At 41.6% G+C, this 204661-nt stretch overlaps 5 protein-coding genes, 1 long non-coding RNA gene and 12 other non-coding genes across 31 annotated transcripts; 4 read left to right on the top strand and 14 right to left on the bottom strand.

Annotated features, from left to right (window-relative positions):
• Positions 1-4842: 4842 nt before the first annotated feature.
• On the bottom strand, positions 4843-62413 carry wnt5b (wingless-type MMTV integration site family, member 5b). Of its 3 annotated transcripts, XM_028431051.1 has the most exons (9): positions 61735-62413; positions 44715-44771; positions 33689-33778; positions 14159-14325; positions 13300-13387; positions 12914-13073; positions 10170-10462; positions 6308-6466; positions 4843-6229 (listed from the first exon to the last, which is right to left on the bottom strand). In XM_028431051.1, the coding sequence occupies exons 4-9, from the start codon at positions 14272-14274 to the stop codon at positions 5930-5932; spliced, it is 1116 nt and encodes a 371-aa protein (XP_028286852.1). In that variant the 5' UTR covers positions 14275-14325; positions 33689-33778; positions 44715-44771; positions 61735-62413; the 3' UTR covers positions 4843-5929. The 3 variants fall into 3 exon arrangements, with proteins under 3 accessions (XP_028286852.1, XP_028286860.1, XP_028286843.1); XM_028431059.1 differs by lacking the exons at positions 44715-44771; positions 61735-62413 and having other exon boundaries at positions 14159-14322; positions 33689-33760; XM_028431042.1 differs by lacking the exons at positions 33689-33778; positions 44715-44771; positions 61735-62413 and having other exon boundaries at positions 14159-14337.
• fbxl14b (F-box and leucine-rich repeat protein 14b) lies at positions 26704-30140 on the top strand. The gene has a single exon (XM_028431032.1). It carries the CDS (start codon positions 27330-27332, stop codon positions 28530-28532), a length of 1203 nt encoding a protein of 400 aa, XP_028286833.1. The 5' UTR covers positions 26704-27329; the 3' UTR covers positions 28533-30140.
• Positions 48535-48607, bottom strand: trnak-cuu (transfer RNA lysine (anticodon CUU)). Its single transcript has one exon. It is a non-coding gene; the product is annotated as a tRNA-Lys (tRNA).
• trnal-caa (transfer RNA leucine (anticodon CAA)) lies at positions 48983-49093 on the bottom strand. Its single transcript has 2 exons — positions 49056-49093; positions 48983-49028 (listed from the first exon to the last, which is right to left on the bottom strand). It is a non-coding gene; the product is annotated as a tRNA-Leu (tRNA).
• Positions 62414-62477: 64 nt separating the features above from the next.
• Positions 62478-62586, bottom strand: trnal-caa (transfer RNA leucine (anticodon CAA)). The gene is made up of 2 exons: positions 62549-62586; positions 62478-62523 (listed from the first exon to the last, which is right to left on the bottom strand). It is a non-coding gene; the product is annotated as a tRNA-Leu (tRNA).
• A 220-nt stretch (positions 62587-62806) lies between these two features.
• On the bottom strand, positions 62807-62917 carry trnal-caa (transfer RNA leucine (anticodon CAA)). The gene is made up of 2 exons: positions 62880-62917; positions 62807-62852 (listed from the first exon to the last, which is right to left on the bottom strand). It is a non-coding gene; the product is annotated as a tRNA-Leu (tRNA).
• A 3668-nt stretch (positions 62918-66585) lies between these two features.
• On the bottom strand, positions 66586-170903 carry LOC114432161 (ELKS/Rab6-interacting/CAST family member 1-like). Of its 8 annotated transcripts, XM_028399994.1 has the most exons (25): positions 170612-170903; positions 164444-165229; positions 163418-163495; positions 163117-163272; positions 152157-152413; positions 151912-152083; positions 149648-149722; positions 149289-149444; positions 148023-148115; positions 146273-146440; positions 146019-146186; positions 143469-143606; positions 141658-141798; positions 139832-139972; positions 137892-138085; positions 137522-137632; positions 133724-133735; positions 124515-124650; positions 121889-122020; positions 117580-117740; positions 98979-99126; positions 91539-91646; positions 87097-87282; positions 68024-68188; positions 66586-67148 (listed from the first exon to the last, which is right to left on the bottom strand). In XM_028399994.1, exons 2-24 carry the CDS (start codon positions 164945-164947, stop codon positions 68051-68053), a joined length of 3573 nt encoding a protein of 1190 aa, XP_028255795.1. In that variant the 5' UTR covers positions 164948-165229; positions 170612-170903; the 3' UTR covers positions 66586-67148; positions 68024-68050. The 8 variants fall into 8 exon arrangements, with proteins under 8 accessions (XP_028255795.1, XP_028255794.1, XP_028255797.1 ...); XM_028399993.1 differs by lacking the exon at positions 66586-67148 and having other exon boundaries at positions 67219-68188; XM_028399996.1 differs by lacking the exons at positions 66586-67148; positions 137522-137632 and having other exon boundaries at positions 67219-68188.
• trnae-cuc (transfer RNA glutamic acid (anticodon CUC)) lies at positions 68720-68791 on the top strand. The gene has a single exon. It is a non-coding gene; the product is annotated as a tRNA-Glu (tRNA).
• On the bottom strand, positions 71872-71944 carry trnak-cuu (transfer RNA lysine (anticodon CUU)). Its single transcript has one exon. It is a non-coding gene; the product is annotated as a tRNA-Lys (tRNA).
• On the bottom strand, positions 72268-72378 carry trnal-caa (transfer RNA leucine (anticodon CAA)). The gene is made up of 2 exons: positions 72341-72378; positions 72268-72302 (listed from the first exon to the last, which is right to left on the bottom strand). It is a non-coding gene; the product is annotated as a tRNA-Leu (tRNA).
• Positions 96753-96863, bottom strand: trnal-caa (transfer RNA leucine (anticodon CAA)). Its single transcript has 2 exons — positions 96826-96863; positions 96753-96798 (listed from the first exon to the last, which is right to left on the bottom strand). It is a non-coding gene; the product is annotated as a tRNA-Leu (tRNA).
• Positions 103808-103880, bottom strand: trnar-acg (transfer RNA arginine (anticodon ACG)). Its single transcript has one exon. It is a non-coding gene; the product is annotated as a tRNA-Arg (tRNA).
• trnae-cuc (transfer RNA glutamic acid (anticodon CUC)) lies at positions 104298-104369 on the top strand. The gene has a single exon. It is a non-coding gene; the product is annotated as a tRNA-Glu (tRNA).
• Positions 104733-104805, bottom strand: trnar-acg (transfer RNA arginine (anticodon ACG)). Its single transcript has one exon. It is a non-coding gene; the product is annotated as a tRNA-Arg (tRNA).
• Positions 104881-109557, top strand: LOC114432163 (uncharacterized). The gene is made up of 3 exons (XR_003670231.1): positions 104881-104975; positions 105236-105311; positions 108890-109557. It is a non-coding gene; the product is annotated as an uncharacterized LOC114432163 (long non-coding RNA).
• On the bottom strand, positions 106323-106395 carry trnar-acg (transfer RNA arginine (anticodon ACG)). The gene has a single exon. It is a non-coding gene; the product is annotated as a tRNA-Arg (tRNA).
• A 1082-nt stretch (positions 170904-171985) lies between the features above and the next one.
• On the bottom strand, positions 171986-175165 carry LOC114432691 (E3 ubiquitin-protein ligase TRIM39-like). 2 transcript variants are annotated; one of them, XM_028400870.1, is made up of 3 exons: positions 175041-175165; positions 172796-174544; positions 171986-172406 (listed from the first exon to the last, which is right to left on the bottom strand). In XM_028400870.1, the coding sequence occupies exon 2, from the start codon at positions 174540-174542 to the stop codon at positions 172797-172799; it is 1746 nt and encodes a 581-aa protein (XP_028256671.1). In that variant the 5' UTR covers positions 174543-174544; positions 175041-175165; the 3' UTR covers positions 171986-172406; position 172796. The 2 variants fall into 2 exon arrangements, with proteins under 2 accessions (XP_028256671.1, XP_028256670.1); XM_028400869.1 differs by lacking the exon at positions 171986-172406 and having other exon boundaries at positions 172464-174544.
• A 756-nt stretch (positions 175166-175921) lies between these two features.
• On the bottom strand, positions 175922-199617 carry LOC114431882 (ninjurin-2-like). Of its 4 annotated transcripts, none has more exons than XM_028399554.1 (5): positions 199418-199617; positions 178620-178756; positions 178462-178541; positions 176800-176974; positions 176226-176352 (listed from the first exon to the last, which is right to left on the bottom strand). In XM_028399554.1, exons 1-4 carry the CDS (start codon positions 199511-199513, stop codon positions 176808-176810), a joined length of 480 nt encoding a protein of 159 aa, XP_028255355.1. In that variant the 5' UTR covers positions 199514-199617; the 3' UTR covers positions 176226-176352; positions 176800-176807. The 4 variants fall into 4 exon arrangements, with proteins under 4 accessions (XP_028255356.1, XP_028255355.1, XP_028255354.1 ...); XM_028399553.1 differs by lacking the exon at positions 176226-176352 and adding an exon at positions 177702-177902 and having other exon boundaries at positions 176896-176974; XM_028399556.1 differs by lacking the exons at positions 176226-176352; positions 176800-176974 and adding exons at positions 177813-177902; positions 178143-178306.
• Between the last annotated feature and the right edge of the window lie 5044 nt (positions 199618-204661).

Here is a 204661-nt window from a genome sequence, read left to right as displayed (position 1 = left end):
TTGTCACACACTGTGAGAGACTACATTGACCTTTTTGTAGGTGCAGGTGGCGTGACCAAATCTGAAAGAGGAGTATGCACTGTGATAAAAATGGCTTCATACTGAGAATTGCTCCACCACTGTGTCATCTGGTCTCTGTCCTCTCTGCTCCCTCTGGTTTGAAATGTACACATCCATGAGTGTATCACACCACAAAACACACACACACACACACACACACTGAAACAGACATGCAGTGCAATTATACGGTTGACTTTCATTGCATGATTGTGCAAATAGATTTATTGTGATGCAAGGCTCTGGCAGCCGGGTGTGTTGCTTAACTCAGCACAGCAGTCAGGTTAATCAGGTTCACAGTATCACCACTAAACAAGTTCAACAACTCTTTCAACAGCTATTGCATTGTTTCAAGAAGCAGAAGCCTCAGAAATGCTTTTTGGAAGAGAAGGTCAAGGAACTGTACATAATCTTGGCTCCATTTCTGTGCTGCTGTCTCTGCTATGATTGTTACAGACCTTTGACCTAAATCATTGCTGTGTGCACCTGACACAATACTATGCTTGCCACTCAGTTATATTGCTTTTGAATTAAAGGACTGTGTATCTGGAAAATGACTAGTCGTCTTACATAGTTTGGTTGGTTTTGCTGACTGTTTTTTACCATGGTGACTGGCACTGAGCTCATAACATTGATTTATTATATTATATATAACAGAACCGATGTGTCTTCAGAGTTCTGTGCCAAGGACTCTGTGTACAGTCTGTGAACATAACCTTCTCTGGCACTGATAATGAGGTTCAGAATTTGATGACAGAACTCTGTTAAACATGTGGAATAGCTTGTTACAAATTGGAGACCATTAGCTCCAGAGCCCTCCAGTGAACTCACATTTGTGAAAATATTCATTAGGTTCCAAAGTTTGTTTGCATAACGTTGATTTCTGATTGCACAATTGTGAATTAAGCATTTAAATGTTTCTTTGTTGCTCCTTTTGTGTTTATGTGTGCATGTTCCATGTTGGGTAATGTAGCCATTTAAGTTCTGTTGCTGCTGTACCAAAACAGCAGTCCTAACATTGTTTAGAACAGGCATGAAGACACATATTCACTCGATTCACATAATGAATGAGTAACTTTCCATTAGCTGACAGTGAAGTATGTAAAATGGTGTGTCTTACAGAGACTGTGTGTTTGTTGCTGGGATACAGGCATCTACACAGCGTCAACAAGCAACAACAGGTAGGCCACGCCTGAAACTAGATTTGTGTAATCTTCTTTTGATAATGTGACAGTTGGGTGATGCTATCAACCAAATGTCAAAAAAACGTTAATAAAAATATTGTAAACAAAAAAAACAAAAAAAAAGAAACAGTGTGTGACTGTCAGCCACAGATAAGCTTTGTCTCAGAGCAAAGTAGCAGACATGATCACACATTTGGTCAGCAACACACACACATGCAAGGGGTCCGATAGAGAAGAAGAACACATGAGGTTATTGTCCGACACCCACCACACCCCCACTGTCTCATATGCAAAGTTTTAATTACCAGCTAATTTGGCCTTTAGTTTAGAGGTGTCACACTGAGTAGAACTATTTAGAAATTGTGTGTTGTTATCTAAGTTGGTAGGTTAATAATGCACATTGAGTCCGTTATGACACACATTGGAAGCCCTGGGTAAATTAAGTGTCTGTCTCCATGTTTACATGAAGACGCTGCTCATACTGTCTGTTGATTTTGAATAATTATGTGTTCTGAGTGCCCTAAAAGTGGTGTGATGCAATTTCAATTAATTTGTTCAAATAATGTTTTAATTTTGCTGCTTCCTCAGGTTATGTTTGTGCTTTTAAAATAAATAACCTAAAAAAACACATGGGTCAACCTGGATTTACATATTGTTTGATTAGCAACGGCACACTGCAGAATCCTTGAGGGAAAATAACCAACAGGCGTTTGGTCTTGATACCTAAAACCTTGAATCTTTAAAAACAAGATGAGCTTGTTGGCAACAGTCCCATAATGTGGGCGGTTTCATGTTTACACCAGCTGCACCAGAAAAGTGCTGCCACACACAACATCCACAAACAGGTTAGGAGGACATCAAGCAGCATTGATGCTTTAATTGACCCATTTCCCACGTCCACAAAAACATCCCCAGATGACTGGATATTCTGGTTTAGTGAGACTCGAAGATCCATTCTGCTCAGGCCAAAGCTTCTAGAAAGCATATGGATGTTGGGATTGTGTGGTGAGCAGGACTCAGGCGCAGGCGCGGAGGCAAAGTTCTAAGTCCAGCTATATCTAAACAGGGACTTGATCTTTGAGCTCCACGTGTGCTGGAAAACACAGAGGAGAAAATAAAAAGCTTAAAAAATATTCTATGTATTTTGTTGTGTTTTGTCTTTACTCCTAATCCAGATCAGAGAGTTTTCCTATAACAGCTGCTAGCTGATCCAGTTTGCTTTTGGCATTATGTAGTGCTGGAGTAAAATGGTCAATAGCAGCTTTGTCTGACTGAGACAGTATTATGACAGACTGAAAAAATGCTGCTGAATCCCAACAACATTCTGAAAGATTTCTGAAGACAACAGGCTATGTGTAACCAATAATCTGCAGATTTGTATATGATATTTGTCTATTTTTATTCTAATATTTCCCAGTAGCTGCAGTTTGGACACATAAGGAGCCGAGATAAGAGCCACCAACTCCTCCTCTCCTGCTTGTGATGTGGTTGTGGTGATGTCATTGCTCCCTGTCTCAGACAGAGAATAAAATGAAAACAAAAAAAAAGATGTTAGGAAAAATTGTTTGAATTGGTTTTAATATAATAGAGTCCAACGGCAAGATGGGGAAAAGACGGCACTAAACATGTTAGGCTACATCATTAGCCAGCTGGGGGAGCCAGCTGGGGGACAGACACTAAAGAGTCTCCCAGGAGTCTAGTAACACTGTGTTGTCCTAAACCACCCGGTTTGGGAACAGATGACTCTTTTTTGGCCCTTAAAGAGGACACCAGATGGAAGTTTCAGACAGACTTCAAACAAAATCTAGTCTATAGCACATAAGCCTTACCGTTACTACTGTCACATGTGATGGAGAGTAAAAAAAAAGTAAAAAAAAGCATCATTCTGACATGGGAAGCTTCGACTGGTTGCAGACACAGACTGAGCTAAAGCACAAAACTGCAGACAAACAGGCTGATGGTAAAACCAATACAGAACTCTTGTGAGTTTCAAGACAAACTTAAGTTGTATCTCCAGAAACCTCCCAGATTGTTGGCAGCAGATGGCGTCAGGTGAGAAGGATTAGATGGACCATCAGGTTACACGTTCACTGCTGTAATCTTCATTAAATACACACACACACACACACACACACACAGGTTATATACAGATAAACCATCAAATGAATGCACAGACAATGGTCTTTCTAGGAATAATGAGCAGCTGCTGCAATGAAAGCGGGCATCAAACACACACACAGACACACCCACACACACACGCTATCAGGTGAAGAGGATTACACAGAGACAGTTCTGTAGGTCGGTCATGCTGCTCTAGTCAGTGGTCTAATCCAATTACATATGAGCAGCTAAAAGTAATGGGATTGTTATTGGGTCACTGTACAGACTGTGACTGTGTGCTTGACATCCAGTGTTAAAAGTTGTAAGATGCAGGTGAGCATTTCTCAGGTTTACAGAGGCAAGATGGCGTCAACCTGGAAGAAGCAGGGGAACCATAAAAGTAGGAATCAGATGGAAAACTCTATTGAGCTGAAGGCCAAGGAGAGACTGCAGAAGTCATTACATTTATATGAACACAATGTGACTTCAAAACATCCTGTTTCATTTCCAAAAGCTCAACATAAAATACAATTTCATGCAAACTAATCTTGGCAAGTAATATTTTAGCTATAAAGTAGGTGATTGATAAGTGTGTAGCTTATGGTAAAAAGAGTCATAGAAGAACTTATGGGAAATTATGGAAATTACCACCTTGTACCTCTAGGAAAGCGGTCCAAGGATTATCATGACTGTCAGTCTTGTATTTTTGGGAAGCTTCCATCAAATCATGTGAATAGGACAGGTGCTGAATGGGTTAAAATCACCATTCTAACAGCAGCCATCACCACTGTGGACTTGTAGAGGGCTGTCCTGATGAAAGAGCACTCCATTTATAAGCTTCAAACACTGAATCAGAGATCAGTGTAATAGGATCCTGTAATAGTGACTCTGATCCAGGTAGTCCAACTTTGCCTTGGCTTGCCTGCAGGTTCCACTAATTTGGTAGATTCTCTAGATCCACCCTCATACTGAATCTCCCCCTACATCAGGCCATATGAGTTTCAAGTTTCAAGTCCTGTGAGTCGACATCTTGATCATTTAGAGTTTGTTGACGGCATGTTTCTGGAAGATATTCATCTCTATGACAGTGTGCTCAACTGTCTAATGCCATGTTTGAATTAGAAATAGATTTCAGAGTAGCCCTGCTTTATCAATGGCAGCAGTGTACCAATGACTCTTGACTGCAGCACTTCCTGTTCCTTTTTAGGCATCATTTTCCAAAACAGCCGCTCAACAACAAAGACTTATCTGTACTCGTCATATTTGTGGAGAACAGAGTTAAAATGCTGGATGAGATTTTTTCCAAAAGAACTGCAGGAAGACTTGTTTTCAAAGACTAGTTTATCAAAGAATACACAGTAATACTCATGTATAAAACATAGAAAACAGAATGAAACACAATAATAAAATATACTTTCTTTTCCGATCTATTTTTTTTAGAAGTAGCATGTAATATATTGCAGTCCTTGTCTGTCATGTTAGTTATCATTTCATCCCACAACCAAGACTCAACCAGTACAAATGGCCAAAAATCACGGTACAACAGAATTACAATAATCATGTACACCACAGGGCTTTTTGTTGTTTTAACCAAGTTGCGTAAACACCGTGAGAGATGTCCACTCGCAGCAAACGTGTCTCTTGGTGCGGCTTCATTAAGGCAGATACAGCACATTAATCTCACTAATGGAGGTTTCGTTCACTGTCGGATGAAGGTCACAGAGCCGGACTGCTGGTGTGAGCTGCTTGTTTAAACAGCCGCCATGTCAAGATGGCTGCAAACCAGAAAGCCTCATTAACCTGCACAGGCACACTTGTCAGGTCACAGCCACTGGAACATCTGCTCAGGTAATAGTAGTAACAGCAGTCGTTACTACACAGAGCTGTATGGAGAGTGTGTTTTTATTGTCCTGGCCCTTAATTTTTTCTTTTTTTGCTTTAGTGGAAGGTTTGTTGCAGCGTAAACATCCGAATACCTTCTACATTCTCTTCTTCTTCTCTCCTCTTTTGGTAGAGACTTTTCTACATTTCTGTTGTTGTATTACGAGTGTTGACTTTAGCACAACTCATGCATCATGCAAAAAGTTCTTTGTGACACAACTGAACTGTAATAATCTCTGCGTCCAAACTATGTCTTTGTGAGTCTCTTTAAATAACAATCAGAGTTGTATTTATTATTTATTTATATATTTATTTTAATTTCTTCACCTCAAACTAGTTTCATGTGTCCACTTTAAGGGATCCAGTTTTTTTCCACCTGCTAGGTCCATTCATCATCGATATCTTCAGTTTTGTTTGCTCTTTCCTCCACTCTTCAGGTGCGTGAACAGGATGTTACACATGAAAGCAGACGGTGATGATTGAAGGATTTTTCTTTTTTTCCTGCCTATTCTTCCACTGATTTGCTATTTACACTCTGTTATTTACACTAGCTTTTTGTGAGAAGATGTATGAATGAAGGAAAAATGAAACTTGTGTGTCTCATCCTGAGCAAAACCCTGAAAAATCTCTTTCCATCGTCACCGTCACCTCCTCCTCCTCCTCCTCTTCACTCTGCTGCTTTCATCCAATCCCATCTGGCCGGCACGTTATTTACACACAAACTGGTCCACGAGCGTCGTGCACCGCTTGCACTTTACATAGCAGCACCAGTGGAACTTGCAGTGGCAGCGCTCATGCTTGTAGGTCTTAAACTGGTCGTACCCTCTGCCGCAGCACATCAGCTCGCAGCCGTCCATGCCCTCTGAGGTTTTGTTGCAGAGGCGGCCCTGTGTGCCCAGCGAGCCTGTGGTCTCATTGCGGAGGCAGTAATCTGGGCTGGGGTCGATGTAGACTACGTCCTCTGCGGTCGGCGTGTTGAAGCGTTTGTCAACCAGCTCCAGCTTTCCCTAAAGGGACAAGAAATTGATCAGCTGGTGTTTATAACACCTAAAAACAATTGTAAGATAAATGAGTGAATTCAGTACCTTGCGTCCAATCCGCATGGCTGCCGCACTGTCATATTTCTCTTTCAGGTGCTCTCCTACGCGCCTGAAGTCGGCTAGCTGGAGCCAACAAGTCTTTAGACTACAGGAACCAGAGACTCCATGACACTTACAGGCCACATTGGCGAGGTTATACACTGCCTGGTGGAGGGAGACACAGATGTTAGACACATGTTTCAATATATCAACAACAGGTTAAAATACTCCTCTGTACTTTTTCACTACAATACTATTTCCTGCTCCTGATAGCTGTCACACTGCTCAGCATGAAAACCACGCATCTGACCAGTAGGCCAGCAGGGGACTCTATGGTTTAGTTTTGTGTGTTGAGCATTAGATTCATGGTTGCTGCTACACTGCTACCATCTAGTGGTAAACACTTGCAACTACTCCTTCTCATCAACTAGCAAAAGGGAAAATAAATCAATGTAAATCTTTGTGTTAGAGCCTTCACTGCTAGATTGCACAATATAAACATACACAATATATAATGCGTTGAATAATTTTACACGAATAATGAAATAAAAAGAAAGATGAGGCGCTAAATCCACATATGCCAAGGGCAGGATATTCCTCTGATAAATGCTATGATGAATCTTCTGAATGCAGTGAAATAGAGTATACAGAGGGAAATGCAAAGGTAAGAAAAACAAAGAAAGAACTGAGCTCCATATGTCTCCATCAAAGTAGAACAAACAGCTGACTCAGAATAGCTGCAGTACTACTTACCAGAAGAAATGTGGTTCAAGTGTATAAAGTCTATAAACTTGAGACTTTCCCACTCTCAGTGTCTACACAGAAAGAAGTGTTTTAAGAGTACTAATGGCTGACAAATTAATGGTTCAGTGAGTCCTTTTTAAACTGCTGCAACATTTCCTCCTGTTACATGGGCCATAAAGTCAGTCCTATTAATATTGTAGATTCTTTCAAAATTATAAAGTATTTTAAAGATTTGAGATTTCTGGTCCTACCAGCCGTGAACTCTAGGGGGGGCTCTTCAGCCCTGAAGCTTTTTCACTTAAATATAAATTACAGGTGACCTAATCTCACATGAACAAAGCTTGAAGTCTCGGAATCAATTACTTAATTCTTCACACAAATGAAACCCATCACTCCGTCTCTTCGTGTCGCATGATCTCAATTACCTTCTCACCTCTGTTAACCCCTGTGTCCCAAAAACCCAGCGACCCCCACCTTCCACCTCCTGCTCCCCCTCTTCTACTTTACTACCCAGCAGGCATAGCACTCGGCACCCTTCAATCCCATGGTTTGACCCCAGCGACCCCGTTAAAGACACAGAGAACAGGGGACAATGATGTTTTGTGGAAAAGGGATGTTTTTGATATTTTTCCTTACAAAATGTTAAAACAATAGAAAACGTTTATTCTCAAACTGTGGTAGGAGCAAGGAGCAAGTGAAACACACATGGGAATAAATCCTTGCATTTTATGACTCCTCGCTGTTTTATGAGCAGGATCCCCAACTGTGGGCTTTATGAGATGTGTGTTTTTAACAAGAGTTAATTTTATTACTAGTGTTGCTCTCTTACTAATCACTTTGTTCACTCCTATTTCACATTCGATTTTAGTGGCTTGATTATTACCTTGAGCTTTCTTTGTTTTATTAGTTGCCAATAAACCTCATGCTGTCAACTCAAAGCACGCATGTGTGTGTCCAGCATGATACTAAGCTATTTGGTAGGTTACGCCTGCTAGGCACAGTGACACTGGACCTGATGGACACATACACACACACACAGTCAGTCATCCGTGGTGGAGACACGGTCTCTGTGGCAGGCACAATAGGTTTTGCTCAGACAGGGTTAGGGGTTAGGGGCCGTGTGTGCATGTGCATGATGTGTGTATGTGTGTGTGGAGAGTCAAGAATAAGAGAGAAATAGAGAACATAGCTCATCCTTTGTGATAAATAAATGTAGAATTCTGGAGGAAAAGGGCCTTTTTCTGCCTTAATTTTTCACATTAATGATTTTGTTGCTAAATCTATTTGACTTTAAAAACAAATCATTCAGCAAAACACATCCTGACTCATTAAGCTAGAAGAGGTTGACTGACAATGATTCTACACAATAAACAAAAGTCAGCACTATATAATCTCCAGGCTAACCATGAAGCAAAAAACAGCCCTATACTGAGATACACAGTTAGGATTTTGTGCATGATTTGACTTACAATCCCTTTAAACCTCACCTGTGGAGTTCTAAAACTAAAAGCACATTAGCATGGATACACAATGTGTTTTCGCACACTAACACCTCAGCCTAAGTGAACACAAGTGCCACACAGCATTAAGCATAAAGAGCTTCATGACCTATTCCATTCTTTAACCAAAACAGCTAAGACCGGTCATTGTTGCAACATGTAACAAGATGACCCACAGGTTGACAGCTTGCTTGAAAATTGCCTCCAAAGTAAAGGTGACTCAAAAAACAGCCTGTTATTGTCTAAAAGCTGGGAATGTACATTTAGCGGTTTTTAGTGTCTGTGTAATGAGCACTGTCTCATTTGATTTGTGTGAAGCAGAGACAGTGGACCTAGGTGGCTGTGTGTGGTGTGTGTGTGTGTGTGTGTGTGTGTGTGTGTGTGTGTGTGTGTGTGTGTGTGTGTGTGTGTGTGTGTGTGTGTGTGTGTGTGTGTGTGTGTCTTTGAGAGTTGCAGGAGTGTGACGGAACTCTATCTCTCACCCGGCGTCTCTGTCTCCAGACGCTTGTACACACAGACGACCACGTTGTCCACCGTTCACACAAATCAAATGAAGCTGAGCATATACACACAAGCACTGATACAAATACACACACACACACACAGCGGCACGCCCCTGTCACCTCCACAAAAGCCCTGCAGTTTGCCTTGTTCAACCAAGCAAGACAAATCCCGCTTAGGACAAACCAGCATGTCCAGGAAAGAAAGAGAGAAAAAGAGGATAGAGAGAAGGAGAGAAACTGTCTTCCTCTCCGTCTTTTCATCTCTCTCTTCTCTTTTCTTCCGTTTCGATGGACAGAAAACAATGGAAGCAAAGGATCAAACAGGGAGACAGGAGGAAAGTCATTCAAAAGAGTGTGTTATAGAACTCTGTGTGTGTGTGTGTGTGAATGTGTGTGTTAATATAACGTGGCAGCAGTAGATCTTTTCCTCTTACGCTCTCCTATAGCCCCAATGGGACCTTGAGCAGAAACACAACCTCTCCAGACCCTCACCTTTGACCTCTGACACACACAGACGCACAAAACTAAGGCTCACTGTCTCTCACACAAATCAAACGGCACTATGCACACACAGCGTCTCTGTCTTGTAAACAGCTTAAACAAAGCTAACTGAAGATAAACACATTCTCCTGAGCCAGTGTATACCAGAATGCGCAAATGGAGCTTTTACAAGGAGGTGTGTGTGTGTGTGTGTGTGTGTGTGTGTGGTAAGGTGAGTTTATTTTTTGTCATGTCATCTCCACCTTAAAGCAAACAACTTCATGTTCCAAATTATCTAAGCATCAGTCTGTTCTCTTTTTTCTGAGACTTTTATTTTGAAATCTCATCCTACAGTCGATTTATATGTCCCCATGTGTGCCTGTGTGTCACTCCGCTGGAATGTGCATTGACCTGGTGACCTAGCCAGACTCCAAGGGCGTTAGCAGTTATACCATTTGGACCTTCCCAATAAATAACCTACACACACATAAATACTGCCAGGTCAGGCGATCAGGGGCCACCATGACCTGCACACATTCCTTCAGATGTAAGTGGGCTAAGGAGAAAAGGATGCACAAATTTGCTTTGCAAAAGTTTGACATCTAGAGGCCTTTAACATAAAAGTATGCGTTGGTCTCTGACCTGTCTCCCGGCTTCATTATTGTGCAGGTTCATTAGCGTGCGGGCGTGCTCAGGTGAACCACGTGGGTAATTCTTCTCTCTCTCCCGGGCATCCACGAACTCCCGTGCAAATCTGTAGCCATAATGCACATTGTCGCCGCAGCCACCCCACAGCCAATCACGTGGAAGGTCACGGGGTCGGGCGGTGCGGCTGCAGCCACAGGTGGAGAGCTCACCCTCACGGCATGCACGGCTGATGGCGTTGACCACGCCAGCCGCACTGATGGCGTAGGTGAATGCCGTCTCCCGGGAGCCTGATGGAGAGAAAAGAACATGGTGAGCTGCAGTTCTCTGGTGAGGGGGACAGGAAACGAGGGGAGCTGCACAGGTTAACCCCCCACCCCCACTCCCAGCTAAAAGCCCACACCCAGCTCCACCTAACAAAAGACAATAGATGTGATTTGAGGCCAGTATCTGGTTAAACTCAGCAATTTAAAGCACCAGCTCAGTGATCCGTTCTACACATGCAGCATTTAATGAAGTAAACATATCAGTTTCTCCAGTGGATCAGTGTCTGTGTATACCTGTCCTCACCAGTCAACCCTAATGTTTAAGGGTCACCTGTTCACGTGTCTTTTTTTATTCCTGTGCATTGAAGCAAATACAAAAGTCTCAGAAGCCTGAAAATTACTAATTCATTTAAGAGATGATTCAGAGAAACGATATTGATGATATTGATTGACAGTTTTTTTAATAATACAAACAATAAAATAAATTGATTAAAAATTCTGATAAGATTATTTAAAATAATAATTTAGAAAATAATAATGCTCATTATTTTGTTGTTGAAATGAATTCTCTTCTTAAAGTTTCTAATAAACAACTGGAGAAAATGTGCTGACACTGTTTGTAGCTGACTGGCCCATATTAATGATTCACTCTGTAGACTAACACCTTTTCACAATGTGGAATACACAGCACTGCCTGCACATCCTATTCTCTGCATTAATACACAAAACACAAAGAAGTAAGGAGGACGAAGGCGACGGCCCGACAGGTAGGAGGTTAACTGCTCTGAAACTGCAGGATTTACATGTGAATAACAAAGACATTTGTAGTTTTCCTGGTGACAGAGATAACAGAGATGATGTGGAGTGCACCCCCACAAAATGTCCCAAAGTTTAGATTTTTCTTTCTTGTCATTTTTTTAATTTAATGAATTAGTTATTTGTTATTTTTGTTATTATTATTATTTTAAGAGCTTCCCTTAAGAGCGCTTTGGTCTGGTATAATTAACACACAGTATATGACTTTACAACAGACTGGCAGGATTACCATGGCCTGGAATCAACACCAGCCAGACAGACAGGCAGGTATACATGCAAAACCTGGGGCGTATGAGCTCTTCATTCAGGGTTTCAGAATCAGAATTCCTTTATTTATCCCCGAGGGGGAATTCTTTTAAATTCGTTTCAGAAGTCAGCCGTTCATATTATGCAGCAGGATAAAGACACAGACAGAGAGAGACAGAGGGACAGAGTGGTTTATGAGGCTGCGGAGCCCAGACTTCAAATAGCAGGTCCGGATCTGCCGGCTCGGTGTCAGCTCATCAGCGCATTTCAAAAGAAGAGCCGCAGGACAATGGACCGACTAACACCTCCATATAAACCTGGAGATAGACTGACTGTCAATAGAGAGAGAGACAGGCAGAGAAGACGGAGACAGAGAGAGAGCAGCAAACACCTCGGCTGGCTGCCTGCAGCGGATTTGACACTTACGTGTTGATGAGACGTTTCCCACATCGCCTGCTGGGAATTAGACGCACGCAAGAAAATGATCCCTGAGCTATCGGTAGATAGATAGTAGATAGCTCAGCCTGTGGCTGCATATCTAGTTTTAAAGGCGTCTTGATGTCCACCTGTCTGCCTGCGCTGCTCGTTAGCAGTCGACTTACTGCGCTTGCGCAAAACGGGAAGTAAATTAGACTTTCTACACAAAAAGATGACTCGAACTTTCTCAGTCAATATTTCTGGCATAATTAATATCAGAAATGTGAAGAATGTATGGTGTTTGCTGTAGGTTAGTTATTTTAGCGCTGAATTCCACATTACGTTTTAAAACACATTCAAAAACTGAACTCTGTTGTGACAACTCAAGGAACATGCTGGACCACACACAGTCTAAATCCTGACTCACACCTAGTTTCTGTAGTAAACAAATAAATACAAAAAAAACAACCACAACTTTTTGCTATTCAAAGAAAATAATTTACTAACATTGCTAATATAAATATAAATAATAATTACTCTGATACTCTAATGCTATTTTTATGTAGCCTAGTATTCCTATGTATCAACTTTCAAAAAGCACAGAATCACAAATTATTGAATCAGAACCTGTGATGAATATCAGAGCCTGTCATTCAACTGACCACCTGTGCTCTGTGAAGCATTTAATTCCCCAATTTACAAGATCTGTCCAAACTTTCCCTAAATCGCACACAAAGAAAAACACCAAAACAAAAACCAGCTTCAAGTACAGACTGGAGCTGAAAAATCACAGCTGGATGTTTTGCTTGGCTTTCAGGGTAATCTAAGTGTTCTAGGTTTCAGATTTTTGCCAAACAAAACAAAACTCACAGTCACATACATACCTGAAGGCAACAACTTTTTAAAGGAGTACCACAACAAAACTGATATTTCATTTTTAAGATTAGAACACAGAATTTCTTCTGAGCTTTGTTTTCATCGAGCAGTCAAACTCACCAATCTGCATGACCCGTCCGAATACAGACGTGTTGTCCACAGTGCTGCAGTTCCACCTCCTCTGTCTGAACTGGTACTGGCACTCCTTGATGCCCATCTTGGCTCCATCTCCGATGTAGGTCATGTGGTCCTGGTACAGCTGGCACAGCTTCCTCTGACCCTGCAGGCCACACAGCAACAGCAGCAAAGGAGAGATTAGCAGAGATTAGCTGGTTAGTGGTTTGGTGCTTTATCAGGCCCTGCGAGGGAATTCCCTCCTCTTTTATTCGACCAGTTTTCCAGTCAGGCGTACACCAGGCTTTCATTGATGCCGTTGTTGCAGAGCAATAATGTGAAAAACTGAACCCACAGAATGAGTTGTGTGTTCGTCCCTGACAATAACTCACCTGGGATAGACCGGATAGCTGACTGCACAGAGGCTGAGCTCCGATGATGTACATCTCTGGTCGCTGGATTGGGGTCAGACCAAGTGACCTGAGAGACAGAGTTCATATTAAATCAGAATTTACACTAACAGAGTGTATCTGTTAAACTCAAAGGACAACAGCGGTTTCTGTGATCTACAAGTGAATCCATGAACAGAGATCAGACACAGCAGAGCATAAAACAGGATTTATTGGCACAAGTTCACCATAAAAAAACAACTGCTGTCAGAAACATCTGCCATAAACCCCCTCCTGTAAAATGAAATGACTGTCTATGTACTATGTACATATAATTGAGGTAAATCAAATTGTGTGAAGATCACAGAATCATATCTTAACTTTCCAGCAACACCATTCCACCCTTCAAGAACACACACAGCAGTTTTTGTAAGTCAAGAACAAGTGTGGCTAATTGACGGCTCTGCAGGAACAGCAGCAGCCCGCCATGCGCTGCCATTTGGGGCTCAGCCAGGGTAAATATTGTGACAGAGCCTTCACATTTGTTCCATTCACTGTTAGTGCCCTACCTCACGACTGGAACATCGCGGCACGACGCAAAACTAACCCCCCCCCCCCCCCCCCCCCCCCAAACAAAAAAAAACACACACACACAGTGACTCGAAAATGTTCCATTTGTCATCTTATCAGTGAAGAAGAATCAAAATATCTACAACACCTGCTGGAATCTAAATGCACACTGTGCGTAAAACTATCATTTTTTTCAAGTTGTTTTCTTGATGGTCATATAGGAGTCATATACCATTTACTGAGCACATCTTTCAGAAATCAACGCGTCGTCAGTGATTAGTCAGTTACTCACCACCACGAGTTGGCATCTACCACCAGCAGGTCGGAGCTGCAGGCAAGGAAGGCTGCTGCCAGCAGCAGATGTCGGAGGGCACCGGTTCTTCTTCTCCGTACAGGCCTGTTGTCCATGGTCCGCCGCGTCACCGCCACCACACAGCCAGTGCTGGGGAAAGAGCTCTGCTGTTGAAACATGAGCGGAAAATGAGGAGGCGTCCTGCTCAGTCTGGAGGGACCTGAACGCAAACCCTTAAAGATGCTGCAGGGTTCGAATCCGGCTCACGTGCGTCCTGTTTTGGACTACTCAATTTTCAGTCTTTAAAATTTTAAACTAAAGAAGAGGAATGGAAAAACAGAGGTGACGATCATCAGGTGTCTTCACTGTAACTAATCTAAAGCATTTCTCCCACGAGGATCCAGTTTACTCCGTACAAGTCCAGCTCAAAGTCGTGCGTAAAATAGTTTGGCTTTGGAGTTTTTACGCAGCCATGCCTTTCTTTCCTCTCCTCCAGTCTCTAAATTAAATAAAACAAAGCTACAATTTGAAAAGTGTGATTCAAGTGTTAGCTGAAAAAAGACTAACGAGGAGATTAAACCCCTAATTGAGCAGCAAAGCGAGTGTTCCCTGCCCTTCCTGTCCCCTCACGGCCACACCACTATCTCTCGCACACTTCTCCTGTTCTTACCCCCTCATTTCACCTCAGAAACACCCACCCCACCCCAGCCCCTTCCCTCTCTCCACACATTGCGCACGCGCGTGTGAATGCGAGATCACAACAATTGGATGCCATCAACTTTTAAGCCAACACAATAAGCACCTTCGTTCACAGCCTTTATAGGGATTATAAATGAACAGCAAACAGCGCCGACCTGATGGATAACATGCTTCACACTGTTGACAATTTTGGGAATCTCGTCCTAAATTCTACAGCCAATGTTTTCTTCATCACTTCACCTCATCTTCTCCATTTCAACATTAAAAATAAAATACAGGATTTAGTCTGGGACATTTATTGAGCATTTTATGGCACAGACCGAGGTTAAATGAGTGGGGGGTTTGCAGAACCTCCATCAACCTCAAAAAAGTTCATGGGTCAGATTCCTTTTATTAGCTGAAGTGAATAATTTGTTTGAATAAAAAGTGACTGCTTTAAATCGCCTAATCCCCTCTTCTTTGGGGGGAGAATATAAAAGGCACCCCCCCCCCCCCCCCCCCCGTACACACACACACACATGGACACGCATGCAGACGGTCAGGAGTCCTGAAAAGTCCTGAAGCAAAGAAAAGGCGTGTTGAAGCGAGCTCGCTACTCAATTCATAACCCGGTCAAAGACAAACTGCGGCCGGGTTGGTGGGCGGTGAACCTGCAGAGGAACAGGCTCTTTGATGTGGCTCAGTGCCTCTCAAAAGAAAGCGTCTACAACTAAAGGTGGGCAAAAACAGATCGACCGGACGGGGCCCCTAAAATCTGAAGAAAAGATTTACCAGGCAAACTGGGCTGTGAATTTTGGTGGGCTTTATTTATTACAGAGCAAAAAGGTACCAAGAAAGTCACCGAGTTCACAAATAACCAGGATGCACTTCACACAGGCTGAGCTACTTCAGCTCATATGAAACCTCAGCTTCATTTCAAACCACAGAATATCATGCGCTATTAAACAATTTAAAACGACCAGAATGTGCATCTAGAATAAGCACTTTTAAACATTTCAATAAGCAGCATACAATGCATTTGGAGACACTTTCCTGCTGACAAATGTCACCAAGAACCGCCTCATATTTCCAGTATCTGTGTAAACCCTCCTAGTTGAAGGATTCCTCTTTGAGTCGAATGTCACTCGTCTCTGCATGATAATAGACCCGCAGAGGACGCACACCTTTCATCTGCCCCCCGCCCCTTCCTCAATATACATCTGAGTGTAGTAAGATACAAGTTACCACACACAACAGCAGCGACCACTAAATAATCATAATGGCGTCAGATGTTTTGTTGTCCTTTGCTATCTCTTCCTGCTCATACTTAGTTTGCAGGTGGTGGTGGCCTGTGACTTTGTTGTATGTTAACGAGGTAACTAAGACAACACTGCCCTCACCTGGGTGGATACACACGTTGCAGATTGTGCTGGGGCAGTTTGTTGTGTGCCGCATGAAGTGGGTGAATGCCTGCCTGCCTGCCCGGTCTGTCTGTCTGTCTGTCTATCCATCTATCTATCCATATAATCAATATATTCACATGTTATATATACTACAGTTGTTATCCAGGTGCTAAAAACAAAGAGAAACTAAAGTTTCTTTGATTTTTGCTGAATATGTTACATTATTTGGACATTAATTGAAATAAAACTAGCTCAGAAATCCAGGGGAAACACTTTCAAATAACAGCAGAATAGAAAGGACTATCTGTAACTCTAATTTAACTCTGGAAATATAAAGTGTCAATAAAGATATGTAATAGCTGTGATGTTTCACAGCAAACTTGTAATGACCCTGTTCAAACACAAGGAGGAGCAATTCAGCTGTACTAGACATTGCATCCAGAGGAGAGAGGGGTAGAATAACACAGGGTGGGGTGAGGGCACAGAAATAAAACTTGGACAAAGTTAGAAGAAGAGAGAAGTGAAAAAAGAGAGAGGGAGTGTCCAAGTAATGGATACAGAGAGAGAAAGGGAGAGAGAGAGAGGTGGAGGGAGGGGGGTGGTGAGGGAGGGGGCTTGTCCCTAGAGGATATGAGCAATAGCCATGCAACAGGGAGCAATGCCTGAGAAAGTCGGCAGCTCCTCTCTGGATTAACAGCAGCCTCACTTTTTATTGCCTACAGTGCCAGACTTCAGCGAGAGAACCAGCCAACTCTCTCCTGCAGGGAAACCAGCTGCGGTCGGCTGATGAAGTCTGAGCTGATCCCCTGGAAGCTGCTCGTGCCAAAATGCTAAATATTAATTTTTAAAAATGACTGTCACTTGCAAATTGATTGCTCTCTAGTTTAAGGCAGGGAGAGAGGAAAGGATAGGACGCACATGACACACTGAATACCTGAAGAGAAATTTAGGCTCAAAGAAACATAGGAGGGATTTTGATTTATTAGAATACTTTCTCCAGAAAATAATTCAAAATGGGCCTAATGAAAGCTGAAGGTGAACATGTCATTTGTCCTGCAGGCAGAGCTGCAGATGTAGAGCTGCAGATGCCTGTTTTGAGGTGGATGTTGTCCAGAAACGTGTTACCGTTTCCAATCAGAGACAAAAAAAATAGAATGCCTACTACCATCATCTCTGAGCTGGCAGAGTGACAGGACAAAGCTCCAGACCACAAGTCCACAGTGGTGATAAGTGACCTCCTCTAAAAGCCTGATTTTGCACCCCTTAGACTGCTGTCTCTCCTCCAAGGTGAAGAAGTGGCTGCTATTTTGACAATGATGATGACATCATTGTTTATGTGGCGGTCAAAGATGCCAAGTGATCCATGATTGCTGGATTTAGTGTGTAAATGTAGGAGTACAATTACAAATACGCAGTAATAATCCTTATCATGTTTTTTTTTTAAGATGATACATTTGTAAGAACTCCATCCTGAATCAGAAACCCTCTGGGATGATGAGACTACCTGCGACACTCGCTAATGATATGCTGCTTGTTCCTTTTCCAAAACACCCACACCCACACAATCACACACGTGTGCTGCAACAAACTGCCAAATGCAGCTGGCTGTGGGGAAATTTACAGCTTATAAGGTCCTCTCTGGCTCTCACACACCCCCTGGGGGAAATGCAGTGGGACTTGGAAGCAGCTGAGATGGGCTTTGTAGCAGCCTTGGGCTTTATATCTGTCTCTTTGTTTTTTGTTGCGGTATACATGTGTGTATACATGTATGGCAGTCTGTGGAAACTCATCTTCTTTTATTCTGTTTTTTTTTAGCCCCCCCGCGCTCTTGTCCCCTGTCCTCTCTTTCCGTCACGCTTCCCCTCTCCTCCTTCACCCGCTCCATCTCCTCTCCGTCCACCCCCCCCCCCCCCCCTTGTCTCCATCCATCCTTCTGTCAGCTGGCAAGAGATGAGTCATGCCTCTAGCTGGGAGGCTAAAAAACTCTCACTCTTCTCTTCTCCTTTCTCTAAATATATCTTCTCTATACTTCTGCTCAGTCTCTCGGTGTCTCTTTTTCCTTCATTCTCGCACTTCTATCTGCTCTGTATCACCGTCTGTTTCTTTATATTCCTCTGCTTTGTTCTCTCACTCTGCTATAAGCTCTTTCTCCTTCCTCACATATTTTCTTTTTATTATATCTATTCCTCTATATGCTTTCCTCATCCTCCAATAAAAACCTGTTATTAAATGAAACAATACAAACACACACACTCTCTTTTTACTCTCATCATATCATATTTGGCATGTTTTATGTCTTTTGAACTGGTCGCTAAGAAGAAAGAAGCATTTATTACATGGCTTTGTTAAACACTCTGACTTCTGATTGGTCAGCCACAGCAAAATGCCAAACCCGAAGGCTCAAAGCCTCAAAAGTGAGGCCAGGAACAAGAACTTGTACTTGTACTTGTACAAGAACTCTGCTAAGTAGAAGCCTACATTGACTCTTCTTTATATGTCAACAGTCAACAATTATAAACAATCAAACCCTAAACATGCATTAGGTGGTTAAGAGTGAAGTTTCAATCTCAGCTTTTAAGCCACGGTAAACAATAAGCACTCTCCAGTTTCAAGATAACAAAAAAACATTAAAAGCCCCTGGACAGCGACAGATCTCCTGATAATTACATTTGTTTATACAACTGATTAAATCCCTAAATAAATAAATACATCAGAAATTAATCTTGACTAGTCATGTTTGGCTTCTCCATGGAAATGGAACAACTGGAAAAAGCCCTCGCCGACCCTGTTTGGCACTGGACTGGAACCATGGGACAGGCTGAATCCCTGATCAGGAGGCCCAGAGAGAAGCCACTGAGGCTGTGTCAGATCCCCTGATTTCCCCTTGGTGCCCTGGAGTTCGAGACTACACTGGTCTCCTGATCCCTTCCCTGGAGAAATTAATGCACACACACACACACACGCACACTTATCCGAACTGATGTGCACACATAAGGAAAAGCCTGTGCATGCAGAGAAAAAAAAAAACACATTCACCAATAAACACACACATTTTTGCCTTCTGCCTCACCCACCCGAAAACACATGCTTCCAGGAAATATTTCTAAATCTCCCTTCTTTGGGGATGCAGAACTCAATGTTTTGTGACACCAAAGTCTCACACAAACATCTAAATACCACAGAGGTCATAAGAATCTCCACATACAAAACTTTTGAAGACACACACACACTCACAGAGTTATGGTGTAAATCAGAGCAACTTTCACATGTTCATCAGGGGGATGAAGCGGTGCAAGTCTCGGCTGGTCTGGCCTGATTTTTCTGCTCATCTCTGAATTGATTCATCCGGCCTGTAAATCCCTAGAAAGCCTGTACTGTGTCAGGTCAGAAAACACACACACACGCACATGGTCATGTTTCCATCACTTTACATTACATACTGGGGAGGAGACAAATGTACTTCTATACCAGCTAATTATTTTTAAATTAGACTAAGATGTAGGACATTGTGACAGAGAAAGTGAGAATCTGCAATTTATGGAGTGTTTATTTATTGTCACCCCATTTTTTTATAGGGTGGTTGACTTTGCCAAATGTTGTGAGAAAAAAAAATCTGAGTCAGGATTCAAAAGACAGTGTGTGGCAAATTACCAAAACAATGTGGGATTAATAAAATAAGCTAAATTTAGATTTTAATATCTTTATATTTTCTTTGATGTGGGAGCGCAGCTGGCGGGTAAAAATCTGTTTGGTGAATCATCTGAGGGTTTATGTGTTTCATTTTGTAGTGTTCCAAATCACTGTTTTCGTCTAAGAAACAGGTTTCTCTTGGGCTTTATGTTTCAGGCTACTTAACAAATTCACTGCCTGCCCAAGAAAGTCCAAAGGATTTCAGGTGAAAGCCAGCATGTGCGCAGACACATGCAGACTTTGAATCTGGACAGCAAATGTGCAGCTGTTTTCATTCATACTGCCATTACCCATCAGTCTTTTGTTCAGATGAGTTATTATATAACTAAGTGATAACTTCCAAGACCGCAAAACAACCAAGCCAAGATAAACAGACCTAAAAACTGCAGTTCCCTGAATGTCCACATAATGGCTGGCTCCAAAAGTGAGTCCTTCCCCAGGTCTTTACCAAGGACTCCAATGGGATCACCACCTTATTGTGGTTAAGTGATTCATGACTATTATGGGGGGTAAGCATTAAAACACAACTGGTTAAGATTAGCTGGGTTGTCATGTTGGCTTGTGAAAATGAACAATACATTAAAATACATCACTATGTAAGAGAAACAATGAATTATTTTATGTTTTGGGATAAGACTGGGTTGTTAATTTGGCAGCCCAGCGCTTCCCTCACGCTTCACCTATTCACCATTTTTGGATAAACTAGAGCCCTGTGATTGACTGGCACCCTGTCCGGGTTGTACTCCGCCTCTCGCCAATTGACAGCTCCAGCCCTCGTTTTAATCTGTAGTACAGGACAAAGTGGGTTCAGAAAAGGGATAATTTGATGGATAAACTAGGCAGAGTCAAGAGCCATGCGTTGAATACAGAAAAACACTGAAGATCACTGCAGTAACATATGGCAGATAGTACTGTAATGTACCTGCAGTGCCTACACTTTGACAAAATAAATGCCATGCAAGACCAAAGCATGAACTGCACTTTTCAGAAGTTCTATTGAACTAATCCTGGTTATATCTTTAGGTAGTGCTTCAGTTGTTGTCTCCTACAAACTTCACAGCTCGGGTACACACTTTCCTTGAACTTGTCTTCCTCACCTCTCTAGTGATGGCATGTGTATGCCCACATCATTCCAAAGATTAAAAATGAGCTGTTTTCCACCTTCACGGTTCCCCGCACAAACACAGACAAACAGAAACAGGGTAAATTCCAGCCAGAAAACACACACACACACACACACACAACAATATGCAGCCTTTTCATGCCAACAGATGACAGAGTGCATTGAGAAAATGCCAAAATGCTGACTACTGAGGGAGAGAGAGAGCACACGGCTGAAAAAATCTCCTATGTCAGACTGCAGAGCTGGCAGAAAAGAAAAGCATTGTTGAGGACACACACACACACACACCTAGGCAGCCTGTGTGGTGCAGAATTGGAGCAAGGCGGCAGTGCATAACACACATACACACACACACACATATGAACGCAGCCTTTGAGGCATTGTGGTGAGACGGGAGCACAGACGAGCTGTCAGAGAGAGGGAAGAGACAGTGAACAAAAAGGAATAAAGAGAAAGTAACAGAGGTGGAGATAGATGGAGAGGGATGAAACAGACCTGCATCTCCGGGCAGTGACCCCTCCGTATTCAAGCCCCTTTTTTTACATCCCACCATTTTTTTTACCCTCTTAACTTTCCTTTCTTGTGTCTCCTGGCTTTCACACTATCTAATACCTCACTGTTTATTAGCCAACATCCTAGCACCTTTTGTTAGCCTTTCTGTCACCATCACCCTGACAGCAGGTGGGGTTTGAAGCTTATTTAGTGCTTGTTGGGATTAGTTGGTAGCTAATAATCTAACCTTTCCTCATCTACATTCCTCATCTATATTGTTATCACTTAAAGCCTCTGCCCGGGATCTAAGCAGCCATTTGTGTCCGCCATGTTCTGTAACAAACCAAAGCTACCATCAGCAATGAAATGAGAGGTCCTCTGCAGCTGTCCGTGCACATGCCCACAAGGAAGACTCCAATGTCCTGGTAAGCTACCTGGCAAGCTAACATGCACTGCTGTCAAATCTGTTGTACAAACTTTGGTTCGTGACCAATACATTCCCAATGCCCAGAGGTTCTGTAATCACCTGACACTATCTTGTTTGTCGTGCAGTAGTTCTGTTTTGAATCTGACAAGGCAGCTAATAGTTCCACCTCTGCAAAGAACATCTTCTTTGAAGTATGCAACCTCTCACAACTACTGTGAATTAGATGCCATTTTGATCATGATAATGGGTGATAAAGGATGATAATGTTTGTGTGAACGGTGGCTCTGACCGATCAAAAACCTCTCTAAAAGCTTTTGGAAAATTTGTTAAAATTGCAAAAGCTATGAGCAGACTTACAAGGCATCTTCAAGAGAATGGAAATTATTTTTGTTTTTATTGTTAATTCTGTTATTATTGATTGAAACATGGAGAGAGAGACAATGACAGTGGTGCCAATGAATGAGGCAGGAAAAACTGGAGAGGGAGCAGAGAAGCTTTGAAGACAGGTGCATAACACACACACACACAGAAACACACACAGACCGTGTTTCAGTACAGTACAGGTGAAGCCCTGGTGAAGCAAGGAAAGACCTGAAGGAACATAAAAGATTCATTGGGTACAGTGAGCCTTTGCATGTGCACACACACACTCACACACACACAAACAATGTGAGGGCACTCGGGGCATTGTTACTGTCTGCTTTCTCTTTCATATGCTGGTGTGTGCATGCATACTTTATGTGCGTGTCCGTGTGTGAGAGTGAAACAGAATCTACAGAGTCATGGTAATTCCATTCAGAAAGGTGTCGGCCTTCAGAGAGGACATGTTGACACACGCCCACGTAACCTTGGCAACCAGCAATCACCGTGGGTGTAGATGAAGCGTGTTGTCGAGGTGAGCAATTATACAGTTAGAGCCCTCGTCTGAATCATTAAATATAGGCACATGAAGTTACACACACACACAGGTCTGGTCACATGATAAGGAAGAGAAGACTGTGGGGCTGTCTAACCACACACACACCTGCCAAATCCCGACATCAAGACCTCAACTCTTGTTTTTAATATCCCTCCTCTTACTATTCAAACCTCCATTTTACCATCACATCCTTCCTTTTTCTCTGACCCGCTTCTTATTCTTCCCCTCTCACTTTTCCTCATCCATCCATCCATCCCTCTCTTGCTCAGTGTGAGTGCTAGCTCAGGCCCAGCGGGTTTTTTAAGAGGGGTATGACACACCACCAGAACACTGAGCACACACATACACACACACGCACAGCTGGGATATGAGGCAGACAGAAGGAGACAGAAAAACAGAAAAAAAACACATGCTGTGCAAGTACACACACACACAGGCAGGTCATGCAGAGAGAGACTCAGCTACTGCTGCTGAAGAGAAAGCCTGTGGCATATAGACCTGCCTCTCTCTGTTTATATGTGCTGCTTTCTACAGTATTTATTTCTGTCTCTTTTAGCTCATCATCCTCTCTTTTACCTTTCCTCTGCTCAGACAGAAAACAGCAGAGTCAGCTGACAGAGACTGACAGATTTTTAAAGACACTTTTGGACCCATAACACAGTCCCACTGGCTGTTTTAAGGCCACACTGGCTGAGCTTTAATTTTAGATTTGAACCATAAAATTTACACAAGCAACTGCTTACTGGGCCAATATATGTGTACAGTTTAACAGAACACGAGTGTGTGAGGATACACACATTATGTTTTATGGCTGAATTAGCTTTTGTCTGCTCCCCTGTTAAATCACAGGCTGTTTGTCCGGCAGACTGAGCCACATTTTAGCTGGGAACTGGTGCTAATCTCCCAGCCTGTTTGGAACTCAAGGTGTTTGCGCTATCATTATATAGCTTGGTATTCATGTCAGGATCGCTATTTTGATAATGCACGACACACTCTGTGCCTGAATACCAAGGACGTAGGTGTTGGCAGCCACAGGGGACAGAGCGGTTAACTGCTTTGTTTTTGCCCTTGATGAAGTTACAGAAGTTGAAAGCAGAGTGGGGCACTCTGGATGTTCTACGCTGATGAATACAGCTTTCAGGGGTCTATGGTACGATCTAAAACATTGTATATTTACACTGAGCTTTAATTCTATATAATTAGCTATATGTAAATGGGACTAATTATACTGCTAAGCAAGAGCCATTTTGAGTCCTTGTGGGAGGTCCAGACTGTTGTCAGGTTGGCAGCATCATAGTCTGCCTAAATTCCCAGTTAATCCAAATACAGGCAAAGAGGTGGTAGGGCAGGCACATGAGTAGGGAGCCCAGAAGTCGGTCTCTTAAAAAATATGCAAGTCTTAATGTTGTCACAAAAAGATAATTTATTAAAGAGCCACTTTATACCAGACTGTAAACCTGATTATTTCTGCTGGAAAGCAGCCTGACTCACTTTTAGAGGGCGCCACCAGAGGCTGCGATGGGAACTGCAGCTTGTTACACTTCCACATGGGCTTCATTTCGCAGCCCTCTCAGGAGGTTGCTGCTAATGCAATAACTAACATGACTGTTTAAAAATGGTGGGATCATTTGATAATTATCAGGAAAGCACTGCTTGACAGACTTGCAGAGAGTATGGCAACCAATCTAGCTGGAGCACTGCTGGGCAAACTACACCATGTCTTAATTACCCTAAGAATAATTTTTTTCTGCTCTAAGTAAAAAGTTTTTTAAAAGATGGGTATGTTGTATCTGTTGGGCTCATAAATAAAGACCCAAAGAGACCCAGAGATGTGATGAACCACACTGTTATATCACTTATAAAGGTTTGTTTTTGATTTAAAATTCATCAAATGAATTTCTGCATTACACTCGTGAGGTTTAATGAGTCTTATTGTCAACCTGGAGAGAGATGATGCAAAACCACTCTTGATTACATAACCTGTAGTGTTTTGGGTTTGTACAGTCATACACTCCTTTAATCTATTAACAATCACCAGTGCCCCTTTCTTGTTCTCATTATAATTGGCTGTGGTAACATTTTTTACCTCCTGAGTGGGAGAGAAAATGTACAGAATTTAGGAAAGATTAAAAAAACAATTTGTAGCTTTGGAGGAGATTTGACTGTTGAAGCCTGAACATTTGCAGCAGCTGCAGCTTTGGGATGATTTTTATGACACAAAGATTACTATTTCTTTAGAATGTGGTGAAATTATTAAAGTGAAAACCAACCTTTTCAGCAAATATATGCACTTTATATTGCCTGAGAATTCTGTAAGGGGAAGGAGAATAGAGAGGAGACGATAGGGAGAAGTGGAAGAGTTGCTGTGAGTTGTGCACGGCTGCTTTATTCCATGTAAAAACGCCTGTTTCTGCAGCTCCACACCCTCTCTATTATCCTCACCTGATCACTGTTGACTCTCTCCTATCGCCCTCTCTCTCTCTCCTTACACTCTCTCAACCTCTTTGCCACACTCCAAAGGCTCCAGCAAACGGCTCCCCTGTCATATTATCTCTCTCTCTCTAACACACACACACACACACACAGAAGCCCACAAACAGCTGAGAGGGAGACAGGCAAGCGTATAAAAAATATATTGTTTACATAAAAAGGCTTCATATGTGCAGACATATGTTCTGGTGTGTGTGCATGCACATATATAAACAAACATTAGACACACATTTGCACACATACCCAGACTGAGAGGGAGAGAGAGAGAGAGAGGCCCCCTGCAGGGGATGAAAGTTCAAGGTAATACACACTGAGTAAGCAATATTAGAAAATATCTATATATAGAGATCTATTACTGATATATTTTCAGTGCTGTCAGCTGAGACTAAAATATATCTTTGATTATTCCCAACATAAGCAATGCCAGATGTGAGGCAACAGCTTCAAAGTGATTCATTTGGCTCTTTATAAGACACACATGAGACAAATAAAGATTCATTTCTTTACACTTTATCACCACACTCCTTTAAATGAAATGTATACACTTTATTTGTATGCTTGTTATTACTGTGGGTGCGTGCATGTGGAGAAAAGGAGATGTGCCTATAAAGCATGTTAAAATTAATTAAAATAGATTTTTTTACATATTGGTTAGTGGAATTTTATGATGTGTTGTTTTTAGTTTTATTGCAGATTTTCAGCCACATGTAATCCTCACAATATCCAGCCGCTGAAATGTTGATTGATCTATTTTCTTTCTATGGTTTTGCAATAAAGTAGGAAATAAAAAAGAGGGCTGTTTACATGAGACAAAGAGCGCTGTATTCTGTTCTTGCGCCGTTTTGGATGGGCTCTGCTGGCATTTCCATAACAACGACGATAATAACAAAATCGCATTAAATCAAACTACATGTTAATGCCAAGTAAGCGGGCTGAAAGTGTTTCTCCGGTTAGTTTCCCGGTGTTTCCTGTGTGGTCCGCTCAAAGGGTTAAAGCCCAAAGTGAACTGAATTGTAAGAAGTTGGTTTCCAAGGGAAACTGTTCGCACCGTTCCAGCTGAGGCGGGACGAACCAACTGCGTGACACGGAGGGGGTAGGGGTGGACCGACACAATTACGAATTAAACCCACTCGGCATCGATTAATAAATTTTAACACGCACATTTCGTTGGAGTAACCTTGTGTTATATCGCTCATGTCAACACTGTTTGTTACCGAAACAGTTTTACCCACACGAGGTTGATATTATTACTTCCCTCCACCCCTCCCGTGCAGCCAGAGTGCTGGGGTTCCTGCCAAGTCCGTTTGAAAAGAGCAGACAAAGGCTTTGAGCCCAGGACGCCCCTCTCTCTCACTCACTCTGCCTACAAAGCCAATGTAGCTCTATCTTTTCCGCTTTTCTATCATGGAGCCGTTTTTAAATAGGAGGCGCTAAGAGTGTTTGGTTTTGTTTCTACTTTCTTATTTTGAAATGTACGGCCGTCTGGATCCCCGCACGGCCGAGAGAGGAAGGCTTTTTGTAGGTATAATACAAGGAAGCGTCGTCTGAGAGAGGGGGAAGGATTGACGCTTTTTCCTCCTCTCCTCCTCCTTCTTCCTTTCGCCCCCCTCTCCTCGTCTTTTGGCGGAGAGAGGGGTTGAGGCAGGAATAAACGCTTTTTTTTGTTTTTTGTTTGTTTTTTTCTTTTTTTAAAAATACATTTGAGTCCTACTGCGCAACCAGACCGGATCACGTGGCATTGGAGAGAGTTGGATCGATTTTGCACAGTTCAGTGTGAGAAAAAAAGAGAGAAACACACAACTCCTATTCCTTTTTTACTTCTGTGGATAACTGGGACTGTTGATACTTCTGCATAATTGCAAGAAGAGGGGGTGTTTGAGTGGGATCCCTTTCTTTCAGCCTTGGAGGTGTGGAGTATTAATTCTTATATGCCTGGGTTTTAAAAAACAATGGAGACGCACATTTCGTGCCTCTTCCCGGAAATTTTGGCCATGATTTTTAGCTATTTGGACGTGAGGGACAAAGGCAGGGTAGCCCAAGTGTGTATCGCTTGGAGGGACGCATCCTACCACAAGTCAGTGTGGAGGGGGGTGGAGGCCAAACTGCACCTCCGCCGGGCCAATCCCTCCTTGTTCCCCAGCCTCCAGGCCAGGGGCATCCGGAGGGTCCAGATCCTGTCTTTGCGCCGCAGCCTGAGCTATGTCATCCAGGGAATGCCTAACATAGAGTCCCTTAACCTGTCCGGCTGCTACAACCTCACTGATAACGGGCTGGGCCATGCGTTTGTGCAGGAGATCCCATCACTAAGGGTTTTGAACCTCAGTCTGTGCAAGCAGATCACAGACTCCAGCCTAGGCAGGATTGCACAATATCTGAAGAACCTGGAGGTGCTGGAGCTTGGTGGCTGCAGCAACATCACCAACACTGGGCTTCTGTTGATAGCCTGGGGCCTTCACAGACTAAAGAGCCTCAATCTGAGGTCCTGCAGGCATGTCTCAGATGTGGGAATTGGACATTTGGCAGGCATGACCCGCAGCGCAGCAGAGGGCTGTTTGAATCTGGAGTACCTGACTCTGCAAGACTGTCAGAAACTGACAGACTTGTCACTAAAACACATTTCTAAGGGGCTGACCAAGCTCCGGGTATTGAACCTGAGCTTCTGTGGGGGGATCTCAGATGCAGGGATGATCCACCTCTCCCACATGACCTCCCTGTGGAGCCTCAACCTGCGCTCCTGTGACAACATCAGTGACACGGGAACCATGCACCTTGCCATGGGCACCCTACGGCTCTCTGGGCTCGACGTTTCCTTCTGTGACAAAATAGGGGACCAGACCTTGGCGTACATTGCTCAGGGGCTGTACCAGCTCAAGTCCCTGTCCCTGTGCTCATGTCACATTTCTGACGACGGGATTAACCGGATGGTGAGGCAGATGCACGAGCTGAGAACCCTGAACATTGGACAGTGTGTGCGGATCACAGACAAAGGGCTGGAGCTCATAGCGGACCACCTGACCCAGCTGGTGGGCATCGACCTGTATGGATGTACCAAGATCACCAAGAGGGGACTGGAGAGGATCACACAGCTCCCCTGCCTTAAAGTGTTGAACCTGGGACTTTGGCAGATGACAGAGAGTGAAAAAGTGAGGTGATTGGAAATGTTGGTGTTTTCTTTTTTTGGGAGTAGCAGGATGATTAGAGGGACGATTCCTGTTGAAAAATCCTCCCGTTTTCCCCCTCCTGTGTGTGAGGTGTGCTTCTCTCATGTGACCAGAATTTTATGTTCAACTGTTTTCTTTCTGTTGGCCTTGCAGGATTTAGTGTTTTGATATGACTTAATATTCTGGCTGGTAGAAAGCAATTAAAACTTACCTTGTTACAAAATTCCCTGTTAACAAATGTTTTGATCTCATATTGAGTTTTAAGAGCTCATAAACAATTCAGCTTTGGAGTAACTTCAGTGCAAAGTGTCATTCTGCTGACAGAATAATAGTCATCTCCTGACACTTGCATCCATCCTTTTTTTTCAAAGCAAATAGAGGTTTTAAAACTCAAGTATGAGTCTTTCCTTTCTTATTTTTGCAGTGAGACATTTTAAGACTAATCTCCGCTACAGCCATCACGCCTACAAAAAACATTTGGCTACCTCGTATGTGGTTATTTTCAAAGGGTGTATACTGTTAAAAAAGAAAAAGACAAGAAGAAGGAAAATGAGAATGAGACTGGGAGAAAATGTGCCTAAAGGGACTGTGTCTACCCCCCCACCTCCAACCCTCCATCCCCTCCCCTCGCTTCCCTCCCTCCCTCTTCCATGAGCAGAGCCAGAGAAAGGAGACACAATCTAACTACCTTTTGTTAATTTACCCCCATAAACAGCAACAATATCCCATAGAGAGAGACAGAGAGAGCAGAAAGGAGGACGTCGCTTTATGCAAAACACATCCACAAGCTTTCTTTCCATTATTATTTTGTGAACTTTAACGAGACGTGTTGTATGACCAATGTAAGGGAGACTCCATAATGACAGAGATATATAGCCTAGCACATGATAAGTACAATGTATGTCCTTATAGGATTATCAGGGCTGTGGGTATTTTTTTGTGAGGGATGCTGGTGGAGACAGATGTCAGTTGCTCAGAGCGTCGTACTTCAAATTGAAGTGATTTACCCTTTATTGATCGAAACTAATCAGGGTTTGGTGTCATGGTTTTATTTTTTCCCACCAACACATTCATATTCATGTTGCTCTCACCGGTGTGATGTACAGAGAGAGAGAGAGGAGGGCAGGGATATCTGTTTTTTCCTCCTCCTTCTCTTTTTTTCTTCATCTCTCTCTCTGAATAAAAATACCCTGAATCCATTTTGAGACATGCTTAGAATAAGGAGCAATCGATTATTTTTCTTTCTCTCTCCTCTGTCTCGGGTTACAAGCGGAATGCGCCTCTTTCTCGCTCTCTCTCTCTCTCTCTCTCTCTCTCTCTTTCTTTCACACACACACACACACACACTCATGCATTTAGGCTGTACACATGCACACGCACGCTGACGCCAGTGTGTGCGCGTTTTAATGTAATGCAATGACCTGCTAGAAAATTAATATACGGATGTGTGTCCTGCTGAAACAGCTGTGTGTGTTTGACAATAAAAAAGATGTACTGTATATTATGTGTTTGTAAAGAGAAAAAAAATGCAGAATCCCAAAATTAAATTGTTTTATATTCTTACGGTTAAAACAATTAAAGATATTTATATAATGAACGAAAAAACAAAGCAGTTGTCTGTTTTATGTAAACAAAAAACATCCATGATAATGCCTAATAACCACCCACACATTTCTCTGTATTGTCCCTTGCATTCTCAAAAGGGATGAAAAAAAATCTCTTGTTATTTTATTATTTATGAGGAGATTCAAAATGGATGCTTGCCGTCTTGATTTGGCTGCAGCGCCTGTGTAATTAATTATCACCAAGGCGTTTATTACAGGAAGCGGTTCCACCCTGCTGATTTTTTTTAATCATCATCGTCTGTTGAAGCACCATAAAAAGTGTTTTTGAGTTATACATTTAAGGTTCAAGGTTTCAAACAGGTTGATGTGGAAGTTTATTTTAGGTTTTTTTCTGCAGCGTTTTATTTCACATGTGGCAGAGCTGCGCCTATGTGGCTGCATGTGCCGAGTAATGAGATCTAAAAAAAAAAGTTAGAGCAGATTTCCTCTCTTTCTGCTTTCCATCAGGATGTGTCATGTGTGTGAAGTGACACACACACACATACACATTTACACAGAGGGTTGCCAGGCCAGTCAGTAGCCATTGTCTGTCTATAGAAGTTAGGAAGGCAGGTTTTGGTGGGGTTTTTTCTCTTCTCTTCCTCTCTTTCTCCTCCTCTTGTTCAGTCACGCATACCAGATCCTAGACAAGGCAGGAGACCCCCCCCTTTCTTCTCTCCTCTCCTTGCTCCCCCCACACACACCCCCACCACCACACACACACACACACACACACACACACACACACACACTTCTTTTTAGCATTCCACACCATCATTCAAAGCATTTAAGCATTCTCTCTCTCCTGACTCTCTGTCCATGGGGATTTGGGGATAAAGGCCAGCAGAGGGATTGTTGACCACAGGGACAGAAAGACACACACACACACACAGAATGTCAGTGTTTGCTGTTTCTTAAGTTTGCTCTAGTGGGTCTTTGGTCTTGTGCAATAGCACTGCAACTAGTGCACACTGAGATGTAAAAGATTTGTCTGTGACATTTTGTGCCGATTTGTCCCAGAAACATCTCGCACGTTAAAAGAGCGTGTACAGCTGTGTTGGTTAACCAGAAGATGTGTGAGAGCTGTGCGTGCTGCAGAAAAGGAACAGAAGTGAGGGGGTAATAAACTGCAGCTTAAATACAGAGAAATGGATGGAAAAGTGGGAGGTGTACAACACTGCTGATTGTTTCTTTATCATGTGACATTTGGCTGCGCAGACCTTTCCCAACAGATAAAGAGAGACAAGGTCATATCACGCATTTCTCCAGAAAGGTCTGCAGGCTGAAATGTAGACTGACGAAGATACAATCAGCTGCATTCAAATGATAATGTGATACTTTATTAATCCCCATTGGGAAAATCTCTTTTTGTCCTCTCCCCTCCACAGGGAGGTCAGAGGTCGGCCTCCGTCTCTCCTGGACCCCAACTGCTGGGTGCAACTGGGGAGCTTGTGTCTTGCTCAAGGACACATCAACAGGCTGGACAGGGTTGCTTTAGCAGGAGGTCACCTCACGTCTCCTTCCTGTTGTGTCATGAGGCGATACAGGGCCACCCGTGAAGAATAAACCATTTTTTTTTTTAAAAATCTATTTTTGGTCTCTTGATGAAAGAATTTCATCAAACAGTCTGTGAGGAGAATACAAACCCGTCCAGCATTGTATAAGTTGCAGTCTCTGATTGTAAAATGTGCTATATAAATAAAACTGAATTGAATTGAATAGAGAGATAGCCCAGGGTGAATTGCTGCTGGGTGTTTGGCATTATGTGGTTACAGAGCATGATATATCACTCTATTGTACACAGTAATACTTAGTGCAGGTCGGAAAAAAAAGCTAAGCAGCTAACATTCATATTCATTACTTCCATTTTTACAAGCACAGTTCTGCTTCCCTTTTGTAACTGTAATTCCCCACATACGGTTGTACTTCAGTTTTTGGATATTGCATGTCCTATCGTTTTCAGTCTATAGTAATATAGGGTAAATATAGGGTAAAATGGCAGCAGCCAGTCAAGAAGTACTAAAACTAAATCCTGTTTTGATTGACTTTTGCACAGAAATTAATGCATATATGCTGTTTTTATTATTATTGTCCTTTCTTGGCGTCTTGTTATGTTTCTATCACTGAATTTTGGATCCTACCACACAAACAGTTGACACAGGATTGAATGAGGAATGTACCCTTTCCCACTTAAGACAAAAGCCAGAGGTTGGGGTCTTTTTGTGCAGGGTGAAATGGGCTTTAGTGAGATTAGGTGCCGACCTTTCAACAGAGCTAAGCTACCTTTTTCCCGTTGGTATGAGTCCTTAAGCAAAGCTAAGCTAAGCTAACCCTTTCTGGCCTCCAGCTTCTCACTGAGCAACAAGAGCACCATTTATTTTCTTAAACCAAAATGTTCAGACAATATTTAGATTCAGTCTGAAAGCTGCCGCCGTGCACCTCATTCTCAGCTCCACTTTCCCTGCAGTTGATGCCGACTGCAGCTGGTTGAGCAGGGCACTCCCAGGTTAAGGGGTTTCATTTGGAGATTCTGTGCACACTGTAGACAGTTTGCATCAAATGGCTTCATGCTCTAAATGGCTTCATGTTAACAAAACAGACCCCGTAGATCCTGCCTGTTTGCATGATTGACAGCTATTAAATAAGTTAATTCAAACACTTTACAGGCACAAACTTTGACAAAGATCCACATTTCTGCTGCATGTAGGTCACCAGCAAAAACTTTTCATGCTATAACTGCTGCTTTTGAACTTTGCTGTGTGTGTCTGTGAGTGTGTGCCTGCACATTGTAAAAGTTGAACTGTGACTCGTCACGTTGTGCTCTGAACCACATTTCCTGTCAGGCAGAGGAACAGCATTATGTATGTGTGTGAGTGTGTTTTACTGCTATCATTAAAGGAATAGTTCACCATTAAAAGGGGAACTGGGGTTCTTCACAACAAAGCAGCGGGGGTATTAGCAGCAGAGTGTTACTGCCCTCCCCCACATGTCTCTGACTTCGGCTGCAGCAGCTCCTTGTCTGCCGCTTTGTCTGTCCGTCTGTCTCTCTGGCCTGTTTTTAGATCTCTGCCTGTCTGCTGGTCAGCTTTCATCCCTGACTTTCTTGTGCTGGAGCTCCTTTTCCTTCCTGTCTCTACACCTCTGCTTGTTCTCTTTTTACCTGTACTTCCATCTCCTTCCACCTCCAACTTTACCTTCACATTTCTCCCCCACCACACCTTCCTCACATGTTTCCTTTACACTCTCCCTGTCCTCCACTCTGTGGCACCTGGTGTTACAGTAGACGGCTCTTTGAAGTCACAGTGGCACTTAAGAGCTGTGTGTGTGTGTGTCAAACTTTTGTTATTATTATTATAAGCAGCTCCAGTCAAGCACATTTGGCACTGCCTCTCTCTAATTGTGAAGCAATGCCACTATACATTTTAGACTTAGTTTAATTACATTGTATGGGAGCTACACAACTCCAAACGATTGTGAGACAACACAACATACGTATAGAGAGTAATAATTAGGATTAGGAGCATGGTGTTAGTTGTAACTTACTTGGTTTAGGGTTGGCAAGGTTGGAGAAAAGAGGAGGAGCAGAGGAAAAAACACCTCTGTCCTAAAGTCTGCTACAGTCAGCCACCCAACCTGAAGAGAAAGAAAAAAGAGAGAGGGGGCGTTAAGGCAGAGAAAGAACGACAAAGTGGTAGAAAAAAATGAGAAAAAGGAACAGAGGATAGGAACAGATGAGAAAAAGGGAAGCTGGTGAGAAAGAGGAGAGCGAGAGAGGAATCTGTGAGTCACTGTTTAACTGTGGGCTGCAAAAAGTCGGCTAGCCATGTTAAAATACCGTCTGGGCACACACACAGACACACACCAAACTCTGACAAAAATCTGCCTAAAGTTTTTTTGGCACAACACACACACACGCAGGCACACATATTAAAAGTATTTATGAAAAAAGGCTGCCACCGCCTCTTTCATACTTTGCTGCCCAGCAGACCAGCTAATTATTTTCAGTTGGACACACACACACGCACACACACACACTTCTGCAGCACATTCCTCTGAAAGTAATGAGCTGCTTTTCAACAAAGGTAAGAATTTAGCAGAAGGTCAAAAATAATTCTCTCCTTCTCAAAACGTAGGTTTTCACAGCAAAAAGAAGGAACATCATACAACCTCTAAGTGATTAATTATTGATGGTTTAACTTTAAAAAGGAACTTGGTGGATTGTCATTAGATCTTTTCTCCTTTTAAAACACCCTGAACAGATATGTTCTGATGACATTAAAGGAGCAGTCTGTAGGATCTCATTAGATCTATGGGCAGAAAGTTATTATAATTATGTTTAACTTTGAAGCACAAGCCCCTAATATCAGCAGTGGTAGAAGTGCGCCTCCACTGAGCACACCATGTTCTGCCATAGATTCTTCTACATGCTCAGAAATAGAAGGTATTCATTTATCTACAGTAATCTCCATCTCTAATCTACAGTATCACCATTAGGTGACACTACTTGTTATGCACTGGTCCTAACTGTTGTGAGATTGTACATTTAACATGATTCAGCCTTTTCAGCAACATGTTTTAGTATAATTTTGGTTTTATAACAAGCTATAGGAGCAGAACTGGTGGCTTAAACTGACTAGGTGATATTAGTTAAGTATGATAGTTATATTTAAATAGTTTACTTAAAGGTAGGGTAGGAGATTTCATTCTGATGCACTTTTTGTTAAATTAGTGTAACTTCTCTATACAATCCGATAGCAACCGATTAGTTCGGCAGTTTGGCATTAAAACAAAGAATAATAATCATCTGTGGAAGCTATAAAACACTAAAAACATCAGCCAATCCTCCGGGTGGACCCTGCGTGGAGTATTGGCTGGTTGTCACTCTCTTCCTGCTCTGCACACCAGAGAGGTACGTGCATGATGGCCGAAGTCACAGACCGCAGCCCGTCTTCAGGTAATGCGCATCCATGTGATTGGGAGGCGTGGCTTTGGGGTGAGCTCCGAGAGAAAGGGGCGTGTGTTTACTTTTGAAATCTGGCTGACTCTCACCGAGTTTTGAAAATCTCCCTACCTTTAAGGAAATGTATAGCAGACAGAAAAAAATACAGAAAAAGAAAGTTTTAGTTGCCTTTGCACACATCCTAAAGACTCTAGAATCTAGCTAGCATTCTGGTCATAAAAAAACAAAATATTTTAACAGATTGAATGAAAAAACAACACATTAAATCTTTAATTTAAAACCATAAGGCCAAGCTTCATTCATAATCAACCCATGGATGCTGTTGCTGAATCTTTTATAAAAGCCTGGGCAATTACACTGTGAGACTGAGAATTATGCAGGATGTGCTGCTGACTTCTGCTCCCTATTCCTGCTTCGTTCGACAGATACCCGGCAGAGAACGGCAGGAAAGAGAGGATGGACAGGGAGAGAGAGAGAGAGAGAGAGAGAGAGAGAGGAATGACACGAGGGTTCATTTTAGCTTTCTTTGTCTGGATGTGAAACCACGTGAAGCTCTGACAGAAATGTGACAGATACCTGCAATGTCAAAAAAACCAACGGGCTCACACACATTCTAATTTGTCAGGTGAGACAGTGTTTTGGTAGCATGGGAGGTGTGGTGTGCTTGTGCGTGCTTGTCTTCCTGTGCACATGTGATTGAAGGTGTATGTGCATAATGCATGTGCGTAGACATTCACTTTGTGTGTGTGTGTGTGTGTGTGTGTGCGCACCTCTCTGCCAGCTCTCTGTACCTTCCTGTCAGCTGAACTTGTCATTCAAGCGTCAATAAAGAAAAACTTTCTCTTTATTTAGTTTAAAATTTGTCATGCTCCTCTCAAACAAGGGATATAGGCAGAAAGGAAGACAGAAAACTGCAGCAACAGTGAAGTGGGGGTTTAACACATGTTTGACAGGAAACACTGCACGGAACGGATTTCAACGTGTTAACAATGATTTTACAATGCTTTTTTTAGATGCATCAGAGAGGAGGAAGGAAGAGCAGGTGGAAAAGGTTGGAAGTTCGATTCACTCTTACCGAGGCAACAAGTACAACATTTAGAGAGACTGAAGTTGTATTTAGTTGTATGAGGTGTAAAACTGCCACATCACACAGGTTAAGCCTAGGAAAAGATGCAACAAGCTTCTCTACCATTTAAGTGATAATATCCTGCTTCATCTGCCTATCAGAAGAAGGTATATACCTACACAACAGTGGTTGTTGCTGCGGAAAACAAAGCCAAAAGAACGGTTTTACATTTTGGCATCTATACAGCTTTTAACTTTATATTATTAATATAAGTAATAAAAATCAGAGGAATAGTTTAGCTTAGCATAACTAGCTGATCAATAACAAAAAGAATCCACCTACCCTACCCAACCCTCTAAAGCTATCTGACTGTGAAAGATGTGACCAGCACACCCTAGCTTGCAACAGCCCCCTACTTCCTGTCTTAATGCTAAGCTAAGCTAACCACCCTGATTGTTACTGTGCAGATATCTTGATCGACTAATCTAATTACCAGGAAAAAGGTCTTTTTGGCGACTGACAGACAATAGTGGAGAAGTAGTCATGCTGTAGCAGGATAAAAAGCCAAACACCTCAAAGCTCATCAGAGCTCATCACCATTGACTATTTTCAGGAGTCACATGAAGGCTCAAAAATAAAGGCAAAGCATGCAGCTTGTGTGCTGCGATGAAGGAAAAAGGGACTCACACAAAAGATTGTGTAAAGTAAAGCAGAACCTGGGTGATCAGAGGACAGAGAAACTGCTGGTAATTAACCTGAGCTGAAGTGAACTTTATTTAATTGAACCAAGAGTGCAGGTCACTTCCTGTTCAATCCAATTAACCCAGGAAGTGGACATTCAAACCATAGGAAAACCTCCATCAAACAGTTATTTAATATTCAGTATATAAAGGCTTCATTGAGACAGAGAAGCACTCTTATCTTGCTGTAAATGAATTACAGTTTCAATTTGCATGTTGAGTGAATTTAATGGAAAGTGGCTCAGACCCAGAGCGTCCACCAGAGCTGTGGTGTGCCTGCTGATAACCAGACTGTCAGTTATGGATTTGGCAAAGAAAAAAAAAAGCTTTATTCACACCTGTGTGAAGGCCCCTTTTTTCACTGGCTTATATGTGTGCCGATCTGTATGAGGTCTCTGGCAAAGACTGATATAAACTGTTGGAAAGAATTCATGCAGACTTTTACAGTGAATCTAGTGAATATGTTGTTCAAAGACCTTAGAATTATTATTAACATTTTTAGGCAATCTAAGGTTAAGATGTTTTTTAAATTATTACATGTGGTCTTTGTACAATGAGAAAGTCACACATTCATTTTGACCGCACACCGTACCTACATTAAACGCGGCGCACTGCTGCTCTGAAGCCTGAACAGATGTGCAGCAGCAGCAGCAGAACCGCGGAGTGGCGCAGATCTCATTTCAACAGATGTGATCGGACTTGGAAAAACCTGCAGTGCTACCAGGTCCGTGGGTCACTGAGTCATGCACGGAAAGTCAGATGTGATTCTGACTGAATGAAGCAAAGAGCCACAGAACTCCAAAGAACTGAAACCAGCCGTCTGCATTTTTATCATCAGCTACTTCGTGTCTATGAACGACATAAAGGGACTGATGCAAAGAAAGAAACCAAGAAAACGAGGCAGTGACATATATGATTACAGCCAGTGTGAAAAAGAACAGAGTGAGATAATTAGTGTGTTTGTGCAGGAGAGAGATTTTAAAAAGAGACAGATAGAGAAGCAGAGTGAGAAACAGACAAGGGAGATAAAGAGAGGAACTGAGTGTGGAATACAAAAAGGGGCTGTGTGTTTGTACACCAGGTGTGTATCTGCCCTCCCCAAGGTCCTTCTAGCTGTCTTCTCCTATTGATTAGTTCATATTGATCTGGCCTGACACACACACACACACACACACACACACACACACACACACACACACACACACACACACACACACACACACACACAGCATGGTTCACTTGATTTAGCCAGGCTTTGACACAGGGGACATGAGGGTACATTGTTAACACACATGCAAGCATGTGCGTGCACACACACACACACACACACACACACACGCGCGCGCAGATACCTTCTATTATTTGGTTTCTTAAAAGGACAACCATCTCCTCTTTGACACACTCACACACACACACACACTTGTCAAACAGCGAACACTCACTCTGCCTGTTTGCTCATGTGCAGTGGTCGTCTGTCTGGCAAACAGGCAGGAGAAAAAACAGGCCTGCAAGAGACAGACTGTCAGTGAAAAACTAAAGGTCTTCTGCAAACTTCATAATTCTTGTTGTCTGTTTTTTTAGGCGGTGAAATGTTTGTAGTTTAAATACCACACATGATAGTATATGTTTTAGCATGTTACAAAGTGATTGGCCAGTAGCCAGGGCTGACTCATGGTAGCTGTAATCAACATTTTTATGTAACAGTTTTAATTCTACAGCATGAAACCTTTGCCACCCCTTTCGGCAGTAGGAGAAATTACGTAAACACTGTAAACACAGTAAACTTGGCTCTGATGGGTCACAGAATGATGCCATAGGAGCTACGCTAACCCAGCTAGGACCAAAATCTGTCTTTGGCATACTTTGATAATGCACCGACCCATTTCCTCAGGATGGTGTCAGGTGTTTGACTAATTTGAGCTAATTTGCTAATACTGATTAGCATTTGTGTGTCTTCATTTACCTTTCCTAAAAAATAGAGTATTCTGTATGAGTAAATATATCTGTGGAAGTTTTCAAAGTTATGAAGTTCATGTTATGGTGCTAACAGATTTAAAACTATTTGGTTGATTGCTAATTATAGTGAAATTTATGTGGCACTAATAGACTTAATCGACATTTTGTGAACTTGTTAGGCATAGGTTTGAGTGTAACTCTTCCTGAGACTTTAATCCTTTCTCTGGGAAAACAGTTTCTTTTTTTTATTGTAAACTTATTTATGCACTTTCCAGCTTTAGCTAGCTCTTTTGCACCCATCTCTGTAAAAGTATACCTACTAATAAGCAGACAGACTAAATTTGTGACTGAAAAATCCAGTGAATATGAAGACTAGAAACATGATTCTGCCTTTATGGTCCTACATAAACATATAGTCAGACACCCTGCTCTTTCTGAATGTTTTGGGTCAGAAAACCATTTCACTATGAAACAAACAGATGATTGTTGTCAAATAGAGCCAAGTGCCGCAGCCGTAGCCTGGAGGCAGCAGCTGAAAGTTACAGGTTTGTGACCGGAGGGTCAGCGGTGCAGGTTCTTTGGCTGGCTAGAAGGTGCAGGTGAGGTGAATTAGTAATGGTCTCTCCCATTTTTAATGAAACAAGAAAAAAAATCATACAGTCATGTTAAGGTGCCCTTGAGCAAAACATTTCACCTCCAACTGTTCCTGAGCTGTTTAGTAGCAGCTGCAGCAAAGAGTGTTTGTTCGAGGCAGACCCCAGTGTGACTCTGTGGAGGTGTGTAAAGGTGATGCAGGTCGAAGTGTGTGTGCATGTTCTGTCTATGTTCACAATGATAGCAAGGATGTGAAAATATGTTAAAAAATACAATGTGGACACTCAGTCTGCTCGTCAGCAGCCTTCTAATGAGAGGGATTTACTTGTCGTGACCAGAATGATGCATGATGGGAGCTGGTGGCAGGTGCCCTGACACATATCAATATGTATACTCACACTGATATACACCACACACAGATACAGTTTCACATCTTTTTTTTTATTTGTCCTTCATCCTGGCTCTCTGCTAGACTTTCCTTTTTCCCCTCTTTGTCTCAGAATCAGAAGAAACGTCACTGTCTGTCTCTGCCTTTGGTCTTTTGTGTGCACGCACACACACACACACATACAGTATGTGCACAGATACACAAACACCTGCACCCAGAGCACCAGAGACACACACACACACACAGCCTGCCTTCTGCCGCTGCTGTGATGGCTCCGAGCTGTCAAAACATCCTCGCCTTCTCTCCCTCTCTCACCAAAGCAGCTTGACTGAGCTTGTCTATGCAGGTTCACAGAGATGCTGTCTATCCACCCTCATTCTTTCTTTCTTTCCTTTTTCAATCTGGATTTTAGTATGTTGATTTTGTATTTATTTGCTTCCATCTACACAAGAATCAACATATACATTTAAAAAAATACTTATTTGAGGTCTTGTCCACACAGAGGAGGAGACATTTTTCTATCCCTACTAAGATGCTTACAGCTGAATCATGTCATCCTCCTCAAACACACAGTCAGCATGTGGGAGAGGCACAACCTTGTTACTCTGTTGAGTCCCAGCTTGGACTAAGTTGGCTTAAGTTCCTTGTACAAATCAAAATGGGCTCAGATGTGGACAGGAGGGTGGACAGTTGGAGTAGGTGTATGTGGACATGAAGCATGAAATGTCTTATTCCAGTAAATCCCTTGCAGAAAACCTATCCAAGTACTACGATTTGGCAGCATAAATGGAAAAACCTGTGGGTCCATTGCACACTAACTCTTTTTAAAATCAGCCAACCAGTGTTAAAGTGCAAATAATACAGTTCCTGAAATGGCCACAAGAGGCTGGTTCCAAAAGCAAGTAATTCACCATAGTCCTCCATGTTAACATGTCCAGCTTTACAGTACAGATAAACATGTTTACACTCTGAAACAAAAAACATGTTTTAATATCTTTAAGCTCCCTAAATTAGGTTGCTAGCTGTCTGCCTAAGCTCCACCTCTTTGCCTATTTTTCGATTAGCTTGTAGAACCACACTAAATTTTATCAAGCTTCTGTGTCTGTTTTCACTCAAAGAGGATCACATGATGCAAGCTCAAACACATTTCTGTTCCAGCCAGGAAGTACACATGAGTGCCTGCATCATCGTAAGACCGTTAATGAAGAGGCCTCAGTTTGAAAAATAATGAAGACATGATCTAAGAGGAAAAGGTGTGTTTATAAATTCAGCCACCTTGATGTGGGCATTACAGCCATCTGTGGTTTCATCAGAGTCCATTATTGAGAGTATTGTTGAAGCCTCCCCAGCTCATTAAAAATGAATGTAGTACCCAAAACATAATCCAGGTCATAACACACCCACGGCTAGCATACATACTGGTGAATTCATCCCACAAGGAAACAAAATATTTACAGTTAAAGAGCATAAAACGTCATCTTTCTGGCATTTTCCTGCTAGAATGTATCTCTGTCCTCTTTCCTGGTTGTATCTGCCTCCCTTTCTTTTCCTCACTCTCTCTCCTTCTTTCACACTCACACTCACACACACACACACACACACACACACACACACACACACACACACACACACACACACACACACACACACACACACACACACACACACACACATACACGAGTGCTGTGTGTTTGGCCTGCAGGGTTTGCACAGCAGGGAGGAGGAATCAACCGTATGGCAGACATGAGGACGGAGCCAAATCTGGCTTGTACACATGGTGTGTGGCCGTGTTGCCCTGTGTGTGTTTTGTGTGTGTGTGTGAGTAGCTGAAGGCAGTCTGCACTTAAATATATATCAGTATATATCAGGGGCAGTGGTTGCCTAAAGGTGAAATCTGTGTGGTTTTCACTGGAAGGCTGCCGAATGAATGAATGAAAACCTCCATCTTCTGTCACCGTGCCCTTCAGCCAGGCACTTAGACTGCTGCTGCTGCAAAACATGTGAATGTAAGAACAGTAATAGAGGACATAGTCTTCTCTGTTTGTTACTGCTTAGAATAAAACATAAAGTATTTTTCCTCAACATCGACTCTTAATGTCAGATCAGGAACTAAAGGCTTTTTTCCACTGCAGGAACTCAGTTTTACAGGGACATTCCCCTAATAGGTCCTTTTAGCTTTTATGTTTCCATGTTGTGTACAATCCTGAACCTAAGTGAATAGTTGTAAATTTGTTTATGTCTGGACTAATCTGTAGTATAATAAGCCAACAAAGCTTCCAGTTAATTCTTTGTGTTGATGTTCTGTAGTAGAAACTATTTCACATGATAGTGGCCTTAAAAAATCTTCAGGATACAGCAAGTTGCGAACGTGAACAAAAACAAACATGAACAAAGATGCAGCCCCCCTAAAAAGGACTATTGGTTCCTGCATAAAGTGACACATTGAGTTGAAATATCTTGCATAGACCATAACAGAAGAGCCTTAAATTGTATACACATAACACTAAAGTGATTGTAAATAAAAACAAACAAAGCTGTGAGCAGACATGGTAAACATTGTCTATAGTTGTCTATACACCGTCTTTGTTGAGCTGTGTGTGTGTAAAGTGTCAAAACGTCTCTAATACAGCATGGGAAACACATGTGTTTCTGCACGCGTGTCCATGTCCATGTCAATATGCTGCCTACAGGAAAATATGCATGTAATTTAATTGTGTGTGCATGCATGTGTGTGTGTGTTGTATACTGCTGCCAGCATGCAAACACACGTTGAGCGCATGTGTTTGAGAGCGTCTCAGCTCGTGGTGGTTTTGTCAGTGCATGAAAAATCATTTATTCATGTTTCACTCACTCTTTGTGTGCGTGTGTGTGTGCGTTGCATGCAGTTATTTGTCTTGCATGCATGCTTTAATAGATACTCTTTGCGTACATGTGTAGCTGAATGCTGGGCTATCATGTCTGTGTCTTCATGGTCTCTTTATGTTTGTTGTTCAGCTTTTTTTTTACCCCATCTCCTCTCTGACGCCTCTAAATAGCTATCCAAATCCTGTGTGTGTGTGTGGCTTAAAAAATGCATATATTCTATAAGAGGGAGGAGGGAACAGAGCGTGGTGAAAAGAAAAATACAGCCTCTGTGTGTGTTGTGTGTCAGTTGACTTGACATCTGATCTTGCTGAGTATGGTAAAGAAAAAAGTGCTGAAAGTACTGTGTGTGTGTGTGTCTATGAGTGTGTGTGTGTGTGTTTTGTGGCCTGTATGTGTCCTCGTTTCTGTGTGGGTGGTGAGAGGAGGGAGTAAGGGAATAGGGTGTGTGTGTGAGAGAGAGTGCATTTAGTTTAAGTGTCAGCATGCCTTCGTGTATGTGTGTGGCGAGCAGGAAGAAAAGAGGGAGTGAGACTCGGTGAAAGAGAGGCTGAGAGATGGATGGCAGGGAGGGTGACGAGGGAGGAGGGAGGGGTGGAGACAAATTTGAGGAGAAAGTGATGGGAAAGAGAAAGACACCACCCCCTGAGCCTGCTCTTCTTCGTCTTTTTCTTCCTTATTCCACGCTATGCTTCTCCACTATGGTATAAATGTTAAATGAACTGCGTATGTTATGAATGAATGTTACATCAAAACTCTTTCTTTCTGTCTTTGTCAGAAAAGCTGTCTCTCCAGAGCCTTTCTGACAAATAGACCAGTTTGATCACTCTCACATATGCACACACACACATTGCATGTGACCAAGAGAGTCTCCAGACTTCACACTTCAATCCCTCATTTTTCAATCTTTGTGTGTCTTTGTGTGTCATGTCTTACGTCTGCCTTGTTGTACTGTTACATCAACAGGGAAGAGTATCACCGAAGAATCAATATTTCATCCCATCGCTTCTAAAAAATGCAAGATTGACAAGTAAGGAAAGGGCAAAGGGAGGAAGAACTTGGCTGAACAACTGACTGGTGAATGAAGGTGAAGGTACACAGCAGTCAATGGGTCAATGAGAACAGGTACAGACAGGCAGGGCGGGATACAAACACAAAGGGAACAATGCCACTGGAGAAGGACGTCACCTTTAGGAGCTGCGTGTGAAAACATGAACATGAGTTGGAGTGGACTTTAAGCAGACCTAAAGCATCTGAAACAAACACTCTCTGGACCTGGTTCTCCTCATGAGTTCATGTGTTGATCTGACTCTTCTACTCGCTAAGAAATACTCTTCATTTAGAACTCTAGAGCTTGTTCATATTTTAGTTCCTGTTTCACACAAAGCACTTTGAGACAGCAGTAACTTTTCTAGAGCTTAAATACATTCTGTGCAGGAACTGAAAATGATCATCTCAGCAGCATTTTCAGAGTCTTGTTTCAGCTCCTGCTCTCCCATCACAACAGGAACTTACAATGTATTTCTAGAGCAGGAACTTTGCTGGGGACAGATATGGTTTCGGTCTCAGGGCCCTGTTTTACCCTTTCAACCCTTGTGTTTCTAATGCGATGTAGGATCCACCAGGCTTTCCCCACCACTTTTTGGAACCTTTTCACCCCTCAAAATAGCACTGAAAGAGTTCCTGTAGTGGATGTTCCAGCAGTGGAAAAATGCAGCCAAACACCCTTTCACACAAAGACCATCACTGAGATCAGCTTCTGTATTTGCTCAAACAGTGCACACTTTCAAAAGTCATGCTGTTGTTCCATAATTAAAACTGTGCTCTCTGCTGCTGATTAAAACCGTGATGTGAACGAATGCAAACGTCTCATAAACTCACATGATATATATATATATATATATATATATATATATATATATATATATATATATATATATATATATATATATATATATATATATATATATATATATATATATTTTTTATAAAAATATCCTTACTTGTGTCTACTGTGGTTGACAGATGGTGTGAACTCCTTTTCTTCTTCCTGTCTTCTCCTAAAAAAGATAAAAACAAAAAAGAAAATGAGGCATGAAAGAACATGAGAATATGTTAATACATTGTGTAGCCTGTGTTACTATGGCTCTGACACTTCAATCAAAGACCCAGTGGCCACACACACCGGGCCACTGTGCAGACAGGCCTATTGATTTTTGTGGTAACACTGTCCTGTCACCACATGCAGTGCTACTCTACCTCTGTGACCTCCCCTCCCTCCCCTCCCCCACCTCCTCTCATACATGTGTATATGTGACACTTTTCCCCTATCCTCCCTCCTTTTCTGTCCTCTTCTCACCACTGTCTCCCGTCCTCCCCTCCCTAGCCCTGCTCCTCTATCTTCTCCCTTTGTCTCTTCCTCTGTCCTCGTCATCCCTCTTCCTCCTCCGCCTCCTACTCCTTCTCTTGTTTAGGCTGAGCTGATTGGAAGTGGGAGAAGCGGTGGGCATTTGTTGTGACATTACCGCGTGTCACACATGCAGAAACCTGTGCACAATGTCACGCAAACGGATACACACAGAGATAAAACAGTACAAATAAGAAAATGTCTCTCCAATCCCCTGGAGAGCAGAAGCAGAGGAAGAAACAGAGATTTCCTGCTGTGTTTAGGAGAGCTGGCAATGCTGCTACGTGAACAGAAAAAACAAGAGAGAGAGAGGGAAAGAGGAGATAACAAGAGAACAGGGAGGCTGAGGAAAACATCCACATGCTCCAATAAGCTTTGAATTTCATTATATTTACAGAATTAAGACAATCTGATACCTTTATTCAGTACTGAAAGAATGACTCTAATATACAAATGTATTAACTGCTGCATATCTTTCAATAAAAAGCTGATAGAATCATGAGCTTGGTTGTGTTGCCATCACTTCAGAGGTCATTTATGTGCAACTTTTTTGACCACACAACCAAAACAAAAGTTATTAAACTGAACTAAAGCAGTGAGGAAAATGGACTATGAAGAGATCACAAGGTAAAAAAGTATGGATTACAAAATATAAATGGCAGCCATGTCATGCAAAGGTCTTAACCCTAACCTACACTTCACCTTCCCTTTACTTTATACAGAATGATTTATATCATGAAGGCTTACTTTGTGTCCCTAAAAGGCAACAAAAATGTCCCAGAAACATGACTGAAGTAAGCAGATTTGTGTCCCCACCACAGCAACACACACACTACTCTCTCTCTCTCTCTCTCTCTCTCTCTCTCTCTCTCTCTCTCTCTCTCTCTCTCTGACGATGCTATTCATATTTAAAGACTCGGGGTCTTTTAAGTGAACACAGCATGGAATAGAAGATCACAATGTGCACACACACATGCAGAGAAAGGCAGACAGTGTGTCTCTACGGACAGGTATTCATTTAAAAACCTTCACCTCATTTACACTACAGCTTCATTTTAAAGGGAGCCTTGTGTTTACAGTATAGATCCAAAATAATAAAATAATGCATTTTATGCCTTTGATCGGTGCTTTTATATGAACATTGAAAGGCTGTGAATGTAAACACAAGCCAACATCGGTGATCATGATCAGTTATCTACCAGATAAGAGTGCCTGGTGAAAAGTCACTACACAGACACATCTGGATCTGTGGTGTGTCCTCAGAGGAGGAGTGAAAGTGAAGTGAAGGAGGAGGGAATAAATTAAAGAAGTGTTTTGCAGTGCTTTATGTCTCCAGGATCCCCCACCCTCCCACCTCCCCCTTCTCTCTCCAGCCAGAGGAAAACTCCTCCGTTCCCTGCATTCCTCTCACATTCCTGCTCTGAGTTTACCTTCTCCACCTCTTTCTCATTGCATCAACGTCACCTCTTCCTCCACCACCACTCTCCCCCCTCTCTTGCCCATGGCTGTCTATATGTTTTCACCTCTTTCCCCTTTTATCCCTTCTTCTTTTCTTTTTCTCTCTTGGGATCTCTCTCCATATCACCCCTTCCCCTCCCTTCCCCCCTCTCTCTTTCCCAGCATGCTCCAGTAGGCCGGTGGAGGCAGGGGGCTCGCCTGAACCCTCCACCCACAGCAGGGGCCCTCCAGCTCAGCCTGGCTGGCTGGCAGGCTCCCTGGCACACCTCCAGACACACACAAACACAGATTTTTCCCTTCTCTGCTTGCTGTCTTGCTTTCAGCCTTTCCTTTCTTTTCATCACTTTTTCTTTTTTTCTTTTCATTTTCTCACTCTCATATTTAGTAATGCATGATCTTCATCTCTGCTGGTCATTTCGTGCTGAATGTCTACCTCCTTTTTGTCTTGAATTAGAGTTCTTCTACAATAATCAGGAGCATTGACTGCAGTACAAGTTTGTGTAGTCTATATTTTTCCCTTTTTTGGGCACTTGGCTATCCAGTAAAATATCTAGACTGACCATCTATCTAACACTGTCGCCCAACGTGTCGCCCAGTTGCCATGCATGTACCGTACTTGTTTTTCTTTTTCAGTATAGCATATAAATTCATTCTTAAGTGAGTCCAAGGGCTCGAACCAACAACCCAGAGAAAGAGTCCATGTAGCCGGGCCACACAAACCCTATTTTTTTACAAAAGGTTGGGAAGAAGAGAAGGGGGAAACAGTGAAGAAGAGAGAAAAGAAGTGTGCAATTCATGGTCGAGAAACATGCAAGCAAGTAAGAGAGCGGGAGAGGGAGAGAGAGGCCCTCTGTAATTTGGTATTTCCTTTTTAGACAGAGGAGGAAGGGCCAGTGCCCTCATTTTCAGTATGAAGTCCACACACAGCTTTTAATGACCCTTACATCCGGCCTTAGGCACTGGGGCCTCCAAAGAAAAAAAAGGCAGGAAAACATAGATAGATAGATAGATAGATAGATAGATAGATAGATAGATAGATAGATAGATAGATAGATAGATAGATAGATAAGCTGTATGTTCAGACAGGTATGCACTGAAGGTCGGAGGTGAGAGTTCACAGCCCTGACACACACACACACGCACAGACTTTATCAGAGTTCAACTGGAGGTTAGACCTTCAGGCTCTGCAGCTCAGGGAGTGAGAGGGGGAGATACACAGAGAGAGAATTCATAAGCAGCTGATTCAGCGTGGAACTGAGTCGTCTGATTACTGCAAAGGCAGGGAAAAAAAACCCAAAAGGAGCTTTTCAGGAACACAGATCATTTCTAGAGTAACAGGAACAAAATGAAATTTCAAGGCAGATGAGGGCATAAAAGTGTGGTGGTTAGAGTAAAAAAGGATTTTGACACGGTAGACAAATAGACAGACAGCACTGAGTGAGTGATAACGACTCTTTTACAACTTGAGCAACAGCTGAAGATGTTACTGTGTCTCCAGACTGTCTCTCATACACACACAGGGCCCTGACCTTGCTGATGGCAGCTGTTGACGTCACTCCATGCCCCATCAAGAACTACACATTCCTCCTACTGTGTACGCATACACACACACACACACACCAGTATTACACAGACAACACACATAAGTCTTAATAAATCTTGAACCACCATGACACGTTTTTATTGCTAGTAAGACAAACATACCGAACTACAATCTGAGAGAGAAACGGCTTTACAGTCGGGGAGAGAACAGCTGTAAATACAAAATGAACCTAACATACTTTTAATGGATAACATTTTTTCACTTGAGCCTGGCACTAAACCTTCGCCCATAAGATTATCTCTTCCTGTCATCATAGTCTTCATCTAAAGCTTCCAACATGTCTTCACAAATAACCTCTCAGTGAAATGAACTTCAGAGCATTTTTTTACCAAGTGATTTGTGTTTCAAAATCTTTCGCCCAACGTGGGGCTCGAACCCACGACCCTGAGATTAAGAGTCTCATGCTCTACCGACTGAGCTAGCCGGGCTCTGATAGCTGCTTCTTACATGGATAAAAAACGAGATTATTGTCAACCTCCACACGTATGATCAACAGAGTCAGGAGCCACTCCATCTCCATCCAAGTATAGACACACAAATCTGTCAATACCGATTCTTGAATCAGACATGTGTCACTTCAGGATGTGGTCCTTAATCAGATACATATTTGATTTTAAGGCCACGGTATGACCATGAAAACAAATCTGCCTGCCTATGTGTCGCATCATATGTGACGCACATAGGCAGGTCTGATCTGTTTGTTGACATAAAAATCAGAAGTGAACAGGGCTGGTGATATGGATGTGGGCTGAGTTTGGTCTGTAAATGGAGAGGGACGCTTTCATGAAATAAAATAAAAATCCTGTCAGGAGTGGGATTTGAACCCACGCCTCCATCTGGAGACCAGAAGTCCCTTTGCTAAGGAAGGAATCCATCCTTGAGTCTGGCGCCTTAGACCGCTCGGCCATCCTGACAACTGATAACAGTGGTTGCCCATAGACAGAGTGCATTTAAGACGAAGACCAGTCCAGCGGTGGATACTGTGAGAACACTGGACACATGCTTATCCACCTGACAGGAGGATGGATGGACTGCCTGATAAACAGCCGGACAGATGGACTAATGAACAAACAGATAGGTGTAGGATGGAAGGATGGATGGATGGATGATGGAGGGAGGAGGGCGGGGGCGGTGGTTCAGCATCTTTGATCCTCCCAGCAGAAATAATCAACAAAGCCCTGGAGCCCTAAATATGTGTGTGTGTCTGCTTAAGACTGGTTTGTGTGTGTGTGTGTGTGTGTGTGTGCTGTGGGGTGTTCTGGCTGCACGCCAAGACCAGCTCCCACCAGGAGATAGATCAAAGACTGTGCTCTCTCTCTCTCTCTTTCCATCTACCTCTCTCAATCATATTTCTCACACTCCCTCTTCGCTCTGTCCTGAAAACACTCGATATTGCTCCTTGATTTTTTTTTCTACATTCTCTCACTTTTTCTGTACCTGAGGGTAAAGAAGAGGATGAAGACTTTTTCCTGTGCAAAAAGAAAAGATGTGACTAAAGTGAAGTGGAAAAATGAAGGGACAGAGGAGAGAAAAGACGCAAAAACACACAAATAACCTCACAACCAGGAGGTCAATGGGCCTGTTGTCATCTAAAAGCAGATCCATATCATTTAAATCAGTTTGATTATGAAGATTTGGCTTAACGACCAGCTAACGACTCTGAGACTGCTGAGAGACCGTGGTGGTGAAACTGTTGAAGGGCTCATTGTCTAATAAGGCAAGTGTGACCTGTGGTGTGGATGGATGTGAACACTGCATTGTATGATTGTATGTGGCAGAAAGATGTCTGTCCACCTCCTGTAAGTTTTTTTATAGATGGCTTCCTTGGCTCCTCTTTGAAAAAAAAAATCTGTCTTCCTGGTCTAAATGTGTATTTTCTTAAAAGTGTGCCCCCCTTTTCTTAAGGGACTGCTCAGTCCTGACCTGTGGAGCTGGCTCTCCTGTGCTAAGTCATGTGCTTGTGTAGTGCTTGTGTAGTTTCTTACTTCACTACATAATTGTGATGAGTTGAATACTTTTACTCTGATACATTTTCTATGACCAGCCTCGTTACTCGGCGCACAGACACACAGACGTCTGTGCATCGCCGAGGCATAATGAGCACATACCTGCCAGCAACAGAGGTGGAGACTGAGAGGAGGTGGAGGTTTTTTCAGTAGAGTGTTGCTGACCCACGAGAAAGAGGCACTGTTTGTGTTGTTATTGAATGAGACAGATGCCTCACTTACGTTGTTCCTCTTTGTCCTGCTCTTATAATCCCTCGATCATGGGATAGTCGGTTAATTAGCAATGCTGGTGGTGCTGTTTATGATACATTGTTAATTCATGTAGATTCTATAGTGATAAATATTAGAGGATAGATGGATAATTTAGTAATAATAAAGCTTTTGTTTAAGTTAAACTAATAACTGTTCTGTAGTTCTACACCACTCCTTCCATCTTCATGAGTAATGAGATATAGATTCCATCCCTGAGTCCTCTTTGACCATGTCGGGAATTGTGGCATTAAGTTGTGTTCTGACCGACACACTGTCATGAAACCCCCAACCACTGACACATTGGAGCAGGGCCTATCATTGGGTCATCAAGCTGCCTCAGTTCGCTGCAACCACAGAACCACTGAACTATTGGGCAGAAGGTTGGACTGCATTCTTTATAAACTACATGAGTATATTATTGACTACTTTAATACTTCTACTTGAGTATGATGCTTAAAGTTGACTTCTACTCAAGTACATTTTTGGTCAAGTATCTGAAGTATGCGTCTTTTTTCCACCCCTGTTTTAAGTGGTAGACTTAATCTCAGGGTCATGGGTTTGAATCCCGCTTTAGGTGCTGGTGCTTTGAGAAGCCATACAGTATTTGCTGTCCTCCAATAATATTGATGAATTGCTGTTCAGATATTTATACAAAATTCGAACACACCGAGGAAGCCACAAATGTTATATTCTGCATGTTTAAACATGGTGAAATGCTTCTTAAAAACATCATTTTATGTAACAAAATATCACCTTTTATTTCACTGTTGCCTTCATGACATTTAAAGTAAGCACCAGAGCTGTGTTCAGGATATTTGCATCATCATCATCATCATCATTGATCGGGGAATTGAAATCTGCTGCAAAACAGAATCTGCTAAATGCCTGAAAATGTAAATGTAATTGTGGAGGTAATGTTATTTTCCTTTGGAGGATGCTTCACTGTGTGAGCTGCAGTTTGTCATTAACTCTTTCATGCATCCTTCTTTAATTCAGCACATCTTTTCATGCTGGTAGCAGCTTGCAGATTGTCTATTTTTTCCACTCTTTTTTTTTTTTTTTTTTAGAAATATGCAAATGGGCAACTTAATCCCACTCTCACAATCCCAGTCAGTCCTTCTCTGACCTCTTTCTTTCATCTCATTTTTCCTCTGTCGCCATCACTCTCCTCCTCCTTTTTTGTCCCATATTGCCTCTTTAGCTCCGTCGCTCAACTTTTACCTCTTGTCATCTCCACCTCTCCCTCTTTCTCTCCAACCTTTCTTCTCTCTCCATCGTGTTTCTCCCTCTCTCACTCACACACACACACACACACACACACACACACACACACACACACACACACACACACACACACACACACACACACACACACACACACACACACACACACACACACACACACACACACACACACACACACACACACACACACACACACACACACACACACACACACACACACACACACTCTGGAGCAGTAGTCATTCTACTTATAGCCTCGCCATTAATCAAGCTGTCATTCTCCGTCATGCTCGCTGGATCTCACTGGAGCTCATTGCACACACACACACACACACACACACACAGAGGAAGGGATAGCAATGTGAGCCTGCAAAAACACAAGTACAAAACAGACAGACCCAGATGTAAAAAAAAAAAAAATACACAGATACAGTACGAGTGTATAAACTGCACTGATAACAACTGGCATGACGATTAGGATTGTTTTTGGTCTGAAACAGACGGAGAGATGTTTCCCTTTGATGGACAAGGAACAGAATGATGCCCACCACCACTGCCAACACACACAAACAAACGCAGCAGCTGAAATAATGTTCCTAACCCTCAGGGCTCCAGCTTTATCCAGCCACCTCCTTAAATTCACCTTGTCTGCCTGCTCTGTCTTTATTTTACCTCTCTGTGCTGTTCATCTGTCTCCAAGGCTTATCTCCTGAAAAACATACTCATATAATGTTCACACAGGACGTCTGCGCTTTGTACACCAGATCCATGACCTTCTTCTTATACAGTGTATGTCTTACTGGATTGGAAATGTCTTTCCATAAAAGGAATTTCATGTTGTCAAAGGAGATTAGGCACATATAAATGCATTGTGTTCACGTGCTTTGAGTCTTTACAGACAGATTCTTGTCTTTTTCTACACTGACAAACATCTCTTCTTCCTCCTTGCACTCCATGACCAATGAAAGAGCCTCATAGAGACCCCAAGGAGTCACAGGATTTCATGGAGCTTTGTGTGTGTGCATGTGTGTGTAAGTAGAAAACAGCACGCAAGGTCACATAATCCTGTGGTCTCAAGATGTTATTGACACACACATAGCGTTCTATGGCCTCTGCTGCCCTTGCAAACACACAACATGCATGAACATGTACACACACACAAAGGTCTATAACCTGTAGTACACACAGTGCTTTCAAGGATTTAAACAACAAAACAAACACAGTATAATTTGTACTGTTTTGTTTTTTTTAAAGGACCACCATGTTTATTTTTGTGACATCTACTGGTGAGATTACAGACTACATTCAAATCTCCATCTTCCTTTTTTACCCTCATGAACATGCTGGTCTTCAATAGTGATGCACACATGCTTTAAAGGATATTTTTAAGCCCCATGTTGGGTGTTAATGTTTTTGGTTCGATATTGTGTGCAGTCTTCTGGCAGCAACATGTAAATGTACAGATATTCAACAATCACGGATTGAACTGACTGAGAATTGGTTGAAGTTTGTTGCTACTTCCCCACCTGTCAGGATGGCCGAGAGTGATGAGACAGTTTAATGTCCAGTTAGACTGATTTTAACTCTCCCTGTGTGATGTCTATAGAGCTGCAGTAAGTTCAAAGGTCACTATAAATCCAAGCACACAAGTCAGTGGATGTGTGTTGTTGCCAAGAAAATAAAAACATCATTTAAAGGGATTCAAATACATTTAAAATGTACTGCAGAATCTGCAGACACATCTCTTGCTTGTGCAGATTTTCTTAAAGGACCACATTGTATGATTAAGTGACATCTAGTGGTCAGACGGCAGACTGCATCCAACTCTCCAACCTCATCTTTACCTTCACATGTATCTCTGATTTCTATGGAGACAGTGTGCTATTAATATGTGTCAATATTTGTTTGAAAGGCTTGAACCACACAAGGAGCCTCATGTGTCACCTGAACCCCCTTACAAAACCAGCGGAGGTACTTTCAGGAGAATGATATCAATAGAATAGAATAGAATAGAATAGAATAGAATAGAATAGAATAGAATAGAATAGAATAGAAATACTTTATTCATCCCAAGCTGGGAAATTTCACTGTTGCAGCAGGCAAATACAGTCACTCAAGCATACCAAAAAAATATATATATTATATATATATATATAATATATATATTCTGTAAAGAAATAAAGATGCACACACACACACACACACACACACACAGATATAGATTTCCAAGGTCGCATTTCAGACATTTAGTATGTATCTCATACCAGTCCTCCACTCTTTCTCTCTGCGCTCCACTGCGTCTCCTCCTCTTCTTTCTCCCTCCATCTCTTGCCACTGTCTTTCACACAAAGCACACACACACACTCTCTCTCTCTCTCTCACACACACACACACAAGCTCTCCAGAGACATGTCCGTTGCTCTGACCTCTCTCTCCTGGGAGAGCTGGCTGTCTGCCCAGCTCTCTCTCTCTTTCTCTCTCTCTCTGCTTCACACATTCTCCTTTTGCTCCGTATCTTTCTTCTCCTCTCTGTGTCTCTCTATCTATTGATCTATCTGTTCTTCTAATCTCCTTTTGTCTCTCCCCCTTCTCTTATCCTCTCCTCTGTTGCATGTCTCCCCTGCTCTTGCATCCTCTTATCTCTTCATCCTCTCTCAACATGATTCCTCACTTCTCCTCCTCCTCCTCCTTTTCCTCCTCTAACCTCTCTTCACCCGCTCCTCCTTTTTAACCCTTTACCTTCCCTGTCCTTTCTTCCTCTCATTCTTTTCTCCTTCATTATTTCTTTCAAGGATTCCAGGGAGCTGGCGTGGCTGCAGGGCTCTGCTTGGGGCTCCTTTGCCTGGCTCATGCTGCCTCTCTCTGGGCACAGTGCCCATGGAGGGTTGGGCAGGGCTGAAGGAGAGCTGTAGGAGTGTGTGTGTGTGTGTGTGTGTGTGTGTGTGTGTGTGTGTGTGTGCATATCAAGTGATGGGGAAAGGGGGTGGGGGAAAATAAGTGGAAGAGGAAGGGGTGAAATAGAAAGAAAAGGAGGAGGGGAGTTGTTGACAGCGACAGAGAAAAAGGAGGTAATGATACAGAAAGATGAACGGATTTTTCATGAGTCACTCTTTGCTGTTGTCAAGTGTTACTGTGGCTACAACAGCAGCACTTGTGTGTGTGTGTGTGTGTTTCTAACATATATAAGGTCTGTTTTTGAAGAAAAAAAAGAAATATTATATGTTGCTTCGGTCACCATCACAATCAATTGTTTATTCCTTGTTTTCCCCTTCATTAAATAATAAGTAACACAACAGTGTAGCCATAAGTAACTATCAGAGCACAGCCACACAAGGAAGCATAACCAGTAACCTAATCAAGATTTCTGTGATAAAATGTGGTTGCTCTTATTTTCAGCCCTGTCTGTGTGTGTGTGTGTGTGTGTGTGTGTGTGTGTGCTAATGTGACACCAACAGCAGGTGCACATACATGCAGAGTGGCTGAATGACAGAGGGAGCATCAGCACACCTGTACCCAGCTGCATGCAGAGAACAACAATTCCCCTGCTGGTCACTAATGGTACCACCCTGCTGGAGTGGAAGCAAATGGCCCAGACCCAACCATGCATGATGGGAGGGGTGTAGGAGGGGAGAGAGCGAGGGGTTGTCAGATGTACAGAGAGAGAGAAAGGGATGGAGAGAGGTTATGATGGTGCAAGAAGCTTTAGCATGCCTTGTGGATATGATGAAACAAAAAAAGGAAGTGAGTGGGAGTGGGGGTGGGGGTGGGAGGTCGGGGGAATTCACACCAGTGTTAAAAATGTTGCTATGAGCTGCTATATCTCTTGATTTATCTCCTCACTCCCAGCATTCCTTCTGCCTTTCTCCTCTTCTCCTCCTCACACCATCTCCACCTGTAGCCTCTCACCCCTGTCCTGCCTTCATCATCATCATCATCATGTCTAATCTCTGTTACACTGCTACATATGACAGCAATAAGCCTTAGTGATGTAGCGCCCTCTGTCTGTGGCCAGTGTTACTGCAGCTCCTCATTTGTTGAACTCCAACCACTCCAGACTAAGAAAAGTCTAGAAAACAGACATTTTACTGATTTACAATAAGAGGCTTTTATCGGTGGGCACTGCAATTATGATTTAAATAACATGATGTATGAGCATATATGAAGGTGAAAAGGCAATTAGCACCGTAAACAGCACAGACTTGCAGCATAGTTAAAAGCTTCATGTAAAAACATATTTTAGGTGCTGCCTCTGCTATTAAATGTGTTCAACTGTCAGACACCCATGCAGCCATGTCAACAAGACAGATCCCTGTACATTTATTGAATGTAATGAAAAGAAAACACACACACACAAACACACACAATTCTGATCTTGATTCAAACAGTGTGCACATCTGACAGACGACGCAGCATGATGTGAAATATATGCTGCCGCTGCTGCTGCACGTGTTAAAATATGCAGGATGAAATTCAGGAGCTGCGTCGCTATAGTGGTAAAGTGTTTTAACCCTTCTGTGTCCAAAGATTTGCAGTGTGTGTGTGCATGTGTGAGCAATCCTCTCCAAAAATGAAGCTTTCCGAGTGATTGCTTTGTCTAATCAATTCAGAGATCAAAGACTCTGACTAAGCAGAGACAGTTCCCTCATTTTTGGATTGTGCAGTGATGTCAGTGCACAATTTTTTTAATTAGTTTCATGCCCACTGCGTAAAGCCGCCCAGAGTCATAAAACCACAGAGAAACCTGGACAAACAGAGGTGAAACGGGCTCCTCATTATACAAAAAGCTCATTTGGCAAAGAGTTGGTGTCCTCTGGTATGGTGGTAGTGCAGCGTTGTGCTCCTATCTGTCCGCTCTATACAGCCAATATAACCTCGGCTACACCCCCTAATAAATCACTTCAGCCAATCACTGATGTGTGTAAATCAATGTCTGCTACCTCAGAGAAATGTTATGTTTACGAGTAGCAAGAAGAAAAAATAGAAAAGAAAAAAGAGGTAAAAACAACAAGAACTGATGACAGAAATGTAAGAACAGGAGCCAGAGAGAAACACGATGCTGAGAACACATTTTAATTTGACCCTCTGTGTGTGTGTGTGTCTGTGCGTGTGTGCGCACACTGACAGATTTGCTTCAGTCTGGAGATTGGCCACAGAAAAATGCACTCAGTAATTATCTAGAAAGAGCACCTGGGCACTGGCAATATCATTATATTACACACACACACACACACACATTAAGACAGGCACACACAGAAAGGGAAGATTTTTTGCAGGAAAAACCAAAAGACGAGATGAAAATCACAACACCTACACCTCAGAGTGAGAAGCCTTTCTAGCTGCTAATGCGCTCACTTGAGTCTCGCTGCTGTGAGGCTTTGTGGATCACAAACAGACTCACAAACAGCTCAGGCTCAGAACACATCCGACTCTCTGTATTCCTCACAGTTTACTTAAAAGAGCTATATTTATACAATTCTACAGAGCACCAAGACAACAGCGGTAAGTGCAAAGTGATCAAAAAGTTCGACTTGTATAAAAACCCCATCTGAAAGCACTCCCTCTCTTCATGTGTTTGCTTTGATCTGTTGTAGTAGCAGACGTCCACCAGTAAGAGGCAGCGTTTCCTCTCATCTGACTGACCAGACGTACCTCCACTCTCTCTGTTTAATCATCTGGACTTCTCCTTTCTTCTCCTTCCTCAGCCTCATGACCAGCCGACAGTGGTCAGAGATGAGCTACAGCTGGAGGACACTACACAACAAACTCCTAACTTCAGGTTGTGGGTTTGAGTCCCACATCAGGACATCTTTGAGAAGCCATTGATCAACTTAAACATATTGATGTTTTGGCATGATACAACGATTACACACAAAAGCATGAATCCTGCCTAAAATAATCCCATTAAAAGTCTGAACTCAGAGGTGATCTCATAACATACAATGATACATGGCCTGGCCAGTGCGCCCTCAGACAGTGGACATGAGCCTCTTCATCTCAGGGTCGTGGGCGGAGGTTCTGTTAGGAGAATGAATCAACAAAGTAAACTATTTGAACGTGTCACTGGGTCACTGGGTTTGAGTGAGGTTATTAACCCAATAAAAGAAGCCTGGCTAGCTCAGTTGGTAGATGAGGCTCTCAGGGTCATGGGTTCGAGACCCACATTGGCCAGAGCACATTTGAAAAGCGAGTCAACCCAGACATGAACAATCAGCTCAGTAACCCATGCTAAAAGCAATATAGGATGATCAGCATTGTTCCAAATGAATGCAAGGCTACTCTCCATAAGCTGTAAGCTATAATCAGAGGTCATTTCCATTACATTTATCAGGTTGGAATCATGACTCTAATGTAAATTAACTGGTGGTCATGGATGAATGTTTCCCTTTTCTGCAGCTCCTCTGGCCTCATGCTGCGGCTCTTGTGGCTGCTTGGTCTGTGACTGTCCTCCACCAGCCGCTGGATTTATAAAATGGTTTCAGGAGCTATAAAGTGTCCAATAAACCACTTTTACTATTAGCGTAGGATACTGCAGGCACACAGCTGGTGACCGCTGCCACCACTGACCATACACACATGTACATACAAGCAGGGCCACTCACATACTTCCTGGTCAAAGACATTTTGAGGGCTGCTGAAGTCAGGACCACAGCCAAAATCTAACCCCATGTCACCCCACCCTGCCGCCCTGATGACATCATCAAGCTGCCCTGAACTACCGGCTTCAAAAGGCCAAAAACACCCACACATACAGTACACACCGTATGTGACGGACACACAGACAAAAAGCCACAAAGACACATGCAGAAATGTACACACACAGCACTTGACCATAATGACTATCGCTTGGCCGCAGTGCATTGTCAACACACTCAAACAGAGCAGCTTAAGTGCTTCTGAGTCATCAGCTTGTATTATAGACGATTTTCAAGAAGCTGAGACATTTTAGTGGCCATTAGGAGGAGAAATAAACAATCTACAGCATTTAACAGTTCGTTCACACTGGATGTTAAAGAAACGTTCAAATCATCCATGACTTGTGTTTTGGCCTTTGTTATGCTATTAACTGAGCCTGTTTCTGGATATCCATCAACACTAATCTACCAGTTACAGTGTTAGCTCCAAGCTGAGTTAGCTTAGCTTGCACCACACAGGCAGAGGCAGTGCAGGTGTTATTCCGTGACCTATCAAGGTTTACATGAAGGTAAACACACGTGTTGACAGCAACTACTCTTCCTGCCAGAAGGGGGAGACAAACGTTTTGAACTGTAGCTTTAATTTTTAAAGACTTAAAGAAGAAAAATCTACTTTTGGAGTCAATAAATGCTTAAAGATTTTGCAAATAAATATAATTTTAAAATATGATACAAATATTAAATAAATAATTTGTTAGCATAGTCGATGCTAACAAAGCTTCACACACATTATGAGGAGGAGGTGGGGTTTCTCTGGCTGCTGTCACACACTGTAATAGGATTAATTCCCAGGATTCCAGTCAGCCAATCAGAACATGGCATTTAAAATACTCGCTCTTCAACTGGAGAGCTGAAGAGGCCATCCTCTTCACATGGGCTGCTGTCTGATTGTGAGTCCAACTCTGTCATTAGTGCTCCCAACAACACACACGATACACACTCAGTGTGGAAACACTCTTTATTTATGTTCAGTTTTTTGGTCGTTTCCAAGATGATGTCAAAAAGCAAAATGTTTCTTTATTTTTTAAACCCTGAATATGGGGACACACACACGCACTTTACAAAACACTCTTGAACAACCTTGAGCACCCATTTGTGCTCGCAGACAACCCATCTTCTCAAGTGTCTGCGCAGAGACACACACACATACTCACTTTACTCCACTTCCCTAATTACCGAGTCCCACAGGACGAGACACTCAGCAGCGCTTCAGCTAAAGAAAAGGTCTTTCTCACCAGTTAGAGGGCAGACAGGCAGACAGAGACAAAGCCGAGAGTCAACAAAGAGAAGATGCTCAGAATACAGATTTCATGGCCCTAAATGGCCCCACATATATTAACTGTCACACTCTTTCTTGCACGTTGCTGCATTAATCTCACAATTTGGTGGTAACTTGTCAACTTTTCAAATGCAAAGTAAGGCAGCCGTAAGCTGGAGGCATTCTGCAGCGAACAAAAGAAGAGAGAGAAAAAGGGCAAAATGGTGCAAATGAAAAAAATATATAAGGAACAGTGAGAGGAGGAAGAGAAAGAACAGAGGTAGACCTGGTGGATGGGAGGGAGGAAGAGGAGAGATTATCTCTCTCTAATGGCTGCCTTGTTGACAGCAACACTTTTCACCCCTCCTATCTACACATCTAATGTTACTATCACAAACACACACACACTTCCTCTCGTCCTGCAGTGTTTATCAGCCCTGCTGCTGTCAGTCCTGCTCTACAATTCATGAGGGATTCAGGCTCTAAAACCATAAAAAGTGGACCGGAGACGTCACCGCCGGAGACGAGCTCAGCTCTCTGTCAGCTGATAGTCTGTTTCACACGGAGACGAGAAAACCGCTCTTCTCTTCACATTTGCTTTGTGTTTTTTCATGTTTTATCATGAACATATTGGCTAAATGTAAGTGGAACATATCAATGCTGGACCCACCTCAGTGCTTTCAGACTTTAACGCAAAGGCCCCCTATTCCCCATGATTAAATTAGGCGGGTGTACATGAGGATCCATGTAAGGATCTGATCTGACGGGATTCCTGGAAGAAAGTGGGGCAGTAAGGGGTAGGTACCTTCCATATTTGTGTGACATAAATGTCATTGTCAGAGGGTGAATGTGAGCCTCTGCATGGATAAAATAAGTGTAGCTGGATCTATTGTGGATGCAGACAGCTCTGATCTGAGGAACCATTACATTCTTCTTCTCACATTGCTCAAAGTTGGGCTCATTTTCCAGTGGCAAGTTGCACAGATGGAGGAGGTGTGTGACCTTCTGCTTTTAGTGGTAGTCTTATGAGACCTCAACACCCCCTGCTGATGATTCTTATATCACATGGACCTTAGTGGCCACTCATGAGGTAAAGTCCAGAGAATCTCTGTGAAGAGTTGCTCTTTTATGAATAAAAAAACAGGTGCAGGTTTTGGGTTGATATCAACATGTATTTAAATTAATCTGAAATCAACACAGGCTGGTAAAAAGCAGTGTAAGGCCTCTGCCCTCTGTGCAACGTCAATAATCGTCGCCCACTCTGAATTTTCACATTTAATTACTTTGCACCCGTCATGAGACAGTTTGAGGTCCAGTTAGACTGATTTTGACTCTTCCTGTGTGATGTCTATGAAGCTGGAATAAGGTCAAAGGTCACTATAAATCCCAAGCACACAAGTCAGTGGATGTGATGTCTTTGAATACAAACTCCAAACATAACTTTTAAATACATTTCAATGTACTGCAGAATCTACACTTCTACCTCCATCCTGCACCCTGCCTCTCTAAACACACTCATGGACAGCATCTCTTGCTCCTACACTACAGTATGTATTCACAATTTAGCCTTCAGGCTAATACACTCATCACACCTTATTTACGCACAGAAAACGTCTGTCAGTGAGACACTTGACTATCTCTGATCCAAGTCAAAACGAAGGTCTGACTTTCCTTAAAGTTCCACTCAGCCTCTGGCCCAGATGAAGGCAGAGCAGCTCCTCTATACTGAGAGAAACATTTGTGCAACATTTCGACCAAAATAGTCCTGGTCTGCACCGCAAAGCGAGAGAGCTGCCTTCATTTAGGCCGATGGGATTGGCAGAAACACACACACACTGCGTTTCACCACTGTCATATGGGAGCCAGAATCATGAAATAAACCCATTCTGCAAGCAGACTATGACAACGGAAACACTGTGGGGACAAAATGTCTACACGTCCAAGCGGATTCACACTGATTCACACTGATTCTGATGTGTGCGTGAACTTCAAAGCAAAGTTTTACGACTTTCAGAAGAACTGTGGTGACTCCTCATTACTCCAGTGTAATCACCATCTATGGCATCACTAAACATCATGTTAAAAATGAACGTGGTTCTTACCGGTTCTGCTGCACCGTCAGCTCTCCACAAAAACTTTTCTCCTCCCGACCATCCGAAAGGCTCCACGCCGATAAGTGTGACTCCTTGTCCGGCTTCGAAACTACACGCAAACCGGTGTCTTTGTCATGAAAGGAGAGCCCCCCTGCAGGAAGATCCCACAGCAGAGCGCACGTACAAACTTTTCCAAGTGTCACTTCTGCTTCCCTTTACTCCCCGATGACACCAAAGTCTTTGTCTGAGTCACAAACACGCACAAAAAGGTCGGTTTATGGGACTGAACAGAGGTAAAACGCAGCCTCCGGCGATCCGTGGACCTGTCAGCGCACGGAAGTCCCAAGTTGTCATGTAAAAAAACAGAGGAATGAATGGCGCACGTCCCGCCCGCTGTGTGTGTGTACGAGCGGCGTACTCAGCAACAGGTGTCAGAAATAAAAGTGAGACTTCTTCAGGGCCATCACAAGTTTCCAAACGCGCTCCATCTAATTACGCACGCAGGGAAAAATGAGGAGAAGGAGGAAGAGGAGGAGGGAAGGTGTGGGAAGGGAGCTACCCAAAGTTTTTACGCGCTGAGGAGCAGAGAGAGAAAGTTTGAGACGCGAAGAAAGCGAGAGTGGAGTGAAACAAAGAAGACAGAGCGCTGTCCAGCTTTGAAGTGGAAACTGCCCGCCTCCCTCACAAGGAAATAAAGGTGTGTCCTTCCTCCAGTGTCAAACAGCAGAGATGAACGATGAGGGTAAAAATTTTGTCAGGAGTGGGATTTGAACCCACGCCTCCATTCGGAGACCAGAAGTCCCGTTTCGAGGAAGGAATGAACCTTGAGTCTGGCGCCTTAGACCGCTCGGCCATCCTGACACATAAATATGTTTGTTGTCAGTAGAGATTAACAAAACAACACACAAACATCTTAATAACAGGAGGTTTTTTAGTCCACTCAGTGACGTGTTTAGTTTCCTGTTAGCTCCACAGATTAATGCACTTTGATGGAGAACCTTGCTTGGCACACAAAAACAGCGTGAAGGAAAAAACTAAATGTAGGTGTTAATTATTTTATCCAAAACTGCAGATAAAAGGTTGTCAGGAGTGGGATTTGAACCCACGCCTCCATTTGGAGACCAGAAACCCCTTCAGTGAGGAAGGATCTCATCCTTGAGTCTGGCGCCTTAGACCGCTCGGCCATCCTGACCACTTTATGTGCTGTTGTCCTCTAGAAAGCAGCATACAGGCTGGTAACTATGGTTACCATTTCCACAATTTCTACAAATGGTAGACAGTTTCATCTCAGAGTTTGTCTGTGTTGAGATGGCAAAATATTGAGAAAAAGACAGAACCAGAGCACCAAAGTGAAGCCAAAGATGTGAGTCCTTCTTCTAACCAGACAATGGAGATGAGCTGTCAGTGCAAAGGTTCTCATCATTACTTGAACCAAAACCTTCACCTGGAGACCACAGATGCATAATCATTGTTTTCTTTTGAACAGGGGCCTGAAGCTGCTGGTTCAGGGGCCCCTTTTGTCGTCTGAACCCTCCAATATAGCCTGAATGTGAAGTGGACAGTAGAAGAAGAAGAGGACGTCATCAGCACATTTAGACTGTCCGTGGCTAACAGCTTATTTTAGGGAGCTCCCCTCTCACATTGTTTTTATTTCCTCTCCAAAGTTTTTCCTACCGCTCACTGCCTCCTTCTGTCCCTTCCATCTCACCACTTCTCTCCATCCACTCCTCCCATCCTCCCCTTCCAGCTCAGTAATTTATTTACTTTACAAACCATTTATTAGTGACAATAATGCCAAATCTGCAAGCAAAAAGTAAACCAACAAGAAAGAGTTTATGCCTTCAAACCACAGCGGAGGGGATTCATTATTTACCCTGAATGTGTGTTTTTAAGCTGAGCTGCTGTTTGTTTTGGTCTCGGCTCCCCCCTCTCTCTCTCTCCTCTCTCTGTGTTTTCTCTTTCTCTCCGTCACCCTCTCACTCTTTTTCTTTTCAGCCATGTGTGATGTGATGTGTGATGATTGAAACCACATCGTCCCAAAGCCAACGAAAGCCCTCCCCGCTTCCTTTGCAGTCACTCAATTTTTATTTCTCCTCCTCGTGTGTCTCGCTCACCCCTTCCTCCTCCAGCTCCTCCTTCTTCTATATACCATCCAGCATATATTGAAAGACTGGCACTGGACGTGGATAACACGTGTTCAGATGTTATCTCAAGGACATCTCTGTGTGTTTTTTTGCTCTGAACCTCCACTATCATCAGCATCTTATCCAGACTTGATCTTAGTAAAGAAAGGTGTGGCGATGGAGTGATAAAGAGACAAAAACAAACCAAAATGAGTGAAAACTTCCTAAAAACACAACAATATCGCAGCGTTTTTTAACCGCATCGAACCAATTAAAAGCCAAATTATTGGAAAAGTTCCCTCTGTGAGCAGCAGTTCTCAGTCTCCTGTGTGGTAAACTCCTCCCCTCTGGTGCTCCCAGCTGGATAAAACAAACACAACTTGTGTGGATCTATGATACTCTATATCACACACCACATACCATAGCTTTATACCGATTATTGTGTTTTCATCATTTCACTCATCTTTTAATTTTAAAAACTGTGAAATCTTCCTATTCTGTACAAACAAAGAGTCCAAAACACAAAAAATATCACATTTGCAACAACAAAACCTGAAAAACTGAATAATATAGGATCTCTAGACTGTATCTATGGGTGACCGTCATCCAAAAGGTACCTGAATAGCTGACTTTAGTGAGAGGCTCCAGCCATCACCTTGTTGGGCTGGGGCTGAGGGAGGTGCAGTCACAAAAGCAGAACACCTCTCATTGAAAGCAGTCACACACATTATTATTCAAAATGTTTAGTCTTAATATACTTAAAATGAGCGAGTCAATGGAACCCAATACTAGTTTCAACATGGGAGTCTATGGGGACTGACTCACTTTTAGAGCCAGCCACCCAGAGGCCACTGGAGGAACTGCAGTTTAATTTCTCTTAGCTTTCACAATTCATTTTTTTAAGCTGTTGGTGCTCTCCGGAGTTTTGCACACATCTGCTTGTAGTAGCTGTTGGCAACCACTTGGTGGTAGTTTTAAAAAACATGTGGAACAACTGTAACTACAGGTTGTTTGTGTGTGTGTTATTCTGTGCCCTCTATTGACACGAAAACACACCATGTACACAATGAGTAGAGCGTTATTTTGTACACAGCCAGCCTGTCTTTGTAGAAGCTAGATTATTCAGCCAAGCCAGCCGAGCTATGCTAAAATTAGCCTGCATTCACACTAATACATAAGTAGGGCTGGGCAATTAGTATCCTTAAAGTGATGAAACACACAGTTTAAATAGACACAGACAACACGGTCTGCTGCACCTGTGTGTTGAATTAACCTGTTACAGCTGAAGTCTTTGATTTGCTCCAGAAAAAGGGTCATGTGACTTTGATAGTAACAACATACTGATTGAAGTAAACATGTATGACTGTGTCCTAGTTTATGTGTTAAAGCAAATACTGCATGTGTGGGTCTGTGAGACCTAACTCTCCAAGTGGACTCGTAGTATTGTGACACCTGTGAGTCCACCATCGTCTCCTGCTTCACATGTATTACAATGAAACTTGTGCATGTTAGAATTATCAATACATATGTTGTAATGTGTAATTTCAGGCCAACGAGTGGAAATCTGTGATCTGGGAGCCACAGCAGAGCTGAGATGATGAAATGATGTCCAGTGCTCAGTGGGCTGTGTCTCCATCCACCTCTGCCTCACTCTCCATCACATAAATCAGAGCCACACAGGCGTATCTCTTCTTCCTCTCCTCCTCCTCTCTGTCCCGTCCCTACTGTCTCCCTCCACTGGCTTTTATTAGGACAGTAGATGGAGAAAGCAGAACATGATCCTCTGCACAAACCCCAGCGCAGACACACGGATGAAGCGTTGCCATATGTGACCGTAAACACCGGCGTATATGCTACATTTACAGACTGTCAGGAGTCAGTTCTCAGTGTGAAAAACAGGATGAGTGTAACAACCTGATGATGTTTTTGATCCCTGAGTGGAAAACTCTTTACAGGGGGGAGGAGGTCAGGTGAGGGTCAAGGTCATCCAACCTGTGTGTGGGTCTGTTAAACTAGATTTTCCACTTGAATGAATCCTGACTCTCAGCCATATTAATAAAGTGTTCGCCCATAGTTTTATCCTCAAATCTTCATTGTCCTCATTGGCACCATTTGATCGGACACAGGACGGAGTGTCTCCAGGCTGGACAGGATGAGGACTTTCTAATGATACTGGAGTATGGAACAATGTCATTACTGTGGGCGGAGAGGAAAAGAAAGAACATGTGATAAGATAAGAGAGCTGTTCAGTTTGTATGTGAAAAGAGAAGATAGAGAGAAGGTGGAAAGGATGGGAGGGGTCACCAAAGAGTGGGGAGGAAACAAAAGATATACAAAACTGTTCTTTAACTAATGATGATGAAACTACTAACCTTTGAGACTAAGGGTCAGAGGGCTGCATAGATCATTTAATACATGAGAATGAATACTGGACATCTCTAAAGTGATCAGAGTGTTGTGTCTCCTGCAAAACTGAAGCAAACGTTGACTCATCCTGCACTAAAAGCGTCTACTAACCTTGTGTCCAATAATGTCCCTGTCTCTGTCTTCTTTTCCCTTCAGTTTGATTCATTGTCATCTTCTTCCTCTCTGTTCATGTTATGGGTAAAATCCACAGTGACTGCTGGCAGTATGCTCAATGAACCATCAGAGCAGTCTGTCTTTACAGTCATTTATTTTCATATAAGTGGACAGAAGCTGTAAGTCAGAAGTCAGATGAGGCAACAGACAAAACAAATTAAAGATAAATCCATATTTTATTTCATTCTCTCATTCCAATGTTCAGTACACATGAAATTAACAGTGAGTCCCATTCATCAGCGTTCCCAGTGACAAACATCATCAGTAAAAAACAGACAACAAAATACTGAATTTACAACACAGGCTCACATCTGACACTTTTAGTTCCAAACACCATCCATTTTTTAAACTTTGCATAAAGTCTGAAGGATCAGTAAATATGTTGAACAAGTCATTTTTATTATTTTTTAATTTTTTGCCAGGTGTCCAATCAGAGAGAGCGCAGTGTATGTAAATCCACATCTTGAGGCTTTGTGTCCACCAGGCCTTTCCTTTCTTTCTTCACAGCGCTGAACGGCTCCTATCTGGACTTCACTCACAGCTTCAGCACAAATTTGCTGAAACAATGTGAGTGCTGTAACAATCATGCTAAAGCTGTCAGCGCTGGGGGAAACATGCAGGGTGTCGTTTCCTCTGATGAAGGGGAAGAGACTCCTGGTGGACACGGAGCCTGGTGGAGGTGCAACAAACAGGTAACAGCATACTGCTCATGGAACAAACCTGTGGTTAGAAAAACAACACGTTATGTAGCATACCAACCAATAGATGACGACAACTCAATCAAACAAGATTAGTGTTTTATATATATATTATGAGGAGCAAAAAAATATATATAACATTTATTTTATATCCCCGCCCTCCCAGGAAAGAAAGAAAAGGTGTTTTAAAAGCTGAAGTTAACTCTTGAAGGGATTGTCATTAAAACTTTTGTTATCTGAACTCAAACGACACAAAATGTGGTTCTGTGAGGTTAAAAAGAAAAATCGACACCATTTATGTTTTAATAAAGGGAGTATTGCGAAAATTATCGAGCCTTCCTTTCATCAAAAACAACAGATCAAAGTGTCGTGTTCCCCTGACGAAAGCAGTGCGACTGTTAAATTAAACATCCCCCTTTACAATTTACACAACTATCTAGAGATTACTGCTGAAGGAAAACTACACGTTGGGACGTTTCATCAGACACCTGAAGAAAAAACAAAGAGAGCAGCAAATGATGTAAAGAGCCAAAGGCAGCTGAAATAAACACACGTTTGTATCTGAACCAATCAAACAACTATGTGGCAACGGCGTGTAAGTCTGGCGTCAGACAGGAACCTGGCAACCCCGCGCTCACCCTTCTTTTAAGGTTAAAAAAATATTTCCACTACCGTGTTTATTGCCAGGATACAATATGGCCGACAATGAATTGCATGCTAACAAAGCACTTTGAACCGAAAAGAACTCTGCAGAATATTTTTTAGCACTAACATGATTTCTTTTTTTTGTATTTCTGTGAAATGGAGATAAGTGAAGAGCAGGAAACAGAAGGGAAGATCTTCCTGTCCAACATTTTATCAGTGGTGAGTGTAACCTCTGCATGCTAATGAACACACCTGTGTGTGTGTGTGTGTATTAGTCTGTCAGCTGCTGTCTTCCAATGCATTCACAACTTGTTCCAAAATGTCGGGGCATCGGTCGGCGATCTGCTGCAGGACCTGATTGGCGTACTCCTGAAGCTCCGCCCCCTCCCTCTCGCACAGGGCTAACTCCGCCTCCAACTGTCAGAAAGACATAAAAACAGAACCAGGAAGATTTTACATATCTTTTTATCAACGAGGAGACAGCGTTTCTCTGTGGTGTGTTTTAGGGAAACATAAACACCCTGGTGGTCTAGTGGTTAGGATTCAGCACTCTCACCGCCGCGGCACGGGTTGGATTCCCAGTCAGGGAACTTTTTTGTAATGCTTCTTTCTGTCACACATTCCATTTTGGTAAAAAATCATCGGCAAGAAAAGATTTAATATTTAAAGATTGATACAGCTCTCATGTCTGTAAAGAAAATGTGAAGAAGCAAACTGAATTGAAGCAGCCAGTGTTACTTGAGTTGAACATAAGTCAAGCCACTCTAACGACAGGCTAACAATTCTGAGGCTGTTGGGTGGTAAAACTCGCTAATGACCCATTGTTCCTCATTAAACAGTAACAGTTAGAACTGGTGAGTGAAAAACGATCGGGATTGCTGTCGACCTTCATTGATGTTTAACCCAGCCTCATGAAAGGTCTAGGTCAGGACTAGCTGGATTCTAAGCTCCCTGGTGGTCTAGTGGTTAGGATTCGGCGCTCTCACCGCCGCGGCCCGGGTTCGATTCCCGGTCAGGGAACTCTTTTTGTTCTATAAATTTAAGTTAGCTACAACGACATAAATTATAGCATGTAACTTGGATCTGAATACAAAAAAATCAACTGAACCAAGTTTGTTTGATCCAAAGCAAGACGACCCCTAATAGCAGACCAGTTTTTACCTGTCTGGTCTGTGGGCAGTCTACAATCTTCAGCTAAGCTGCATTTGCAATGATTAGTCATTAGTCATATGACACTATGAGGGTATAGTTAAAGAACCTTTCATGAGATAGCCTGGTGGTCTAGTGGTTAGGATTCAGCGCTCTCACTGCCGTGGCCCGGTAATATTATATTATGTATGTTATATATTGTTTAAAAATGACCCTGAGCTTTTCACCTATTGACAAACAACTGTGATTTCTGTCCTGTATTATAACTATTTTGTCACTTAAAACCTAGACCAGGTCTGCATAAACCAGAAACTGTAACCAGTTGATCATACATGTAAACCCAGTCTGACCAAGACTACAAGTTGTGCCAGCCCATGATTGACCTGTTTGGTCCTGGAGGGAGGGAGGTCTACAGTCTTCAGGTCTGTATGTACTATGCTAAGTTAAACTAACTAGCACCTAGCTATAGCAAACATGAAGGCAGTCTATTTTACATCAAAATGTCAAACTATCCTGTGTTTATCCACAAAAATAAGAAGAGTGAGGAATGAAAAGAGAACAGTACAGACAGAAAAACAGCCCTGTGTGTGATCAAAGAGCATGTTAAAGGTAACACACACACACACACATATCAAACACTGTAATCTGAAAACACCACATTAGAGTTCTTTCTGTTCACACAGAGTGGAACATTTCTGTGAGAGCGCACTGATGTTATTTTCTTTGGCTGCGGCCGAGCTGAGACGTCAAACCAAACTGGCTTAATGACCAATACATCTGTATCAATAAGAGTGCCGTTCAAACAGCCATGTAACACAAGCCCGCATTTATGTCTGTGTGTGTGTGAGGCCCGGGTCAGATATTGGCAAATATTCCCTCGTTAAGTCTTAACCTCTTCCCTGTGCTCTCATCTCTCAGCCAGCGAATCTCTGAGGTATTTTACATTACAGTGGCCTTATTCATGTGTAAAACTGCTGCAAGTAATAACACTGTTAATGATTAATGAAAAACTGCACAATAAATCACTTACAAATAGAGCTGATTATCTGTAGATCATGCTGTTATGTTATTTATAGGAGATATGTAACAGTTGTGGTGGACGTCTACCATGCAGGGACTGAAAGACGCTATCAGGTTGCATTTTGGGAAATACATGATGTGATTAAGAGCTTGGCACATTGTAGAGAATAAAAACATTGTTCACAAACCCGCTGCTTCGGTTTTGACAATTTTGTTTGTAAAATCTGCCTCTGGGAAGGAGCCAAACCTCAGGAAGCAACAGCAAACTGCTGAAAGGGGCTTTCAGTCATTTTTAGTCACAGAGAATATGGATCCTTTTGTTGTATAAGCTGGTCACAAGGAAAGTGGTCCACAGCAGCCATTATCTCTCCTACACTCAACATCTTCTCCAGTAGATGTTTCAGAGATCAGTGTAGTTAATAGTGGACCTTTCTCTAGGTCATCCACTACCTTGCCTACAGACCTCACTGATTGACATTTTTTTAGGAGCTGGAGCCTTAGGATTGGAGCCACTTGTTTGTTTCTTTGTCTTTGGTTACATTCATGGTTACAGTCTCCTGGAGAGGTCTCTCAGGATCCACCTTAAAATGTCTGATTCCCCTTTGAGCCTGACACTACTGAACCCACTTCTCTTTTAGCACCCAGAGAGCTGGCACCTGGTTCTCTCTGTCTGAATCCAGCAGCTTCTTCACTATGCTGCCATGTCCTCATGGACCTCCTTGGGTGATAAACCCCAGAGGTTGTGGATGATTGCACATAGGCGAAACAGAAAAAACAATACCCTTTAAACTCACACAAAAAGCTCTTATCACCTTTGACCTTAGATCAAACACTTCACTTCACATTAGCCTTCTTAACCAAAACCACGAAATAAAATGTTGGATTGGCAGAAAGAGGGAGACGAGGGTGAAGACAGAAACTGATGAGTTAGTGAGGAGGTGAAGGACAGTTTGAGGTGTTAGAAGCAATGAGGCTTGACCGCTCCACTCTGTGTGTGTGTTGTTTGGCCCAGTTCTGAGAGGTCCATTAGCATCAGACAGCAGGGAACCACCTCCCCATTACACGCACACAACAGAACAACAACTCTCACTGACTCACTCACTCATTCCAGGTGATGTAAGTAGGAAACGTGTGGAAAGCTATGAAACAATTTTTTGGCATTTTCATTCGTGAAGAAAACAACAACTCAGCTCACTTTTAGTACTCACAATCAGATTTAATTCTGAGTGCGTAGTCCACATTTTATCACCGTTATCTCCTCTAAGTTTTATCTGCCATCGCTGGCTACACCTTGATTTTTTATCACTTCCACTCTTTTCCATCCTCAGCCATAATCATCAGCTACCTCAGGCACATGTGTGTAACTAGCTACATCTCCTACATGTCAGCCTGACTGTGTTTGCACGTAATTCACCTTAATGGCTTTGCATTTTAGCTGCAATCCTCCAGAAAAACATGGCCGTAAAGATAAGGACATGAGACGATTGAGAAGAGATAAATGGTTGAGTGTGTCTCTGCTGTCTTCTGCTCTCTGACTCACACAGCCTTGACCTACACCAGAGAAAACACACTAGAAAAGGTGTTTAAAAGTCAAACATAGATCTAAAATCACTGAGCCTTTACCAAAACCTGCACTGGAACTTTATCCATGCATTTACATTCTGACTCCTAATGATGCCTTCTTTAAACATTGTGTTACTGAAACAAGCACTTTTAGGTCCCAAGCATTTTTTTTGTTTAAAGGCACTGTTTTTTCCTAGTTCAGTGTACTCTACATTTGTGGAATTGCTTGAAAATCCTTAATGATACTGTTTGACAAGCCACACAAGATTTCAGCAAGTTCTAAGCCAGATTATTATAAAAAAAAATTATTTATTTCATCTGTGGTTGCTGAGTTATTACTCATGTCTGTACCATTGCAAAAAGGTCAACGCCCAACGTGGGGCTCGAACCCACGACCCTGAGATTAAGAGTCTCATGCTCTACCGACTGAGCTAGCCGGGCTGTGTGATGGACACAGGACAATGTGTCCTGCGTCCTAATGTGCTTTGAAACCACACCTCCATCTGGGGACCCAAAGTTTGTAAAGGAGTGCCAGTAAAGGAGTGCCAGACTCTATTCCTTGAGTCTGGCACTATACTCTGTGCTCAGACTACCGGGATGAACAGATTCAATTAGATTTTTGTTGTCAATCCTGATTTTTGAAACAGACTTCAGTCACTTTGGTAAAGGATCCTTAACAGGATGCATATCTGATTTGTAGCTGTGCATCATAAACATCTATTATGAATCTGATAGACATAAAAAAACACATAATTAAACAATCATGTCAGGAGTGGGATTTGAACCCACGCCTCCATCTGGAGATCAGAAATCCCTGTTGTTAAGAAGGAAGCTATCCTTGAGTCTGGCGCCTTAGACCGCTCAGCCATCCTGACACTGAAGATGCAAATCACCACCTTCCATGAAAGTAATTCATCTGATATTTTGACTTAAAACTGAAACAAAACTGCATTCCTGTCAGTTATGATGTTGGAAAATAGCAACATTTATGTCAAAATGAAGAACATGGGCAGAGGACTGGAGGAAAATCATACTATTCTTTCCTTCTGCTTCTATAGTAGTTTTCTAGAGTAGTTTTTCTCTATAGAAGAGGACTGTCTTTAAGGAGACTTGGGTGTTCCTTTGTTTTACTCCTTAAACATCTAACTCGTGTTTTCCACTCTAAAAAAATCTTCACATACACTTGGACCAATTTGGGTGTAAAAAGTGTCTCCTTTTGTTCTCACTTCTTTTACATGACATTGTTTAAGTGCAAACCTGTCTGTCTGCTTCCCCTAACAGACCTCATTATGAAGCTCGGTTGCATCATCCTTAAATCATTATAATTAACCTGGCGAGAAACATGCTACAACATCACTAATATGAAAGATGGCCAAAAACTGGAAAAACAGGGCCCAGCTTTCCTCAGAAACTAATCATAATCTAATCATTCTATCTGCATTCTACATTCAATCCAAGTCTCATTTATGGAGCAATGAAAAATAAACAGTTGACAGGTATGAGGTATAAATTTGGACGTTCTCATGCAATCACAGTGTGTGTGGTCAGAGTCGTCACTCCTGTAAGTCTGCGTGTGTGAGTATAGGTGTGTGTGATGCAGCGGTTTTGATATGGCAGGTGTGTGTGTGAGTGCTCAGCTTGAGGTTAAAGTGTGTGCTACACTGAGGATTGTGGGAAGCTGAGAGATAGACGAAGGTGCATGGTATGGTGTGTGTGTGTGTGTGTGTGTGTGTGAGAGAGAGAGAGAGAGAGAGAAAGAGAAAGAAGGTTTGTTGAAGATGATTTTTATTGCAGCCATTAAAGCTCCATTATCGTGATGGATCATTATCTGCTTTATTGGGGGCCTGGAGACACAAACACAAAGAACACATCCACACACACACACAAGTTATCAGCTGAGAGCAAGCATTAGGTTGAGGTGTATGTGTGTGTGTGTGTGTGTACACTGACCCCATGACATATATGGCAGGGCTTGAACCTCTTTGCAGAGGAATGCTAATGTTTTCTGAAGAAACCATAACTCAGCACACAGATAGAGACAGAGAGATTACCTCACAGAGACAGAGAGGAAGGAACAAATGGCAAAGAAGGAAAGAGAGAAGATCAACAAAAAAAAAATATATAAGTGGATCAGTCCATCTTTGAGCAGAACTGCCAGCTGTCTTCTTCTAATGTTTCTTACTAGAGTTTTAGTTTATGGTCTCTGTCCACTGTTCATTTGAAACATTTTTTTACTTCTCCCAGGGTTCACAGTTCTGTAAATCATCAGTTTCTACAGATAAGATGCTGACGGGGAGGCCCACTGACACAGTCATTCATGATGTTGATAAAGATTCTCAGTCATCCAGGTCATTTTTATTCAGAAAGTTGAAGCAAGGCAACTGGACTCGTAGAGTTCATTCATTCATGATGTGATGATTGATGATTAATGGACAGTTTCTGTTACTTAAAACCAAGAAAATATATCTCGAGAATGAAAAGTGACCAGTCTACAAAGGACTGATTCGCTATTTAACAAGCTAGCAAGTTAACAAAATGGATCATAAATGTAGGTGTCATTTAATGATATGAATGCAAATCTTACAAAGGTAATTAAAAAATGTATTTAGGACAGACTATATGGCAGTTCAGCTTTGAAATTAACACTGTAATTTACAAGTAAAGATGGGAATAATTTCTGTGATGAAACCCCAAATTTACAAAAAAAATACAAAATAACATTGCAGGATATGAACCTTACAGACATCTAATGCAAACATTCCCCTTTAGCCTGAACCAACTAGCCAGGGTGTGTCTGTAGCCTAGCATGGACTGGCTTTTTGTCACTGTTTAATAAAATATCATTTATTGCCAAGAAATGGTTTAAAGACCAGAGGAACTGTCATGTCTGTTAGCTCAGCCTGGCATAACTACTGGGAACAGTTGGAAAGGACTATCTTGAGCAGGTGTTGGCTAAGTCCCTGGTGGTCTAGTGGTTAGGATTCGGCGCTCTCACCGCCGCGGCCCGGGTTCGAACACCTTTTGTTATATAAATTTAAGTTAGAATAGAATACATAAAACAGAATGTAACTATGTCGCATAGAAAATGTCAAAGAACCATCTGAACCATCAAAAAATGAATTCAACCAAATTTCTGTTTGATTAAAAGAAACCTGTTTTTAGTGATTTTGTCTGTGGGAGGTCAACAATCTTTTGATAAACTAGATGGGATTAATAGGTATAGGTATCAGGCATGTGACACTATGATGAATGGCCAATTCTCGGTCAAGGAATGTGAACTTAACCTTTAGATTTTTAGCTGTTGACAAAAAATTGTGATTTGTATCATGTGAAAGATTGAGGCACTGAAAATTCAGATCAGGTCTACATACACCAGAAACCCAGACAAACCGAGCTAGGTTTCAGCTGATCATGACAAAGATAACAACTTCTATGTATGGATACATATCTTATTTGTAATCATACAGTGTCAAAATAAGGCAAATCTGATGCACACAAACAATCTCATTCAAACACTTTAGTTTCCTTTAGTGGGCAAAGAATGGGGGAAGAGAATTCTGTGTAAAAGTATTGTCAGGAGTGGGATTTGAACCCATGCCCCCATTTGGAGACCAGATACTTAGGAAGGAACACATCCTTGAGTCTGGCGCCTTAAGCTGGATCCATACTCCGCGAGACAAAGACATTTTTCCCCCCTGCAGATGTTACGCCCACAAAATGATGTCATTTTTTGTCTCTGACCGCCCGCTGATCCGCACTCCTGTGCACAGGGTCCGGGCCGAACTTTGTCTTTCAAGGCTGTGCGGCAACCATGCTGTGATTGGTCGGAATTTATTGTGGGCGTGATGAAAGTGGAGAAGCGCAAGAGCCTCTCCAGGTATATAGGTAGGTGTATAAACAGCACTGATTCAACAGATTTAGATAAGACCATACTGGTTTTGCATGATGAGCAATAAAAGAAAGAAAGGCAAGTCAGGGTGATTTGTCACCAATAACTCCAGACAGCCGTTCACACATACCAGATGGTGACTGTTATTACCATTCTATATACTCCTACATACCCGGGCATAATAGGCTCGTTAACAATGTCTGTATATCTTTGCTATTGTTACTTTTAATGTCGCATCTTCACAGCTCATCACCGGACAGTTTGAAGTATCGCATATTGGAACACAGTAGATGTGCAAATGTGGTCATAAAGGCACAAACACTGAATCTTTGCTATTGTTACTTTTAATGTCGCATTTTCACAACTCATCGCCGGACATCTCACGCTGTTGCAGGCACCCTCTCTGTATAATGCCCTCTTGCCATGGCACAAGTCCTTGTGGTGTGTTAAAAAACTCAGTAAAGTCTTTCCTTATAGTTTAGTGGGCGGGCCGTATGAGGAGTTCTGCACACACGCGTCTCGCGGAGTATGGTACCTCAGTGCGGAAAAGACCTTTTTTTTGTATCTCTTACCACCCGTGGAGTGCGTTCTCCGCTCTTTGTCTCGCGGAGTATGGAACAGCCGCTCGCCCATCCTGACACAGTGAAGGCTTTGACCACCACCTTCTAAAGTGGTGTTAAATCCAAACATAGAAACATTGTTAAAAATTAAACATGAACATTTATTTCACAATAAGAAAACCATGGGTAAGAACTCATATTTGAGACATGATACAAACAAAGGAGGTTTTAACAAGCTCCAGACTCTTCAACAGCAGCCCTGATCGGTGCTGTAGAAACAGCATTATGAGTAAGAGCAAAGGGATAAAGCATAAAAGACCTATATAGACTTTTCTAATCCCCATCCCTCTGCTGGTCTTTATTTAAAACATTACGCTCTAACAGGCTTAAAGGCATACAGTCACTATACGTACACTGCCTTATAAGTTGGCTGCCTGTACTCCACCAAGCCCAAAAGCAGCAAAATCATGTGATTGAATCTGTGTGTGTGTGTGTGTGTTCTGTCCGGTACAGTACAGTCGTAGTCCTGGCAGCTCTGCTAATAACACATCCTAACGAGCTGTAGAGGGAATAGAGTTCGAGGACTTCTTACCAAAACTGCTCCTGCAGGACTAAAAACACTGCCCTAACATCTCTGAAGCAAAATCCAAGGCGAGTGTGTTTTATAGGCAATTCAACATCAGCTGGAGATTTTATTTTAATATGGTATTTAATCAGCCAAAGAGTCTACATGTTTACAGACTCCACCATCCTGTGAGTTTCTCATGGGCACCTAATGGTATGTTTGTGTCAAATCTCTTACATTTACTAATCCACATTAAGCTGCAGAGGTGTTTGTGAATGTAGGTGTGGTAACTACAGTGGGATACTTTCAGTACAGCACATAAACAAGCTTTAAAACCTAAACTGGCCCTCGAGGACAAGGCTGGACTCACAACACTAATGGCTGCAGCAATAAACAGCAGCACTGACTGTTGGCGTAACCTTCTCTTGGGTGGATCTGAACTGATGGAAGTGATTTGTTTCAAACTAATTCCCAGTGTTGTGTGGATTAAATTCAAAATGCTATCTACAGGTGCAACAAAGTGAGTCTTCTCCCCTAAAAGAAAAACGTAAACCAAGACAGAGGGGTTCTAAAAATTACAAATTACTTTAAGTAAAAGAAAGTTTAAAATGCCACGTGAGATTATGTGCAGACTGAGATCATATTTCGTGATTATTTGTGCGCTCACAGGCCTGTTCAAATGGAAAATAAAAATTCTTTCTCTTCCTCTGCTGTACAAAGCCTCAAACTTTCCCACAATCTTAAAAAACCCACAGACTCCACGTCCTCTTACACAACATCTCCACATTGTCTCCAATTAATTGTTCCATTGAAATTTGTTAGGTGTTTGTAAAAGTCAGAATAATTTTATGGCTGTCCTGAAATAAATTCCTCCATGTGGCATTAAAAACACACACACACACACTTGGAACTTGCCTGAAGAGAAAGTGCAGAACTTCCACAATGGATGCTATTGTGAGGAGCTTCAGATAAAAACCAGAAAAGTGTGAGAGTGGGAAGCATGTTTCAGTGCGTCTTTGGCCTTCACCTGTCACCGTCACCAGCTTGTCTTCCCATTAGGGACAAGAGAGGAAAAGTGGAAATAAAAGGTAAAGCTTGAAGTGGAGGCTTAAAGAGTTCTAGAATGAGAAAGAGGGCGAGTGGATTGATCAATGACAACAAAGGAGATATAGAGCGGGAAAAATGGAGAAAGATAAAAACACTTGAAGAAAAACAGAGAGAAACGGGGAGATGGAATAAATGGGAGGAGGAAGTGATAACCAGGGGCAGGAAAAGATCAAGGGTGAAAGACAGAAAAAAGACGTGTGTGCATGTAGAAAGAGTCTGACTGGTAAAGCCATTAAGCCTGAATTCAATAAATCTGCATAAAAACTGGCAGTTTTGTCTGTAATGACCAGCGAAGGCCAAAGTGTGTGTCGCTGTGAAACCCATACGGAGACATCAATGTGTGGGTGCGTCTGTCTGTCTTTTCTTTTGTCTGCGTATTATTAGATGAGGGGGCATAAATGCCACATTTATAACATTAAAATGAACTTTAAAGACTTGATTTAAAGTTAGGTTTAGTTTAGTTTATATCTCTATGCAATTAATATAAATCAATGTATTGTGATGGAAACACAACTGTGTGTGTGTTGTTGTTATTGTTGAGGACCTCTGCATCATATTTAGAAAGAAAACAATCATCCTTGGAGCAGGAGGCAGAGCTCCCAAATGAAAGCCTGGAGAGACCCCAGACCACAGCGCGGCACAAATGGATAGGTCTGAATCTGAGCTCCACACAACCTCCAAACCTCTGGACTCCACCTCCTCCTTCTCTTCGCCCCTGCTCCACTCCAGTCATACAAATCCTTTTCCACAAAGACAGAAGTAATTTTCTTTTAAAATATGTCGATGTAAGAAGTTTTTTTTAAAGCTATCTGAAACAAGATTCAAGTGGAAGTGGAAACTAATTGATCACTGCAATGCTGCACTGTATCTGTAAAACCCAATTCATTGCAGAGAAATAATAGTTTCAAGTAGAGAAGGTTGAAGCAAGGCGTCTGGACTTGTAGAGTTTTCTAGAAGACGTTTCGCTGCTCATCCAAGCAGCTTCATCAGTTCTAACTGTTTGGTGGGGAAACATGGTTTATATGTGGTTACAGACCTCAGTGGGTGGGTCTGGGTAAAACTTAAAAAACTTAAAAACAATAGCACTAAATGTTTCCATACTTACCTGTGATGTTCTGGCTGACTGGGCCAGGTGTGTCTAACGACTGGCTAACGACTATGAAACTGCCGGAGGGGGACTGGTTGACAGCCCTTTGTTCTTACTGTGATTATGTGCAAACTTCCTGGGAATGGATGGAATCACTGCATTGTATGCGGTAGAAAGATGATGTCTGAGGCCACCACCTCTGTTAAGGGAAGGTTTTTCCAGCTTAACATAGATGGCTTCCTTGACTCCTCTTTCATACCACCTTTCCTCTCTGTCTAAAATGTGAACATTGTTGTCCTCAAAGGAGTGTCCTTTGTCTTTGAGGTGGAGGTGAACAGCTGAGTCTTGTCCTGAGGAGGTGGCTCTCCTGTGCTGAGCCATTCTTCTGTGGAGTGGTTGTTTAGTTTCTCCAATGTACAGATCAGAACATTCCTCACTGCACTGGACTGCATATATCACATTACTGTGTTTCTCCCTGGGAATCTTATCCTTCGGGTGAACCAGTCTCTGTCTCAGTGTTGTCATAGGTTTGAAATGGACCGGGATGTCATGGTTGTTGAAGATCCTGCGGAGTTTCTCTGATACTCCTGACACATATGGAATGGAGATGTTCTTTCTCCGCCTGGTGTTGTCCTTCTTCTTGTTGTTGGGGGGTCTTGTTTTTGTGGCTTTGATGAGTGCCCACTTCGGGTAGCCACATGTTTGCAGGGCCTTCCTGATGTGGTGTTGCTCCTTCTTCTTCCCCTCTGAGCTGGTGGGTACAGTTTGTGCTCTGTGCTGCAAGGTCCTGATGACTCCCAGTTTGTGTTCCAGTGGGTGGTGTGAATCAAACAACAGATACTGGTCCGTGTGTGTGGGTTTCCTGTACACTTCCACATTGAGGCTCCTGTCCTCCTCAATGTGTACTGTGCAGTCCAAGAAGGCCAGATTGTTGTCCTTAGTGTCCTCGCGAGTGAACTTGATGTTGTTATCCACTGCGTTGATGTGTTCTGTGAACCGTTCCACTTCGTTGGTCTTGATTTTAACCCAGGTGTCATCCACATATCTAAACCAGTGGGTGGGGGTGGTTCCAGGATAGGAACTCAGGGCTCTTCTCTCCACTTCTTCCATGTAGAGGTTGGCCACAATAGGAGACACAGGTGATCCCATCGCACAGCCGTGCTTCTGTCTGTAAAAGTTCCCATTGTACTGGAAATAAGTGGTGGTCAGGCAGAGGTCCAGCAGGTCACAGATGTGGTCTGGCGTTAGGTTGGTTCTCTCCTTGAGTGTGCTGTCTTGTGTGAGGCACGTCCTTACCATCTCTGTGGCTTCTGATGTAGGGATGCAGGTGAACAAGGAGGTGACATCAAATGAGACCATGGTGTCGTCTGGGTCCATTTGGATCTTCTCCACCTTGTTCACAAAGTCCTGAGAGTTGTGGATGTGATGTGGTGTGTCACCTACCAGTGGTGTCAGGAGTTCAGCCAAGTGCTTAGCCACGTTGTATGTGACTGAGTTTGTGCTGCTGACGATGGGTCTGAGGGGGACTCCTTCCTTGTGTATCTTGGGGAGTCCATACAGGCGTGGAGTGGCTTCCCCCGGATACAGTCGAAAGTAGAGCTTGCGGTTGATGATTTGGTCCTTCTCCAGTTTTTGTAGGTAGCTGACTAGTTTCTTCTTGTAGTTTCCGGTGGGGTGCTATTGTTTTTTAAGTTTTTTAAGTTTTACCCAGACCCACCCACTGAGGTCTGTAACCACATATAAACCATGTTTCCCCACCAAACAGTTAGAACTGATGAAGCTGCTTGGATGAGCAGCGAAACGTCTTCTAGAAAACTCTACAAGTCCAGACGCCTTGCTTCAACCTTCTCTACGTATGATGACCTGGATGACTGAGAATCTTCATCAACAATAGTTTCAAGTGTTAAAAAAATAAATAATTTAGTCAGTCTCACTTTTCCCCAGAATGTGAAAGATTCGTCTCAGCTGTTTCTGTAGCTTTAAATGAGCATGAGCGGGGCTCATCCCCTTATGACATCATAAGGGGCAGCAAACCTGCACTGCTCATTCAGAGTGAGAACAGTGAGAACTAGGGATGTCCCGATCAGGTTTTTTTGCCCTCGAGTCCGAGTCTGAGTCATTTGATTTTGAGTATCTGCCGATACCGAGTCCCGAGAACTACCTGTTGGTTTGACACATTTTAAGACAGAAGCCGCGGGCCATATTAAATCTGACGGCCGGACTTTGCACACTTTATACGCTACGACGCACCGAGTGACGCCTTTTGTCATCCAGCCTCTTTGGCAGCGAGAGGGAGAGAGAGAGAGAGAGAGAGGAAAACAAACAAGCGCGCAAATGTAATTTATCGCGGCCGAAAAACTTATCGAGCCCATTTAAAGTTATCGTGCAATTAATTGATTTATTGTTTATCGCGACAGGCCTGTGTGTGCGTGTGGCGCCACACTGGGAGATTTCACACACGCAGCACATCGAGGTCTCGAACCAGGACCTGTCGCACCAAAAGCAGCTCTCATACCCCTGCACCACAGGACACAGAGCCACCCTGCACAGAAGGTGTTAACTTTGACAGCCCTAAAAAGTATATATCCGAGTCCTGATCGGGAGGTAATGTCCGATTCCGATCGAGTCTGAAATCACGTAATCGGGCCCGATTTCCGATCATGTGATCGGATCGGGACATCCCTAGTGAGAACACAATGTTACTGAATACAGAGAAATATTACAAAGTAGAAGGGTATTCTCTCGTATTCACAAACTAGTAAGTAACTAGTAACTAGTAAGTCACAAACTAATCTATGATAGGAGCTGCAGACACCCAGCCTACACCTACACACAGTCATAAGTACACTCACAGATACTCAAATGTCACAGACACACTGTACTATCACTGCTATTGTTATAATGTAGTTTTATTATCAGCTGTGATGTTTAAGTTCCAGCTCTGCCCTGTCCTGTTTTTGTATGTCCTGTCAATCAAAATTCACCCAATCAGTGACCTTCAAACAGCAAACACACACTGTTCCTGCCAGTCAGTGAAGAGGGCATCAATTCACCACAGAGCAGCGGTGGCTCAGAACTGGAAAAACAATGATAGCATGGACTTCAAACCAGAATGATCCAACTTTCAAAACTGTCAATTTCACCGCTATTATCTGCCCATTATAGCCTTACAGACTGCTCTGGTTTTCTCTTCTCCACAAAACCTACATGACAGCACCATATTAGTATTGTTTTCATGCATTGGAAGTTTGTTATAAAGTCATTTGAGTCACTTTAGTTGACTTTCCAGCTGTAAGGGGGTCTGGAAACCTCTCAGACACCTTTATAGCATGTAAGTCAAATAGAAACCAGATATTCTCCCTTTGTTTCTTTTTATTCGGAGATTACATTGTAACAACAATGACATTTGAGGTCTGTAATTGTGCAGAGCTTTCTGTCATTAAATCGACTTGTAGAGTTGTAAATATGTGGACTCTGTATTCATGAGGTTTCTCCGGTTTGAGTTGGCTCCGAAACACCGGCAGTCACTCACTGGGAGCTGCTTTAGCAGATACATTGTCATGAGCTGACAATTCATGCTGGATTTATAAGAGCCGCGATACAATGTATGACCCAGCCAACAACACTTCATACAGTTTTTGTACGGCGCCGAAACACAGGCAAACCTGCACAGTATGGACTCACAGCAACACACGCTCACAGATTTACACAGGTAAACACACCTACACCTTGTCTTGACAGCTCATATAGACAAACACACAAACCTTCACACTTCAGGGCAAAGGAGGGAAACACAAGCCATAGAGAGAGAGAGAGAGGGAGACAGAAAGAGAGAGACTTCCTGTGTGTTAGAACATGATGCCAGTTCTCTTCAGTGCTCATTAGAGACGTCATTGAGCCATAAAGGTTATTATTATGACTATGGCATGGGAAAACAGCTCTTTTAGAAAAACCTCGCTGTTGGAATCAGTGTATGCTTTTGTAGTTCAGCTGAGGTTAAAGACACAGATGGAAACAAACACACAGGAACAGAGGACCTTTTGCTAACAGCTCACTGGGCTTAGCTTAGCTGAGACATGACACGTAAAGACTGATGTCAAATTCAATTAGTCTAATACCTGCGCCACCCTAGTACATCCAAGCAAATGTCATTACAGTGGATACAAGAGAGGTTCCAGTCATTTAAAATGTCAAATTTAGGTGAAAATGGCCTTATATGCAAGGCTTGTCTAAAGCATTCGCAGTTGAGGAGAGCCCTGCTGAGGTGCACTGAAATTAGTTATCACCTAGCAACCAGTTTAAATAGAGGTCAGTCCACATAAGCACATTGTACCAATCCACCTGCAGCAGCTGATTGAAGGCCTACGTTAACACTTTTGTCCAGACTTCCCAACATATTACAGACTAAATTCATTTCTCAATGGTTAACAGAGACTTTATGTACGTTTTATTGAACTCACTGACAACTGTTGGCATATTCTATCAATTTGTTTGAAGCAATGTCAGAGTTGACACACACAAGACATCTTCAAATTTAAATGACAAAAGCATAAGAACAAATAAATGAGGGCTGAAACAATATTTTGCATAGCTGTAAAAGCCTCGTCAACATGCAATTTGTGCAAAATTTGCTGACAAATGTGGAACTGTAGTTGTTGTGCTAAGATAATATCTTTTATTTTTCACCACAGAGACTGTTATTTGATTGTACTATGTGTAGCAGAAGCAAATCCTTTGTTTTGTGACATCTGTTGCAGATAAATAATCCAAAACAACCAGAAAACTTTTAAAAATATACTTTCATAGAAGTACTGGTAGAAACAAATGTTAGAGCTAGGTTCGGTCGTCTGCTCTCGCTCCAGCAGCACTGCAGTTACATCAGATGGCGTGTAAGTAAAAATTATGAGCTTGTGACACATTACAGAAGCCCACTGTCCTCCTTGGTACTCAAGCCTCCAGTGGTCAGTTATGATTGCTGTGTATGCATGTTAATGTATGTGTGGGCGCGTGATATGCAGGTTTCTGTGTGCCTGTTTTACATGCTATTTTAGTGTAATCCTAATGGCTTTACAGAGTGCCAGGCATTTTAACAGAGCCAGAGAGAGGCTTGTAAAACACACACATACACACACACACCACAAGACAGAGGAGAGAGGCTGGTACAACTGGAACATGGTGGTCTGGAGAGAGTCTGTGTGTGCAATAAGAGGGTCAGCCAGGGTGATGGTGACACACGATGAAGGAAAACGAGAAACACGGGGCTGATTGAATGAAAGACTGGCAGTGTGTGTCTGCGATTGTGTGTAGGCAGGGTCGGGATTTTAAAAAAAAATACAGAAAAAAAACATATGGCGCCAAGTGGCACAGCCTGGGTATGGGTGGATTTGGAGACAGAGAGGGAGGGACACACAGAAAGATTCAATCTGTGATGTTGTTAAGGGAAACATCCCTCTAAAAACAGAATAAAAAAATAACTAGTGAGTATTTTTAAAAGCTCTGACACCAGCTTCGACATGGAGCAAGTGAGACAGTGAGAGTAAACTTTGATGGTGATGGAGGCACTTTAGAGGAAAAATAAGGAAAGACGACCAGTCTTCTTTAGAAAAGAACAAACAAAGACAGAAGAACGTTGAGAGAGCGATGGCAGAAATGGAAAAGAAGGTGATAAAAAATGCAATGAGAAAAGCTGAGGGGGTTTTTACCAAAAGCCAAAACCTCACAGTAAAACATGTGTAATGTTAAACATTTTTTTTCAGCCAACTTTGACCTGAATTCAATAATACATTTTTTAAAAATATGTTTTTATGGTTTGGTTTGTAATCTGTAGTTTATATTCACAGATGTTTAAAACAAGCCGGAAAATGACCAAAAAGGTCACGGCAGTAAAAACGCATTTCTACCTCTGGATTTTTTAAACAAACTTTAGCTCTGCTCTGTGTTCGAGAGGTCAGAGAACACAGGATGTCTTTTCCACCAATAATCAATCATCTCAACACGTTTGGAATTGGTGTTATTGTTGTCCTACCAATAATGCCAATGAAGACGCCAAACACAAGTGCTAACAAAAGGAAAACCAGCTTTTAGGAATAAAGCCTGGTCTTGTCTACAGGTCAAAAAAACATCAGCTTCACAGGAAAGAAAGACAGAATCATGGAACCACAATTGAGCAGACCTTCATGTCAGTGGACAATAAACTATCTTGGGACAGCATGAACAAATATGAACTCTAACAGGAAACAGTTCAAAATAAAGCAAACAGACTCCATGACTTTTATCTCAGATTTGAGACACAGGGCTTCTCTCTGGAGGGAACTGAGGCCTTGGACTCCATCCCACTCACTGATGTCTCAAACAGGCTCGGTTTGTCCACTATCCTCCTTCAAACATGCTCAGAGGAACTCTGCTGCATGGTGCCATTTTAAGAAAGTCACACTGTTCCAGCCCACTGGATAAAAGGCTATCATCATTCCTGTGCCCATCTGAGAGCAATGGTTTTAGACACGCAGCCTTAACATCTGTTGTAACAGTGTTTGTAAGTGTCATGATGAACATGTTTCATTGTATTTAATGTTGCTTATGGGCATGGGCGGACAACAGAGGATACTGCCACTTCACTGCTTGTGAACAAGTTAACAATGACAGGCCACCACAAAACCAATGTATATTTCAAAGATCCTTACCAGTCCTGAAATGAAAATATATGCTTGATGATCAAGCCTGTCTTTTAGTTCCATCCTCAACAACAGGGTCATCAGGGGGCAGATTGAGCATTATTTTTGTATGAGCAACCATTGTTTTAATATATGTAAGGGGAACTTTAAAGACCTCTGTGTCTGATGTTGTGGCCTCTAGTGGCAGAGTTGGAGATAGCAACCAAGTGATAACACAACCTCAGTCTTTTCTTTTTGCCTTTTCTTGGGCCAGTGTTAGGTTGGTCCATTTTGAGCTACCATAGACAGGAAGGGCTCGTTTTAAGCTAACAAAACCACAATGAATTGTAACTACAGGTGATTATAGACTAATGAAAACTAATAGAACCTATTCTGCAAACAGATCCTTGTAAATCCTGATCCTTTAACTGTGATGGCAGTAAAGACAGACACACTGTTTTCTGTCACTCAACAGTCTGATGAACAGCCTTAATAAAATAAATGTGTAGAAAGCAAGAAAAACAACTGAAAAATCAAAACACTGCAGCAAGCCATGAAAATGTTTAGCAGTAATGGAAAATGTACGGGATTTGTGGTGAGTTCTGTCTTTTAAGATCTGTTTTTCTCCATCAGTTGTAAATTTGACTTGGATGTGGCCATGAGAACAGTTTGGTTCAAATGTTTTCAATATTTCAGAAATGTTTTTTTATAAATACAAGGTAGGAATAAAACACTGCGGGCTACATTCAGTCTTGTTAGATAAGCTTTCAGAGCTGCCCACATCATCAGTTTTAATAGAGTGTGCTTTCTTCTGAAAAACCCGGCAAAGAGACCACAGAATACTGTCTGCATTTTATATAAAAACAGCCTGATGATGAAAAATGTGTATTGTAACGTACACAGTGATTAAATGACAACTTAATTTTCTATATTTAAAGTTTATTTAATGTGACACCAAACCATGCAGCCCCATATCCAAAGTACTCATGCTAAAACAGTGACAATTCCCAGCATTAGGACGCACAATAGGGCTTTCATGGAGACTGTAGGAAACGAGTCCTGCTGTACCCTAACCACACACTCTGTCACATAGTTCTGTGTCTTAAGTTACATTCTTCAATGCATACCACATGTAGCAACTGTGCATCGTCTGATATGTTTTCAATATGGACAGAGAGTGAGACAGAGAAGGCCAGAAATGAAATAAAAAGTGGTTACCATGACAATGTAGCTCCATCTAAGCATGTCTCACCTTTTCTTTATCCTAATTTTCCCTCTCTTTGCTTTCCTCCCTCTCCAGGATGACAACTCTTTCAACAGTAAAATAAATACACCTTTCTACCCTCCTCACTCTGTACTACATATGAACCAACACTCCCTCAGCTGCCAAAAACTCAAGGCAGCAGAGTTTACTCCCTGTAAAATGAAACGTCTGAAACTATATTTGTTTCAGCGCCAGGCGCTTGTCGTCAGGTGACCCGCTGGAGTAAATCTTCTCAATAATGTCAAAGGCAGCGCCAAAAGCCTGCCAGGCTGACCTGCCTGTGTGTGTGTGTATACACCCTACTCTTACATACACAGTAAGAACAATCACACACGTCATCACATACAATAAGCACACAAACACACTGTTTAAATATTTTAAATGAGGAGTGTGTCCTCACTTTTTCCCACATTTTTTGAGATTAAAGGACCTTTTTTATTCTTTTTCACACACATACAAAAGCGTTCTCACCTGTTCCTGCGTCATGCTGTGCAGCTGCGTAAGCCAGGAGGCGGAGTCAGAGCGGTGGTAAGCAGGGGGCGGGGCAAAGTCCTGCAATATGATTGGGTCTCGCTCCTGACACAGTGAAGTCAGGTGACTGATGTACAGCTTCAGTTTACTGCGATTCTGATTGAGATCCAGAAGAGGAGAGATAATCTGAAGGAGGAAAATACAACAATTTAATATTTACTGAATATAAAATACCAAAACAAATCATTTGTAGACTTACAGTAACACAAGTAAACAGAACATGCAATGATACAGCAATGAGAGAGGAAAAGGGCAGGCTGAGAGGGAATGAATGATTTTAGTCACAATGAAATGCAGAACAAGCAGCTTCACAAAGTCGAATCCGTGCATAAACACACAACCCTGAAACATGCACTACTCACATTGCTAATGGCAAAATAAAATGACAGAAACATAGATAATAATATACAGGAAATAGGGATCGATATTATGACTGCAGTCAAGTTACCCAACTCATCCACAGGTAATAGAATCTGTTTCCTGATGTGTGTGTGTGCTTCTGCATGGGAATGAAGGTGAGACGAGCAAAACAGATATATGGGCATTCTACATTCGCAAGACAGGACCCCCCAAGAGACACACACAGATAAAACACACAGACACACACTCTTCTCCTTGGGGAATATCGGGATTTAAGTGCAGAGGAAGCATGTTAAGAGGTAAAGTATATTTAATCCCAGCGGCGTCTGTCCACACCCTGTGCTCTGTGCTCATCGTCACTCAGCACACATACACAGCTTTTAACAGTGGGATCCCTTCACTCAGCACCATAACATCCTTCTGCCTGCCTGCGCTCCACCTCAGCTCCTCAACCTGCTGCTTGCTTAACTATTTTGAAACAAATATCCATGCAATGTTTTGACCTTAATTAATTATTACATAATGCAGATTCAAATATGAAGTATTTGTTGTAATTTGTTAGCGGCTGTCTACTAAAAAACTATATAGGACTTTAAATTTTTATGTCATTAGAGAATATGTAGGGACACTGGCTTACACGCAAAAGAAGGTGCGAGGAAGGTGGTCAAAGGCAATTTTTCCACATATCTGCAAAGAAATGTTTCTAGAACATTTAAATACTTATGAAACAACTAGCTGAATGCTATTTGTTGCCAAAAAATGTAGAGGGCTATAGATCAGGCAACTCCTATGGCCTCGGCAGACCCTGGCCTCCACTCATTGCAGAGCTGCTGGAACGCAGTGCAGGATGAGTCACCATTTTTTCCAGAAAATTATTTTAAAATACTATTAGTAATATCTACAAAACATGCTTTTATTTTGCCTGAGTCTGTCTTATGTGCACATAACATAAGGACATTTAATTTAATGGATAATTAGGCTATGTCCACATCATATTTGCTGGAAGATTACAGCATCATCTGCTATCTCCACAATCTCCGGGGACATCAATCATGTGACACTAAACAAGACTCAACTGTTCAATCTATAATTCATTGTATAATTTTATAGCATCCATAATCATGAGCAACTGTTACAAATCCATTTCCCCGCATGAATTCATAAACTGTATTTACTGCACCTAATAAAGTGACTCTGACTTGTCTGATGTATTTATAACTGATAGCTCTCGCGTGGTTTTTAGCCATATAAACAAACACTGACAGCATTTAAAAAAACACATATAAAACTCTACTTATACATCCAGTATGCATTATTTAACAACTTCCTGTTTCCTTACAAACAAATGAAGACAAAAAGATGTGGGTGTTTTTTTTGTTTGAAAGCAACAATGAAACTGACAGTAAATAAACTAACTGTCATGTGTGATTCTGAGTCCTCACCTTATTTCATGCAAACACAGACACAACACACACAGAATTTATTTTGTATTTTTCCAGACAATCTGCAACGTTCATGAGTAGCTTAACCACGCTCTCGGATCCCGACTGCTTGTTCCTTACACTAACACAGACACTCTTTTATATCCACTGTGTGTGACTACACATGCAGTACAGTACACTCACAGTGCAATCCAGAAACACACTCACTCAGGGTTGTTATCAGCATTGTAAATAGCTCTAGTTACAGTATTTTCCAGTGAGGACCTGCCAGTAGGTTACAGTCCATTACGAAATACATTACTGAACACTTCCCTCCAGAGGAGAGAGGGAGGTAGATGGAGAAGGAAAGAGAAGCAAAGAGAAAATGATGGAACTAAAGGCTGCAGGGATCCGACACATTCCGCATTTCAAAACATCTCTGTGAGCTGTGATGTATGCCGACAGTGGCAACGCAACAAGGACGTTATCTCTCTCGCTCCCCTGGACCCAGGTATGATATGACAATATGTGAACACATTTCTCAAAATCTGGCTTTACTGCTGTAAAAACATACATAACATATGTGCAACAGCTGTTCTCTCACACTTTCTAATTCATGCTATTCTGTCAGAAAGCTTAAAAAAATCCCTGTCCACACTTTCCAGACCTGCAGCGAAGCTCAGCAGATCAAATACAAGACAAATGAGAAACAGACAGAAACAATGGAAGGAATGATGGTGATATAAGGAAGACATTTGGAGAGAAATAACAACAGTGCTGCTTTCTTTTCTTTTCTTCACAGAGCAACGTGACCGAGGAGAATTAAATATGAACACTGACCTCTGAAAGTCTTTGCACAACATATCTGTATCTAGTGATTTTATTAAATGTGTGAATCTACATGTTTTTCTCATATTTCACAGGCTGCAATGGTCAACACAAGCAGTGTGTGTGGTTAATGAGTCCGCAGTGTCTTACTGTACTATGAAAAAACCCCTGAGGAGACATAATTTTATACAGCTCTGTGAGGCAATGTGTGTGTTTGTGCCGCTTTATTAGCCTTGCATGCCCGCCTACCAGATTCCAGCTGTACTATGAAAGAACTCCAAAGAGAGACATTCAACCAGATTCAAGGACTGACCACATTATACGGGTAAATCAGGACGCTTCTTCCCCTCTGAGACAAAGGCACACATGGACATATTTGTCCAGCACCAGTAGATGTAGGAATTCACTGTAAAACCTTTGCACAGCGTTTAAGTCACAGCCGCCTGATCAAGGTTTTTGTGATTAGTAATAAGGAGCAGGGAGAAGGACAATCATAATGACGTTCTTCTATGACAAAATCTGTATTTTAAACACATGGCTAGCTGTTCAGTCTTTTAACTAACAACACTCAAGGTCATAATAAATGAGAAATATCATAAAATATCCTTAACAATGGTCGGTGTGTGTCAAGAGTGCTCTCCTGTGTTTCTCTGCTGCAGTTGTCTACAGAAGCATTTCATTCTCCAACTGCAGCACTGAATCCCTTTATAGAAGACACACAATCACTCACTGTTTGAATGAAATGTGCTATGGCACCCACCTTACACACCCAGTGCATGTGAGTGAGTGTTTAAGCTGTGTACAGAGGCTGTGTATGTGCTGGCTGGGCTGGCTCACTCAGCAGGGAGGTGCTACCTCTAATTAATAACCAGGGTCAAACTTAGATCCGATGCTGAAACTTTGGGCTTTTAGCATCACGATGGGAAATCCCTCTGGAGGAACTGAGTTGCACAGAAAGCAGCATGTGCTGCTCATATGTGCGCTGTGCTCTCAGTAGATCAAACCAATACAAACTCTTAATAATGTCAGACTAAACTTTAACTTGATGAATCCTTCAGCATTACATAGCTTCAGATCTTCCACATATTCCCTTTTAACTTCAGGAATAAGTGAAGGGATTAGCAATGCTAGAAGGATGTGTGAGTTCAGATTTACAGTTTAAATCACATGAACTCATGGTAGAGAAAATGTTATGATTACATGAAGATGCTGATATGAAACTACACAGAGCATACAGGCTCTTTAAGGAATGACAGAGCCACAAAGGAATTCTCAAAGTGACGTACAAAGGTGTAAATAATGTGTGCAAAAACTGCACACACAAAACAAAAACGACAATGTGAATCATTATATCAAGACTCGATCCCACAGTATGGAGGGCTGTGGAAAGGAAAAATGAATCTGAAGTTTCAGGATGAATACTGATTGTAAAAAACTGAACGAATGGAATATGAGATCACAAACTCACAGATGAAATAAAAGTGAGAAAGATGAACGAGCACATCCAAACATGGTCGGATCCACATAGAGGAGACGCTCACCCTTTTATACAAAAATGGCTGACAGAGTGAGAAGGAAGGCATGTAATTGGCTAGGCCCAAATGCCCTCCTCATCGTCCTATTGGTTAGTTCAGTCCAGTCGCAGCGTGAGTTCGGAGAAAGTAGCAAGTTAGTTTCAAACAGATACAGTCAGTACAGAAGAAGCTATAACTCTGATTATTACATCTCAGTTGGTTTTCATTAGTGCTCAGTGTCCTGGGCGGGTAACCTCACCTGATCTGGGGAGGGCTTGTGATTGTTGGGCTGCTCTGAGTTTGGAGATGCGACCTTCAGATGGTCGTCTTCATAGTTGTCTGCCATCAGCTTCATCCTGTTCTGCGTCTAGAGACGACAAAACAAACGATAAGACCTCTTTGATTTAGATTAAAACATGATGACTGAGAAATTTACAAGGACTAGGAGGACAGAAGAGTTTTAGAGGACTGCCACAAAGATCCCGTTCACACTTGTGTAATCCAGCCGTATCTGGATCTAGTCTGAACGGCGCAAATTCCGAAAACAGTAAACATCCATTGAACTAAAAGAGCTATGCCAGGAGCTTATTTTTGACAAAGCTACAAAGGAATAAACTGCATTTTGGACCAAAAAATAAAACAAATGAATGAACACATGACACATGTGCACACCACGCGGCCTGAACGGGGTCTGAACTTTACGATGCGCCACCTAGTGGTTTGGAGGACAGCAAGGTTAAGCAGGATTGACGCATCTGTGCCAGATTTTTCCCAGTCTGAACGGGGTCAAAAAACAGTGCAAATAGAGAAAGACACAAACACAGAAAAAAAAATCAAGATTGCACACACAAACACACACAATCCTTGACATGCCACCTGTTGTGCTGCTTGTTAACTGCAGCAGAAGAATAACAGGCTTGTTAACTTGCCACTTGGGGTGAGATCCACAAAGGCCGAGACAAATATTACACTACACACACAAAGACAACACACACATTCACATACAGTGCGTAGACTTTTCTCTTTTCTTGCCCCTTTCATCTCCCATTTTTTGCTCTGACATAATCTCTTTGCTCTTCTGATTTCTTCCCTCTTGCCTTCTCCTCCTCTCCTTCTCTCACTACTCCATCTGTTTCACATGTTACAGTTATACTTCAGGTTTTACAGTAGGCCTGCACAGAGTGGGGGAGTGAGAGATAAAAAGCAAAGACGGGAGTCTAAATCTGGCAGTCTTGTACAATCTAAATCCCCTTAGCCTCTCACTGAGCCCTGCAAGGAACAGGGGCTTAAGCAGGCCAGACTGAGGTTTGTGTGTGTGTGTTAAACTTTATGTGCTTGTTTGAAAACTAAATGAAAGACTGTGAAGCGAACATCATGCTGGATTTTGTGTATATTTAGGACAATAAAATTTTGTGTCTCTACAAGACATACTAAAAAAAGCCTCCACTGGTCTGCACACACATTATTCATTTCCTTGATTTCTTAAGACAGCTTTAAAAGTAAACACATATATTTAAAACAAACGTGTAAAGTAAACAGTTCATCTTCAGGCCACATAAGTGCAGAACAGGGAGTCTCCATGCCACCTGCAGACACACAAATGCAGCTGTAAAGGTGATGTTTATTTGTCTCGGCTTTTCACTTCCGCTCCTCATCACAATGTCCTGTATTTTTTTTTTAAACTAACAACACTATTACTACAACAACAATAATAACAGCAGAAGCCACAGAGGTTTCAACAGTTAATAATGCAGACAACTGGCTCTGCTTGGTGTCAAAGTTCAGAATTTAACCCCTGCAGCAGGCTCATAAAACAGACTACACACTGGAGCCTGAATAATTTTCTCCAGCTGCACATTATCTGACTCACTGATCAAAAAACCCTGTTATGAACTATATGATCACTGATAAAATAATGATCTTCTTGTTGTCTCATTACAACATTAACCTTTAACGACATTTAAGCAATTTCCCCCTGGGATCAATAAAGTATTTCTGATTCTGTGAATTCTGTGAAGCCCCCCCTCCCTTTATAGGTTAGGCATACACTGTATGAGACAGCACAAAGTCAAAATAATGGTAATAGTGCAGGGAAACTGACCAGATACACGTCAGTATTATGTATGTGAAAGTGTGTTTATTTCACAAATTGTACTGACTGAGCGTCAAACCAGCACTTCAGGTGGCATCACGGAAGCTTCGGCCATAGTCGAAGTCTTAGTCTGTTTTTGTTTTCCATCACCCTCTTTATGATTGTGGAAAGACCGTTCAGCAGTTTGTTTCAGCGATGCAACATGCAGCTAGTTAAATACACTTTTCGTTGATTGTTAATTTTAAACCGATTCTGTTTAATTGGCTAACCTTACTGTGGGAGGAGCTTACTCTAAACGGGTATACAGTCACTGGTTGCCCATTAGTTCCCCATCTACCTTTTTCCTCTTTGTTTTCATCCTTTATATGTTTTTGTTAAATCTACAGTGCCCAAAGTGTACACAGAGAAAGACTAAAAGATGTGGACAATAGCAAGGAGGAGAGAGTTGGGAAGAGGACAAGCTGTATCAAGAGCCTGCCAAATTTCTGATCTCTCACACTCCATCCAAATCTTCACCAAACACACTTTATCTGCCTTTGTCCCTTCCTTTCCTTGTCTCAGAGCTTTCTGTATCTAAATAATCCCCAGTTCCTCCCTTTCCCTTCTTCCTGTCGTTAACCCTCCATTCTCTAATTCACAGTGATTTCTCAAAGGCTGTACCTACACTGCACATTTGTCTCTCTTGCTCCCCATTTCCTTAATGATCACAGCTTTACATTGATTTAATTCTTCTCTCCCACCCACAAGCTTCCTCTTTCTTGCCCCCTTCACCTTTGAACTGATTGACATGTGCATGTTTCTGTAGTTAATTGTCTGATGTTTTTCCCTGTTTGTCCGTGCAGAATCACAAGTAAACACAGCTGTAATGGACGAAAATTGATACAATTTGTGAATCGGTGTCATTTGAATGCCAATTGCACCGTTTCGCACTGAAGATAAAAGCCGGATGTGGCTGGGTCCTTTGCTGAGTGTAAAAAGGAATGCTAACAAACAACTCTAGCTCGTTACAAGTGAACAAATTTAGTAATCCGACTATGGAGAAACAGTTAGCAAGATCGTTAGCTCCAGACCTCATCAGTAAAAGCCTCTTTTGAGAAATGAACGGCAATTCTGAGAACAAAATGCTGAAAAAACTACCAATCTGAAAATATTTAGGAGAAAAAAGATGGGGTGGAAGTAGAGACAAGAAGCAAAGGGGACAGAAGAGGTGTCCTCATTTTCCTGTTGGCCATTTTTACATTTCCCTCCAATCTTTAATTATCGGGAATGCTGAACTCAGCTAACTTGTTTCTGAGCCAACCTCTTAATCTAATCATCATACCATTTTTTTCACTCCTCCTCCTCCCTTATACCTCCCTGCGTCTCCACCCTCACCCCCCTCCACCCATTCTTTGTACAGTGCTGCTGTAACCTGCTGACAGCAGACAGAATGAGAAACAAATGATCACAGAGTGAAGTGAGGGGTGGAAACTGCTGAATCATGCTTAGAAGAAAATTATTTCATTGTGATAAGGCTCGGGGGAACATTAGATTAGATTATTGTTTCATATCTCTCTGGTGGCACAGAAAGAACCTTCACAGATGTCTGCGCAGTTATCAATAATGAAAAGTTGCTGAGTCATGGTTGGACAAAAACTATTTCATCATGATAACAAATTAGATTCCCCTCTCCCCCATTTCTCTATCAAGAAAAGAAAACTGTTGATAAGTTGAAAATTACAAATGATAATGAAACATGTCTGAGTGCTGTTGGGAATAATTTCATTGTGATAAGTCTCTGTGGAATATTAAATGAGTTTTTTTTTAGTTAGCAGCAACAAGCAAGGTTATTGTAATTATAATTAAATAAGTGTGAGGAGAGAGAAACAAACTAATTAAACCTTTTTATAAACCCTCTTTGCATACATTACAGAGATTGTTACAGTTTCTGTTCACTGAATTTGAAGTTTATTACTTTAGATTTTTCCTAAGTAACTTTAAAGCAAAGCTGTCATACATTTAAAATTTTGAGGCTGTAAGCGTAAACTGTATATAACCATGCAAAAAGCTCTCTGTGGGAGGCTGTGCCCGTAGCCATTTTGTCAGTGTCACAATCTGCCTAAACTCCAAATACAGGCAAAGAGATGGAGTGTGAGTGGAGCTGAGGTGGGCGAGCAGTCACAGAAACAGGAAGAGAAACAGAGAAATTTGAGTCAGCACTCACTTCGCGTCATTCAGAGTGTTGTGCCAATATTTTATTCTAAGCCTAAATCTGATTCAAACATTTAAAACCAGAACTTTATTTTGTACCACAGTCTTTGTTTCTGCTGTTAAGTTTGCCAATTTAACACAGGGGTGTATTTACATTGAAGTTGCATGTTGTTGTCGTGTTAGACTGGTTTAATCAGGGAGCATTGTTTAATTTCAAACCTGAAAGAAAGGGAGTAAGAAAGGGAATAACGAAATGTTATTTAAAATTTGACCACACAACATGGGGCTCGACCCCACGACTCAGAGATTAAGAGTAGACCTAAAGAGCTGAAGGTGTTGGCTTTGAGAATGAAACATGTTTTGGCACCTTTTGTTCCATAATCTGTGATTATCTACTTAAATTCCTTCTGAATTTCAACATGATCTAGTTTAGCAACATCTTACAGATCCATCCACTGATACAAAGAGCCAAAGCCTTTAAAATGTCCAGCCACACAGGTGTGGAGTCCACAGCCACACATACAGCTACATACAACCTGTAAATGTTAAACACATGTGTCTCTCACATGGACAGATGGTGATTTATTCCTCACCTTCCCCACCCCTTGTTCCTCTTATTCCATTTCATAAAATCTTACAATCACTCTTTCTTCTCTGTGCCTTCACACATGCTTTACCACATTTTCACTTGCTCACTTTAGTATCTCTCTCTCTGTAATACTGCTGAAAAACATTAGTGTGAAGAGGAAGGAGACCGTGAGAATAAGAGGGGAGAAGAGAGTGAGGAGAGCTGAGGTCACCTTGATCTACAGCCTTGTGCAGTTGGAGCGGGTCAAAGGCCAACATGCAGGAAACGCTTTCAGGGACACAGTTATTCTTTAACACACACAGGTGTTTTTTTAATGTGTGCAGTCGAAAACAAATATTCTTTCACTTGTATCTACACTTGTTTTAACTTCATACTTGCTTGGCCATCCTGACACATAAATATTTTTGTTGTCAGTAAAAATGGACAAAACACACAAACATCTTAATAGTGGATCCATTCAGAAGGTTTTTTAGTCTGCTCAGTGAGTAGTTTCCTGTTGGTTTTGGTTGGATTCGTGCACTTTGATGGAGTACCTTGTTTGGGACACCCAAAAACTAAATGTAGGTGTTCATTTATTTTATCCAAAACTGCAGATAAAAGGTTGTCAGGAGTGGGATTTGAACCTACGCCTCCATTTGGAGACCAGAAGACCCTTGAGTGAGGAAGGAGCTCATTCTTGAGTCTGGCGCCTTAGACCGCTCGGCCATCCTGACCACTTTATGTGCTGCTGTTCTATAGAAAGCAGCATACAGGCTGGTAACTATGGTTACCATTTCCACAATTTCTACAAATGGTAGACAGTTTCATCTCAGAGTTTGTCTGTGTTGAGATGGCAAAATATTGAGAAAAAGACAGAACCAGAGCACCAAAGTGAAGCCAAAGATGTGAGTCCTTCTTCTATTTTTTATGCTATTTAAGGTTGAACATTCTTGAGCCTTGCTGACTTATTGAAAATGAAAGTCTTTCTGGTCCCTCAAGGATTGCTGATTCCAATAGAACAAAACTATATAATATACACTTTAATCTGACAATTTACACTGCATGTGGCATGCAGTGTTGCATAGGTTACTGTGGTGTTTGAACCCAAATTAAGACCAGACGAAGGCAGAACTCCATCACCTGACCTCTGATTAACTGACACAAGGTGCTCTAGTGGAACTTTAAAAAGCTGTCAGGTGCCACATGTGAGCCAAATTTACAAGAATGTAAATCTAATACAAAGTTATCTTGCCAGCCCATAGTGTTATTATTTGTGTGATTGCTTAGAGTGAACTTCAGTACCTTTTCATCTTCTGTGTTCTCTGTACTATTGCTCTTTGCTCTTTGCCCTCTGACTACCTGTCAGGTAGGTTATCAGCGCCAAACACCCACCAAAGTAAGCACGACATGGTTACAATGCAAACACACATGTGAACAGACGCACACAGGAGTACTGTGGAAGTCTCGGCTGTGATCCATCATTGAGTGACTGAAAATTATGACACTACAGAGAGAACGAGAAAGTGAGAGAGAGGGGAAGAGAGACCTGTGGTGCAAACTTGCTCACACCATTGCATGCGCAAACACACACTGGCAGCAGCAGACAGTGGAGTCTCTGTGTTGTCAGTAACCACCTTCGAGACCCTGAGGTGTCATAAATGACTTCAAATAGAACAGAGAGAGAGACGAAACGGAGGGATGAGGATGGAAGAGAGAGAGAGAGGTGATGCTTGTTATAATGACTTCATTTGACACAGCTACTCTCTAAAGCTGCTTCTCTTTTAAACACAGATCCAAACACTCTTTGGTGCTTAGATTTTTATTTTTCTTGCATGTACAAAAACTGATCTAACTGAATCCTTTTGACCTTGTTCCATCCATTAAGTGGATTTTTGGCAATATTCAGTAACTGGAAATCTTTTGTCACCAAAGCTTCATTACTTTGTATGTATTTGAGTGGATCTGAGGATAAAAAAAAACTAACAGCAGTTCCGTCCATGGAAACTGAGGAGAAAATGAAAATGAAGTTCTCCATTTTGGATGTGGTTTATTGTGCAACATTATCAGGTATAGTTGACAGTGAGTTGTAGTTGTTGCCAGATATTAATATCTCATTAGTACCTTTATGGCCCATACATAGGGTAACGATGCATTTGGCCACTAACAGTGACCAAACCTGACTGGGGAAGTTAATAAAAGTAATACCACATATGGATAGAAGGGAGAAGTGAAATGAAACCCAACTCCCAGTAGGCTTATCCACTAAGGGGTTGGTTACTTCACTAGACCCATGAGAACTTTAACAGTGTGTGTGTGAGTGTGTGAATAGACCTAGCGTAAAACCACACAGGCATTTGGTCATGTTTATATCCTTGTTTTTGGCCTGGCTGAGTGTGTACATATCGGTGTGTAACCATATCACTGCAGTGACGTGCAAGGTTTTGTGTGCGCATCTGTGGACAGAACATTTACATAAATACAAATTCATAGGAAAGCGTTTGTCGCCAGAGATTGGCTGAAGATCAGAATTCAGTCTGTGTTTGTGTGTGGATGTGGTGTCGTGCAGGACTGGTAGGTTAGTCCTAAATTTACCCTTCGTGGTTGGAGGGCTGTGGTCACATCTGGACTCAGTTTCTCTCTGCTTCTCTTGTTTTCTTTGCTCCCCTCATCACTGCCACCTCACCTGTGCTGCCCCTGCTTTTATTTACCCCTTTCTAAATCTGGTTCCTACATTCCTCTCTTTACCCCCTTTACCCTCTACATCATTCAATAGCAATACTCCCCTTTAAATAATAGATCAGAAAACCCAGGTGTGTGCTTCTGTGTCAGATTCATGCTTTTAGTCCTACCTGTTGTTTGAGCTGTTGAACCAGACTGTCCTTCTCTCTCTTTAGAGCTGCCACCTCTTCCTGAGTTTTCTTCTTCTTGGACGAGGAGAGCTCTAACAGTGCAATGTTGGCATCTTTTTCACTTATGGCCGCCAGTAGTGCTTCTTGCCTGTACGGAGAACAATCATATGTGTAAAATAAAGGTATAAATCGACACTTGTGTGCCTTTCACTAATACAAAGTTATACCAGTAGAGCAAAAATAGGTTTTGTGACAAGAGGTCCTATACTGATTTTAAGCATTCTTGACCTGGTTTTGTCCTGAAACATTGAACCAAACATTGTTGGAAACAGTCTTACAGCATTTATCCTCCAGCCTGAGGTGAAGGTAGATCGAGTTAAATGGACAACCACAGACAAAAGTCCAGCCATCCCTGTTTTTTGATATAGCAGCGGCCCTACTCCGAGCTCCTCTCGGGTGACTGAGCTTCTCACACTATCTCTAAGGGAGCGCCCAGCACACCCTTCGAAGGAAACTCATTTCGGCTGCCTGTATTCGCGATCTCATTCTTTCGGTCATTACCCAGAGCTCATGACCATAGGTGAGGGTAGGAACGTAGATTGACTGGTAAATCGAGAGCTTCACCTTTTGGCTCAGCTCCTTCTTCACCATGACAGACCGGTACAGCGACCACATAACTGTGGAAGCCGCACCGATCTTCCTGTCAATCTCCCGCTCCATTTTTCCCTCACGCGTGAACAAGACCCCGAGATACACATACTCCTCCACTTGGGGCAGGAGCTCTCCTCCCACCCAGAGAGGACAAGCAACCTTTTTCTGGTCGAGAACCATGGCCTCAGACTTGGAGGTGCTGATTCTCATCCCAGCTGCTTCACACTCGGCTGCAAAACAGTGCACACTGAAGGTCCTGGGTCGATGAAGCCAACAGGACAACATCATCTGCAAAAAGCAGAGATGAAATCCTGAACCAGACCCCCTCCGGTCCCTCGCTGCGCCTAGAAATTCTGTCCATAAATATTATGAACAGAACCTGTGACAAAGGGCAGCCCTGCCGGAGTCCAACAAGCACTGGGAAAAGGTCTGACTTACTGCTGGCAATGCAAACCAAACTCCTGCTCTGGTCATACAGGGACCTAACAGCCCTTAACAAAGGGCCACAGACCCCATACTCCCAGAGCACCTCCCACAAAATGCCGCGAGGGACAAGGGCGAAAACCACATTGCTCCTCCTGAATCCGAGGTTCGACTATAGGCCAAATTCTCCTCTCCAATACCCTAGCATAGACTTTCCCAGGGAGGTGTGATCCCCCTATAGTTGGAGCAAACCCTCCGGTCCCCCTTTTTAAAAAGAGGGACCACCATGGTCTGCCAGTCCAGCGGCACTGCCCCCGATTGCCACGCGACATTGCAGAGGTGTGTCAGCCAAGACAGCCCCACAACATCCAGACACTTAAGGTACCCAGGGCGAATCTCATCCACCCCTGGTGCCTTGCGGTCGGGGAGCTTTTTGACTACCTCGGCAACTTCAGCACAGGTGATAAATGAGTCCACCACTGAGTCATCAGCCTCAGCTTCCATAATGGAAGGCTTGTTGGTGGGATTAAGGAGATCCTCAAAGTACTCCTTCCACCGTGCAACCACATCCCCAGTCCTAGGTCAACAGCTACCCACCTCCACTGAATATAGTGTTGGCAGAGAACTGCTTCCCCTCCTGAGGCACCGGACGGTTTGCCAGAATCTCTTTGAGGCTGACCAATAGTCCACCTCCATGGCCTCCCCAAACTCCTCCCAGGCCCGAGTTTTTGCCTCGACAACTGCCCTCGCTGCAGCATGCTTGGTCTGCCGATAGCTGTCAGCTGCTTCAGGAGCCCCACAAGCCATCCGGGCCCGATAGGAGTCATCCTTCAGCTTGCCGGCATCAAATGTCCCCAACTTCCCTCGGAATCTGGGTGAAGCTCTACCGGAGGTGGGAGTTGAAGATCTCCCTGGCAGAGGGTTCTGCCGGGCCTGTCCAGCCTCTTCCCCTGCCAATGGTTCCAACTCACCACCACGTGGGCGTTGACGTCTCCCAGCAAGATGACAGAGTCCTCGGTCGAGGCACCATCCAGCACCCCGCCCCAGTGACTGTAAGAAGGTCAAGTACTCTACACTGGCGAGCCCGACTATATCTAGTCGGTGCCGCTCGGCCTCCCACACAAGCTCAGGCTCCTTCCCCCCCAGTGAGGTGACATTCCATGTCCCCAGAGCCAGTTTCTGTGTCCAGTGATCGGGTCGCCGAGGCCCCCGCCTTCGACTGCCACCCAATTCACTACGCACCGTCCCCTTACGGTTCCTCCCACTGGTGGTGAGCCCATGGGAGGTTGGCCCCACTTCGCTCCTTCGGGCTGAGCCCGGCCAGGCCCTGTGCGGAAAGGCCCGGCCACCAGGCGCTCGCATTCAAGCCCCAACCCCTGGCCTGGCTCCAGGGTGGGGCCCCGGCTACGCCATACCGGGGACGTCACGGTCCTTGAGTGACTTTTCTTCTAAGGGGTTGTTGAATGGATTAAAACCATAACCGTCCTTTTGGCTGGAAAGCAATTTGCAAATTAACACTTTAATTTTGAACCCACAGCATGTCAACTAGCAGAGGGAACTCCTCTTCACTGAAGCACCACATTGTGATTTAAGAGGATGAAAATGCAGCAGTTTTACAGAACATCATGGGGCTCCCTCATGGAAAGCATGGTGCAAACTATGTAATCAAGATGTTCCCATTATAATTATGGTCATGACCTTTATCACACATTTTGCTCCTCTTGATTCATCTGTCTCTGTAAGCAAAGGGCCAAAAATAGCATAAAGGTTACATCTAAAAAAAATGCAGAAGAAGCGTAGTAACACAATGGCACACATAACCATATAAAAACACACAAGTATAAAAGACTCTCCACACTGTCTCCTGCAATCTACTTGTATCTGTTTTCTCTATTTCTTGAGTTTGTCAGGTTGACAGATAGACAGCATTCCATGTGGTCCAGAGGCAACAAGCCGCATCCCATGCGTCCCATCAACCACAGCTAAGCGTCTTGCAAGGACACCCAAGTTTGAGAGTTCTCAGAAATGTGTCAGTTGTAAATAGGAATTTAAATCACCACAGCTTTTTCACAGTCTCATAAGGGGTTGGTCAAATAATAACCCACACACAAACACATAAAAAGAAATCATTTTCAGTTTCTGGATTACAGTATTAGGGTGTAGAGCATTTTCTCCACCTGTAGATACACACTCAAGCCAAAACTTAATAAACACACACAGTACACTGATTACTTTGTAACATGTTAAGATCTGGAAAATATTAGATGGTGAGTTAAGTCTGTTCTTGTAGTCAACATGTTGGAATGCAGGAGAAATCGGTGTACAGAATGATTAACCATCGACAAGTGCAAACTTGTTAAGGCTAGGTTGGGTGATATGGGTCACCAGTGACCATAAACAGGCATCAGTGTGCTGGAACAAGATGTGTCCTTGCAGCTCCAAGTTGTGCCAGTCACCACAGGGCATCGTCAGAGCTCGTGTAGAGCCCAACCCTCAGTGGGTCAGAGCTTTATTTTAGCATGTGAAGGACCAGTAGCATACTTGGCAGAGGAGGTCATAAAGTTTTGGCTTATCAGTATATAAACACATACATGCACAGACATACAATTATCCAGATGCACCCAGAAATCCACGCTGACACAGACAGAGGTATATTTCATTTACATTTTTTACATTCCATTTGTGCACTTTTACTCTTTGGCTCAACACACAATTACACAGACACAGATACAGTGGTGCAGGGAGGAATGCAGTGATGAGAGCATCTAAATGAAGACAGATTATATGTTTGGACTGTGTGAGACCCATGGATTCTTTGGTCAACCTCACTGACCAAACTGTCAGTATATGAATGTCCCATCATGCATTCTAACTGTGGCACTCCTGTCAGGAGCAGTGCCTGGGTGCACTGGCCACTGTCAGACTTACAATTGCTTATCAGTGGTGGATATTCCAATTTTGTAAACAAGGCTGAAGACATTGTGATATTAATGATATCTTTATGTAACACGATATAGACTTACAATACTGCGTGTTGATTAGATGGACATTTTCATTCCTGTCTTCCAGACTTTGAGACACTGGAACACTGTCACAGTCTTTTCCTTTTCTTTTTTATATAATCATTGCTACACACACACATGCACACACATATACACGGACACAAGCATGCAGAGAAGCTAATGGAACATTACTCTTGTTAAAGCTAACAGTGCGTCTAGTTTTATACCATATCTGAGAGTTACCTGCCAGCACATGGTGCTTATAAACCCCTGGTGATAAAATGATATTTATTCCAGATGCACTCCTCTCATTCTGGGCCTCTCTATGGCCCTCCCTTCATCTTTTGTCTGACAAACACACACTTAAAACACTTTCTGCTTGGCTGTGGCTGTCTCAGCTTGCAAAGCTAAACACATTCTCATGACAAGTGTTAGTTGTGGCTACTGCTGTTGCCTAGTAATCATTAAGTGTAGCACTTTTTTGCTAAATCTTTACATAATTCTACTGTCAAAGGGCACTTAAAACATAGTATGCTCTCAGCATTGCTGGCAATGTGTCCGTATCATTGGAAATAACAAAGACAACAGAGCCAGCAATGTGAGGAAGAAAAGGTTCCCAGTGGATGTGCTGCCTTAGCTATGTAACTCCCCCTTGAACTCTGTCCTTACTGCAGCAAAATGAGAAACAAGGTAGTATAAAGGAAGGTCTGCAAAGACTTGTTGTTGTCTTTAATGGTCTTTTTAAAAGACATGCGAGCCAGCCAGGAGTCGAACCTAGAATCTTCTGATCCGTAGTCAGACGCGTTATCCATTGCGCCACTGGCCCACAGCTGCACCATGCAGCTGCTGCTGCTGCTGCTGCTGACATGAATAGCTTCGCACAGTGGCTTCACCCCTCCCCCCACCAGCAGCTCAGCATGCTGCTGAAAGCATGCTCTGTGAGGGTAGCATACAAGCAGGGTAACAGCTCTACACTATACCTATCCCAGACATTCAATTGATTGAGCTTGTGTAAAATGCATTCCAGAAATTATAACCACTTTGTCATGCAGAGAAACTGAGCTGAGTTTTGCTTTGATCACAGCCAAGGATACACCTGACTGTGTGATCAAGTCCCTTGTATTGCAAAATAAGCTAGATGACTCGTGACAGATTAAAGATGTGGTATAGCTGAAGAACTTTACGTTGTAGGCTTAGGTCAGGTTGACCTCCACTATATGGGTGTCCACAACACAAAAACAGGTCCCTGGTGGTCTAGTGGTTAGGATTCGGCGCTCTCACCGCCGCGGCCCGGGTTCGATTCCCGGTCAGGGAACACTTGCTTATGTGTTTTGGTTACGGTACATGTCTAACAACACAGTAACTGAACATGATTTCATATCAGGAACACAATTCCAGGCTGACTGGACACTTTTGCCCTCAAAGGCTTTGTAATAACTCAAAAAATATGAGGGTTCAACGAGTCTGCATACAAACTGAGCCAAGTTTTACTTTACTTAAGCGCAAGAGTACTAGTGGTTATCAACACCTTCCCTCAGTAATAATGAAATAATAAATCAAGGTTAGAGAGAGAAATCAGAGACTTCTGCCTTTAAAGGTCTATTTTTTTTCAAACAGTCACAGCAGATAAAGCTGGCATTTTCCATTCAATGAAACAGCAACGAAAAGAAAAGGTATGCGAGCCAGCCAGGAGTCGAACCTAGAATCTTCTGATCCGTAGTCAGACGCGTTATCCATTGCGCCACTGGCCCACAGATACGCAACACCCCTGCTGCTGCCGCCGATATAAATAGCTTTGACGCATACGGCTCCGCCCTTCCCCCACAGTAGCTCAGCACGCTGGTGAAAGCATGTCTGAGGGCAGCGTAAAAGCAGGAAGAGAAACAAACTACAGAGCTGGCTTTTGTTGGCAAACTTACAGGTTTGTTTAAGATCTTCATTAGTAAGTACAAGAAGGAACGTGATCACAGTCCACAGCTGTGAAGATGTATGTTTAACATGGTCAGTACGAGGATTGTAGGTGCTGAAATAAACTCTAGAGACTTCCTTAACAAGTTTATCCCTACATTTATTGTCTCGTCTGTTCAGCTGCAGTTTCACTTATTCTTTGTTAGTATCGCTGCATTTCTGTTCTCATTTCTGCCCTCTACCTCTGCACCTCCTCTCCCTCTCTGTCTGCAGAGAAGATGGGAAGAATTCTTTCCGTTGTTCGGCCGTCGTGTGCCATGATGTCATCGCTGTGGCGACAAGGCAGACAGTAAGCAGATATACACAAACGCACCAGGCACCTGACCCCAACCCCAGCACACACACACATACATACATGAAGGGGCTTTCTCTCCCTCCTAAGACCACTTACGGCCCCTCACTTTATCAGAAACACTAATGCCTGGTCTTAGATCACTCACATATTTCTACACACACCAAAGCAGCTTCCCGTGTGTGCTGCATTATCTCTTTCATGCAGTTGCACTTTACTGCACTCCACTGTGTGTGTGTTCAAGGGACAGCTGTACGCATGTATGTGCTTATAAGGATGTGTGTTTTCTGTGTGTGCATGTTCACAGGTTGTCTGTGTGTATCCCAGGATGTGTGTGTGTGTGTGTGTGTGTGTCTTTGAGTGTGTGTACAGCAGACTCAGTCCAGTGTGACATTGGCCAGTCTCTGTCTAAGACAAACACAGAGCTATTTTAGAAATAATCCCCTTTCTCTGCTCTCTGTTTCCGACTGAACAAAACAGCTCTCCATTGTTTTCTGTGACACTTTCTGCTCTGGTTACACAGCAGGCTGCTTGTGAAGCAGGCAGAGTTTACACTTTAACCCCTGCAGTACGTGGTGCGTGTCAGGCTCAGCCTCATTTCTGCAAGGGAGGTTTCCCTCTACATGTTACACAAATTGGAGACTCTCTATTTAACTTATATATCAAGAAAGGCTGGCCCGAAATGTACTCCACCCAAACTGGACAATTTTAGGGAAAAAAGTGAGCTTTGAGGTGAGAGAAATCAGCAAACAAGGAATTTCAAAATATTTGATAATTTTGCAGCAGTTGGAGGAGGTCTGAGGTCCTTCTTATGTGATCCTAAACTTATGTAGTGTAAAGTTTTGAGTATAAGCATGTTTTTTTCAGCTGCTAAAGTGAATATAGGTGGGTGTATTAAAGTGCTGCATACAAGTGAGGTTGAGAGACCCAGCACCATGAGCTGCTGCATCAGCAGGCATCAGCTGGTGCTGCCATTTTCCATTCAACACGGAAAAAAGAAAAGATTGACGAGCCAGCCAGGAGTCGAACCTAGAATCTTCTGATCCGTAGTCAGACGCGTTATCCATTGCGCCACTGGCCCATGGACGCCAACAACAACAACCGCTCTCACCGCCGCGGCCCGGGTTCGATTCCCGGTCAGGGAACTTCTTATATTATGTACTATATTTGGCTTAACGAGATTTTTCTTTATACACTCAACAAAAATATAAACGCAACACTTTTGTTTTTGCTCCCATGTTTCATGAGATGGACTTGAAGATCTAAACTTCATTCCAGATACACAATATTACCATTCCTCTCAAACATTGTTCACAAATCTGTCTAAATGTGTGATAGTGAGCACTTCTGCTTTGCTGAGATAATCCATCCCACCTCACAGGTGTGCCACATCAAGATGCTGATCTGACATCATGATTAGTGCACAGGTGTACCTCAAACTGCCCACAATAAAAGGCCACCCTGAAATGTGCAGTTTTGTCTCACAGCAAAATGCCACAGATGCCACAAGCATTGAGGGAGCGTGCAATTGGCATGCTGACAGCAGGAATGTCAACCAGATCTGTTGCTCGTGCATTGAATGTTCATTTCTCCACCATAAGCCGTCTCCAAAGGCGTTTCAGAGAATATGGCAGTACATCCAACCGGCCTCACAACCGCAGACCACGAGTAACCACACCAGCCCAGGACCTCCACATCCAGCAGGTTCACCTCCGAGATCATCTGAGACCAGCCACTCAGACAGCTGCTGAAACAATTGGTTTGCATAACCAAACAATTTCTGCACAAACTGTCAGAAACCGTCTCAGGGAAGCTCAACTGCATGCTCGTTGTCCTCATCGGGGTCTTAACCTGACTCCAGATCGTCGCCGTAACAGACTTGAGTGGGCAAATGCTCACATTCGATGGCGTCTAGCACGTTGGAGAGGTGTTCTCTTCACGGATGAATCTCGGTTTACATTGTTCAGGGCAGATGGCAGACAGCGTGTGTGGCGTCGTGTGGGTGAGCGCTTTGCTGATGTCAATGTGGTGGATCGAGTGGCCCATGGTGGTGGTGGGGTCATGGTATGGGCAGGCATCTGTTATGGACGAAGAACACAGGTGCATTCTATTGATGGCATTTTGAATGCACAGAGATACCGTGATGAGATCCTGAGGCCCATTGTTGTGCCATACATCCATGAACATCACCTCATGTTTCAGCAAGATAATGCACGGCCCCATGTTGCAAGGATCTGTACACAATTCTTGGAAGCTGAAAATGTCCCAATTCTTGCATGGCCAGCATACTCACCGGACATGTCACCCATTGAACATGTTTGGGATGTGCTTGACCGGCGTATACGACAGCGTGCACCAGTTCCCACTAATATCCAGCAACTTCGCACAGCCATTGAAGAGGAGTGGACCAACATTCCACAGGCCACAATAGACAATCTGATAAACTCTATGCGAAGAAGATGTGTTGCACTGCATGAGGCAAATGGTGGTCACACCAGATACTGACTGGTTCTGAGTCCCCAGACCGCCAATAAAGCAGAAACAAAATGCACATTTCAGGGTGGCCTTTTATTGTGGGCAGTTTAAGGTACACCTGTGCACTAATCATGATGTCAGATCAGCATCTTGATGTGGCACACCTGTGAGGTGGGATGGATTATCTCAGCAAAGCAGAAGTGCTCACTATCACACATTTAGACAGATTTGTGAACAATGTTTGAGAGGAATGGTAATATTGTGTATCTGGAATGAAGTTTAGATCTTCAAGTCCATCTCATGAAACATGGGAGCAAAAACAAAAGTGTTGCGTTTATATTTTTGTTGAGTGTATTTAGAACTACAACTGAACTCTAAAATAAAATGAGTCAGAAAAATATATTTGTATGGTGCTTATTAGTCACCACTGAGGGAGCATTGGCTGAGCTGCGGCACAATAACTTACTGTATTTTAAAATGAGGAGTACATCTAGAACATGCCAACAAGAAGCCCCGAAGATAAAAACATGTCATCTGTATCAGAAACTCAGATTGAAAATTTATTTAAAAGACTGAATTTAAAATTTCGATGCAAAAACAATGATTATAAATAAGAATCCTGCTCACTGCTTTTGCTGTTAAAAGAAAGGGAACAGAAAGACATGGAAGCAAGACTGGCTAGAATATTTTAGCAGAAGAAAAAGTGTGATTTTAAAGAGAAGAGGGAGCAAAGGATAGATGAGAGGAATTCAGGGAGGGCACAGCTGGCTCTCAGTGGTGGGTAATACTGCCTGCAGGCACACACACAAATACAGAGGTAGCATTGAAATGTGGATTGAAGAAAGCTGCGATAAAGGGGATTTTTCATTTTTCCTTTCTTTTCTTTCACTGTTGTTGCCATGCTTTTTCTCTCCTTTACTGACAGTTTTTGTCTGATAAGCAGGTGGCTTATAGCTGACACACACACATAACTACACCGCCGCAACTGTCTGTGTTGTTCATGACTGTGCATAATCAACTTGCAATTGGTAAGTAAAATTAATTCTGTTTCTAATTCCTCCTTCTGTTTTTGCTTCTCGCTCTTTCTTTTTCTTTCACAGACACACACACAACCATGTACAGCGATCTTTGTGAGGACATCCACTGACATCATGTATTCCCTAGTCCCTTAGCTTAACCTTAACCATCATAACTAATTACCTAACCCCAACCCTCAGTGATCTAAACCCAATTATAACCTTTACCCTAAAACCAAGTCAAAAACCCTCAAACCGGACCAGCCAATGTCCTCACTTCAATGGTCTACCACACAGTCTGGTTCTCTTAAAGATACAAGAGCACACACACACATTTCTAGTTCTCAAAAGTAGGATCCTGCGGAGCAGTGTTTCTTTCCCAGCTGACAGCTCCTGTCCTGCGGCAGACAGTCAGTGAGGAGCGAGCCCCCAAATCTCATCTGCTTTCTGCTAACACTCTCTCTTTCTCTGTCTCGAACACACAAAACCACCATTAAATACAACAAAATTTTACATCTGACATTTAGTCAATACTATACGCATAAAGTAAGCCTTTGCTCCACTTTGCCCTTCTCCAACGCCCACACATTATGGTTTATAACTTTACATGAGAAAACACAGTGGGATGAACACATGCACACACACTCACACACATCAGAGCAGGTTTTCTGAAACATTTGTTATTACTGGGCCGCCATGTGTGCAGCATCAAAGTAAAGAGAGCCAATAAAGCTTTTGGTTTAGTAAAGTATTTACTGCGGCTCTCCCCTGCAAAGGTGCCAACACAAAGTTGCACTGCACTCGATTATAACAGGGATTATTAGAGAAAATGATCGACACCTACCACAGTGGTTATGTGCATTCAAAATTCTGAAACTGCTCTCAGGGGCCACATTAAACACATCAAAGGGATAATGGATTGTTGAAAAGCAAGTGTAATGATAAAATGATCATTGGGAATTATAGTTAAAATGGCGTCTGGGCTTTTATTCAAAGCCAAAATCAAAAATGTGTTTACTGATCTGGAAACTTTTACTTGTTTATAAAGTCTATAAAAATGGAGAAGGGCTGGAAAAAATGGATTTACACACTGTCAGCGCAACAGATTAAAGCAACCCGACGTGTAAGGATTTTTAGTGAGAGGTGTATGTATGTGTGTGTGGTGTCTTAAACTATAATAGAAGTGGGTCAGAGACAGTGGACATGAATGATTTAGTATGGAGAGAGTAGATGGGATGAGAGACCATCACAGTGAAGTGTTAGGGAAATAGGTTAAAGCTGGTGCATAGGATGGCTGTGCGTAAGTGTGTGTGTGTTTTGAGTGTTTGAGAGGGAGAGAAAAGCTCCCCTCAAGGAGCTGTTGTACATCAGAGAGGCTTAAAAAAAGAGAAGACTTACATACACACTCACAATCAGTGCACACACACACAGAAACAGCCCTGACAGGGAAGGGAATAAAAAAACTAGAGGATTTGGAGGGAAAACAAATCAAAGAGATGCGAACGGGAGGGAGAAGGAAGGTAGAGAGACAAAGGCAGCATAAGGGGAAGAGAGAGAGAGCGAGAGCAAAAGAGAAGAGGGCAGGTGGGACTACTGCATGACAGAATGAGGATCTGTTCTTGACACATTTCCCATTTTTTTTTTACTTGCATTTTTTCTCTCTCCTTAAAAAAACTTCTCTGGTTCCCTCACCTCTTCCTCTCTGCCTGTCGCTCAGACACACATTTAAAGCACACACACTGTGACTAATAAGAAAAGTGTAAAAATGCATTATCCATGGTCCGCGGGAGCTTGCTCTTTCCACGGGACCACACACCCTCACATAAACTGGTGTGACTAAAGATGCAGCTCTTTGTCTTTACTGTGGTACATTACAGTTAATCCATTTCTACGCTGTGCTACTGAGACCAAGACATCTGCTTACAATCTGTCAGCACCAACTGCAACACTGACCAGTGACACCTGTGATTCACAAATGTCCACTAAAGCATAGACATGTTTTTTTTGTTTTTAAATAAATCAGATGTAATGCAAAACGAGCCAATCTGTCAGTCGTCTCCTCTGCCTGCCTGTCTTCTAGTTTTATTATTTCCAGAATAGAAATGTAAATGTCTGGCACTTACACATACAATCAGGGCCTTGTTTTGTTTTCTACTTTCTGATATGTTTTCCCTCTTCATTGCTCCCTCTGTGTCTTTAATTGCTGTTTAATGGTCTGTTTGATGGCCTGGCATGTTCAACCTGTAATCAGTTCAGGAAAACAGGGAAGTAAAAGTTTTGCCGCATCCCTTTTTTTTCCTCTGCACTTGTTTCTTTTGGACCTTATCCCCATTATTCATTTCTAATTCATCTCAAATCAAATGTAACTGGTGTAATAAATCTGCACTGCATGCACAGATTGCACATAAAATAATGCAATAACAATACACGGAGAAGAGTCAGCAACATAAAAGGAAACTTTTCTGTGCTGAAGATCACTGGTTTGCAAGGCTTCACAAAACCCTGTTATTTAAATATAACTTCTAACAGCAGTACATCTTTTATTGCTTCTGTTTTTACTGAATCTGATCTTTCCCTCAGTCTCTCACAAGGGAGAAGGGGAAAAAATCAAAAGGGACAAGAGGAAGAGTACAAGACAAAAGGGCAAGAAAAGAAAGCACAGAGAGCAGAAGAAAAACAGAGAGACTGAAAGCAGGGCGCCCTGATTTGAGCTTGTAAGACTAAGTGTCAAAACCGCATGCCCCTTTTTGTCATACTAAGCTCTCAACGTGCCTGTCACACACACACACACACACACACAAACACACTTGTGCTGGCACACTGTGGATTAATCTCATTGCTGTCTGAGAGGATCAAAGTGTGTCTCTGTGTTTGCTGCCATAAGCATGTGTACATGCATTTGCGTGGGAGGATGTATTTTTATGCACATGTGAGTGTGTGTACATGTGTGTGTTTGTGTGTACACATCTCTGAGCATTCCTCCGGGAATGAAAGCTTCTGAGCAATCATGCTGTCTCGTCTGGTTTGTCTAAGTGTGCATTCTGAAGGCAACATGTACTTCTATTGTTAGTGATGTGATAGCTGACACGGTGTGTGTGTTTTTATCCTATTGTTGGTGATGGCTGTTGCATTGACGGAGCTGTTGAAAATAGGATCCTTGCTTACACACGCATCATTGATTAGTTTCAGTATGTAGTGACAACGGTGAAGACACACACAGAGATAGTGAGAAATGCAGCCTGCCAGACGTAAATCAGTCGATAATGACATTTCCAGACAGGTTTAGAAAGAAGGGAGAGAAGAAGGATGTAAGAAGATATGAAGAGAAGAAGCAGAAGGAAGGAAAGATGCAGAGAAGGTAGAGGAGAGAGAGGAATTCCGAAGGAGGGGATGGCAGGAATGAAGGGAGGGATGGAGGAAAGGGTGCAGAGGAAAAAGGTTTGAGGGTTCCGTAGCAGGCAGGGAGGGGAGATAAAACAGAGAGCAGAGCAGCGAAGGAGAAATAAATTGAATTTATAGCATTCACCTTGAGGCATCAGCCAAGGTTCTCACTGCAGGAGGCTGAAGACAGCTGAGCAACTTAGTGTGTCTGCAGACTTTCTTTATAGCCTAATTGCGCATGTGGCTTAAATGTGTGTAAACAGACACAAACAGCACAAGTTACTTCAAAATGAAGAACTAAAAACAAGAAATAGATGGGTTTTCCTTCCTCAAAATGGACCTGGCTCTGCTAAAAACTTCATTTTGATTTGTTGAAATGGCTTTTCTATGAAAATACAGAAGAAGAATCTGTTCTAGAACACCCAAATTAGCTGGGAATTTAAAAAAATATATTCTGAATCACCTCCTAATACCCAATCATCACTACTGCTTTCACTGCCTGAGGCTGCCTCCCACACACACACAGAATGAATGACTGAAATATCATGTTAACAAAAGTAATGTGTTGCCCATTGCTGAAAGCCTTGACCATTTTGCATTGCCAAAGAAAATTGCTGAGCACATTGCTGCCTTGGTTTCTCTTTTCTTTAGTAATAAATAGCTCTTTGAAGCATCATTACTGTGACAATCTCCATAACAACCTTGCAAATAAACAGAAATCAGCATCTTACTGCTTCAGAACATTTGTTGCACTTCTGATTTTGACGCTAATAAAAATCCTACATGCCTGATTAGCTGCTAAGAAAATGACTAATAAATCAGTGTTGTGCATGAATATAAGGGAGGACGACATCACGTAATTGGTTATACATTCAATATATACACCGTAATCTGAAAGATTGATGGATGAACAGAAGGAGCGAGAGAGACGAAGATGAAGGTAATATAATTTCGTGATATCACGCCGTTTCGTTGGCTTGAGTAAGTTGTTGTTGGACAGCTGTCTTTCTCCTCTTAGCTTCCCCTCCTTTTCTGTTTGCCAAAAACAACATTTCTGCTTCTCTTTCTTTCATTTTATTATCCTCCTACTGCCCCCCCTCCCTTCCAAAAAAATTAGATTTATAATTCTTGCCCTGACCTCTTTACTGTCTTTTCTCCTCCATGTTCTCCTCCATCCGCTCTGCACTCCTTCTTCCTCTCCTTCCACTGCTCTGCCTTTAGACCGTTCATTTTTTTGCTACCCTTATTTTAGCTTTAAAATGCTAACACTTTCTACGTCTGTGAGAACAGTGCCTGCACAGCTTGTACAATGGATACCTTGGTGACAATGATGCCAGAGAACCAACATTCCACTTGGTCAAACCCTATCATACCAATTATAGACATATGTAAAATGAGGCAGGCTTTAGGTGATGACTTGCTGTTTGCTTCATTCAAAAATATTTGCAGAATTGCTTTTATAGCTTTTATAACAAAATCAACAATCAATTACAGAAGTTTCACTCCAAGCCGCATGTACACTGCAAGAACAATGGGCTGTCTACCAGCCCCCCCACACACACACCCACCCACCCCGTAGTTTCATAGTCGTTAGCCAGTCGTTAGACACATCAGACACAGTCCCCACCAAACAGAACTGATGAATATGCTTGGAGGAGCAGAGAAACATCTTCAAGAAAACTCTACAAGTCCAGATGCCTTGCTTTGTCTCTACAAATATGACCTGGATGACTAAGAATCTTTATCAACATCCACCATGTTTAGTCAAGTAATCACACTATTTTCCTTTAGGACAGCGACTATTTCTTTGCACATCAGGCAGGTTTGTTTCCGCCAAACTTCTGAAATATACTGCTGCGTCCATCTGTGAAGCTGTGTTCACCATCGACTTTCCTTGTTCAGCTTGAAATGCCTCTATTGTTCACAGCCATACAACAATTAAAGCTCTGAGCTGCACTTTCTCACCAACAACAGCCTGAGTAGGAGCGCCTACCTTTGATCTTTCCTGTTATTTTTGCTGCACAAAATAAATCATTTGTGTAAGTATGACTGTGGCTTTACTTAGTGGCATGTTGTGGGTAGTTTAAATTTATATGAAAAATGAAAATCTTACATTTACAAGAAAAAAGATTTGGACATTATGGTGAGGACCAGATAGACTTAAGTAAAATTGTCTTTGTTCATATTGTGTAAAGTAATTATGTTTAAAACTATAAAAAAGAAACATCCGCATAATGTGAATTTAATCAATTTACACAAGACGTGTTTTACACATGGAGTTTTGAATGTGTATTGTACACTGCAGAGACTATCAAGCCTTTTAAGGAAATTCTGGGGGATTTATGATTTTGTTCTACATAAATAAAAGTGAATTGACTTGACTACAACCTACTCCTTTTTTGCTCCTCCTTTGTCTCTTACATGAATCAAGTCTTGCTGGATGTGTGTGCCAGAAGGACATGTGTCTCTGTATAAAACTGACAGACAGAAAGAAATAAGAGAAAGAACCAGAGCTGCGCAGCTAAGAAGAAATATGTGCCAAATGTCAGTAAAGCAGAACAGCAGAGAGTCAAATAGGCTTTAATTCATTCAGATTGGGATTTCAGACCTTACACCCTGCTGGTACACACACACAGCGTCAGCACATTCTTCTAGTTGTCTGCGGCACACACACACCTGCACACTGTGAACTGCACAAACATATGACAGTACACATATATGCCAGCATAAGGCTGGGAAAAAGCATTGAATGTGAACAGCAAAGACAATAAGTCACATGTTAGAACCCTGCAGGGGGATATGTGCATACTGTGTATTTGTATTTTTGTACACACACACATATGAAGAACACACATCCAGATGTGCAGATTAGCATGGTCTTGAAGTAAAGAAGACATGAAGACATATACAACCAGCTGGAAAGCTACAGCATAAAGATAGATAGACACACACATACCACTACAGGCTGAGTGTGTGTGTGGGTGAGAAAGGAAGGGAGGAAACAGGAGTAGGTGAGAAAGCGAGACAGAATGTCAGCCTGTGCGTTCTCCCAGCTGTATTTGGTATATATTTCTGTATGGGAGTGAGTGTGTGTGCATGAGTGTTAAGATATAGTCTGTCCAAGAAACCTCTGCAACATGTTGTATCATATATCACGTCTTACAGCAACATTAAACCTTACACCCATGTAAAACTAGGCAGCAAATCAGACATCAAACCCCCAGGAATTATGGAGGCCTGTGTGTGCAGAGACAGTTTCATGTGCATTACACTGAGATATATGAACGCACGGGATGCAGCCACCTTAAACATCTCATGTTTTATATGTGGGAGAAAGCCAGAAACAAATGACGTCTTTGCTGAACAAACCCTAAAGTGTCATGAAATATATGAGCAATGGTGTCATGAAAATAGCTCACAGCTAGACAACTAGCAGCTACCTGAAATATCTGAATTTAAAAAGGGGAAACAAAGATACACAATATCAAAAAGATGTCTATACAATGACAGCAGTCAGCAAAATATGTCACCTTACATGCTTCATAGACCCAGTCTTTCAAAGAGGAATTTGTGGAGTGTTTTGAGCTGGTTAGTTTTAATCAGATAACAACCAGGACAGTAATGTAGAAAATAGTAGGGTTGGTAACACTGAACCAGAAGACAAACAAACTGCTGGCCAGTGCAGACAACTGTGCCAAGTATAGTCGGTATTTATGGGGCAGAGAGGGAAACAGAGCCTATTGGTAAGGCCTGCTGTGAATTTACCGCGATGTGATCCATACAGAAAACACATCAATAAATGAGTATGCAAATAAAATTAATGTGGAAAATGTTTTTTTTTCTTTATTATATTCTTGTTTCGTGCTGATATAGATCACACAGTGTAAAAGAACACTACAGCTTGTGTATCAGCTACAGAAAAACCAGAAAACATGAGCAGAATAAATATTTGGTCTATGTAAGGGAGGTGATGTGTGTATGGAAACACAAAGTCAGGACACAAGTGATGACAGCCGCTTATTATTGATGGTAACCACAACATATTAATACACACATTCACACGCAGCTGCTAGGAGAGTGACGATAAATGATAGCACAGATTGAACTGTTAATCATCTGTGTGTGCAGGTTGGCTGTGTTTGTATGTGTATGACATACTAAGAAAGCATGAGTGTGTCTATTCACGTTTGTGCCTGCTAGATAAATATTCATCATGGAGCCAGTGTATTCATAAAAGGAACGCTGGACACGTCTTCACATCAATAAATCAATCACGGCGTGCTTGCACAGGCGCACACACTCTCATACACAAGTTCACATATGAAAACATGGCCATGCATTCTAAGGCGCTGATGCCTGTAATAATCACACGGGTTGTTACTACGGTGATAAAATGGCTAATAACTCTGCTCACCTGGACTGTGAATGGACACACTGGTGGACACACACACGTACACACACACACATTCTGTTTCTCAAAAACAAAGAAATGCTGCGTTGGTAGAGAACAACCATGACAGAGAGGAGGAAAACTAAATCACAGAGAATGCCCCTCATTTCCCATGATTCCACAGTAAAAAACAAATCATCCCACAGTGCATTTCACAGGACATGCTAACACAGCTCCTATTTCAACCCAATGCCTTGTTCCACTAAATTAAAGATTGCTGGAAGGTCTTGGTGAGAATGTAAAACAGCAGAAAATACGTGGATTCATCTTACTCCTCTTAGCGGCACTCAAAATGCAAACCTGTCTATTAAAACTACATTAAAATGTACACAGAGTTACACTCACACTGTGTGTGGGAGTCTGTGTATGCAATCAATCATATGAAGAGCTAGACAGTGGTACATGGTTATTGCATTAACCTAGCACTTAGGGTTTAAAGTGCAGAGAGAAGATAAAAGAAGAAAAGAGAGCAGGGGAATAAGAGGAGAGAGTTAATGAGGTGACGGGTGAAGATCACGTCAATGAAAAGAGTCACCAGCTTCCTGTAAGACTGGAACACCACAACATGGGAAAGTAATGGACACATCTAGATGTGAAAGGCTGCTCATTCGAAGCAAAGTAAACTGATGTCAGCACTGTGGGTTAATTTATAAACTTATAGTAAAGATTTTAACAGTGCATCTATGCAATTATGTAATATATGGTTGTTCAAGAGAACATATGACATCTGAAATATATATACTTGTGTATTTTTTATTAGCAAGTATTTGTTAAGGGGTGTAAATGAATAACTGCAAATCTTTCACAATATAAGTCCACTTAAATTTTGTCCATTTACTTTTAGACCTCTGTGTGTGGAAAAATGATATAATGAGATGTGAAAGTTATTCCAAGCTGATTTACATGTTTACATAAAGAAATATATTGTTTTTTATTTTCTTACTTCATCTCCAGGACCTCCTCCAGGTGTTTCCGCCTCTCAGCCCGCAGGGCGGTCAGGTGACCTTCCTTCTCAGCCAGTGAGAGTTGAGTTGATGACAGCTTGGCTTTCATCACCTCCAGTTCCTGTTTCACTTTCTCCATGGCAACCAGTAGGTCCTCCACCTGACACAAAAACACATAGACAATGTAACACACATATAAATTTTACCCACACCTTTATCCCGCTTTGTTCAGATAGTGGACTTATGTTTGCACTGAGGTATCTTGTCTCTTTCCTGCACATCTGAGGGGCTCATGTGCCGTGAAATGCTTTAATAATTTCTGTTTTTAAATGAGACGCTCCATTGCAGAACATCAAGCGTGTCACTTTCCCTCTCTGTGTTTTCTTTCCCCTCCCTCCCTGTTGTTTCTTTTGCTCCCTTGTTTCTCGGATACATATTTTATCTATGTCCCTCTCTCACATTGGGCGTATATCAGTATGTCAGTTTAATGTGTGTGAAGTCAATGAGTATTTCACTGTGCAATCTGGCCAACACACACACACAAACACACACTCCCTGTCCTCTGCTATTTTGTTCTCCATCTTCTATTCCGAGCTCAGTTACAGATTTCTGCACCATGACCGGTCACATTTTTTTGAACAACCTGTTATTGGGCGCTTCTCTTATCACCAAAATCATGTTATTTCTGTTGTCAGACATTTCTACCAGGCATTTTCAACAAAAGGCTGATGGAAAATGAAAAAGAATAAAGACACATTTAGTCAAGTTTTTATGCAGCACTGAAAAAACTAACAGAGTTACTTAAATGGGTTTATATATTAGAAATAGATTAAAAAAGGAAAAAAGGAAGAAATTTAAAGTAAAACACAGGTGGGGTGAGGTTTGTGATGATTTTTTGTTACCTTTGACCACCTAAATCCACTTGTGGTGAACTCATGCATTGGAATGTGAGAGAGCTGCATACAAAATAACAGAGAGAAAGACAGATGTGAGAGGAGTGAAAGATAGCAGCAAGTGATGAGGAGGAGGATGAACACAAGGATAAATAGGATAGGCAGAGGAAAAGCATAAAGAAGAAGTCAAGCAACAAAAAGGTGGATTGGCCGTGGCAAGAGGTGGAAAACAAAACAAAAAAAAGCAAAAAAGAGAGTATATTAAGCAGGAAAATCAAAAATACTGAGCAGTTAAAAAGCATAGGCAGTGTTAGAAATGCATTTCAGACTAAAAGGAGAGGAGAGGCTAAGAAGGATGAGATAGGAAAGAGAAAAGGGAGAGACAGGAGACGAGCATCAGTGACGGAAAGACTGGAGGATGGAGGACAGGGTGAGGAGGCCCAGCTGGGAATACTGGAGGAGAGAGGAGGAAACAACCCCTTCAGTGTTCTGTGTTTGTGTTATTTTAAGAGTAAGAAAGGATGACAGAAATAAGAAGAAGGTGCACTGAGTTCAAGAATTAAAATTGTCTGCTTAATGAGACACGGAAAGCTGGAGAAGAGAGCGTCTGTCTTTGGTTTGGTCATGGACTGTGTCATACTGCTGACTCATATTTCTGTCACCCACACACATGCACAAGCACACACACCTCTTTAGTGATCACACGTACAGTAGTGACTCATGTCTAGGAGAAAAGGTTCAGTTTATTTTCATGTGGTGATGGTCAAACATTTAAACCCTGTCCATGGTCCATCACACACACGCTCTGTGCATATATAGCTGCATACAGTATAAATGTGTGTGTGTGTGCCCACCAGTATGGAGTCAGAGGAGTGTGTGTATTGCCTGGTTTGGCTGCATTTGCATGTGTGCATGTGCCAGCACTATAATAAGCAGTGTGTGTGTGTCTTTGAACAGGTCGGCCTCATTAAGGAAGGAAATTGTCTCCCTCTGTCATAATTGTGTAAATCATAATGTGAAAAGTTAATAGCAGTGACGCAGTTGTAAAAAAAGGAACACAAAAATATTTATTTACAATTTACTTGTGGACACAGAGACAAGTTTCCAGCTCAAAAACCAATGTTGCATCCGTCTGGCTCCTGCTGAATGCCATGCTGTGCAGTGTGCTGTTTAAATAGCAGTTAGCACTTCTTTCTGTTTGTGTGTTGGAAGAAATATGCATGCATGCGGTCCACTGTGTTGTGTATTACTACCCTGTCCACACATGTGCGTGTGTGTGTCTGTGCTGAAAGGCTGAGTTAGTGTTGTTGATGTTGGGAGAGGACTGTACTGAGTGTTTGGCTGCCATCTCCAGTCACTCAACCACACATTGATGTTTCTGCTCCTTCCTCCACCACTGAAGCATTTTAACACCAGGACGCTCTCCAGGACCTCGTCCTGGTCTAAATGGCTTCTGTTTTGTCTAATTAAAGCTGCCACTTGTAGCATTTTCAAATATTTCAATATCTGCCTGCCAAATTGAATGTGATGGCTTGGCACAATTACTGTAAACAAATTAAACCACAATCAAGACTTCAGGGAAATAAACATAATGACTCCATAGTGACTCCACTTGTTCCGATCCTCTGTATTGTAAAGCTCTCAGAGTTTACACTGTGTTTGCTCTGAAAGAGGCCGAAAAGATTACAAATGTACAAGCCATTTTAGAAGAAATGACCCAGGAACTCAAGAAAAATAAACATGTCTCATTTGCAGGTCCCTGCTTGCACTTTTGCCAAATCTGAGGTTCAGATGGATTAGAAAAATATGACTAAAAGCTTAAAAATCTCAGCAGCAATAAATGTGTAACCACAGTATTTCAATCAATAGATCACTACAAGAAAAGAAAGCCTTTCATATTAAGGTTTCTAAAATAATTCATTTAAGGATGACACCTGACAATCATGTGACTAAAGGCTCATTGACAACCCATACCTTTCTGGGATCAAAGTGCGAATAATAAAGTTAAAAAGCCGTTGCTAATGTAGGGAATGAAAGAAACCACCATTGTCAAACTGGAAACTTGAAACAGGCATCTTTACTGATGTGAATGCAAGCAACCCCTCAACCACATGAAGCACGCTCCTGCTGCTGATATTATATTGACTCACTGTTCAAACCCTTCATTAAAGCTTCATCAAAATCCCAGAGAGTCAGATATCCAAATCAAAAATGAGATTTCTTTTTGGTTGCATCATCACATCAAAAGACAAATCCAACCTGTCGTGTGCATCATTTTAGACATGTTTTCCTGTTGTACTTGTTATATATCTGAAAACTTCAAAATCATGACTAGAATTTGAAATAAGGTTCAATGAGTTACAGCCTTGCTTGTTTGCAGATGGAGTTGTTTTGTAAGTCTTATTTCAACCATGTGTCTGCCTTTGTCTGTCCATCATGTTCTCTTACATCTGCCTGCCTGCTCATTATACTTCTTCCATCACATCTGTATGTCTGGAGCTTATTCTGTTGCACTGCTCATTGACATTTACCGAAGATGAAGGCGTCAGTATAACACCTTCAAGGTAAAACATCTGTTTGCATGCCTGTCTTTGTGCGTCTGTCCACAAGCAGACCAGTAAGTAAAGGCTGAAGCAGACGTCCAGCATCTAGAGGCAGTAATAACAATGGAGTCCAGCCGTTTCTGCCAACAGCTCCACAGACCATATTTTCGCAGGGCAGTTTTCGTCCTCACAGCCCACGCTGTTTTTTCCCACTTGTCAAAACCCATCCAAGCACTGAGGAACATTTCCCATCTCTATGGCCTCGTTAAGTCATGGCTACCCAGGAGAACGACACACACACACATTCACTGCAGCTTGAGACTTGAATTCACCAAAACCCTTCCCTTCTGAGCCTCCCTTAACACCGTTACGAGCTTCCCTACTGTCTCGATATATAGATAAAAAACATTATAAACTGGAGCAGTTGGCTCCTGCTGCATTAAAAAAAAAGAAGCTGTTTATGTGTTGCTGGCTGAAGCAGACAAAATGCAAGCTGTTCTTTAAATAGGGACGTATTTACCTCCCCTCTAAATGAAGAGTGACTGGACAAACACACACAGCCACACCTGAATGAGCTCAGTTGGCAAAAGGCATGTGTGTTGCCGCTGCCATTAGACACTTTTGGCATTGGTGCTGTTTAGCTATGTCAGAAAGAGTTTTTATACATACATAGCAAGATGTTGCTATGTATGTGTTTACTTTTTATGTCCTTCAAAGTTGAAATATTGAGAACAACAATTGTGAGAACATTTTGTATCTGTGTGAAAAAAATTACTGATAGGGGTTGAGTTTAGGGAAAGGTTCGGCTACACTTAGGGTGAGGATTCACCTTACACATGCAGGAATATGCCCGTGTGTGAGAGACACAGTACCTGTTTCTCAGCCTGAGTGCGTGCCTGCTCCTCCTGGGCGAGCACCACCTCCCGCTCTGCTGTGATCTGAACGCTCTCCCTCAGAGCCTCCTCCAGCTCCTCAATGCGCTCCTCCTTATTACGGAGAGTGTCCTGCGAAGACAGAATAAATGGTGAGTTAAAGGGATGAAAATGGAAACCTGAAGCGAATAATCCAGCATTTATTTCAAAGAATTTGAGCGAGAATGCTTATACTTGCTAGTAAGTAGTGCTAAAGACAAACTGTAGCTGATCCTAAAACCTAGTAACACTGAAAGAAGAAGTACTGATGGTGCTGGATAATAGTGAAGGAATGACCTTTGCTAGGAGATGTTTATATTTATAGCCTATATATATGGTTGGATGGATGCATGGAACCAACACGGCAGTACAATACAGTACAATTTAAAAACTTTGACAATATTTTTGTCACATAATAGAACTGTAATAATTACATAAAAGTAGGGTTGCATTTTAAAATAAGAGGAAAGGAGGGGTTGTATGTTTGTTACTTAATGTTATATAATGTTCACCATAATATTTATTTCAATGTATGCTCATTGCAATGCTGGAAATACTATCACTTCAGACAAAGTTTTTCTTTAATTTACTTAACTTGAACAATATTTTGCTACATATCCACCTCTAGATAACATAACTTATGCCAGCTAAAATTTTCAAATCTCATTTCCATTCAGTATGCTTGCAAATAATCTGTAATCCTCTGTTTGAGTCCTCTCCTCCTCATCCTCCTCCATCCAATGCTGGTCATCGAGCCCTCTGCTAAATTCTGAATGCATTGATACCGCCAGGTCACAGAAACTGTGAATGCAACTTTCTTTGCATGCACAGGTACAGCAGGACAAAGTGGTGAGTGTGTGAGAGGGAGAGGGAATTTACTTGGTTGATTTGTTGAATATCTGTGTGACGGGAACAACCAGACTGCAACCTGCATCTCCAAAAATTTACAACATTAGGCTACTATAAGACTATTTGATTGGCTGAGAGTTATCACATGGGATGGATAAACTTGTATGCAATTGGTCTGTGCGTTTCCTCATGCGCTAAGCCACTACCGTAAGGTCAATGAAAGCTGCGGCAGTTAAAATAGAAGCTCAAAACCCGTCAGGTTTTAAAGAATAACCTGCTGTTTAGACTATAAGTTCGGGTCCGTATGGGGCGGCTTCTGGGTCGGGCCCGGACCGCGGTCCGCCATTTTGTGACCCCTGATTTAGAGTACCTAAATAGAGAGACAGACTCAGCTTCTATGTAATATAGGATCCAAATGTTTTTAACTTGAATAATTTCATTCACTAGCTAGGGGACCTTTTTCAAATGCAGTGCAAAACCATCCTTGATTTAACAGTGTGTGTTTTAAGTTTCCTATAGAAGCAGTTTTAAGGACACATCCTGCTTAGCATGTCTCCAGACCAAAAACTCATCGTTCATGTTCTCTAAACTCAGAATAACCTGCAAACACACCGACAAACTAGACAGTCTGATCTCTGCCTCTGAGGATTCCCATCACATGTTACGCTTCTTCTGAGTAGAATGACTACATGAGCTTCCCACCAACTCCTCCGTTCTCCTCTTGCCAGACATCGGACGTTTCTGGTTACATTAAGAATGAATGAATAACTGATGGGGACAGGCTGGGGGAGGGCGGATGACACATTACAGTGGCCAGGAACAAACCTCCAGAACATCTCCAACACATGTGCTGAGAATCTGGATCTTCAATGTTCCAACATTACTTGGTGTCTAAGTATGCAGACTTAGATGGACTTTAATTAGATTATAACCTCTTATTGTGTTGAATTAAATTTACGGTCTGAATTATTCTCACATTCCGCTGAGAGTCTGCAGGGCCATTTAAGCTGCGCAGAAGGGTTTAGAATTGACACACACACTAGTTATGGTTGTAACCGCTGCGGTCTCATATGTCTGAGTGACTCACAAAGCCATCAGCTCATCTTCTAACCACACGCATACACATAAATGACAACTTCCAAACTCCTAAAACCAAATATCAATCATAGCTGGAGGATGCATGAGGATGTTCGCACAAACACACACAGATGAGTGTTTTCATCTGTCTATAATCAGAGAGGCCACTGAGGTTAACGATTACTGGAAGAGGAGGATGAACAAGAAAAAAAAAGTCAGGATGAGTTAAGGAAAAACTTGGGGTAAAAGGGTGAAACAAGGAAAAATGCGGAGGTGAAAGAAAACCTATAATCTGCAGAAACATGAAGAAAACTGTGGCAATAATCACCACACATAAGCTGACACACCCAGCAGACAATTAAGGGACAACAGGAAGTATCTAAACCTATTCCATTTCATAATTAAACTACTTGGGTCCATTCTTTTTCCTCTGATCAACTCTGATCCAGCCTCTATGCCCTTCACCTCTACCACAATTTGTGTTCTCCTCATGTCTCCTCTCCATCTTACATCTGCTCTCTCTCACAAACACTCCATGACTGAAAGCTGGCTGATGTATACATAAAACTTTGACATTGCCTTAGGCTGCTAATGATGATAGGACGTTGTGAAAGCAGACACAATACAAAGGAGAAAGAGAGAAACGCCTCCTCCTCTATACCTTAATCTGCTGGGAGCTTTCATTCAGATTGTCCTCTCTCTTCTTGGCCTCCTCCATCAGCTGGGCGTTCCTGCTCTTTTCCAGCTGCTCCTTGTGTTTCAGGTTGGCCACCTTCTTTGACTGGTCCTTTATCTGTCTGTAGAGAAACAGAAAATACAAATTAACTCAACAAATCATGACCCTGATCTTTCTAAACCTGGGGGTGGTTGTGTTTGGGATTTAGAACCGATGACGTAAATACAAATGTCAGGTGCCAAGATGCAGAGAAAATTAGTGCAAACTGGGCTTGAACGATTTTATTTTAGCCCAGTTTGTACTTATGTTCTTTTTTACAGTGTTTACAGGGCTGGAAGGTCGTACAAGTACAGCTGACATAATATACACTTAAACCAACTTTATAATGATGATACGGCAAGACACTGGGATTTTTGTGCAATACAATAGAAGTAATAAAATTCCCTGGGAAGGATATAATGTAAAGATCAGTGAAGGCATTCAATGAAAAGCTATAAATCAATGACAAGATGACATTTGCGATTTTAGCGCAGTGGGAAATATGAGGGTCTTTTCACAGAGGGATTACTGGGTGTCGGGAAGCACAGTCTAAATCATCATCTGGGGAATAAAGGAGACAGGGTGTGATTCCTCGTGGGAGAAGCAGAGAGAAAGGGTTTAATCCCAGTTTAAGCTATCTGGAAGCCATTGTGGCTCTGTCACAGACCTATCAGCTATCATACCAGCTTGACTTGATCAGGACAGTTCATACCTTTCATACTGTAAAAACACACACACACACAGACGAGGAATAACCCACGCTAATACCAGTGTGGTTTAAGAACGTCTACTGAATCATGACACAGATGAACGATAAGTCAAACACAAAGACCAGCACTGAACGTCATCTGCACACACCAGCACATGTCCAACACAGACAAACTAAACTGCTGACTAACACTTTAGAAACTTAGTGAAACTGTAAAAGTCAAGTCCTTGAGGCTTTTTATGTTGTCATTTTTTAATATCTGCACAGCACATCTGCCTGAGCTCTGTAAATGTTTATGCATGTGAGTGTGTATTCCAGTTATAACTGTTTTACAGGCTCATAGATAAATCCATTTTCTTGGTGTCCTTTGCTTTAACTGCCAGTAAAAGAGTTGACCTCCACTGATGGGAATCCACAGCAAACTTTGCCTCACCCCAGCAGCTAAGCTAGTCCTATTTTGCTTCCTACTGTCCCGTGTCCATGTACCTGTTGTCGCTGTGCGTAACTCATGCCTTGTCCTCATGTATTCACAGGTCTGGGCGTTCAAGTAGGCCTGTCGCGATAAACAATAAATCACTTCATTGGACGATAACTTGAAATGGGCTCGATACGTTTTTCGGCCGCGATACATTTGCACGCTCGTTTGTTTTCCTCTCTTTCTCTCTCGCTCTCGCTGCCAAAGAGGCTGGATGTCAAAAGGCGTCACTCCGGTGCGTCGTAGCGTATAAAGTTCGCAAAGTCCGGCCGTCGGACTTTATATGGCCCGCGGCTTCTGTCTTAAAATGTGTCAAATCAACAGGTAATTCTTATTTTTTAACTCACTGTGTGACGTTTACGTGATGTTCTGAGCAGACCACGGTCAGCTCGCTGTCTGCGTCGCCACTTTGCGTCATAGTGCTGCGGACGTTACAGCAACACAGAGAGCTCTGAAGCCGCACAACACCGGTTCAACACTTCGACCCAATTCACCACGAGATTAAACATGCTTAACGTGCTATCAGAGATCAGAGAGAGTCCGTGTTGTACGAGTGAAGGTCTCTGCCTTCTCACCGGCGGCACTCGCGGCAGCGCCACCCATTATTTCCCTTGCCCAGTCCTCTTGTGCCATCTCTGCAATCAGTTTCTTTTACGCGGTGGCGTTTTTAAAATTCACTGCAGCTGTCTGCGCACAGCGGCCCGATGCGCATACACACACGCAAACGCGTGTGCACACAAACACACATGCAGACACATGTGCGCACAAAGGGTGAGCCCACTCCCACCAGCAAGTAGAGTGCGTGTTGTTTGCCTCTCTGTTGCTCATGACATGCTGGTTGGTTTGACTGAACTCCATTGACTATGCTCAGATAAGCCATTGTAATAGGCCTAATAATAATAATAATAAAGTTGATGATTGGGGGCCTCTCCAGTGTTAAATGTTCTTTAGAAATGAAAGTTTATTGATCTTTGAAAGGGTGTACTTGCATTATATGTCGTTATCACTGTATTAGTTGAACATGGTCTCAAAACGACAATATTATCGCTTATTGCAATAATTTCTCCTAGCAATTAATCGCCCAGCAAAATTTGTTATTGTGACAGGCCTACGTTCAAGTATCAAGACTCACCATTTCAACAAGTTCTCATGCGGAGAAATCATTAGCTTTACCGCACAGAAGTTCTTATAGACTGTTCTATAAACAAGTCAAACTGCGTACTGCGCACTCATATGCAATAATCTGCAATTAGTGAGCTAAAATAGAATTTCTTGTTGTCCGGTGAGGTCTGAGTTCTTTGTTTGAAATTTTTCTAGCTAAATATCTTCACACTATAAGGTGTTGGCCTGAAAGTGCTTCTGCATGAGAGGCAAAGACAAACAGGATAAAAACTGCATTTACTCTTCAGTTCAGCTTCATCTTTGGAGTGATCCACATATTCTATCGTCTAAATATTTAATGCCAGCTCTTCTTTTTCATCTTCTCTGTCTCTCTAAGCCGTATAGTACATGTTAAACTAACTTTAACAATAATGGGAGTAATCCATCAAATGGCTTTTACATCAGTATCACTGCCAGAAAAGTTGAGGAATGATATTGGCAGAAGATGGTAACATAAAATCCTAAATGTGTTTTCTGAAAGGTCCAGGGGGCCCGTTTCCAAACCGTCCAGAGAAATTTGGGAAGCTGAGAAAGAAACTGAAATGCATCAAGTGAGCCAAAAATGCTCAGCAGCACCTGGCCATTTGAAGCCTATAGAATAATCATCAGTGTCAGCTGTGTGTAGGTTTTGGTGTGCCTTTTGTGCTTATTGTATCCAAACTGTGAAGTAAGCGTGGAGTCACATGCATCATAGCTGCTTTGTGTTTTCCTTTGTTCAGTCCTGATTCTAGTTTGCACCCTGAATGTGGGATAATGTGGTTATTTAAATATTTGGGACTATACGCCCTGTGTGTGTGTGCAACAGGTCATAAACAGGCAGGAATGTTCCTATTGGAGAATTTCCAGGAGGCTCTGACCATCTGGTTAGCTTGCTGAGGTTTCCCCCCTTCATGCTACATTTACTGTATGTATGTGAGTGCATGTGGAATAGACTTTTAGCTTGCAATGTTTCCTATTGACTCAACACTCAGTTCCCACTTGCACTCTCCCTCTTTCCTTTTTTTTTTTTTACTAATGCTAAACACTTGTTTTGCTCACTTTTCAGCACGTAGGTCATTTGCATGCATAACTATCCTGCATCTGCATCAGACCACAGCAACTTCCTCCTTTCATTGGAATTTTCTGGCACACCAAAAGTAACTCCGCTCTTTCCATCCACTTATTTGCCCTTTTTTGCATGTTGCATTGTAATTATTTGCATGAACAGCAATGATTTTTTTGCACTGAGCCAATGTAAAAAGACAAATGTACCTCTCCTCTTTCCTTTCCGTCTTCTTTGAACCCACACCCTCTCCAAATGCAACATTACCCTTCTCTCCGGATAAAATATTTTCATCGGACCATGGACCATTCCTTCACTCCTTTTCCTCTCCCTGACTCCTGCCTCTCCCTCTTTTGTCACTTCATCTCCTGTGCTTTCCTTTCCTTCAGAATACACTTCTCGCCTTTACAAAAAAACACGCATCACAGCAGTGAAACGATCACAAACTTTTTTGTGTGTAATGGTTTATTGTGTGCATGTGAATCACTGAAGTTCACATAGTTTTTGCCACTTACGCAAATGTAAAAATAAAAATAATTTTCCTGAATAAATAAATAAATGTCAAAGTGAAATATTTGTGTTTCATTTGTTTGATTGGGTTCTCTTTTTCTGCTTTCAGGACTTGTGTGAAAATCATGTGATGTTTTGGGTCAAATTCTGAAAAGGGCTCACAAACCTTCAAGTAGCACTGTATATAAAACAAAACACCAATAAAAGTAAAAAGTAAAATAAAAACATATCTAAGATCTCAGATTCCTCTTAGACAAATAAATACAATTTTACTAGAACCCTGTCTGGACCTTCCCCTGCCTCAAGCCCATACATTACAGGCCAGTAGAATTTGTTTGCTCATACAAACACCTTTATATTGGAGGAAGACCTGTATTTTAAATTTCATGTTTCATGAATTACTCTAAATTAAAGAGAGTTGAGTGGAGTTAAATGCTTGGGTATGATAGTTCTATTTTAAAAAATATAATAAAACAAAAATCAATTTGTAGCAGCCTGAAACCCTGAATAACACACATACAATGTTTGTTTATCTTCTAGCACAGCACTGAATCAATTAATCAAGTTATTTTGTTGATGGAATAACACGACATTTGTTAGGCAGTCTAAGAAGAAAGACTACAGCAGCTACGACCAATCAGTGGTGACGCCACAAAAATGGAGGCCCGTATGAGGTATGAGTACCTTGTATGCTCAAATTTCCTTCACAGTGACATTACAATTGTAAACATTGAAGTGCTGGCGTTCGTTCTGACAGGATATGAAAACACTGCATCACCTTCTGAAACCATTTAAAGATGTTACTTCTTGCTGTCCTCTAAACTGTTCCTAATATCTACCATAAAGTACCCATGGAAAATGTTCGAATACTGAGAATCATCCTTCATCCAGCTAATGTTATGTAACTGATGTGATGACTTCAAATTCCACTGTATGGCACACACACCATGCGCTCGCTATCTGAATGAATACAACAGATATAACAAGCACAGTCTTTAAAAAGCTGCAGTTTGATTCTACAATTCAGCTGCACACACTGCCTGGTGAACCCGATGGCTCTGCTCAGTGGAGGCTCAGCGCCATTTGAAGTTGTTTTAATATGTAAAATACTTCCTTCTCTCTCCCTCTGAAATCATTTTCAACAACTGCTGCAAACCGCTGGAGGAAGCGGAATCACAGGAGAGTTCACTACACCACAGTGCAGTAAACACAACGTGCAAATGTCTAGTGAAACCATGCCCACACAAAGTACACACACACACAGTTCCACTGTACCCTCACTAACACACAAAGACACAAATTTACAGAAGCTTTCCTGAAAGGATGCACACACACACACACAGACGTGTTCCAAACACAACCCACTTTGTATTGGGTCAAGTTTCTCGGCTGGACCACACGCAAATATTTGAAGCACCCGCACAGTTTTGAGTGTAACTACGACAACATGCATCCATTTTCCAGCAGGGAAATACACACAAAAACTTGATACTGTAAACATGTATCACACATATCATGTGCTAACGTAAACACAATCTGACATACTTTAAACTTTCTTAAATCAAATTCAAAACCTCAAAAATATACTGATGCACTGACTCACACGCACGTAATATAAACAAATACAGTGCAACACAAAAATAAGCTTCATTAAATTTAAAAAAATACTGCTGGTAATTAGTAGTAAAAATAAAATGACACATACGCACACACAATCTCACAAACTTCAGTGAAAGTTTTTAACCTCCCTCATTAGCATGCTGCTGATATTTAGGGAGCCACATTAAGGTAATATTAATATTACATTTGGAGTCCTGTATAAATATTTGATCAGAACTGCTCGGGGGCCTCATGTATGTTTACTGCACATAGCTCGCCCAACATTAACATCAAGGATTTCCTTTTACCCATTTGGAACTCAGTATTTCCTTTGAAAATACAGGAAATATTGGTTTCTGAGCCCATGAAAACTATAACACATAAGAAAGAAAAAATACAATAGTAAACATAAAAAGGAGGAATGAAGAAAGGAAGACTTATTTTATAATTGGAAAAATGACTGCAGAAAATCCCTCAGGTGGAGGGTGAGTAAATTTGTGAGGTAAATATGGCAGCTAAGACCCGCGTGTGTCTGCAAACTTCCACAGTGTGAGTTACTGGAAACGAGCTGTGAAAATATGACGATACAAACAGAATGAAGATAAATCATATTTACGGGATACATCCACACCTCAAAATGAACCATACAACTGAACTGAGACTGTTTAGATAATAGTAATAGTGTAGGCATGTGACAGAGAGCTGGAGTTGATCTTGGCAGTGTCTTTGTTTAACATGGAGAGCAGCAAAGTCCCTGAATTAAACGCTGACACTCTGTTCCTCAGTCTCATATTCATCTTTTGATGAACTGATCTGATCTGAGATTATGAGTCTACAGCACAAGAAGACACAGAGCTCCATGTCAGAGTGGGTGCAGTGGGTTTCTGCACTTAAAAGCTTTGGTGAAATTAAAACCCTAAAATTTCCTTTGAATTTTTTTTAGATTTTATTTAATAAATATTCAATGAATTTGGAAAAAAAATGGTAATGACAAAATATCAAAGAGTCCTATGTGTTTTCTTGCAGAAATGAATTATGTGACCAAAAGTAAATGGACACCAGGTGCAACTTTGGAATACGTCTGGTGTGTTTTTCAACACAGAGACGAGACAGAGAGAACAGTGAGAACAGTGAGATCACTATGCGGCTGTCTCCCAGATCTGCAACTCTTGACTGAAATTGATTGTTAATGTATCAGTAATTTGTATTTTAAAACCCTTTATGGACAAAAATGTTCCTGTTTCCAAACAGTGACTAACAGTTGCAGCTTTTGTGAGTATTGAGATGATAATTTTGTGTGATTTGCTGTGGAAGAACCTTACCTCATCACCCTTCATCAGACTTTACAAATTCTTAATGCGTTGGAAATGAAACCAGAAAAATGGAGGGCTGCAAACACATATAGTGTCCGGGTGTCCACACTTTAATCTATTGAAGTTTACATGCTCACCACTAAATGTGCCCTCGTACTACTGGATGGGCTAGTGGGTCAGTGTACAATCTAGTCAGCCCAACATCAGAAGAAGAAATAGTGTTGGTGGTGTCTAAGATAGAAATCATTCAACACCCAACCAGTATGACGATACTCTACAAGGGTCCATGCTAGGCTAAAAACAAATCCTAGCCATCCTGCTTTCTAATGCTTTTTAATGCCTCCTAACAGATGATGCTGAGGAATGAGAGCATCCACAGACATATGCAGAAGAAGCCCACAGACTGATGTATCTTGGTTTTTTACACAGCAACACTTCTGGACACCACCATTTAGCCAGAAGAAGAATTTAGCTACTTGCACCTTAGATGTTTTTCTCACTTTCACTGAGTCTTAGCGGCTTGGTTTGGGTATTTGTGCAAGCAATTTAATTAGATGACTCCCAGCAGTCATCACTACTGTAGTGCTGTCACCTATTAAGCAGGCAAATTCTATTTTGTATGTGTGTTTCTGTGTGTGCAAGACAGAAAACAACAACAAAAATATAACACATTGTGCATGGTCTGTAATGGCGTGTGTGTGCATCTGCTTGTTGTTACCCATTAGCTGACAAATCCCTGCACCGCCTTAATGCTTGGGACCTCAAACAGACACACACTCAAACGAAAACGAAGGATTGCACTTCCTTTTTAAGCTCCAGAAACCTTGATGTCAGACATTTGGCAGTGGATGAGGAGTTCCTTAGCTCAACATCAAACAAACCTAAAAAAATAAGATGGAAAAAAAACAACAAAAAGAAGAAAAAAGAAGCCCTCTATTGTCAACCAGACAGCAAGGCAATGCTAACTTTTGCTTTCATTTTTCCCCCTCTAGAGTTGAATCACAAAACACAACACTGATAAAAAAAAAAAAAGCTGACAAGACGGCACGGGAACAGTGGCTCTAGAAGTTGAAACGGAAAAAAAGAGCAAAGAAAGAGCTGGTACTGCTGAGGCAGAGCAGAGTGCACAAAACACTCAGACCACCAGATTTATGCAGGAAAAAGAAGGAAGACACGGTTATTATGTGGTCGATCACAATGTGTAGGTCAGAGAAATCTCAATATGACTTTGATATGTCTGTTAAAAAAGAGCAAATTCAGACTTTGGGGTTTTGCACACTGAAATCTCATTACACGGTGACCTACTGAGTGCAGATAGAAATATTTAAAAATCAAAAGAAGCAAGTTTTGAGAAAAAGTTTTCCATATGCTCTACAATGCCACAGTTAAAGCAACAATCCCCCTTATTGGAGAACAGGCTTACACAAGAAGACTGTGGATATTTTTGGAAAGCAAATATATATATACGCATATATTTCAAAATGTCGACTTTTAAAGCACTACACAAAAAGTCAAAGGCCCAGTTATTGAGTTCATAACAAATTTGACCTGTCACAGAGTTACAACAACAGAACAAACATGCAGAAAAAGGGCTAATTGCTTAACCAGAGACAATCTTGTGATGAATTCACACTGGCTGTGGAAACACCTGGTGTTTCCAGAACTAGATTTTGTACTCATGGATTGCAACAAACCCTTCTTCAAACTTTTAAAGGTTTATAACTGCATCTTGCATTGTCATGTTGCTATTGTGTTGACAAAATCTGTCTACAGACAGACCTGCCAAAGTACTCAAAACCACTTTTGTGGTAGTTTCTGCTGCCTAACCACATTTTGCCATAATGAGACACACAGACAGACTTTCAAGGTAAAAAGAAAACCAGCCATGCTATTGCGGCTGGTAACTAAAGTAGTGACAGGAACAACATGTGGAGTGATTTCTCTAGGAGAGCCACAAAGACAAAAACTCAACAGAAGTAAAAGTTCACGTCTGTCCAAGTAAATTTAAGGTGATGGATTTGCTTGAACCTTTGAGGTATAGGCTTATATTTGATGTTAATTGCTAGTATCAAAGTTCAAATGCTGGTGTGGCAAAGAACGTTATAATGGAGAGTGAAAGAAGGAAACAATGTTTCACAGAAGCAGCGATGTGTGAGAGAGAGAGAGAGTGAAGTGAAAGTCAAGGTGTCTCCTTCAAAGACAGACAGATATGATGAGAATTATTAAAAACAGAGTTTATGACAGAGCGAAGCAGATGAGAGAGTGCCTCAATGCAAGGACACGCAATATGACAACGAAGGAGAGAGATGAGGGAAAGAGGGAGAAAAATAGGCATGCTGTACTAACCTTGAGGCAAGACTGGGTAGAGCAGGAGACAATGTTGCATTGAAAAGATAAAAGAAAGGAAAAGGAGAGAGAGAAGGAGAGGGTAAGGTGAGAGGGGAAACAGGAGTTGAGCGCTAGGTTAGCCAGCTTGATCAATCTTCAAAGAACAGGAAAGATGAGAGAGACAGAAGAGCTGACAGAGAGACATAAGTAACCATAGAGAGACAGCAGGCAGACAGGCATGACCAAGCAAACAGCTAGGCAGGCAGGCAGACAGTCACACTGACAGGTTGTACACAAGAGGCCTGCTCTCCTTAGACGACCTCTACAAACACAGTACATCAAGTGGCAATCACAAACCATACAAAGTGAACAATTAGCCAATCAAAGCATTAACCAAAAGCGTGCTCTCTATAAATCATTTCCTCATTAGTTTGGACGGCTTTGTTTTGCTTCCCACATGAACAGTATGGCGCTCGCAAATGGCACACGCCATGCAATCATTATGATATGAAATCTGAAGAAAAATGTACTTCCTACATTGGTTGACCTCAGATGTTTTCTGCACAATCACTCTTCATGTGTTTGATTGAACTGGCACAGCCCAAATTCCACTGTGAGCTTATGCCTGAGAACGCACGCTAATGACATCGCGCCAGAGACAAACTGTCCATTATGGAACAATATAAAAATAAACTCCACTAATTTCTCATTACTCAAGTTTATTTTATAAATCACTCCAAAACCTCCTTCCGTTTCCTCACATTTCTGTCAGATTTGTTTTCTGTTTTCCTCTCCCTGACTTCTCCCTCTCTCTCCCGCTCCTCTACGTCTCCACCCGTTATTTAACTACTTTTTCGCTGTTTTTTCTTCCTCTACCACCACCTTTCCTTTTCCACTCTTCCATCCAAATCCTTTATTTTGGCCATCAGGGCAGATTTTCAGCTCCATTTCCCCTCAGTGTGAAGTCACTCAGTCTGCTCCAATTACCATCCTAGTTACTGAAATAAATAACCTGGTACCAATACAGCTGGATTTACACTAGAAGGGAACGAGAGAGGCTTGATTTTTTTTTAACCCTTGTTTAACGCACATCTGATCATTTCATTAGTAGTGTTCCTGCTGCTCACTCGTAGCCCAGGGTTAGTTTTAGTGCCAAACTAAGGGTTGGCTGCAGGCAAGTGTATTCTCCTCTGACGTACCTGTTAGCTCCTGGCTAACTCTTATAACTCACAGCAGGCTTAGGTAGCCCAGGGATAAAAATTAGTATTTGAACATGTTTCAGGGTCAGTGCTTGTGGGGTTTAGAAGCCTAAGAGATGAATATATTTTCACAATCTTAAGCAAAGAAGGTACTTTAATCTACAAATGCTTAATAGCAGACTTATTTTTAGTAATTACCTCCCGAAGCTCTCAAAATATAGGCAGAACCAGAAACTGGGTGGTTTATTTCTTCTTTAGGAGCACATGTTGCTGAACTGTTCAAAATTTAAGACGTAATTTCCAAAAGAGCTGCCATGTTGGTCTAGTTTTAAATCCTGTAGCAGTCAACATGTGAAAGTGTTTGTCCAATCAGACGCAGCCAGGAAGTGTTTGCACAGCTGTAACAGGGTGAAGCCAAACTACTAATTTCTTTGTTGGTGTATCAATCATAAATTGTCACTGTGCACAGGTTTGTTTCCTATAAACATGAACACAAAGCTGTAGTGTTAAATATCTAATCAAGGACTGTATCCTTTGAAGGATGCGCTGATTCATGCAAGGTCATCCTGTTTAAATGGCCCTTTCCTAAGATACACTGCTGCTCCAATCAGCGGTCTTGTTAGCAAGGCGACTGCAGTGTTAAGTGACAGATGGAGACACAAATAGAAAACCCTCCATAGGCCAGACCATCTCATTAAACACTGTTCGACCTTCACAGGCTACAAAGCCCACGCCTCCATACACTGCGTCTTTAGAACACTGCAGCCCCTTGGATGAGACACTGCCTCTGATTCTAGACGGTTAATCTGCCGCTAGTGTTAGTGCTGTATGGTGCATCATATCTAATGTCAGAATGTCATGTGTACAACTGGGGTTAGTGCTTCGGAAACAGTCCATTCTGGCCTTTTCATGACCGTCTTGCTTTACCACAGCCTTAAGTTAGAGTCAGAGAGAGTTTCTCTAATCATACGTGATGTGTAATATCCTTGCACCCTCTAATAGGACCTCTACAAACCACTTACTTCAGTACGGAACGCTACATTTCCTCATGAAAATCTACTTCATCTCAATTTTACTATTATTGGATATTCTTTTCAAGCACTGTAATAACCTTAAATTCAATACTATTCCAGTTTCCTTAGAGCTGCCCGCAAAGCTCGGATAAATATCAGTTGCAAGAAGGCTTTATTGCATTGTACTCCACGGGGACAATGAAATGTCTTCCAAATACATTTGACTTAACTCCCACACGCACACCAAACTGCAACTGTAAACGCTTCTACAGTTACAAACTGCTGTAAATCTGCATTGTGTCTACTGGCAGACTAAACAACACAAACGCACATGTTTGAAGTCACTGCATGCATGATGAATTATTAATAATCTTCTACTGGCCAGACAGAGAGACAGTGAGGAAATACTGAATCTCTCTAAAATCATCAACAATCATAAGTCTAACAGTCAAAAAACTACAAACACAGACAGAAAAAGAGCAGAGCGGGAATGGGTGGAGATTGTGTCAGAGAAAGGAAAAGATTAAAGAGACAGACGAGGAGTATGCAGCATGTGAAAGTTTAGAAATCAAAGCGGCATTCTGACCCATCGAACCCTTGAAGGCAAACTTTAATCTCACTATAAAAATGCATTCTCCATTTTTCAATAAACAGGCAACCAATACGAGCTTCTGGATCATTTAACTGTTGACCTAAATGCCCATATTTCTGCTTGAGAAGAAGTTTTCATTAAAAAAATTATCACTTAAGGGAGGCATGCAGGCAGACAGGCAGACAAATAACGAGATATAGACAGAAAGAAGAGACAGATCAAGACTGGCTAATGAGGTAGTATTTAGTGTACATAAGCAGATGTAAAAAGTGAGAGACAGACAGGTTAATCCAAAATTTCACAAAGTAGTTAGAAACATCAATCTGTTAAAAACTTAAGTGAACTGTCCAGACTCCTAATGTAAGAAAAAAGAGTGTGTTAAACTCTGCAAGTCAAGCCTCCTCGGCTGAAAGTAAAAGCAAAAGTGAAGCGAAAAAACAGAGCCACTAAATGAAAGAGTTGCATCATTGACAGGAACACAGGCTCAAAGACTTTCAGGCTGTACAGCAGCTTAGGTGCCAAACTGTGTCCTCATTTTACAAACTTTTTGGGAGCTGTTTGGCTTGTCATGCTGCAGCAAGGGATGACCAAAACTTAAGCTCATGCTTAGGAGTGCAACTAGATCCAATTACTGGAGACTAGCCTGACTAAAGTGTAATGGAACAGCATGGTGAGGAGTGAACCAATGCTGCAACTCTTTAACTTTGATTATTAGTGAACATAGTCGGCTCTGTCCCATGTGGAAAAGGATGGAAAACAGGCTTTGTCTTTTCAATTTAGTTTTTTAAGGTGTAAATATGTGAATTAATGTCTATATAGGAATATCAAATGCTGTCAGGTAATGCTTTAATATGTGATCAATACATCTGTCACACCATAACCTTCTCCACATGGGCGAGGGTAGGGTTTTGTTATTACAGTGCTCTTATATCTTGTGTTCCGACAAGCAAAGTGAGTTCCGTCGTGCAGTAGTCAGACAACCCTGTGACTGACAGGGCCACGAGCCACTCACGTGCCCAGGTAGTCCCACACCAGCCCCCCCATAGGCTGCTGAGAGGCAGCAGGGGGAGGGGCCTGTTTTCGCGACTGCTGAGAATGCCACAGATGAGAGGCAGAAGGATTTCTGGGGGTGTGATGAGCACACGCAAAACACACACACACACAGGCAAATGCACTCACACAGATGCAGAACCATATGAGAGTGCACATTGGTGCACACACACATGTGAATAAAGCAGATAGTTGGAGAAAAGAGGGAAGAAAGAGTAAGGCGTGAGCGACACCTAATGAGTTAGTGTAACAGGAAAGATTATTACAGACTCACATAAGATAATAAAGATAGTTGTCTGATTGTTTTGACAGCATGGAAATATGGATCTTACCTCTCCAATTCATGGATCTTTTTCTCCTTGTCATTCTTTTCATTCTCCATCTCCCGAAGGATCTCTAGTAGTCTCTCCACCTCTGACTGAGCTTTCCCAGCCTCCTCTTTGTGCTGGGTCACTTCCTGCTCCAGGCAGGAGATGCGTTCAGAGAGTTCAGTGCTGGCCTGGGACTCCACCGCCGCGTTCTGAGCCTGGAAGAGACATTAATTATTCAAAATAAACTGAGCGGTAGCTTTTTAAATGAGGTGACCACCGGCCGATCAAACTGATAACTGAAACAGAAGTGCCAGTAACAACATGGGTGTTGATGGGTGGGATGAACGTGAAGGAAGTGACAAATGCAAACCGTTTGACAGTGTATATGTGCTCTCTGTCTTATAAAATGACATTTACAAACATGTCTTCAATTTTCTCCACATTTTCTGCTGCTCTGAAGCCACTTGGAGATAGATGCTAATGTTTACATAACATGAACGTGTTTACCATTATTTTTACATGTTAGCACAGCTCTCCAGTCAGATGCTGAGCACTGAGCAGCATGCTAACATGTACAGAAAGTGATGTCCATCTTAGTGTAGTGTGTATGCTAACAATTGATTTATACACTGACACTGGCAGAACTGAGGCTGGTGGTAATGAAAAGTTTTATTTTAGGTATTTGTCCATTCATTATTGCATTAATAATGTATTAAAATTGCTGTGCTTACAGAAAATTTAGCATGCTAGGATGTTCTGATTAGCACTAAATATAGTACACTATAACTGGTGGCAATTTTGTGGGTATTTGGTCATAAATCGAAGTTTTAGACAGATGTGTAGTGTTATAAATGCTGTGCAATCAATGTGTGTGTCATTAAGTCAAATTATGTTATTAATAACTTTGAGGCTAAGCCCTTTAGTTGGGTTAGTTCCACACGCACAAATACAACACAGAAACCACATAATTCTGTGAAAATGAGCATTTACATGAAAACGGTGAATGAATTTAAGATCAACTTTCTCCTGCTTGGCCATACAGAACATACAAAAAATGAGAAAAGGAAAGAAATGACATGAAACAAAGAAAAATAAAACAAGTTATAACGAGCTTAGGGGTTAGAACAGCTGTGTGTGTTTCCCAGAAGCAAATGTTGCTCTTGGGACAGATTCATTTTGTGTGTGTGAGTGCACACGCCTTGGTCCCACAATACATAAAACCTATTAGTTTTGGAAGTGTATGGCAGTTTTTGCAGGTCTTTATGTGGAGAGGAAATGTTTGGATGTCTGACGATATAAGAAGATCTGGGTGGAAGGGAGAGAAAGACAAATAGAAAAAGAAACATCACAATATCACATGCAGAATGTCTATTTTTCCATCCACAGCAGAGTCACAGAAAGAGACTGAGAAATATAAAGTCTGATGAGAGAAACACCCGAGATCCATTGACACTTTCAGACACATTCCCCCTCCCTGTGTTTGTCACATATTCTCACACACACACACACACACGCCTACATATACACATCAGGGTGTGGTGGTGCTGCTGTCTTCTCCTGTCTGTGAAAATGACTGTAAGGCTGTCAGCAAGCCATCACACACACACACCATTTTATGGGCTGCTGTGTGGGAGAGAAAATGTGATATGAAACCACACAAACACACACAAGCAGCTACTTCTAGTGGATCCAATTAAGAAAATACAAGGAATTAAATGTTTTTAGTTTTCACTATTTTCTCTACCACTAAGGTTCATACATTAAAAAATCCATCTGTTTTGGTGCAAATGTGCCCAAACTCTCTAATAAACCGAGTGATTTTCTTATACACTCATACCACTTCACCGCATTTTGCTACCAGTGGAGTCGCTCTCTGTTGGCTATTACAAAGAATGAAGGCTTTACTTTCAAGACCATGGTGAAAGTATGAAATGGTTTTATGGTCTTGTAATTCAGCTAACCTTCTTAAGTTGGTTCTCCAGTTTGATGCACTCCTCTTTCTTCTGCTCCATGCTGATTTCCAGACTTTTCAGCCTGTTGTCCTTCTTCAGAGTCGAGGAGGCCAGAGAGGAAGCCTTCTCCTTCAGATCCAACACCAACGTCTGGAAGGAAGGAAAAAACAGCGTCAAACACCACAGTCAAGCTGCTCATATAAATGCTCATCACAGGATAAATGTGGTTTATTATTAAGGTTTGAGTATTCTGAGTATTCTCTTGCTGCTCATCACAACATTGTAACTATAAGGTGAAACTGGAAAAACTGGGGAGGTCCTTTCAGGTTTTTCCTCCACGGTTAGGTGATTGTTCATCATAGCGTCTCCCATGACCTGTCTTTTTTCTCACTCTCAGACTCAATGCTTCCATCCGTGAAGTCTCTCTCTCCCTTTCCTTTCTGGTCTTTTCCTCTTTTGGTAGAGGCAGTGAAACAGAAACCAATGGTACCAGAAGGAGACACACTCAGACGTGTAATTTTACCCATGACTGACAATACCAACTCCAGACTACAGATCATCATGTTTGACTGGGCTTTGGTTAAAGAAGCCTTGCTGCTTACTCTTATTATATTTAGGTACACATATATACGGCTGTTGTCAGATGAACCCCACATCTGTGTTTAGCAGTGTGGAGAGGAATGCTTATTTTCTCCAAGTTTTCCATGTATTTCTCAAATTATCCAAAAAGGACCGAAACTGGTTTTATGACCCTACAATCACTAAAATTAGCTCAAGTTAGAAAGGGCACAAAGACTTGCTTTTTCTACAACATCATAATTACTCCTTTAAAGATATAGTTTGTTAGAGCTAACTTTGCCTAGCTTGATAAGAAGTGTCTATTTGCAGTTGGGTGAGAACAGTCTTTAGCTCCTTACTCACAGAGCCATAGAGCCCCCCTCAGCTATGTCCCCTTGTAGCAGAAAGAAAGTCAGCTGAGGCTGTATAAAATGCGCTAAGCTCATATAAAGCTGAAGATAGCAGGGTAACTGACTTTGCCATGCACTGCAAAGCAGATGTACACAGCCACCATGGTGCAAACAGCATTGTTGGAAATTTTGGTTCATTGTTACCCCATGCAATGCAACGAGGTGTAAATGCCCACACTGGCTTGCCAACCAGGTGCAAATAGTAGTGTTGGCCATGCTATTAATCGAGATGCTAATTCCGACGGTAACTTTCCACACTGGGTGCACTGGGTTTGCTATGGACACTTGTGAATGTCACCCGCTGAATCAACACCACACTTCACGCAGTATCTGTCTGCTCAAGATGACCCTGGAAAAAAAAGATGACTCTGGTACTGATCAGTTAAATCAGTTAAGACTTGTTAGATATGAATAATATTGTAATTCGTTAGATTACTCCTGTGATACATGTTTTGAGGGAGATTTTGTTAATATATATGTGATTTTTCTTTCTTCTTATTTAATTGGAACACTCCTGCTGTGTTACTGAGCTGCTGCAGGGTAAATAAAGAGAAGACAGACCCTGAAAATGTTTGGTCACTCTGTGTTTCTCCCACTCTGTCTGTGCTGTGTTTTTTACACACAAATCATAAAGGTCAAAGCGAGAAGAATTCAGCTCTGATCACCGTTTCTCTTGGTTGTGGGCCTCACATTTTGTTGTCAAGGAAACATGACTATTTTGTCCTTCAGCGCAAGGACCTTGGGAGGATTTGAGGCCTGTTCTACAGTGATAGATCAATCACGCTTTCTTGACAGGAACACAGAGCAGGAGAGAGGGAGAGAACATGTTTTCAAACTTATCGCACAAATATGGACGTGTTCTTCTACCTCGCGGTCAGCCAGGTCAGCCTGCAGCTGGGAGACTTTCTCCCTCAATTCTTTTAGCTCCTTCTTGCTGGACTCCATCTCCTCCCCCTTTTCTCTGTCCTCCCTTTCCCGCTGCTCTTTCAGTCGCTCAATGATCCGCTCCTGGATACAGAGAAAGAGGAGGAAGAGAGGAAGGAGGGGTAGAAGTTTAAGTGGAGAACAGGGAGAAAAAGGTAGTTAAGGTAGAGGGAGCAATGGAAAAAGAGAAACAGACAGAGAATAAAATAACCTCATACACTCCAGCAGTCATTCACAGTCACTCAATATCAGGTTTCTATACTAATAACAGTCGCATTAAACTTTATATACATGGCAGGTTTGACAGGATCTAACAGCCAGCAGTGATTTTAGACACGTAATATGTTTTGGCAGTACATGTAAAATTCACAACCACTAAAACACAATGGCAGATCTCAAAGGCTGCAGAACAACACAGCGGCCAGTTTAAGTACAAAAGTTCACACATACAAAAAGAAATGCACAAACCCAAGGAGAGTATACTGTCTGTTCCAAGTGCGTGTTGTTAAAATTCTATCTTTGTGAGGACTCATTTGAGTTTTATAGTTTTTAGAATTTAGGGTTACATAACTAATAATGTTCCCAATAAAATGCCAATTATCATAAAATAAATTAGTTTAAAACCAAAACATAACTAAGCAAAAATGTGTGAAATTTAAGAGGCTGGTTTGGAATTTACCTTAAATATATTAACTTTTTTTACCCACTTTGTCTTAAAGGCAGGCTGCATATGCTGTCATTGGGTTAAAGGCAGGGTTGCACACTGGACAACCAGTCACACTCACCACTACAGCCAATTTAGGGTCCCCATTCAGCCTTACATGCACGTCTTTGGTAGGTGGGAACAGGAGTACCCAGAGAGAACCCACACACGGATTCAGAAAACACACAGGAAGGCCCAACCAGATTCAAACCAGGAACCTTCTTCTTTTTGCCACCCATTACTAAAAACAGTATTTTCATTTTCTGATTAACTTTTCTCATTTTTCATCCAAGGAGGTTCATGAGGACATGGTGTTAAAGGTACGCTCAGATTATAAACTCTTCTCCAAGATGAAGTTGGAGCTCAGTGGTCTCCATTTTGACAGGGTAATATTGTAAGACATGAACATCTAAATCACCTCACACATGTTCAAAAAAGGGCAATAAAAACTTTGTAGGTAAAGATTTAAATGCAAAGGAAGAAATTAATATACACCAGTATAAAAGGCAACAAAAATGAAAATAAATGAAAAGGCCTGCAAAGGGCTCCATCCTCCTGCCAAAAGTCACACATCTAGCTGACACCCTGAATATTAGTCACTGGACAATTAATAGCCCTGTTTCCTGTGCAAGTGCAAAGGAGATTGAGTTGGTAACATAATAGTCCGGCATCAAAGTACAAAAATATATTCTCATCAAACACTTTGAAGTGTAAGTGTCACTGGTTCGTTTCCCAGAATCAGGGTTGAGTCCCTGCAGAGCAGTCTAAACAGCCATGAAACAGGCGGCTCAGTGCTGTTCAGTACCTGATGTTCAGACACAAACAGTGACCGATGAGGCTGCATGTTGGACAGTTCCTAATCTGTTATGAAACCAGGCCGTGAATGATTCAATAATGAAACAGCCTGTGTGATTATTGGTTCATTTCCATTTATCTGGAATCATTTGGTTGACATGTGGGTGGTCGGCCGCTTCGCTCAGAGGTTTTATTAATGTAACCTTGCTTGAGATGTGACCTGAGGTTGAGTAGCAGTGTGTGTGTGTGTTCATACCTTCTCAGCCAAAGCCTCCTCCAGTGTTCCCAGCGCAGTGTCTGTGTTTGAGGTGTCTGTCTGCAGAGACTTCACTCTGTCTTTCAGACCACTCAGCTGTTTTTCTTTATCCCTCAGCTGATCCAGGAGGTTCTCAATCTGCAGACAAAATGAGAAAATTGTTTTTGATTTATAATCCATACCATGTTTGGCAACTTGTTAGCAGTTCAATGGCAGCCCAGACACAGTTCCCCCCCTTTGAAACACTGTATATGCTGATAGCAATAAATTTAAATATTCAATTATACAAATCTGTTGGCCTGTTACAGAAAAAAGAAGGTTGATCAGTTTTATGTGACACATAATACTAAGTATATGAGCAGCACTGTAAAATGCTACATATATTTGAAGCATTCGTTTAAACTGTATTTATTATTAGTTGGTACATGTCTGAAAAGATTTCAAGCTATATTTAAAAGCTGATGGCTAAATAAGAGCCATTCAGTAATTATAATTTTCATATTGCTACCATCACCCCTTCCTCCAAGTACACTCTCCCTTTCTTTCCTCCCACGTCCTCACAGTGATTCGGTAACAGATTCATTTTCAGAAATAACTGAAGAACGCTGTGACTCTGTGTATAATTCTGGCCTAAGCTGAGTGTCTGTGTGTGTGTCTTTGTGTGTGTGTTTATCTTTGTGAGGATCAACTGGAGTCCTTGAGAGAGCGTATTTTTGGGAAAGTGAGGACACTTGAATCTTTGAATCCTTGATTTTGGTCACTTCAGCACAAACCTTCAGGGACTGTTTGATGCTTCAAGTTGTGGGGTTAATGTTAGATTTAACATTAGAGTAAGGGAATGCAATACAGTGAATGAGGTCGCTCATGAAGATACAGTATATGTGAAAGAGATAAAGAGAGGGAGAGATCACAAAGTTATAAGAGTTATGTCAAATATGTGGTCTTCATTAAAAAATGGATGGAACAAATGTTTGAACTGAAAAAAAACAACACAATCAGATTAAAAAAAAAGAATGGAAAAAAAAATATTGAAAGTGTGCGTAACATCGTATTCTGAGTGAACCTGGGTGGTAAAATTGCTAAATTTCAGCCCTCCCTTTCTTTGTGTTTGTCTATTCTTCTCCTGCCAGAGAGAGGATAGGAAATCTACTGATTGACAACCTCTCACAAAAAAACACAAAGTCCAGATTGGTATGCGACCTTTGACTCCACTGCAGGTGATACACACACACTTACAGTACCGCAGAGATTGTGAGAGTGGGTTTTTTCATACAGTAAAACATTTCCAGCACCTCATTAATCAACAGTTGACCTGACAGCTTGACTGACACATCCTTCTCCTCCTTCTTTCATTCTCTCTCTCTCTTACACACACACACACTTGACAGTGAGAGGCGTTGAGGCTCTTTGATCCTGTCAGCATTTCCTGAAACAGCTGAATGGCTGACATACACAGACACTCACACACATACAGTATACACATAAAATACACATATAAATGAAGGGGATGGCAGAAAAACATATGTATACCTTTATCATTCATCTTATGCTATGATATTGCATTTTTGAATATAATAGTTGTATTGAAAAGGCAAAATTAGGAAACCAAGTGGAGATTTGATAAGGGAGGAGTCAGCAGCATCTGTCTCCCTCTCAGACACTGGACTGTATTCTATTTGAAGACGGCAGAGGTCATCATTTATTAAACAAATGGAACTCATTAGTATGCATCTGATTTTAAACACACTCTGTCTCTCTCCTCCCCCTCCCTGTCTTGCTTTAAGTCTGTCTGCTTGATTGTCTGTATCAATTAACAGCATACAGTTTCCCCCATTTCTACAGTGCTTTCTACAACTGGTGAATTATTGTAGTTAAAAAAAAAATCACACAAAAGGGCTTAGATCATCCACTCTTGCATTCTAAAACACTACAGTGGGTGTGTTTTATTCTCTGTGTCTCTTTACAAAAGCTCTTTCACCCACATATCTGACAAGTGTGTCAGGATGACAGTGACGTACGTGTGTGTGTGTGTGTGTGTGTGTGTGTGTGTGTGTGTGCACCAGAGAGCAATACAAGGGGTCATTCTGGCCTATCTATCTAACTGACAGCATCACCACAGAGACGCTCATGCACAAGAATACATGTTGGTCTACATGTTATAGTGTGTACCCACACTGTCTGTGCAGTCATGTGACCTCCTGCTTACCTGTCTGACACGTGTGGCAGTGTGCTTAGAAACCCTGACAATCAACAGAATATTTTGATAAAGTTTCCCCCACAATTTTCTCTCAACTAATAATGATCTATCTCTCTATCTATCTATCTATCTATCTATCTATGACTCCGGTTCTAATCTACACAGTCTCACAGCACCATCTAGTGGTCATGGTAGTACATGCATTTAATTGTCTAAATTCTTTACAACAATTTTGTGTAAGTAAAAACTCATTTAGACCGTATAGCATAAACACACATAGGAGGAGAAAACTCCTTTAACTCTCTAGTCTTTGTGCATGTATGTTAACAGGGAAACCTCAACATTCTTCTCACCTTCTTTTGCAGAACAGTAACTTTGCGTTCCTTGACATCCAGCATGTCTTTGAGGTCAGTGATCTCTCCCTGCTGAGTACTTTTCTCCTCCGTCACCTCTGATATCTGCTGACTCTTTTTAGATAGCAGAGACTCCTTCTCCTCCAGACGGAGGCGCAAAGCATCCACCTGTGCACAAACACACAAAACATTAGCTACACACCCAAAAAATACATCACTGATGCCATGCAGCCATAAAAGGTTTGCAGTTTAACCTCAGTCTGAAGTATGGCAGCTCTCTGTTCCTTGGCAGTGAGTGACTCCTTGAGAACATCAACATGTTGTTTGCTGTCAGAAAACTGATTGTTAAGAGTTTCCAGTTTGGTCCTGAGAGCCAGCAGCTCGCTGTCCTTACGACCCAGATCCTGCTTCGCCTGGTCCATCTAATGGGGCACACAAGCACAACACAAAGAGGGAAAGAAGAAAGACCCAGTCAGAGTGTACACTGGAGAGGATAACATGCTTCCTAATGTCAGGACTGAATAATGTACTGAAATCCACTACAAGCTCTACAAGGGCGGAACTTGCTCTAGGGTGCATGTTAAGCTGTAAAAGAGGAAATATGTGTAGGAATAAGCAGTACAGACAGCTGACTGTGTACTGCTTTATTTCTACAACTTTATTCAGCGAGGAATTAACATTTATTGAGCATTAAATATGTATTTATTACAGTTTTCATTGACTTCTGCACTAACAAGCAGAGCCAGCTGCTGTTGGACCACACAGTGGTGCTCACTGCCTTGCTCAAGGGCACATACTGGCACAGACTACTTCAAGGCAAAGTTAGTATTATTGTTGATTTTTGACCAAAACAGATGTGTCTGTATTAACAATATATATGTATATGACACAAAAATATAATGTAGCCCATAAAATAAATAAAAAATGAAAATAGTGAAATTATGCAGTTTGTCCAGCAGAGCGCACTCTAATTTCATATTTACAATGTATTGGCTCATATTCAGCTCTGTCTGTAGTGGTACATGTACCCCTCACAGCTGAGCAAACAGTGTCTTTACCGTAAGTAGAGCTGAGCACTGCCAAGGTACTTGGGCTTACCACACCAGCTTGATATGTTAACAAGGTGGCTATTTAGCTTTATGTATGTATGGTATATAGCGCATATATAACTGGTCCATACAATCAATTTTAGAATTTGTTATATTCTGGGAATTTTAAACATTATAATGACAAAAAAATGTCTGTACTGAATGTTGTATGTTGCAGTATAAATGATCGTCTGCAAGCTCTACTGCTTACAAATAAACAGTGTTTGATGAAATATATAAGGGGAAAAAAGCTTTGTTTTTCAATTTCTCTCCTGAAAAGAAAACATTAGACACTCATACAAGTCAGAATAGTTATTAAACTCAATTCTTCTCAGCTATATTTGTTCTAAAGGGTCAGGGTCCACCCTTTCAGGTACCTAAGGATTATCACAATATTTTTTAAAATATCTAAATAAAAATAGGAGGTAATGATGTGAGTGCGAGAGCATTGTTACATTGTATTAACGTGACACATAGAAAGAATGGACCCAAACCAATTCATGCAGTAAAGAGAAACAGGTTAGTGATACACACAGTAACACAGCACAGCCAGAAGCTCTGTTAATACATGTAACTGTATGATTCAGACTGCTAGAAACAACTGTACACTGTAAAAAATATACTGTATACTGTATAAGTAAAAACTCAGAATGTGAAGTTATTTTAGTCACTTTGTGAGAAAAAAATACCGTTCCTTAAGTAAACATTGTCCATGTTGTTCTACAAATGTCAGAAAAACAGGTTGTTGTGTGGACTGCAGACATCAGTGTTACAGTAACTTCCTGCAGTCTGAACACAGTCATATTTTTGGGATTCTAGTGGATATCTACACAAGCCAGTCAAAAGGAGGGCAGGAAGGAAAGAAAGAAAAAGGAAAGAAAGAATGAAGGAGCAGACACAGAGGTGTGTCTCTTACTGCAGACACCTCCTGCTGAAGCTGATTGACTCGCTGCCTTAGCTCCTCCTTCTCTGACTGGCTCTGAGTTAGCTCTTCCTTCAGCTGCTCAACCTGGCAGGAGAGGAGGGCGTCACCATGGTAGCAGTATGGCTCCTCATTTCCATCACATGCGTCTCTTTCTTGCATCTTTATCTCTTTATCTCGACAGAGATGCAAGGAAGAGAAGCAAGAGTGCCTACCAACAGCATGTCAAAAATTCAACATTTTTACAAACAAACATGGAGCTGAGTAAGAATAACAGTAACAATAAGCAAAAACAGGTTGTTATTATTATTAGTAAAAAGCAACAGAATTCTGTTTCAGCACCACAAACAATAAAAATGCTTGAACAGAATTCTATACAAAAAACCTGAATTTCATATGATACACCACTACTGACTGGACCAGATATAACAGTTGCTCTGTGCTCCTCTGAGAGCCTTCCCTCACTTCCTTTACTCATCAACAAATTTTAAAGACAGAATGAGTCTGTTCCTCAATTAATTTCAGGGTAATAAGTAAGAGGTGTGTGAGGAAGAGAAGCAACCTAAGCACACCATGGCCACAGTCGCTGAAAACCCATGGAATCCCAGGCACAAAATGCTGCAATATAATGCATATAAAGAAAAACCAAGACATTTTACAGCAAGTGAAATGTGTGAACAAGTCCGTTGCCGTATGCTGAATGTACTGTAAGGATACACTTTAACAACAGAACTTAAGGAGTTTTTGAATCAGAGGTGAAATGCTGTCAAAAAAAAGTAAGTCCAGCTGCCTCACTTTAAAACAGATGCAGTGATGAAAATGAAAAAGCACTACTTCCTTCTGGAATGTACGACATACAGATACCAAAAACAAACACATTTCATCTCAGACAAGCAAAACTGCTGGATTTCCTGTACTGTCTCCACTCATGACAGAAGTACTGTGTTTGCGGTTTTAATGAGTCCCACCAACACTATTTTGTTCCTGGGAGTGGAGCTGTTTCCCTCAAGGTTAAATGTAAAAAAAAAAAGTTAGAAAAAAAAATCCAGCTATTTAAAATACAAAGAATGAAACAGGTGAGAGACGCATTCACAACTCAAACAGATGGTACTGAGGCAAAAAACTCATTGTTCTGCTCTCCAGGACGTTCAATTAGAACTAAATGTATGCTTTTTATCTAAGCCAGGAATATAGTGTGAAACATCTGTGTAGCTGTCCACTATAGGTGTGTATGTTAGTGTGTCTGTGCATGTCCCTCACCTTGTTCTTCATGAACTTGGAGTGGGATCTGTAGACCTCCATCTGTTTGATCTCCTCCTCCCTTTCTTCACTGCTCAAAGCGCCGTTGGACTTGAGCATCATAACCTCCTCCTCCAGCTCTCTCATGCCACGTTCCAGAGAGCTGATTTTAGCGTCCTGCCAGAACACAAACACACGCATGTTCAGAGACGAGAGCTGCCATGATTCTAATGAAAAATAAAATATAGTGCTTTGATATTTCAGAATGATGTGCAGGGCTGCGAATTCTATCAAAAAAGGTCGACATCAACCAGACTGAGGAATATTATTGAGGACTTGAGCTAATATTAATATTATAATACTTGAAAACATGTGTTTACCTTCATTTCGATGACTGTCTGCAGGGCCTTGGTCTTTGTTGATTCTGGAGCTGCTTCGTATCTCCTGTGCAGCTCCTGAGGGACACACACACCACGATGGTCAGCAGAGGACAAAGAGGAAGACACACAGTGATGGTGAGAGGGAGGAGAGGGTCGGCCAGGAGAAGAGACAAAAGCAGCTGCTGGATAGGGGTGAAGGGAGGGCTGGATGGCGGGTGTGGGTCGCGGGGCAGGAGCGGGGAAAGATGGTGAGTGCTGGAGGGAAGGATGGACAGAAGCGACAACGAAAGACGGGAAGTGGGGAGGACAGGAGGATGGTGGGACAACAGGATGGATGAAGTGGCGCTGGGGGGGAGAAGAAGGCATGGGGAAGGAAGGAGATGAACGGAACTGAGGGTGGCGTGATGGAGAGAAAGGAGGAGAGGGCTGGTAAGGGGGAGACACATGGTACGAAGGTGGGATAGGGATAGCGGGAGACACAGGAAAAGAGGGAGAGATGGGGATGGAGGGAGATGCGGGCAGGAGATGTTTCCCTCTAGCAGAAGCGCAGGCTTTTAGCCTCCGTGGGTCGATCCGATCATCCCACATTGTATGAGCTTTGAGAAATGACACTAACTAATCTGACACCGTTTAAGCCTTCAATGCGAACAAGTAATCGAACCTGACAGCTTAAAAAAATAAATACATTTAAAAAATCAGTTCAAATAAACAAATCCAATCTCGTGTGATATTTAAAAATCATACTTAAAACATCTAAAACATCTTTTTTAAACTACAAAGAAAAAAGCAACACAATCCTATCTGTCTCACAGTTGTTACCACATTACAACTCCCTAGTCAAATGAGGTAAGAGCCAAAGGGGAGAGAAAGAAGAGGGAGGAAGATGTAAAGGCACAAAAAGAAGAGGACAGGATGGGGAGAAAGAGTATGAGAGAGGGAGGCAGGGAGTGAATGAAAGCAGAGGGGAGGACACAGCCGTGTATGCATCACTGCTTTTCTTTGGAGCAAACACACTTAGGGTCTAACAAAGATGGCTAATGCATGGGTAGCATAAAAACTCACATTTGTGAGAGGGGTGCCATTGCTAGAGGCGCTGGAAGGAATGCTATGAATACCCACACAAACACACACACGCTCAGATCAAATCATTTCATGTTGAAATGGTACAAGCAAACGCACACTTATCCAAAGTAAATGTACTTAGTTGCATTTTAGATTTTCTTTAGATTTAAGCCAGTTTTATTAACTGCCCACCAGGCTCATTCCCGTGAGGGGTGTTGTTAAATGATTTCAATGTTGCTTGCAGAAAGCTGCAAAGAATTCTTTAATTAGTGAAGTTACCAATGTTTCAAAAAAGAAGTGTCATCAGCAGCGAAGCAGGACGTTAGTGAGACAGAAGTTCAGCTACGTTACATAGCACTACAATTGAAGCCATCTTTCAGATGTTACATAATCATCCTCCAGAGAAGCTTTCTGCTTTGTGTTTCACATTGTAGAAAAACTCTGTCCAGCACACTGATGCAATATGAGGAAAGATGGGCAATAATCATTTGCAGAAACTGTACTTCCTAACTTTGTTTTAAACCCAAAAAAAACATTTTTGGTGGCCCTTTTCAAGTCATTTATTGTCTGTGATACATTATTTTCCATTCCAGTTGTACAGATACACTCTATTTGTGTAACTGTACTAAAGTACCACTTCTTGTACTTTTGTGTCATAACATTATTTATTCTGTGAAATAATTCTGAAATTATTTTCTTTACTGTAACTGTAAACTGCAAAGTGAAAATTGTATTCTGTTGTGTAAAATTTCCACCACGTTGTAAATTATTGCTTCCGAGATAATACCTGAGAGAGATTTATTAAAGTGCATCTAAAAAAGACATTTTATCTATAGTGTGCCCATCCTTTTTAGAGCCATGATTTGTTGGGCATTAACAGAATACTACCACTAGGGGGAGATGTTGTATAAAACACCAACACCTTCATGGAGGGAAAGTTGCAACTACTGAAATACATGTTAGAAAAGTGTGCAGAAAGCAGGTAAGCGTATAAATTATAAATTTATTTACATGCATAGATGCCTTTGTGTTGTTTAAAGCTACTGTAAGAGCCAAGGGCCTTCCCTGGATATGACACACTGATTTGTACACATTCACATCTGGCTTTACACAAGCAAGACACACCCCTGCACACATGGGAGTGCTTGACTGCACATTGCATGTTCTTTGCCTACCACTCTCACACGCTCTCACACACATACCTCTCTGAGTTGTAGCATCTCCTTGTCTTTTTGCTCCAGCAGACCCTCCAGTTGGTGGATGGTCATCTCAGCATCAGCCAGGCGCCTTGTTCGTTCATGGTCCTCCTCCGTTGCCCGTGACGAGAGGCCTTTACTCTGCAGCATCTCCAGCAACTTCTTTATTGACTCATCCCTGTTAGACAAGAACACACACAGTTAGTACCATACAGAGATCACCACAGTTTATAAATGACACACTTTTTTACCTGGCAGTTAGTGTGTGTTTCTGAGTGTCTATCCTCAGCTCCATTTCCTCGACAGTCTTTCTCAGAAGGAAGAGTTCTTTGACCTGCCGCTCGTACTCGCCATGGAGACGCAGAAAGTTCTCCTCTGTCATTTCTTGAGGGGGGATAGACTGATTTCCAAGGCGACCGGACTCTGAGTAGTCAGACTGAAAGAGCTGGTTGAGATCACGCTGGATTCTGAGCTCATCTTGTAAAGCCTGGATGGTGCACTGAAGGTGCTGGGGGAGAGAAGTAGAGAGATATTTTGTAACTTTTATTCACTTTTTTATGACCTTTTTTGTACTAGAACCTACCTGAGATTTTGGAGTGTCTAGACCTATGGTCCACACAAAGGCTAACCAATGCAGAACACAGAGCAAAATGATCACTGAATACATAAAGCAGTGGGCTAGTTTTGTAGGACTACCGGGGACGTATACTTTATGAGGTATTCACCCCTCATATATTTCTCTGGTGGTCCTGTTCTGTCTGTCAGTTTACCTCACCCTGTAGAGCATGTATTATGCTCGTCCTGCTGATACTGCAAGTCTGATTAGGACCTCAACCTAAAAAGGATGATTAATTCAATAATTGCTGCTGCTGACCACACCCCTTTCTGATGTGTACTTTTCCTTTGTTGGTTACTGTGAAAAGCAGCAGATGAACCAATATGACAGGTGAAAAAGAAATGTAGATCAGTGCCTTTTACTTAGCATTGACCATTGACCAAAGTGTGTAGATGTGTAGAAATGTGTAGAACATTAAATTTGAATCTTAATATCAACACCCAAAGCGGCTTGAGCTAGATAACGTAAGCAATGTGTGAGTGACTGACTCACTGAGGCAGCATATGTGTCTGTCATCTCTGTAGATGAGTTCTAAAAGTGTGCTGGAGATAAGAATAACAACCATCGTAGCTGAGGACAACATAATATGACGAGCTCTGAGTCAGACAAAAAAAGAGTATATGTGTGTGTGCGTGTGTGTGATGTCACAATGATGTCCCCAGGCCTTTTTTAAATGCGTCACACAAAACCTGAATTGTGGCCAGGTCATCACCATACGAGCTATGGAGTATTTCCAGAGATAAAAATAAAACAGGTAGCAAAGTGCTGAGAGAGAATCGCATGAAGGAGAGCAGAAGTAAACAGGAGATGCAAAAAAAGTGAAAAAGATAATAGCAAAGTGAAAGCTGAGAGGTTATAAAAGGCAGAGATCCTATCACTCCCCTGCAGCTATCATTAATCAACACTGGCAAGGAGGCATGAGATTAAAGCAACAAGAAAAGAGACTGGTTGAGTGGGGAGGCAAAGAAAAACATTCTTAGATATGAAGGAAGAGAAAAGAGATGGTAAAAGGAAAAGATCACAAACATACTGTACACTCACATAAACAGAAGAAAATGAATAAAGGGTAATTAGATAATATTGTAACAACTGTCTTCACTCAGCTTTATGCTGTCTGACAGCCACAACTCTTTTCTCTTTTATTCTTGCCGTGTTTAAACATTTCTGTTGGCCCGAATAAACATTCTTTAATATATCACCATGTGTGTGGTTTGGTTGGCTGCCTCACAGCTCACACGTGGACTGACAGCTGACATTGACATTTCTAGGACTTCCCTGAAGACAGAGCGACAGAGAGAAAACATCCCTTTTCTCACTTAGATGTTTTTCCTCCGTTTTATTCTTCCTGCCAACGATGACTCCTCTGTCAGACGTCTAAACACTGACCCACCCTGGAAATAAACCTCAAACTATGGTAACCAGCTGATAAGTTTCTCAATAGACAACTAACTGGAATTCCAAATTTTTGTAAACTTGTATTATTGCACATAGAAAGTTGGAAATCAGAGTGATACTTGTGAGTGTATGTGGAAAGTGAGCAACTATGTATGAAATTATGCTAAAGGCATGCAGCCACAGCTGCACAGTTTCATTCTAACAATTATCCAAATGTTATAAACTGTTAGTTGCCTTTATGTAAACAAAATAAGGACAAATTCATGCAATACTGCAGCTTCCTCCCTCCTCATTGGAGGCAGTAAAGGTTAGCAGCTAATGAGCCTGATGAGAATCCATCAATTCCTGAAAGTCCACCACCCAGCTGGCCAAGTGTGGTAGACCTCTAAAAGGCAGAGCATCCATATTGAGGAGCTGCGGCTCTGAGGAATGGTGATGTGGTGGTGAGCAATGCCATGGTGATGTGCGCCTTGTAAGCCTCACTGTTCTGACAAATTAATATTGTATCCTGAATATTATATGTCATGAAGTATAAAAGAGAACTGTCTTTCTCAATTTTGTTAAATACACTAATTCTATGTTTGCCCTAACAAATGTATCATTTAAAAGAAATCTATGGATTACTGATAAATCTCTGGTTAAAGTCAGTGTTATGTACCATATATAAGTACAGATGTGTATAAAAAGCACTACGGTTAGGAGAATCACACATGAATTTGCACTGTGCTCATTACAGTTATATATTGTATTGTTATACTATACGCACTCAGAGACATTCACACGAAACATACACAAGTATATCAGAGTTACAGAAATGAACACACGCCTCAATAATCATGCTCACACAGATACAAATCAATGTGCTTCTGCAGGAAGTCAAGCAAATACAGTATGAACACTCAAACACACACATTCACACACACTCATGCAGGCATGACTTCAAAAGGTTACATATCAAGAATTCAGAATCAGAGTGCACATAAACCCACATACATACACAGCTGGAATGTATTGCTGAGAAATGCCAGACCACGAGAGAGGAAGAAGGGAGGGAAATATCATAGGAAGCGAGGAGAAAATAACACAAACAGAGCGGCGATAAGGAGGACGGAGTGCGAAAAGAAGAGAGAAAACAGTGAGTTAATTGTGTTTGGCAGAAAGAGAGAAAGAGGTAAGAGGGGAGAGAAAGAGAGAGAGCGAGAGATGGAGGCCGGGACCAAATACAAGACTTGTTATTCTTCTCAGTTTCTGCTGAGTCGCCTTTGACAGCATCACCTTTGACCCTGTCAGATACTTCCTGCTTCCACAGGGAACTAAGAGGAGGGTGTCAACACTCCACAAACACACACATACATGTACAGTATACTACAAACAAACAAAGTCATGCATGTAAAAAATACATATTATATAATTGCAAAGAGGAGAAACACATCAGCATTATATATAATACTGAACTTGTGTGCAAAACACAGAAACACACACACGTTCACACAAACACATGGGATGGCAGTGAAAGGGAATAACAAAGTTGTGTGCCTTCATCTCTCAAAATTTGAAGATGTCTGTAATGATTAATATGAATTTTTAAGAATATTATGATTAATATGATTTGGAGTTTATGTTCAAATGCACCATGCGCTGACAGATAGCATGTTAACATCGGAATACAGGCAATGCACTGACACTATTTGGCCACTTGGATGAAGCTTTTCCTAGATGTCATTCAGTTTGAAAACTAGGCTGATGCCTAAGGAAGAACGTGGGCAGCTTTAATATTTGTGCTGCAAATCATACTGTCACTGAAATATTCACCAAATTCAGTATGTTATTGGACCCAAAAGGAAAGGATTAAAACAGGCTTGTAACAAAAATATTTTGCAAATGTTTACTTTAGAACAAGACACTGCTGATATGTTACTGTGCCATTGGATGCTGGAATTTATTTATGGCCTGAGAACATGAAGTCATGGCATAATCCAACAACACAGCACAACAAAAGAAACAACAAAGTATAAAACCTTGTAACCTAAGTAGCACAATATCTATTCATAGTTAGAGCAGAAGAGAGGAGAGCAGAAAATCCGCTGTGAATATAGTGACAATTTTTCCATCCGCTCGTCATCCCTCCCTCTGGCCACTGCTCATCTGTCGTTCAATATTAACCATCTCTTCGTTATTACTCCTCCGTCTCATCCCTCGCTTATTCTGCGCACGCTGGGTGAGTCATGCTTCCCCCCGTTTCATAAACAGACACACACTGTGACAGAAAACAGCACACACACACATTGAGATGGACACAAACACATGCATGATAATGCCCACACGCAGAGATACACACACATGCAGCAGACAGCATAATGTTGGAGGCAGTGGTCACACTGTGTGTGTGTGTGTGTGATGACCGTGAGCAGTTTGAAAGCATCGCCCACTCAGGCATTAGACAACAGGCAGATTAACACACTCTTTCTTTTCTTCCTCTGAGGATAAAGGTGGAGGATGAAGAACATGATGAAGAAGAGAAGAGAAGAGAAGAGAAGAGAAGAGAAGAGAAGAGAAGAGAAGAGAAGAGAAGAGAAGAGAAGAGAAGAGAAGAGAAGAGAAGAGAAGAGAAGAGAAGAGCGGAGCTGTCATGTTTATTTACCATAAACACATTGCAGATGGCATGTTCCTCCAGACAGATAAGCAGAAATACAGACAGATACATTTTAGAAGCAGCTAGGTAAAAAAAAAGCAGCAGAAGAAAAGGGGGAGTGACCATACTGTAACTCTGTTCATTCCCCGACAACTCTTCCCAAACTCACTCCTTATAAGGAAAGACATGGCTACCGCAGAGAGGGAGAGAAAGAGAAAGTGGATGGACTGAGAGGGAAAACTCACAAAATCACAGCCTTGCAGGAAAGGAGAGAAAATCGAGACTTTTCGCCTGTTTCTTTCCACTGTAAAATGAACGCTGTGTCTTTGTAAAACCAGAGGGAAAGAAATTTCACTGCCTCTCTGCATTAAAGTTAAAGTTTTATAAGACTCCCGAGTGTGAAGGTCTCCTCCCTCATCCTCCTCTTTTCAGTTAAGTTCTCTGCATGTACTGTATGTCCTCCTTGCTCTCCCTCTCTCCTCTGTCCATCTGCTTTCCTCCCCCCTGCCGTCGCTCCCTGTATTTACCTTGTTCCCTCTTTCTCTCCATCCCGACTAAGTAAACACACAGGTCTGAGGACCATCTGTTACTGATGAGCATTCATGTGTAAAAAACACACACAAAACGCTCTCATCACATCAGACACGCACGCACACACTTGAATGCAAGGGTAATAGTTGCAGTAAATAAATAGTCTTTGGGTGATTTCTATCTTTTTGAACGCAGAGTGCCATTATAATGATTGCATTATATGATCATAAACACACTGCAAGGAGGAATAACGAGTCATGCATTTACAAGCAGAAGATGGAAAGGCTGCAGGCAACAGAAGGAGCAAGACGAAGGAGACAGAGACACACAGAGACATGAGGGTCCCCGCATAAAAATGAATTCATTAAAACTTTGCTGAGCCTGCGTGCTGTTGTCTTCAGGACCGCCTCACATTGTACTCACAGAATCATGCAAACACTGTAGAGTGATTATACAACAGCAGCTGAGGAGTGAAACTGAGGAATCTTTGCAGAATCCCTCCCTGTGCATATGCAAGTTCAGCTTTTTCCTCTTTGACTCTCTTTCCATAAATCCTTCCCCTCCCCTTCTTCTCCCTCATACAAGAGATCTAAGGTTGACTTTGTTACAAACCCAGCAGTGAAACTGAACAAACTTGAGTTCAGTACAGTTCAGATCAAATGTGAAAGCTGTCTCAGAATACTATCAATTTGTTTCTGCATGCTCAGCTGTATTGGTTAAAACTTTGGTACATGGCTAATAGAAACCAAACTTAAAAATACATGACCAGACGAATACTAACTCCATACAGAAAGGCCCCACCAAGATTCAAACCAGGAAAATTCTTTCTATGAGGCAACAGTGCAAACCACTGCACCACCTAGCTACAACACCAGCCATTTCAAACAAAGACTGCTGCCATTTTCATTTCCATCACTCCTCCTTTGTATGTATCTCGTGTCTCTCATGAGCTCCGGTGATTTTGTACATAATGTAGACTGTGATGAGTCTACATTATGACTCTATAAGCTAGAGCAGAAATCTAAATATTGGCTATTGGTGGTGATTTTTAACAGGAGTACGCAAATGGCTAGAAGGGATTATCATTGCTCAGCAATGTCGTCAACCTGTGCGCTGAGTCTGCAAGCAGTTCAGGGGTCAAAAAACAGGCTACTGTAGTCTGACTCCAACATTAGTCAGTCTATTTCTATTATCTTTTCATCCATCAGTCTTCACGGTTCTTCGCATTTCAGCTGCTTCTTCAGCTCTATGCCATCCATTCATCTGTCCTTTTTTCCTCCATCCTCTTGGCATGGCACTTGTCTCCTGCTTTCCAGTTTGATCTATCCTCCCAATTCCCTCCCTCTTCCTCTCTACATTTTATACATCTTTACATCTCCATCCATCTTCTTGATCCATTCTTCTCCCTTTTACAGGTCTACTGTATGGCAGGGTACAGACTGCAAAGCACAGCAGTATTGGCAGCCAGCTGGCACAGAATCTCTTGTGGGAAATATTTTTTTCTTTTACAGTTAATGGAAATCTAACACAGGAAACAATTGGCAATTCCTATTGGATTTTAACTAATCTGAGCTCATGAGGACGAACTTGGTGCCAGCTTGGAGTAATGAAATTAGAACTGCAAGATGGTCGACTTAAATCAAGGTGTAATAACATTAAGTGCTGAAGTCTTTATGCAGACAGCACAGTAGCTGGTCCAAAATGCCTTTACTGTATCCTTTAGTCTGAACTTTCAGCTTTACATGTGAACAAGGCCCTATAAAGCAAATATTTGTGACTGTGAGAAGATTTAAACATTTCCACTGCAGCAAGGAAACACATCCAAGCTCTGGTGGCACCATCCTTTTACACATTAACCGGAAGGCCTGATTTGCTGCCATGTTCACAGAGTGGAAAATATACTCAAGTGCCAGCCTGTGTTTCTCTCTCGCTCTCTCCAAGTTTCCTGCTCTGAGCAAAAGAGAAAAATAAAGACAGCAGAAGAAAGAAGAGAGGAAAGACGATCTCTCTTTCTCTGTTTCATCTCTCTCACTGATCTCATCTGATCCTCCACCTGAGGGCAAAGTACCACCCAGGTGTAACAGGCACTGTGTTCACTTGCCTGTTTGGAAGTCACACATACACAGACACACACTTTGCTGCTAAAACAAAACAGAACCTCTCAGCTGACACTAGACCAATAATTCTGGCATTCTAATAAAATCGAAGAACAAGCAGCATCACTCAGATTCATGTGTAATGATGGAGGAAAAAATGTTCTCTCCCCTTCTGTGGCAGAGACTCACACACACACCTCTACTTCCCACTCAACTATTAAGCTAAATAATTGAGGAGAAAGAAAACAGTGCAGCAGTAAAAGTACAACAGCCACTGGCAGCTACACATTTTCACAGACACACACACAAGTCATGACATTGTACCACCGTACCAAGTGCGTTCTATTTCCATAAACCACATATCGACAGTTGCATGTGAACAAAAACTGACAATAAGAGAGTGTTTATATCACATACACACTAACAGACATATAAATACACAACTTTAGGCAACTGTGCAATTTGCACCTCCACACACACACGCTTTTGTGTATACAAAAGTCCAACTGTCCTTACGCACACATAAGCCTGCCAACAAGGACACAATTCCCTCCTGGTGCTTCTCACAGGCGCACACACACACACATAGACACACACACACACACAGACACACACACAGACACACACACACACAAAGTAAAAGATGCGCACTTCCGAATGAATGTCCAAACACACACAAACACACCTTCACAAACAGTCTGCACACCTGACAAGTGTATGCTAACAAAAGAAATCAGGCACTCCCATTTCACACAATCCCTCTCTTTTTTTACACACAGATTCAGACACACGCTGGTTCTGACGTCACATGGCTCGCCTGGAGTACACTACATGATAGATTGCATCTAGCAGCTCCAGAAACGGACAGACAGAGTGGTTATTGTTCAGCTGGTATGATTCAGTGTCAGGACAAACCATGTACAGCTGAGACCAACAAGCATGCACTCAGAGAGCAAAAACTGTATGGAAAAACTTTGTTTTAAAACTTATTGTGATTGTTTAAGACAAAAATGATTTAAATTCTTAGTTGAGTAATTACAACCATGATTGTTTACTCCTACTTTCCCTCTGGTTGTGTGAACAAAAAAAAAGATTTTGTGTTTGTGCGTGAAAGACAAATTACCAAAGAGCTGGAAAGGATGAGAAAAAAGAGAAGAAAGTGAAGCTTTCCTTAGCATTCCAGACATTCCTTCATCTTTTCCTTTTTTCTGTGCTTCTCCTTTTTTCAGCATGAGACATTGTACTTACCTGCTGTGATCAAAGAAGTGGAACAAATCAGGTGAACACATTCACGCAAACTCTCACACGAATGACAGAAACTAAAGCCCAGCAGTGTACTAAAGGTGACCGACAACACTGACTAGAGTGGACATCTGTATACCATCATCAATAGATTTGTTAGGATGGCCTGTGTTCATTCTGTTAAAAAGAGTTCAGTGGCAAATCTGCTGCACAGGCCCAGCTGGAGAGAGAAGAGAGCAGGGGGGCTGAGTGGGAGTGAAAGGAAAAGACAGTAAAACAGAGACAAGGGACAAAGAGATGATGGAGAGTGTGATGAGAGAAATGAGGAGAAGCTGTGGTAAGAGAAAATTGCTGGAAGTGGGAAAGTGAAAAGAGGCAAAACAATGGAGAGCAAATGGCAGCAGAGGGAGAGACTATTCCTCCCATCTATTATGACTAAGAACCTGCAGATTTCCTATTTTCTCTGCTAAATTATTTGTTTTTAGCAGAATGTGACAATGTAAATTCTCTAAAAACATACAAAACCCTCAGAGCATGAAAACATTCCAGCATCAAGAAAACCAAATGCAACGGTCAGGTGTATAATACTTACACTAGTGCAGTTAAATTAATTCATCCATCCATTTTTTTACCCACTTTGTCCCGTACAGGATCACACAAGGGCTAGAGCCAATCCCAGCTGTCAATGGGTGAGAGGCAGGGTACACCCTGGACAGGTCATCACAGGACTAATATAGAGAGACCATTCACTCTCACGCCTATGGCCAATTTTAGAGTCCCCAATTAACATGCACATCATTGGTATTTGGAAGGAGAAAACTCACACAGACACAAAGAGAACCTGCAAACTTCACCCAGAAAGGCCCCTGCCAGATTTGAAGCTGTGAGCTGTGAGGTGACAGTGGTAACCACTGCACCGCCCCCAAACAATGTATAATGATACATTGTTTGGGGGCGGTGCAGTGGTTACCACTGTAACCACTGTAGTGTAATGACACTGGCTAAAAGAAGATATGAGTAAACTTGACTTCACAATTAATGCATATATGTGCCACAAATGGCAAATGTATTTCTTTATTTATACAATCTGGGGACAGACAAGTGGAAACCAGCATGGAGGCCAGAGACAGTCTAGCGTTCTGCCGATCTCTTACTTCAGGCAATGTTGAATGAACAACATGTGAGCACTAATTAGAGGAGACTGATGACGCTGATTTTACAGATTTAGGTCCATCAGAAAATTGCCAAAATTAGCATGTCATTCTTGGTGTATCCTTGGTGCAGCCTTATCAATATATATATATATATATATATTGATAATGATGGACTTAAGAGCTCCTGTATCATGGCACATATAGTGGCAACACTACTAAATTAACACACATGATTCATGATAACAGTCAAATACGATAACTAGATATTGAATCTACAAATATTGAAATGCCTGTTATTCTGGTTTTGAGTCTACAGTGACACACACACACTGAAATAACATGTGAGTCAGAGGAGTGTGGATACAAAAAAAGAGAAGCTGGCATTGGGGAGCTGAAAACAGTGGGCCAAGCATCAAGGAGGAGGTGAATAAGAGAGGAAGAGCGGAAGGAAAGAAGGAGGGTGGAGAAGATATAAGCATTCCTCAGCAGGGGCGTGAGCCAGCGTGCATGTGTCTGAACTCATGTATCCTAAAATTACTGAAAGGTAACTTCATTTGATTTTTAACACAGCGAAGGCACAGAGAGGTAGGGGCGAGGGAGAATGTAAGAGCTGACTTAGCATGTGATGACAGAAATAGAAGAAAGGGAGAATGACTAAGAGGAGAGGAAAAAATAGGAGCAAAGAGAAAACAAAAAGGCAGAGATGAAGAGAAAAAGAGGGAGATTGAAGAGAAGGAAAGTGACAGGAGAGCAGAAAAATGAGCATGCCTCGGGTTAATAGGGTGTGATTTGTCTGGAGGAAAGAAAAGGAGTGAAAGTGAAAGGATTTAAAAATGAGATTTTTCCCTGTATAAGTGAACAGAAAATGTTCTTACGTGTCATAGCATGCCTATTCACTCACTGTTACACAGACACTTTGCAGGGCTGGCAGCAGTCCAGCTACATGATAGATTAATAAACTCATCATCTGTTCCATTGCTCAACGAATCAGTTTTATGGATGCACATCTGTACATTCCCACACACATCAAACATGTGGAAAATCTTTTTTCCCACATTTTTTATAGAAACAGCATCAAAAATCACAACTGCAGTTATGAGAGCAGGTGTTAAAACCCAGAATGCAAATGTGATTTCCTTAGATCACAAAAATAAAGGCAGCAATCACTGCAGGCATTCTGCTCTGATTTTGTGATGACAAAGTGTGTAACGAGGCACTGTGAGGCAGAGTGTGTGCGTGCATGTCATCTCTCTTGTATAATATTTCAGCCTGCTGCCAGACTAGCTGTGTCTCTGTCTCATCCAGATGGCCTCAACACCAACAGACAGCTGGGAGTCCCCAACCAGGCAGCCCGCTTCATCTGTTTACCCGTCTTCAGGGCCGTCACAAATCCACCAGAACACGAGTCCATAAAAATATCTGGACATGCTCACTTTTGTCACAGTGCTTAGACTAGTTTAGACTAAAGGCCATTATCTAACCTGAGTGAATCTGAACTGGGTATTACAGCCAAGCAACAAAGACTCGTATGTATTGTTAACCCACCTGTGTTTCATCCTGCACCACTCTGTACTGCTCCTTCCAGACGGCCATCTTTGTGGCCTCGTCCTTCCTCAGCGCCCGCTCTTTCTTCAGCTCTGGACTCCAAAACGTCTTAATGGAGTTCATAGAAGAGCTCAACTTGGACTCTTTGGCCTCCAGCTATAAGAATGAATGCATTTACACATCAGATTGCCTCCTATTAATAAATATGCATGCTTTCACTCTTTTGTAAATTCAAGACAGTAAAATTCCCAGAGAAAAAAGTAAACAAACAAAAAAACCCTACATTTTATAATATCCTTACTTCTCTGCGTAGGAGTTCGTTCTCCCTCAGCACTTCTCGTAACTGTGTCTGCAAGTCTGACATTGCGCCATCTCTCACCTGTCAACACACACAGGTTTACCATAAAAAAGTTTGACAATGACAATGTCAACATTCTTAACTTTGACATGATTTGCATTCTGTCAGATTGCAGCCGCCGCAACTAATGGCTGGTAAACATGACTGAAGGTGAACTGTTCCCACTGAAAGCTGCTGCTAGTGCTGAAATTCCACACAAATATGAAAAATCAAACATGGAAGCAACCCCACAAACTGATGTGTGTGTGCAGAGATGAACCTGTCAAGTTGTGACTTGATGGGTTATATTAAATACATATTTAAACTGGGCATTCCCTTGCTACATATTTCAGCATTAAGGAGAAAAAGGTCCATGAATAAATGTTTTAATCGTTTTAAATGTTTTGTGGAATACGTTTTAGGCAAAATTAATGAAAAATGACTCTTTATAGGCTTTGAAAATCTTATTTTAGCCATGTGCACACAAGAGCAGGTTTGCTCTTTACATTAAAACTCTTTACATACCACATTAAAACCACTTCTTCTTCTTCTTAGCAAAGTGCACCCTGCTGCCATTTCCTCCCCAGATAACAGGTGTTATTATAATGAAATAATAAATGTCAGCGTGGCTTATCGGTGTACACGACATGCATGTAACGGACAGTAAAAGGTTAGATAGGTAAGCTTTGTCAATGAAGGAATTAGAATCGAATGGAGGACAAAAACTACTTCTTAAAGAGATGAGCTTTCAGGTTATGACTAATAGTGCAGAGGGAGTGGGAGGGCAGACCTTTAAACATACTGTACTCATGCCTACTCATGCTGTTTTTATTTAGCTTCAGGATGAGTTAAGAAGAAAATAATAACACTTTAACATGTATGCATTTCAAACATCTCACATCTGGTATCAGAAGAGAACAGTTGCAAAAGTGTCTTCTGTTTTTTATACTGCTATTACAAATCTTAGATTAAAACCATGTGATACTTCACCTGTCTCATGGAATGGGGCACAGTAGCTGCTTGTGCAGGCTGGTTTTGCAGTTCCCCTCCAAATGCTATTGCATCACTGGGCATGACCGCTCCACTGCTTCCCCCTCCTCCTGTGTTTATATTTGGACTGCTCCCCATGACTGCTGCCCTCACCCCATACGGGACCCGGGCCCCTGCCCTGCCCAGTGTCATAGTGCTTTTGGGCAGAGAGGGATTCAGCCCACTGCCTAGGCTCCCAATGCCGACAGGGTCATCTGCTGTGTCCGTGAAGTACATAGGACCACCAGTTGCATAGGCAGCATTAAGAGACTGAATGTTCTCCATTGATAAAGTTTTACCGGTCCCGGTAAGTCCACCGGTGGAGCTGCTGCTGCTGTTTCGACGGTGTCCTAAACGTGGAGAGCGAGGAAGGCGTGGTGAGCGCCCGGGACTCCCTGACGCTGATCCATTACCATTGGATCCAACGACATCAAGTTTGGAGACGGAACGAGAGCTACCGTACATGGTGAGAGAATGTGAGAAGTGTACTGTAGAGATGATTCTGAATCACACTGGTAAATAAAGCTAAATACACGTGGATGTTCCTTCAAAAATGTGAAGGGTGTCAGTCCTCTGCTGTAGCTCTTTCAGATGTGAAATGTGTCATAGTGTTAAATTCACTGTGATGAAGGCCTTTCCAACACCCTGCTATAATCCATGGGCTTTGTTAGAAAGCACAAATCAATAAGGCCTTTCTCTAGATAAAGGCAGCAAGGTAATCCTCAAGGCCTGGGATGATGGGATCACCTAAAAGGAAAGAAAAAAAGAGACAAAGACTTAAGAGTGAGTGAGTAAAGTAAGAAACAAAAGTAAAAATTGCCAGCTGTGGGTCACATTATCTTTCCTCTGAGCAATTAACTAGTTTTATTTCTGTGTATGGTGCATGTAAAGGGAATGACCAAGTTTAGAATATACACTAAAATTGCAAAAAGCTAAAAAAGTGCTAACGCCATCTCTTTGTGAATGTTGATTGCATTGATAAATGTCACTCTGGTTTCTGGTAGCTTATAACAGGCACTTGACATTATGTGTCCTTTTATGAACCAAATTATTATTGCCTAGTAAGGTATAGAGGGCTGCAGGTATGCTTTCCAGAATATCAAAGATATTGTCCTGAAGCTATAAATTTTGAGAAAAAAAATCCATTGTTTATTTCTGTCATATGAGTCACAGCGGATAGAAAGATCCTATTGCAGTAAATGCAAAAATTATAAAACTGTATTAGATAAAATTAAAATGCATGAAATAATGTTTTGTCATTACATGTCGGCAACAGTATGTGTGTGTGTGTGTCTGTGAAATGAAATAAACACCTTAACTATTAAACTTATTAAGTCAATCGTGTCAAAGAAGCCTCATAATTTTTCACAGCAGTATAAATAATGCCAGATCTGCGGAATTCAATTTCAGTGTCACTATAATTAACATAATTTATTATGAGCGTGGGCTCACACATGATTCTGAAAAATGTCTCAGAGGTTGCTGAAATTTCATGCTCTCTGTTATGAATTCTTCCAGGGCACCTAACTAACAGTTTAAATGGACAACAGATAAACCATATCTATTGTCATCAGTCAGTCTCTGTGGTATCCTTGGAGACTGAACCATCTGTCCATCTGTCCATGAACCATTGGACAAACGGGTTATTTGATCGATGCTCTTCTCAGTGACACACAAGAAGATACATTTCTATAGTTTTTCTGCTTTAATCATCTAATAGCACCCATTCAAACACATAAATGCAGCTTCTTGCCCTTTAAACTGCTATTTGTCTGCAAAGTTAGTACATTAGGTACTTGACCTGTTTGGCTGTACCTGACCCTGCCCTTTAACAGGTATATATCTTCTTACTGATGTATTGATGTAGGCACAGATCTTTGGACATGGAGAGGATAGTGACAGCCAATTACAGCCACACACACGCATAAACAGGGACCATCTGCTCTATTCCCCCTGGGCCAAAAACACACACCTGGATAGAAACAGGCCAGGACCCTGCCTCCAGCTTGGGCACTGGCGCGCGCGCACACACACACACACACAGACTTATGTACAGTATATGGACTTAGACACACATATGTCAGTCTACAAATAAACATTCAAACATATTTATGGATGCACACAGAAAAAAAACACATGCACGTTGGTTCAGTGGCCGTGAGTGATCCTGTCACAAAAAAACACACACACACATCTAATGCTTCATTTGAGGACTATGAGACTGAAAGGCTGTATGTGTGTCGAGGGTTTTCCTCCTGCTTCTCCTCCCCTCTGGACCTGCTGATGTGTACATAATGTATATGCGTATATCTTTTCCAGGAGTTTAAATCGAGGCAACTGGATTCAAGGATTGTTTTTTGAGGGAGTGGCGAAACGTCTTCAAAAAACAATCCTTGAGTCCAGTTGCCTTGATTAAAACTCTTGGAAATGACTATGATCTGGATGAATGAGAGCATCCACAGATATATGCTTATATCCCAATTCTCATTATTACACAAAAATGCACACAATGTCAGGCTTGATTTTTCTGGTGCAATATTTTTGCATTTATTGAGTTAATTAAATTTGTTTTTGGTTGTGAGGTTAAATTTACTGGATACTCTTCTTTTTTATTTTCTTGTAGACTTCATGGAAACCTCAAAATAGATCATGTCGTGGTTTCTAAAGTTCAAGTGATGCAGTCTAAAGTTCACATGATGCAGTTGGAATCATGGGATATCCAGCAAGCAGGCATGTAGTACTATCCCTCTCACTAATTTACACACGTGTGACAAAGCAATGTGTGCTGCTATAATAAACATCTTTTAAATGCTGAAAGTTCAAAAAGGGCCAGTTGACCTTAGAGACTGTAAATCCTCATCTGAGGTCAGGGCTGAAGCTCAACCCAGTCTTCTAGTGTTCAGGTAGAATGAGCTGCACATGAAAGCACTGACTTTTAGCTGTTTTGATTGTTTCTCTGACAAACACCCAACCAATAACTCTACATGTTGTACTACGTATGCTCCTTTTGGAAGTGATTATGAAACGAGCTCAGGAAAGAACCTGAGACCCAAAATAACCTTCTCATCCACTTTACGTCTACAAAACACTCCACAGGAAACACCAGCGGACACACGCCCTGTGTTTCATCCTCTGCCTCCCTGAGCAGGTCCTAAAAACCATGCTGTCTTAGGCTTCATACAGGTCTAGAATATCCCACAAGGCTACCACACACAAGGCTATACCTCCAATCCCTCCTTTCCCTTTCTGACCCACTTGTCTTCTTGATGCTTTCACTTCCTCTCTCTTTCTCCATCAGCATTCCTGAAGGTGTTCGGCATGTTCTATTTATGTGACAACCACAAATCCGTCTGTCACACTGCACAACGCGACACAAATGTTTCTCAACCTATACTTAGCCAGCTGCTGTTTACAGCGTGGGAGACCAACTTGACAAAGTTCCTCTCTCTCCCGGGGATTGGGGTTCATAAAAACACATTTACATCCATGCTGAATATTACAATTCTCCATCGCTCTCTGTTCCTGTCAGCTTCGTCATGATCTGATGCGGCAGGAAAGGACTCACTGGTGCTATCTGGGGTTACACATCTCACTGAATGAGAATGTTGTGCAACAACCATTATTTAAACGCTAATCTGTAAGCAGCCGAACCATGACCAAACTGTACCGATACCCAGTTTCTCACAACATAGGGCTTTTCTGGGGTTCATTTAGTACAGCTGTGCAGTGGAAAGCTTATGCAATCCTGCTGTTTAGTTTTAAGCCTTGTGTCAGCAATGATTTGCCTTCTACACACAAACTGATGTGAGACAGTATCTCCTTGTCAGAGCATAATATTGATGACCAATGATACTTCTGTCACAGAATGACAACACATAGTCATTTCTACTTAATTCTTGCTGAGGTTTATTTTAGACATTTTCAACTTTTACAAGAACAAATGGAAAAGCTGACAGGATATTGAAGTTTGCTTTTATTAAATGAACAGCCCAATTATTCTTATTAGCCATCTGTGACAGTAAATAATGTAGGGACAGATGTGTTTTTGCACCTTAATCCTGGTCCTCTCTGTCTGTCCTCTCCTCCTGTGATAACACACAGTATGTGGTTCAGACACTGCAAAGCACAACACTGATATGGGACAGATAGTATCAGTTCTAGTCTATTGTGTACTAAAGGAAATTAATCCAAGATGCAGGCTGGGCAAACAAAATGTGCACTGCAATCAGGAGTGCACACACACACACACTGACTGACTCACACAGAAATTCCATGCACACAAACACTCCGACGCACAAAAAAAGTGCATCCAGACTCTGACATCGCACAGATCTAATCTTGGCTGCTGCCTACATAACAAATATGGAAAATGTACCGTTGAGACTCACCAATTAACACAAAAGCAGGGAAGCACTAAAACTAATCCGGGAGTGTGTGTTAGAAGAGAAAGTGTAACTCCCCCAGGCACAAGAGGAAGTTGCTCTCAGTCAACTTGCAAGCTTAAAACAAGGGAACATTTGGATGCGTGTATTATTAGAATACTTACAATACACACATTTAAGTCCTTAATTTAATAAATTAATTTCATTGCAGGAAAAGCCTGATGTCTCTACCATTAGGTGTAAAAGCATATACAATATCATCACATCAAAAATTCAATAACATTACAATAACATATTCTACAGTTGCTGATGCCACAACAGCAAACAGCACATAACAGGAATCTTTTTTCAAAGTCTCCATTATCACACTGTTAAAAGAAGTTGTAGTTTATTTAAGGTCTGCATAATGCAGGTAAAGTCTGTGTTATTCACATTAAAATTTAGAAGCAGAAAGTACAGCAGGTGTCCTACTAAACTAAAGTGCTAGCTGACTGAGTGTTAGCCGTACCTGCATGGTAACCAGCTGGCTAATTTACAACATATATGATATTATTTAATACATACTGTCTAGAAACTAAATAGCCATTTCAGAACTACAACATTTTGGATATGAGCTAGCTTCCGAACTCTGTGCAGCACTGCAGTGTTGTTATTACAAGAAAAGGTGTTGTAGAAGTGTTAGTCCTTTTATTGAAAAGTCAAATATAAAGTGGCTCTTCATGTTTTGGCCAGACTATACATCAGTCTGCTTTAGGCAGCACTATTATGTGAATGCCACACGTTTACCAATAATACTCAGTAAAGTCTGCAGTAGGAATACCTAATCTAACAGAACACACTACATATTAAGACTAAGGGATATGTAGTCTGTAATCTGTAGTAAAAAAACTTTTTTAAATTTATTCTCCAGACATTTTTAAATGTCCAGCGTTTACATTAATCTCAGTGGAAAGGAAGCAGCTCGGTTCCTTGACTGGACGTTCCCGGAGGAGGGGCGGTGCAAAGAAGTGGGTGGAACTGGGAGGAAATCACCACCACCACCACTTCCCACCTTCCCCTACCTTCATCAACACGGTCATATCAGATTCATGTTTTGCACAAGTGAGCTTAAGTTTGCAAACAGTGTGTGCTGATAACCCTGCTAGAAAATATTACAGCACAACAACTAAAAGTCCCCATGGGAATATTACAGCGAGATATAAAACTGGTATTGACTACCACAGGCACACTTCAGGTCCCTAAGGGAGTATTGAGTGATAGAGCCACTGTACAGCAACATTACAGGGATGTTATAGCAAATTTGAGAAGGCTGTCAGCAGCTTCATGTGCCGCCTGCAACACACTGAGCAGATTGATAATCGCATTTAAAAGCACAGAGACAAGACGTAGTGTTATTAGCTTGTTATTCCAGGGAAAGCCTCTGGCTGTGCAGCTACAACTGGTTTATTGAAAGAGCCCTTAGCTGAATGAGCTCACATTGTACCATAATGACAAGTCTGGTCAGAGAGTGCTACTGTACTGCACGTCTCATCTCAGCTGACCCCAAACTGCTGCGCCTCAGAGCGGCCATCACATTTTAATTACTGCCTGGTATCCCTCAAGCGTGTCTGGCTGCAACGACCCAACACACACACACACACACACACACACATGTGTGAAGTGGTCAACAAGACACACACACAGACACGTAGGCCCTTGCGATAAAACATGTGTACACGCACACACACTCACAAGTTCCAGTACTCACTGCGGCTCTGTTGCCGTTGCTGCCCTCGGTTGTGAAATAAGGTCTGTGTACAAAGAGGCCAGTCACATATCCCTCTACACTTATATTCCGCTGCTGTCACAACGTAACAGGCGCTCAGAGTGAAACGCTCTCTTTCGGGATGTCTTCGTGTTCCGTGTCCGCCTCTCTGTCCCCGTCTGTCTCTCCGGTGTGTCTTTCCCTCTTTTCCGTCTCTGCCAGCTCCTCCACTGGAGGCTTCCCCAACTGCTCGGGCTCGGGCGCTCCCGTGACGTCACCACGACGGAGTGCGCGCCTGCGAGATACGGGAACGTGACCCACAGTTTTTTTTTTTAATAAATTACAATTAAAATCAGCGTCCCGCTTTGTGCACACTGTATAAGATGTAAAGATATTTTTTGTTGTTATTAAAATTAAATAAATTAAAAAAGAAAGAAAGAAAGAAAAGAGACCCACCACCGGCACCACCGCTCCCTTCCTGTCTCCCAGCCGGGGGCGCGTGCACGATAATCCATTATTATTAAAATTCGCATGGGAATTAAAAAAATGCTTTCATCTTGACATCTAAATATAAACTTTATTAGCTTATTCTTTTAATTCATTTAACACTTTGGCACATGTTGCATAGATCTGTGTCAGTTTAATAGCTATAATATAAAGATGCTAAATTTAGGCAAATACTTTGTTTTCTTTTGTTCACTATTCAGCTGAAGTGCATCCAGGTTTAACTTCTTCTCCTTCCTCCCTACTTGATGATATGTCTTTCATATGTCATTTGAATCCCTTAAAGGTCAGTATGCTTCATTTGTAAATTGATAAAACAATCAAGGGACACACACATTATTTCCTAATTTTGGCAGCATATATGCCAGATTTTTAGTGTGATGCTCTTAAGATATAGAGCCAGTCAGATGGATGATCTGCTTACTCTATCAAACTTGTGTGGCATAACTCCTGACTGGTCAGTCTAAACTCCCTGTTCTATTTCATTGTCCACACACACAATTACACATCATCTTAGAAAGACATTTCCAACTAGACACTGACCAAAGACAAACAGATACACACACACTTATATGTGCAGTGTCCCAGTTCCCTGGGCGCCAGTCAGTCAGACAGCTGAGGTATAAATAGTCTGCTGGCTAAAGTTCCCCTTAAGAGAAATCCATCAGTAGTGGGTTCCTCTGAACTTTGTCCCCTGACTTAATGAACAGTGAGGATTTTATTGATTATATTTGTTACTTGTGTTTCCTAAACTTCCAAACTTACTGTAAACATTTGAATATACATTATATACACAATATAAAGGTTTATCTAGGCAGGAGAGTACAGGACCCACTGTAACATATAACCCATAAGGAAGGCATGAAAAACACATGTTTTTTAAATGCATGTTTATTTAAGCAGAACAATACTTAGCAGTTAAGTATTAGGATTTGGCCAAGCATGCATATTTAATACAAGATGTGGAAGGTTCCACATGAAGCAATCAAAGCATTAAGTGCTTCTATGGATGCAGCATATCACCTTCTGGTAGGACACATTCTGTATTGTCACATATTTAGGCTGAACTACACTCATCAACAAACTACGTAGCAAAGCTAATTAAATCTGCAAACTTTAGGTTAACGCTGAACTTATAGATAAAAATATAAATTATAGTTTGTAATTTCCCATAATTCCTCTGTCTAGGCATTGTCCCCCCCCAAACACCACATTTGCTCACAAGTGTTGACAACATTTATAAAGCAATGGTGCCACCTTCCAGTCAAACATAGGTACTGCAACATCTGATCCACTGGAAAAAAAAAAAACGAAAAAACAATGTATGAATAAAACAATAAAACAATATGTATATATTATATTGAGTTTATTGATCTTTATTGTTCCTTGCCACTTCTACTGCTCTTTTGATATTAAACCTACAATATTGAACTATTTCCACGTTCAAGCTCTTATTAAGCCTATCAGCACCAAGTGGAGCTACACCAACAAGGAATATGATGAAAAAAAAATCTTGGCGTTCAGAGCACTCACTGCATGCCACTACTGTGGCAATAACAAAATATACTAAAATATACTGATACTGTAGGTAGAGTAAACGTAGAAGCAACATTAGTAGGAATGATGTTTGTATAATATGCCCGAGGTGGGACACAAAGGGGTGGAACAGGTAGATCTCTGTACCTCATGCTGCCCCACTCACAGGAGAGATAACGAGCTTCTCCTCAGAACCACAACCAAGCATTCCAAAAACAGGATACAGCTTCGATCTGCCACTCGTGGAATAGCCAGCCACAGAATAGAGAACAGCTTTTACTGTGGGTATGGTCTCAATGAAGGTGCATTTTGTGTAAGAGTAGATCAGAGTCCTGGCCTCCACGTCATAGAAGGACACTTCTCCCTTTTCGTAATCAACGAACACACCAACTGTTTTTGGTGTTTTTCTCAGGTACAGAGAAGAACCGTGGACAGTGTAAACGTCCGAGCCGCTTTGCATTTTACTCAATGTCCAGCCTCCCTCCTCAGGCACAGGGAAAAAGAAGGTATCCTTTTTGATGGGCTCTTTGACAACTCCAAGGAGCCAGGCTTTACTTCCACTGACCTGAACCTCATAGTAGAACCTGCCAGAAGAAAATCCATCTGATGCAAGGACAAAGGGCAGATGCAAAAAATTTCTCCCCACTATACCATAAACATTGAAGTCACTTTCACAGACGGTAAGTTGCTTCCTATCCCCAGACACCACAAGATGAGAATAGGCTGTGTAGGGGTCCAAAGTCACATTCACTGCATCATACTGCTGGATCATCATCAGTTTGTCCTGAGGTGCGTCCCACACTTCTTGATTAAAACCGTCAGTCTGACTGGGGCCATCAGAGGACCCGACCTGACGCATAAGCCTCTCCATCTCTTTACTGAGTGTCTTTTCTATCTGAGCAAGAGATCTTTTCACCATCTCCACGTAGCTCTGACGACTGGTGTCGAAGCCCAATGCGCGATCAATGAAGTCAAACGATGGGATGTTTTTCAGGAAGTGAAAGTGGTCCTCTGTTTGTAAGGCTTGCTCCATTTTAATTCTAGCCCTCTTCAGCTCAGCAGCATCTCCTTCCAGATGCCTTATGTAGGCTTCAGTGTGCCTCTCAACTCTTTTCTGCTCCTCTTGGATCTGATCGATCAGCTCAACCTGGTTTCTCTGCAGAGTGGCCTCCAGAGCTCTGAAAGTATCCTTAATGTCTGATATCTCTTTGTCTGACTCTTTCTTCTTCTGTTGAAATGAATGTTTTGTTTTCTCAGCCGTCGTGGTTTTAGAGTTTTCCATCATGTTTGCATATGGCATCACAGACTCAATCCAGGCTCTCTTCTTTCTGTACGCTTCTTCTAATGGAATGGCATTATGTGTCACATGGTTGTCCATCATGCACATAAAGCATACACACACCTGGTCTTCAGAACAAAAGAGATTCATTATCTTTCCATGCTTCATACACACTCTTTCCTCTGGTTTTGACACAGGATCCGTCAGCCTGTGCTTCTTAAGCCTTTTGACCCTCCGATGAGACTCCAGGTGGGGCTGGCAGTACGAGACCTTGCACACCAAGCACGTCTTCTGGGCCTTGAGCTTCGGTACGGAGCATATGTCACAGGGCACCTCACCTGGTTTGGCAAAGATGTCATCGCCGTCATTCACCCCCATCTTGCTAAAATTTTCAACCATATCCCTAAACCCTGTGTTGACCCGAAGCTGGGGTCTGCAGCGGAACCTTTCCTTACAAAGGGGACACTGTGCCAGGTCACAGCTGTTCCAGTACTCTGTGATGCAGCTCTTGCAGTAGTTGTGTCCACATGGAGTAGTGACAGGATCAGTAAAGACATGAAGACAGATCGAACACAGGAACTGTTCTTCGCACAGGAGGCTGCTGGCAGAGGCCATGTCTAGAGAAAAGAATATGATGATTATGACTGAGGCTGATTGATAAGTTTGTGGCCAAAAAAGTTGAGAAAGCTGAGCTCTACGGCTCACATAAAATCCACATGCATGTCACCTTTTGAATGATCATGCAGGAAGACTAAAGCAAATAATGTTTATGGTGTTAGGTCAAAAATGTCCACACTCTACACATACACAAAAATAAAGAGAAGGCATGAGATATATCACTGTAGATCACTGTACACTTCCTGCCTAAAGGTAAATGTAAATGTCATGTCTGATGGGACTTCAGCCTGCCCAGCCAGCTGCACAACTTACTCAACGATAATAATTAGGTAATAATTTCTTCATATTAAAATACGACATGTTTACATTATAGATTTCACACAGGCTTGTTGCTCGTCGCTTTCAGTCGCTGCTTTACGATTGGTAAACAAATAGTTAACGTATAACCTCGATAAACCGAATAAAAGAAAACTGAAGGGGTTTTACTTTAATTACCTGCTTGTGTTGGCTGGAAAAGTTTCGCTTCGCTTCGGGCTTCAGGCTGAACTTAGTTTCATTTCTCCGTAAACACCACGACCCACCCCCTTTCTGTCAGTCCGGCCCAAAATGCCGCTTGCTCTAATTTCAAAAGGCGGCTCTGACTTTATGTGTGTGCTCCATCAGCCTGATCAAACAAGGCCAAACTTTATTTATATGTTTTTAGATATGTATGTTGATGGTAAATATGTGCCATCTCTGTGCATGGTATTTTTTTTACATGACTAATCTGCAAACGCCACATTAAGTAAACACATATCATCAGATAATCTAATCACCAGTTAAACTGGAGCACCGGTACGAAGTTCATTGTGGCTCAAAGACTGCTGCCCCTGTGTTTCCTTTCCCAGGTTTTACCATATGTACTATGTACAGTAAACGCATCTCTGAAGCAAACTTTTAACTCTTTAGACTTTAGACATGACCCGAGGGATGTATTTAAAATGCATATTTAAAAAAATGAAGATGTTTGGTCCTTCACTCCTGGATTAACATTTTTGGACACACAATATTGTGTGACTGCTTCAATGCCTTCATGTGTGCTCAGTGTATTTGACACTACAGGTCACGTTGTGGATTACAGTGGGGGCCACTCATCAAACAACAACAAGCAGGTTGTTATCGAGCATAACCTTTGAGTTTATTTTAGGAAAACTAAAGGACACACTTCTCCACAAGACATTAATTAAAACTTATAACAATGTGTAAACATGTGTTTAGCTTGTTTGTGTTTTTGTGATTTCCTAACTGTAAAACCTGTTTTTTAATGAGTCATCATGTAATTATGACTTTTTACACTAGATGGCACCATTTATTTATCAGAAGGAAAGGGCGCCCATTACAGATAACTATATAGATAATAATATTACTTACAAGTGTGACCCCTTGTGTTTATTTATATTTTGGTGAGGAGAGCCAAAAAAATACAGTTTAATATAGATTATGAGTCAGACAAAACGCAGATTATGATGTATTCTTAGAATATATTAACAAGGAAGAAATGTTGAATCTTGTTGTGCATGGTCCAGCCTCACATGAAATGGAAAAAAAAATCTGCAGGTAAAGAGTGAGTGTGTGGCAGCACTGTTTAAAAGTGCAGCACTGCTTCAGTGAATGCGCATCATCAGCCACGGGAAGTATCCAGTCCGCTGCATCCCAAAGGTGCTGATGAAGAAGTTGAGGGCTGTGGTGAGGAAGACTATGATGGTTGTTACATTGTTCAGGTAGTCCAGACGCTTCTGCAGAGAGGAGTTGTTCAGGTCCCGACGGCCTGTGTCACACACACACGCACACATACACACACACACACATCAAAGAACAAAGGAGTTCAGATTACACCAGGTGCAGACTTTGTCAGCCATCAATGAAACAGTCCTTAGGTAAAAACACAATAAGGATAGCACCAATTTCTTTTGAACGACTACGTTTATTCAGTGTTGTAGAGGAGAATGTGTACATGCATATTTAGTTTACCCTGTTTTTTGTCTTATATTGAACCACAAAGCCTGTTAATTTAGTCAAACATGTTTGGAAACAAAAGTATTGAAGAAAACAGAGAAGAAAACAGAAGAATACATGTAAAATGAAAAATCCAATAAAAATAGAGGCACATATAATAACAAAAATGTACAATTTTTACCTAAGCATATTATTGCAGCAAAGAAAACACACATTTCTATTATAGTTGGTTAGAATGCTAATATTTTAGTTGGATTACAGTGTGGGTCAGAAGTGCAGTCGAGCCAACAGCCAGCGGAAGAAGCCAGTCCTCTTGGATCCGAAGAAGCTGATGAAGAAGTTAATCACTGTGGTGGCGAAGATGACGCCTGTAGTAATGTTGTTCAAGTAGTCCAGTCGTTTCTGATTGGACACCACATTCAGGTCCCTGCGGGCTACAACAGACACACACACACAGACAGACATACAAACATTTCAAACACACCCATCCACACACACACACACACATACAGTTGGTGCTTGCATGCTCACTCAGAATTACACCATGCAAACAATTGTACAGTAATACAGGCAGTCACATGACCCCTCAGGCAGTCACATGACCCTTCAGCCTTTGTCAACATTTTGTGGCATATTGTATATGATATATATATATATATATATATATATATATAATATAATTATATAACATATAACAGTCAATATAATGTAGCACATTTCCCTTTACTGGCCCAAAGCTAATGAAAAAGACCAATATTGTCTATATGTTTTTAAGCAGCTGGCATCAATAACATGACGATAGCATTAGCTTAGCACTATGGCTACCAGCTCACTTTTTAGCACAAAGACTGGAATTAAATTGAAACTTCCTGCTGAAATGCTGAGAGATTGCTAAAACCCTGGTAAATTTTAAGCTAAGCTAACCAGCTTCACCTAATGTAGAATGTATCAATATTCCCACCAACAGTGGTCAAAGCTGCCATAATAAACAAAAACAGGAATGCAGCACAAGTCAGGTGTCAAGTGTACTTGCTAAAAAAGTTAGTAAAATGGCAGTTTCATGTTGGCTTATTTCTGTTTATGCTTCAAAATAAAGTTATTCATGTAAAACTACACACCACAACTATAGTCCAGTGTGCTTAAGTTTAAGAATGTACATACTGTAGCTACATATGTCTGCTAATTGTGCGCTTCATAGAATGAAGCGTTGAAACAGCCATCGCAGTAAACAGCTGCGTTGTGTGCCAAAGGCCGATTTGATGATGTTGACGATGAAGGTGAGGCAGATGATGCCGGTGATCAGATTGTTCAGACAGTTCAACCACCTCCGACAAGAGGGGAGGAGGGTCAGTTCCAGACGAGCTGTGCACACAAACACACATACCCAACCACACACACACAACCAGAACACAACCACAGACAGACAGAAAAAATAGAGACACACACACACCTTGTTACAGTCCATTCATACTAGGTAATATAAAACATATCAGAATACTGAGGCTGGGTTAGTACAGTAAGTGAGTAGAACAATAAGTCACATGATGTGCCGTGTGTGTTTGTGTGTCTTCTTAATCTACGGTACATATAAAAATTTCATACATCAGAAAGTCAGAAATGCATCCTGGGAAAAAGGCCAGTCCGTTCCATCCCAAAGACAGAGATGAAGATATTGGTGACGAAGATGAGGAAGATGATGATGGTTACGGTGTTGTTCAGACTGTCCAGGCGCTTCTGATTGGCCTCCTCATTGAGATCCCGTCGTGCTGCAACACACATGTGCAAACACATACCAAAAATAACGACACAAAAGAACAGAAATGTTCTCTCTCTGCTGTGCCAGTGAATTAGTTTGTTAATGTGGCCGGTTAAAACACTGAGGAGGGAGTTTGGAGACACTTTATGCTTTTGTATTGCTCACCAATAATGATGATCAGGACTCCAGCTACAATCTGAAGAGCCAGGGAGAAGGAAATGAGTGTAAGGACAGCGGCATAGTACCTGAGGAGAAAATAATAAACATAATTTGAGTCTTTCTTTGTTAAAACATGATTCATTTTGAAAATATTTGCCACTCACCTGTATCCAGCTCCCTGTTCGATGACGGTCTTCATGTGTGTGATGTTAGCCAGGAACAGAGCAACATCCAGCATCCCCTCAGCTGCTGTCTTCTTTGTAGCGTACAGGTTCATGTTCAGATTAGAGGCTGATCCTCCCTGAAAGAGACAAAAATACAAATTAAAGACTTCTGCAGAAATATCAAGAATGATACATATTAGGTGATAACAACAACCCTGAATCAAATAACAGTGAATAAAGTGTGAGAAAACATCTCAGATAAAAATAAAAAAATGTGAGTGCCAAATAAAATACAGTGACATAAAAATATATCAACCAGCAGAGGGCAACAAAGACTGTCCACACCAATATAGGTTATTACCAGATAATAATAATAATAATTATTATTATTATATTATTATTAAAAAGCATCAATATCTGGCCTCACACGGCTAAGGATCTGTGTGTGTGTGTGTGTGTGTGTGTGTGTGAGAGAGAGAGTGCAGGGAGATGACAACAAAAAGAAAACATTAAACATTATTACATAAGGCCTTATTACATCACTCACAGCACATGTTAGAGACTACAAATCTTTAATGGTTAAAGAACTCAGACTGCACATATTGGATTACTTAAGTCTGAGCTATAGATTAACATATTTTCCCCACAAATGGATCATTTTACCTCAGGCTGGAACCAGTCTGTTTTTCTTTAGGCTGTGCAGAAACAATGACGGGGTTGAGGAAGACATAGATCACATACATAGAGTCAATCATGCGCACGCTGGGGACACATTGTACTTTATGACCTCATTGCGCTGTAATGTGGTTTTCTTTGCTGCAGAATAAGCACGGCGTTGACATTGTGCACATACAGTGGTTGTTCGACGCTGTCTCTCATGTTTGTCTCTTAGCGCAAGTTCAATCAGGACTACTCTGTTGTCTTCATCATTGATCAAAGCACACCATTCACCAATCTTCTCTCTAGCTGCATCCCTGATATCTCACTCTGCACCCTTCTGATTCAAAGGACCTCTCCTCCGGCTCTTTCCCCCTTTTGATGTGGTCATCGCGTCAGGGTCTAAAACGCCAAACCACATTCTAATTCTTTGTGTCACAATAAATGTACTGAGTCTCTCCTGATTGAAATGGTTTTGGTCTGATGGTTGTTTATTTCAATTTTATTCTGGACTAAAGTTATTCATAAATGTTCAACCAGGAGGTGTCCAACCAGGAGGAGACCCCAGGGATGACCCAGCATGCAGTGGATGGATTATGTCTGCTATGGGCAGCTGTGGCGCAGCGGTATAGCAGGGTTGTCCCGTAACCGGAAGGTTGGAGGTTCGATCCCAACTCCTCCCTAGTCACTGTTGTGTGTCCTTGGGCAAGACACTTTACCTGCATAGCCTCCAGTGTACTCACTGGTATATGGCGCTCTTTGCTGGGCTGCCTTGAGCAATTTCCCCATTGTGGGACTAATAAAGGTTTCAATTATTATTATTATTATTATCTGGCCTGGAAATTAGTTTGTATCCCCCAGGATGAGCTGGAGGAGGTGGCTACTAGGAAGAGGGAGGTCTAGGTTTCTGTGCTTAGGCTGCTGCCACTGTGACCCGACCCTGGATTAAGTGGAAGAAAATTAATAGGATAAAAAAGCATAGAGATATGTGTCATGTTTATGTGTTTTAAGCTTTAACCGTCGTTTTACAGCAAGATCATCAACATTAAATGACACGAAATTAGTAATCTATTATTGCCACAAGCACAGAGTGTGTAGCAAAAACACACGACATGACTGATAAGCAAAGATAAGCAGGGTCATTCATGTCATTTTTCAAGTAATTCTGTGGGTAATTGGAACCCCCCCACCCAGTACTAGTACAACAAGGGAGTGGGACACATTGTGAAACAGTCCCGGACGCTTTGGTGTCTTCCTTTGACAGTCATTGTGTTTACATCTCACTTCCCTCCCTCTCAGCCATGAGTGCTGGCGTGCTTTCCTCTGTGTGGACACAGTGGTTTGCCAGGTGCACTTTGGTAACAAATGCTTTTCACTGACCTCACATGAGGTCTGCGGCTTTTCATACTTGTGCTGCAGTTGAGCTGTTTTCTGGTTTTGGACAGCATGAACGACACAAACCAAAAACCAAACAAAAACCGTCTCTTTAACAACGTTAAAAAAGTATGCTTTTTTTTAAGCACAGATTTTTTTTAAATATGAATATATAGTGATACACTAGGGTATATTCCTAATTCCATCCCTCATACAGCCTGTACTGCAGTACAGTTTGATCAACATTGGGTAATCCTCCAAGAACCTAGTCAGCGATTCCAAGAACTGTAAGACTGTCAAAACACTATGAACACATGTAGCATGGCCTTTTGTGTGTTTTTTCTGAGAGTGTGTGAGAGAAAGAAACAGAGAGAGGGTAGCAAGGAAGTGATTAAAAAAGACATAGAAATAGACTGAGGAGGGAAAAAAGTATGCATGTGTATTGGCATGTTTCCATCTTTTCTCCTTTGGGGACTTGCGGTCACACTTTATCAACATCAGCCTTGGGCATGCCGCCAAAACACACACACACACACACACACACAGCACAACCAAAACACTGGAATGGCAGTTTTACAGGCCATGTGTGTTCACTTAGTGTAATGTCTCCCTAAATGTACTGACTGTGCTTTTATCATGCTTAATCTGCACTAACCTTGATTTATTAAATGTGGCCATAAATTATTTTGTTTTAGCCTTTGTTTCAGCAGACAGGTAAGGAGGAGATAAGTTCTTATTTACAGCAGTATCCCAAAGAAATAGTTGCAGTAGGGTCAGCAGGGCTACACACCCTCAGAAGCTGTGAAATACAACCAGCCAACCTCAGAGCTGCTCCATCACAAGGACCCCGGGGTCGACTGCGTGGCTCAGCCGCTCCTCCACGTTTACTTTTGAGGAATGAGAAAATGCTCCCTTTGACTTATTAAGTTGATATAATTTGTAACATTGAAATATTTATTGAGTTTGAAACCCTGTTGGTGAAGGAATCCATATGATGAATTTTAGAAGCTGCAATATGTCCATAACTCTATATAATAATTGTGGGGTGATGGCTGCTCATTTTAATGAAGCAAGGCCGACCTCATGATACTTTTTTTTTTATTAAATGTGTATGATTAAAATAATTAACATTGCTGGCTGTAGAATAAGTTAAAGCATAAATATGCATTTATGTGTTTGTGCATGCTAATATAGTGCAGTTTTATAGTAGCCAAGCTTAGAAGGTTAACACCTCTCCCAAAACATTTTGATGACTCATCCTGCACTTGGGGGCGTTGATTAATTTTATGTTTAATGAAGCATGAAATTTCAAGTCCTTCAACTTGCACCTGTGGGGTGGTGGAATGGTGGGAGGGGCCTACTCAGGCGATTCAAGCTGACTAATCAGAGCAGAGGGGGCTTTTCTCCAGCAGGAAATATGTAAACAAGTAACATTCAGGTGGCTGTTTTGTGAGCAATTGCTGTAGTTTTAATGTGTCTGGTCAAAGAAACTCCATTTGGATTTGATGATGGTACTACAAGATATTCTGGGTAGACATAAAGGCACAGTATGTACCACATACTATATTTGACAAGCTGTCAGCCTCATGGGGGCAGTAGAGGTGAAGTCAGTAAAGGCATATGTGCTTGTCAGTTCATCTTCTGGATATCAACACATCCTAAAAGCAAAGTAATAATGGACAGTAGCTGAGACTAACATCAATGAGATTCTCATACACACAGGCTCCCTACAAGGCACCAAGCTGCACACAAGCCCTTCTTGTCTTTTCCCTGCTGCTTTTTATGGATTCTATTCATATAGTCAACTTTTCCCAGAAGTCCAGAGTCCTTGTAAAACCCCCATTCCTGAAATCCACTGATCCCAGCCATGGGCACAGGGCCATATCACAGAATGTACACAACCCACACCCAAACACACTGACTTCATACAGTCATACATACAGTGCACACTAAAACAAATGATTCATAGTTTGCAGCATAACTGTGTGCACACAGGTTTGTTGTCACACACACTTTGCATATATGCAAATCTAAATAAAAACATGCCTGCAAAATTGCACATCTATACATTTGTAACTACACACACACATACACACACCAGACCACATGGGAGGCCCCCCTTGACTTCACAGGAAGTGCTCCACCTCTGGACTCCCATTGGTCACTGTAATAGCCAATGGGAAGGGAAGCCCAACTAGGAGTGGAGCTCTGGTTTTCTTTTAGTCTCTTATTTTTACTGTCTGTCTGTCTGTCTGTCTCACTGTGTAGGTGACTGTTTTCTCTTCTGCATTTTTCCAAGTTTCTCTGTGCCTGAAGGCATCGTCTTTCTGTTCGGTTTTTATGTAACTACCATTTAGGGCGAGCAAGGGAAGAGAGCAGAAAAGCAGATGAAGAGAAACAGATAGCCTCACAAAAAAGAAGAGTCAGAATGAAGGGCCAGCAGAGAGGCGGTGACAAAGAGACGAGTTGTGTATTCTTTGTATGGCCTCCTGGCAGCAGAGCAGTGTCTTGTGTAACCACTTACTCAACGATTTTTCACAAAACAGGAAGAGACATTGCATATTCTGAAAAGATTCCAAATAACTATCTGTGATCACTAAAAGTAAATAAAGATAGATAAGCCCTCTGTGATGTCATCCGTAGTTTTCCTGGAAAGCGGTTTGGCTCTGACAGTCACCATCTTAATCCAAGTATAAGTCCAGAGATATAGAGCCTTGTCTATGCTGCAAAGTTGGTCATTTTAACATGGAAGTCTATGGGGACCGATGTGCTTTTGGAGCTGGCCTCTAGTGGCCATTTGAAGAATTGTAGTTATTTGGCTCATGTTGGTGCAAATTATCTGGATTTTTGTCACGTCTCAACTGTTTGTGATGCCACATGTATGTGATTCTCAACATGTATTTTAAACAGTTAAAGGTTGCACTAATCAATTGTTTCAGATGACATAGTTTATGGTTTTACAACCCACAGCTTTACTGTTTGTTTTAGTCACCTGTGGTTTTGTTGTGATTTTTCTGGCCACAGCAGGGAACTGTTTTCAATGAAAAGGTCAAAAACCCTCTACACACAACCTGCCCAGGTGAGTTCAAGACACGCAAATAAAAAAAAAAATCCACACAGGCACCTTTTTGTTTATGTTTGTTCATATCAATTAATATTAGGTGTATTCAGGGCTAAGATAATGTGAAAAGCCAGTGAAAGGCAAAAAAAAAAAATATGTCACCTTTTGAAATTTTCAGGGTTTGTTTCTCTTGGGTCGCCCGGGTCAGCATGTGAAGCACTCACTTTCAGCTTATTTGTTTTTCTGTGTGCGCTGCTGAGAGGTGTGTTGGTGGGCCTGCCAGTGAGCAGACTTACGTTTAGAGACAAACAAACAGAGGGCAAAATTCACACATGCACACAACCAGGTGAACTCTGACATTGAAAAAGACAGCGTGTGTCTGTTATCCCCCCCCCACACACACACACTCACACCATTTATAGCCCATGTACACACATGTAGAAGGTTTGCAACTTATAACTACAATTGTCCCTTGACCTTTGCTCCATGACCAACTGTCACCCTGCTGGCCTGTAATTAGCAGAAGTGCCAGAGGAAAACATTCATAAAATGGTTCATGTGTATATGTTTTATTTATGAAATAACATCCATACCCTACACAGTGATTGTGATGGTAAATGTCCTTGGTTATGATTAAATGAACAAAATCCTGATATCCTGATACAGTGAGTCTCCCTAATGAAGCTCATCCCTGCTGTGTCATTTATGGCATAACTGACCCACGTGTCATTTTAACACACCGGATACAACCTCCTCTTTTCCTTTTTCCTATTTACTACCACATAAATCACCCCCTTCTACCTTGTACTCTGAGTGCAGGATAAAATCATTTGCACCACTTGATGAGGCAGCAGGATGGGCACCTCTGTAATTGCTGGACAGGATGTGCACAGACATCCATTAGCTTTGTGAGTAAGTATTAGATCTTTACTGTGAGTGACCCTCTTCTCTTCAAACAGGTCTGTTTGAGAAGGATGGGGTAAAAAAAATGTGTGTGTCTTTAATTCAGATTTAAATAAATATGTATTGCTCAGATTTTTTTGCCTTGTGTATCATGTTTATTTTAAAAATGTGGTTTAGATTCCAGCACAATGTACAGCACATTCAAGAACCTTACGAAATCAGCGTCGAGCAGATGTTAAATGAAGATAAGAATGAGGAGTGAGAGAGCCAGAGGGGCCTGCGAGGGAGCTTTACAATTAGTCAACAACTCACTCAACCACGGGTGCCACAGCCACACTTATTGTTGCTATTATTTTCACAGTGATGTATGTGTGTGTGGATGTGGAATCAGAGCCAGAATCAGTGGGATTGTATAGCTGCCAGAGCAGAACTGAGAGGAATCTAGTTGTATACATTCCAATATGACTGTTCTGACTGACGTTACATTACAAAAAAAGTCAGCTAGCTATATGATTTAGGAGCACATGTGAAAGAGGTTAAAGATTTCACACTAATGAAATGTTGGATTTTTGCCTGATGTCTTCTACTATACATATTTATTTTAATTGTTATTTTATATGCTCCATTGATTTGATGTCACTCATGCACTCTGATAAAGGGTAATGTTAGCAGATCTTTTGTACTGACATTGATCGCCCTTATCCATAATGGAGTCCTTCAAGCTGACTATAAAGTTTGTGAGACTAAAAAGAAGCGTAAAGTGATCACAGAAGCTCGGTGACCTTTGACCTCTGATCTCTAACCCTGAGTGTAGTGAGACTCTTCCTGACACAAAGGGCCACACACATTGCAACAAAGAGAGACAACAATGGGAAAGATTTAAAGTATGATTTAACATTATGTAGTTAATGCATGACTGACATGTGTCTCCGTAACCGAGGCAAACACAGAAAAGCACACATACCTGACAACCACCAAAACCACCATATTCGACCTAATACATATGATCACTTGAGTGCACGTTTGGACTTCCATCTGGCTCTGTTTAAGAGAAAGGGGTGGCAGTGATATAATATCAGTTGACTCTCTACATTCCAGAACACAACCACATGATGTAACAGAGGTTCACATATCAGTGAGTCAGCCAGATGGCCTCCCTGGCCAGGCAGGGGCATCCCAGGGCAACCTGTCCTCTATAGACACACCTATCCCGCAACGTGAAACACATTTTTGTAATTGATGTAATGTAGACCAAATTGGATGAATATAATTTAATTGAGAAAAAATACGAGCAGCACCCACATGTCATCAATGCTATTTACAACCAAGGTGGAGCAGCCAAAGTAGCTATTTACACCTGGAACTTAGAGGCTTCTCTATGGCCCTGGGTGCAAATACCCAAATAGCTGCCTTGTGACTATTCTCATGTGATGTGATTATGTATTGCAAATAGACAAACATTCTCTCTTACAGTTGTAGCGGCTTTAATTGTAGTCGCTACAGTCTTTCTCTTCTTGTGTTTAAACTCTCACAGTTTATGGGAACACTGTGGGTCAGGTTTAATGCAGAACAGAAGTCTGCAGTGACTTGAAATATAGTGTGTTAATTTACAGTTAACCAAAACTGTCATCTTTCCTTGAAATGACAAAATGATTTAATGCTTAAACTTAACCATGGACAGGAGACTAGATGGAAACCCCAGCCTCTGGTGTTACCTCATACAGACTCCGGTGCACGGCTGTGACATGTCATTTGTCATGACATGTAATTTTCAAAAATGTTTTTAGTATTACTTCTATTGGATGGATGTGTTTTCTTACTGTATCAGAGCTTAAAGTTTAACAAAACAATAAAATATATAAAAACTTAAAATGTACCCAGTTGATTAAAGCATACAATGAAGCCTTTTAACAGTGCCTTCAGGTGCAGGTCGGTTGTGTGTGTGTGCGTGTGTGTGTGTGTTTCAGACTAAAAACAGAGTCTATAAACACCTGGTTCTCCTCTGATGTCAGTCAATCAGCAAGTATATTGCATAAGAGGTTGACGTATCTTGCTTGCTGTTATTGGATCATCTGGAATGCTACATATCCTTGAAGAAATGTGTGCCAGATGTGTGTGTGCACGAACTAATCTGGGTGTAACGTGTGTTTGTGTACATGTGCCAGGTGGGTATAGGCGCATACACCCTCAGCGTGTTCCCTACATGCTGCCATGGCAACATTGCAAACACATATATAAACAGAAATGTTCTTGTCTCCAAACAGATTTCTCTGACGTGAAGATCAGTGTTGAAGAGCAGGAACGACAGGCATGTCAAGCCAGAGTTAGCACACAACAGAAAGAAAAGCTCTTGAATGTGTCACTCAGTGAAATGAGGAGAGCTCTGGGAATGATCACTATATTCTGAGCTAGCTTTGCCTTTACAGAGAAGCTGCACTGTAACTCTGCAAAAGAGCAGCCACAGGTCATGTGTCCTTCAGTGCTTCACTTCATCACATATTTTTTTCAAATTAAAGGACCACTCTATGTGATTTTTTTGGCCTCTGGTGTTGAAGTTGCAAACTGCACCCACATGAGTACCTCTCCAACATCCCTCGCTCTGGCCGCCACTTCAGTAACAAAAATGCAAAAGACCCTCTGTAGAGCCAATGTTTGGTTCTTGGAGTAGTATAGGAACATGGCAGATACAAATGATGATAATAGTAATAATAATAATAATGAAAGTTATTTTAATTAATTTAACCAGATTACAACAAAAGTAAGTTTAGGGTCACCTTTCCTATAGAACAGGTCTGTCTGCCTATTTTATTACACTAATTAAATAGCCTTAATTTTTTTATGTAATTTACACGACATTCTGTCTCTACATTGTTGTGGGTTTACACTTCTCTGCTCTCTGTATGGAGCACAACAGAGTTCGCCCCACAGACTGCTTAGGCCACATGCACATAGAGAGGAAGTTAAATTAGCGGCATGTGTTGACACAAAAATCCATTCATTTATATAATATAATAATATATAATACTCTAGGGTATTTAATTGTTCTGCCAGTCACTATACTTTGCTTGCATAGACAAACTAAGGCAAATTATTTTTATATTTTTGAAATAAGTAAACTCAGATATTTGCAAATCAAGCTGTAGTTTCACATACACATATACTGTATAGAGTGAAAATTGGTTGTGTGTCCGTGTATGTGTCCCTGTGATATGGTGACATGTCCAGGGTGTGCAACGCTTCTAACCCATATATAGCTGGGATAGGCTTCAGTCCCCCGTGACCCTGTGCTACAGGACAAAGCGGGTTCAGAAGATGGATGGATATGCTTTATATATCCATCCATCTTCTAAAAATATATATTTGTGTCACAGCTTTTGACTGAGGAAACTATAAAGAACTTTGATATGAATAGTTGAGGCAGAAAAGCAATACACAGACATAAAGTTTGATGATTTACATGATGGGGATTTTCTCTCTGTTCCCAAAAGGACGACAGGTCTCCACAATGTGAACGTGTAAACAGACCTATGCTCCTACTACTTGAGTAATGCACATGCTCAAACACACTAAATCTTACGTCCTGCAATTACAGGAGGAAATACACATGTAGGCTACTTCACACAATGGCATGTAAAGAAACCCCTGCCCCCTCCAGCATGATTTGTAGAGCTGTAAAAAGTCATTGTTGGGTGTTTGCTTGAAGTTATAATTATAGGGAAGGCATGTTTGAAAGGTCGACAGCCGGATGTCAAAGAGTCTTTGTGAGGATGAAAACTGCTGCAATAGCTGGAATTCCTCGTCTATTTCAGTAACGTTTAACCTGTCATAAAAGGTTGCACTGTAGTCATATGTGCACTCTGTGAACCAGAACATCACAAATACTGGAAATAAATCAAGATATCTAAATGATTCATCATTTTACTGTCATTAAAGGGACCTAATAATGTTATTAAATTAGATAAACAGTTTTTTGCACACTGCACCTTCTTTCTCAGGAGGTCGGAGGTCATCGGTGAGTTGCTTAAGTACCCTTGAGGGCAGATGTTTGCTCCTGTGGGAAGTGATTTCAGACCTTCCATTCAGACGAATGCTGTCTCAGACCACTGCTGCTGCAGCACACTGGTCATTTCAGTCAAACGCTACATGAAACAATGTTTAGAGTTAAATGCTTCTATGAAAAACAACTTCTTAGAATATTTTTAAATAACTGTCAGTTGATGTGAAATGTAGAAATGCTGATGTACAGCATTTTAATATGATGACAAAGAGGTAATGTGAACATGGAAACATACCATTCATAACACTGAGCCGTGCTTGCTTATAAATATTTGACTTGTAGCTATATTTTGATATATAGTTTACCAAAGAACGCTACATTTTCAAACAACTATGATCTCATCTCACTAAATACACATAAGCACTCTTATTTATTTTAGTACTACATCCTTGTGAACAGGATACACTAGAACCAGCAATCTCATTGCATCCACCAATGACACGTGGGTCCCCTTTTTAAAACACCTATTAAATAATGCAGAAATTGTTTTTCATAGTCCATGTGTGTTATGCTTGAGCTCAAAAAATCATCAGAAGCATCAGAAACTGAAACAAATAAGTCAAACACATGAGTCATCAAAACCACAGAGAAGTGCAACAACACAGTGAGTACACAATGAGTCGTCACAGCACTTGTGGTTAGGAGTAATTATAATTCATTGACAAAATGAAAAAGGGAAATTTGCCACAATTTGATCTTGACATGCAGTCACACCAGAGTGCCTGTATCCAAAACAAACAAGGGACACATTAATGCAGGATGTGAGTGCATATTATAGGCTATACTGTATGAATAGCTCAATGTGTTTTGGAGCTGTGCCGCAGGGGCTAAGGTGTGAACAGGTGCACTGAAAAGAACTGAAGAGATGAAGGACTGTCACTTTAGAATATCTCCTTATTTAGTGTCACTGTATTTTTTTCCCACAGATGTTTGGAGTTTAAGTCTTCCTCAGGCTTACAAGCTTTCAGGCTTCGGCCATGTGTGACATCGCAGGACATTCCTCCCAGCAACTTCCTGGCTTTTATGGCTCGGCCTTCATCACTGTCCATAACAGACACACACACACACACACACACTTCCTTCCCCTGCGTTTGTCCAAATGTGGGCATTCCCACTTCCTGAGTTCCACGAATGCTGCTATTTTGTTCCGAGGCTGCATCCAAAATAGTTTTTTAAGGAGACAACATTCAAAATTAGAGCTTCATGCAGACATACAGCAACTTAAAACTTCAATAAAAGGCCAATGTTACATGCTAATGCTTCCATGCTAAAACTTTTATGTTAAAATGGAGAATCAGCTGATTGGTCAGTCTGTACATTGTGTGGTCTGTTTTTGCTGTTGCTATGCAGAACTGACCAGTGATGCTGTTCTGATCACCAGGAAAGATCACCTCCAAAAAGCCAGGTTAAAATAAATAAATACAAATCTTAATAGATAATAAATAATTTCCAACAGGCCAGCCATTATAGAAAATGATAAAAACACCTCAAGGTTAAACTCTGCATATTATTCCTTACTTTAATTATTAGCAGTGTAATTATGGTGTAGTACATCAGAAGGTACATTTTTATCAGTATGAGTATCCTGCCTCTAAAGGTGCATGAAAGGCTGTTTTTCTGATGTGCACACCACTTTCTTTTATTTCTAATGAGTGATATAGCGCCTCAAAGTACTGGTTAATATACAAGCTGGCAAGTTAGTCCTTTCTGGTTTATTCAGGTTGTGACAGATGGAAGTTTTACAACCGTTACCTGCAACTGAATGTTCAACCGGTCAACATGACCACTGCAATCATATGCACATGCTTCCATATTTTAATACACACCTGCACATTTCCAGTTTGCAAAACCCTATAACAGACTAAATGAAACACTAAATATCATTTTCATGTATTTCAATAAAGCTGAATTACATGTGCTGAAAGAAACTGAAGCAAAGGGAGGAAATCACAGTGAAGCTGCCTGGTAAGTTTCCTCAGGAGTTCTTTGGCTCATAGATCCATAAAGGCTCTGGTCACTGCTACTTCAACAAGCATGTATGTAATTTCATATAACCTCAACACTGTGATGTACCATCGCCGCTGGAAATTAAAGTGTTAAATCGCTTGGATGGCAATTTTCCACTGAGACAGGCCTCCAGCACTCAGCGTAACGGTTCTCCTTTGATTTTTATCTTTACTGCCAGGAAGTCGGCAAGGAAGCAAGGAAATAAGGATGTAAGTTCAACCCACCCCACAAACACTGCATTTCCTTAAGTGACCACTAGAAGTTATTTGGGCGTAATTTCTTGTGTATATTTAAGGCCTAAATGGGTGTCGTCTCAGTTTACAAGCTGCCTGTTTAGGTGACCGTCTGCCCCCCTCTGTTATCATGCTCTGCCACTTTACCCGTATTTGGATTAACCTAAAGTAAGGCACTGCAAAAAATAGTTGTCACAGAGGATTTGGCCATACAGAGTGCTACAGGTAAGCCATTTTTAACATCATAATCATCTTAATCTATTGTTTTAAAAAAAAACAACATACACAAAGTCTAAACATTCTACATTTAGACATTTCAGAGTATTTAGTGCAAATGGTACGTGAAACTATTAAACAATGTTTAATAATAAACAGAAAAACAACTTACTGTTTAGATTACTGCTGCGTTTAGCTTCGCTGTAATGCAACATGTAAAAAAGAACAGCAGAGTTTCTGTGTGCTACTCAGACAAGAGGATTTATTATTATTTGCTTAAGACATGTTTTGGATGTTTATTTTTACTGAACAGGTTAAAATGATTCAATACTCCTCAAACGCAACACACACACACACACACACAATGCAAAGGCAGCTGAACAGTTCAGGCATGTATTCATGTCCTCTGAGGCTTATAAATATGATATATATGTTTGCACAGCAGGCTTGTAAAGACAGACAACTGAGAGAGAAAACCCTGTGAAACGTTTTATGTGTCTGGTCATGGGGAATTTTCAAAATAGCCCACAACATATAGCAGAGTACATAAGTACATGCTTGTTAAAGTAGTTTACACTGACAGTGCATTGCTTGCATTGTATAGTTTTACTGAGCATAAAATGGACATGGTTGTTGCTAATTATAGTTTTTTTTATACCTGTCCAGTAACCTAAATATCAAATTTTGACAAAGCACCATAGAAAAATCATAAATAAAACAATCAAAAACCACTTATAGGTACCTTAATTGTTTAAAAAAAGAGTTTTTCATCCCTTAGCACTGAGTCAATGCCACAAAACAATTAATAACAGAGTGCCTTTTGTTTCACATCCAGCGTGATCTCATCGTATTAAAGGCAACAATTGTCCCATGAGCACCGCAGGCACCGAGGCGCATCAGCGACAGAGACGGGATGAGGTAAGACAGAACCTCACCCGCCTCCCTGTCTCTTAATCACTGCTGCCCACTCTTCTCCTTTAAACACACTTAAAGCCACACATGACCTCACATGGCATCATCCTACTGTATTAAGAAAATGTAGTGGTTTTAAACCAAGCTTGAAGAGGGAGTGTTACGCCTTAGTAACCTCTCATACACAAACTTAATTATGCACTGAGTATAGTAAAAATAGAGTGTATTTATATACTATATATAACTATTGTAATGTCTGGTGATGTACTGTGTTTCAGTTGTTCAGGCTGCATACTTTGTGTTTATACGGTATATTGTTTGGCCTGTTGTATACTGGCCTCTTGGGACCAATGTATACAAGCTGTGAACAGACTGGAGTATCCATATTGTCTCTCCTCCACTGAAACCACTGCAGTACATATGCCAGGCCTGTGAGTGGCGCTGTCACATTTCCACAGAAACATGCAAAAAGGACAGGGGGCATGCACACAAAACACGCGCGATATAAATTAAATAACATGAATCAAAAAACATGTTATTTTCTGCTTGCTACTCCTAGAAGATTTTGCCGTAAAATCAATAATAAGTTCAGTAGTTTGTTGTCGGAGGGAGTGCATACAGGTTAGGGGAGAGGTGGAGCTGTGGCGTCATCGTTTCAAAAAAGTTGTGTATTGTTAGTGTTTTCGAGCTCCTAAACACTGGATCTGTGTGGATGAAACACCCATACGAAAAAAAAAATGTGCATACGCCCTGGTGTTTACCTACTGCTGTGCTCGATGCATAACTCACTACACAGCCTTAAAAAAAGGAGCGTTATTGGAGCAGAAGCTGCTAAATGAAGCCTAGCTGCTGATGTTTTTTTTTTTTGCCTGTCTGTAAAAATGCATATTTTTACTGTAAAATAACCTCAAGTGGTCATTTGAGGAACTGCAACTTTTGGCCATGCTAGCAAAGATTTTTTAACCTGGTTGGTTCCCACTTGTTCCCACATGCAAGCAGCTTAATACTAATAATAATACACAGCATGTTTATATGTTCTACTGGGTCTTAATAATAGACTTAAAAATAAAAAAAACAAATGCTCAGTCAATTGTAGGTTTTTGGATGAACTTATTGAGATTATTAAAACCCTTATTAACAATTATGTAATCCAAGCTTTTTATGCTTATAGCCACGTGTCAACATAACTGTTTTTCTAATATGTCTTGGTAATACCTGAACAGGGGATTCAATCCTCAAAGAATTGAGGGATTAGTGCTAATTATTTCTAGATTAGTCATCACAAGTGGTCCTAAACAACACAGTGAATTGACATAATGAATGGCATTGTATATGTGCATTTAAATACTATTTGTTTTGACTTAGTAAGGTCAATAAGCTATATGTATGATAAGTGCATAACATCACTTATCATACAAGCATGCAGACACTGGCAGCCACGCATTGACCAGAAACATTCAGGTCTGGCTTGTTTCCCACACACACACTTTGTCTTATCCGATGACCTAACACTCCCGCTGGAGAGGAGGGAAGCACCGATAGAGAGAGAAGTATGTATTTACCTTCAGATCACCCTTCAATTACCATAAACACACACACATACACACACTTCTCACTGGCCCCACAGCATAGCAACAGGTTTTATCAACAAACACAGGGGTCACTCTCTCTGTGTGTTTGTCTGTTTGCAGCCCATATAAATTAAGTTTTCCTGCTCTGGACATGCAGAGTTGCATCACCCCACCACAGAAAGGTGTTTTCTATCACTCTGTCACTCTTAAACAAAAAGCTGGAAAACTTCACTTTCTTTTCCAAGTGTGAGACGAGGGAGTCTCCATCTGGGGATCCTATATAAACACACAGCCTGTATGCATCATATCAAACCACCGCACATTAGTCTCTTTAGCATTGTGTGTGTTTATGACTCTGTACATGTTTATATCCACTTTTATGTGCTTTTCTGCAGATGTGTTTGGCTGCGATCCAAGCACAGTGCATGGCACACTGCACCTTTTACATTGTGTGTATGGCACCTCAAACCACTGCAGTCAAATACAGGCAGATTATATGTGGCGTTGACAAGCAACACTCCATTCTTTGAAAATAAATACTTAGAAAGACATTAAACAGCATGTTTTTATAAGAAGGGTGTGTGCAGAAAAGCTTGTGAAAAATATTGACACTGGATTTAAAAGTGTGTATTTTGTGATTTATGTGCATCTGCGTGTGCTTGTGTGGGTCTCATTGAGGGGGCCTCAGCACCAAGAGTGTGTCTGTGTGTGTGTGTGTGGGGGGTTCCTGTTCTTTCTTGGCGAACACAACTGGAACAAGTGGATGAGGAACAAAAGTGTAACACAACACTCAGTGTGATTTATTTCTAGTGAACTAATCAGTTTAAAGTTTTTAAGGCTGCTCGTTACTTAATTTGACAAACGACACCTTCATGCGATGTGTCATGCAGAGAAAAGCATGAGTCTTTCACTGGTAGAAAAGGGAATAAAGATGTTAAATCCCACTAAAAGGCGAGTTAAGGAAAGGACTTTTGCGCCTTATATCTGCTCTGTTTCACTGTGACAATATAATTGGAGGGTTTATGAAGACAGGGGGAGAGCAGGGGACCTGCAGACTGGTCTGTGTGTGTGTGATAACTTAATTGTTTATATTTGGTAGGGTCTGAAGTTTCATCTGGTATCACTCAACTTGGATTTAGTTTTGTTTGTTTTGCACACACACTCCTTTGAAAACTCTTTCTAAACTTACACGCGTGCATTGAACTCCAATATAGCTGTTTTAGATTCAGACTGAGTGAGCTGTCATTTCCCCCCAAAATGAAAAGAAAACACACAATCCCCCCCTGGACAGAAAAGAGAGGAAGAAGAAGAAGAGAAAAAAATGGAACGAGGAACACAGGAATGAAGACAAAAATAGAGAAAAACATGAAAGGGAAAAAGAACTGAGCAGAAAAAAAGTTAGCAAAATCTAACACCTACACCTAGTTTTAACAGCCTGCACTCAAAGAAAAAAAGTCTACATTTATAGTTGATATGTAAACTCTGATACTTGGAGTGGGACTGATCACCATAGCAACCAAGAAAGTGGCAGGGAAGCTTGTTGCAGATGGGAAAGGTTTTTGTGAACACTGAAGTGAAGGGGTGGAACATGAAAAATTACACACCGAAAAACTAAATTTACAAAAAACAGCCAACGTAGCAGGGAGGCTAGATAACCAGCTCATTATGAGAGTAAGGCCTTTTCTCTGTTGTTCAGCAGCATCCCCTGAATTTTATCAATGAACAAGGAGGAAGGAGAAAAAAACATTTTATTGGATGTTAGATTAGGATATGCCCTTTACTGGCATTTTTTTCATTATCTAGATCATTAGAAATGTGCTTTAGGGAACTGAAGTAAAGAAAATCAATCCTTATGTTTGTTTTTGATGGTTTTATTATGAGCAAGCAATCTTTTAGAGTCTGATCTGAACCAAACTGGTAGCTGTATGGCTGAGCATCACATAGTAGTGTCCAAACTACACCACAGACAATGGGTCAAAGGTCAGATTTTCAAACCAGCAGTATAAATCTAAGCAGGGTGAAGTGAAAGGGCAGGCACAATCTACTTGTTCTGCTTATATAACAACAAAATGATAACAATTTGTACACAGGCACACATAAAAAACAACTCATTACACAACGCAGCAGTCATTTAAACGTGTCATTTGAAGATCAGACCCTGGTGGGTCTCAGATGAAAGTTCCCAGAATCTCTCTCTCTCTCTCTCACACACACACACACACACACACACACACACACGCACTTTCTCATACTTCACACTTACGCTCAAAATGTGGCATATGCAATGTAGGGGCCAAGAGGAGGTTACACACACACACAAACACAGTAGGGAATGCAGAAGTGTATATCTAGGGTAAAACAGATAAGACCAAAGGGGGATGTAACGTAAACTAGAAAATGACAGGAAACAAGCTGTTGTACCTCTATTATCTTGACTATAGATGTTATTAAACTGTCTTTTCTATTATTTGTTATGCAAGACCTGCCCTAAAGTGCCCCTGCCCTTCCAGCATCTGCCAAAGTCACCCGAAGGCTAGTTCAGGCTCGCTCACATTCAAGAAATGACTTCACACATCTCTGAAATATTACTGTCATGCTTGTAGGGTTGCTGCGATTTTGACTTTCATTTTATGTCTTACACCTTGATGCAAAGACAGCAATGTCTATTGTACTGTATATAGAAATGTGCTCCTAAACTGACCTTGTTAACCTACTAAGGGAATTAAATCTTAAGTTCAACTTTAGAAAATTCAAGGACAATTGAGAGATTGATTGTGTTGCAAAAGCAATTTAAATTTAAGAAGTGGCCCCCTACGTTTTTTCATCGCAGTAGCTAGATGGGGTAAAGCTCAGCTGCTGTTCATGGCTTATCTGGCAGGCAGCCATGTTTTTTTAATGCATCAACCACTCAGAGGTCAAAAAATTGTACATTTAATGCAGCTTATATGTAAGAAGCTGACAGAGTCATGTCACTGAAGATTTGTTGATGGCTTTTTTGACACTTAAACTTTTACTGTTGCCATCTTTTTTTCACTTTTTTGAGTCAGTTAAGTCACCCACTACTGGCTATTTGAGAAAATAAATGCAGATTTTTCTGCATCTCTTAATGCTGCATTCACTAAAACTTGAGATACAATTGATTACCTCAGAGCAGGCACTCATTATTATTATTATTTATTACAAGTTGCTAATCACAAACATACCTTAAAGATTAAAGGCTGGTGTTCTTTTTGTAAAGTTGCTAAACTTAACCATCCTTCTCTGAAAGTGTGGTGGTTCTTTGAAATACAACTGTCATGCTTGGAGAGGCCGTGTGATTCCTACTAACTCTGTATCCACACTCCACACCCACTTGCTGTGCACTATACATAGAGAGTGACTTGGAGGTGTAAAGCTTTCACACCATAGGAATAGATTCATCATGGCAGCTTCACACAGACTTCACATGAAAACCTCATAAATCCAATTTCGGCAAATTACACGCCTTCCTTTGAGAACATGTCATGAACTGAGGAGACCCATTGAGAGACAAGCTGATCAGCGTCACAGATAGAATCCAGAGGCATCATCAGCATTTAAAGTCCTGTGAGGTTCAAATAAAAGGGGTTTATCTTACAGTAGCTTATAAACCCAGCAAACATCCCAGTGGAGTATTTAAGTTGCAAGCTAGTTGACTGCTGGTCAGCTTGTTAGCATTGTTAGGAGAGAAGCTAGCACTAAATCTCTGTTGTTCACTCTAAAAAATAAAGGTAGTTGTAGTTTGAACACTTGGTTATCAAACTACCTACCTAGCTTTGACATCACTATCATGTGCTATAGCCCCATTACATTTATATCATCATTCTTTCACATTTTTTATAAGGACTAAATGTAACATATACATCACTAGACCTGCTGCATATAATGTATAAGTAGCAACCAGACGTCCATCCAGCTGTTAAAAGTATATAGCTTTGACATATGAGATGCGTAACATAACAGCAATGATCAAACACATACAAACCACAAGTGTGAGCTGCCATTGACATACAGGATGGGATTTCTTTAACACTCACACGTGCACACACGCATGCACATTTCCGCTTTCTAGGCAACCACGTGTTTTCCCTCTCTCTCTCTCTCTCTATGTCTGTCAACATATAATTAAGCCATCAGAGTTGAAATGAATGGTTGGCATATGTGGATATAAACATTTACATTCTGAGACGCATGATATGATCATTACTGCCATAGCTAGTGGCAGATTGCAGGCCAAATAGTGCTATAGGTTCTCAGCTGCTTATCTGTGTTTACTTTGCCAGCACTTTCAATGGGTTATTGATAGGTAATTTAATTCTTGCCAATTGCTGTGAAAATACATACCAGGCTTTAGTGTCAACTGCTGTGGCAGCTAACTGTGGTTACAGTACCCAGAAGTGGAGTATATTACCAGCATGGGGGGGGCTATCAACACATTATTTCATACACCAAACCCAACATATTTGTCACTATAATAAATAGTAAAATTGTCCACACTCAAGTGTAAAAAAATAAAAAAGTGCAACCGAGCTGAATGAACAGAAGCTGCAGTCATGACTGGTGCGTTTGGAGGTGGGAGGTAAACAACCAGTTTTTTGGCACTTCATAGATTCGGTGAAAATACTAGTGTAGGATTTTTGGCAGAAAATAAGCAGAATGAAGTAATTTAAATTAGACAAATCTATAAAATGCACATTGAGCTCCTATACAGTTTGCTGTCTCTTAACAACTGTGCATTTATCTAGCGATTAGCCCCCTCTAAACATAGGCATGCCATCTGGATTCCTGTCACAGTGAGTCCCTCAGTTACTTTTCCATAAAAGTTGTGACGGCAATCTCACCAGGACAAACCACATAATAGTTACTCTCAACTTATCTGAACTGATTACAGGTAGGAGTGCACAAGATTACTGCTTTGAGGCTCTGCAGATTTTTGGCTTACATGCACATGGCCCGGCTTTTCTTATGTTCCTTGAAATTGTCGACACTCTGACAAAAAATACCAAAAAGTACCAAAGAGATGTTTATGAAAATGTAACATGTACTGTACATCCACATTCTTGCTCAGCTAGGCCTTTTCTCTCACATGTGTCACTTACACACACTCACCCTTTAAACACACACACACAGCTTGTCTTGAGTAATAGCACTTTGTTCACCAGAGACTGTGTAGCTAAATATACCAGTAACTGATAGCCGTGCTGGTTGATGGGCAGGAACACTGCTGCCCCTGACACTGATACAGAAGATGAATAGCAATAGACAGGGTGTGTGTGTATGGGTGTGTGTGGTTGCTTTAGGAAAGCTGCGAAAGAAACATCCTCTAAGAATTAAACTAAATAGGCATTAAAAGATGAAAAAGTTCCCCTCACGCTGACCCCCTTTGGTTGGCATTAGTGCGTACCTGTTCTTTTGACCCACAGCTACACTAGAGGACTTTATTAGCCTTTGCACCTAGGCCCTAATTGATATTTGATGGATGTTGAAGATCGTATCTTGGTCTTAGAATAGAGTAGAAACACTTAGCCTACTCCAGAGAGCCACACAGCATCCCTCTGATCCTCAGCTCTCACGTAGGCAGGACATACCACAGCTCTGTGGTAAAGCCAGGACAGGAGCGGTGATTCAGAGTGACCACCAAAGAAAGAAAATGGAGATGAAAGGGTTGGAAAAATAGGAACCGAGAAGGGGAAACAGAAGGAAGAGAGAGAGTGCACTGGCGAACAAATGCAGAACTTTCTTTCTGTTTCTATCTGTTGCTGGCTCTGTCGTTTTTTGGGAGCACTAACCTGTAAAGGGCCGCTGGCCGGCATTGTGGATCTCAGCGATGTCAGGTCGATGTCTCGGCCCTGCTCTCCTCTCTCAGTCTTTCCAAGTCCCTGCATAATACGGCCCGTAGTAAGCAAGCAACCAAGAATACACACACACACACTTGAATGTTGCCCTCACAGCAGTGAAAATGCTAATGCAAGGATGGCAGTGGTCGCTATGAAAGGAAATTACCCTGGACGCCAGGCACCAAGCACCAGGCCAGGCCAGGGAGGACAACGGAGAGGGACAAACAAACGCCTTATTCACCCCATCCTGGTCTCCCCCTCTCCTCATCCCTCACTTTGCCCTCTTTCAGTCTGTCTTTTCTCCCAGTATTCTGTCCCTGTACTAAAGTTTCTAAAGTCAAATGATTATCAAATTGAAAAGCAGGCAAATATTGTGTGTATGTTATAAAGTGATATATTAAAAGCCTTAGTAGATATCTGTGGCTGTATTTGTAGACTGACCACTGCAAACCTTTAAAAGCCAAAGCTCGCCAATTTGTGTCTATTTGTGCCTGTTTGCTCAACAAAAACATTCTGCTGTATTTTCCGTTCAAGTTAACCGAGGTCAGATGTGTTCCTGTTAAAGCACTGAGGCTCCACTGTTGAAAGTTTACAGCTCTTTAAAACCAGGGGACCCCAGGCTACCGAACAACGATCCAAAGATACCATGAGCACAGGAGACGGGCCAAGAAATATCAGAATCTGCTTCTGACTGATCGTGTACCAAAGCGACTCGACTAGTGTCACATCGAGATATTACAACAACATCTGTGGTATTGGCATGTAGTCTCAAAATCACCTATCCAACTACTCAACCCTAACCCTAACCTTCTATGACATGCCTTTCATTGCCATGAAATGAGACACACAAAAACGTTAGATAGAAACGACACACAAGACATGCACAGACCGGTAGCCCCGGTAGCTTTACAGCATGTTCCAGAATATGGTTTACCAGTCTGAAACTAGTTTTACTTGCCACTACATATTCTAACCCCTAAACTGAAGCCAGGTTCCTGGACAGTTCATCTGCTTTCCCATCTCCTGTTTAAACACACGTTGTCTTAACAAGTATCACATTTCTCTCCTTTATGGTCTCTTTGCCTTTATGTCCATTATGTGGGTTTCTCCCTGTACACAGGACATCTGGACTCAAGGTAGAGTTTTACTTCATCTCTATACCATCTCTAGATTGTCTGAAACAGCCCTTTACGTGGCTCAATATAATATCGTGATGGACAGCAGCTCACAGTGAACACAGAGAACATTCAGCAGCCTAAGAATCAGATATGTCTCTCCGGAGCTGAAAGAGACCAAAGATAGAGCAGGATCACAGCGCATAGTGCTGTCATAAAAAAAGGAAATAATATCCAGCCGTGAGGGACTAGAAGAGAATGTTTTTTAAATTAAAATGAAGTTTTATTACAGTTTAAGCTTGAATGGCCTTTTGTAAAAACCCAAGGTAACACAGGAATGTGCTGCTGCTGAAAGTGAGAGACCCATAGAAACTCAGAGGGTCACGTACACACCGTACGGCAGCCTGCCTGCCTGCTCCGAAAATAACACACCACAAACAAATACACAAAGTCTACAGAATCAGCTCTCCGTTGTGGATGATTACCTGCTCTATTCACACAAACGCTGTAGGTTTGTTTTAGATTTTTTTTAGGGCTGAGCTACAGATAAATCAAGAAAGCATGTCTTCTTTTCCTATTTGTTCAAACAGTGTGGCATTAGTGCGCTGGGGGCAGAATGTAGCTGTCAAAAATGACTTAACTGCTGCAGGCTCAAACACACATAAGGCAGGAATTTCATTAGGTTAGGTGAACAGAACATGGCACACAGGGTGAGCGCAGCAAACCTTTGTACTACTTTAAGATTCAGGAAAAAAGGGGCCAACAGATAATGTTTCTTAGTTGATCACATCTAAGCATTCTTATGTATTTATTTTTAAATCTGAGGCATTAATCATTCTCTTACTCTCCTGACCTACATCTATCTCATTTAATAATAATATTGCATCCAGGCCTTCAGCCCTCTACAATCGTTAACTGCTGACAGAAATAAAGAGCACTGTAATTAATTTCCTGAGATAAGTATTATAAAGCTCAATATCCATCAACCCTGATGTCCGTTTGGAGTGGACCTGCACTAATATGCTCTAAAACAGAAGCAGATAAAGATCATGCATGAGCACAAATGTACAAAACCACCATGATCTGTTTGTGTTGGCAGCGCTCCCACTGTGCATCTCTCTCAAATAATGGATCACATGTTTGAAAAGAGGGTAAAAGCAGAAACATCTGCCCTTTCACTTCTTTCTTATTTCATTATGAATTTGCATTAGCTTCCAGGAACTCTAATCTTTGTGGTGTTACAGAGTTACGATTTCAATCAATTCAGCAGCCCACAATGGACTATTTGACTTGCTGGCCTAAATACCAAGTTAATCCCTAAATGAGAGGTAAAAAACAAACTGGCCTGCCACAGATTTTTTTCTTTAATCATTCCTAGAAACTAAGAGTTTAAACGAAACAAATCATTATTCAGCCAAAACCTCCTCATTTTCTGCTTCCAAGAAATAGAGAGCCTTCAGATGTTTCCAGTTTTGCTATTCACAGTTCTTCCTAGAAAGAATAACTGCTGTGGACCGTTACACACATCTTTACTGACTCTCTTGGATTATGGAGATTTACACTCACATGCTTTTGACAGCCTGCTAAACTGTACATTTTGGTAAACACGAAGTACATTAGGGTGGAAGTGGTGGTTAGAAAAGGGGCGGATTAAAGAGATTATTGGCTAGTTCATGCATGAACAACTGGAGGCTAAAGAGAAGCCACTACGTGTAATTTTGTTTAATTTTCAGGTATGAGTGAAGCCTTCAGGGGCTTTGGTGGACAAGAAAATGGTGGAAATGAAAAGATTGACTAGAAATGCATGATTAAAACTAACCAAACAGCAACTAAAATGTACAGTGTCTGTAAATAAGCCAACCTGTCCAACCTCTGGCTGCATCTCTATGTGTTTATGGGGGCAGGGACCTGCTGTGAAGGTAGCCATTATTTGGCGTAAATGGCATAATGTGTGTGTTCACCTAACCCTGTTTTTTAACACCTAACTCTTACAGTAATTACAAATTACACTTAACCAAAGGCTGACTGCAAGTGAACACAAAACAGCGTGCGGTGTCAGGGGGAGCTGAACCCTAGACACCTCAGCTGCATGTATCTCCCACCACCTAACATGGACTTTTGCAGCAGTATTGTCCTACGATTGGATGATGTCCAGCAATAAAATTTTATATGTTCAGGATAAATGTAACCATGGACATGTCTACTGAGTCAGTTTTCACAGTGAAACCACCATATTTGTAGTTTTAGAAACCCTTCACTTCACTTGGTCATAAAACCTGACATCAACACCGTGGATGGTGGACTCTCAATTGTGAGCAGTGTTATTGATAGCATGTTCTCTGTGCCAACAGAGATGCAATTTGCCTGCAGTCATTTGAATCCTTTGAAAAAATGAACTAAGCTGTTGTTTGTGAAAGTGAAAGCAGGACACGCCTCACATCTCACACTAAGCTGCTGAGGGCTGACATGAAGTGATGTTCTCACTTCTGCTTCACATGCCATGTGCTGCTTTATATCTAATATGGAATCATGTGTAAGGTGGTGCTGAGGTTCTTTCTCTGCATGAGACACGTGTGTGAAATCAGATTGTTTAAGATTTCTGACATGATCCTGTCACTGTATCATGTGGGTTTGCAAGTAAATTAGGAGACTGAGACTTGATTAGAAGCCTGGCTTAGACTTGTCTCTGATGACCTTAGACTTGATTTGGACTCTTAAAGAACTTAGATGTCACTCTGACTCATTTCCAAGCTATCAGTCTTTGTGTGATTCAGTTGTTTTGTCTCTCTCTCGCTCTCTGCCTCTGACAAAGCTCATCCTTCAGTAGTTGAGTACCAGGCAGCGCTAACCTCTCGCTCTCTACCTCTGTGTCACACACACACACATTCACCAGACAGTGCCAGTCTCTCATCCGTGCAATGATAAAGAGGCCTTTATGCTCCAGCACACACACACACACATTTTCCACACTGTGGCTGTATGTCCACACAAGACACACACACACACACAGGCTCAACAGGTAAGCTACTTCAAAGTTAACAGGGCGACACATCTAAACCTGTGATGGTAGCCGATAACAGAGAGTCTACATTATGCCCACATTCACGTGCGCGTACATCGGGATGAGGGTGCACAACACATCAAAGTGTTAGTTTGTGTCACTGACAGATGAACAGGTGCGTGTGCTTTCATGTTCCACCTGCTCAGAGTGTGTGTTTTACTTCAGTCGTCCCCAAAGTCTCACTGTGAAACAACTTTACGAGCTATTCTGTTTATATTGTAAATATAATCCTGTGACTTGCTGTACACTTTAACAACAAACCGACACATCTATTATTATTTTGTTTTGAGCCACGGGGTGGGATCATGTCTAAACATGAAGCAGGTAGCACAGATTAGCTTTTAAGGAAAGGTTTCTGAAGATCTAAATAAAAAAAGAAACAAATAAAAACACACTCTAAGAACAATAGATAATGAGGACAACTGCCACAAATCTATACCAATAAAATATTTCAACATTATTATACATTATTTCATTATTTTGAGAAAAAGGGCTCTTTTATGACTCTAAACCCTTAGCCAATATACTTGTTTCTCCTCCTTGAGCTAAGCTAAGTTATTTTTGCCCTCAAAACAAGCTCTGACCAGCTTTGGAGGAGGATGCCAAAGGATGGACACTTTCCTGATGTGTAGCCTGAGCAAACAGGACTGTTATAAGGCCAACAAAAAGAGGGTCAACGACTGATTCTTACCTATTTAAGTGTACCTCTGCCCTGGATCCCCGCTGCATCCATTTATACCCTCCTGTAAAATTAGGTCTGCAGTCGCTCCAGTTTATGGACAGTGCATGTTTTTAAAGGTGAAATTTGAATGACACAACAGTAGGGAAGTGTGGGGGTGTCACACACATGCTGTACATGTGACAACAGTACAAAAATCAAATGCTTTTATACTCCTGCTTATTGAAAATGAAATTCAGATGAAAGAAATGACTCACTTTCTTTCTTAACTGACCTGTTTTTGCACATAACACATAAACACACACATGCTGTGAATCCACTCAGGAAATTGAATCTTAAGC

Source organism: Parambassis ranga, chromosome 2 (assembly GCF_900634625.1).
Source record: "Parambassis ranga chromosome 2, fParRan2.1, whole genome shotgun sequence".
NCBI classification, from domain to species: Eukaryota; Metazoa; Chordata; class Actinopteri; family Ambassidae; genus Parambassis; species Parambassis ranga.
Note: the sequence above shows the minus strand (reverse complement) of the source record. Positions and strands in the feature narration are given on the sequence as shown.

Bases quoted from the DNA above. Each gene is read 5' to 3' on its own strand.
- wnt5b (XM_028431042.1), bottom strand. From the start codon at position 14,337: ATGTTTCAACAGCAGAGCTCTTTCCCCAGCACTGGCTGTGTGGTGGCG. The intron at 13,388-14,158 runs GTGAGTAACTGA...TCTGTCTCTCAG, and splicing joins GTAGATGCCAACTCGTGGTG to GTCACTTGGTCTGACCCCAA. The intron at 10,463-12,913 runs GTGAGTTTGACT...TCTCTCCATCAG, and splicing joins CGGACGGGTCATGCAGATTG to GCTCCCGGGAGACGGCATTC.
- LOC114432691 (XM_028400870.1), bottom strand. From the start codon at position 174,542: ATGGCCTCTGCCAGCAGCCTCCTGTGCGAAGAACAGTTCCTGTGTTCG.
- LOC114432161 (XM_028399994.1), bottom strand. From the start codon at position 164,947: ATGTACGGTAGCTCTCGTTCCGTCTCCAAACTTGATGTCGTTGGATCC. The intron at 149,445-149,647 runs GTAAACACATGT...GTGTTCTGGCAG, and splicing joins AGACAGTCATCGAAATGAAG to GACGCTAAAATCAGCTCTCT. The intron at 148,116-149,288 runs GTGAGGGACATG...CTCTCCTGCCAG, and splicing joins CCAAGTTCATGAAGAACAAG to GTTGAGCAGCTGAAGGAAGA.
- LOC114431882 (XM_028399553.1), bottom strand. From the start codon at position 199,513: ATGCAGGGACTTGGAAAGACTGAGAGAGGAGAGCAGGGCCGAGACATC. The intron at 178,542-178,619 runs GTGAGTGGCAAA...TTTTCTCCTCAG, and splicing joins GAACAGGGAGCTGGATACAG to GTACTATGCCGCTGTCCTTA. The intron at 177,903-178,461 runs GTGAGCAATACA...TTGTGTGCACAG, and splicing joins AGTCCTGATCATCATTATTG to CTCGTCTGGAACTGACCCTC.
- fbxl14b (XM_028431032.1), top strand. From the start codon at position 27,330: ATGGAGACGCACATTTCGTGCCTCTTCCCGGAAATTTTGGCCATGATT.